This window comes from Callorhinchus milii, unplaced genomic scaffold (genome assembly GCF_018977255.1).
Source record: "Callorhinchus milii isolate IMCB2004 unplaced genomic scaffold, IMCB_Cmil_1.0 Scaffold4, whole genome shotgun sequence".
Lineage (NCBI taxonomy): Eukaryota > Metazoa > Chordata > Chondrichthyes > Chimaeriformes > Callorhinchidae > Callorhinchus > Callorhinchus milii.
The window spans coordinates 74,429,452-74,717,809 of NW_024704745.1; the positions used below are offsets into that span (position 1 = coordinate 74,429,452).

The following is a 288,358-nucleotide window of genomic DNA, read 5'->3' on the forward strand; positions in this document are numbered from 1 at the left end:
TGGTTTGGCATAGCACCTTATCACATTGTTCAAATTGCATCAAAGCACAAAGTGTATGTTTTTTCTGAGCGAAAAAGGCATCAAATTTACGTTACAGCAATGTCCCACAAAGAGCCAGGAGGTGAATGACCAATTTCTTATCTGAGAGCTCGTTGTCTGGGAGACTGGGAGAAACGTCTGGGAGGCCGACAAGCAAGGAGTTTGCATAGTCAAGCCTTGATGTAATGAATAATAATAATAATCCTTACATTTGATATAGCGTCGGGAGGATGTCCCAAAGCGCTTCACAGAACACACTTTAAAGTGAATTGACTGTATATTTGTGGGCGAACGCGGCAGCCAATTGCGCACAGCAATGTCCCACAAACAGTCGTAGATTGAAAGTAACCAATTTATTATTGTTTTTGGTTTTGGAGGGATTATTATTAGGCTCTGTGTGGAGTAAGGAAACTTGCCCAAGGTTTCGCCCTCTGCCTGGAATTGAACTCAGGTCTCTCGCTTGGAAAGCGAGTACTCTAACTACTGAGCTACAGGACTCCACAATGCGTGTATGAATCCAGTCAACAGTGAAGCCCATTGGCAACGTGCTTAAAAAGGCAAAGATGAATCATGAGTGCTGTTTGCACAGAATAACACTAAGTCATAATAATTCCTGCATTTGATAAAGCACTTTTCTCATTGGGAGGCTGTCTCGATGTGCTTCACAAGGTTAACTGTAAATTGTAGTGATTGTGTAATATATAGATGAACACAATTTGTGCACAGCAATGTCCCACAAACAGCTGTGAAGTGGATGACCAATTTTATCTGAGGGATTGGTGGCTGGAACACCAGGAGAAAATCTCTTCTCTTTTGAATCGTGCCAGCCATGGGATCATTAACATTTACGTGAGCAGGCAGATGGGATCTTGGTTTAACGGCTCATCTGTTAAGGACATCTCCAGCAATGCACTTCTCTCCAGCGCTTTGGTGTGTCAGCCTAGCTAAAGGACATGCACCGTTTGAATCCTCTGGCTTGAATTAAGTTTTAATGTAAAAGTTATACGGAGTGAAAGGAGACCTGACTTGATGGGTCAGGACTTGTTTCCACGTGCTGCAATGTTTTACCAATTTTTGATTCAATTCATTTCTAGACAAAAAACACAGAGGCTGCAAAAAAGAGGAAGCTCTGGGACTGATAAGGAAGTAAATAATTTCCTCTGAAAGCACATTCAGAGTTGCTTTCCCTTTCTATTTCCTGCCCGCTATGCAGCATATTTGATTCCAGTGGTCGCATAGCAACGCAAAAAAATTCAGCAGGTGAAACGACAAATGAAATACCAATTCTTTTAGGAGACAATAAGCGACTGAATTTTTTTTGCCTGTCCTATCTTGTTTTTCTTCCACAGCTTCCCTTTTTAGCTCTCCCTAAAATCCACCCAGTCTGGGCCAGTAAAACCATTTTGTCTTAAAACCACCATCAAATGCTACCCTATGTGAGGGGCACTATAAAAATGCACATTGTTGTTGTAAAGTGCTCTGAAATGTTATTATCACAAAGAGCCTTATATAAATGCAAGTAGGAAAGCTACTGGAGACCATAATCCGGGACAGAGTAAATCTCTACTTAGAGGAACATGAGGTAATTAGAGACAGCCAACATGGATTTGTTAAAGGCAAATCTTGCCTAACAAATCTAATAGAATTTTTTGAAGAGGTGACTGCGAGGGTTGATGAGGGAAATGCGGTGGACGTTATTTACATGGATTTCAAAAAGGCTTTTGACACAGTAACCGCATAAGAGATTAATACAAAAATTAAAAGTGGCAGTTTGGATTAAGAACTGGCTGAGTGACAGAAAGCAGACGGTGGTGGTTAATGGGTGTTTCTCGAAATGGGAGGAGGCGTGCAAGGTGTCCCCCAGGGATTGGTATTGGGACCACTACTCTTTCTAATATATATTAATGATCTGGACTTGGGCAAAGAGAGCACTATTTCCAAGTTTGCAGATGATACAAAGTTAGGTAGGGTAGTAAATAGTGAGGAGGACTGATGCAAGCAGACATACACAGAATGGTGGAATGGGCTGACATGTGGCAGATGGATTTCAATGTGGATAAGTGTGAGGTGATACACTTAGGTAGGAAAAATGATAGGAGGCAATATAGACTTGGTAGCTCAATCTTAAGGGGGGTGAACGTACAGAGAGATCTGGGTGTTCAAGTAAGCGAATCATTAAAGGTAGCAGAGCAGGTAGATAAGGCAGTAAAAAAGGCATTTGGTGTACTGAGCTTTATTAGTAGGGGCATAGAGTATAAGAGTAGGGAGGTTATGGTTAATCTATACAAAACACTGGTTAGGCCTCAGCTGGAGTACTGTGTCCAGTTCTGGGCACCTTACTTCAGGAAGGATATTAAGGCACTGGAAAGGGTGCAGAGGAGATTCACGAGAATGATACCAGGAATGGGGAACCTTAGCTATGAGGACAGGCTGGAGAAGTTAGGACTTTTCCCATTAGAGCAGAGAAGGTTACGTGGGGACCTGATAGAGGTCTTCAAGATCATGAAAGGTTTCGACAGGCGAGATAGGGAAAAGCTGTTTCTGCTGGTAGGTGTGTCTGTGACTCGTGGTCACAGTCTTAAGATATCTACCAAAAGAAGCAGAGGGGAGGTTAGAAGAAATTTTTTCACTCAGCGAGTTGCTTGAATTTGGAATGATCTGCCTGAAAGGGTAGTGAAGTCCGATTTGATAACAATTTTTAAGAGAGAACTGGATAGGTATCTGGGGAGGACGGGTTTGCAGGGTTATGGGGAGAAAGCTGGTGATTGGGGTTAGTGAAAGTGACTTGCTCTGTCAAAGAGCTGGCACAGACTCGATGGGCTGAATGGCCTCCTTCTGTGCCGTAACATTCTATGAAAAAAAATGTTGAATGACTGTTGGTAGGACTTGAATTCATCAGTCTCGACTGACACTCCAGGGAGATGCTGGAAAAGTGTCACATTGTCGGAAGTGCCGTCTTTAGATAAGACATTAACCTGAGGTGCTATCTGTCTGGTCTGTGGATGTTTAAGATAGCTTGGCATGACTGTAAAGGTGGATCAGCTAATAATCAACAACTTACAGCGCACCTTCTGCAAGATAGTGTCACTTATCCAGATTAAATGGTCATTCAACCTCATAACTATTTATTAGAACTTGCTGTGAGCAAAATGTCTTGTTGTGTTTACCTATAAAAATAAATCACCTTATATTCCCCAAATGACTAATTTGGAGAGTTCTAGTACTCTACACTAATGTAATTTGTTAGGAAAGCAATGTTATGTAAAGCCAACTGCATTGGATTCCTAACAAAATATGAGGATATTAATCCAGAACCAACTCCCTTTACTGAACCTTGCAGTGGGCAAAATCTCTTGTTGCATTTGCCTATAAAAATATATCACTTGATGCAAATTACTTAGATATTTGGACATGTTAATTTGCAAGAATATTACGAATTCCCTTTGTTTTCCAGTTGCGTTGGTAGCAGAAATGTGTTCATCGCAATAAGATCCTTAGAGGCATGTCATGAACAGAAATTCCAATGGGGTCCTTGTATTTAATACTTACACATGAATGTATGTGAAACAAACCTCATAAGAGACCTGTGTCTTTATGGCTATTACTTTGCAAGATTTGTTCATTATGCAATTAAGCAATACAGAATTTTGCAGTACAACCAACTTGAGCTATCAGTGCTCATTGCTGGAGAAGCTCTATGATCTGTATCAATCTCAGTTTAAGCATTTGTAAATCATAGCAAGAAAGAAAAGTAATAGCCTGTTGAACTGGATTAGAATTACGTTCACGATTCCAAAAATCAAAATGCAGCTTCCGCACAGCTGGTTATGTTTATAACCAGCTTTACAGAGAATAAAATAAAACCAAGAGACACAACAATGCAAAGTCAAGAACTTTTTAAAGAGAGACTCTGTACATGGTTAGGCTCCCTTCAAAATCCCTTTAAAAAAATGTGGTCACTCAATCCATGATTTTCTATGGGACACTGCTGTGCGCAAATGGCTGCCGCGTTTCACTGACAAAATATACAGTCAATTTGCTTTACAGTATAATCTGTGAAGCGCTTTGAGACGTCTTGAAGACATGATAAAATATTATATCAAAGGCAAGGATTATTATTATGGATAACTTCAGTTCAATCTGGTTGTAGATTGCAATCTGTAAATATTCTAGTTAAACAGCAAATATATTCCCTCTTTTGAAACAAATCATTCTATGAGCGCTCTGTTATGCTTGTTAACATCAAAAGCTGATATCATAATAATGTAGGACACACAAGTGCATGCAGATAGAAAGGTAATCTGTAATGAACTAGATATTATCGTAAGAAAACAACTAGATTGTACATGCGATATGATTCTTTGATAGTGGATGAATCTTCTGTGTGGCTGAAGGATCCAAAAGAAGGAACATAATTGTAGAATCATAGAATGTTACAGTACAGAATGAGGCCATTCGGCCCATCGTGCCCGTCCCGACTCTTTGAATCAACTAATCCTACTCTTCCTCTCTTACCCTATAGCCTACAGATTTTTCGTAGAATTAAAAATAAAATAGATTGGAAAGCTTTCCTTCACGTAGGTGGGATGCATGGAACTCTCAGTTTGGTTCGGATACTCTTAAGCAGGTTTCCACACGTGCCGGACACCCGGCTGATCATAAAGAGAAAGAAGGTTATTACAAGTAATGATTCGGGTTTAATAATGTTACCAGTTAGAAGTCATCATTCACCCACAAAATATACAGTCAATTTGCACTACAGTAAACTGTGAAGTGCTTTGAGACATCTCAAAGACATGATAAGGTGCTATATCAAATGCACGTATTATTATTATTATTATTGTTGTTATTAACATTACCCAGCAATAGAATCATCCTTTGATTTGCTGTCAGGACATGTTGTAGCTGCTGCCCCCTGATGGAGAGGGAGATGAGCTTGGGTTGGAAGCTGGTTGTGGATGCAGTTATGTACTGCAGATCAGATCTCAATGTGTGCTGGTCACATTAATAACCCAGCAGCTCAGAGAAGCTTTACCTTTCTCTGTGAGATCCAACATCGAGTCCCATTGTCTAACCAGCATTATCTTTACTCAACAAATCAAAGGAAAAGTCAAGCAATTAATGCATTAATTAAGAGGGAAACCTAGACTGAAGGTCGATGACAGGGACTCTGAATGCAACGTGAAACAATCGTCGAGAATGTGAAAGTATTATTGTCTGTTGTTGTGATTGTTGCAGTTTTCTGAACGTCCAACAAGGTGAGTGTCTGTGTCTCTTTTCAATGCAGTATACAGAGAGCTGTGTGTGTGGGGCAAGTGTTTCTGTCTGCTTCCCACCAGTTGCAAAGAGAAATAACTTGGAAGAGTTTTGCTATTTTTAAGGTAAAAGGAAATTGAGTTGGAACAATTGAACGAGCATTATTTTGGAGGTTATTGGAGGCATTTGAGCAAATAGCAAATAGTTATTAACACGAGTAACATGTACTGTTAATCCTCTTTTTTTTAAGTCTTTACACATTTGGTTCTTGTTTCCTGAATGTGTTCCCATCGTTACAAAACTCCTAGTGGATCATCTTCACTGTTGTATTTTTTTTTGCTTTGCATTAAAACTGGTTTGCAATGTTTTTTTTTGTGTGTGTGTGTGGTACGATTTAACCTTGGGATCAGACTGACTTTATTGGGTATAAACAAACAGAAAGGATCAATAAAGAGAAACTTACACTGTAGGGAAAAAAACATTGTTTTCTTATTAAATGTTTTGGTTAGAAAGCTTTGCCGCAGTACACCTGTAGTGTGTACAGTATTGATCCTCAGGCAGGAAATCAACAGGGATTTAACACGTTGAAAGCAACATGTTCACTGACCAGTGTCCAAACGTCCAAGTACTGAGCCAGACAGGTCCACAGTGCTCCAGGGCACTGCTGATGGCAACACAACACAGCACAACCTGACTCATGGCAGGACTTGGAAGGGCAGTCCAGTCACTGGGGGCAGGGAGTCATCTCACTCAGCTCCTGTTCCCCCTGCAAACCAAAGCCCTCATGGCAAGGGTGGTCCTAGCCGGACAAGCAGAGGGAAAGCTTGCCAGACAGCAATATCAATGGCAAGCTATATTGATAATAATAATCCTTGCATTTGATATAGCGCTTTTCACGTCGGGAGGACGTCCCAAAGCGCTTCACAGAACACACTGTAAAGTGAATTGACTGTATATTTGTGGGCGAACGCGGCAGCCAATTGCGCACAGCAATGTCCCACAAACAGTCGTAGATTGAAAATGACCAATGTATTATTGTTTTGTTTTTTGGAGGGATTATTATTAGGCTCTGTGTGGAGTAAGGAAACTTGCCCAAGGTTTCGCCCTCTGCCTGGAATTGAACTCAGGTCTCTCGCTTGCAAAGCGAGTGCTCTAACCGCTGAGCGACAGGACTCCAGCTATAGGGTTTTAGCTGGTTAGACTGCAGTAAGCAGTTAGCGCTCGTGGAGTCCTGTAGCTCAGTGGTTAGAGCACTCGCTTTGCAGAAGCGCTTTGGGACGTCCTCCTGACGTGAAAAGCGCTATATCAAATGCAAGGATTATTATTATTATAGTAGTTACCCCAGCGCACACTCTGGGGTCCCCCCAAGCCATGGTTCTTGCCAACCTGCGCCTAATACTTTCTGAAATAAGCTAAGCAGGATACATCCCTCCAGTGAGAGAGAGCGCATTCCATTCCAACAGTCTCTCTCTGGGATTTCCATATGCAAGTGGGATGCATGGAATTCTCAGCTTGGTTTGGATTCTCTTAAGCACGGTCAGACAACTGGCTGACCAAAAAAAAGCCAAATCCTGACCTGCTCAAATGCTCCTGACCAACGAAAATAAGTCACACAATCCAGACTGAGCGGTGTGCTGGGGGAAAAGGAAATTGTCTGAATGCTCTCAGTTTGGCAGGGATTTTAAACCCCCAGTAGGGCTGTGTGTCAGAAGCAAGCTTTTCCTGTACATTGTTTTCTTAGTCAGATGCAACCTAAATTTCACTTCGACCACTATCGGCAGCATGTCACAGTGTAGTGTTATGTTATTGCCTATTGTAAGCAGTGCGAAGGCAATGACCAATGCGGGAATTTCAAGGAAGTAACCTTTCCTTCGTTCCTTTACATCACTCCGTCGATGTCTCAAAACGCTTCACACGATATACTATAAAGTGAATTGACTGTATATTTTGTTGGCAAAACATGGCAGCCAATTGGCACAGCAGTGTCCCAAAAACAGTCGTGGATTGAGTGACCAAATTATTATTACTTATTTAATTTATTTTTTGAAGGGATATTAGACCCAGAAAGCGATCCACCAATCGACTATCAGCCAGGTTTCTACTTACTGCCACGCAAACAGAGGTATGTGGAGTAAGGAAACTTGCTTGAGTTTTCGACCTGCTCAGGAATTGACCCTAGGTCCTCTTGCTTGCGAGGCGAGTGCTCTAACCAATAGGGTACAGGACTCTACTTACTCTTGTGTTCTTATTGTTTAGCCGTATCTAAATTATATCTGGTAACGGAACTGGCTGTAAGGGTTTTAGAGTACAATATATTAGTCCCGTGCTGTGATATCTAACTTTGCAAAAACCTGGGAAGGAAGGAGGGAGAGAGTGTGTGTAGGGGGTGTGCACAGTTCCAGATAAACAACATCAAATGTAAGGATCATTATTATTTTTACGTGGCATTGTCAGAGCTGTTGCTTTCTCCTGTGCTGTAACCGTTAATAGTGTATTGATGACAGCCCTAATGTACGTGATGGGTTTGTCACCATTCAGGATGAAGCACAGTGTAACTTATGTTTAGTAAGTGGAGGCAAACTGCTATTTTGTTTGAGAGAAATCATTAAACAAATTGAAAAACATTAGCGGAGAGAATACATTTCTCAAAGGACTAATTTGGAGAGTTCCAGTGCACTACACCAATGTAACTTGTTAGGAAAGCATTGTTATATAAAGCCAGCTGCATTGGATTCCTTCCGAAATAGGATATGAATCCAGAACCAACACCCACCTTTGCCGTACCCCCAGTACAACAGCCATCTCCTTGAATCCAAGACCCATGTGCTCGGGCACAAATGGTACAAAACCGGCCTCACTGCTCACCACCAGATCTGGCTCAAGCACCTCTGAAAGTACTGCTTTTCCCTCAAAAAAGCCCAAGCTGCGTTTAACTCCAATGTTAACCTGGAGTCAAAAGCGATAATAATAATATAATAATAATCCTTGCATTTGATATAGCGCTTTTCACGTCTTCTAGACGTCCCAAAGCGCTTCACAGAATATACTGTAAAGTGAATTGACTATATATTTGTGGGCGAACGTGGCAGCCAATTGCGCACAGTAATGTCCCCCAAACATGGATTGAAAATGACCAATTTATTATTTTTTTTTTTGGAGGGATTCCCAGCTCCTGTTTTCCACCACATATCACCTCCTCGTGGCCCTCCTCAAGCATCCTCTATCCTCACCTCAGCTAATAATAATAATAATTGGGGGAGTGCGCATTTCGCCCACACATATACAGTCATTGTCCACTATTGTATTAACTATAATGTTCAGAGCCTTATCACATCATAACATACAGATGTCAAATGCAAAGAGGACCTGGACTTCGCATTGAAAATAGACAACATCTGCTTGGGTGTTTCTTCTCCACCCCCGAGCCCTCCACCCCTCCTCTTTGTCTTCCAGAACTCCTATCTCCTCTTCTACTGCCGCAACTGCTGCTCCCTCCCTGTACTCTTTTGCCCCATTTTCAGCTTGTCCTCAAAACCCTTATCAATCACATGAAACCTGCACTTCCTCCCTCGACCCCACTCCCACCCAGCTGCTGACCTCCCAAGTCCCCTGCTGGTGAACATAGTCACCCTGACTCTCTCCTCAGTCACCAACCCACTCCCCCTCAAAACTGTGGTCATCACCCCTCTCCTCAAAACCCAACCTTGATCTGTCAAATATCAAACAAACTAAGAACCCAAACTTTATTCATCAAACTAACACCTGGCCCAACGTAAACCTGCTCTTCCTTTTTATTGTCCTGGAATGCAGTGTTGCCACCCAACTTTGCTCACAACTCTCCTCCCAATCCCTTCTTGAGCCCCTCCATTCTGGTTTCCGTCCTGCTCACAGCACAGAAACAGTGCTTGTCTGGGTTACAAATTATGTCCTCTGTCTCTGTGACCAGGGCCCCCTCTGCCTTCTTGCCTTCCTCAACCTCTCCATGCCATCCTCTTCGATCACCTCTCATCCCTCATCCACCTCAGTGGAACTGCTTTCTCCTAGTTCACGTCTTAGTTAACCCACCATTTCATCTCCTCTAATGGTTTCTTATCCCTCCCCCACAATGCCACTTGCGGTGTACCCTAAAGCTCTATTCTCAGCCCCCATCTTTTCTTCATTGACATGTTCCCTTGTGATATCATCCGCAGACATGGGGTCAACTTCCATATGTACGTGGACGACACCCAAATCTGTTTTTTTTNCCGCTAGTCGCAAACCCAGCCCTACCGTTGTTCTGGTTGTCTGCTTGTCAGATATCAAGGCCTGAATGAGTGCCAACTTTCTGGAGCTGAACATGGACAAGATGAAAGCTATCGTCCTTGTCTGCCATCAGTGTCTTACATCTGTGGTTCTGATTCTTCCCTGCTTATCCCTCAGACTCACCAAACCTGTATGTAACCTTGGCATCAACTTGATCTCCAGTTATCCTTCCTATTCCACATCCAGAACTACCTTCCTCCATCTCCACTTCATTGCCTGCCTTCACCTCAACTTACTTCAAATGCTGCTGAAGCCCTCATTCATGCTTTCATCACTTCTGCTATTTGCAGAAAACATTGATTTCAAGATCCTCATTCTCACTATCACATATCTTCATGCCCAGGCAACTTTCCAGCCCTCCGATCTGCTCACACCCACACCCTTTGCTTAGCTGGCACCGGTCTACTGCACGTCCCCTCCACTCCACAATTGACCAGGGTGCTTTGAACCACTGTGGCACAAATCTCTGGAGCTCTTTGTCTCAATCCCTCTGTCTTGTCCTCTCTTTGCCCATCTTCAAATCATACCTGAAGATTTTCCTCTTCGACCGCACCTTCGGTCGCCTCCCCCACCTTACCAGCTCGGCGTCGAGTCACACCACTGTCGAGGTAGGCAAAATCATGAGGGGTTTTGACAGAGTGGAAACATATTTACTTATTTAAAGCCTCGGTTTACCTAGCAGTAAGTGGGAACCCAGTTGTTAGTTGATTGGCGGATTGCTTTCCAGGAGTAATTATCCATTTGAAAGAAAAAGTATATTTGGTCACTCAATTCACGACTATTTGTGGAACAATTGGCTGCCGTATTTCGCCCACAGAATATAAGTTCAGTACACTTTACAGTATATCCTGTGAAGTGCTTTGAGATGTCTCAATAACGTGATAAGGCACTATATCAAATACAAGAATTATTATCAAACACAAAATACTGTGGATTCTGGAAATCTGAAACAAAAACAATAGTCGCTGGGAACACTCAGCAGGTCAGGCAGCATCTATGCAGAAAGGAAAGTGAGTCAACGTTTTGGGTCCACAACCCTTCGTCAGCAAGGATTATTATTATTATTTCCAGTAGTAGAAGAGTCAGTGACTAGGTGCCATAGTTATGACAGTAAAAGTTTGAAGCACAGCCTCCGTTAGAGGGGTTGAGGGATGTGCAAAAGGGTAAGCCGGCTGAATGAAAGGGGCAGGTTGAGGAGTGGGGTGTGAGAAGGTTCGAGAGGTAGTATCAGGAAAAAAGCAAAAGGAGAATTTGTTTCACTAAGTGAGTTGATGGGATGTGGAATGCCCTGCCAAGTCAAGTGGTAGAGGCAGAGCCCATTGTGGATTTCAAGAGGAGAGTAGACAGGTATATGAAGGATAGAGACTTGAAGTGGTGGGGATAGGGTAGGCAGGAATTGAATGAACAGCTTGCTCTGAGAGTTGGTGCAAACCCAGTGGATCAAATAGCCTTCTTCTGTGTCATAAATTGCTATGATTCTATGATCCACAGAGGGAAGAGGTGGTGGGGATATAGGGAAGGGAGTCCAATATGTAATAATTCTAAGAATTACTAATAATAATCTTTACATTTGGCACAGCATCTTTTACATCGAGAGAATGTCCCAAAGCGCTTCAAAGGATACACTGCAAAGTGCAGTGATTGTGTATTTTGTGGGCAAATGCCAATTTGCACACAGAAGTGTCCCACAAACAGCCATGCAGTGAATGACTCCAGGTGCTGTATTGGAGTTAAAATCTTAGATTGTGTAAAATCTATGTCCGGATATAGGACTTAAACACACAACCATCTGACTCAGGGGAATGTGCTACCAACTGATCCAGCAGGGCCAATCAGCAATGACATAGCACCTTCCACATAAAACTGAATGTCTCAAAGTGTTTTGCAAAATATAATTGAATAAAAACGAAGGGAAAGTTGTTATAGAGACAAGCAAAGCATCTTACTTCCCTCAGTCTTATCCCATACACATTAATGAGATAAGTAGACGAGCAGTCAATTCATTTGAATTTGGAGGTGAATTTGGATTTGGAGAAGAACATTAACCCAGTTAATTGGAAGAAAGATTCATTCACTTAGCAGTAGAAGGTAATATGCCACCTAAGGAGGTAATAAAAATGCTTGCATCTGATATACTTTAGTACCTTTCATGAGAAGAGGATGTTTCAAAGCGATTCAAAGGATTTACCGTACATTGTAGTTATTGTGTATTTTGTAGGCAAATGCGGCAGCCAATTTGTGCACAGCAAAGTCTCACAAACAGCCATGAATTAAATGACCAATTTTATCTTGGGAATTGTTGGCCAGTATACTGGAAGAAACTCCCAACCCTATTTGAATAGTGCCATTGTAGCTTTAATATCCACCTAAACAGGCAGACAGGAACTTGGTTTAACATCTCATCAAAAGAATGGCACCTCATAAAATGCAGCATTCCCGGAGTACTGCAATGCAGTATCAGCCTAGACTGTTCAAGGTCAAATCCTCAACTTATGGCTTGAGGCTTGCAGCCTATTGACTCAGAGGTGAGAGTACTATCGATGAGCCTGGGCTTATAACTCAGTAAGTAGTGTTTGAACCAAAGGAATTAGAAACATCACAACTATCAGTGATTAAATAGAATGGGGGAAAAAAACTGTAATTAAATCAATAACTACTATTGTTGCAGAAATTCCCTTTAATATGGACCATTTATCTTTAATTTTGTTTTTTTTGTCAAGTTTGACTAGAATAAAAATACTATTTACCCCCTTTCATTTTGATTTAATTATTTTTAATGTGCTGGCTTTTCAAAGAGTTCCATTTACTCCTGTTAGTCCCATTTACGTACTCTTTTCCCATACCATTTAGCAATGTTAGCAATAACACAATCACCCAGACATTTATCTTGAAGTGGAGAATGAGTGTTATATAAACAAGGTTTAAATGCTGGTATTTTTCTGTGGATAGATTTTAGGTTCTAAATTCTACCCAGTCTCAGCCTGTTATATTACCTTGTCTTAAATTGAAGATTGCACAGACTTGCTATGTAAAACCAACTCTTCTACTTTAAAGATGAACTGAAAAATATTCCACAAATTGTGTGATCTTAAATTTTAAGACAAAATGGTCTTACAGGCTAAAACTCAGCAGAATTTCAGTCCTGCCATCACCTGAAGCTTCAGTGAAAAGCAGACAGGGGCAGTAAGGAGGATGAAGGACATACATTTTTTGGCTATTGGCGTTTACCTGCAAAATATAAAGTCACTACACTTTACAGTAAATCCAGTGTTGCACACTTTGAGATGTCCTCCTGATGTGACATGCTGTACTAAATGCAAAGATTATTACATTTAATGTTTTTTATCACTTCTTTATCTCAGTGTGTGTGTGGGGGTGGGTGGTTGGTAGGTGTTTTTTTTCACTGCTGCCTATCACTTTTATAACTCTCCAGAATAGAAAGGCTTTCTTCCTCGAAAATGTCAGCTGGAGTCTTGTTGTCACATTCTCTCAGTATTGTTACTCCGAACATATTTGTTGGCCACAGAAACACTGCTACGTTTTCATGAAGAAAATCACTTTTCTGACACAGCTGACACAAACCATCCTAAAGTGTTGACTTTTCGGGAGAACAGTGGACTTTTAGGGAAAAATATTCCCAAGTAAAGAAAACGAACAATTGATTTATTTACTATAATCCACAACATACGATCAAAGACAAAGAAGATTAATCTTAATAAAGCCAATCTCACCTAGGCTATCAAGGCTGTAACTCACGGGGTTGAAGACTTGTCAGATTTATGAATGAGACAGACTGATCTACTATCAACGGTTTGGCTATCAATGAGTATGTTTCCTCGGAGCCAGTTCAGCTCAAGGTTTAATTTACTTGAAATGGTACAAGACTGAGTGTACCCACCAGATGAGTGTCCGACACAGGCCATGGATTTTTTGGTGGTGTTGGACATGTTCTCAATGTCATGGACCAAGATGGTAATGGTACTTTGATTCTTCATTTATTTTTTGTTTCAGAAACGTTTTAGACTAGAAACATGTCTATAGGTGTGGAGCAGGCCTGCCATCGATGCATCTCAAAGATTGCCAGTAACGGTAAGTACCATTGTATCGTTGGGGTGAAACTTTACGATGTTTCAATAACAACATGCGATTGCAAAGCACCATTCACAAAGGGTAATGCTCTTACGTGCTTTACAATGACAGTGGAAACCCGAACAGCAGTTGGGATAGGATAAGAGTTGACTGAAGGCGTGGTTGAACGATTATGTTATAATAATAATAGATTATGATAATTATATCGATGGTTGTGCTTTCCCCTAAGCTCTGGAACTCCCTATCTTAATCCCTCTGTCTTGCCCCATTTTTATCCATCTTTAAATTCCATCTTAATACCTACCTCATCACCACCACCAACAACAACAAAACAAATTGCACATATATATATATATATATATACATATATGTAGCACTTGTTGAGCTAGGAGGACAACCCAGGGCATTGGACAATAAGGAGTTTGCATCCGAGCTGCGGGTTGGGTTCAGAGAGGGGTGAAGGGTGGAGGGGGGAGAGGGGGTGGAGGGCTGGAGGATCAATCAAAAAGAAAGATCTTGAGATGGGCCTTGAAGGAGGCAAGGGAGGTGGCAAGGAGAAGTGGCTTTGGTCACCTATTGTTCCCCTTCTTCCTTGCTCGGTGTCCAACCATTACCATGAAATGGGGAGATTTCCAGTACCAGAATGTCCCCCAATGCGATAATTATCACAAGAGTTCTTTATAAGACAGCTATCGCATTGAATATTTTTTTTCATCCTTATACTGTGCGCAAATGGCCTCTGCATTTCACCCACAAAATACACAGTCAATCCACTTTACAGTATAATCTGGGAAGTGCTTTGAATGATGTGCTAAGGCACTTTATCAAATGCAAGGATTATTATTATTATTGTTACATTTATCTAGTTGCCTTTTGAAAGCTGATATCACAAGTGGAAAAGTGATGCTGATTTTCACAGTTCTTTAAAATAAATATTCTTTAATTATTAATTAAATGAATGTTTAAGCCTGAAAATGTTCCATTTCTTGCATGTCTTCACTTCCTTCAAATGTTACTCGGATATTGTAATCAAAACAATCTGTGTTTCTTTTTGGATTTCTCCCAGCGTGCTTTATATTTGGACTGTTGGCCTTTCTTGCACTGCCATTATCAATGGCTTTTGTGGGTAAGATTTTCTTTACTGAAAGTTGCATGCTTATTAAAATGAATACATTAATACTTGCACAAGTGGTACCTCTCTAAATTGTACAATTGCCTAAGTTGTACATTCTCCTGAGTCCCATTCAGTTTCCTATTAAAACCACTTACATTTCTTTGCACGACTTGTTTTAATCACCTCCTACCTCATAATGCTGCCCCCCCTACCCTCCATTACTCCCGCACTTGAATCGTGGGAAATGAGATCCTGACCTGTCGATACATGCTCACCTATCGGTTGGCTGCATTGAATCGTTAGAAACATAGTCTTGATCCGTCGACTTATGTGTATGAAAGCTTCATTTCCCAAGGTTCAATGGGATTCTGGTTATCAGATAATAATAATAATAATAATAATAAATTGGTCACTCAATCCACGACTGTTTGTGGGACGCTGCTGTGCACGATTGCTTCGCCCACAAAATATACAGTCAATTCACTTTATAGTATATTCTGTAAATACGCATGAGTATTGTAGATTATTGATTAAATTGCATTTTCTATGACTTATACAATTTGCTTGCAACTCGGACCTTGCGTACGTCATATTAAATGTTACGATTCCGACTAATACAGCTAAAACAAAATTCGGTTAAATATTTCAGCAAAGTGGAGTGTTGTCCGTAAGGGCTACATTTTTAAAGGAATTTGAGAGCGTTGACATTTTCGAGGCAAATTATTTCTTTAATAGGAATTCTCATTACAATTCCTGAGCATGCACAGGCAAAATCTAATCTTTGTGTTATTTTCTGATGTTGGGTGATCGTTTACCACTGAGGGAGGAAAGTTGCTTTTGAAGAAAAACAGAAAAAATTCCTGGGGTCCAATTTGCAGTATTTTTTAACGAGATTCTTAAGTAGGGAATCTGAGTAACACAAATGAGGACTCCTCATGGTAACCAGAAGTACAGCAAAATGACTTGTGGGAACTCTGCGGATCCTCTACAGTGGAGCTACCGCAGGTCAATGGAAATTCAAGCTGGATTTCTTATTAAAAGAATTTCGTAAATTAGATATCCCTGTTTTGTTTCCTTGTATTGTGTTACCACTGTTGTGTCGCCTCTAAGTTTGCAACTGATCTTAACTTGCTCGTGAACATAAACCAATTTAATGATACTGTACAAAGCACGGGCAAATTTCACAGTATGTGTGTAGCTAGGCTGTCCTGCCTAGATTTGGTTGAGAACATAGTTGTATTTCAGTCTAATTGATGAGCCAAACAAGTTGGCCAACCATCAACAGTGCCTTGGATTCACTGTGGACCTGCCAGGATTGGTTAAAGATAATAATAATACTAATCCTTGCATTTGATAGCGCCTTTTCACATTGTTGCAGTGTCTCAAAACGATTAACAGAATATACTATAAAGTGTAATGACTGTGTATTTTATGTGTCTCCTGTGAGGCAGTTCACTCAAAGAGAATATTCTTCAATGTGATTTTCACTTTATTGACCTTGAAAGGATGAATGGTTAAATGCACACATCGGGATTTGAACCCACAATCTTCTGGGTCCAAGTCTGACACCAACATTTTTTTTGATAGTTCGTTATTTTGGTGTCAGTGGATTTTTTTTAAAAAGTTTTTTTTCATGACTGGTATCTATGTTCAGAATTGAATGCTGTAGCGTAGATGATGAGGAATACAGCACTTTTCATATTTAGATACACTTGTGTGTGTGTATACTTGTGCATCTGCCCCTATCTGCCCCACCATCAGAGAGTGGGCTATCAGACATTCTGCTCCTGTTCTCTGGAACTCCATGCTGGAATCCCTCTGACTCGCTCCCTTCCTCAACTCAACCAAGGTCCGTCTCAAGACCTAAGTCCCCTCCTCTTCACCCTCTATATGCGCCCCCTTGGTGACATCATCCGCACCTCAGGCGCTGACAGCATCAGCAGCCAAGGCTGCGCTCTCCATCTCTCTAAGTCAGTCAGGAACCTCGGTGTTCTGTTCGACCCTGAGCTGTCCTTTCTCCCTCATATCCGCACCACAACTGGCACCGCCTTCCATCACCTCCAAAATATCGCCAGCTTACGGCACTACCTCACCCGTCATGCCGCTGAAACTCTGGCCCACGCCTTTATCACCTCAAGGCTGGACTATGGGAACTCTCTCCTCGCCGGCCTTCCCGGCACCTCCCTCCACAAGCTGCAGGTCATTCAGAACTCTGCAGCTCGTGTACTGTCCCGCACCAGGCTTCGTGACCACATCACTCCCACCCTCGCCTCCACTGGCTTCCCATCTCCCAGAGGATCGAATTCAAGATCCTCATCCTCACCTACAAGGCCATTAACGGCCTTGCTCCCTCCTACCTCTCCGACCTACTATCCCCCTACGTACCCGCCCGTACCCTCTGTTCCTCTGGCTCTGGTCTGCTCCACATCCCCCGCCCCAACCGCCCTACCATTGGTGGCCGGGCTTTCAGCCTCTCAGCCCCCAGGCTCTGGAACTCCATCCCCCAGTGCCTTCGCCTTGCCTCCTCCCTTTCCTCCTTCAAGGCCGGTCTCAAGACCTTTCTCTTTGACCGTGCCTTCAGCTCCCCTCTCGATTCTCTACCCCCTCCTCGCTCCCTCCCTTCCCTCCCCCACCCTGACCATTTCCCCCTGCTCGGGTCCCGACCCAACTGTCCAGCGCCTTGGGACGTCCTCTATAAATGCAATCTTGTTGTTGTTGTTGTTGTAAGTCTTTGTCCTCTCCTTCAGTCATATCTCTCCTAGCCATCCCTTTCAGCTCCACCCTCAGCTCAGGTGCCCAGCCAACCGTGTTAAGTGCTTTGAGATGTCCTCCCGATGTGAAAGGCGTTAAGTATATATAAATTATATTGCATTGTGTGTAACTCACCATTAACTCTACGTCAATCGTTTATTCTAGGAATGAAGTTTTTAAACAGTTGCCCTATTCAGCCATCGATTCCATTGTATTTGCTGGTTGGAGGAATTATTGGAAGTTTGAAGGTAGAGTATCAAATTAAAATAAGATGTATTGTTTTGGGTCAGCTGGGTGTCTGGCACATGCGGAAGCCCATCACCACGCTTGAGAGTGTCCAAATCAAACTGAGAGAATCACATATGCATGAAAATGTCCCATTGCCTGGAAAAGAGTGTACACTTTCTCCCCAGAGACACTCACTCTGCTTTCCTAATTGCCTAATTCCAGGAATTATAAAATCTATCTTTCAACATCTCTGTAAACATGTCTTCCTCCCCCAAATTATCAAGCTAAAACTGGAAAATGCAGCCTCTTGAAAATAAAAATAATACAATAAATAATAATCTTTGAAATGATGAACAGCATCTATATCTTTAGGTTTTAGATAATAATAATAATCCTTGCATTTGATATAGAGCCTTATCACATCGTTGAGATGTTTCAAAGCGCTTCACAGTATATACAGTACTGTAAAGTGGCATAATTGGGTATTTTGTGGATGAACACTGAACACTGAAATGTCTGAAAGCATGTCATAGCAAATTGCGTTCAAGTGTAGTGACTGTGCCCACATTTTGTAGGTGAAACGCAACAGACAATTTTGCACACAGCAATAGTCCACAAACAATTATGAAGTGAAAGATAAATTTTATCTGGGGGATTGTTGGCCAAGGCACCAAGAGCAATTCCCTTTTCTTTTTGAATAGTGCCATGGAATTTTTAACGTTCACCTGAACAGGCAGACATGGCCCCAGTTTAATGTGGCATTGGAAGGATAGCACCTCTGACAATGCAGGGCTTCCCCCAGCTCTGCACGGGAGTGTTCAGCAGGGACTGTGAGTTCAAAGCCCCAGTGTGGGTCTTGAAACCACACCTTTCTTACTCAGAGGTGAAAATGCCATCAACTGAGCAAACAGATGTGATAAACAACAACAACAACAACAACATTCCATTTATTGAGCGCCTTTCACGTCGGGAGGACGTCCCAAGGCGCTGCACAGTTGGGTCAGGACCCGAGCAGGGGGGAAATGGTCAGGGTGAGGGGAGGGAGCGAGGAGGGGGTAGAGAGTCGAGAGGGGAGCTGAAGGCACAGTCAAAGAGAAAGGTCTTGAGACCGGCCTTGAAGGAGGAAAGGGAGGAAGCGGCGAAGGCACTGGGGGATAGAGTTCCAGAGCCTCGGGGCTGAGAGGCTGAAGGCCCGTCCACCGATGATAGGGCGGTTGGGGCGGGGGATGTGCAGTAGACCGGAGCCAGAGGAACGGAGGGTACGGGCAGGTAGGTAGGGGGATAGTAGGTCGGAGAGGTAGGAGGGAGCAAGGCCGTGAATGGCCTTGTAGGTGAGGATGAGGATCTTGTATTGTGTTGTTAAATATATGTTGTTAAATATATATAGATTAATATATTTTTCTACAGAGATTAAATATACTGACTAGTAAATTGCTCACAGAGATGCTGTTAAATGCGCTTGTGGGTCGTTCTATTAATTATCCTACTGTTAGCAAGGATATTAGACATTGGATTCAGAATTTGAGGAACTGAGATTACAACCAGAATCTTAAAATCTTGAGCAAATGCTATGTTGCTAAAGGATTATTAGACATTTGAGACCTATAAAATGGAGAGAGGAAAGAGGAGCATATGCAGAAAAGGAATTGGAAATACAAGGGTCCAATTTCCAGTATTTCTTAACAGTATTTCTTTAATAAGGAATCCAAGGCGTGCAGATGGAAACTCCTTCCAGTAACAGGAGGTATGGCACACTGAACCACATGAACTCTCCTCTGACGTGATCTACACCCAGAGCAGAGTTCCTGCAGGTCAATGAGAATTCTAACAGGATTCCTTTTGAAGGAGTCGTGTCAAAGCAAATTTTGCTGCGTGCAAAATTGTCTGAGGTTGTGGGTTCAAGCCTCATTTTGGGACTTGAACTCGTATAGTCCAAGGTGACGCTGCAGCGCAGTGCTGGGGAGGTTGTTGCGTTGTTGGAAGTGTCCTATCTGCCTGTTCGGATGGATGTTAAACATCCAAGGATACTATTCAAAAAGAGAAGGGAGTCTCTTCCACTGTCCTGGCCAACGATCCACCAAATAAAATTGGGCATTCCCATCACGGCTGTTTATGAGACATTGCTGTGTGCAAATTGGCCACTGCATTCATTTACAAAATACAGTCATCACACTTTACAGTGTACGCTGTGAAGCATGTTGATATGTCCTCCTGATGTGAAAGCTGCTGTAATCGAATATAATTGTTATCATTATAAAGGCCTGAATTTAGAATATTTCTCAACCCAGAAATCATATTTAAGGAATTCTGGCAAAAAAAAAAGCTCAAAAAGAGGCAAAGACGAAAAAGAGAAAGGCTTCTCTTCATTGTTAAGAAACTCCATTTGACAAAATACTCCACGTGTTGAGCACACAAGATACAGGAACCAATATCGTTCTTGTTCAATGGTGCGTGAGGATTGCCCTGTTTTGCAGAGACTAGAACCATTTAAAGTGAAAACAGCGAAGAGCCCTTTGCAATACTTTTCAGCAACACTTACTCTATTTCTTATCGATAAGAAGTTAAGTGAGGGGCCATAACCTTTGCTAATAGGAATTACTTTGTTATGTTTCTGACAAGCATGTTGATCATCAGGGGTCTAAATGAACACTAGTGCTCCAAGTCTTGTTACAACATACGGAGGCTTTCGTATAATTCACCAACTAATTCCATTATTTTAATGACTGCTTTTAGCATCTCGGCTAGTGTCTGCCGCCCTGCTAAACCACAAAACCCTGACATCATCTTGAGCTGCTGTAATTGCACATCCCACATCATCACTTTGTCCTCTCAGCACTTCACCACCTCCAATTCTACAAGAGGGTTTTGCTCGGCACTTAGGCAGACGGCAAAACCCTGTTACCTGCATGAAGGCCACTAGATTAATGCAAGTTGTTGCTCTTGAATCAGAACCCATTTATTAGCTGTGCTGATTAAAAGGAATGTGCTAATTGCTGAGTGTTACTTTTGGCAAATACTGTACATGAGTTACAATTTGGCAAAAATCCGCTCCAGCGCAGGATTGATTTTGAAGCCGCTTTTCTGTGCGTTTCTTTCGAGAACATGCGGAAAGCCGATCCAGTTAAGTTGAGAATGGCTTTGCTAGATTCTGGGTGCTCCGTAATTCTGGTTGAACAACAACAACAGTGATTTCCATTTATTTAGCACCCTTCACGTGGGGTAGCATCTCGGAGCACGTAACAGTGGCGGAGTCAAAACCTTAGACCCGAAGGGATTTCCCCCTTCGATAATCTCGAAGGTCTCGATCAGAAAAACCTTTGCAGATCTAGTTTAGAATGAAACACTAGCCTCGAGGTTGTGCGTCTCTCTCCCGATACAAGCTTCTGCTCGTAACTGCTTCCCTGCCTTGTCCGACCAACAGGTGACACTCCTGCTGTACGACTCTGCCAAAATGCGGCACCTTCTCTCCAAGTCCGTCATGATCGGGGACGACGATGACGACGAATATCCGTGGAGGCAAAACCTGCACCGATATTACATCCACGTGACCCTCAGTCTCTTCCTCTTCGTCTGGTTCATCCTGGGAAATTACTGGGTGTTCTCGGCCTACCTGCCCAATTTCATCCCGCCTTTCCACCAGCCCCAGGATTACTGCGACAAAACCGTGTACGTTTTCTCAGTGACCGTCCTCGTCATCAGTCACACAGCCCTGGGCCTGTCGATATTGTGCAGCTGCTGTTTGTTCTCGTGTTCCAAGCAGGGCGAGGATTCAGAGGAGGACTAAACCATGAGGCGGAACCTTCGCCAAAGTCAAATTTGATACAAAATAAAATTCCTGTTAAAAGTACATCTTTTTACAAGTCCGAGCCGCTGTTGCCTGTTGTGCACAAGTCTAAGCTACCGTTTTGTCTTGTGCTCTGTTCTGTAAAGCTGGACTTTACTCTATACATTTGCACCTAAGTTACAAAACAGGACTGCAAATGTTTTAAGCATGCTGTGTGCGAACAAGTGTTTCTGTGCATTTATCTTTCGTGTTTGTTTGAAATTTCTCCTTATTGGCACTTGCATGTGTTTTAGGTTCTGCTTCAACAGTAGAGCAAGTAACTAATCGGAAACGGAATGAGTGTTGGCTTTGGTCTCTGTACAGAGCTGTCTGATCTCAGGATGATCTTCTGGTGACTCAAAACTAGGAGAAAACCCTCTAACAACAAACCCCACAATAGCTCACTGACACTCTCTCCCCCAAAAGACTGTGGATGCTGGATCCATTTAAATTTTCAAGACTGAAGTAGATAGATTTTTGTTAGATAAAGGTATCAAGGGATAAGGAGCAAAGGCGGGTAATTGGAGTTGAGGTACAGATCAGCCATGATCTAATAGAATGGTGGAACAGGCTTGAGGGGCTGAATGGCCTACTCCTATTCCTAAGTTCTTATGACAGCTAGACAAGCAAGGGGATGTCTGAATAGTCAGACAAACAGCTGGGTTTAGGGCTTCAAATGCAATGGCAGTAGATTTGGGATTATTCACCTGATTTATGCTGGTGTTGCTTAGATCTGCAGCTTGCAGAACACTTTTTTATGGTAATATCTAGCTACGCAGTTTGCCGATGCGATGGTACAGTGCTTACATTGTCACGGTACTGAATACGTCTTGAACCACGTGCCTGTTTCTGAGGTTTGATGTTTACGAGCTGGAGTTGTGAGCTGGTGAATTGTAGAAAAATTGTAGAATTGTCGAAAGATGGCAAATTCCAAGAATAAAAGGCTGGCCATCAAAATCCTGCCCATGCACTTTTGTATCTTCGTAACAGTGAGTTGTCCAAGGGAAGGAGAAATGGCAAAAAAATAGGTAATCGTTTTTTGGCACAGAAACAGTGCACCTGGTCAATATACTTTGTTCTAAAAAAAGAAAGTACAATGGTGAAAATCTGCTCAATTTATCAGGCAAATGAACTTTAAACGCTATTTTTTGGTTGCATTGACGAGGACGCAGGTTTTAATGTTGCAAAGGGCAATTTCAGGACAGACACCAGGAAGTATTTTTTATCCGGTGGCTAATGAATGACTGGAACAGGTTACTAGGTAGGGTGGTGGAGAAATTGCACTTGTAAAACAGCTTGAAGCTGTAAGCGTAGGACAATAGGATGATCAAATTGGCCAAAGGGCAGTCTTTGAGAAGATACAGAGGAGGGCAACCAAAATGATTGTGGGTATGGAGGGACTGGACTATGAGGAATGATTAGGTAAACTGGACATGTTCACGCTGGAGAAGAGAAGATTGAGGGGCAAAATGATTGCGGTCTTTAAGATTCTAAAGGGACTAGACAATGTAGACCATGGTAAGCTGTTATATCTTGTACTGACCAGGAGAACCAGAAGCCACGACCTGCGATTAAAGGGCGGGAAATTCAAAACAAATCTGTGGAAACACTACTTCAGCGAGCGAATGGTATAGTATGGGACAGACTCCCTTGGGAGACGGAGGAAGCAGAAAGTGTTGATTCTTTCCAGAACAAATTAAATAGATTTCTGTTAGGAAATAATATCTCGGGATACAGTATGTAGTTTGGGACATTACATGTGCATGCGACTGCCAGAATGATGGAAGGCGAGCTGGATGGATGATCCTTGATCTTCATTCATCTGGCAACAATTATGTTCTTTATACAAACCAGTCTTGTGATCTCTTGAGTAACAGTGAGATCATCCATTCATTTAAACTGGATTTTAAAGCCAAACTTAACCATCACTTCCTCTGGATGATACAGTCTTGCCTCAAGGTGTTTCCAGTTTGGCTTATGCAGTGTCAGAACTAAATTAAAAATCTGCTTCTTTTTACTAAAGGTGCACTTTATGAATGTTGATTTTATTTTAAATATAAAAAAAGTCTTTGAATAATTCTTGAGTGTCGATGTTCTAAACCGTGTGCTTTAGTTGTCTTTGAATTTCAACAGCCTTGAAGTGCAAATCAGTTTTCAACAATATTAGTGTCTCTTAATGTGAATTTAATAGTTATTTGAATGAATGTTTGGACTTCACAGAGTGTGTTTATTGTAAAGCATATGACAGTTAAGAACATTAAATCCTTTTTACTATATGCTACATAACGTAAGAGTGGGAATTATAAATAAAATGTGTTGACTGTTTTTGATAGTTGTGTGTATGTATACACATACTGTATGCATGTCTTAATGTATTTAGCATGACATATTGTCAAATTAGAGTCAAATTGCATGTTCCAAATCCCGAGAAGGCAAGTAAGGGTGAATAATAAATAATCCTTGAGTTTGACACTTACTTACAGTATTCTGAGGCTTTAGTGTCATGAATTAAAGCTCTGATGATTAAAGGCTGATTTCAAATTCAAAGTGTTTACGTAAATGTGGCTTTATTTTTGACTGGGAGACACGAGCCTGTGTAGGGTATGTCCCTGTTATTGCCTCCACTTTTTGGAACTTTATCATGGAGTCCCTCTGACTCACTCACTCCCTCCCTTCCCCATTGAAGATCCACCTCTAGGTCTTTGAAAATAATAATCCTTGCATTTGATTGAACGCCTTCGCATGTGGTCGAGACATCTCAAGGGACTTCAAAGGATATACTGTAAAGTGGATTGTATGTTTTTGTGGGTGAAATAAGGCTGCAAGTTTGCGCACAGCGACATCCCAAAAACCCACAAACAGCCGAGGAGTGAGTGACCAATTTTATTTGGGGAATTGTTGATCAGACCCTTCTCTTTTTGAATAGTGCCATGGGATCTTTAACATCCACCTGAAAGGCAGACGAGATCTCAGTTTAACGTCTCATCCGAAGAACGACACCTCCAACAATGCAACACGTCCCCAGCACTGCATTGGAGTGTCATCTTAGACTAAGTGACACAAGTCTCGACATGGGGCTTAAACCCACAACCTCAGTCAGAGAGTGCTACCACTGAATTATTTTTCCCCTCCCCACCCTCTTCAGCTTCCAGTCCCAGTTCTGGCACCCAGCCAACTGGGTCAAGAGGTTTGAGGTATCCTCCCAACATGAAAGGTGCTGTATAAATAAATCTAAACTGTATTGTACTTTATATACACACACACCACACACACACATACATACATATAGATAAATACATAAATATTGAATCATTGCATTTGTTATAGTGCCTTATCATGGCACTATTCGAAAAGAGAGTGGAGTTTCTCCCTGGGTCCTAGTCACCAACCCCAAATAAAATAATTGGTCATTCTGAATTAATTCCTTAAAAAATGTATTAAATAAGTATTAATATTTGCTGTGCGCAAATTGTCTACCGCATTCACCACAAAACACATAGTCACTGCACTTTACAATATATTTGAAGCAATTTGGGACAAGCTCCCAATGTAAAAGGTTCTATACCAAATGTAAACATTTTTTATTATTATTACATTGGTGGGATGTCTTGAAATGATTCACAGATTACTGTGAGGTGAAGTAACTGTATTTGTTTTGGGATGTCCTCCTGACAGGAAAGACGCTACACTAATGTAATTTTGTTGTTGTAGGTGAATGATGCAGCCAATTTGTGCTCAGTAATGTGATCTGGAAGACTGTTGGCCAGGACCCCACTGTGAGAACCTCCCTTCTCTTTTTTTCGAATAGTGCACAGGGATCTTGAATATCCACCTGAAAAGGACCTCGGTTTAACATCTCAATCAAAGGGCTGAACCTCCAACAATGCAGTGCTCTCTCCGCAATGCATTGGAGCGTCATCTTCGACTATGAGTTCAAAGTCCTTAAAAAAGTTTGTGACCAAACGTGTACTGTATTTCCCTTTAGAATGGATCTGTTAAGTCTTCCTTGCATAAGTATACAAGAACATGCAGATACCATTGTGTCAGAAACAGTGTATACTGAAATAGACTGGACATGCCAGACAACTATGATGGCCATAGATCACTGATAAATAATAATAATCCTTGCATTTGATATAGCGCTTTTTACGTCGGGAGGACGTCCCAAAGCGCTTCACAGAACACACTGGAAAATGAATTGACTGTATGTTTGTGGGCGAACGCGGCAGCCAATTGCGCACAGCAATGTCCCACAAACAGTCGTAGATTGAAAATGACCAATTTATTATTGTTTTTGGTTTTTGGAGGGATTATTATTAGGCTCTGTGTGGAGTAAGGAAACTTGCCCAAGGTTTCGCCCTCTGCCTGGAATTGAACTCAGGTCTCTCACTTGCAAAGCGAGTGCTCTAACCACTGAGCTACAGGACTCCAAATGATGTAGGCTGATGTGTTGCTTCTGTGGATTAAGCATCCAGAAGGTCAGTCCACTACTTTGCTTGGAGTTTATGTGCTTATCTACTGTTTGGAAGAAGCCATCTGGTATAATAATAATAATCCTTCTATTTGATGTAGCATCTTATCATCTCAAAGTGTCTCAAAATGCTTCACACTACATTTTGTAGGCAAACACGGCAGCCAAATTGCACACAGCAATGGCCCACAAACAGTCACAAAATTATTTCTTATGATAGCAAAATGTGTCTAGAAAGCTGAATTCATAATTGGTGATTCAATGAATAAATACCAGGGATCATAAGTTACAACTACACTTCCTAGTTGTAAAAGAAACACAATGCATTTCATTGTCCTGAATGTAAAGGACATTTGTTAGCACTCTGAAATTATTGCCTGAAGCAAGTTTGTGGGTAATGGTTATTTTTACTAAAAGGTCAATGGCAATGTTGCGGAACTGATTCAAAAGAGCAGTGATGGAATTTTTGACTGTGGTTCCTACACACTGTTGCCCAGCATGTGACTTTTTAATCTGCAAACCTTTGATGAACGAGTTACACTCAAATGTGATTCTCATGACCAAACTACAGCTATGCTCTCTGTGCTTCTGGCACAGTTCGAGGTAGGAACCAATCAGGAAACATGCTAATAGAATGAATCCAGCGAATGTAAAACTGCATTAACTGCAGGAAGTGATATCTAGTAAATCAGATACTTTTGAGAATAAGGCATATGTTTAAACAGTAAGTTTGGACAAGTTTATTTTAGAAAAGTAGATGTATTTTTTATTATTATTTACTATATTAATAAGCCTATAGTAATGATAATCTGCATTGGATATAGTACCTTATCATGTCAGGAGGACATCTTAAAGCTCTTCACAGGATTTACTATGAAGTGTAGTCCCTGTGTGTTTTGTGCGTGAAAGTGGCAGCCAATTTTCTCACAGCAATGCCCCACAAACAACCAAGAAGTGAATGATCGATTTTATTTGGGGGATTGTTGGCCAGTCCACTGGAAGAAACTCCCTTGTTTTTTTGATCAGTGTCAGTGAGACCACGGTTTAATTGTTTATCCAAGGAACGCACCTCCAACAATATAGTGCTCCCCAAGTACTGTAATGGTGTGTCAGTCTAGGCTGTGAGTTCAAGCCTCCTTTTATAGTTTCTGGAACTTTTTTCAGAATATTACCGTAATGAATTAGTTTAATAAATGTGACCAGGCAGGGCACTGCCAGTACGTGTTAAACTTTAGCTTGGTATTTGTAAGATGCTGTACCGGATACTTTCAGACCTAAATGCAAAATACTGCAGATGCTGGAAATCTGAAACAAAAACAGAAGTCGCTGGGAACATCAGCAGGTCAGGCAGCATCTATGGAGAAAGGAAAGTGAGTCAATATTTTGAGTCCACGACCCTTCGTCAGAACTGGGGCATGTTGGGAGGGAGAGGTTTTTAAGGGCTAACAGAGGGGGGAAGCTAGGGCAAGGAAGGCAAAGGAGAAAATGGGGTAGAGGACAGGGGATGATGGGTTAAAGTGGTGTTAATAATGCAAAACAAAGACAAAACAAAACAAAATTGCAACAAAATATGCAGACCAGAGAGAGAAAAGATGTATCTGGGACCCAGATGATGTGGCAATGGTCACAGAAGAGGGGGAGGGGGAAGGTGAGCTGTTATGGTCTGAAATTGTTGAAATCAATATTGAGGCCAGAGGGCTGTAAGGTCCCCAGTGAATAAATGAAGTGCTGTTCCTTGAGCTTGTGCTGAGGCTCATTGGAGCAGTGTAGGAGACCGTGGATGGAGAGGTCAGAGTGAGAGGGAGAGCTGAAATTTCAAGAAACCGGAAGCTCAGGGTTGTGCTTGCAGACAGAACGGAGGCATTCGGCAAATCGATTACCCAATCACCCACTTACAGACCTACATTGTTATTTTCAATGAAACACCCACGCTATTTGATGACATTTGTAGCCCAGACACATTCGAATAATTTTAAAAATCATGTTTTAGGGAATCAATTCCTTAAAAAAAGTATTAAATATCTACTGCTATCCCTAGCCACAAAGTACACATGTAGAACTGAGAACTTTCTAAAAGAGTTCAATTGTTCCTTTTTCTCCCTATCATTCCCATTACACCATTGCAAGTTATTCAAAATTGCTCTTTAATGGAGAGAATTTTAAAGTGTCCAAAATTTGGCAAATTGTTGACAATTCAAATAAAATTAAAATTCAATTGGCAAATTAAAGGCTTATCAACTTTGAAGAAGCTTTTCTCTAATTCTTAAAAAAAACATCAGACTGAGATTTAAGGCTGCCTTTTTAGAATTTGTCAAATTCTGGATGCTCTGAAGTGCTACAAAATAAGAATAATCTAGACCTGGGTGGAATTTCCACCACCACGACAACAACTTGCATTTATATAGCGCCATCCACGCGGGATGTTGACTCACTTTCCGTTCTCAGCAAACGACTTCTCCTCCAGCCCCTGCACCGTCTCGTGCAGCGTTCCTCAGGGCTCTGTCCTCGGTCCCCCTCCTCTTCACCCTCTACATGCTCCCCCTTGGCGACATTATTCGCAGACATGGGGTACATTTCCACATTTATGTGGATGACGCCCATCTCTACCTCTCTGCCTGCACACTAAACTCCAGGACTACTGCCATCCTGACCGACTGCCTGTCCTGGACTGCCTGGATGAGGGACAACTTTCTCCAACTGAACATCAGCAAGACCAAGGCCCTCCTGATTGGCTCGCGCCAGCGCCTCCGTACCTCAGGCGCTGGCAGCATCAGCCTCCACGGCTGCACACTCAACCTCACTAAGTCAGTCAGGAACCCGGGTGTCTTGTTTGACCTGAACTGTCCTTTCTCCCTCACATCTGCACTGCCTACCACCACCTCCGCAACATTGCCAGACTCCACCACTGCCTCACCCCTCAGGCTGCCGAAACCCTCACCCACGCATTCGTCACATCAAGGCTCGATTATGGAAACTCCCTCCTCATTGGTCTTCCCAACTCTTCCCTTCAAAAGCTGCAGATCATCCAAAGCTCTGCAGCTCGTGTACTCTCGCGCACCAGGCTCCGCGACCCCATCACTCCCACCCTCGCCCGACTCCACTGGCTCCCCATCCCTCAGATCAAATTCAAGATCCTCGTCCTCACTTTCAAGGCCATCCATGGCCTTGCCCCCTCCTACCTCTCTGACCTGCTGACCCCCTACCAACCTGCCCGCTCCCTCCGTTCAGCGGGCTCCGCCTTCCCACCTCTTTGCCTTCCCTCAGCCCTACCCCAGCCCTCCCCCTTGCTCGGGTCCCGACCCCTGACTGTCCATCGCCTTGGGATGTCCTCCTGATGTGAAAGGCGCTCTATAAATGTAACTTTGTTGTTGTTGTTGTTTCTCCATAGATACTGCCTGACCTCCTGAGTGTTCCCAGAGACTTCTGTTTTTGTTTACAGAGGCAGACCAGTTGCACAGAGCAATGTCAAAATGAACGGCAGTTTTATTTGGTGAGGTTGGTGGCCAGAACACTGGGAGAAACTATTCTATGCGATCATGTCTTGGGAGTGCTGAACCCCTCCCTTCCCTTCTTAATCATTTCATTTTAACAGGAGGATGGGTGGATTAATATTTACACATGTTGCAATGCAATGCAAATAACTAGGAGATTAAATTAATAAGGTACTTGTTGAGGTGAAGAATGAACTTAAAGACAGAAGGCAGACAAGCTCTCCTGGCTTTGGGGAGGGGTGTAATAAAAATATAATAAATAATTATTATTATAAAAGTATAATAAATAACTATATATTCTTATATATAACATGTAATAATTATATGCATTACAATCATCAAAATATAAATCATTATTTATTCTTATAATACATAATTTTTATAATATTTTATAATATTTTATATATAATACAATCATAAAATTATAATAAATAATTATTTATTCTTATACAATAAAATAATTATATATAATATATTAGAAACGTGAAATTATGATAAAAAATAAATTGATTCATTGATTTAGAGTATTTTTGTATAAAACTACATTTCCCCCCTGTTTTCCGTGTTAAAGCAGTGATTGTAAAGAGGCTGACAATGTGGTTGGTTGGTTAGTTAGTTGCTGGCTGGCTGCCCTGGTATAAGGGAATGTGCGGCCGCTGGCTACGCAGTCAGTTATAGGATTAAGTCCAAAAAAAAGCACATGATTTTCATCCCATGATTAAGCACTGAGCCAAGCCGCCTGCGATCTCTCTTTCCTCTCTCATGTAGCCTCCATCCACCATGGCTTCCCCTCGCCTGGAGACCTTCTGCTGCCCCAACAGGGACTTGGCCACAGAGTTGGTGTTGGACTTCCAGCCTGTCCTGTTCAGCGCCCTGTGTCTGGGCAGCGCTGGTCTGAGCCTGAGCCTGACCCTGCTCCAGGTCCTTCCCAAGAGGAGCCAGGGCTACCGCAGGCTCAGCCAATATCCACTGCAGAAACCTCTCGCCTCCTCCAGCATCCTGCTCATCATTAGCCTCTGTGACATTCTGGGCTGCATTGGTAAGCCAAGTTGCTTTACAACAAATATTTATATTTATCTCTAGATAGATTAGACGTGTATAATATTTATGTATATATTTGTGCATAATACAAAAGTACAGCTAGAATGGAATATATGAATATATTTTGCCCACAAAATATACAGTCACTTTACAGTTTATTCTGTGAAGCGCTTTAAGAGGTCTCTTAAAGAGTAAGTGCACATGTGGTGACAACAACTTGCATTTATACAGCGCCCCTCATACAGGGCGTGTAACATTACAATTTCTGGTGATGCAATGCATCTTGACCTGTCTCCACATGTGCACTTACCGGCAAATGTTGGAATCGCAATGAATCGCAGGAATTTAAGTTCTTCTGCATGTGTGTGTCGACGGATGAAGACTATGTCTTGTGGGATTCAAAGCTTCCAGTAAGCGTGGGAGTAATGGAGGGTAAGGGAGCAGTGTTATGAGTTAGGAGGTGATTAATATGAGTTGTGTGAAGAAATCTAAGTGTTCTTTTTGATAGGAAACTGAATGGGAGTCGAGTGATTGTACGAGTTAGGCATTTATACAATTCATAAAGATGATACTTCTGTGAGTTTCACTGTAAAATCCTTGCCTTTGATGTAGTGCCTTCGTCGAGATACCTCAAAGCGCTTCACAGGATATATTGTAAAGTGGATTGACTGTATATTTTGGGGGCGAAAGACGGCAGCCAATTGTGCACAGCAGCGTCCCAATATTTGATTGAGGTTGTTCAGTGGAATCCAACAATTCCTTACAGTGCAGTGTAAATTGCCACTTGCAGAGCAGGACAGTAGTGGATGAAGCCTTCAAGACATTGACATGCTTAACATATCTATGTCACATGTTTGGGAATATCTTTCATCTTCTCTTCCAGTTTATTCCTGTTGTCTCCCTGAAAAATTTGCATGATTTCATAACGCGTCACTTGTGCTAATTAACATCTGTCTGGTAATCGTGGCTGATTTCAAACTCTGATAATTAATGTTACAGTTCATCCCCCCACACCCACAACCAGCCACCTTCCTTCAGATCACCATCAGGATGGACACCATAGGTGATCTTTCCATGGCCAGACCGAGTCCTATCTGGTGTCTTAGAGTCAGAATTTGAGTCCAGCGGCAGAGGAAATGAACTTTAATTCAGTAGTTTTCTTCCTCACTCAAACATCACACATTTCATCTTCTTTGACAATTAAAGCCACAGTCTCCCACACAGAAGCCCATCCATACACATGCCCACCCACACCCACACACGCGCCCCAACACACACCCACAGGTCCACACACGCACCCACAAGCGCACACACACACACATGCCATGGCCGATACTACACCACAACAGTGTCCTACCTTGGTGTATGCAATTGGTTTCCGCGTTTCGCCCACAAAATATCCAGTCAATTCACTTTACAGTATATCCTGTGAAGCGCTTTGAGACGTCTCAACAATGTGATAAGGCGCGATATAAAATGTAAGGATTATTATTACTAGGCATTATGTAATGTTATAGCCTGGGGATTCTATCAGACTGTACCGATGTGCTGAGGCAGAGAAGAGGATGAAATTAGTGACCTGGAAAAACCTCCCAGATTTTTGGTTGGGAGGGGACGGTGGTCAGCCGGGTGTCACATGTGGAAACCCATCACCATGCTCAAAAGTATCTAGCCACACTGAGATTTCCATGCATCCAACCTCCACATGGAAACTCCAGGGATAGATTCTCCTAGAAAAAAATGATTGTTTGCTTTCTTGGCTGTTTGTAGGACATTGCTGTGTCAAAATTGGCTGCAAAATAGCGCTCTGAGATAGCCTGCTGATGCAAAAGGTGATATATCAAATGCAAGGAGCATTTTTTAATATTTTATCTCAAGCAAGCGGGTGTGGATTATTGAATTTTGATTTGCTATCGCAAAAATTGTCTGCAATTACATAGTCACCGAACTTTGCAGTAAATCCCATGAAGTATTTTGAGACATTTTGACGATGTGATAAAGCATTTTCTCTCTCTCTCTCATTTGACCTAAGTTTATCAAAGCATTGATGTTTATGCAGTACCCGTTTGCTGAGATTGGCAAGACATCTTGCATAAGAGGAGAAAAGCCACACAAATTGTGAGGTGAATGATTGTAATTGCTTACTGATTTGGTTATAAAATTATATTTAATCATAACATTACATATTAAAAAAAATGACATGTTCGACTATTTGTAAAGGATGGTAATTTTGTACAGGGCATAGAAAGAAAACTCTTTATGATTAACTTCATGTTTTCTGTACCTTTCCTGCCCTCCAGAGATAGCATTAAGTTGTACAACTGGGTCTTACATTAGGGGACATGACAATTCCCAAGAAGAAAGAACAATTGTCATTGAAAACAACCCTACATTTTCCCCCCCACCCCACACACATAGTGAGAGAGCCCACTACTGTGGAAGCAATAATGTTTTTTTTATTAATTGGCAAAATAGGAAAGAACTTATGTTTATCTTGTGCTATGAATCCTGTCCAGTTTTTGATCAGATCTTCTTGAGTTGAATACAGCAGTTGTTTCTGCCCCTTGTGTCCTGGCCAACAAACCCGCAGATAAAATTAATCAGTTACCTTGTGAATGTTTGTGGGAATGATCGTGAACAAATTAGCAACAGCGAATGCCTACACTCACAACGATTCCCTGTGAAGCACTTTGAGACGTTTCAATCTTGTCCCGTCTGCCTTTCCAGGTAGATGTTAAAGATCCCATGGAACTATTTAAAAAGCGAAGGGGTATTCCCCTGGTGTCCTGGCCAACAAACCTCCCAAATAAAATTGATCAGTCACTCCATGGTATGTGGGAGATTTCTGTGCAGAACTTGACTGCTTCATTACTCCAACAAAATGCACAGACAAACTACCTTACAGGATATCCTGTGAAGCACTTTGACACAAAGTGATATGCTGCTATATCAAACGCAAGGATTATTATTAATATTGCTAATAGTGGAGCTGGGGAGACTGGTGAAGAATGATTTGGAAAGGCAAGGATCATTACTATTATTTTATGAGAATACTATTTTATGCTTTCTTATGAGTCATGGTAGCAATGACAAATCAAACCACAATTATGGACAAATTCACCAGGATAAAAGGGTAACCTATAATTTTTTTAGCTGAGAAATGGCCATAATAGGTCTTTGACAAGTAAAATGTTAGCTTCAAACACCCACAAATTCCCATTTACCTGCAAGGAATTGCATTTCCTCTAATGTGTTTTTATTATGGATTTTTTTTGCCATTTTCTCCTTTCAGATGAATGAGCTTCATTACCACCTTGAAATGTACTAATACAACCGTTGCTGCTGCATTTTCTCCCTTACAAACTACAGAGGAAGAAAGTACACCTAGGTTTACTCGATTGATGTAGCATTCCAGAATCTGGCAAATTGTTGAATCCAGTCCGCTTTGAGACATTTTTAAAACCCCTCCATTACCTTTCCCCTCATGTATATATATTTTATAGCACCCGATGATGTCAAACTGTCTCCAAACACTTGACATTAATTGCTGTCAAGCATAGTGATTATTTGTGGGCAAATGCGGAAAGCATTTCACGAAGAGCCGTGAAGCGACTGAGCAAGTACCTCAGAGGGTGTTTGGTCAGGACACTGCAAGATTTTCAGGAGAGGCCGGGAGTAAACAGTGTGTACAAAGAGTTAATGTGTAAGCTGACAAAAAGGACCAGGAGAGGTGGGGTATGCACTGAGCTGTAAATCAATCCCTCTACCTCCCCCCCACCCCCAACCATCTATACACACGCAGACACTGAAGTGTAGAACATTTCCTCTATAATCTCAGTGAGGTTACTCTTTAACAAGGGATTAGGGAAACATGACAGGACATTGCTTGTGTTTAACCTCTCACCAGTGCACGCCTCACCTCTTTTGTCTGTTTGTCTGTGTGTGTGTATGTGTGTGTGTAGCTACAGTAATTACGATGTACACAGCTTTCTCTTACCATTTGTCTATTTCTTTAAGGAATAATAACCAGATCATCAGTATGGCTTGGTTTCCCAGACTTTGCTGCTAAAATATCTATTGTAAATGGAACTGAAGTGTGGCCAACTGCCTTCTGTGTTGCCAGTGCAGTAAGTGGAGCACATTCTGCATCATTTATATTGTATCGCAGAGTTTTGTAGCGCATTGGAGCAATCACTCCGCAAGCGAGAAGACCTGGGTTTGATCCCCAGGCTTGGCAAAACCTTAGGCAAGTTTCCTTACTCCACAGGCCTCTGTTTATCTAGTAGTAAGTAGGAACCTGGTTGTTAGTCGATTGGTGGATCGCTCTTTGGGGGTAATAATACCCCCTCCCCCCAAAGAATTACCCTTTCCCCCCACACCCTCCCAAAAAAATTTGTTCACTCAATCCATGGCTGTTTGTGGGACAATGCTATGCACATATTGTAATTATTTGCTTTTAGAATAACAATAATCCTTGCATTTGATATAGCGTCTTATCACGTCATAGAATATACTGTAAAGTGGTTTGACTGTGTGTTTTGTGGGTAAAATGTGGCAACCAGTTTGCACACACAATGTCCCACAAACAGCCGTGAAGTGAATAGCCAATTTTATCTGGGGGATTGTTGGCCAGGACACTGGAAGAAACTCTCCTCTCTTTTTGAATAGTACCATGGAATCTTTAATGTCCACCTGAAATATCATTATTTTACGCTCAATGAACTTTAACACTTTGAACTTTAAGAGGAAGCAACATTGCTTCCTATACTACTTATACTTTTTCATTCAAAACATATAAAGTAGCACTTTATAGTAACAATAATGGAAACTGGCCTGGCTTGGTTGACGGCTCTCTCTTTTTGAATCAGATGATTGTGGGTTCAATACCCCAGGTTGGGATTTCGAGCTCACAGTCGAGGCTGACACTCCAGCTGAGGGAGGCTTACATGGTCAGAAGCACCATTGGACCGAGGCATATTTCGAACAGAGAAGAGAGTTTTCCTGTTGTAGTAGCTCACCATTTGTCCAGATGAAAGTGGTCATTCACTTCTTGGCCCTGATATCACCAACAAATACACGATCACCATATTTTGTACTGAATTATGTGAAACTCTAACAGATGTTTCAATGTGAGAGATCATAGAACCTTACAGCCCATTCAGCCCATCTTACCTGTGCCAGCTCTTTGAAAGAGCTGTCCAATTAGGCCCACTCCCCCGTTCTCTCCACATAGCCATTAGATTTTTTTTCTTATCAAGTAAATAGCCAATTCCCTTTCGAAAGTTATTACTGATGCAAACATTATTATTATTATTATTATTATTATTTATTGTGTGGAAACAGATCTATGTATCCCTTCCCCTACAGATGTGGATTCAACTGTTCTACAGTGCCACTTACTGGTGGCTATTCTGCTATGCTGTAGATGCCTACCTTGTTGTAAAGAGATCATCTGGACTAAGGTAACCTTTCCTAGTGGGGAATAATTTAAAGGACTATCATGGTATCAATCACTTTATATTCCAAGTGACCTTGGCACTCACCGTTGGCTTACCTGTAGTGTTCGTTTGACATAGATTTTAAGCAGAGATGCTAACACTTTATCTCCAGGAAACGTTTAAATTTATGTGCAGTCAATTCAATTATTTCTTCTGCAGAGTTCAGCAATGCATGAATTTATTCATATTGGATATGTTAAAGAGGAATTTAAGTGTGTCAGCCTGGCTCAGTTGATAGACTCTCACCTCTGAGTCAGAAATTGTGGGTTCAAGGGTTTCAGCAGCGTTAGGTGTGAGGTATGGTCATAGGTGGGCAATGTAACAGAGGTGGAGAAAAGTTGTCCTGGTCAGGGACCGAATTGGGAGAGGAAGGACACTTTGGGATTCAACCTGACACCTAGGTTGCACACAAATTTGGGGAGTTTGAGGGATAGACCTGAGAGATCAAGGAGATCAGAGCCACAGATGAGAAGACATTGATGAGAGCCAAGGAGGATGACTTCCATCTTGTCCATGCTCAGCTGCAGAAATTTGGCACTCATCCAGGCCTTTACATCAGTGGATTTGGGGACTAGAGGAAAATAAAACGGATTAAGGAATCTCTTAATTCAGTCTGGATTTTACATGATTGCTCTATTCCAACACCCCGAGATGCTATTCTGTGTGAAGGGTGCTGTATAAGGGTAACTTGTTGTATTGTGTATCTTTTATAACAGCGGCTATAATGTATGCAATAAAAATATTCCTTTTGATGTACTGTTAAATGTCTGGCACTCATTTGGGAATAACTGCCTGATGCTCACAATCATTAACTGTGCGTGAAAAGTTACAATTTAAGCGCTCTGAGAATCTGGGTTATCATTAACACGATAATGTTATTCCTCATATATTACACTGTCATTTCGGGAACGTTGTAAATTCACAGGAAAGCTCAGAGGAGAAAGATCCTAGACAGTGCCACATAACATCGGGCTAATGAACAAGTGCTCAGTCTCCAGAGACACAAGGATACATTGCACCATTAAGCCCATACTCGGTGTTGCTTTACCTAATTCATTTTTAATGTGTGGCAAAAAGTGAGAACATTTTCCTCGTGAGCTCAGGTCAGCCCACATGGACTTCAATCCCATCCCACAAGCTTTCAGGCCTGGTCCTCTATTTATATGGGCCGTTCTGCATTCTGTTTCCTGAAGCATTAGGAATTTCACATAAATCTCTTTCCGGGGGTAATAATAATAATCCTTGCATTTGATATAGCGCTTTTCACGTTGGGAGGACGTCCCAAAGCGCTTCACAGAACACACTGTAAAGTGAATTGACTGTATATTTGTGGGTGAACGCGGCAGCCAATTGCGCACAGCAATGTCCCACAAACAGTCGTAGTTTGAAAATGACCAATTTACTATTGTTTTTTGGTTTTGGAGGGATTATTATTAGGCTCTGTGTGGAGTAAGGAAACTTGCCCAAGGTTTCGCCCTCTGCCTGGAATTGAACTCAGGTCTCTCGCTTGCAAAGCGAGTGCTCTAACCACTGAGCTACAGGACTAGTTGGCATTGGTATCCATTACTCAATCCTGTATTACTGTTACACTGTGTGGATTCTGATTTTAATAAAGATTCACAGCATTGATAATGGGTGAAGAAGGAACTCAGCCCATTTGATCTCATCCTTCCTAGAAGATCCACCCTGCTATCTTCTCACCAAGTTTTGGAGATCTAATTATTGTGTGCACTTTACATCTGTAATTCCACCTAATTTTAACGTGTACGACCACTTTGTCTCAAAATTTAATGTGACCCAGAATTGTGAAAAAATCTTGAATTATGGTCTTAATTTGGATGCTGATTTTGTACAATTCTTAATTCAACAAAAATCAACATGCATTTACTTCACGTAGGATAACATCTCGTAGTGCTTCAATAAACCTTGGCTTCCAAATGAAGGCCTGATTTAAGAATATTCCACAAATCTGTGCCACCTTAAATTGTGCTTTGGGATGTCCTCCAGATGTGAAAGACACTGTACAAATATAATTTGTCATTGCAAGGAATAGATGGTCTCACAGGCTAAGGCTAGGCGAAATTTCAGGCTCTGGGTCTGTAAGTCCGAAAATAATGACACAAAGTGTTTTCGAAATGATGGCGTAACTTTTCACATTGGAATACCAAGAATCAGATGAGTTGCTGTTTTGAAAGCCATTCACTCTTTTTGTTTCAGTATAATAGTCTTGTACCACATGCTGACTTGGGGTCTGGCAATCCTGCTGTGTGTTGAAGGAATAGCCATGCTCTATTATCCGTCAATTTCCAGGTTGGTGATCTTATTGTTAAATGTGTTTAACTGTCCGTATTTAGCTGCAGAAATTTGGCACTCACCTCGGTCTTGATGTCCACATCGGTGGATTTGGGGGTCAGGCTAGAGGAGGTAAAGCAGCTACACACACGAGCAGTGAATATGGCTATCGCACTGAGTTACAGTGCATGTTGGGATTTCATAGAGTAACAAAAATTCTTATAATGAACCTCTGCTACTGCTGGGGTCTCCAACTGGTCCATCACCAGTAGGCGATGTCGCGCACAAACAAAACGACAAGAGGAAGCAGCTGTAGAACTGTGCCATTATTGAGTCAAATCGAAAACAAATCCAAATGCACAAAGTGTTTCATGTCCCTGTAAATAATAATAATAATAATCCTTGCATTTGATATAGCGCTTTTCACGTCTTCTAGATGTCCCAAAGCGCTTCACAGAATATACTGTAAAGTGAATTGACTGTGTATTTGTGGGCGAACGCGGCAGCCAATTGCGCGCAGCAATGTCCCACAAACAGTCATGGATTGAAAAATAAAAATATCAACTTTAACGTTTAAACTACAGTAAATATCGCTCCTGCCTCTTGTTTTTGTTGAGCATGAGCGAGATGCCACCTTGTGGCAATCGACTGATTGGAGATCCCTGATCTACTGTGCGCAAATTGGCCAACAAGTACCCATTCACCACACTTTACAGAAACATGTCTATGAGGCACTTTGAGACATCAAATGAAAGGATGAAGTAGAATGACCTAGAAAAACAGAAGATTATTACATAAAACAGGCCATTTGGCCCAGCTAATCCATGTTGATATTTTTACTCCACATGAACCCTTCACCCTCTCTATTCCCAGCTCTTTGATGTATGCATCAAGTTTCCCCTTAAATATGTTGATGCTTTCTGCTTCAATCGCAGCTTCCAGCAGTGAATTCCCATCACTCTGTGCCTTCCTCCCAAACTTCCTGTTCAACCTGCTACAGGCAACCTTTACTTTATGATTATCGTTATATGTTAGAAGCTCGGCACAAACTCAGATGTCAGCCTGGCTCAGTTAGCAGCACTGTCATCTCTGAGTCAGAGGATTGTAGGTTCAAGGCCCACGTTGAGACCTTGAACTCACAATCTAGACTGATACTCCAATATAGTGCTCGTGAGAGTACTGCATCGTTGGAGCTGCTTTTCTTTGATTGAGACATTACGTAGAGGTCCTGTTTGTCTATTCAGGTGGAAATTGAAAATCCCATGGCACAATTTGAAAAGAGAAGGGAGTTTCTCCCGGTTTACAGTTCACTGTACAGTATTTCTGAAGAGATTCTAATGGACTTCCACCTCACGCACCACCAATGACCCCATCACTCTCACCCTTGCCCGACTAAACTGGCTCCCCATCCCCCAGAGGATCGAGTTCAAGATCCTCGCCCTCACCTTTAAGGCCATCCATGGCTTTGCCCTCTCCTACCTCTCTGACCTGCTGACTCCCTACCAACCTGCCCGCTCCCTCCATTCATCAGGCTCCGGCCTGCTCCATGTCTCCCGCCCGACCCACCCTACCATCGGTGGCCGTGCTTTCAGCCTCTCTGCCCCCACACACTGGAACACTATCCCACGGTCTCTTCACCTCGCTTCCTCCCTTGCCTCCTTCAAGGCTGGTCTCAGGACCCTTCTCTTCGACCGTGTCTTTGGTCTCCCTCCCACCTCTCTGCCTTCCCTCACCCCTACACCACCCCTCCCCCATGCTTGGGCCCCGACACCTGACTGTTCAGCGCTTTGGGACGTCCTCCTGACATGAAAGGTGCTCCATAAGTGTAATTTTGCTGTTGTTGTTGAGTTGATAGAATTGTTTTTCTTCCAGCTGTGAAAAGGGGCTGGAGCACGCAGTTCCTCACTACATCACCACCTATGTGCCGCTGCTGCTTGTTTTAGTTGCTAACCCCATTCTCTTCGGGAAAACCGTGTCTGCAGGTATGGTTTGTGCAAGCGATACACACCATTAGCTTGATTCAACAAAAAAAAATTCTGTGTAAAGTACAAGCAAACTCTTAGCTTCTTCAACCTTGAGGTTTGATTTACGGTCAGAAAATTCTTCCGGGAACAGGACTGGCTAATCAGGACACGGTCACTGGGGGCTCAGACCCTGCACAGCGACTGAACTGGTCAATCGAGCTAAAATATTGCTCATGTGGCCTGTGCACATCTCTCATATCTGGCCTTTGGCCCTCAGCAGCCAAAAGGTTGGACCCACCCTCACGTACTGGATAGAGCTGTATCTTACACACCAGGAACTCGCCAGTTCAAATCCCTGGTCCATTTACTGCGTTTTCTGATCTCATCCAGTCTGGCGTGGGCTAAATTGACCCCGGCCTTCCCAGCATCAGGGAGCGGGGGGTGGAAGACAGCCAGGATTCTTCCTCCTGTTACCTGTACAGGACCTCCTGCTGGTTGTGAGCGTGTGAGGCAGCCGTTTGGGGAGAGCTCAGGCTTGGCTGTGACGCCCTCTACAATCTAGTTGGCCTGGTGATAGTCATGGGGGGAGGTACAATGTGGATAGGGGGCCAACCGACCGCTGTGGAACTGCACCCCAGAAAGAGGAGGAACAGAGAAACCACTAGGGAGAAAATCAGAAACTTTTCAACTGAACCATTTTGCCCCTTTGAAATATTTACCTAATTCCCTTTTGTGCCAGAATGTAGATGATATAAATAGAAATGTATGTATTTTTGACAGGTCGTTCAAGGGAAATGGTTTCTTTTTTTTTCAGTTGCTTCGCTGCTTAAAGGAAGACAAGGTATATACACGGAGAATGAGAGGCGTCTGGGGACTGGAATCAAATTGAGATTTTTCAAGATTATGCTTGTGTTTATTATTTGGTAAGACACAAAACGTAATAATAATAATAGTAATACTTGCTTTTAATATAGCGTATCTCAAAAAGCTTTGGCTCTGCCATATGGATGTACCCTTCCTTTCCCAAGAATACAGTATTTAGCTCTTCCAAGCAGTTAAAGTAAGCAGCCCCTTAATATAATTGCAGCTATAGCCCCTGAGCAGTTTGTGCCTTGGTTGATCTGGGTGCAGTTGACTGCACGAAATCGATCTTGCGTGCATTCTACAATTCTGTGCACAACCTTGTTAAACAGCTCATCGGAGTGTTAATTAGCAAACTTTCTGTGGTGGAAAAAATGTGTTCGGGGCACAGGGGAAATATTTGCTATGTGATGTGATTTTTAAAGAATCTGTTATATGTCTCACTTTTAACCTCTTTGGCAGCCCATTCAACAATAACATGCACTTATACATCACATTTCAGTTGCTTCACTGCTGAAAGGAAGACTAGGCATATACATTTGGCCTAGTTAAATGTCTCAGAAAGTGCTTTAGAGTGTTGGATTAGGAGCCCAGGCAGGGTGCGAGATGGAGTGGGGGAGGTGGGAGATGATCAAAGGCACAGTGGGAGATGCTCAAAGGCACAGTTAAAGAGGAATAGTTTTTAAAAAGAGGAGAGGGAGAGAGACAATGTGGAAGATTTAGGGAGAGACCTAAAGAGAGTAGGGACAAAGTGGCTGATGGCTCGCCCACCAGTGGTGGGGAGGAAGGGATAGAGGGCATGAAACAGGCCAGAGTTGGCAGCGCAGAGTGTCGGAGGGAGGTGGTTGGGGGGTGGGCGGAGGGAGTAGGATTGCAGGAGATCAGAAGGATGGTGGGGCAAGGACATGGTGGGGGTAATGAGCTGGCAGTGCCTGGTGCAGGAAAGGAACCGGCTGTAGAGGTTGTGCTGGGAACCCATCCTATTTCTTAATGGATTCCACATCCACAGTCTTCTGCGAGGCAGCACATTCTACATTCTCACAAGCCCCTCTGCATCAACAAATGTGGTCCGATTTCACTTTTAAGCATCTTAGCTCTAGCTTTACGATTATACCTCCTTGTAGTTGGGTAAATCCCTCCATTATTTTCTGATGACAGCTTAACAAGGGTCTCCTGACATTCTGTTGGCCACAGTGCCCGGGAGCAAAAGATAGGTCGCTCGTGCCACTATGGTTCAAGTCCTACTTAACCAACCGCCTCCATTTCATCTCAGCAAATGGTTTCTCCTCCTGTCCTCACCTGGTCACCTGTGGGGTACCCCAGGGCTCAATCCTTGGCCCTCTTCTTTTCCTTATCTATATGCTCCCTCTGGGCGATGTCATCCATAGACACGGGGTAAACTTCCACATGTATGCGGATGACACACAAATCGACTTTACCTCCTCCAGTACCAACTCCAGGGCCGCTGATTTTCTATCAGCTTGTCTGGCAGAGACATCAAAGCCCGGATGAGTGTAAACTTCCTGCAGCTGAATATGGACAAGATGGAAGCCATACTCCTGGCTCCCATCAATGTCTTCACTCCTGTGGATCTAAACTCCTCAACCTCCCTGGGCTCTCCTTCAGACTCACCAAACCAGGGTGCAACCTAAGGGGCCCGGTTCGACCCCCAGCTGTCTTTTCTTCCCCACATCGGGTCCGCCTTCTTCCACCTCTGCCACATTGCCTGCCTCTGACTGTACCTTACCCCAAATGCAACCAAAACTCTTGTGCATGCGCTTGTCACCTCCCACTTGGATTACTCCAACACAATCCTCGCTGGTCTCCCCAGATCCACCATTCACAAGATCCAGCTCATTCAAAACTCTGCTGCCCGCATACTGACCTGGACCAACCTCCTTACCCACATCTCACCAGTTCTGGCCAGACTTCACTGGCTCCCCATTACTGAACGGATCGACTTCAAGATCCTCACACTTGTGTTCAAATCCCTTCACTCCCTGGCACCTCCCTACCTCTCTGACCTCCTCACTCCCCAATCCACCACCCGGAGCCTCCGCTCGACTGGCACCGGCCCCCTACTCGTCCCTCGCAGCCTCCACCCCACCATCGGAGGTCGCGCTTTCAGCCACTACTCCCCAAAACTGTGGAACACCTTCCCTCAATCTCTCTGCCTTGCCCCCTCTCTCTCCTCTTTCAAGGCCCACCTGAAAACTTTAGTCTTCGACCGTGCTTATGGCACCTCTCCCCTGGCTTAGAGTCAGTCTCCGCCACTATTAAGCGCTCTGAGATGCTACCCTGCAGGGAGGGCTCTATATACGTATAAGTTGTTGTTGTTGCTATGAGATTTGAAACAGTAACATCATTGCTGTTTAGTTCATGTTTCTCACTGTGCTGAAGATGCGTGTACTCCTGATCAACTTCTGCTTATATCTATCCATCTGGAACGTACGTGAATATCTGTTTCTTTTCTGCAGCTGGATCCCAAATATCATCAATGAGAGTCTTTTATTCTACCTCGAGCTGCAGCCAGACATGAGCCAAGATCTTCGGAAGAATGTCAGAAATGCTGCCCTAATCACGTGGTTTATAATGGTATGTCTGGAGCACAGATATCCCTCTGTGGCCCTCTAACTAAAGCATTGTTTTGCATTCCTCTGGTCTGGCTGTATCTGGAGTACTGCGTCGCTGCTGCGTGGAAAGCGGACTGCCCTGACCCTAAAGGCAATGAAGAGGAAAGCAACGAGGTTGGATGCCCCGGGTTAGAGGAATGAGCAATGATTACACAGGCTACGGTTACTTCAGCCTTGAAATGAGACATAGAGTTATAGCATCTTGGAATAATATAATAATAATCCTTGCATTTGATACAGCGCCTTATCACATTTTCGAAACGTCTCAAAGCGCTTCACAGAATATACTGTAAAGTGAATTGACTGTATATTTTGTGGGTGAAACGTGGCAGCCAATTGTGCACAGCAGTGTCACACAGAAACAGTCGTGGATTGAGTGAACAATTTATTACTTTTTGCTTTAAGGAATTATTATCCCCGGAAAAGAGATCCACCAATCTTAGAGCACAGAAAGAGGCAATTCAATCCATCGTGCCTGTGCTGGCTCTTTGAAAGAGCTATCCAACTAGTCTCATTCCCCCACTCTTTTCCCCCATAGACCTGGAATTTTTAATTCTTTTAATTCTCTTTTAAAAGTTATTATTGAATCGGCTTTCACCACCCTTTCAGTCAGTGCATTCCAGATCGTAACAACTCGCTGCGTAAAAAAAATTCTCCCCTCTGGTTCTTTTGTCAGAGATCTCAGAGGAAATCTTATAGGAGGCATATAACTTTCTAAATGGGACTCTTAAAAGATTTCCTCTTCAACCTCTTCTAAATGGGTAAAAGAATATATTCAGGATTGCCATTGCAAATTTAAGGACAAGCACCAGGAAATATTTCTTTATATGGGGTGTAATTAACATGTTTACCAGGAAGAGTGGTTGAGGTGGAGGGATGCTGCACTCATTTTGGTTCAGTTGGTAGCACCTCTGAGTGAGAAAGCTGTGAAAATTATCAGAAGCTGGATGTTCTAAATCCTGTGGCACAATTCGAAATGAAAGGTATTTCTCCCTGTGTCCTGGCCACTTCCACCACTGCAGATAAAATATGGTTGTTTGTGAGACATTGCTGTATGCAATTTGGCTGCCACTTTCACCCCACAAAATACACAATCACCACACTTTACATTAAAACGTGAGGCACTTTGAGGGGCTTACTGTATCAAATTCAAGGATTACTATTATTTATAATAATAATCCTTGCATTTGATATAGCGCCTTATCACATCTTTGAGACATCTCAAAGCGCTTCGCGGAATATACTATAAAGTGAATTGACTGTATATTTTGTGGGTGAAATGCGGCAGCCAATTGCACACAGCAATTCAAAGTGACCAATTTCTTTTTGAAGAAATTATTACCCCTGGAAAAGCAATCTAGCCAATTGACTTAACAATCGGGTTCCTGCTTACTGCGAGGTAAACAGAAGCACATGGAGTAAGGAAACTGTAAGGTTGCTCCCCATATGGGAAACAAACCCAGGTCTCTCGCAAGCAAAGAAGTAAGTGCTCGATTCCTGGCAGGGCAAAACCTTGGGCAAGTTTCCTTACTCCACACGCCTGATAATAATTCCTCAAGGAAAAAAATAATAATTTGGTAACTCAATCCGCAACTGTTTGAGGGACACTGCTGTGCGCAATTGGCTGCCACATTTCGGCCATAAATATACAGTCAATTCACTTTACAGTATATTCTGTGAAGCGCTTTGAGACATCCAGAAGACGTGAAATGTCCTATATCAAACGCAAGGATTATTAAGGATTATTATTTTGTGAACTATTTTCTCCTGCAGTCATGCTTGCATCAGCCACCAGGTGCTGCCCTCCACCCACTGTTTGGTGCACTAACACAGAGGCAGATATTCACTCTGGACAGAAGGTGTAACCCAAGTACTGAGATGTCTATTCACCACTTACAATATTGTATACACAAAAGTCACTGTTTCAGTGCTCGACTCTAGAGATGAGAAAAATATATGGACCTTCAGTGTATGTAATCTACATTATTCTTTGCTCCCGGGAGCAAACGTGAGGTGCATTGCAGCTCAGTGGTTAGTGCACTCGCTTTGCAAGCGAGAGATCTGAGTTCAATTCCAGGCAGAGGGCGAAACCTTGGGCAAGTTTCCTTACTCCACACGCCCAATAAATAATCCCTCCAAAACCAAAAACAATAATAAATTGGTCATTTTCAATCCACGACTGTTTGTGGGACATTGCTGTACGCAATTGGCTTCCGCGTTCGCCCACAAATATACAGTCATTCACTTTACAGTGTGTTCTGTGAAGCGCTTTGGGACATCCTCCCGACGTGAAAAGCGCTATATCAAATGCAAGGATTATTATTATTATTTTTTCACTGCTTCTCTCCATGTATCTATCTGTGAAACCATAAGAATCGAGTCCATCAAGCCCCTTTGATCTCATCCTTCCAAAACATTAGCATCTTCCCATTGCAACAGCAGTTTCTTAAATGAGTCAATTTTGCCCAAAGGATTTTTATTGTTATCATTGTCTTGTGGTAGTGAATTTGTCATAAACATCTGTGCAATACACTATATAAAAAATCACAGTTGCCTGTGGGTGTGGGGAGGAAGAAAGTGGAACGAGCAGTATCTGAGATAAGGCATTTAAGGCCTTCAGGTGTTGAGGAGAGTTTAGCCTTCAAGAAGGAACTCGACAAATAGCTTAAAAAGAGTCAGCTACAGGGGTATAACTATAATCCTTGCATTAGATATAGTGCCTTATCACGCCACTGAGATGTCTTAAAGCGCTTCACAGAATAAATTGTAAAGTGTGTATTTTGTGGGCGAAACCCGGCAGCCAAGTACGCACAGTAATGTCCTACAAACAATCATGGATTGAGTGACCACATTTTTTTCTCTCAGAGGGATTATTACCCCTGGAAAGGGATGCGACAATCGACAAACAATTGGGTTTTTATTTACTGCTAGGTAAACAGAGGCAATGTGGAGTAAGGAAACTTGCCTAGGGTTTCTTCCTGCCCATGAATTGAAACTGCGTCTTCTTGCTTGAAAGGTGTCTCAAACTTCTACGCTATGGGATTCCTTTATTGCAGAAACACAGTATGTTAGAGCACTGACCTGATCTGTACAAAAGTTAGTATTTGCCCGAATGCCAAATTTGAACCAAATCTATCTTTCACTCACTAGGGTATCCTGAATCCCATGCAAGGCTTTCTCAGCACGTTAGCATTTTATGGCTGGACTGGCTGGGACTTTGACCTCCGTGTCCAGAAGCATGAAATCCCCTGGGAATCACCGTCCACCTCCACCGCGATGGACCGTCCCTATACCAACCCCGTGGCTGCCTCGCTCAACTATCACGGCTTCCTCCCAGAGGACGAGAAGCTGATGGACGAAAACCACGATGGTATTGGCGACCCCTCGGAAGGTAATGGGAAGGAAAATGGTCTCTTTGTAAAAAACTCCCTGGTCTATCAGGGCTTGTAAGCTACCAACCATCTATAAATAGAAAGACCATCAGGGAAAAATTCTCAACCTCCACTGTTATCTATCATTTTTCATAATGTCTTTGTATATCACAAGCCTTCACCACACCACCAAAGTCTACCAGGCCATACCTTCTCTGTGCCTGTAGTTCAGTGATTAACCAGCAGGAGGCAGGATTCAATCATAGTGCCCGTGTTACAATGGGGTCTATTCATGCCATGGTATAAGTTGTCACGGATTCTGAATCGTATGTTACTGATATCAGCATTAAAACCCCTACATTTCTCTCAGAATATAGTGATGTTTGTTAGGGAATTTTTGCCCCAGTTAATTAAAACCAGATGATTGATACAGTAATCCCCAAATAAACCTAAATTGGTGTCGGGGTTTTTCAGACTTGGATTCAAATGCGGACCTGTGCACTTGAATGCAAATGATGTGTAATCTTACAAATGCAAATACAAAACCAAATGCTTCACACTTGAGCCGCATTTTAATGCAAATTCAAATGTGTTGTCTCCAAATGCAATTTATTTACAAATACATGTTGAATAATAATAATAATAAACCTTGCATTTGATATAGTGCTTTTCACATCTTCGAGACGTCTCAAAGCGCTTCACAGAATATACTATAAAGTGAATAAACTATATATTTTGTGGGCGAAATGCGGCAGCCAATTGCACACAGCAATTCGAAGTGACCAATCTCTTCTTTTTTTTTGAAGAAATTATTACTCCTGGAAAAGCGATGCAGAGTAAGGAAACTTGCCCAACATTTTGCCCTGCTGGGAATCGAACCCAGGTCTCTCGCTTGCGAGGCAAGAATTTCATTTGGTCAACTTCAAATGTTTCATTCAGACATTTAGATACAAATGTAATTTTTGTCTCAAGCACATTTAAATGCAGATGCATTTGGATTTGGACCCAACTCTGCAATGGTAATCCTCACAATTGGTATAACACCTTTCACATCAGGAGAACATATGAAAGCACTTCCCAACATTTATTGTAAATGATAGTCCAGTTTATACAGAGCAATACCTCCCTAAAAATTCATGAAATGAGCGACCAATTTTATCTGGGGGTTGATGGCTTGGACACCCGGAAAAATTCACTTCTCTTTTCGCATAGTGCCTTGTGGGCAGACAGGACCTTATTTATTATTTGAAAAGTGGTACCTCTAACAATGTGTGGATCCTTCAGCACTGCACTGGACTGTCAGCCTTGACTGGGAGTTCAAAGCCCCAACAGTGTAACTAACTGAGCCAAGTTGACAGCTTCTAATATTCGAAGGAATGTTTAACAATAGTTACCAACATCGTGTGCTAATCTCCCTTTTTCCCCGATTGTGGCCAATTTGTGTCGTGGGATATCTCCAGAGGAGGCCTTAAATTTATCACCTTTACCCTCAGTAACTGTTGTCTTACAATTTTAAGATCGATGGTGCGGGATTTTAGAAAACTTTTAAACCCAGTCTTAATTTAGAAGTTGTTTTCTGCAGCGCTTAAAGATTTAACTTAACAAGAAGAACAGAGTTAAGCTGATATCCTGGCTTGGCTTTGGAGGCCAACCAATGTGGTAGAACTTGGGAAGGAAGGGGTTAAATACAAAGCCAACTGTGTTATTGATTGGCCTCGTTGATGTCATTTATCAGCAATGTGATAATTACAACCGGTGATAATTAACACATCACACCTTGCTAATTTTACCTGCTATCCATCTGATGCAAGCAATTCAAATACACAATACTGTATGATTCTGAGTTTGCTTTAAAATATCTAGGACACATCTAGACTGAGGCTATAATATGAACAGTAGCATTGGTATTTTGGAAGGATGAGATTCAATTTTAATAATGCTTGCATTTGATTTAACGCCTTATCACGTTGTCGTGATAATAATAAAAATAATAATCCTTACATTTAATATAGTGCCTTATCATGTCTTTGAGACGTCTCAAAGTGCTTCACAGAATATACTGTAAAGTGAACTGATTGTATATTTTGTGGGCGAAACAGCCTTGAAATGCATCCAGTTCTGGGCACCCTACCTCAGGAAGGATATTAAGGCACTGGAAAGGGTGCAGAGGAGATTCACGAGAATGATACCAGGAATGGGGAACGTTAGCTATGAGGACAGGCTGGAAAAGTTAGGACTTTTTCCATTAGAGCAGAGAAGGTTACGCGGGGACCTGATAGAGGTCTTCAAGATCATGAAAGGTTTCGACAGGCGAGATAAGGAAAAGCTGTTTCCGCTGGTAGGTGTGTCTGTAACTCGTGGTCACAGTCTTAAGATATCTATCAAAAGAAGCAGAGGGGAGGTTAGAAGAAATTTTTTCACTCAGCGAGTTGTTAGAATTTGGAATGATCTGCCTGAAAGGGCAGTGAAGTCCGATTCGATAGCAGCTTTTAAGAGAGAACTGGATAGGTATCTGGAGAAGACAGGTTTGCAGGGTTATGGGGAGAAAGCTGGTGAGTGGGGTTAATAAAAGTTAGTTGCTCTGTCAAAGAGCCGGCACAGACTCGATGGGCCGAAAGGCCTCCTTCTGTGCCGTAACATTCTATGATTCTATGAAATGAATGACCAATTTTTTGTCAGGCAGGAATTGGAAGGACCGTTTTTATCAGTGGGTTGGAGGGCCTTCTTCTCCCGAAGCTCACTTGGGATCTTGCGAATTTCTGAAAGAACCGGATCCTAGCAGTGATCCATGGTGATCGTTTACGTTAACTTTCTGACCTTTCTCCAAATTAGTTTGTAACCTTTACTGTGCCTCCTCTTGAGTACCACTATAGATAGACCATGGCTGCAGTAATTGTCTTCTGGCCCTGATTTGAACCTCCTCCTATTATAGTGTTATATGGCATGTCAATCACAAGGACATCACTAGCACTGCAGTGTCGCCCATTAAATCACTAGGTCTTTATACAGCGTCACCTGGTCTGCAATCGACTTTTTTCTCTACAGTCATTGCACGCTGAAAGGCGTCTGAATACGATAAGTGTTAAATGGTGCCCTGCACTGAAATTGCTTTAAGGTGTCACGATGGCGGGCTTAATGGTGCCATAAAGAGCTGCTCTGAATGGACAGACATTGCAAGGGGAGTGGGGGTGGATGCCACCTCTTAGACTGCGCTTTCAGTCCTCATTCCCTTCTCACCCTCCTCGGCTCCCACCCCCAGTTCCAGTGCTGAGCCAGGATTGTTAAGTGCTTTGAGGTGCACCTCCGAACGTGAAAGGTGCTATATTAATATAATATTGCATTGTATCAGAAATTAGATCGTGGAAGTCTGAGGAGAAGATGATGTGCTTTCAGTTGGAATTTTTTTCCTTTTTTAAAATGATCTCCTCATGGGTCTAAACTCCTATGTAATATTAACTTGGTTCAATCTCATCAGATGCTGAATTTCCTCACCTTAATGGTATAATATTATTAACATAATATATATAATATATAATAATAATCCTTGCATGTGATATAACGCTTTTCACGTCTTCTAGACGTCTCAAAGCGCTTTGCAGAATTTACTGTAAAATGAATTGACTATATATTTGTGGGTGAAACGTGGCAGCCAATTGCGCACAGCAGTGTCCCACAAACAGTCGTGGATTGAGTGACCAAATTATTTTTTTTAAGGATTATTATCCCCGCAAAAGCGATCCGCCAATTGAATAACAACTTACTGCTACGTTCCTACTTATTGCTAGGTAAACAGAGGGTGTGGAGTAAGGAAACTTGCCCAACATTTCGTCCTGTTGGGAATCAAAAACACAGGTCTCTCGCTTGCGAGGTGAGTGCTCTAACCACTGAGATGCAGGACTCCAATGTCCCTCATTTAGGGACAGCACTGACTCCAGCTCGTGTCCTGAAACCACTATACAGCGATCCCTGTTATAACTCGGTGTTGGGTCCATAAACTCAGACCCTGTGTTGTATTAAAAAAAAGGTCAGGACCATGTTTTTCAGGTCGTGTCATAGCTCGCACACGCAGGAAGTGACGTCAGCAGCACTTTCTGTACATAAGCTTGCACACGCAGGAAATGATATCAGTAATAATAATAATAATCTTTGCAGTTGACATAGCACCTCATCACCTTGCTGAGAGGTCTCAAAGCGCTTCACAGACTATACAATACAAAATTACATTTGCAATGCGCCGTTCAGGTCAGGAGGATGTCCCAGGGCACTGAGCAGTTAGGGATTAGGACCCGAGCAGGGGTGGGTGGGGGTAGTCAGAGAGGGTAAGAGGCTGGCCGAAGGCACGGTCGAAGAGGAGGGTCTTGAGGCATGCCTTGAAGGAGGCAAGGGAGGGAGCGAGGTGAAGGAAATGTGGGATGGAGTTCCAGAGGGTGGGGGCAGAGCGGCTGAAGGCGTGACCGCCTATGGTGGGGTGGGCCGGGGACATGGAGCAAGCCGGAGCCTGCTGAGCGGTGGGTGCGGACAGATTGATAAAAGGTTTACAGGTCGGAAAGGTAGGAGAGGGCAAGGCCTTGGGGGGCCTGGAAGGTGAGGGCAAGAATTTTGAACTTGATACTGTGATGGGGTCACGGAGCCTGGTGCGGGAGAGGACGTGAGCTGCAGAGTTCTGGATGTTCGGCAGCTTGTGGAGGGCAGAGTCGGGATGGCCCACAAACAGGGCATTGGCATAGTCGAGCCTGGTTGTAATGAGAGTTTAGGCAATCTGATGGGTGAGGCAGTGGCAGTGTCGGGCAATGTTGCAGAGGTGGGGGAAGGCAGAGCTAAAGCTGTAAATTCAGTGTAAAGTATATTTTGGTTATTTTGTGGGCGAAACGCAGCAGCTAATTGCGCACAGCAGTGTTCCAGAAACGGTGGTGGATTGAGTGACAAAACGAGTCTGTTTAAAAAAAATTTGAAGGAATTATTAGCCCCAGAAAAGCGATCCGCCAATCGACCAACAACCGGGTTCCTCCTTATTGTTAGGTAAACAGAGGCGTTTGGAGTAAGAAAACTGGCCCGATGTTTCGCCCTGCCAGGAATCAAACTCAGGTCTCTTCACTTGGGAGGCAAGTGTTCTAACCCCTGAGCTACTGGACACTTCTTGTGCTTAGTGAACACACGCAGGAAGCCAACAGCCAGTGATTGTTGGAAGCTGGAAGTATACTATGTTTCTGGTCTAGCACTGGTCTGCGGTACACTATAAGTAAAATCCTGCTAAACCGAGCCACATTATAACGGGGCATTGGGGAATAAGAGCGATGTGAAGAAGGAAATTCATTGTAAATCAAAGCACAGTAAAGGCTTAAAAGTGACCCCCACAGAAGCCAAATTTGGACAAAATCAATTCCTTTTCTTAAATAACTACCTTGTTTCTCTTTTTCCTTTTCTGTGAGTGGTGAGGAGGCGCTGCAGGTCTTTGTAGATGTGTTGCAAAACCTTTAATTCAGTTTTAAATCAAAGGGCGATTTAAATCTTTCAAGGCAATTGGGGGTTGTTGAAATACGGTTCACCATTTGCCCTATCTCATCTTTATTTTTTTCCTCATTAAAAACAATCTGAAGTTAAACTTAAAATACTACTCATTTAACATTCACGTCCTGGGTCGGTTGTGGACAAATGCCGCTGAAACAGGTTTGCTGCTCTGTTAGTGTTAGTGTTTCTGACCCCACTTCACTACCCGCTGCCTCCGCTCGGTCCGCTCTGGGCTCCTGCTTGTCTCTCGTCCCCTCCACTCCACCATCGGCGGCCATGCTTTCAGTCACTCCGCACAGAAGCTTTGGAATTCTCTCCCCCAATCTCTCCACTTTACCTCCCTCTTTCCCTCTTTTAGATCACAACTCAAGACCTTCCTCTTCAACCATGCTTGCTGTCAGCTCCTCCCGGCTCAGCATCAGGTTCCATCACTGTTAAGCACTCCAAGACACTGCTGACATGAAGGACCCTATATAAATGCAAATTGTTATTGGGCTATTAAAGGTTGTAATCATTCCTAATCATTTGGTCCATTGGATTTCAGCCTTGAACACTATCCTACATCAAGGGCCCTATATAAATACAAGTTGTTGTGGGCCTGTATTCCATGCAGTGCAATTCTACGTAAGTCATTAAGCCTGAGAAACTCTTTTCATTTGTACAATCTAGTCATTGCAACTTTATTCACCTGAACTTCAGAAAACCCTGGGACTTAAACTGTGAGGATAGTGAAGCAAGCGCTAAGCCCAGCAGGTACAATTATGTTTAGCTGTTGAATGCAGCAATGTCCACCTAAGTCCACAAAATCCACTGTCCTGCATAGCAAATCACTTTGAAATTGGGCGAGGGCTTTGTACGAAGATTTCAAAATGTTGTATGGAAACGTTAGTAACATTACAAAGGCACTTTCCCATTTCTTTGCTAGGTTCTGAGGCCAGTACAGTTGAATTGAACGTGTCAAGTGAACTGCACGACATAGACGGCATAGATGCCGATAGTGAATCACTGAAAAACACTGAGAGGGCGTAACTGTTGGTGAGATGAATGAGTTCCGCGCCACCTTTAAATGTCGTCCTGAAAATCTGTCCGAACCCCATTTAATACCATTCTGAACTAGTTTTGCAATCTGTTTAAAATATTGGCTGTGTTAAGGAATGGTGGTGTGTGTAGGGGATTTAGAAGTGCATGCAGTGCGGACTTGGTTTGAGAAGGTATATTATGTTCATGTCATTTGCTATCTCCAGCCCTGCACACTGTGTAATCCCATGCAGTTAGGTAACTAGTTCCAATCATACTTTGCTTTAGAAGAGTAGAAGAACGGTTATTATTGTTGTGTCCATCATGTTTTACAATACAATAAATGTTAGAGATGCTCAATAAAATGTCTGAGAGAGAAAGCACGTATTCTCTGTTTTCCAGTTCTTACAAGGGGGGTCCCATTTGTAAGGTTAACCTTCCTTTCACATTCAGATGCTGTTTGATGTGCTTGTGCGTTGCTCTGTTTTCATTTCAAATCCAGATCGCGTGCGTCAGTAGCACTCTCGCCTCCGAGTTGGAAGGTTGTGGGTTCAAGCACCTACATTGGTAGTGAGAACTCATTTAGTCTAAGCTGACACTCAAATGCAGTGCTGGGGTAGTACTGCATTGTTAGAGGAGCTGACCATCGGATGAGATGTTAAACCAAGTCCCAGGGGGGCATTAAAGATCCCATTGCACTATTCAAAGAGGGAAGGGAGTTTCTCCTGGTGTCTTGGCCAACAATAGATAATTATTTGGGGAGGACAAGTTTGCAGGGCTATGGGGAGAGAGTGGGGGAGTGGGATTGAATTGGGTAGCTCTTTTCAAAGAGCCGGCAGAGACACGATGGGCCGAATGGCCTCCTTCTGTGCTGTATCATTCTATGATTCTATGAATCTCCTAAATAAAAAAAGATTGGTCACTCACTTCACAGCTGTTTGAGGGACATTGCTGTGTGCAACTTGCATTTATATAATAATAATAATCCTTGCATTTGATATTGTGCCTTACCACATCTTCGAGACATCACAAAGCGCTTCACAGAATATACTGTAAAGTGAATTGACTATATATTTTGTGAGTGAAATGCAGCAGGCAATTGCACACAGCAGTGTCCCACAAACAGTCGTGGATTGAGTAACCAATTTATTATTATTTTTTTTGAAGGAATTATTACTCCCGGGAATCAAATCCAGGTCTCTCGCTTGCGAGGTGTGTGCTCTAACCACTGAGCTACAGGACGCCACAATATAGCATCCTTCATGGGGGAGAGGGGGTAGCATCTTGGAGCACTTAAACACAGTCGCAGCACTTCATAATACATCCCCTGAAGTCTTTGGGACATCCATCTGACATGAAAGGCGCTATACCAAATGTAAAATGCCCATCCATTGCACCAACGTAACTTTAATGCACTGACCAGAAAGTCAGCCACAGAGAGAATAGACTGTCAAACAAGAGGTGTGGAAAACAACAAACATGATTACTGAGGTGGGAAATCTGGATTGAGGTCAGGAGATTTTAATTCCCCCAAAATTCAGAATTGAATACTTTCTAAAGGCACACCACACTGTGTGCGAGTGAGACAGCTGGCAGTAATCCAGTCGAGAGATTCAAGTGTTAAACCGAAAGTTTTCATTCGCAGCTATGGTATTGGTAAACATTTCTAACATGCAAAATACAGATTTTTTTAAAAAAATGCAATTTGTTTTAACTTTACTGGGTCGTCAAATTACCAATTTTACTTGAAATTAAGATTTTCTGGTACTTGCAGATGCTTCTCTCTGACCTACTATCCCCCTACCTACCTGCCTGTACCCTCCGTTCCTCTGGCTCCGGTCTGCTCCACATCCCCCATCCCAACCGCCCTACCATTGGTGGCCGGGCCTTCAGCCTCTCAGCCCCGAGGCTCTGGAACTCCATCCCCCAGTGCCTTCGCCGCCTCCTCCCTTTCCTCCTTCAAGGCTGGTCTCAAGACCTTTCTCTTTGACCATGGCTTCAGCTCCACTCTCGACTCTCTACCCACTCCTCGCTCCCTCCCTTCCCTCACCCTGACCATTTCTCCCCTGCTCGGGTCCTGACCCAACTGTACAGCGCCTTGGGATGTCCTCCCGACGTGAAAGGCGCTCTATAAATGGAATCTTGTTGTTCTTGTAAACGACACGTAAACGACATTCAAAATGACATGGCTGATTTTGAGACCTGCTTGTTTGGTGCTGGGGATGTGTTGCATTGTCAGAGGTGCCGTGCTTTGGATAAGGTGTTAAATAAAAGTCCCGTTTAGGTGAACGCTAAAGATCCCAATCCACTGTTCGAAAAGAGAAGGGAGTTTTTGCCAGTGTCCTGGCCAAAAATCTCCCAAATAAATTTGTGGGTAATCGCGGCAGCCCAACTGCGCACAGCAATGTCCACAAACAGCCGTGAAACGTATGACCAATTTTATTTGGAGGACAGGAAGACCTCGGGTTAATGCCCTATCCAGAGGACACCACCCCCAACAATGCTTTGGACTGTCAGTTTAGAGTAGTATATGTGAATTCAAGTCCAGATGCGGGACTTAAACCCTTAACTTTCTGACTCAGAGACAACCGTGGTTACCACTGAACCAAGCTGACACACCTAAAATAACATAACCTAGAGACAAATGCATTCTGGCACTCAGCTTCATGCATTTCCTTTTAAATTATTTTTGTGAATGACACATCAGACTTCTGTCTGAATACTAAGTTGCATTTCTGTGCTTGAAACCCACACTAGATTTCATTGAAAAAGCGACAAACCGTATTATTATTATGTAACTTGGCAGCCGATGGGGGAAAAACCAAGCAACCTTGTGTCTTTTAATTAAACATTGGAGGAAATGCATTCATTACAATCCATGAACTCTGCACATCAACTCCTGCCTGTGGCTCAGTAACCTTTTGAAAATGCAGTACATTTACATTTTTGTGATTGTGCAATAAACAGTGTTATAATACATGGCCCCCTTCTGTCAACATCTAGCGTTAAATAAAGCTAGACACATTATTTCTAGCAGTTTGCCATTACCAAACCATCATTGAATAGGGACTATCAGTGTATAGCAACCCACAATGTGTTGGAACGAACCATCATTGTGAAAGAAGTAAAAGACCAAAGAGTTATGCATTTCAGAACCGTTTCCTTTAATTTACTAGACTCAATTTTGCTAACCATTGTCTTCCACTTTACAGAGAGCTGACCAACAGTACAGTGTTCTTCACCAGAGTATTTTTCTCCTGCAATATTACAGGAAGGTGGCACCTCTGCTTATATTTTGCATGTGTGGTGTGATAGTGTTATTGAGTCATACCATCGGAGTTACCCATTGGGTTTATAATTTAGATTAGAGTATAATCCGCAGAAACAAGTTATTATTAGAAAAACTTAACCAGTTTGCTCTTTGCGATCATTTCAGGTTCAGGTTACAGGGGCTACTTAACATTGCAATAGCTCCAAATAACACGGTTCCCGGCAGTTCAGTAGAGTGCAATGGGGGATGTTGCGTGGTAGATTTTAACAGGTGCTATCTATTGGCTTCCAGCTTTTGGCTGCCTCTTGAAACGAGATTTCCGGTTATAGACATCCGATTGCCTCAGTGCAGTTGATTCACTAGAATGCCACGTGAGCTACAGAGGAAACCTTGTTACAGGATGAGCGACTGGGTTCAACAGCTCGATGTTTGTTTTTTTTGAAGCGCTCAAAAAGTGGTTGACTTCCAGGTTGCACTAAGGTCGAGGCCCCACATCTGTTGCGACCTTAAGACCCTATAGTTGGCCATTTTTGTCACCCAAAAGATGTCGCTGAAAATCAAATAAATTGCCCCTGTTCCCCACACACAAAAATCAAGGTAAATAAATATTATCCGTCTAAATCCTTCCTTCACCCTCAAAAAAATAAAAAATGAACATCAGGCAAGTCTAACTACATCGTACCTCGAACCTAATGCGCTTGAATCCCACACAACACAGAAATCCTTCCTGTGATGTTTTTCCAGTGATGTATTTGATACTGTACTAGCGATACACTGGTCTACAAATCCCTTCAGACCCTGGCACCTCCCTACCTTTCTGACTTGCGTTCTCCACACTCCACTACCCGCTGCCTCCACTCTGCTAGCTCTGGCCCCGTTTATCTCTTGTCCCCACCGCTCCACCATCAGCGGCCATGCTTTCAGCCCCAAAGCTTTGGAACTCTCTTCCCCAATCCCTCTGACTTGCTCCGTCCTTCCACTCTTTTAGATCATGATTGAAGACCTTACTCTTCAACCGTGCTTACGGTCACCTCCTCCATCGCCCCTGCCTCGGCGTCATTGTTTAGCGCTCCGAGACGCTGCCCTGTGTGAAGAGCACTATATAAATTGTTGTTAATACAGGGAACGGAAATAATGTGCAGCACAAGTCACTGCCATCATTTGGGTGGGGGGGGGGGGACTGCAAACAATAAAAGAAAAATCACAGAATCATATTTTCTAATATCAAAATATAGCAATTTATTCAAGACATTGAATATGATTTTTGATGATTTGATTTTGTTTAATGAGCACATGAGTTACATCACACATTCGGCATTAGAAGAAACATAAAAGGTCACATGATCTCCTCGGACCTAAACTCCTGAGAGGCTGCAAGGAGAAGTAACATAGTCTGGCTGACAGTCTGACACAGACAATAAAAACAACAGAAGCCAGAACACAGAGTTTTAACAAAGGAGCATTCTGCATAATGACGAGGAACATAGTCAAAAAACCCAACCAAGGACAAAACAAAGCAAACCCTTACATTAGACAAAGTGCACTTCACCTGGCTCTAAACAGCTTTGTTAGCAAATTTTTAAAAAAAGACCTAAAGCATGGCAATGAGATTAAAGAATTTCACCTGTTGTACAGTGTTAAGATGTCTCGTTTCTTGGATCGCTTTAAAACAAAGTGTCTACTAGGTTCGTGGTTTTGCCGTTCTGGCTGTTTTAAGGTCTGACGTGTGTTTAAAAGGTAGAAATTACAAATATTTATTTTGCTATCGTTTTTTTTTCTTCAAAAAATACACTGGGGGAAATCTTCCCGTCGAGTCTTTCTTTCCGTGTGTGAAGCTGATGAGTTCACCTTCTCAAATGTAAAGCACTTTTTTTTGTACACAGTTTCTCTGAAGAAGAAATGCCTTTCGAAAGATCATGACCTGAAGCACAATAATGTAAGCAAGTCTAACCAGCAGTTCGGAAAAAAAAATCTTTATGTTTGAAACTCCCTCCCCCCCATCCCCCCTCCCACTCCCGCCCCCACCCTCCCTCCCCCCACCCCCCCCTCCCCGCCCCACACACACAGATTCCTCCCTGCAGCGTCTAAAACAACCGTTCACATTCCAACCCTGGTAAAAGCTTCTTAGGAACCTACGTAATACTCCAAAAACATTTTTCTCTTTTTTTTAAAAAAAAACAAAAAAATCCAGAAAATATAAAGTGTTGCTATTACAAAGTTGCACATTATTTCACTGCAACAGAAACACAAATGTTAATTCGTCCTTTTCAGCAGCACTGTAGTGTCCAAACCAGAACGAGGAAAAGTACATGAAGGAAGGAAAAACTGTGTTATTTTCCTTTTTTATGTTTGTTTGATTTTTTTTTCTCTGCTTTGTGTCACTTTTTTTTGGTACATCACAGCAATCTGCAGTTTGGCACAATGTTCTCAGTCACTCTCGAACCATCAGCTTCCATTATCCATCCTCGCTGAAGTCCCCAACAGTGACTGACGCAGTTTCCTTGCCTGGCATTCCAAGGCTGAAGAGTTGAACTGGTAAAAACACCAACGGGTGGATCGGGTTTTCCATTTAGAGGGGCGAGCCCAGGAGAGGGGGGGGGGAGGGCGGGTGAGTGGGGGTGAGAAGAGGAAAGCAGGGATGGGGCAGAGGGAGGTGGGGGGGGGGGCTGAGGGGAGGAGGAGGGGAAGAGGTCTTGCAGACAACCAAAAAATTATTTCTTTTCATATATAAAAAATCAGAATTAAACTGACTGACAGGGAGAGCTGGTTTTACCATTCGTGTTAAAGTCAGTTTTTTTTGTGGTTCTGGAGCTGACACACTGTGAAGGAGCGTGCTTGCCACCCACACATTCACTGCCGGTCTAATCTTACATCCTGTCACCCTGCGCCATCTGCTATTTCCGTAGATCAAGCACGCAGACCTGTAAGACAAAAGAGGACCAATGAACCAAATGCAGGTAAAGAGCAAAGCCAGCCGGCTTCATGTGCCCCACCCCACCATCAGTTAATCTGCCCCCCGCTTTCTCTGCAAATCTATCCTAGTCTCTTCAATTTTCTCTCTCCCTCCCCTCGTTCAAGGCTCATGATGATATAACAATACAACAACAACAAGATTCCATTTATAGAGCGCCTTTCACGTCGGGAGGACGTCCCAAAGCGCTGGACAGTTGGGTCAGGACCCGAGCAGGAGGGAAATGGTCAGGGGGAGGGAAGGGAGGGAGCGAGGAGGGGGGAAATGGTCAGGGTGAGGGGAGGGAAGGGAGGGAGCGAGGAGGGGGTAGAGAGTTGAGAGGGGAGCTGAAGGCTCGGTCAAAGAGAAAGGTCTTGAGACCGGCCTTGAAGGAGGAAAGGGAGGAGGCAAGGCGAAGGCACTGGGGGATGGAGTTCCAGAGCCACCGATGGTAGGGCGGTTGGGGCGGGGGATGTGGAGCAGACCGGAGCCAGAGGAATGAAGGGTACGGGCAGGTATGTAGGGGGATAGTAGGTCGGAGAGGTAGGAGGGAGCGAGGCCGTGTATGGCCTTGTAGGTGAGGATCTTGAATTTGATCTTCTGGGGGATGGGGAGCCAGTGGAGGCGAGCGAGGGTGGGAGTGATGTGGTCCCGGTGCGGGACAGTACACGAGCTGCAGAGTTCTGAATGACCTGCAGTGTGGAGGGAGGTGCCGGGAAGGCCGGCGAGGAGAGAGTTCCCATAGTCCAGCCTTGAGGTGATAAAGGCGTGGACCAGAGTTTCAGCAGCGTGAGGGGTGAGGTAGTGCCGTAGTCTGGCGATATTCAGAATAATCCTTGCATTTGATACAACGCCGTATCACGTCTTCGAGACACCTCAAAGCTCTTCACAGAATATACTGTAAAGTGAATTGACTGTATATTATGTGGGCGAAACTCATGTCAAACAAAATGTATCTCATTGACAAGTGTGTTTGGTCATCTTTTCCCTCAGCTCCCACCCCAGCTTGCTTTGCTTTCCATTGAGAGCATTGTCTGGTCTGGTCCAGAATTTTGGCCTGCAGAGTTAACAGATGCCAAGTGGGTAGAACCCAAGCTCCCAATCACTGGTTTGTTCCTCCAAGTCCAGCCGATAAGCCAAGCTGGCAAATCTGTCATCAACAGTACCTGGGGAGTATTGTGGACCTGCCTGGCTCAGGAACCAGACTAAAAAGGTTGTCACAGAAAACTGACACGATCTTGTGAGGCCAGCTGAGTCCCACGGTGCCTCAGTCTCCAATCTCTTGGCCTTTGAAACTCGCTTCCAAAGCCTATTAGCCTCACTTTCTCTCTGCCTGCCTTCAAAACACTCCTAGAACACATTATTATAAAGCGCTCCGAGACGCCATCCGGCGTGCAGGACGCTATATAAATGCAAGTTGTTATTGTTTTATTGACGTTTTTGGTCAATATCCTTAAATCTCTCTTCCCTGTCCTGTGTTCCCTGAAGTGCTTTATGAGGTTCATTCCTCACGAAAGGAGCCATATAAGTGCAAGTCGCTGCCTCTCAGTTTTGGTCTCCCCTTGTTGATGAGAAATCTTCAGCTCAGGCTCCTGTTCCCTTGGCTTTTAAGTCACCCACAATGCAAACGCTCAGCACATTCTCTAGTTGTAGTAACGCCAGCACCCATCTCGCTGACAGCTCACTGGTCTAAGCTCCTATGGATGACTGCGCAGAGCTCCACTTTACTATGGCAACCCTTTTTTTCCCCGTTAATTGTGGCCAGAACACCCATTGTTACTATGGTAAATGCAACAAAGCATTTCTTTAGAAGAGTCCAAAATATGGGACGTTTAACTCCTTCCTTCCGAGTTCCAAATAAAGTGGTTATGAATACCGTAGAGCAGGCAGATTAGTGAGAGGAACGTTCACTCGATTCAGAGTTAGTTACACCTCATTGTGTTTTGAGTGAATGAATAATAATAATAATCCTTGCATTTGATATAGTGCCTTATCACGTCGTTAAGATGTCTCAAAGGGCTTTACAGAATATATTGTAAAGTGAATTGACCGTATATTTTGGTGGATGAAATGCATGAAAACACATTGTGGCTGTGGATTGTGCTGCATTTGCAATACACAGAGTGTTACGGCACGCAAACAAGTCATTTTTGAGTCTGTGACAAACCCACACCCCCCAGTACTGCATTGGTGTGTCAGCTAAGACTATGTTAGTTAGCTCAAGTCCTGACGTGGGTTAACCACATTTTTGATCGATGTAATAATTATCACTGCCAAAAATTATTGCAAATCACACCGGTTTCGTCACCCATTGTTTTTCTTTCTACCGTGAAACAGTCAGCTAGGCATTTTTGGTTGAATGTCTTTCAATAATTACCCTTTCGATACCTAAGCTGCTTTGAGGCAGCCTTCCAGCGTGAAAGGCCCTATATAAATGTAAATTGTATTGCACCTGATATAAAAAAAGCTTCTTTTTGACGCTAAATAAAGAATTCCTCCAGTTTAAAGGGAAGAATGAAAATGAACCCACTGCAGATACTTACAGAACCATCTGATGCGCTCGCTCCCACTTTGTCCCCTGATGCATTCCAACAGACCTCAAAGATCCCTCCGGTCCCTCTGTAGCTGTGTACTAGAGCCCCCGTCTATACAAAAGAAGAAAGCAGTGAAGTTTTGTAGTGCCTCGTCACTTTGAATTCTCTCAAAACTCTTTACAGTAGTTGCTGACGACAGTAGTGACTATTTTTTGTCAGCTAATGCAGCAAGCATTTTACACACAGCAAGGTCCCAGAAGCAGAACACAGAGAAAAACTCCTTTTTTCGAATAGTCAAGTAGGGAGTTCGTATCTTCCTGAAAAATAGGCACTGGAGTGTCAGTCGAGACTATAAACTCAAGTTCTGACGGGGAACTTGAACTCACAACCTTCTGACCTTGAGTGCAAACAACCAAGCCCCTGCTGATAAAGCTAAAGACAGGAGTTTCAATCCACACCTGTCCTCTTTGCACACTGCAGACAACACAGCTGACAGAAAGGTTACGTTTCAAGCTAACAATTCGCAATTATAATAATAGTAATCCTGGCTTTTGATATAGCTAGCGCCTTATCACGTCGTAGAGACATCTCAAAGGGCTTCACAGAATAAACTGTAAAGTGGATTGACTGTACATTTTGTGAGCAAAACGCGGCAGCCAATTGCGCACAGCAGTGTCCCACAAACAGTCGTGGGTTGAGGGACCAAATTATTATTGTTATTTTACAGCTACACTGTAGACAGTTGACAACCTTCGCATGCATTACTAAGCAAACAGGACCAATAGTGAAAAGTTTCAATGCAAAAGCCCTGATCGACAACCAGTCATTAAATGTCAAAAGCAAAGCCACATGTTGTAGCTCCACATGACTCCAAGCACCACATTCCCAAATGTGACTATCGCCAGTAAATGTCATGCCAGCATTACCTGAGTGTTCCATATATGGACACATTTGTCAAAAGACCCACTGGCTAGATATTTGCCGTCAGGACTGAAGGCTACACTGTAGACAGGTTCTTGGTGCTTGGTTAAGGTGTGAAGGCAAACTCCTCTTTCCACATCCCATAGGCGGACAGTTGAGTCGAATGAAGCACTGAAAAGTAGAAGAATCCAAATTATGGAAACAACCTGATCTCCCTCTATGTCCTTTGACACTCTAACTCAGGTCCACGATATCGATCGCTTCAACTCTCTTAAGTGCAGGTCAGCAAGTCTGTCATAGGGAAGTAAACTAATAATAAAAATAATAATACGATAATCGTGGGATTGAATTGGAAGCTTTTTTCAAAGAGCTGGCACAGACCCGATGGGTCGAATAGCCTCCTTCTGTGCTGTATAATTCTATGATCCTAATCCTTGCATTTGATATAGCGCCTTATGATGTCATCGAGACATCTGAAAGCGGTTCACAGGACATAATGTAAAGTGGATTAACTCTGTATTTTCTGGGCGAAACACGGCAGATAGTTGCGCACAGCAACGTCTCACAAACTGAAACATAAAGGTAACTACATTTTTAACTTATACAGTTTTGTCCAACAGAGCTCACTGTAGAACAGGTGGATTGAGTAGTTAAATAATTAGCTCGAAATAAGTTTTGCTCTTTTTGTTTTGCATCATCACACAACACTCATCACACAACTCTGATCACAAGTAAACCAAAGTGGCTTAAGCATACTGATATTTTACCTCTCAAGATGAGTTTTGTCTTAAAACCAGTTCCTCTTGGGGATGGTTCTACAGGAAAACCGTCCACAATTCAACCTAATTTACCAATCTCATTCAGCAAGGTACTTAATGATAAAATAATAACAATCCTTGAATTTGATATAGCGCTTTTGAAGTCTTCTAGACATCTCAAAGCGCTTCACAGAATATACTGTAAAGTGAATTGACTGTATATTTTGTGGGCGAAACGCGACAGACAATTGCTCACAGCAGTGTCCCACAAAGAGTCGTTGATTGAATGACCAAATTATTATCATTTTTTTTAAGGGATTATTATCCCCGGAAAAGCAATCCGCCAATCGACTAACAACCGGGTTCCTACTTACTGCTAGGTAATCAGAGGGGTGGGGAATAAGGAAACTTGCCCAACATTTTGCCCTGCCGGGAATAGAACGCAGGTCTCTCACTTGTGAGCCGAGTGCTCTAACCACTGAGCTACAGGACTCCACATGTGTGTGAAATGAAAACGTCTCACTGGTGTAGTGTAGTGCAGGGCAGGGGGTGTGGGAGGTGGGGTGTGCTCTAAGGATCATGCCAACCTTTGCCATTCCAGGGTTAACATGGAAAACATTCAGCCAATTAATAATAATGATAAAAATAATCCTTGCATTTGATGCAACTAGGATTCATGGTAATATGACAATTAAGTTTTATTCATAAATTTATTAGATGATGCCAGATCTTTTAATCCCAACACTCCGCCGTCTTGTCACACCCCTTAAGGCCTTTCGTATTTAGGTCTGCTATTTTCCAGTGTATTTGCTGTGCGCATAAAAATCACCTAAGAATGTTTTCTACGAAGCTCCTTTGGAATTCCTTCTTTAAGGAATTCTGTCGGCTTTGTTAATGTGCCCTTACAATTTAACACTGGTATTCAAAAGCAGAGACAGCAAGGAAGGGAGGCAGGAATAATAGGAGCCAGTAAAAATAGCCTGCAAAACAGAGATAAATTCTCTTCGGCTGAAGCTGACTGGGGAATGTAAACCTGTTCTCATTGATGGAAGATAACCAAAGGTTTATTGTAATTGAAGAGGAAAAAAATTTCATTTTTACGGGACCTTATCACGTCAAAACATTTCAAAGAGCTTCATGATTCAGAGTGACTATGATTCATGGTAATATGGTAATTACGGTCAAGTGTAGCGAGCGACTTTTATGATGAACACAGCAGCCTTTTTACATACAACATCTCACCAAACAGCCATGAGGTGAATACTCAATTAAACTGGAGGATTGTTAGCCAGAACACCAGGAGAAACTCTCATTTTGAATTGTGTTATGGGAATCTTTAGTATCCACCTAAAAGCCACCACCTCATGTTGAGGTTTTATCTGAAGGACAGCACCTCAGACAAATGTAGCACTTCCCCAGCAATGCATTTTACCATCAGCCTGAACTATCCAGACATAGGGCTTGAACCCCCAATCTTTACTACAATCTACCATGTGCCAGCCTGGCTCAGTTGGTAGGACTCTTTCCACTGAGTCTGAAAGTTTTGGAGGTGTGGTGCCTTGGATGAGACGTTAAAACAAAGCGCTCTCTGCCTGTTCAGGTGGATGTTAAGGATCCCACGGCACTATTCACAAGGATTGGTGAAGATGCGCATGGAGTGGTGATGTAGAGTCTAAACTCCGGCATTTGACTGGTTGGATCGAATGGCCTGTTTTAGCATTGAAACATTCTGTGTAATTCTAGATGAATAAAAAAGGACCAATTGTTCTTGAAATAACATAAAGTGAGCCAAACCTACCTGGCTAACATGATATAAGAGTTAGGGTTGTTGGTGCCTGGGCCAGTAGGACTCCATTTTATAGTGTAGATCTCCTTATTGTGGGCCTGCAAATCATGTACGCACGTGTCCTGCTTCATGTTCCAGATCTGTACAGGAAAAACACAGGAAAATTGACCATCTCTTGAGAAAATTTAGGAGGACCTACAGCAGAGGGCAGTAAGAATGTGAAACTCGCTGCCCTAAGCGGTGGCTATACATTTAAGAGGAAGACAGATGAGGGAGAGGGGAAGAGAAAAGTATGGGAGGGAATAAGTAGTGGATGAAGACTCATGTGGAGTATAAATTGGCTCAGACTAGTTGGGCCAAATGCCTGTTTCCATGTTGTATATTCTATGTAAACCTATGTAAACACATTTGCGCCTTTGAGCTCTGGCTAAAGATTAAATGCCAAAATGGTAAATAATGATATATCCCCAGTAAACAAGACTGCAGAACCAGAAGTGAATGCTACTCCTCTCTGTGAAGGAAAAAAGTGTCTGGGAAATCCTGCCCTTACCAGAAACGACAACATTCCTTCTAATAAAATGACGTGATACAAAAAATACTTAGCGGGAGGAATAAAAAGGTAGACGTTCTCATGCATTAGATCAGGGGGGAGGGCAACCTTTTGGCTACTGAGGACCAGAGGCCAGATTTGAGAAACATCCGCAGGCTGCAGAAGCAATATTTTATCCTGATCCACCAGTCCTATCGGCAAGGGTACTGTCTCTGATTTGCTTGGGGCCTGCGTGTTGTCTGTATTTTCTCATCCAACACAATGCAGTTGGAAATGGTTCTCGTGCTGCATTAAATTATCCCCTGGGCCGGATGTGGCCCATGGGCTGCCAGTTGGATCACCTTGCATTCGATTACTGACTAAACACTATGGAATAACAGGCATAGAGAAATGGGGCCTTGCTCGTTTCACTAGACTGCTGTTTTGGCGAGGTGACTATGAGCCCTTGGTTTTTAAGCAAAGCACAGCTTATGTGTCGATTTATTGGAGGAGCCGATGAGGGATTCAAACCATAATTCGATTGTCCTACCTTCAGTGTCATGTCGTCTGAGCAGGATGCTAGCAGCATACCAGATGGGTCCCATTTGATAGCATTTACTTCATTCTGAAAACATAAAAGAGCAAGCAGTGAACAATCTGCAAGGCCAACCTTCACCTGAAGAGGGTGACATTTTGCCTTCAAAGGCCGGGACAATGCATTAACTCCAGCAGCACAAATCGAAAGTTCTTTTAGAGGGAATAAATTTCACTGAATTTTTACCGTCTTCCTCCGCACTATCCCCGCCTTTGTTTATTTTCTATTGCGTTGTCGTTATACTTTTGCTTCCCATTTGTCAGTTTGTTTTGCGACTGAACAGACAGGGAGCTGGACTACACTGCCAAATCAACAGCAATAGATCTGGACCAGTTATAAATAATAATCCTTGCATTTGATATACGCTTTTCACGTCGGGAGGACGTCCCAAAGCGCTTCACAGAACACACTGTAAAGTGAATTGACTATATTTGTGGGCGAATGCGGCAGACAATTATTATTAGGCGTGTGGAGTAAGGAAACTTGCCCAAGGTTTCGCCCTGACCTGCCTGGAATTGAACTCAGGTCTCTCGCTTGCAAAGCGAGTGCTCTAACCACTGAGCTACAGGACTCCACATTCTGGGAGTCCACTCCAGTTCTGGGAGTAGATCATGTCAAGCGAGGAAACTTCCTGGGTCGGAGGGGCGCACTTCAGTTACTGTCAGGAGTCGCTATTTGTAAGTTACTGTTATCAATGTCCCCCCGCAATATATGACCCCAGTATAACTGATGAACATCCATTTTAATTTTTAACAGTATCAAAAAAATCAGTGGTTAAGTGTAAAGATTTATGAGGGGGTATTTAAGGGGTTAACTTCCTCTGATTAGAAAATTATATTTGCAATTTGAGCGTAGAATGAGAGTTTGCCCCCATCGGTGCACACGAATAATAAGTCAGTTGTGTCCCCATCACCAGAATACCATCTGCTCTAATCATTATTGCTCTCATCACTGAAATAAAACCATTCAGTATTAAGGATTGGCTTTAACATCTCTGTTTAGTATACGTCAGAGAAGCAATTAAATTTGTGCTTTATCTCCAGGCTATATTCCCAAATCGGTACAGTTTATTTCAGTTCAAACCAAATCCCTTGACGTCATCCTTGGCTGTGTAGTGTTTTTGTCATGCAGCACCTCGATTAGCAAGTACAGTTCTGGTTATCACGAGAGGCTATCATGGCCCTAGAGGCATTGCAAAGGAGAGCAAGTAGGTTGGCTGGTCCTTGCTGTTAGCAGGATGAGCTGATGGAAAATGACTGGATTAACTGGGGCTCTTCAGCCTTGCAAAGGGACATCCCAGAGAGACTTTACAGAGGTAATAATAATAATAATCCTTGCATTTGATAGAGGATCCTTTTTACGTCATTGAGACGTCTCAAATCGCTTCAAGAATATAATGTAAAATGGATTGACTGTGTATTTTTTGGACGAAACGTTGCATCCAATCTCGCATAGCAGTGTCCCACAAACACCCATCAATTGAATGACAATTAATTATTTTATTTATTTATTTTGAAGGGATTATTACCCCCGGAAAGCAATCCACCAATCGATTAACAACCGGCTTCCTACTTACTGCTAGGTAAACAAAAAAGAATAAAGCTTGGTATTCAAGATAGTTAACAGGAATGGAGACAGCAAATATCAAAACTACCCTTTTGGATATGCAGAGGCTGTAGGATAGAGGGCAGAGGTTGAGGGATGTGAAGGACACGTTTAGGATAAACACTGACAGGAAAATATATCTTTATAACGGACAGGTAACCAAGAGCCAGAACAGGGAGAGTGGTTCTGTATACAAAACAGTTTTGGTGCTGTAATAAGAACAACAACCAGAATTTACATTTATATAGTGCCTTTCATGTCAAAAGGATGTCTCAAAGCACTTCACACAGCCGGCTGGCTGTGAGCTCAAGCTGGGAGGCAGAGTTGAAGAGGAGAAAAAGTGGCGGTAATCACAGTGGAAGAGACGGGTCTTCAGGCAGATTTTGGAGGCAGGAAGAGGGGGGCGGGAGGTGGAGGGAATCTGGGATGGAGTTCCAGAGAGTGGGAGTAGAATGGTTGAAAGCTGCCCCACATATGGTGGAATGAGGTGGTTTGGGCGGAGGAGATGAAGCAGAGAAGCATTGGGGCAGGAGGGTCACAGCAGGGAGGAGTGCTGGAGAGGACATAAGCTGCAGAGTTCTGGATGGTCTGGGAAGATGGGGAGAGCTAGCTTTATAATAATAATCCTTGCATTTGATACAGCACCTTATCACGTCTTTGAGACGTCTCAAAGCAGTTCACAGAATATATTGCAAAGTGAATTGACTGTATATTTTGTGGGCGAAACGTGGCAGCCAATTGCGCACAGCAATGTCCCACAAACAATCGTGGATTGAGTAAACAAATTAGAATTTGCCTTAGATGAAATGGTTTAGAGGATGTTTATGGGGACAATTCTTGGGGTCTTGTGATTGTTTATTTAGCCAGAAACGATGAAAGAGAAGCGGCGATTTGTATTCCGAAGAATTTGATAATAAAAGTTTCTTTCAATTGCAGCAAAGGCTTTATCACGCTAGAAATATACTGATGTATTCTTATGTTCTGCCACAAGGAAAAGGAAGTCATTTCATTTTAATGCAAAAACACTGCAATAGAAAAGGGAAATAGGAGCACAGAATCTTATACATTTTCTATAGCAAAATCACCTTCTGATCATCTAATGCCAATGAAATAATAATTATTATGATAATATTATTAATAGCAAAATGCACAGAACAATGCTTTTCAGGCTGAATGGTTTTGGCAATGGGAACACTTGCTTTTCACACTCACTCATGAGATTGACTTGTAACTTACTGTGTGTCCTTGGAATGTTTTGACTGGACGATCACAGCCAAGTCTGCACACGTGAATGCACATATCCGTACTGCAGGATGCAAACGTAGTGTTGTTCTGCCAGTCCACATCCAAGGCAGGAGCTGTCAAAATAGCAGCAAACTAAACATGAGGTGCTGTGCCTGCAGGAATCCCGTCAACAGCATACGTAATGATAATAATCCTTGTGTTTGATCAGGCGCCTCATCACGTCAAAAGGACGTCTCAAACTGCTTCATAGGAATTACTGTGATAGTGGAGTGACACGGTCTTCTTAGGGAAATGTGGCAGCACAATTGCGCACAGCAGTGTCCCACAAACAGCCATGAAATGAATGGCCAATTTTATTTGAAGGATTGTTGGCCAGGACATCGGGAGAAGCTCCCTTCTCCTTTCAAATAGTGCAATGGGATCTTTAATGTCCACCTGAACAGGCAGACGGGACCTTGGGTTTAATTTGACGTCTCATCTGAAGGACGGCACCTCCGACAATGCAACACTCTCCCAGCATAGCCCCGATGTGAGAAGATGCTTCGCGAAATGTAATGATAATTATTTTTGTAATAAACAATTAATGACAGAAGTAGACCCGGGAGATCATCCGAAAAGAATATTGCATTAAATGAATCTTAAGGTTCGTTCGCAAATCTGCAGTATTGTTTCAAGTTTTTCTCCTGAGCAGAGGAAGTTAAGGAGGACGGTGAGGGGAGGGTAATAAAAAATTTTAATTAAAAATTGTGAATGGCGTCTAAGGGGAAATGGAGGGAGACAATTGTCACTGATCGGCCAGTCAGTAACTGGAGGATGTTACACTTACTTACAAATCAATTCACACTCCAGCACCTCCCTACCTCTCCAACTTGCTGACACCCCTCTCCACCACTCACCCACTTTGCTCAGTTGGCTCCAGCTTTCTGTAAATCCATCATCCCCTCCGTTCTGCCATCGGTGGCCATGCTTCCAGCCACTCAGCCCAAAAACTAGAACTCTGCCTCAATCCCTGTGCCTTGATCCCTGTGCCTTGCTCCCTCCTTGCCAGTCTTTAGATCACATCTTTAGATCACATCTAAAGACTTTCGTCTTTGGCCTATTGTCATCTCCCCTCTCTCCCCAGTTCAGAGTCAAGTTCCATTATTGTTAAGCCCTCCCCATGTGAAGGGCGCTACATAAATACAAGTTGTTGTTGTAAATTGAGGATTACCATCAGACAAAAGGGAGTTTTTTTTTTGTGATCCAGTAATATGGTATGGCTTGGAGTGATCCCAATGTGCGCACTGGGTGTAACTGCTAGAGTTTAACAAGATAAAACAGCACAGCTTGCCAGTCATTGCAGTCAGGATCATCTTTATAATAATCCTTGCATTTGATATAGTGCCTTAACACGTCTTCGAGACGTCTCAAGGCGTCTCATATTTTGAGGAGAAGGACTAAAATTAAGAAGGGTGGAAAAATCAGTCCAAGGAAGCATGCATTGAAATTACTTTCGAATTGGGTGTATGTTTGTGATTGCCACTAGATGGGGTTATGATGACAGCCTATGTTTCACTGCTGTCTCTGCTCACTGTTAAAACATTTTGATGAGCAAACTGTTTAACTGAACATTCTGTTCGCTTATAATGCTGTCTCCAGAATGTGCCCTGTGAGCATTGTCCAAAGACTCAGTGGGGAGTTTAGTGTTGTTCAGAATGCTATTGAATCCGACTAAAATGTTCTGACCTGACTTCTCTCTCCCTCAGGTGGGCATGAGAATGTACGTGGGCAGAGGAAATTATGTCAGTAAGCCCTAGCGCACAGATGTGACAGACAAAACACGTGAACTCGCTTTTGTGCTATTAATATTCACTGATCTGCTCTCCAGCTTTTGCTGTGATGTGGTCCAATTGCAATGAACTGTCTGTGTGAACGTTTCCTGTCTGGGCAACTTCGTACAAGTGACACCACGTGACTTGATCACAATCTACACTGGGAGCAGGAAGCTGATCCATCATGCCATATGACAAATATTACCAATAATCATTATATTCGACTGCAAACTACAGCTTACAGCAAGATCCAGTGAAGTGCTTTGAGACAACAACAACTTGTATTTATATAACAGTCTTCACGTAGGATAGTGTCTTGGAGCACTCCACAGTGATATCCTCTTGAACTGAAAGGATTGAAACTCTCTTTTCAAAACAGTGTCATTGGATCTTTAATATCCCCCTAAACAGGCAGATGGGACTTCTCATCCGAAAGGGAGCACCTCTACTGAGATAGCCCTTCTTCCCAGCACTGGATTGGAGTGCAGGTCTAGACTATGGGTCTCAAAGTTCCAACAGTGAGGCTAGAACTTGCAACCTATTATTATTAGTTTTACCAAACACACATAACGCATTCAAATTTCCGTCTAAGTGTAATTGCAATGCCGATAAAGGCATTATAACTGTTGAATCCTGCAAGCGACAGATAGAAAATAAGCTCTCTTCACGGGAATTCTCATGGGATTCAAAATGAGTTGAAGTCAATATCCCTGGCCACTGAAGGACAGCAAGCACGATGAGGGGAGCGTGCAGTGGGCAAGTTGAGAGCGGATGCGATAATAATCCCTTTTAAAAAAATAATAATAAGCACGACTGTGCAGGGACACTGCTGTGCGCAATTGATTGCCACTTTTCGCCCACAAAATATACGGTCCATTCACTTTACAATATATTCTGTGAAGCGCTTTGAGACGTCTCGAAGACGTGATAAGGCGCTATATCAAATGCGAGGATCATTCATTTATCCAAGTTAATTTGCACCTCTAATAACGTGTGTTACCAAGGACGCAACAAGATCACTTTTGTGCTGCAATTGGGAGCGCGTGAGCCAACCGAGAAATCGTATTCCAAGATCCTGCTGAAACATTTCATAAGGTTCTGATAAGCGGTGTGTGGGGCATCTCTTTAACTGTGACAGTTCCAATCATTCCTGGAACACAGTCTGCCACCCAGATCTCACTGTGCCAATTGGATCGTTCCTTCACAACGTTCTAGCTTACTAATCTAGTAAACGTCAGTTCAAATACCAGACATTCAATTCCCCTGTTGCAGCTCAGATCTAATTTGTCTATTTATAGCAGCTACATTTCTTGGAAATGTTCAGAAAAGTGTCAGTTTCTAATCAGAGGCCAGGCTCAAGGTGTTTTCAAGCAGTTTTGTTTTTCGCACCTAGACGCACTGTTTTCGTTGCTCCCTTTTCATCAGAGATGCAAATCAGAGAACTTGAAGGAGCAAATGTTGATCAAAAGGCTGTAATGGTTAGTATATCGATACAAAAATCATTGTTCAGGGACTTGAGAGACAGATACTGTACATGGGAAGTAATGGTGTTAAGGAGGCTGGAGAAAAGGGGACAAAATGAGATCAAAAGAGTTGCTGTGATCTTAGAAACTAGTGGAAGAGGCTTGACGGGCTGAAATGGACTGCTCCTGTTTCTAGAGTCTATATGGAGATGTCCCCAAAGATAGGCTGACCATGTGTCCCTGATTTCCGGGGATAACAACAACAACAACGATAGTCCTCGCATGAGGTACTGTGTCCCTGGCCAAATTTGCCCTGCCTCGAGTTCAGCATCAAACTGAGCAAGAGCAATAACATTCTAAAATAGATCCGTTCATCAGAGAAACACAGCCATTAATCCAACATGCTTGTCCGGTAACTGCCAGCATCGGGAATTGTGGTGAGTTCAATTTTTTTAAATATGTAGCCCCAGATTTGGTTTACATAATATAGTCGTCATACTTGGCTCCGAGGCCCCCTGTTATTGGCAAGCATGGCTACATTCACTGTGGAGGCTGACAAGATATGGAGAATGAACGATGGGGGTCAAGCACTCAAGCACTCCAAGATACTACCTCGCGTGAAGGCCGCTACGTAGACGCAAGTTGTTGTTGTACTGTAGGGGCGCACGTAACCCCGATAGAAGGAAATAAAATTTTAAATATCTTCAGTAGAGGGGGAGGGAAAAAATTGGCTTGACACAGAGAGAGAGAGCGAGAGAGAGAGAGACAAATGGAAAGGAATATTGGAACAACACTGAAGCCCATTTGACTTGAGCGTGATATTTTTTCCCTGCAGTGGATTTACACTAAACAGGCCCCATGGTAACACAGCAATATGAGGAAAACAAGCGTTTGTGCCAAATGAACGCAGCTAATACACTGAATTGAACTGAAGATTCAACAAAATGTCAACAGTGCTAATTTACGAGCAACCTGAACTGAAGGGTAGGGAAGGCAGCGTCTCTCTAATATTAATTAGGTATCACAGATGTGGCTATGACCCACACTTTCGTCACGTGAATCAAAATTAAATGAGCTACTGTGCATGCACAGCATGGAATAAGACTTATTGAAAATGTGAAATAACATTACTATCAATTCGTATTGTAAATGGCAGAGCGAGAGAATAATAAACTGGATGTAGAGAATTAAAAGTGTAAACAATGTTCACTATAAGTGCTGACAGATAGGCCTGTTGTGTGCAAGTCACGGTTAGGTAATTATTTTACTGGCGGAAAGCTGCCTGGGCTGAACGTTTTGTGAGCGCATTATGTCCACGTTAATACTGTGAGTTATTAATGAATTTGCTTTGAAAGGGCATCTGCTGATACCACAAATGTGATTTTGAATTACCGCATCATTTTCAAATAGCTATTAGAATAATTTGTAAATCATTACCAGCCATTTGGAAATGCTCACATTGCAATTTTTAAAACTGCACAGTAATAGAATTATACTACTACTACTAATAATAATAGTAATAACCTCTGCGTTTGATTCAGTGTCGAATCACGTCAAACATGTTAAAAGTGCTTCACGGTTGTGACTTTTAAAGATAGCTACTTTGTATTTGTAAGCAAATGGGGCAGACGATTTTGAACATAGTAAAGTCCAGCCACAACAACAATTTCTAATTATACAGTGCCTTACACATTGGAAGGAAGTCTCAAAGCACTTTACACAGATGACTGGCAGTCTGAGCTAGCTTCGGCGGATAGCTGAGTAGAGGAGGGTAAAAGTGGTCAAAAATGTGATTTTAAGGCGAGTTTAAAGCCAGGTACAAGACTGCCTTTTGATTTACAGATCATTTGGAAACTCCCAAACAAAATGGATTGTGCAAGCCTGACTGCCTTGACAGGAATGTGATGATTAAGTGACGTCAAGATATCTGTAGGTGCGTGGGAATAGACATGCAAACTCCGCCACACATTTGAAAAAAGTGGTTCTTTTTACCAGAGTGGAATGGAAACTGCTGTTTGGCTTCTCCTGTGTGAGCGTCCCAAATTATTGTCGTCTGAAAGAAAAAAAAACTTTTTAAAAATAAATTTCAGAAAGAGAATAATAATAATCCTTGCATTTGATATAGCGCCTTATCACGTCTTCGAGACATCTCAAAGCGCTTCACGGAATATACTGTGAAGTGAATTGACTGTATATTTGTGGACGAAATGTGGCAGCCAATTGCCCACAGCAGTGTTCCATAAATAGTCGTGGATTGAGTGACTAAATTATTGGGTTTTTAAAAACATTTTTTCAAGGGATTATTACCCTGGAAAAGCAATTTGCCAATCGACTAACATCCAGGTTCCTACTTTATGCTAGGTAAACAGAGGTGTGGGAATTGAACCCAGGTCCTCTCGCTTGCCAGGTGAGTGCTATGTGTTAGAATATGTACACCATGGGTTGAATGGCCTCCTGTGGTGTCGTAGACAAGATGTATTCATCTCCAGCTACTGCAAATGGAACAAAGGGCTCTAGGTTGGCAGCATGGTTTAACAGGATTGGGCGATTTATGAATCCGAGGCGTGCAAACAGGAATTCGGTTAGCGTTAGCACGTCACACTGATGGGAGAGGTTTCCTCTCCGACCCACTTCCACATCCAGAGCAGAGTTCCAGTGGGAATTCTATCAGGATTCCCCAGTCGTGCAGCAATTGTAGACCCCATTATCTCTGCACTTGCTGCGAGTCTTCTTTCAATAATATTATTATTAATAATAATTTATTTTGTAACATTGCGCATCTGTTCCCCAAATCCAAATTGCAAGCCAAGCTCTGCACACAATAAACACGCTCTTTATCCCTCAGTAGGGTTACGTGGATTGCATTAACTTCCATTTGCTGTATTTCTATTTCTATTTGAGAGGGAAACAGCAATTTAACTTTTATATATTTTTTTTAAAAATCGAGCTGTGGGGACGACATTTAAAACATTCCGAAGCGCTTTTATGTTTTAAGATAAGTAAAGCAATGCAACGGTTCAGTGGAAATTTGAAGGAAACAGAACGTTTAGAAAATGCGACCACCGCAATAATGCATAAGTCGGAAAGGAAGCCTACAATTTTGGTATTTGCGGTAAGCGATAAGTTATCATCTGGTCAACTGCAGTCTAAGCATCTGTCAGAACTGCCCTAAGCAATGCAAAAGACTGAGAGGCTTAGCCAGAGATTTAATACTGAAGACGTTCCACTGTTGCCAGCCCAACCCGAGGCATGAGAAATGAGGAAGCGAGGAACCCTCCAGTGTATTAGGTCTACATTATATCCGGTTGTGAAACCATACATTAAAGGCTATGCTGGTTTTGACTGTGCCTTCAGCTCCCCTCTCGACTCTCTACCCCCTCCTCGCTCCCTCCCTTCCCTCCCCTCACCCTGACCATTTCCCCCCTGCTCGGGTCCTGACCCAACTGTACAGCGCCTTGGGACGTCCTCCCGACGTGAAAGGCGCTCAATAAATGGAATCTTGTTGTTGTTGTTTCAGTATGTGGGGCTGAAATACCTTTCTCAGCAGTGATCTCATAAATACAGTGCAATGTCACTGTACGAGACTCCCCTGATCACTTTATCATCGGAGGGAAATCGACCCAATGAATGAAGAAAATGATTTCTCAATGGACTTAAATTTTGACTTACACTGATGCTCTACAAAGCAACCAGTTAGCATGGACAAGGATACAAAGATGCCATCATCCGTTCTTACCTTATCAACGCCTGCGCTCAGAATATAGTTTCCCTTCTTGTTCCATTTTAAAGCAAAGATGGGACCTTTATGTTGTCCGAGGGTGCTTGCGAGATTGCCTGGAAGAAAATATTCACAAGTCAAACCAAAGCAATCCTGATGTCCTGTCGGTTTTAAAGTTCTAGTTGAAAGTGATTCCTTACCGTCTTTTGTCCATATCCTTGCAAATCCATCGTAGGACCCTGTAGCCAACAGCGTTCCGTCACTCTGTTTGGAAGAAAGTTAAAAGGTGAGATGTATAACACGAGGGAGAAGGGAATAATGTGCAGGAGAAGGGAAGTGAAGGGTATGGGAGGGAGTAAGGAGTGGGTGGGGACTCATGTAAGTATTAACACCAGCATGGACTGTTTCCGTGCTGTACAATTAATGTAAATCGATGCATGATTCGGGCCTTTGATACCTCAATAGATCCTCTAAGACACATAGGAGCAATAAGACTGAGGATGCGATGAACTCAAAAGGGTTTAACGTGTGATGTGTTAACCCTGTGATAATTATCACCCAACAACCAAACCCTGGGACAACGCTTCCCACTACAACCAAACCCCATCTAAATGATGCTCCATTTGCCCGATCAGGTGGACGCTAAAGACAACATTAATCATTCACTGTGTGGCTGTTTATGGGACACTGCTGTGCGCTGATTGACCGCCTCGTTTGAATACAAATGCACAGTCACTACAGCTTACAGTAAATCCTGTGAAATACTTTGATAAGAAGCTAGATCAAATGAAAGGGTTATTATTATACAGGCTTCCCTCCTCTTTTAAGGTTGTATCTTGCTAATCAGCAGTCTAATAGAAGTCAACAGGGAAAGCTCCAGTGTGGGAGCATCGGTGATGGAGTTGGGAGAGCAGAAAATGTGGACACTGTTACTGCGTCTTTAACATCGACTGACCTCATACATCACTTATCACTATTTAAACCATGTGATAATTATCACTGATGCTAATACATCACAGGTCACAATCTTCACCTCACCAAAGCTTATTTATTCAGAAAACGAACCTTACTCTAAATAATTCCTGCAATAAAATAACAGAATAAAGGCAAACACAAGAATAGCATCGGAACACACAAAACATTAATGCTTGAATTTTAAACACAATTGAAAATGTGACAGAGTGTGGGGGAAGAGAGGTGCCAAGGCTGGAAAAAGAAAGTCAAATGGAACTTTACTATACATTTCGTTTAGCAATTAGGACAAGTTAACTATTGGTGAAAGACTTTGAAATAAGATTGTTCCACTGCTCCATCCTATGCTTGGCGCAAGTTGTGCGAGTAATTACCTCAACATTGAGCTCTTGAACAGGGGGCGAGATGGACGGTAAGGCTGAACCATTGTCGGCGGATGGGGGAAATTAAGACAGATGCTTGAAAAAGAATATTAAAGGACTTAAGGATATTGTGGAGGCAGCTGGGTGTCTTGACACTTGTGGAAACCCATCACCAAAACACCAAATAAAGGCTGAGAGGTGAGCAAACCGGCATTAGGAAGTAGAGGGACGTTTTACTCGTCGACGCTTCTTATAATAATAAGCCTTGCATTTGATACAGCACCTTATTGCGTCTTCGAGACATCTCAAAGCGGTTTTGGGTTTTGTTGACTTGGGATGCAGCATATGGGTGAATATACAGTCAATTCACTTTTCCAATATATTCTGTGAAGCATTTTGAGACGTATCAATTATGTGATAAGGCGCTATATCAAATGCAAGAATTATTATTAATTTTATTGGGATCCACAATTCTCCCGTTACAAACTGGGAATTGCAATTAATCCGCATCACGAATATTGGGGAGTTTACAACTCGTTTTCCAGCAAATGAATTTGTCCGAAGATCGTAAATTAAACCCTCCAGTGTAGTTCGGTGATGGATTTCACCTTGTGAAGCAGAGGGAGAGAGAAATTCATTTCCATTAACACTCTGCTCTGCGGGAACACTGATGTGCTAATGCTGCTCTGCCAACAGCCTGCTCTGACTCATCGCTGGGAGATTAAAAAAGACGCAGCTGTTATTTCCTCACATGCTCTTGTCCAAATGCCCTTGGACTTCACTGGAAGCCAGGAAATCCCTGTAATATTTCAGCACTGATAACAGATCCCCACGGAATGGGGGAGAATGGGCTTGTGAGGACAAACTGAAGACATCAAGACACATTCCCTTTGCACTCACAAAGCAAAGGCAAAAATTCAATTGCTGAAACGCCTTTTGGAGTTATTTGCGATTGGCAGATTTGTTAGCAATGAGCCGGCTGTGGAGAGCAATATTCCAAGAGTTACAGTGTTAGAAGCAATTAGACGTTAAGCTTGAATCTGATGCCATATTCCATGTATGTTATATTACACACCATTATGTGCAAAAAAACTTCCAAGCATATGTTGGAAAATTAAACTAAAGGCATAACTTTATTCAATGATCCATCTTGAGGGAATAGTTGAAGTGCTTTGGGGCATCCTTTGACAATGCAGAAGGTTACAAAGGACTCCTTTTCTCAGAACTGTTACACCCGTATCCTGATGGGATTGAGAGGCTCACTTTGGAAAATAAAAGATCAAGTTAATGGTGAATAGATTTTGTTAAGAAGGGTTACTAATTGGTTTTAGAAACTTACATTCCAGTCGAGTGATGTAACATCCTTATTGCTAGGGACATCTTGCCCGCCTTCTCTTATACAGTGTCTCAGTACTAATTGAGTTGGCCCACTGTTGCTGTTCTCATTCAGATTCCATATCCTTGCAGTTGAGTCTCCAGAACTGTGAAGATAAAAACAGACTTGTCAAGTTCTTCCAATAACCACTTGGTCTGATTCCAACACTGAACATTTTTCTAAAGCAATGAGTCGCCTCTAAATCACAACAACAACAACTTGCATCTATATAACGGCCTTCATGTGGGGTAGCATTTCAAAGTGCTTGATAGTGACGGAGTCTGACACCGAGCCAGGGGGAAGAGGGAGAGGGAGGGTGGAGGTGACCGCAAGCACGATCGAAAAAGTTGGTAATTACGTGGGATTTGAAGATGGGGAGGGAAAGAACAAGGCGGAGGGAGAGCAAGGTTGGTGCTGTTCTGCAGGATGTTCACAAAGTCCTGTTACCCCTATTTTTTTTCTTACAATGCATTTTTATTTTCTGTTGCATTTTTTCTGTTGCAGATGTGGTCGAGTGTAAAAATGTCTGATACCAGTAACTTCCTCCTCACTCCATCCATGTTACGGAAGATGTGGCACTGAACAGGATGACGGATCATTATCTGCCATGAAAATGATGGCGATCCTCTGGACGTCTGAATACAGTTAAACACTTGTACTGAATACAATTAAGTACTTCTAAACACAGTTATCATCGTTCTTCCACATGTTTCAGTTGTTGGGTCAGTGCACTGGAGGAAAGAAATGGGGGTGGGGTGAACAGGACTTTGTGAACATCCTGTATGATTGTGCATCAGGCCAATGATGTTACTCAGTTGGGGCAACGGAACAAAATATTATCCCCATGCACAACAGACTTCTTATTAAAATGATTGACGCAGATTATTATAATTTTGTCTCAGTTGTAAACCTGTCCCAACCCTGTACTTACCCAGACGCCAGGAGATCACTGACAGGGTTCCAGGCACAAATGAATACTTCGGATTCGTGGCCCCTTAAGACTGTGGATTTGTTTGTAGGGATCTCGACATCTCCGTCTATTTCCATGGCCTCAGAGTGATTGTCTACAAAGAGGCGTTTACATCATCAGCCGGCATTTGGACGAAAGAAGAAGGAAAAAAAATATCCCTCGCAGAATTTATCCAATCAATTAGATCTTAAATCAAGTAAATTCACTTGGCTTATCTGAAACAATATGTGAGTCTGTAATGCTGGTATTCTGTGCTCAAGTGGAAAAGTGCAGCTGTGGCAATGAAGTAGACTTTCTACTGTTATTGTTTTGGACTGCAGTTAAAGCAAACCTTTAACCGTAAGATTCACAGCCACCCTCCAATACCTCACCCATTTTTTTCCCTTGTGGCTTTAGGCGGTAGTGTTGCATTTGATATAGCGCCTTATCACGCTGTTGAGATGTCTCAAAGCACTTCACAGAATATACCTTAGAGTGAATTGACTGTATAAAGGGATTATTATCCTCAGAAAGCGATCCTTCCTTTAGCCGACACTTGCACAATCAAGCAGAGTGCCCCGATGCGATTCAGGAGCGAGAACTCTGGCTATTTTTCCCCTTTCTTAGCCCACGATCTAGGGGCCCCTACTGTTCCCTCGGGTTATATCAACTAACTCAGCACAGACCACGTTAACACGGAGCCAAAGAGATTACATGTATTATTAACAGCAAATGAAAAGGTCTTGTCTCAGTGACTTGGAAGAGAGAATGAGGGAGCGGTTTCTCATCATTGAAATGATGCCGAACAGAAATGGTGACTGACGCAATGGAATTTTTAAGGGGCACTGTTTGCATGTCTTTTGACGTAATTTGACTTCTTGTGGTCCAGTAATTTGATAAAAGCAGCCCATAGGTTTCATAATCTAGACTTCCTTAATATTGTGCCTTGAACAGAGACAAGCCTAAAGGGAAATTGAAAGCGACCAGACGTATATTAAGCACATGTAAATTTAAAGCTAAAGCTTCCCTGACGGCTAAGTGAGGAAAGGCAATGTCTGGTGCAGAACAAGTCTTTGAGGTTGCCAGTTTGAATTTGGTCTGTGGTAAGTTACTCAATCTCAACCAACAATAATAATAATAATAATACTTGCATTTGATATAGTGCCTTATCATGTCTTCGAGAAGTCTCAAAGCACTTCATAGAATATACTGTAAATTGATTGTAAAGTGAATTGACTGTATATTTTATGGGCGAAATGCTGCAGCCAATTGCACGCAGCAGTGTCCCACAAACAGTCGTGGATTGAGTGACCAAATTATCATTATTTCTTTTAAGGGATTATTACACCTGCAAATGTGATCCGGTAATTGACTAACAACCGGGTTCTGACTTATTGCTAGGTGAACAGAGGCTTGTAGGTGGAGAAAGGAAACTCGCTGTACACGGGAATCGAACCCGGGTCCTCACGCTTGCAAGGCGAGCGCTCTAACCACTACGCTTCAGGACTGTGCTGGTAAGGTCAAAATGAGGTAGAATTACTGCTGTGAAACTCCAGTCAAAGGACACTGGTGGTAGATGGAATTGGGGATGACGAGCGAGGACCAGGCTTTGCAGTGATGCAACTTGCGGTCAAATGTCTACAATACTCAACATGATGAATCACACATGTTAATACAAATACCATGTATTTTCAGTATATTTCCTGTTGAAATATGATCCACAGATTATGATAGATCAGATGTGTTATATGAGTGTCAATATATATCGCTGACCATATCTGATCTATGATAATCTGTGGATCACACACCACACAGAGGAGTCTTATTAGGAGTGCATTGTACAAACCATGTACTGCAGGCATTCGACAATACACTTTCACTACACTTTACAATATATCCTGGGAAGTGCACTGCTCCCGTAGTGAAAGTTGTTCTGTAGCTCAGTGGTTAGAGCACTCGCCTCGCAAGCGAGAGACTTGGGTTTGATGCCTGGCGGGGAGAAATTTTGGGCACGTTTCCTTACTCCACGCGCCCACGTTTACCTAGCAGTAAGTAGGAACCCAGTTGTAAGTTGATTGGCAGATTGCTTTTTCCGGGGGTAATAATTCCTTCAAAAATTTAAAAAACAACAATAAACTGGTCACTCAATCACTGTTTGTCGGATACTGCTGTGCGCAACTGGCTACCGCGTTTCGCCCACAAAATATACAGTCAATTCACTTTACAGTATATTGTGTGAAGCTCTTTGAGACGTCTCAAAGATGTGATAAGGTGCGACATCAAATGCAAGGACTATTATTATATTTTATTATAAAGGCCCTTTAGAAAATTATTTTTGAAAATTTCTGTGCAAACGCGGGGAAAGTTAAAAGATGCCCTTAATTGTGGGATGAAGAACGAAAAGAGCTACAGAATCTCCAACACGTACACAGAACTGGAAACAGGCGCTAAGGCCAGGCTTTACTTACTAGTGATGGTGTGTGCTCCATTTTCCTCCCCGTTTACAGTGGCTTCTCCATTCTTTGGCGTTGGTTGCTGTGGAGCTGTCGATGCTGTGGCTGGTTGTTGTTGCTGCTGCTGCTGCTGCTGTTGTTGTTGCTGCTGCTGCTGTTGTTGTTGCTGTTGTTGTTGCTGTTGTTGCTGCTGCTGCTGCGCTAGTTTATCTCTGAACGCTTGCTGACGGGTCTGTACAACGTCAGGCATCACGGCGTCTATTAAAGACAGCGACTCAATTGGCCGGCCATCAAACACCGTGCCGTCCTGGGAAAGAAGAGAGATTGTTGGAACGATTTTCAGACAGATAATCAGTGGTTACACATTAATCTTTTGACGTCTGCAGCAGTGTTTTGTAACATGAAGAGCCAATAACTCGTTCACTGTAATAGTATCCGAGACAGCACTGATGGTGGAATTACATAGAACAAACTCTCTAAAAGAAGTTCTGTCACTGTAACTAATTTCAGACAGGCGTGCAGTAAAGTTAACCATCACTTTCCAAATAAATCAAGTCAGGCCTGAACCCATAGTATCGGCTTCAGTGCAGCGGTGGAGCGCTGCATTTATCAGAGGTGCCAACCTTCGAATGAGACATTAAACTTGAGGTCCTGCCATGGCACCGTTCAAAAAGAAAAGGAAGTTTCTCCCAGTGTCCTGACCAACAATCATCTAAATCAACTTTGTCACTCACTTTGTGCCTTTTAGTGGGACATTGCTGAGTGCAATTGGCTGCCACATTTCCTTACAAATACGCAGTCATTACACTTTACAGTTGACGTGATAAGGTACACCAAGTGCAAGGGTTATTATTATTATTGCTCTTTTTGACACCAATTTTCTCCAAAGTATTTATTAAATTCCTTTTTTAAACGCTCTTGTGGAACACTTGGCTTAAGCAGCCATTTGTGGTAAAGCATTCGACATTCTAACAACCCTCTGTTACATAAAAAAAAGCTCTTTCAACTTGCTTTGCCAGAACTGAATGGGTTCAGTTCCTGTATTACACTGAAAGAAAGCAGTGTTTTCTCCCACCACACTGGAAACGAAAACTGCTGATCTCGGTCTCACTTTGTGCCAAAGTCTCTTTGCATACTTTCTCTCTAACTCATTCAACCTCCTGTATGTTCAGCAGATGCATCCAAGAGATCCAGACAGTGTCTGAAATTTTTTTTTGCACGTTCAGCTGAATATAGCGTTGCAATGTAATATCACATGCGGCAGTGCCTACGAGCAGGGACTTTGAACCGTGAATCCGCAAAGGAATCAATAGCTAAGAGCTCTGTGTGATCACGTTCGATACAAGTCTGACTGAACGGAAACTCTGATGGTCAAAAAGTTGTGCCCTAAAAATCCAGTGCTGTGTGTTAATGTGGCTTTGTACCAATTTTCTTTTTTATTGCTGACCAGAGCAGAGCTGCAGTCAACAGCTGCCGAAAGCAAAATTAAAAACCTCCCTCGCACCCACGGGATATGCTTTCTTATTCTCCCTTTACAGCTTGTCATCGCTAATGGTCTCCCCCCACTCCACCCAACCCCACGCTGACACCCAACTTCAACTTCACTGGAGAATCTGCAGAGTAAATCTCAGCAATTGAAGCTGCAGGGTGTGTCAGCCTGACTCAGTGGTAGCACTCTCACCTCTGAGTCAGAAGGTTGAGGGTTCAAGCCCCACATCGGGACTTGGAATCATATAGTCTTAAAGGACACTCCAATGCAGTGCTGGGGGCGTGCTGCACTTTTGGAGGTGCTGTACTTCGGATGAGATGATAAACCAGAAGCTAATGCAAAGATGGATTTCAAAAATAATCTATTAGTCTCCCCAAATTCTGCACAAATGTAAAATCACTGTTGTGTATGAGAATATTCTCACGGCTAAGACCAGAGGAAATTTCGGGTTTTGAACATGGAGCTTGAATCCACAACCTTTTGACCCAGAGGTGACGGTGCTACTAACTGTGCCAAACCATGACATACGCTCGGACTTCAATAGTGCCATTCCCCCAATGTTCTGAATGGTTAATTTTTATTTTTTCTTGTCGTAAAATGAACAGGGTATCAGAGCTGAGCAGAACCTTTCCTGATGTGTATGAGCCCCAGTACGATGGTTGTCTTTCCTGTTAAGTGCTCTGGGACTCCACCCTGCGTGAGGGCTCTATATAAATGCAAGTTGTTGTTGAATCTTTCTTTCACTTTCCCCGATTGCTTTGTTCTCTGAAGGGATGACATTGGATGGGTCAAAGGGCTTTCTTCAACCAGACCAATCTTGTAAATTTGTGATCATATCGATTGACAAAGTACAATACATACAGCAGCGTCTTTCAAATCAGGAGCACATCTCAAGGTCGCTTGACAGAGCGGATGAGCACCTGAGCTGGAGGTGCGAGCTGAGCGGGGTGGGGAGGGGAAATGTTGACCAATGACCAATGGGGAATAAGGAAATGGCAGAGTCATTAAACAAATATTTTGCTTCAGTCTTCACGTTAGAGGACACTGAATACTTACCAAAAATAGAGGGGAACCTGGAGGCTAATGTTAGTGAGGAACTTAAAGAAATGAACATCAGTAAAGCAATAGTACAAGAGAAACGGATTAAAAGGCAATAAGTTTCCTGGACCTGATGGCCTGCATCCTCGGGTTTTAAAAGAGGTAGCTGCAGAGATCGTGGATGCTTTGTTTTTGATCTTCCAAAATTCCCTGGATTGTGGAATGGTTCCCATTGATTAGAAGATCGCAAACGTAACACCGATATGTAAGGGTGGGAGACAAAAAATGGGGAACTATAGACCAGTTAGTCTGACATTGGTGGTAGGGAAAATTCTCGAGTCCTTAATTAGGGTGGTCGTCATTGGGTACTTAGAAAATCATAACATGATTAGGCAGAGTCAACATGCCTTTACGAAAGAGAAATCATGTTTAACAAATCTTATAGAGTTTTTTTAGGATGTAACTAGCAGGTTAGATAGGGGGGAACCAGTAGATGTGGTGTATTTGGATTTCTAGAAGGTATTTGACAAGGTGCCACATAAAAGGCTGTTGCATAAGTTTAGAACCCATGGAATTAAAGGTAATATGTTAGCATGGATTGGAGAGTGGCTAACAGGAAGAAAACAGAGAGTAGGGATAAACCGGGTCCTTCTCAGATTGGCAGGATGTGACTAGTGGAGTGCCGCAAGGATCAGTGCTTGGGTCTCAATTATTTACAGTCTATATCAATGATTTAGATGAGGAAATAGAACTTAACACCTAAATTTGCGGACGACACGAAGATAGGTGGAAGAGTAAGCTGTGAGGATGACACACAAAGAATGCAAAGGGAAACAGACAGGCGAGGTGAGTGGCAAGAAGGTGGCAGATGGAGTATAATGTGGAGAAGTGTGAAGTCATTCACCTAGGTAGTAAAAATAGAAAAGCAGATTATTTTCTAGAGGGGGAGAGGCTAGGTGGTGTTAATGTTCAGAGGGATTTGGGTGTCCTTGTACACCAGTCACAAAAAGTTAGTATGCAGGTACAGCAAGCAACTAGGAAGGCTAATGCTGTGTTGGCGTTCGTTGCAAAAGAGTTAGAGTACAAGAGTAGGGTGAGACCGCACCTAGAATACTGTGCACAGTTTTGGTCTCCTTATTGAAGAAAGGAGATACTCGCCTTGGGAGGGGGCGCAGCGTAGATTCACTAGGTTGGTTCCTAGGATGAGGAGGTTGACCTACGAGGAGAGGTTGAGTAAACTAGGCTTACATTCTCTAGAATATAGAAGAATTAGAGGTGATTTTATAGAAACCTATAAAATTCTTAAGGGTCTTGGCAGGATAGATGCTGTGAGTGCTCCAACCACTGAGCTACAGGACTCCACAAACTAGAGATCATAGTCTCAAGATTAATGGTCAGCCTTTTCGAATTGAGTTGAGGAAATATTTCTTCACTCAGAGGGTAGTGAATTTGTGGAATTCTCTACCCCAGAAGGCTGTGGATGCTCAGTCCTTGAACATATTCAAGACTGAGGTTGATAGATTTCTAAAGGATAGAGGGATTAAGGGATATGGGGATAGAGTGGGTAAATGGAATTAGGTTAGAAGATCAGCCATGATCTTATTAAATGGTGGGGCAGGTTCGAAGGGCTGAATGGCCTACTCTTGCTCCTACGTCTTATGGTCTTATGGACTAATTGAACGAGGGGATGGGATACCTTGCTTAAAAGAGCAGCTCAGTCATGGATGACTCAGGCTGTGATCAGTTTGCACCTTAAAGAAGAATGTACGCTTCAGAAAAGGCAAAGGGCCCTTCTCTTAAAATTAGAGCTGTCTGTTAAAGAGAGATCAGAAATCGTTTCTTCACCCAGAGCGTTGCAAGAATGTGCCCCAGAAGTTCGTGAAAGGCAGCATCAATTCAGATGTTAGAAAAATACAGATAGAGCAATACTTACACATACAACAACAACAACAACAAGATTCCATTTATAAAGCGCCTTTCACGTCAGGAGGACACACAGAATACACACACACGCACACAATAAACATATATATACACTCAGAATAAATAGATCCACATATACACGTGGAAAGTAAAGGTATTAATGGGTTATCAAGAAAATGCAGGAAATTGGATTTAAAAGATCTTCCAGGATCTAATAAACTGGTGGAACAGGCGTGATGGGCTGAATGGCCTCTCCCTGCTCCTGTTTCCAGCATGGCGCTGCTAAAAAAATAAATTGGGTTTTCAGCACACATCCATAGACCAGACCAGAAAGCCACACAAGTGGTATATATCATTGGACCGTGGAGCTTAAAATCCTTACGTTCCAGTTACTCGGAAGCTTAATTCCGTGAAACAGGACAAAGCAATAGATGTTCCTCTGGGATAAGAGGTATAGTATTCTGCTCCAAATACATTTAGTGAATTTGTCCCTGAAGGTTATATTAATTTCTAAGCGAATCTTGCTGAATGGAGCAGAATAGTGTTTTGTCCACATCAATGAATTTGCCACATGGAGCACACAGTGCAGATTAACCTCTCAGGATAACGGCAGGATGGGGCAGAACAAAAGAGAGGAAACTCATACAACCAAAGGACATTTTAAATAAAATAAGGCATGTTTTCTTTTGAAATTGTAACAAGGCTACAGGCTCCAGCCTGCTCCACGTCCCCCGCCCTGCCCGCCCCACCATTGGCGGTCGGCCCTACAGCCTCTCTGCCCCCACCCCTTGGAACTCCATCCCACATTCTCTTTGACTCGCTCCCTCCTTTGCCTCCTGCAAAACATGTCTCAAGACCCTCCTCTTCAACCGAGCATTCAGCCACCCTCCTACCCCTACCCTCCCTGATCCCAACTCCCTGCTCGTGTCCACATACCTTACTGTCCAGCGCTTTGGGACGTCTTCCTGACGTGAAAGGCGCTATACAAATGTAATTTGTTGTTATTGTTGTTAGTTATACCACAGAATAGATGCAACATCATTTCCAATAATAGTGCAACAGCAACTTGCATCTATACAGAGCTTTACACATATGATAACGTGTTGGTAGTGCTGTGCAGTGATGGGTTTGGACACCGAGAGAAGAGGGATTGGGGAGGTGACTATAGCCAAGATCCAATCTTTCCGTCAGTCTCTCTGCCTCACCCCCTCTTTATTTAATTTTCAAATGGGATTTAAAGAGAGGTAAAATAAAGAAGGGGTAAGGCAGAGTGATTGAGGTAGGCGATTAGGGGTGTAATGACTGAAGGCCACTCTATCAATGGTAGTGAATTGGATTGGGAAATCGCAGTGAGTCATTGTCTCCAGTTTGTTCTCGTCTCTGTAACAGAGCAAGCTCCTCACCATGAGAAACTGTGCACTTACATGAACTCGCTTTAAGCAATACCATGTTCTCCCCAGACAGTAACATTATCTCCAGTTTTTTGCTCTGTGGGGGCGTTCCAGTTTAAAACATTGGAACCTGCAGGGAAGCACTTAAACCTTGTGGGCTTGACACCTAAAGCAAGATATTTCCCAAGGTTACAGCAGGCATCAGCTCTGTGGAATGCTGTAAATAATGCTCGCATTATACTGCCTGTGGATCGCATGCATTAAAGTTACTTGAGTTTAGCAGCCCATGTTTGATTATTAATGAGTTCGAAGCCTCCAGCGCCCTTGGCAAAGGAGTGGAATGTGCCAAGACATCGTAATGTGGAAACATCACCACAAATTATGAGGCAGCAGACTGTACAATTACACCGGGTGTAGGTGTGCGCAGTTACATAATTCGTCCAGCATAGAATTTATACCCCCGCACCTCTTTTGGGCATTCACACACAATAGCTCACACACATCATTTGCTATTCCAGCTGAAGCAGACTTAGTTATGAGAATGGTCTGGTGATACAGAATGCAACAACAACAGCAAGATTACATTTACACTTGGGTTTGGTACCACAGGGGCAGGTCGCTCTCTGATAGTCGACCCACTCATATGGTCTTCATGTGCGAGTGTTCACAATGAGCTCTGGCAACTTGTTTGACAATGAGGGAGGAGGATGGACATGACTGTCAATCCTGGCATCTTTGACCTCCACACGCCTTTTCAGCAAAGGTGTCTGAATGGGAATCAGGAGCACTGAGGCCAACTGTAGCCCCCCCCACCTCCCCCACCACTAAACCACTAACCGCAGTGGAGATTAGCTAACTCTAGTACTGGAGTTAGCAATCCATGACTGTTTGTGGGACACATCTGTGCGCAATTGGCAGCTGTGTTTCGCCCACAAAATATAAGGTCAATTCACTTTACAGTATATTCTGTGAAGCGCTTTGAGATGTCTCAACGATATAATAAGGCGCTTTATCAAATGTGCTTTATTATTATTATTTTTATTGACAAATGTGGAGTCCTGTAGCGTATTGGTTGGAACATTTGCCTTGCAAGTGAGAGGACCTAGGTTCGATTCAAAGGCAAAGCAAAACCTTAGTCAAGTTTCCTTAGTCCACACGCCTCTGTTTAGTAGGAACCCGGTTGTTAGTCGATCGGCACTATATCAAATGCAAGGATTATTATTATAACTCACTGCTAAATTCAAACCTATCGCCTTCCATTCCACATGGTTGTGCTCTGGACTGGAGAAAGCTGAGTATGAATGTTTAATACAAGAACAAGCAGAATTTGCAAACAAACTGCATCTTCGCAGCAGTATTTGCAAGGTCTTATTCTTTCACAACTGCTCCCATAGAGAGCTTGTGATTCATTTGGCATTGGAAGGTTGTGGTCAAACATAAAATACATTTTCCTTTTTTTTGCTAGACTGGATGCTTTTTTACAATTAATTGGTGACATGTACTTATCTACGGACTATTTATAGGCTGTTCTCCCACGGCAAATTATACAATTCCATGAAAATAGCCTACGGTTATATTAACTTTGCCTAAATAGCAGCAAGGGACAGTGCTGTTTAGGCTGGCTGCAGTTGAAAGAACGGTGCGAGGAGCTGTTGAGAATTCTTAAACATCAAAATTCAGCAGTTCAGTAATTTCCTAGAAGTGACGTTGAGCTTTAGTGAGAATAATGGCCTTTTCTCATCCCTGACTTTTCTCACGTTTTTAATGAAACATTCCGGTTTTAGTGGCACCTTTACAGAAGCTACTCTGCCCTCTCTGTGACTGGAACCCAAGTCACTAAAGGAACATAGGAACATAAGAACAGGAGTAGGCCATTCAGCCCCTCAAGCCTGTTCTGCTTTTCTATTAGATCATGACTGATCTGTACCTCAACTCCAATTACCGTCTTTTATCCCATATCCCTTGATACCCGGACCTAACAAAAATCACCTCAGTCTTGAAGATTTGAATGGATCCAGCATCCACAGCTTTTTCGGAGAGAGAGTTTCAGATTTCCACTCCCCTTGGCCAATTTATCAAAAAGCTTCTAATAATAGTCTTTGTACTGTACAAACACTACAAGTAATAATCCTTGCATCTGATATATATCATCACATTGTCAAAATGTATCAAAACGCATCACAGGTAATTTCTGTCAAGCGCAGTGATACTATTTATAGGCAAACGGGCAGCAATTTTGCACAAAGGTCACCTTTATATCTGGACCATAGTTGGTTAAGACACTTGGGAGCTTAAGAAAGAACATATGGGGCAAGGGCAGGTTTAAAGACAAGGGCGCAAAGATGGAAGGATGAGGTCAAATGGGACAAAGTGCTTTTTCATTGAAATCTCTTATGATCTTGCGGCGCTGGGAGAAAAACCCTTCTCTTATCAAATAACAACATGTGATCTTTAACGTCCACTGGAATAGGCCCACGACAGATTGACGGGTCCTGTTTATAGCTAGTAGTGGTTGGAAAGTCATAAGAACCTACAAGCGCAACCAAATTCAACAAAGCAAAAATTAAGATGTTGAGCAAGCATCTAAATGTACAATATTGTTTGGGAATTGCAGGTATTCAGGATAAAGGCGTAGAAGAAAATACCCAACTCAACGAAACAACTTGCATTTATATAGCGCCTTTCACAAAGTATCGTGATAAAGTTTTGGAACATTTCATAAGAACTGGGTCAGACCCTTAATGAAGAAGGAGGGAGAAAGTGAGAGGGGGAGTGATACTAACCAAGGTCTCTATACTTGGAATGACAATCATTTTGAAATGAATTTACTACCATAAATTACCAGCAGTTCTGACGAAAGGTCATCGACATGAAACATTAACTCACTTTCCTTCTCCATAGATGCTGCCTGACCTGCTGAGTGTTCCCAGCGACTTCTGTTTTTATTAACAACAACAACAAGATTCCATTTAAGAGCGCCTTTCACGTCGGGAGGACGTCCCAAGGCGCTGTACAGTTGGGTCAGGACCTGAGCAGGGGGGAAATTGTCAGGGTGAGGGGAGGGAAGGGAAGGGAGGGAGCGAGGAGGGGGTAGAGAGTCGAGAGGGAGCTGAAGACTCGGTCAAAGAGAAAGGTCTTGAGAAAGGCCTTGAAGGAGGAAAGGGAGGAAGCGGCGAAGGTACTGGGGGATGGAGTTCCAGAGCCTAGGGGCTGAGAGGCTGAAGGCCTGGCCACCGATGGTAGGGCGGTTAGGGCGGGGGATGTGGACCAGACCGGAGCCAGAGGAACGGAGGGTACGGGCAGGTAGGTAGGGGGATAGTAGGTCGGAGAGGTAGGAGGGAGCGAGGCCGTGAATGGCCTTGTAGGTGAGGATGAGGATCTTGAATTCGATCCTCTGGGGGATGGAGAGCCAGTGGGGGCGAGCGAGGGTGGGAGTGATGTGGTCCCGAAGCCTGGTGCGGGACAGTACACGAGCTGCAGAGTTCTGAATGACCTGCAGCTTGTGGAGGGAGGTGCCGGGAAGGCCGGCGAGGAGAAGGTTCCCATAGTCCAGCCTTAACACTATAGGTGTCTGAGTAGCTCAGTGGAGACTAACAATTGTAAGCTTTCTGTGCATTTGGCTGTTTATTCAATGCGGGCTAATTGTTTACAATTCCTAATTTAAATCTAATTTGAGAGAGACTTAGCTGTAGAGTCTGAACCCGTGACCACAGAGTTTAGAATCAAGGATCTTTATCAATGAACAGTCACGCTGAACAAATAAAGCTTCAATGCAAATTTTCACATTTGCCCGGTGACGCGATAGTAACTAAAGAGATATTTTTGGATTGCCAAGTATTCTGAAATTTACCATGGAAATCTGGGCATTATGGAAACTATTGATGACGTTAACCCTAATTTGCAAATTCAATGCATGTTGAACTTCACAGTAAATTTTACAGATTTTAAAAAATATTAATTGCAATGGTGTGTGTAGTGGTAAATTTCAATGTGTGGTTTGACACTGGGCAAAGTTCAATTCCTGATTTGTGCCGACTTCACTGGGGTGTTGGTGGGAGTCCTGAACTGTCTGTAATCGTCCTGAAGTTAGGCGAGGGACGAGTGTGTGTGTGAGATAAATCAAAGAGCGTGCACCTGATTAATGACCATTAACTTCTGCAAGAGAATATAAGCATGTGTGGCCATTGAGTGAGGACAACATCAGATTGGTCTCTGATACCCTCATCACTGAGGGTGGAGTCCGCAGCTCAGTGGTTAGAGCACTCGTCTCGCAAACAAGAGGACCTGGGTTTAATTCCCGCAGGGCGAAACGTTGGGCCAGTTTCCCTACTTCCCACGCCTTTTGTTCACCTGGCAGTAAGTAGGAACCCGGTTGTTAGTCAATTGGAGGATTGCTTTTCCGGGGGTAACGATTCCTTAAAAAAAATTGGCTTTAAAGCCGACTCTACCTTGGACTTAAGGTACACATCAGTCATGGTCTTATAGAGTGGCGGAACAGGCTCAAAGGGTTGAATAGCCTACTCCTGTTTTTAATGTTTCTGCCTCCAGGATGCTCAGTGACAGATCAATGTAGGCCAAAGTCTTTCCTCCCTGCAGCCGCTTCCCCTGTTTACTACAAATCCATCTCACTGCTTGAATGTTTGTCAGTTCTGACAAAAGGTTGTGGACCCCAAACATTGACTCACTTTCCTTTCTCCATCGAAGCTGCCTGACCTGCTGAGTGTTCCCAGGGATTTCTGTTTTTGTTTCCTATTAATCCAGCCTGTCTGAGCCTGTCTGGTTCTTCAATGAGACTTGTTGGTGCAGACATGTCCTCAACCATGAGAGCAGGCCTGGTAGGTGAAGTGCGTGGAACTCTACTTGGTTTGTAGACTCTTGAGCACGCTGATGAGTTTCCGCATGCATCAGACATCCGGCTGACCAAAAAAAAGGCTGATGGCTAGGATGCTACAACTGCTTAAGTTGCATGGTTGACATTGGTCATTACTCCCTCACTACAAAGGTGGTCTGGGATACCCTGAAAACAAGTCTCACAGATAATGTGCAATACCCAGGGTGATCACATGAGTCCTGTAGCTCAGTGGTTAGAGCACTCACTTTGCAAGTGAGAGACCTCAGTTCAATTCCAGGCAGAGGGCGAAACCTTGGGCAAGTTTCCTTACTCCACACAGAGCCTAATAATAATCCCTCCAAAACCCAAAGCAATAATAAATTGGTCATTTTCAATCTACGACTGTTTGTGGGACATTGCTGTGCGCAATTGGCTGCCGCGTTCGCCCACAAATATACAGTCAATTCACTTTACAGTGTGTTCTGTGAAGCGCTTTGGGAGGTCCTCCCGACGTGAAAAGCGCTATATCAAATGCAAAGATTATTATTATTATTATTATGACTCTGTTGAACAAAATAAGCAATTGCAAAACTGGTTTTAGGGCACTAGTCTGCAGCAGATGGATGCAATACTGTCTGTGGTGGTTTTCTTGGCATGGTTGAAGTGTTAGTAGATCTCCTGTCTGCTTTCTTTGTTTGTGGAGATTGCATTCACTCACTGTGCAGATTGCCCTTAACTCACCCTCATGATTCATGGGTGTAAATCTGGCACCCCTGACTTCTTGGTGAACAAAGGTTGACCTATTCCAATTAGCTCTGCCAGCCTCAATTCGCACACGATCGATGGCTTATAGAGTTCAAGTGCTTTGCGTCTTGCTTGCGTTTTAAGCGCTCAAGCGTGGTTGCTGCCGTTGCACAAGGACTGAGTGTCGTAACTTACTGCTGATTGTAAGTTACGATGCTTTGTCGCAGAATGAGGAGTATTCCCAATGGCTGGGCTGCCAATGAATACACTTGTCTCAAAACACTCTTAATGCCTATCAGTGACAATTCAGGTCTAAATTTCCTCATGATTTTGTCCTCTGCTCATTGCTCAATTAAGAGTCACTGCAAGCAGTTGCCTCTTTTATAAAGAGCTTTCCTGAGCTAACTGTGAAGTGCTTTGGAAGAGCATTCAACTAAAAGTGGCGAGAAAACATTACAGCTCTGGTAGAGGGAGATAAAGTCCAGCAGGCATCTGTATTAATGACTGCACGTAAATCAGAAGAGAATGTATCTGATACTTCAAGTTACGTGAACACAAAGTGATATTAGGCTTCAAAATCACTGATTTATCTGAGTGATAGAGCCATTAACCAACCACTGGTGAATATAATGCTTCTTGCATTTGATATAGTGCCTAATCACATCTTTGAGACGTCTGAAAGCGCTTCACAGAATATACTGTAAAGTGAATTGACCGTATGTTTTGTGGTCGAAACCCGGCAGTCAATTGCGCACAGCAGTGTCCCACAAACAATCATGGATTGAGTGACATTAGGGATGCAAGCTCAGATGGGAAGGGAGAATCCAAATCCTCTCACCTGGGAAGCAAGCCTGGATCGAACTGTATGGACAGGAAAATTCACTTTCCTCATTTACAGAATGCACAACTACTTACTCATCCGTGATGCACAATTAGAATTTAAACGCAAATGAATCATTGGGAAAAACTGGCTACGTTGAAACAGTTCTTTTTTGGATTGAATGCATTATCCTCAAACTGAAACTACCATCACAAGAAAATACATGCTACCCATTTTCTACGTTAAAACCTAAACCTGTGAATGGTGTGTTAGTGTGCATTTTTAGTGTGTGCTGGGGGATCAGTCAGACTGGCTGAAAACGGACTTGCTGTGCAAGGTCAGGGACAACAGCAAGAACTATTCCAGTGAGTGAGTACACTATTTCAGTGATTGAGTATATTATTTCAGTGAGCAAGTAGTAAATGTAGGGATACAGTGTAAACAGACAGTGTTGATTCTTTCAAAAGCAAATTAGATAGGAAATAATATCTTGGGTTGCAGTATGTAGTTTGAGACATGACAAGTGCATGCGACTGCCAGGATGGTGGAAGGCAAAATGGATGGACCTTGGTCTTCTTTCATCTAGCAATACTTATGTTCTTATGTTCTAAGAACAGTGAAGCCAGTTATCACTGGCTTCAGACCCGATCATTGTACCAAAGTTAGAGATGGAAGCTGGGGGCGTTCACATTTGAAGCCAGTCAATAATCATCTACCAAAATCGCAATGGTTCGTAACAAATCCACATCGACATCACGTTGTGCACGTTAACACATCAAATCATACATTCACCAGGAACGCAACAAACAGCAAGACAATTGGACAACCAGCAAACCTTCAATCGTCCTTCTGGTTGAAACCGGAAGTAATTTCAGAGCATTTAATATTGATTATGCCGCTCACACACACACATTCAGCTTACCTCATTGATGCTGATCTCTGCCTCCACATACTGCAGTCCTTTCTGAAGGATGGAGATCAGTGCTGCAGGTGGCACTAGCGTCCCGTTGATGTTTGATTGACTTATATGACTTTCTATTCCAAAAGTGAAAGCTGAATGAGAAAAACCTGCAGGGAGGAAAAACAATGACATTAAGTGGCAAAGGTTTACAAGGGAGCCTATCACAGAAAGAGCGCATTCCACGTCATTAGCATTCACAGAGATCAGCACACCATTAAGTGGGCCCTGTGTGGTGTCTTCACACAATTACCATTTCCTGTCAGAATCCTGTCCCCTAAGAAGTGTTTCATCTATCTACAGCCTTTCACATCCTTTTCACAAATTCTTTTTGTTCAGCCGAATGTTTGACACATGCAGAAACCCATCCCCATGCTTAGGAGTATCTAAATCAGACTAAGAGTTCTACACATGCATCCCAGCTACACATGGAAATCCAACAGAGCATTGGTTACAGCTCTCACCTCGCAAACGAGAGGAGATTCCCGGGCAGGGCAAAACCCTAGGCAAGTTTCCTTACTCCACACGCCTCTGTTTACCTAACAGTCAGTAGGAACCCGGTTGTTAGTCGATTGGCGGATCGCTTTTTGGGGGTAATAATCCCTTCAAATTCACTTTACAATCGATTCTGTAAAGCACTTTGAGACATCTCAATGATGTAATGAGTTGCCATAACAAATTCAAAGATTATTATTGTTATGGAAGGTTCCCATTTGTCTGAAATGGAATGTGTACTCCCCTTCAGTGGGATGTATTCTGCTTACCTAATCCCGGAGAGTTTTAGGTGCAGGTTGGTGAGAGCCAAGGATTGGGGGCCCCAGAGTGTGGGTACTGCTGGACTAGCAAGTTTCTTGCTGCTTGTCCAGGTAGGATCACGCTACCCATTGGGGCTTTGACTTAACAGAAGCCAAGTGGGGAAAAATCGTTTCTGCCACTCCATTTGTTGCCGATGAGCTGTCATCAGCAGTGCCCTAGAGTACTGAGCACCACGACTGAGACCGTCACAATACCAATATTCAATTGACAGGCACATCACCTGGGAGCCAGCCCAGCTCCGAGGAGACCCTGCCTTAACATCCAATGGGAGAAACAAACAGATAGATAATCAATCATTTCAAGTAAATACCACTTATATTGGGAGCCCATTTAAAGATGCTCAACACACACAACGTACCTTTTTACATTCTAAACATTAAGCAAAACGATTTACCGAATATCTGAGGTCTCAAGGTCTTGGTACTAAGACTGTTCTTTTAAAATTACAGAAGCGGGAAGAAGTTTCATTTTACAATATATCCTGTGAAGGGTTTTGAGAAGGTGCTATATCAAGTGCAAGGAAAGCCATTATTATTAATAAAAATAAGATTATTATTATTATTAATAATAAGGTCATCCAAACGCCTTCGGAAGTTCTCCCGACGTGAAAGGTGCTATATAAATGCAATTTGTTATTGTTTTAATGGTCTTAATGCTATAATCAATGAAGATTTTGGACCTCAAAGTGGCTGAAATTCCAGCCTGCTTTCCGAGTCACTGCACCAATAGCAAAGTAATTAAGTAAGCAGGAACCCAGTTGTTAGTCAATTGGCGGCTTGCTTTTCCGGGGGTAATAATTCCTTCAAAAAAAATAATAATAGTAATAAGTTGGTCATTCAATCCATGACTGTTCGTGGGACACTGTTGGCTGCTGAGTTTCTGCCACAAAATATACAGTCAATTCACTTTACAGTATATTCTGTCAAGCGCTTTGAGACGTCTCGAAGATGTGATAAGGCGTTATATCAAATGCAAGGATTATTATTATTGTTATTATTATTGGCTTTCATCAGGATTTCCCAGTGCTAATTGCACATCGTCAATAATGGCCACGTGCTTAATTACGACAGGAAATGCACCTCATGCTCGGAGGTCTTGCTTGCTTGGCACAGGAGAAGTGTACAATCCTCAATCACAGATCAGTACCTCAGGAGTGTGTGCGCTGTGTACCAATTGCAACAACACAGCGTTCCAGGGCCTTGGGACGTCTCCTGACGTGAAAGCCGCTATATAAATAAATCGTTCAGATTGGAGTCTGTCAGCCTGAAATTCCACCCAGCTTTATCCTGCAAACCCAGTTTATCTCAACATTTAAGATCACGCAATTGAGTTTTAAACCAGAGATGGATTGATAGATAATAACAATAATCCTTAATATTCGATATAGCGCTTTTCACGTTGACTTATAGAGATGACTTCAAAGTGGTGTTCGTTAAGTGACACAGATTATTGCTGTTATTTGACAAATGCATTGAGCAGCGGGAAATTGTGTCTTGGAATCAAATCCACCACAAACCAAATTTTAATTCTTGTAAATGCTATTTATTTTCTTTATACATAAGGTCAATTGTATTAGACCAAATCCCAAGGTAAACAAATACGTTAGACTGGGGATATATAAAGAGCAACTCCCACGTCATCCTTTCCAACATCATTTAAGTTAAACTGTGACTGCGTAGAAAGCTTCTCCATTGACATAAGCATCACAGTGGTCATTGAGGATCTGGATGTTTGCTTATCCTCTTATGGTTCACTTTGTGACTTGTTTGTTTGCAGGATGCTTCTGAAAGTAAATTGGCTCCCACTTTTCACATAAAAGATAATAATAATGATGATCCTTGCATTTGATATAGAGTCTTATCGTGTCGTGACGCCTGAAAGCGCTTCACAGAATGAGACGTCTCAAAGACATGATAAGGCGCTATATCAAATGCAAGGATTATCATTATTATTATCTTGTATGTGAAAAGTGGCAGCCAATTTACTATTATTATTATTTGCATGGGGTGATGAGCATTGAGACGCCCTCCAGTCGGGAAAAGCGCTAAATCATATGAAACGATTATTATTATTAATAATATTCATTTCCAATTGCTTTTCTTGGGGACAGAGGTGTGTTCTGTGCAACAAACTGGAATTACATAGCTAAAAAAAATAATAAATTGATCCACTCAATCCATGACTGTTTGAGGGACACTGTTGTGCGCAATTATCTACCGCGTTTCGTCCACAAAATACAGTCAATTCACTTTACAGTATATTCTGTGAAGCGCTTTGAGACATCTCGAAGATGTGATAAGGCGCTATATCAAATGCAAGGATTATTATTATATTATTACTTTCTAAAAGAGTTGACCACACAATATCTTTGATAACATTGAAAACGATCCCTTAGAGGGACCATTCTTGGCCAGTCCTCCGGGCCGTTCAAGGGCCCAGAATTCTGAGCGGTTTTAGCCTTAAAACCATTTCTTAAAAAAAGTGAAACCGTGCAGAGTTTGGGGGTAAATTCTTAAATTTAATCTCGATTTGGAAGTTAATTCGATTCAAGAACTGGGGAAAATTGGCGTCCAAACTTAAGAAGTTTCCGAACCTTTGCCGGATCTTAAAACCCTGAAGAATACGAGACCTCCCTAGGGTATGTAAGGAGCCAGATTTAGTGGAGCCTGAAGTGATTTGAACTAACTGCACTCATTTAGCTGCGGTGTGAACCTGATCTCCTGGTGAAACTCCAGGTGGCTCCAGCATGAGTCAGAATCCAAGGCCTCAGGCTGGATTTGCTCTGTGCAATTTCCATGTCAAATCAATGCAAGAATCCTGTAGCGTAGTGGTTAGAGCACTCGCCTCGCAAGTAAGAGGACCCGAGGACGATTTCTGGGCAGGGCGAAACCTTCGGCAAGTTTCCTGACTCCACACGACTCTGTTTACCTAGCAGTAAGTAGGAACCCAGTTGTTATTCGATTTGTGGATTGCTTTTCAGGGATAATATCCCTTCAAAGAATAATTTGGTCACTTAATCCATGACTGTTTGTGGGACACTGCTGTGCGAAATTGGCTGCCGAGTTTCTCCAACAACATACGCAGTGAATTCACTTTACAGTATATTCCGTGAAGTGCTTTGAGACGTCTCAAAGATGTGATAAGGCGCTACATCAAATGCTGGGATTACTATATACTAGCTGTGCCCGTTGCAGCTACGCTTGCAACCAGTTTAATTGGCCTTCTCTTTTTCGTCTGGTATTTTTATTCGTCCTTGAAAAGCTTGATCTTCGCTTCTTAGCCATCTTTATCCATTAAGATTAAGAAAATATGCCATTGAACCCGTTAGCATCCCTTGTTCACACATTTGCGCACATATCCTTTTGGGAGGACTTCTGTGGGAGGCCTCCTGTTGGGAGGACTCCTGTGGCAGGACTCCTATTGGGAGGACTCCTTGTTGGGAGTCCATACACGTGTGATGAGCTTGTTTAAGTCACGCTAGGAGATCCGCAGGAAAAAGATATGCCCATGACACTCCTCCATGCAAGACCGTTCCGATGAGTATTTCTTGGCAGATAGGCAGACAGATAGACATTTCGCCTTTATTAATATAAAGAAGTGCAGTGTGAATCAGGTGCTCGATTAGTGGAGGTGAGCAAATGCAATCTTTGATGAGCAATCTGTGCATCTACTACAATATATACCATCACTGCACTCTTCAGTAAATTCTACAAAGCTGTTTGACACATCCTCCTGATGTGAAAGTTGCTATATCAAATGCAATGATTATTATTTTTTATTATTACAACTACTTGCACTTATATAGCAGCCTCCACGCAGGGTAGTGTCTCAGAGCGCTTAACAGTGGCAGAGCCTGACTCTGAGCTGGTGAGGGGGGTGGAAGGTGGCCATAAGCACAGTCGAAAGGAAGGTTTTCAGGTGGGACTTGGAAAAGGGGAGAGAGGGGACGAAGCGGAGGGAGGGTATTCCAGAGTTTTGGGATATAGTGGCTGAAGGCGCAATTATTATTATTAATCATCTGGTAGCTTTCTCAATGCACACCCATTTGTTGTAAAACCGCATTTAAGAACGTTTCATAAATTTGTAAAGCTTGTTATTATACAGCCATCACTCAGGTTTTAGATAATAATGATTATAGTAATCCTTACATCTGGCTTTTGGATGCCTTTCGGGTTAGGAGGACATCTCAAAGCGTTTCATCGGATCTACTGTAAAGCAAAGTGACTATGTATTTTGTGGGTTAGTGGAGTAGTTAGGATATGTGCGATAATCAAAACTATGAACAAAGAAAAGAAAAACTTGAGAACACAAAACATCAGCTGTGTGCTACTAAAAAAAAGTTAATCTAATTAACACCACAAACTGAAAATGACCTTTCTCTTCATGATTCCCATTGAACATGTGCAGAGAGCTCTCCCTCCCCCACCCGGTAAACCTACATAGAAAAATCACATCGTAAAGCATCAAGGCAGAAAACCAGTACCATACAGCCGAGATTTTTTGATGGAGGAGGTTGTGCCCGGAGGTTGCTTCAGAAAGGTAAAACAGAAGAGAAGACAATCGAGAGAAGAGATAATAAATAATCCTTGAATTCGATATCGGGTCTTCTAGATGTCTCAAAGCGCTACACAAAATATACTGCAAAGTAAATTGACTATATTTTGTGGTTGAAAGACGGCAGCCAATTGAACACAGCAGTGTCCCACAAACAGTCGTGGATTGTGTGACCAAATTATTATTATATGTTTTTTTTAAAGGGATTATTACCCCTGGAAAAGCGATCCGCCAATCGACTAACAACTGGGTTCCTACTTACTGCTAGGTAAACAGAAGAGTGTGGAGCAAGGAAACTTGCCCAAGGCTTTGCCACGCCAGGGAATCAAACCCAGGTCCTCTTGCTTGTGAAGCGAGTGCTCTAACCACTGCGCTACAGGACTCCATAGGTTGTAGGTTCAAACAAGGAGAGACTATTATTTCACCACATCGTATTCAGATGCAATATATGAATCTGACAGGACACATGCAAAAGATTAAATGATATTGAAAGAAAGGTATCAGCTGTCATCATCTCATGTGAACTTTGTGACCAATGTTGTGCAATGAATATAATAACACAGACAAAACATTGCAAGATATTCATTGTTCACAAATGTATGGAAATCCTTGGGGGAGGAAGAAAAGGGGAAGGGGGAAGGAAGGGGAGGAGAGGGTATTATCATAATAATAATCTTTACATTTGATATCGTGCCTTTCATATCATGACATCTCAAAATGCTCCACAGGATATATTGTAAAGTGTAATGATTATGAGTTTTGTAGGCAGATGCAGCAGTTGATTTGTGCACATAGCAATGTCCCACAAACAGCCATGAAGAGAACGAGCATTTAAACTGGGGGATTGTCAGCCAGGACACCGGGAGAAACTCCCTTTTTTCGAATAGTCCTATGGGACAATGGAGTCCTGTCATTGTAGTGTGATCTTTAAAAAATATAATAATAATTTGGTCACTCAATCTACGACTGTTTGTGGGACGCTGCTGTGTGCAATTGGCTGCTGAGTTTCTCCCACAAAATATACAGTCAATCCACTTTACAGTATATTCTGTGAAGCGCTTTGAGACGTCTCGAAGATGTGATAAGGCGCTGTATCAAATGCAAGGATTATTATTTATTATAAATGTCCACCTGAACAGGCAGTGTAACGTCTGCTTAACGTCTCATCCAAAGAACGGAACCTCCGACCAGGCAGCACTGCACTGGAGCGTTAACCTAGATTATGGGGATAAAGTCCCAAAATGGGGTTTGAACCTGAGACCTTATCCTATGGGGTAGAAATTCCAGCAGGTATTTGGTTTACTCTATCTTCTTAGCATTTCAGAGCAGGCAAAATTCAAGCAAATTGTTAAATTCAGTGGCGACTTCAAAGTCGGTTTTCTGCAGTTCTTAAAGGAGCTTCCAGAAAACTGACTTCAAAACTAAGGCTGTGATTGAGAATTAGCCAAACTCTGAGCACTCTGAAATGCTAATACAAGCACAAATCCAGGTGGAATCTCTCTTCATAGTGCAAGCGAAACACAAGATATTCTTTGTTCGCATTAATGTGTACATCAAGTTGTGAGAAGTGGGTGGGGGGAGGGGAAGGAGGAAAGAGGAGATGGGGAAGATATTCGCTGGCAGTCAGCCTCACCGCCTCACTTAGCCTTGAAGCAGAAATTGGAGAATAATTTGCCTTTGGTGACAATGGAGTCCTGTCTCTAGAGTCTTGTCACTGTAGTGTGATCAGACATCACAGCTGTGGCAAGGATCCAAGGAATGATCTGCATGAGGCCAGTTTTGAGGGAAAAGTTTGCGGATCCAGGGTTTTTTGCAGCGAGACATAATAATTATAATTCCTTGCATTTGATATAGCGCCTTATATATAATAATTGCGTGGTCGAGACATCTCAAATCGATTGTCTTTGTATTTTGAGAGCAAAACACAGTAGACAATTGCGCACAGCAATGTCCCACAAACAGTCGTGGATTGAGTGACCACATTTTTTTGAGGGATTATTACCCCCGGTATACAATCCGCCAATTGATTAACAACCCGGGTTCCTACTTACTGCTGGGTAAACAGAGTCGCGCGTGTGTGTGTGGAGTAAGGAAACTTGCCTAAGGTTTCACCCAGCCTGAGCTTGCCTCTTAAGCTGGTCTTCTCATTTAACGTGCGTGTGGTCCATGACACAATGCAGTTGAAGAAATCCTCTTGAACACCTGAAACCTATTTTGGCTCTCTGTCACAGTAGCACTCTCGCCTCTGAGTCAGAAGGTTGTGGATTCAAGCCTCAAGTCGGCACTTGAACTCACATAATGAAAGGCACAATATCAAAATGTAAGGATTATTATTATCATTGTCTCTTGTTTTGGATTCTTTACAAAGTGAATGAGATGCAGGCAACACAACGCAGCGTAAATGTTCCAATCGCTGCCTCCTGTGTCTTAACCGCGAGGCTATTTTTTGTGCAGCAACAGTGGCATCTGCTTTGGGGAGTTTAAACAGCAGCTCTGGTGAGGAAACTCAAAGTCCAACGTGAAGTGCTGCACATCGAGCTGTGGCCTCGACAAAATTAAACATCAACTGACGTGCAGCGAGAAACCCAGGCATCACAACAGCAAGATCCTTGCTCATTGGAAATGGCCAACGAAATGGCATGCCCACCCATACCACCACTCCTCGCCTAGATCTGCAGATCTCCCCCTCCCCCTTGGACAACAGATTAATGCCACTTTTATATAGCGGCCCCCAAATCAACTCAAATAGTGTATATATTATATCCCATATAGACATATGCAATAATAATAATCCTTGCATTTGATATAGCGTCTTATCACATCTTTGAGACATCTCAAAGCGCTTCACAGAATACACTGTAAAGTGAATTGACTATATTTTGTGGACGAAGCGCAGCTGCCAATTGCGCACAGCAGTGTCCCACAAACAGTCGTGGATTGAGTGACCAAATTATTATTTTTTGTAAGGAATTACTACCCTGGAAAAGTGATCCACCAATAGATTAACAACTGGGTTCCTACTTATAAGGATACTTGCCCAACCTTTCGCCCCGCCAGGAATTGAACCCAGGTCTTTCACTTGCGAGGCGAGTGCTCTAACCACTGAGCTACAGAACTCCATGCACGTATGTGATATAGTTTCGCAGAGAGGCACTGAGCTGGCAGTGTTGCCCCACTCCGGGTCTCTGCCACTTGTCCGCTGCCTCCGGGCGCCACTTGCGGCAACAGATCTTGCGCACACTTGCGAACGCCTTGACGTCACCTCGGGAGTATCGCCATGACATCAGACCTACTTGCGTGCGTGAGAAGAACTTTGTTGGGAAATTGATCTTGGGTTATCTGCGACCAAAGCAATGGCCGCGGAGATCGGGAGACGTGTCTGAATCAGCCGACTTTTCCCCCTGGGGTCCTCATCCTTATTTAGAATTTCTGATGATTTTGATACCTTCTTGATAATTAGCACCTTGCGTGCTGTAATTTTCACCCATGGAGGTGCAAACTTTGTCTTGAAATGCAGTGATCAGGGTTTATTTCAACAAGCATGGGCTCATTCTGCTCCCTCAGGCTTTCATTCTGCTCCCTCCCTTGGCTTTACTTAAGGAGGCTGGCACAAGTATACACATTAACCATTTGACCAATGCAAGATTTTTCTGCAGTTCTAATATTATTAATAATAATCCTTGCATTTGGTATCGCTCTACCACATCTTCGAGACGTCTCATAGCGCTTCACAGAATATACTGGAGTCCTGTTAGTTGCTGGAGTCCTGTTAGCTCAGTGGTTAGAGCACTCGCTTTGCAAGTGAGAGACCTGAGTTCAATTCCAGGCAGAGGGCGAAACCTTGGGCAAGTTTCCTTACTCCACACAGAGCCTAATAATAATCCCTCCAAAACCAAAAACAATAATAAATTGGTCATTTTCAATCTACGACTGTTTTTGGGACATTGCTGTGCGCAATTGGCTGCCGCGTTCGCCCACAAATATACAGTCAATTCACTTTACAGTGTGTTCTGCGAAGCGCTTTGGACGTCCTCCCGACGTGAAAAGCGCTATATCAAATGCAAGGATTATTATTATTATTATTATTACTGCAAAGTGAATTGACTGTACATTTTGTGGGTGAAGTATGGCATCCAATTGTGCACAGCAGTTTCCCACAAACAGTCGTGGATTGAGTGACCAATTTATCGCTATTATTTTTTTACTATAGAATTGCTGCACATCAAACTGTGGCGTCGACAAGAGTGGGTTGGAATTATGCCCATCATTTAGGTTGAGTGCATGGCGCACCTTGATGCGGTAATACCACAGTGTGAAGTTGGACAAGCTTTCTCCACTGCTGATTCACCTACTTGACTGGCTCTCGGTGGAGGCGGAACAGCTAAATCCGGAATGCTATGGGCGTAAATTCAGCATGAAAATCCTACTGTAAAGCGCAGCCATTACATTTCTTTTTTCAGACCTCTCAATTAATTCTCTGTTCTCAGCAGGCAATTCTTATCATCCTTCCTTGAAGGTGTCATTAATATTCATTAGTTCCCTTGCCTCCTACAGCGAAGAGTTGGGTAAAGTATTATTGATGGCTCGAGAATGAAATTATAGAAATGTAAACCAATGCTTTCAGCTTCATGAATATTTTGACCCATTAACTCGCTCAAAAACATCTACACTGGGGACAGGCAGTGCACGATTAAAGCAGCAAACGCAACCAAATTATTTATGCTCAAATTTGTCTCCCTCCCACCCACCCCCACTCCCTCCACCCGTGCCAAAATTAATTTGTTCTCAACAGGAATTTACTGTGACTTCAGTCCCTCGCACGTAATTTGTCCAAAAAGTGGTGTGGGATAGTTGACTTTGACGGGGTTAGTTTAAAAGTCAAGTTGGAAATTCCTGCAGACGCCACCCCAGAAAAGCCCCAATAATAAAGAATAGTCTTTGCACTTGATTATAGCGCCTATAACACAAAGAGCATCAGAAAGTACTTCACAAAGTTTCAGTAAGATGAAGTGACTGTATTTGTGGAGGCGAATTTGCATGCAGCAGCTTGACCCCATCGGCTCATATTTTTAGATTCTATTAAGTGAAGTGCTTTTCAAGGCACAATTACTGGAAGGTTTGGCCATTGAAGCATAGGCCATCAAATTTATGGATCATTGCAGATACTGCTTAACAAAGTACCTTCTCCACAATATTACAGGGGATCTTAAGGCCCTTAGCCTTAAGACCATTGCCTTAACATTTTAGGATTATGCAGAGTTTTGTAAGAGAAGATAAAATAACAACAAGTTATATAGCCCCTCTCACACAGTCCCAGAGTCCCAGACAGGCGCCGAGCATGATTCGTATAACACGGTTATAAAACTATTCTTTCCCAGGTGCAAGAGACTCTTACATCTTTCACATCAGGAAAATGTCTCAAAGTGCTTCACAGAATTTATAGTAAAGTCGATATGACACTGTGTTTTCTGTAGGTGACCATGGCAGCCAATGTGCGTACAGCAATGTCCCACAAACAACCATGAAGTGAACAGCTGGTTTTGTTTGGAGGACTGTTGGCCAAGACACCGGGAAAAACTCCCTTCTCTTTTGGAAAGGTGCCACGGGATATTGAACTTCCACATGAACAGGCAGACGAGACCTCAGTTTAACGTCTCAACCAAAGGACAACATCCCCAACATTGCAGCACACCCCCAGCACTGTGCTGGAGTGTCAGCCCAGACCGAGAGGTCAAAGTTTCGATGTGGGGATTGAATCATAGCTTTCTGACTCGAGAATGTTAATGACTGAGCCAGACGCTCAACTTGGGTCTCACCCCTTTTATTTGATCCATGATACAAACTATATTAGAGGAGCTGTTGTGGGGAGGGGGGGGGGGGGGGGAGTGGGGAATAGAAGGGAAGTGGGTTATGAACGTTTGGATCTGTGTTAGAAATGAAAGATGATTTTTAAAAAAAAATTGGCTTGTGTAATAGTATCACTGTCATCAATCAAAACCGTTCTCAGCTTTTGCTGGGCTTGAGATTTTGCTTTCTGCTGATACTGTGTGCTTGCAGCTTGCCTCAGCAACTGCTGTACTTTGGGAATTCTGGCTGTATATGTACTTCATGAATCATAATACTGGTGAAGCCAGATACTTAATTCTGACATCTAGGGGGTGTCTGTTCATAACAATCACTATTGTAATGTTACTTGACCTTATTGATTTGGGATTTCACGCTAATAAGGAAGACTGGAAAATTCCTAGAAACAGTAAGCGGGTGTGAGTAGCCTCAATGGTGTAAGAATAACAATAATAATCCCTGCATTTGATATAGTATCTTATCGTGTAGTTGAGACTTCTCCAAGAGCTTCACGGAATATATTGTAAAGTGAATTGACTCTGTATTTTGTGGGTGAAATGCAGCAGCCAATTGCGCACAATAGTGTCCCACAAACAGTTGTGGATTGAGTGACCAATATAAAAATTTTTTGAGCGATTATTACCCCAGGTAAATGATCTGCCATTCAACAAACAACCGGGCTCCTACTTACTGCTAGGTAAACAGAGGAGTTTGGAGTAAGGAAATTTGCTCCACCATCGGTGGCCGGGTCTTCAGCTACTACGCCCCGAAATTTTGGAATTTTTTCTCCCTATACCTGGCTCGGCCTTGGGCTCCACCATTGTTAAGTGCTCTGAAACAACCCCCGGCGTGGAGGGAGCTATATAAGTGCAAGTTGTTATTGTTGTTGTTTTGTCCTGCCCGGGAATCGCACCTGGGTCCACAGGCTCGCAAGCTAACCACTACGCTGCACGATTTCCAAGGTCACTTGGGTGGGGTAGCAGCAACCAAGAAATAAAAGCACGAGTGGAACTCACCCCAGCAAGAGGAGGTCAGGGACTGGGGACTGGGACATTAGGGACTAGGACACTGGCAATGAGAACCGGAATAGAGAGTCAGGAGCGGAGGCATAAGCCAATGCTGGGGGGGATGGGGGGGCTAAATAAAATGTTAAACAAAAGTATTAAATTATGTAAAAAAACATTTTTTTGAAAAAAATTACTGAAATTATTAATGGCGGATCTCTGCGTCACTCCAAGGATAGATGTGAGTGCGAGGGCTGGTTCACCGAATGCCTGTACAGAGGGTCGGAGGACAGTGCAGGGATACAGGACTGAGTGCTGGTACTGATACAGGCCAATTTAAACGCCCTATATAGCCCTGGTATGGAAATCAAACCGGGGATCATGAGCATAGAAACCTTGGCTGGTTTTACCCTCCTTAACCTTGGAAAAACCCAGGTTAATTTAGCCTCTCCCATGCAGCTCGCACAAGCCTCAGCACAGACTGGGATTCAAACAGCCAGCATTTAAAACAACGTACTGGAAAAACGGATTCAATATTAAGGCAGTATTGAAGAATTTGCCAAATTCTAGAAGCTTTATTTGTGTTATTCACATTTGTGTTATTCAGCCCAACAAAAAAGTCGCTCATTTTCGATAGGGAAGATGAGCTTCATACTAAAGTATTTGAAAAACTAACAGTGGTTCACCACAAAGTTGTGCGCAATTGGCTGCTGCGTTTCGTCCACAAAATACACAGTGAATTCACTTTACAGTATATCTGTGAAGCATTTTGAGACGTCTCAACGACATGATAAGACACTATATCAAATGCAAGGATTATCATTATGGATGGAGGTGACAAGAGGAAATGGCAACAAATGTATGTTTGTATGAACTACATACTCGAGCCAAAGCACAAATACTGCATACACACCATAACCATTTTGTCAACTGGAGATTATTTGACTGAATTATCTTGGGAACAGAGTGGATGTAAACAGCATGAGCTGTGCACTTTGTAAAATATCCTTCACAAAGGGGAAAATCTAGCCTTTGATTTGCCTGGTCGATATGTCAGCTGTATATCATTGCCTACAGTCACCACACTTTACAATAAATCCCGTGAAGCACTTTGAGACATCCTCACGTGAAAGGCGCTACATCAAATATAAGGATTTTTACTATTATTATTATATGACTAGCATATCCATATAATATATTACACTATGTATAATATATACAATGAATATTATGTTATACAATCCGATATTAATAATAATTGTTGCATTTGATATAGCGTCTTATCTCGTCGTTGAGACTTCTGAAAGCGCTTCACCGAATATGCTGTAAATTGAGTTGACTCTACATTTTGTGGATGAAATGGTATAATTTAATATACTGCTTGTTTGCACACTCATTCTAACTTTGAGGGTTAAAAATGTTTTTTCAGAGCAGTCCAATGGCTCAGCAAGTATAAATGCTGTGTTTTGCTGAGCCATCTAGTCTACATTGGAATTCCCTGCCTCTATCCCTCGCTCCCATCCCCTGTCCCCCATCCATATTTAAATTCCTCTTAAAAGACTTGCTACTTTGACTGGATCTAAGGCTACCTCCCCTCATCCTCCCCCTCGTTCGCTATCCAATCACGCCATTGTTCAGCTCTGCGAGACCCTATCCCGCATGAAGGGCGCTATATAAATGCAATTTGTGGTTGTTGTGTTGAATCAGTAAATCACAGCTAGCCTCAGTGCCCTGTGAGGGTAGCCACTCTTGATGGGTATCAATGACCCACTTGCTGAAGGTGGCATTGAAGAGTAATAATAATAATAATCCTCCTTGGACGTATCGAAGCACTTCACAGAATTTACGGTAGAGTGTAGTGATTGTGTATTTTATAGGCAGAAAAGGCAGCCAACTTACACACGGCAATGTGCCCATAAACAGCCATGAATCGAATGACCCCAAAAAAACACCAGGGACAAATATTCATCTGTCAAGACTTACAGAAAACAGCTTCGCGAAGCTGCTGTGGGAGTTCTGCGTAACGTAAACCTGCATGTGGCAGTATCTCATTTTTTGAATTACTGGTGTTAGATGTTGAAAGGGCTGTGCCTCTCACTTAACCTATTAAACGGTGTTTTTCTGAATCATTCTACGCAGTCTGTTCAAGAAGCCAAGGTCACTGGACCAGCCTCATGCAATCCCTTGTAAGATTGGCTCACTCTTTCTAAAGCAATCCCGGCTGTGTTTTGTGTGTGTGTTAATGAACTGAACTATCTAAAGGTGACCTTCTTAAATGCGAACGCTGCATTTAAAGAGCTGATGGTGTTATTTACACCAAAAATAGATTTTTTTGGTTGCAAACCCAATTTCCATAAAGCGTGACTGTACACAGTGGATTTTTTNCCCATTATGCCCGCCGTGTTTCAGAACAATACAAAACAAACATGATTATAATCTGCACAAGACAATCAATGTAATGTGTGTACAGTGTAGAGCTCAATGGGAGAAAAATACACAGTAGCGGTCTCTCCTTTACTACAGCCGCTCCGTTACTGCTACACAACATGTGCGAGTGAGCAATAAATAGTGCAACATGTCCACAACAGCTGGCTGACTTGCCCCTGTACCGTGGCTGTCATCAGTCAGGTCACAGCTAACATCACTTCCTCTGTTTGCGTGTGTTCGAAGCAGGAAGTGAGGTTGATGGCAACCTAGTGACCCAGATGTGGGTAGCGAAAATGGCCAAGCTATAGATCACTGCTGCCGACATTTCCTGCACAGCGCGCAAGAAGAGACATTGACGGCAAACTAATGACCCTAAAGTGGGTTATTGTAGCAGAAGAGGGAAGAGAATATTGCAAGTTAAATCGATATTGAAAATTCCATCACAGTAAAGTGCAGTTATCTGTATATCAGAATTGCCCAATAAACTAAGAGACATCTCAGGCCAGGGGGAATCCAATAGAGCATAGAAGATGAATAATGGGATTTATAAGGTAAACCAAAATGAATACTTCCTGGATAAGGAGACACAGGTTCAGGGTTGTGAAGGACACTTCAGGGCAAACACCAGAAACGAGAGAGTAAAAATTGCTGGATTTCTAAGTGCATTCCGTTGCCTATTTAATGAATGCTTTGGAGAACATCACCAGGTGAGTGGTTTACTCCATTCAGGCTTTGAGCAGCTCCCCTATGTTTGAACCCTGAAATGCGTATACTATATTTTATAATTTAGGGCCTAAATATGCTTTCTTTAATTTTGCTTATCTGTCCACACAGAGTAGGTAAAAAATATTAACTTCCATCAATTGGCCTGTGGCTTTGGGCCTAACCTGCATGAATTCTAAAAGTTAATTTTATGCCCTGCATAAGATGCTTTATGCACCTTTAAGCTTGTTTACCCAGGTTTTTAGCTGTCTATAAGGACCAAAATCTCTGCTTTCCTAAGCCCCAAAAAAAATCTTGTAGCATCCAGGCAATGGAGAACTAATTGCTAAATTGTAATGATAGTAAGCATTTAGATTGCATTTATAATAATAATACTAATCCTTGCATTTGGTAACTCCACATTGGCCCCGTGCAATCTTTCAAATCAAGAAACAATTTCCATGCCGTGGAGGAACAACAAGAAACAGACACTGACAGAGACGCAGGATTCAGTTTCCTCCCCCTCTGCGCCCCCACAACACATTTAAATGATGAGCAGTTAGGAAATTAACATCAACAAGTTCAGTGGCCTATCCACGGAGCAGAGACACTTACACCTTGTGCCAATTTTTACTGAGGAATGATAATATAATTCAGGCGATGGAATTAATTGCATTTCAGAATGTGCTCATGACAAACCAATTTTTAAAACGTATCTTTCCCCCACAACCCCCCCCCCCTCCCCGCCTCCCACCAAAGCCCTTACCCCCAAAACTTTATTTATCTATCTACATTGAAACTCCTTCCATTCAATCCCCTGCTTCGGCTCTGACAAAGGGTCAATGTTCACAGGTGTTCCTTTCACAATTTAATAATTTTATAACGTAACAATGTTCATTTAAAAAAATTACATTTGATATAGCTTCTTTCACATCGGGAGGACTTCCCAAAATACTTCACATGATTTACTGTAAAGTGTGGTGACTGTGTATTTTGTGGGTGAAAATAGCAGCCAATTTGCATACAGTAATATCCCACAAACAGTCATGAAGTGACTGACCAATTTTATCTGAGGGATTGTTGGCCAGGACGCTGGGAGACACTCAATCTTTTCAAGTAATGCCTGCCAGCCCTCATTTTATCCAAATCTTCACAAAGAGGCACAGAAGAATTATTGATCAGACAGAGTAAACGTTTGTGCTGATGATTGTAGAGAAGGAACCCAGAATTCATAGAAACTCAGAAAGACGCCATTTTGTATTGTATTGTATTCAGTCCAGCCACCGCTTATATTCCACATGAGTGCCTATCCTAAATCCTAGCCTTAGGCCCAACAATCCGGGCCCTTTCCCTATATTCCTCAACTTAATTCTCCCTCAACCACATGTCTAATCTTTTTTTTTTGAATGTACACATGGTTGCCACAATCTTCTGACTTGGAGGTGAGAGTGCTACCATCTAAACCAGGCCCACACACCTTTTTACTGATGACTATAGGCAGCTCTCCAGATTCAACCCTCACTTTCTTCTCTCCGATTCCATCCTCATCCTCCTGATTTTGCTCCCCCCAACCTTGACTGTGCACTCTGCCCTCAATCCCACTGTCATCTCCCAACACCACCTCCAACATTCACTCCTTGACTCCCTGACACTGCACCACCTCCCTTCGAGTCCAAACATAATCTGCCAACTGTTCATGGAGTTCATAGATTCAAACAACCTACAGCTCAGAAACACGCCATTTGACCCATTCAGTCCAGCCAGTCCTTATAGTCCACACATGTGCCCATCCTAGAACCTAACCCTAGTCCCGTATTCCATCCCTTTCCCCATATCCCTCAACTTTATTCTCCTTCAAGCATGTGTCCAGTCTTTTTTTTTTTTGAATGTGCCCACTGCTGCCACCCCAACAACTGACTGTGGCAGAGAATTCCACACTCCCATCATTGTTTGTGCGAAAACCTCAGGCGCTGATAGCATCATCATCCATGGTTGCACACTCCACCTTGCTAAGCCAGTCCAGAACCTTGGGGTCTTGTTTGACCCTCAACTATACTTTCTACTCCACATCTGTGCCATGACCCACTCTGCCTTCCCCCACCTCCGCAACACCATCTGGTTCCACCATTGTCTCACACCGCAGGCCACTGAAACCCTCATACATGATTTTATTACATCAAGGCTTGACTATGCAAACTACTTGCTTGTCGGCCTCCCCAGCGCCTCGCCCCATAGGCTGTAGGTCATTCAGAACTCTGCAGCCAGGGTACTCTCCCGCACTAGGCCCCCTGACCCTATCACCCCCATCCTCGCCCGACTCCACTGGCTTTCCATCACACAGAGAATACAGTTCAAGATCCTGGTCCTCACCTTCAAAGCCCTCCATGGTCTTGTTCCCCCCTACCATCCTGCTCCCTCCCTCCGCTCAGTGGGCTCCGGCCTGCTTCATGTCCCCCGACTCTCCCGCCCCACCATTGGTGGGAAGGTTTTCTGCCACTCTGCCCCTACCCTCTGGAATTCCATCCCACAGTCCCTCCACCCCGCACCCTCCCTTGCCTCCTTCAAGACTCATTTCAAGACCCTCTTCTCTGATCGTGCTTTCGATCACCCTGCTTCTCCCCTGGCCTCCACCATCCCCAATCCTGATTATCCAGCGCCTTGGAACGTCCTCCTGTCGTGAAAGGCGCTATACAAATGTAATTTTGTCGTTGTTGTTAAAAAAAGCCAGTCTATCAAACTTTTCCCTTTAACTTCATTTGCCGAATTAGGTTGATCCACACATTGGGCTCCATGTTGGAAAATACTTCTTGGCCCTCGAATTGTGGAGGAATCTTTCCATCCAAAATAGGTTGTTCAAGTCTATGTGAGTCACACAAACGTTCTTACCTGATTCTTGGAGATATCGATAAACCAGGAAGTTTACTTCGTCACTAGTTATGCTCATTTTAGCCCCACCTCAAACGATGAGGTTTACACGCAGTGTAAACAACACCCTGTTTGGAGGGAAAGAAAATACAAATTGACTTAATCATTTCACAAAGTCATAAGAGCAGCAACAACAACAATAATCCTTGTGCTTGATACAAAACAACTAATTACACTGTATAGAGCTTTCACGTCGGGATGACGTCTCAAGTCGCTGGAGTTCTTGATGATTTAGCTCCTGTGACATCAAGAACTCCTCAAGTTGCTTGACAGACCCCTGCATTATCAAAATGGTCGCCAATCAGACCTTTCATGTCACCAGGCTGCCGCTGTCATCACTTGCACACACAAAGCCAGCCGACTGCTCCAGTGAGTATTTCTGGGAGTCACCAGGATGCCTTGGAGGCTTTCCACGCCTGCAGGAAGTCGAGCAATCAGTGACCGAAGCACTCCGCTCTCCCAGCCCACCCTGGGCACACGGGGAAACCACACTATATACAGACCCATGTTATACACAGACCAACTGCAGCCCCCAAGAATGTTGTGATCCTCTTAACTAAACACGTGCTGGAGATTGAACCTGGCAGCTTTGTGGTCTGTATGCAACAGTTCCAAGTCACAGGGGGGATGTTACTCAGGAGCCAGTTTGTTTTGTTTATATTTTATGGTTTGTTCACAGAATTCAGTCAACTACCAAATGCTCTGACTCTGTGATTGCCGCACTTTCCTATGCACCACCCAGGACACACAGGATATTACTTGTTGCCGGTTAGACTGTGTAATGGAGAACAGGTGCCTGATTTTGAATATGAGGGGACATACAGTTCTCAAAAGGGATCAACCAGATTGCCTTAATAATGCACATTCAAATTTGTTTCCAATTCACAATATGAACCCAAATTCTGACCACCTGGCTTCAAATCAGACACAATTCAGAACTTATATCTCTCGGAGTCTAATCTATACTTGGAAGCACACGCGCTGAATTGTAATTTGATCCTGTCCGATGTAATTATGTGTTGCTAGAATTAACTCTTATGGGGATATTCGCCTCTTCAAGGTTAAATTTACCAGCTTTTGGCAGCGAGCGCATATTAATCGTGTCAGCCTGGCTGAGTTGGTAATACTCCCACCTGAGTTGCAGGGATGCAGGTTCAACAACAATAACAACAACAACAAATCTCTTTGAGCTCAGCCAAAGTTGGCCCAAAGTGATTTGTTTACCTATTCTATTTACAATCACGTTGCCATTTTCAACTGCCCACAGTCCGCTCACTGACTGACTGGTATCCAGCAGAGAGGTGAAGCCAAGTCGGCCAAACCCACACTTTTTCCACAAATCATCCTTGGAGCTTACTGATTTTAATGGTATCAGTGGCAGCAGCAGAACTCACTGTCTCCAGTTTCTCTGCACAGTGAGCCAACACGCAGCTTATTTTGCAGACTGTTTGGCATTAGGTTAACCTCTATGCCATCAACCTCGAGTTCTCTCCCAACGGATGCAATAGAATGTGTTTTTCCCAACTGCAAAATTCTTAGCAGAGGGTGAAATCTAGACATTTGGCAACACTGGACATTTTGTACAATATTAATAATAATCCTCACATCGTAGAATCAAAGAATCTTACAGCACAGAAGGAGGCCATTCGGCCCATCGTGCCTGTGCCGGCTCTTTGAAAGAGCTACCAACTAGTCCAACTCCCCCGCTTTTACCCCATAGATAGAATCGTCGCATCGTTGAGATGTCTCAAAGCGCTTTACAGGATTTAGTGCAAAGTCTGGTGACTGTATTTTGTAGGGGATGCTTATCGCCAATTTGTGCACAGCAACTTCCCATAAACAGCCATGAAGTGAATGACCAATTTTATTTGGGGAAGAGTGTTGTCAGCCAGGGCAGCACTTCAATAGGAACTGACCTAGTTATGCAGTTATATAGAGCACTGAAAGTAGCCTTTTGCTAACTCTTCACAGTAGCAAAGGAATAGCCATGATAACATTGTGGTTAACATAGTAACCCACACTTTTACCAACTCATGTCTGGTTTCCGTTCCTGAATCACCGGAACAGTGAAACCTCAACGCAAAAGTTACCCGTTTGAACATTACGATCAATGATTGATTGTTCTAAGCACCGTCTGTATTCTGAGGTGGGTGAAAATACACTAAAAAGCGTAGGGACGTGGGCATACCTAGGACCGGAAAGGGCCATGTGTCCAAAATATTTCCTTCAAAATAGTTTAACTGCATTCCAGCACACACACACACACACATACACAGTGGATTTTTCTAATTCAGTGCAAAGATTATGAATTTTAATTAGATTTTTTTCACACAATACTCGAGCAATTTTGAGGTGGGGAGAATGTGATATGTGATAATGAGGGGTAAGTTTGCAGTGTGTGACAAGGATTTTGCAGTCATTGCTATGCAGTATTTAGCAGTTGGTTTGAGCATGGAACATTCTTCCCCCCCTTCTCCCCCCACCCACCCCTCGAATCTGGACGCTACCCCACTCCCCCTGTCTCAGTGTCCAACCCTGTCTCTGTATAAAGAGCTCCAAGATGTTACCCTATAAGAAGGACGCTATCATATCCCTGAGGTCAAAGAAACCCTCTTATAACACTGTGTTTGGTCCATAAACTCACACCTTCGCGTTATAGCAAAGCGGCTATAAAAATGACCTCCATCCAGTACTTCTGTCCGGCAGATTCCTTGCGACACCACTTTCTGCCCATTGGCTAAACAAAGAGCTGGAGATACGGTCAAAGAGGTGGGGTTTTGAAGACGGGGAAAGAGTTACAAAATTGGCTAGACAGTGAGGCAAGCCTCTGAGTTTTGTTACACAACAAGAACTAAATATACATGGCAGAACAGAATGGAAAAAATCATATTAAAGGGTATGGAAGAACGAAAAGGGAGGGAGTGGGGAAGGAAAGGGGGGAGAGAAAGGGATTGTAGGATGACAGTAAATAGCTCCAACGGGGCAGCTATCACACACATGACAGGTTGAATGGCTTTTTTCTGTGCTGTAAACATTGTGTAATTGTATTCCATGAGATATGTGCTTGAAGCAGCAATGTGTTGAAGCCAGTCAATTGGAGGTAGCTAATGTCTAGATGTCATAGCTACTATCAATGATTGATTATTATTTTCACTGTTTCTGAGCACTCTGTTCCCTGAAGCGATCTTTATGAGCCTTTTCTCTTGCGTCTTACCCGAGTGACAAGTTTTATTTCCTCATTTACAGTCTCAGGTAGGGTGGAAAGTTAGATTTATTTTGAATAATGCGACATTGATGGAACTACCCTGGTCTTTGCCACAATATAAGCACAATACATCACCTTTTATTTACCTACAGCACATAGGAAAGGAAAAAAAATACTCTCAAGAAAATATGCAAAAGAAATGCAGCAGCTTCTGGGATAACTGAGCGATGTGCTCCGAGGGACAGTACATTTTGCTCACAAATACATAGTCAATTCACTTTACAACATATCCTGTGAAGCGCTTTGAGACATCTTTATGATGTGATGAGGCGCTATATCAAATGCAAGGATTATTATTATTATTTATTACGTATAGTGCACTTTGACAATCGGGGGGAAGGCAGGGAGAAGTACAGTTTTAATTGTCTCTATTTACGGAGTTAGGCTCCGCCACTGTTAAGTGCTCTGAGATGCTACCTTGCGTGGAGGGTGCTATATAAGTGCATGTTGTTGTTGTTAGCAACTACCTCCATTCTCTACAACTCCTACCCAGAAATTTTGTAACTCTTTCCCATCTTCAAATAATAATAATAATAATCCTTGAATTTGATATAGCGCTTTTCACGTCAGGAGGACTTCCCAAAGCGCTTCACAGAACACACTGTAAAGTGAATTGACTGTATATTTGTGGGCGAACGCGGCAGCCAATTGCGCACAGCAATGTCCCACAAACAGTCGTAGATTGAAAATGACCAATTTATTATTGTTTTTGGTTTTGGAGGGATTATTATTAGGCTCTGTGTGGAGTAAGGAAACTTGCCCAAGGTTTCGCCCTCTGCCTGGAATTGAACTCAGGTCTCTCACTTGCAAAGCGAGTGCTCTAACCACTGAGCTACAGGACTCCACCTCTTTGACCGCATCTCCACTATCTACCTCCTACTCACTGTCCCTGTAAAGTACTCTGAGACACCATTCTCTGTGGAAGGCATTATGCTAGTGCCAGAAAACAGTCCTTCCGTTTGATAACAGTGCAGCCTTATTTTGTCAACATTTTTTAAAGGGCTTCAGAGTTTTGTTGTTCTTGTTGCATTGAATTTGCCATTATAAAGGAGGTTACACCAAGCAAATGGGACCGTGTTGCCACATTTGTGTGTAAAAGCAGTCACTACACTTGGCAATAGCACCACGAAAACTCCAGGAGAAGTGGCGGCATGATAAGGCGCTATTAAATAAAGTAAGTGGGATTAGAGGAGATGGCTGCCATGCAAAGAAACACTTGGGAATACCTAGGTGTGATGTTGCAAAGTCTTAAAATGTGGACAACATATGCTATGAAGCGCTTTGAGACATCTCAACGATGTGATGAAGTGCTATTACAAATGCAACGATTAATATTATTTATTAAGTATAGTGCGCTTTGACAATGGGGAGAAATTTACAACATATGCTATGAAGCGCTTTGAGACATCTCAACAATTTCATGGTGCTATTGCCAAATGTAGTGACTACTTTTACACGCTTTTGCAAGTAGTGTGGACTTGATGGGCAAACGGCTTTTAACCTGGGCATTCCTAGGGTCTTGATGCCATCTCTCATTGTACACTTCTCTTAAATTGATCTGCATACATTTGTAATTGTAATACATTGCGCAAATTGACTGCCGCGTTCACCGACAAAGTACACATTCACTACACTTTACGGTACGTTTTGTGAAGCAGATTCACACTTGATGTGAAAGGTGCTGTATCGAATGCAAGGCTATTATTAATCTGATAACATGAGTTCATATGGTTTATTCCCATTGACTATCTTTCTCTTTCACCATGTTACTTTCATTACTCGTCAGAGTTGGATGAAAATCTCCACAAAATTACAGGACAGAAATAACCAGCAACCTCTGCTCCTGCAAAGCCGCTGATCTTGAATACTTCTGAGAGAATTAAAGAAACTGACATGATACTGGAGTGCAAATCACTTATAATTTCAAGCTTGCTGCTTAGAAGCCTGACGTGCAGGAATTGCTAATAACAGGAACTTAATGCGCCATTCTGCGAAATGTTGGTATGTAAATTGTACAAATGAGTGACAAATAAGAATGCCCTCGTTTTAAATGTTAAGGTTTTGCAACATCACACCTAGGTATTCCGTCCCGGTGTTGAAATGCTGCTCGATATCGCTGCAAATTTAAACTTATTCAATACTGTACTTCCGATCACATCAGCAGATCTCAGGTGCAGCACTTAAACAAAGTGTTTTATTTACATTACAATGTAAGATGCAGGCCGTTTAAAATGCATGTTATTTATTAAAAAGGGGGTGGTGGGGGGAGGGGAGAATGCATGATAGCTTTGTAAATTTGCCCTCTGCTGACCTCCAGGTCACTACAGTGCCCATAAAGCACATAATACTCAGCAGATATTCCCAGGACATTGGGAGAAACTCCCTTCTCTTTTCAGATAGTGCCAGGAGATCTTTAAAGTCCACCTAAATAAACAGATGGAACCTCGGCTCAATGTCTCATCTGAAGGATGGTGCCTCCAGCAATGCAGCACAACCCCAGCACTGCACTGGAGTGTCAGCCTAGAGGACGTGAGTTCAATGTTCCAATGAGGGCTCGAGCCCACAATTTTGTGACTCGGAGGCAAGAGACTGTTCACGGCTCTTTGTGGGTCATTGCTGTGGGCAAATTAGCTGCCACTTCAGTGAAGTGGTTTGATTTAAACAGCTATAATCAGAAACCCTCAGGCTTAAATATTATGAGAACCTAAAGGGTAGGTCCTGCCACGATGGCATTTAACTTATTGCAAGTTAATCCATTTCCAGTCTCCCAAAGAGCGATTTTCTATTGATTTATTAGGTGCACATCTTAAGCCTCAGTTATATTTATCTGACCAGAGTGAGTGAGATGTTTCAAGTAGGGTCACCGCATTTGCGTTGCCTGTAGGATGCAATCTCACTTCCTCCAAAACTCAGGAAACCTAAGTGTTTTGTATCACACTTTGCGCCCACACATGTGCGGTTCAATGGTGCTGAGTTTCAGAAGAAACTGAAGCATTCAAGTGGGCATAGCCTGTTTTGGTCAGTTACGCACCATCAATTCCACTCATTGGTGCACACCTACCAGCTGAGGGGGGTGGAATTCACGATACACACTGTAAATGGGTCTATTAGTTGGTCAGTTGGCTTTAACTACTATATCACAACATGGCATTGTATGGTCACAAAGCCTTCACCTACAAGATACGGTCGCTATGCTTCATTGTGAATCCTGTGAAGTGTTTAGAGAGATGTGAAAAGCTCTATATCAAGTGCAAGGTTATTATTATTGACAATCTAATAATATCCTTGCATTTGACATAGCATCTTATCACGTCTTTGAGACATCTGAATGCGCTTCACAGAATATACTGTAAAAGGGAATTGACTGTATATATTGTGGGCGAATATCTAGTGTGTTCAGCGGATACATTAACAGGCAAATTGGCCTCCGATGCAATCCTCTTAGATTCTGTCTGAAATTGACATTGCTAAATGTTGCAACACTGAAATATTGATTGGGTTTGGTTTGGTCTGGACTCCTGTGTGTATACAGATCAAGGGACAAGCTTCACATCACCAACATGAAAAATGTATACCTCATTTACATTATGGACCAGTTTATAAATTGGTCATTCCCTTCATGGCTATTTGTAGGACATTGATGGCTCTGTGCACAAACTACACTAAATTCTTGATAACTCAAACATGGCTTAACTTGTTACTACCACTTAAGTAGCCGAATTGTCAGTATGCCAGCCACCAGCCTTGCACAATGTTAATAGGGGACTCTGCTTTGCACATCACTCTGCTTAACACGTAACTATTTGCATTCTATAAGTAATTATAATGTAAAATGGATCAAATAATTAGTCCTATAAGGTGGTGACTTGCATTGTAAAGGCCTCCCGACCTGTCCTGTGACAATCACTATTCGTCACAATAAATCTCGTGAAGCTCTTTGGGGCCACAGGACCACAAGTTTGGTTTGGATGAGAAGAAGTTCTTTTGGCCCATCTGATCTCATCCCTCCAGAAAACCCACCCTACCATCCCCTCATCATTGCATCGAGGTGCTTTTTAAATAAGTCTAGTGGCCTGGCCTCGACCACCTTTCCTGGCAACCTGTTCCAGTGTTTGAATACCCTCTGCGTAAAGAAAAATCGTCCTGGTATCGCTCCTGAAACGGCCCTTTAAAACTCTAAAGCTATGGCCGTTTGATTCAACGTCTTGATATTGATTATTATTATCTAAATTATTGATCTAGGTTTACTTTTTCAATCCCATTTAAAGTTTTATACACTCTAGTGAGGTCTCCTCTGAGTCATCTTCTCTCAAGACTGGAGCCACCAGCTTGTCCAGTCGTTAATTACTGGCTTCCTGTCTAAGTCATGTGTTTCTGTCACTAGATCCTCTGAAACCACCCAATTGGCTACATCGCAGAGTTTAAACCATCAGCGATCTCCCAAGCACAGAAACAGAAATAACAATTGCTCTTAAATAGCGCCCTTCACGCGGGGTAGCGTGTCAGGGCGCGTAACAATGGGGGGAGCCTGACGCTGAGCCAGAGGGAGGGGAGAGGTGACCGTAAGCACAGTCAAAGAGGAAGGTTTTCAAGTGTGCTCCGAAAATAGGGGAACAGGTGGCAAGGCAGAGGGATTGAAGGAGAGAGAAACACAAAAGATGAGTGGATATTAACATTAGGTGGAGACTGAAAGATTACACAGCAATGAGAACGCAGCAACAATATCTGTGTAAATAGTGTCCTTCATGTAGGATAACGTCTCACAATGCTTCCCAAGGTGGAGTCAGACGCTGAGCACAGGAGGAGGGTGGAGTTTGGGATGAAGTCCCTTCGGCGGTTGAAGAGGAAGGCTGTTAGGTGGGATTTAAAGCTGGATTGGTGGTGTGGGGGTCGTGTGGGGAGTGCGGGGAGAGAACGCACGCAATGGAGGGAGTTGCAGAGGTTAGGGTCACGGTTGCTAACTATATAAGTACACACAAAAGATTAGAATGAGAAATGACTAGTGTGGTCCAATTACATTCCCTTTTTGTTCAGGCTGACTGAGATGACTAGTACAAGTGATTAGTTTCCGTGCAGCTTCACAGCACATTAGCTTCACTTTTAAACATGTCAGCATTATTTTTCCTTTTAATCCCGAGATCTTCAGTTGAAAAGCAAATCAATCCGTCTCTCCAGATGGGGGGGGGGGGGAGGGGGAGTGTTTACAAATGCTGCAGGCCCAGTATGCTGTGACCTCTTGTCAGACAGAGAAAGGAAGTGCTATAAATGCACAGATTAAAATAGATCCACTCGCAGTTTATGTTGGTGCGTTTTAACTCCATTTCATTCTTCGTGGATTGAAGAAACTGTTGAAAAACACCCAAATTGAGAATCACAATAACAATCCTCCCGTTTGATATAGCACCTTTCATGCCAGGGGGATGTCTCAACACTTGTCACGGGAGTTACGGAAAAGTGCAGCAACTGTATTTTGTAGGCAAACGCGGCAAACAATTTGTACACAGCAATGTCCCGCAAGTGGCCACAAAGTGAATGACCAATGTTATCTGGAGGATTGTTGACCAAAGCCTTAATTGGGAAGGGAGGTCACATCAAGGGAAATTCCAAACTGCACAGTTACCAATTAGCAACATTTTTCAAAACCAGTCACCCTCAACCATTCCCTTTTCACTGACAGCAAAATGCAATGCAAAGAAAATTGCAGTTTTTTTTAAACCACAGTTGTATCACAGCAGTGCAAACAACTGGCAGAGAGCACTTTAATAGCCTTGTTTTGGTTTTTGAAGAGAGGAGCTTAGTTGAATACTTTATCAACTTATTCCAGAAGAAAATCCGAGTCAATATTTGCTGGCATAGATTAAACTCAATTTGCTCCTGTGGAACACTACATTTAATACTTGTTCCAACTGAACAGGCAAAAAATATTCCTGTCACGGTATTTTTAATAAAATATTAACACTGGAACACAAAGCTGGTCATTTTTATATTTAAATAGATTTATATAGAATGTGGAGCACAGAAACAGGCCATTCAGCCTAATTAGTCTGTGTGGGTCTTTATACTCCAATGTGAGTCTCCATCCTTTCCTTATTCCCCACCGTACCCTTGTATTCCCTTCTCCCTCATGTGTATATCTACTTTACTCTTAAATACATCTATACCAGGGAGTGTCAAACTCATCTGGTCGCAAAGGCCACTTAAGTAAATGCTGTTCACTTGGTGGGCGTAACGTAAAAAAAATTATATGTAACACTGTGCCTGGAAATGCTTGTAATGATTGTGTGGATATTTGCTCAAATATACCAATTTGCATCAAACATTACCACCATTTGGAGAAGGAGGGGGCGAGGTTTACGCTAATTCTCTTAACAGATTTCTCAATTAATAAATCCAGAAGCCCATAACGCTAACTCACAAGATGCCCACTCCACAGCTAGAATTGGACACAGATCTCCAAAAGTGGTCGAACGAAGGTTTTATACAACTTACGCGAAAGGTATTGAACACAGGTTATTAGGGTTATTATTTTGAAAAAGTACTGGTTTGTTTTGTGTAATGCACACAATCAGAAACATATACATATACTCAATTCAATACAATATAACACTGCACAACAGAATTCTGATAAAGAATCTGAAATCTCAAGCACCAAAGGTGGTGCAGGTAAGGCGGGAAACCTAAAACAAGCCCAAGTTAGCCGAGCAAAGGGGTGAGTAAGGGGTTGGAGAATATCATGGAGACAGGGAGGTGCTAACACCTGACGGCAGTCGAGACACAACCCAAAGTGAGAAAAAATAAAATGACGAGAGTTAAATATACAGCTCTGCAACACACGGCAACACTCTCCCACCAGCCGTTCGGAATGATCATGTGCGATCAGATCAGTTAAATCACTTCCAACAGAATATTCACTTGCCTTAGCCGTTGCATAAGTGGAATGAGACCAGATGTAGGAGGCCCATGCATTATTCCATTAATGGCATCGGGTGAATTCATTTCTATATATAAACCGTGGATTACGAGTACTAAAAATAGCTGACTGCAATGTGCCACAATGTTAACTCTTTCATCTCACTTTCGACTGCAAACAAATCACTCCACCAATCAGTTTGCCTCAGCCGGTACCACTCTCGTCAACAAGTCACGGGTTCAAGCCTCACGTTGGGTCCTGCAATGTCCAAGGTGCCATTAAGGTGACCTATTAAGCTGAGGTCTCATCTGCCCATTCAGGTGGATGTTAAAAGATCCTGTGGGATGATTCAAAAAGAGAAGGGAGTTTCTCTTGGTGTCCTGGGCAACAAACCCCCATATAAAACTGGTCACTCATTTCACGGCTGTTTGTGACATTGCTGTGGGCAAATTAGCTGCCGTATTTGCCTGAAAAAAACAGTCAGCACAGCTAACAGCAGTTCCCTGTGAAGCGTTTCGAACCTTTTCTATTTCACTGACCTTAGCTTTGCCAAATGCAAAGATTATTATTTAATTACTTGTGAAGCAATTTAAGATGTTTCGATGTGATAAAGACAGTGTAAAATTGCACCTTTTTTTTCAAATAAAGGATTACAATTGTTCAGAGACTAATGAGAATGATTCTAAGTCGTAATATTCCGCCCATTTCTTTCCAACCTACTTAATAGGATTTAACCTTGGAAATGCCTTCTTAGGTACATTTGCAAATGCATTGGGATAGAAAATATGTGCATCAGGGTCGAAGCACATCAATCTGTGGAACCAGACATTGTTCACTGAAGCACTTTTCAATTCGGAGCCAGTGGCTGAGTGCTGCAGCTGATGTGTCAATCGTCCATTTATAAAATAAATAATTAAAATTTTCCTTGAGTTTGATATAGCACCTTTCATGTCAGAAGGTCCTCTCAATGCGCTTCACAGAATATGCTGTAAAGTCCAGTGACTGTATTTCATAGGCAACACTAACTTGCACACAGCAACTAATTATGATGTATTGTGGCTGGGTGGGTACCATGGTACCCCTCTCGCTCTGTGGGACAAGTGCCTTGTCGAGGTTTTGAATTCACATGGTCCAGGCTGACACTCCAAAGCTGTGCTGGTGATACGCTGCATTGTTGGAGGTGCCGTCCTTTGGTCGAGACGTTAAACTGAGGTCCCGTCTGTCTGTTCAGGTGGACGTTAAAGTTCCCATGGCACTATTCAAAAGAGAAGTGTTTCTCCTAGTGTCCTGGCCAACAATCCTTAAAAAAAATCGTTCACTTCATAGATGTTTGCGGAACATTGCTGTACACAAAATTGGCTTACTTGTTGACCCACAAAACACACAGTCACTCCACTTTACAATATATCCCATGAAGCCCTTCGGGACATCCTCATGCAGTGAAAAGACACTCAATAAAATGCAAGGATTAGGATTAGTAACTCATGGCTACAGGTCAATGCTACGCGTTGTTTCAAATGCTTTATTTGCAGTGTAAAACAATGGTCAGTTACTCTTCTGCTCATCACCATCACCCACACATTTGCTCTTAGTGGTAAGCTATGTGGTTTTAGCTGGTTAAATTCCAGGAGAACCCCAACATCTTGGCTCTTGCCAACTTGCGCCTCATGCACTCTGGTTAAAGCAAGCAGAATTGCGTCCCTCTATGGGAGAGAATGTGTACTCCATTCCAGACAGGGGAATTTCCACGTGTAGGTGGCATACATATGTAAAACTCTCAGTCTGGTTTCATTACTCTTAAGCATGGCGGTGTGGTTCCACATGTGTCACACACCCTGCTGATCAAAGCAGAAACTATTTAATAGCGCAGTACAAATATATTCTAGCTGAAATGGGTAGAGGAAAAGGGAAAAAATCTTGTATCAGTCAACAATACCCCAAATAAAATGAGTCATTCACGTCATGACTGTTTATGAAACACTGCTGCATACATATTGGCTGTCATGTTCACCTACAAGATACAGTCACTAGACTTGGCAGCAGATCCTGCGAAGGACTTTGAGATGTCCTCCCTTTGAGACGCCCTGAAAGGCGCTATATCAAATGCAAGGATTTATTATCTCGTGTTAGGACTGGGATTGTTTAGCTTGCCTCACGCAGTAGTTGGGGCCTTTTGATGTAGCATAAATGTGCATATCTGAAGCAAACTTGAAGCAAGTTTTGAAACCCATATACGTGAGAATTATTCCTCACACAAGTGTGTTTCATTTTCTCTGCGATTCAACTGCTTTTTGCTGGTTTCAGCACATTATCTGAGCCTATTACCCCCTCAGGCCTGGCACAGAAACTGGCACAGGCTCGCGCATAAACCATCAGAATTTACTTGCACATATCACACCTTTAGAGGCAAATACCACAACGACTACCGTCAAGATGCAGAAAGCATCAACGCTGCACACATCAAAGTAAGATTAAGTTCAGCAGCACGTCCGGCCAAATTTGAGCGCGAACTTACACACGTACAATTTAAGTGGAGTCCTGAAGCATAAAGCAAGCAAGAGAACCCGGTTTCGATTTCCGAGCATTGTGAAACCTTAGGCAGGTTTCCTTACTCCACACACATGTTTACCTAGAAGCAAGTAGGAACCCAGTTGTTATGTTGATTAGCGGATCACTTTGCAGGGGTATTAAACCCTTCAAAATAAATAAATAAATTAATAATAATTTGGTCACTCAACCCATGACTGATGGTGGCACACTGCTTTGCGCAATTGGCTACCACATTTGACCCATGACGTACACAGGATCAATTCATTTTATAGTACATTCTGTGAAGTGCTTTGAGACGTCTCGATAACGTGATAAGGCGCTAAATCTTATGCAACTATTATTATTATTATTATTAACATTAACACGATAAGACTTCAAATTTACCAGGCATAAAAACAAATTTTCAAAACTGAGGTGGATAAGATTTTTGTTAGGTCAGGGTGTCAAGGGATATGGAGCAAAGGCGGGTAATTGGAGTTGAGGTACAGATCAGCCATGATCTAATAGAATGGCGGAACAGGCTTGAGGGGTTGAATGGCTTACCCCTGTTCCTATGTTCCTAAAGCTTTCTGGCCAGTGTGTAAAAAAAACCTAGCAGTTCAAATGAAAGTCTCTATGGACCTCATCCTTCCAGATGATCAAGCCAGTTGCTTCATCAACTTCATGCTTAAGTGAAAATGCAATCAAAAAATAAAAAGCATCATTAAATTATGATAATATATGAATGACAGTGGCCCACGTCATTGAATCTACCACTTTGATGTTGTCAATATATGTTATATATGTTAGAATGTTACAGCACAGAATGAGACCATTTAGCTGATCGAGTCTGCAGAGTTTCCTCTGTAAAACATGTGCTAAAATGTTTACAGATTTGATTAAAACTGTAGTTAATGATAAGTTGCAGAAATACAAAATAGAAATTTGAGAAATATCAAGGGTCCATTGTGGCTTAACATGTATAATACTTTTCGCCCACAAAATACACAGTCAATTCACTTTACAGTATATTCTGTGAAACACTTTGAGACGTCTCAAAGATGTGGTAAAGCGCTATATCCAATGCAAGATTTATTATTATTAATATTATTAGTGCTTGGTAAACATAGGCATGTGGAGTAAGGAAACTTGTCTAAGTTTTCGCCCTGCCCGGGAAATAAACCCGGGTCTTTCGTTCTTAGATATGGGAGTAGGGATAGATATGGGAGCAGACAGTGTGAGGGGACTGTGGGGGGTGGAAGTTCTAATGGAGTATAAACAATATTAGGGTTGGATGGCCTTTTCTATGGTAATTCTACATAAAATGACCATTAGCATTAAAAACAGGGTTTACTTAAATTTATGAGCAGAAGTGATTGAGGAAGTAGGAACCCTGTTGTTAGTCGATTGATGGATTGCTTTTCCGGGGATTATAAACCCTTTTAAAAATCAAAACAAGTAAATAATAAATAAAATAATAATAATTTGGTCACTCAATCCACAATGGTTTGTGCGACACTGCTGTGTGCAATTGGCTGCTGCGTTTCGCCCACAAAATATACAGTCATTCCACTTTACAGTATATTCTATGAAGCGCATTGAGACGTCTCGAAGACGTGATAAGGCGCTATAGTAAATGCAAGGATTACTATTATAATTATGATCCATAATCCATGCAGAGCTCAGCCAAGAGAGCGGGGGAGAATTAAAATGGTGGGGGACGGGGGGATGGGTGGATTATTGCAAATCAATTGAGGAGGATTACTGCAAATCATCAGTTGTTCCTTCTGTATTCTGTTACTACACACGACAATAATTACTGTGAAACACCCCGACACGTTTCATTGTTGCAGGCAGTATAAAAATGCAAGGTTTTCTCTAGATGGTGCAATGAAACCCTTTTTCAAAAAAAAGCACAAACACGTGTTGATGATCTAGCTCGTCTGGAAGAGAGGCAAAACAAATGGTAAAAATGTACCCCNAAAAAATTAATAACTAGCACCTTGCTGGAATATAACAGATAGACTCGGTTCTAGATTTATCTGCTCTCAGAAACAGTTTTTAATGAGTCTGGTTCTGTTTTGCAGATGAATCAAAAATTCAACAATAAGCCAACATTAAAACTGGGTAATATACACAGGGGAAACACAGGGGAGGGGCATTTTCACTGGGTGATACACACAGGACAGTCAAAAGGGTATAATCACTGTGTAATACTTTCCCCCACTGTGTCATAATTTCGCCCACAAAATGCAGTCACTCAAAATTTTACAATATATTCCATGAAACGTTTTGAGATGTCTCAAAGACATGAGGTGCTATATCAAATGCAAGTATTATTATTATTGTTATTACAATACACACAAGGCAGTCAGGGAGGTATTATCGTTGGTTAACACAAAGAGAGCTGCCGCGCAATCGATGTTATGTTTTGTCAGGTGATCAGTGTTATTATGATGTTATATCACTAATTAAACCTGCAGCTATTTTAAAATAAGACATTAAAAGGCACGGACATGTGGAGAGGACACTGTGTATGTTCCTGCTGATATAGCATCTGAGCATCTGCTGCGGTGCCAGCTGTTGCCTGGCAACTACCGTGGCAATCTCTCTGAAAGTGGCTGTTCCAGGCTTAGCCAGCACTGATCTGCTTTGAAAATTGCCCATTCAAAGTCAAAGGCATTAAGCTAATTAGCATTCCTCCCTCTGAGGATTTACGACTTATCATTTTTCCAAAACTGGTTAGCGGAATAAGCTACTGATCTAAAGCTTGTTTTTCAGACTAAGTCAGGACCTGAGATCACAGTCCAGACTCGCAGTTCACTGCTGGGGAAATAATAATATTCCTTGCATTTGATATGACGCCTAATCACGCCATTGAGATGTCTTAAAGCGCTTCACAGAATATACTGTAAAAGTGAAACACTGTATATTTTGTGGACGAAATACGGCAGCAAATTGAGCACAGCAGTGTCCCGCAAATAGTGGTGGATTGAAATGACCAAATTATTATTTTTTGTAAGGTATTATTACCCCCGGAAAGCGATCCGCCCATCGACTAACAACCAGGTTCCTACTTACTGCAAGGTAAGCAGAAGCGTGCGGAGTAAGGAAACTTGCCTAAGGTTTCGCCCTGCCTGGGTTCCTCTTGCTTGCGAAACGAATGCTCTGACCAATACGGGACAGGACTCCACATTGTCATGGGGTTCATTAAATCAAGGTCCTATCTAACAGTTCGGAGTGACATTAAAGTCCCAAGGCGGTAAAAAGAGAAGGGAGTTTCTCCGTGTATACTGGCCACACTCCTTGAGATTAATTGGTAATTCACCTCATGGCTATTTGTGGCACATTGCTGAGTTTAAAATGGCTGCTACATTTAATAATAATAATCCTTGCATTTGATATAGCGCCCTATCACATCTTTGAGAAGTCTCAAAGTGCTTCACAGGATATACTGCAAAGTGTAGTGACTGTGTATTTCGTGGGTGAAATTTACCGACAACATACAGCCCCCACCCCTCCCAAATCCAACCCCCAGCTCAGGTGCAAAGCCAGGACTGTTCAACACCTTGACAATTTGTTGTTGTTGGTGGTGATAGTTGGCATTTTACAGATACCAAACAATAACATAGCTTTTTTTAAAAAAACTGTGTTGAATATTTAGTGCCGTTACAATGTCAAGACATCGGGGAAGAACTAGTTGATGGGCGTAATACGTTTAGTGCATGGCAACAGGCGGCCACATTATTTTACACATCAAGGATACGATACCTACAATAGTTACTGTAATTTGTAAAAATGAGCAATTGGATAGAAAAGCTAGCAATTGCAATGGCTTGACCACTTAAAAAACACTTATTACCAGATATTTTATGCGATTCATTTAATTTAAGTCTAACTGCATTAAGTAAATTACTTCAATTGATGCCTTTTAATGTGCAATCCTAGATGGTGGTTGAATCAGCCCAAAATAGCTTTGATTGAATGTATATCATTATCAAACGTCTAAATAGAACAATTTAGTCTTGAAAGGTCGTTTCAAATGAAGCGGATTGCGAAACTAATGGATGCCACTCACCTAAGAAAGGCTAAACAAAAGATAATGGTTTACAGCAGGAGGTTTTTTTATTTTCACTTTAAGTACTGAATGTTCAGTCCAATAAAATACTTGGTAAAAGTTCCCTTTTTTAATGCTTAAATTACTGCAACACTCCTTTCTTTCTCAATTGTGTGCCAAGGTGTCATTTCAGTGGTTGTGTAACTCACACTATGTAACTAATAGCATTTATACGCTATAATAGAACATATAATAACTATAACAGAGCTCATGTTAATGCAGCAGTGGAAGATCTTGAGGCCCATTTAGCTTGTCAGATCCAAAGTTGCGTAATATAAAATAATGCAAAATGCTCCTTCAAAGGCTGGGAGTACCAACACGGTTTAAATAATAATACTCCTTGCATTTGACGTAGTGCCAAGAGGACGTCTCAAAGCTCTTCACAGGATATACTGTCTAGTGTAGTGACTGTGCATTTTGTGGGTGAAAGCGGCAGGCAATTTGAACACAGTGATGTCCCAGAAAACAGCCATGAAGTGAATTGACTTTACCTGAAGGATTGCTAGCCTTGGCCAGTGGAAAGAAACTCCCTTCTCTTTTCGAACGACAATGGGATCTTTTTACGTCCACCTGACCGGGCAGATGGGATTGTCGTTTAACTTCTCACCTGAAGAATTCCTGCCTGCAGATTGTCGTGGTGATCTAAATCCTATGGCCTTAACACACTCAAGCTTCCTTCCCTGCTCGGTGTTGTTGGTAACATACAGACACCCACTGCCATGTTTAAGAGCACTCTCGAGACCCAGGAGTATTAGGGTATTGCTGGAGTTTAACCACATAGCTTGCCATGGAAATGCTTCGAGACCTTCATCCTGCATGAAACGCACGACGTTCCTACACAACTTCCTAGTTTGTTACGTTTAGAATCCCACAAACACGGTAATTATTCGGCAATGCCCTCCAAAAATCTGACCTCACTACGTTTCTATGAAAAGACCAACAATGATGTCGATTCAGCTTAACTGGAAGCCTACAATCTGGATCTCCACATAAATTTGATGGCTCTGCCAGTTTCAGGGCTGATGTTCACTTTTTAACACTTAACAGCTTTATTCCCTCTTCCTGATTCACATTATTGCCTGTGGTTTTCCTCCATGTATTGGATTACACTCAAAGCCTAGACATTACGAAATTCTAACAGTGTTGAAATTCCTGACATGCTCGCATTGTTATGCAACGGTTGCATCTTGTCAAACAGCTGGGAAAGTCAATTACCAACCAAGTCTCGAGAACGACTTGCTTCTGCATTGCCTTATCATACAGAGCAAACGCACGGAACAGTAATTTTAATGTGAAATGATGGTGGTCCTTTTGCTAGCAGCAAAAAAACGTTAAAATCTACTTGGCTGAAGGGGAGAAGCGATTTTTTAAATAATAAAGGCAGTTATAATAAAGGTGCAGAAATGAAGCGACTTCAGCTTGGGTGCCCAGACAACTGTTTTAAGTTCTTTGAGACATCCGCCTGACGTGAAAGGTTCTATTTGAACATAAATTGCAAAAAACGACTGAATTTTGATGGTATCAATGCCTCTCAGTTGGGCCCCAAGACTGAAGTAGATGCTGACTGCTGCTGATCTGCTGATGTCTGATGCGAAACCAGTGGAACCCACGTAACATCAGCCCCCGGGGGGAGGGGGGGGGGGGGAAAGAGTGAGACACTGAGATGACAAATTGTCAGGAAGCTGAGTGGGTGTCAGATTAAAATGAAAGGAGTCTCAATTATAGCGTGCAATATCATCACTGTTAATGGTTATCACATCAACCCCCACTCAAAAAAAAGGTTGAAATCAGTCGACTCGATATTTTGAGGACAAAATTGTGGCATGTGATAGTGTCACCAGTGATAATTATCACATCGACTAACAATCCAATTGAAGCACCAATAATTATCACTGGCCTCTCGAGCGGAACAATCTCTAACCCCCCCTCTTCCATCTCCACCAAAAAAAGTTAGTAATTATTCCAATGCATTTTGAGTCATTGTGATATTTATCATTGATATTATCACAAGCTGGAAAGCTTCTCCTATTAGCCAAAACATCTTTCTCGTTTTAAACAAAGAGATCAATCAAGAAAAGTGTATGGGGAAGATGGGGGCTTCAGAGTGATAGGGGGGCCACAGACTCAAGCTCAAAAGAGGAAACATAATACAGTAAACTGCAGCTAACTCGACCCTGGCTTAACTTGTCACTCCCACTTAATTCATCACACTGTCAAAAAACAGGCCGCTTTGCTTTACCTATTTATACACACGTACACACATAGATATATAGTGCCCTTCACTGTGCTCGACGATGCACCAATACGACCTGAAGACAGGCAACGCTGGGGCAAGGCGAAGGGATTCAGGCACTGAGTCCCAGAGTTTCGGGGCTCAGTGGCTGAAAGCATGACTGCCATTAGTGGAGTGGAGGGTATGATTTACTGTAAATTGACAAGACTGTGCGTATTTTGTTTGGGGAAAATGAAACGAGAGGAAACCCAGATGTAATTACTTTACACAGAGACTGGAACGGATTATCCAGTGCGGTAGTGGGAGGAGGCATTGTCAAACAATTCATGACATTATAAAATCAGTTTGGATGTGGAAAGCGGAATGGCTCATTTGATCTCATCCGTCCAGAACACATACCCTACTGATCATAGCATCAAGCTGTTTTTATACAATGAGTCCAGCACCCGAGCCTCAAACATTCTATCCGACAACCTGCCCCAGTTGTTAAATACCCTCTGGGTAAAGAAAAGCTTCCTGGTGTCTGTCCTGAAATAGCCCCAAGGGTGTCAGATTATTTATTTTATTTTGGAATGGATCTTTTCTGATCTCGTACTATTCTATGAATCCCCTTCCCCACCTCCGCTCACTTACTACAACAAACATTCAGTTAGTTAAAGCCCAGTAATTTCAGTGCGTGCAAGTCTAATCTGGAGATTGAGTGCCATATCACGTTTGAGAAGGGCAATTTGATTCTGTTAACTGCTGGTGTGTTGCATGCATACATACGGCGTGTGAATTTAGATGACTTAATTAAAACATTAATCAGCTCGAATACCAAAAAAACAGAAAGCAAATAAAACATCAGATAAAGTGTCCGCTTGTTCCAAACACAATTTGGCAGAGCCGTCTGTGTGTAGTCAATATATAGAACCTTTCGTGCAGAAGTACAAATCAACTTCGCTTTCTTCACGAGATGAAATTGAATTAGAAATACGAGTGAAAGCATCATAAACAATCACAAACCAATAATACTCACCAGCAGCGGCAGCCCAAACAATAAGGAGTAATTAGCTTGTATAAATGTTGAGGTTAATTTGGATAAGGAGGTGGAATATAAACCAGGAGAGAAAAAAAACTATGCTTCCTTGAAATCGGGAAGGGGGCCTGGCTGGGGGAAAGGGACTGTGTCTGTTCACGTTCACCAGAATCACAAGGCCTACAAATCAAGGGCACCATCAAAAAAGGACGCCAATGTGGAAATAAATAAAGCTAGATTTAATTTAATTCTTTATGTAGGCAAATCCCCAAATGATGCCCCATTTGTCTACATAGGCAGACTATATTAAATACACGTTTATTAACTGAAAGCTTGGGGGTCCATCGTTATGCTAGGAGCACGGGGAATGTATTATTTCAATGTATCTCTTTCACCGCACTTTTGGCAATCTTTCCCCTCACCAGCTCCCCCACACCTTGGTTGCTACCCCTAGTTCGGTTGACCATCCAGCACAATGAAGTGCTTTGAGACTTCCTCCTGACATGAAAGGCCGTATAATAATAATAATCCTTGCATTTAATATAGCTGTGCACAATTGGCTACCGCGTTTCGCCCACAAATATATAGTCAATTCATTTTACAGTATATTCTGTGATGTGCTTTGATACGTCTAGAAGACGTGATGAGGCGCTATATCAAATGCAAGGATTATTATTATTATAGCGTCTTATCACATCATTGAGATGTCTCAAAGTGCTTCACAGAATATTACTGTAAAATGAATGGACTTTTTTTATGGTCAAAGCGTAGCAGCCAATTGCGCACAGCAGCATCCCACAATTATGGATTGAGTGGCCAAATTGTTATTACTAATTTTTTTTAAAAAAATTTGGAAGGCTTATCCCGGGGAAAGCGATCCACCAACCGACTAACAACCAGGTTCCTACGTACTGCCAGGTAAACAGAGGGCTGTGGAATCAGGAAACTTACCTAAGGTTTTGCCCTGCTGGGAATCAAACCCGGGTCCTCTCACTTGCGAGGCAAGTGCTCTATAAACATATGTAAATGTGTATTGTACTGTATTATACAAGTTGTGTAAACCATGTGCAAACATTTCATCAGTTGATAATCATGGGTGCCTGTAATTCTCCCTTAACACATGGGTTTAGAAATGGTGCACACAAAGTGCACTATAGACCCAGTGTTTACACAAAGTTTATACAACTTGCATAATAGTACAGTACTACCAAGCGTTACACATGGTTTACACTATATATACCCTTGTGTTTACACATGGTTTACACAACTATAGTTTACACAACTTGGGTAATTGACGCCAGCAATTACATAGAATATACACAACTCTCATAATAGACGCCAGTGTTTACACATAGTTTGCACAGCATGCATAATAGGCAGCTTTGTGTCAATTGGAACCAAGAGGTGACCTGAAGCCAAGATCTCCACCCATTCGATCCTGTAACCTGTCTCTGTACAAGTACAAGCAAAATTGCTGGGGTGACTTCCCTTTGGGAAATTCTTCATTGACAGCTGGCGCCTCCTCAGTGCCATGCCTCAGCCTAGGGGAGAAAGGCAAGTTCCAGGGAGGGTCCCACCATTGTAGGAGGGTCATACTCCCTTCAAAATAAATAAATAATATAATAATAATAATTTGGTCACTCAATCTGCGACTGTTTGTGGAACACTGCTATATTGCAGTATGAAAATCCACTGTTGCTTAATAATTACGTTGTTTAACTTTTAAATACGAACAATAATCTTTGCATTTAATATAATGCCTTATAATATAGCACGTTTCGGCCACAAAATTCACTTTACAGTGTATTCTGTGAAGCGCTTTGAGACGTCTCAACAATGTGATAAGGTGCTATATTGAATGCAAGGATTATTATATTACATATCAACGTTTCCTGCTCAACAATCCGCAACCGTGATCAAATTAATTTTACTACTTCGATAAAATCAGTGCCTGTAGTTACATGCTCGCATTGCTGCTCCCAGGGCAATCTCAACCAACACAGACCAGAAAAAAAGCAACTCTTTCCGTTGCTAGCACATTAATTTTTATAGCTTTATTGCTGCGCCCAAGCTAAAATATTCGGCACTGAAACCAGCATCTGTAAGAGCAATCTGTTTGCGTAATCTTGATGGGACCGCGAATATAGCGCCATTTCTTTTGATTTTATGCTCGCAAATTAGACCTTGCATCAGTGAAATGCAAACAGTATTTAAGTTAAGAGTTAACGGCGCATTTCCACGTTTGATTAGAGTAAAGTCAATGACTTGCAGCTTACTACACTAAGAACAAAAGAAAGTGTAACAACCAGAAAAGGCCATTCGGCTATTGAGTTCACTCCTACAGTCTATCAAGGACTTACCGTATGGGAGGAAGGGGAGAGGGAGGAGGGAGGTGAGTGGGTTTCCTTGGGGCTAAGCAGGCTCCAAGGTGACATGCTTGGGAACAGAATGTCAGAATCGAGTCAGTGCTTTGTTGTGTTCTCTATCGTTTGGTTCCTGAGCCGGGTGGGTCCAGGACACTTCTGATGACAGACCAGCCAGCCTGGCTTGTTGATCGGACTTGGGAGGGGCTGACCAGTCAATGGAGGGCAGGGATTCTTTCCATTTGGCTCCAGTTAGTCCTGTTAGGCCAAAGCCCTAATCGGTTGGGTGGTCCTAGCTGGTCAAGCCATGGGAAGCTTACCAGGCAATGCTGTCAATGGCGATCAGTGCGCTTTTAGATGATTGAATTCCAGCAGTACTCTGAAGTCTTATCACAAACGCTCTGGAATTAGGTAAACCGGGTGCTGCCCTATGGGGAGATTGCACATTCCATTCCAGACATAGGGGAGTTTCTACATGGAGGTGGCAGACATATATGGAACTCTCAATATGCTTTGGAAATACTTAAGCACGGTGATGAGCTTCCACAAGTATCAAACACCCACCTGAGCAAAAAAATAGGACTTTACCTCGTTTACTCTTAGCTCCTAGAAAAAATTCTTCTCCACTTCCTCACTGAAGATAACCAGAATTCACCTGAGCGAGGGCAAGGCAGAGCTGGGCTGAGGGGGTGGAGGAAAGCATCTGAGTCAAAGCAAGCCAGGCTCAGTCATGAGCGCTTGCCGAGGGAGCGGGGGAAACATCTGAGCCAAAGTGAAAGCCAGCTTTGGGCATGAGCGCTCGCCGAGAGGGTGGGGAAACTCCCTGAGAGAGAATTAAAGCTTGGCTCAACTGATCTGAATCAAAACAGGTCCATGTTCAGGCAGAAAGGAGATAACCTGACAGACACGTGAAGCGAGTTCCTGCCTATTCAATTGCTGCATTGATATGCGCAATTGGTTGCTGGGTTTCACCCACAAGATACACAGTCAATCCACTCTACAGTATATTCTGTGAAGCGCTTTGAGATGTTTTAATGACCCGATAGGGTGCTATATCAAATCCAAGGATTAGTATTAGTTATTATATTATATATTGATGGGATCTTTAATGTACGCCTGAACAGGCAGACGGGACCTTAGTTTATAACGTCTCACCTGAAGGATGGCACCTCTGACAATGCAGGGCTTCCTCAGTACTTGCGCATTAGAGTATCAGTCTGGACTATGAGTACACATAGTCTCGACGTGGGGCCTTGAATGCACAACTTTGAGACTCAGTGGTGAAAGCGATACCAGCTGAGTCAGGCTGGACTTCAAATACCATTTAGGAATTATTTATCTTTATTTTTAGGACCATCCGACAGGTAGCAGTAAGTCTTTTTCTGTCCTGTTTATTTAATGACCCCGACAATACTTCAGTTTTTCCCAAACTGTAAAATTCAGAGCACTTTGCCGGTTATTTGGATGTCAGATCAATGCACGTTAGCAGCAAAGTGCTCCATTAGATTAAAGTTACGGATTTGTAAACACAACTGAGTGTGCGAGGCAGTCCAACCATTTCACGTTAAAGTTTTTGACAGCAGCAACTTAAATACCTTAATCCTTGACTCGCGGAGTTTCAAATCGATATTTGCCATTTTGTATTTATATATATATACTGTATATTTTAAAACAAAGTTTCTCCTTTAAGCACCACCAATTCTCAAATGCACATCCTTCCCCTTCTCACCCTCCCACTCATATTGGCCTCCAAAGTTATTTTGGGTACTCAGTCATTTGGCAAACATTTTACAAGTCCAAACCAGTATAAGGCAGGTTTTCCATGCTATTGCTCAACTGAACTGACCTCAAGTTCTTCACTGACGTCCTTGATGTTAATCCTGCTTTACAATTGTTCCCATCTGTTGTAACCACAAAGCTTTCCTAAAGCTTTCTTCCTTGCGGCTTCCAGTCTTTGGCACAGTTTTCTCAACTTTTGCTTCCATTATAATGGATCAGGTGGTATGTTCGGTGAAACACTGCCAAGTCTGTAATCTTACTTATTTCCCTCTTTCGATTGCTTTTGTTCTTGAATGCTATACCTTCGCCTGTACAAATGCACAGTCACTACTACATTGCGCATTCACTCTGTGAAGTGCTTTTTCAGATGTTCAATGTTAATGAGGCTCTCATTTGACATAGAGCTTTTCACCCCAGGTGGACGCCTCAATTGTAATCATCTAGCATCTTATCCCGTCTTTGAGACATCTCAAAGTGCCTCACAGAATATACTGTGAAGTGAATTGACTGTATTTTGTGTGTGAAACGCGGAGACCAATTGCGCACAGCAATGTCCCACAAACAGTCATGGATTGTGTGACAAAATTATTTTTTAAATTTATTTTTGAAGGGGTTATTACCCCCAGTTAGCAATCTGCCAATTGACTAACAACCGGATACCTACTTACTGCTAAGTAAACAGAGGTGTGTGTGTGTGGAGTAAGGAAACTTTTCTAAGGCTCTGCCCTGTCGAATCCTGGACCTCTCGCATGTTCACTGTACGGTATATCCTCTGAAGCGCTTTGAGACGTCTCAACGAGGTGATAATGCGCTATACCAAATGCAAGGATTGTTATTATAAACGTAAGATCTACAGTATGAAAGCTGGGCTGAAGACAGTCATAGGCAGCTCCAGGAACCATTGCGTTCCATTGCAGACAGGAGACAAGGCACTACGACAATTTGCATTTATATAGTGCCCTTCAAAGGGGGGAACATTTTGGAGCACTTAAAAGTACAAAGGTTACGAAGTAGAAAGGTGAATCCATATATATGGCTGTCTGTCTGTACTGGGAGATATTTATCATCCAGGTTAATTGTAATAGGCTCTGGAGCTTGACTCCTTTACAAGGAACCATAGGAAACCACTGGTGCGTTCATCAACAAAACAAATCTATCCACAGAATTTGAATGTTAAAAATTGAGGAATCTTTACACTGAAAGATGGTGAGGAGGTGGAACTTCTGGCTTCTCTCCCGGAAGCCTTGTTAAAGCAGAAAACATCAATGCATTTAAGAAGGGATTCAATGCATGCATGAGGAAGAAGAGACTAGAGGGTTGAGGGGGAGGGGGGAGAAAATTAGGATGGGTGGAGGCTCATGAGGAGTATAAACACTGGCACAGACTAGTTGGGCTGAATGGCTTGTTTCTGTGCCGTGGATTCTATGCCAAGGACACAAATTGATCTCAGCACAATTGTCTGCCCCATTTCGCCCACAAAATATACAGTCAATCCACTTTATAGTGTATTCTATGAAGCGCTTTGAGACGTCTCGAAGACTGATGAGGTGCTGTATCAAACGCAAGGATGATTATTATTGTTATTATTCAGATCGAAGTTTCCAGATTTTCAACCTCATGACAGGCATACAATCTTAAGTCCAAACCAATTTCAAGTCATACTGTAGAACATTCAAACCAAAGCAGCATATTATGTGGGTTTGTCTTGGACAGTTCTGACAGGTTACACAATCTACTTTAGGAAATAGCTATTGCTTTTCCAGTGTCCTGTGCACTGTGCTGTGTAAGTAACGGAAGCCGTCAATCGTTCAATATCAGGACTTATTCTCAATCTTGAGCCCAGCTTTACCTGAAGTGCACCATTTCAGTCTTTCCCACGCATACAATAATAATAAATATAATAATAATCCTCGCATTTGATATGGCGGCTTCTCGCTACATTGAGAAATCTCAAAGTGCTTCACAGAATATATTATAAAGTGGATTGACTGCAAATTTTGAGGGTGATAAACAGTTTTGAAAGATATCCTTAAGAACATCACAACAAACTTCACCGAGTCTGCCAGCCCAATCTTTATGACTAATGCAATGCCATTTCCATATAAATAAAAGCTTTTAACATGTGCTTGACCATAGTTACTGGATCAAACGCCACAATAGCAACATAAATATTTCCACGTGGTGCATCAAAAAATCGCTGCTGCATTCAAATAATAATGTTTGCATTTGATAAAATGCCTCATCACTTCATCAAGATGTCTCAAGAGCTCTTCACAAGGATTTTACTGCAAATTGTAGTAGCTGTGTATTTGTAGGCAAATGTGGCAACCAATTTGCACCCAGCACAATAATAATAATTCTTGCATTTGATACAGCGCCTTATCACGTCTTCGAGACGTCTCAAAGCGCTTCACAGAATATACTGTAAAATGAATTGACTGCATATTTTGTGGGCGAAACGCGGCAGCCAATTGCGCACAACAGTGTCCCACAAACAGTCGTGGATCAAGCAACCGATTTTTTTTTGAAGGGATTGTTCGATCCCTTCAAAAACAAAAGGGGGCAAAGTGTATCATGAAGGGGTTGCTTCCGTAGATGAATCAGATAAAGAAAATAGGCAGACAGGCTTGCCTGAATGCCCAAAAGAGCAAATATTTCAGGAGACTAAACTATTTACAGAAGGTGTCTTGAGAATGTCAAGACATGAAAGCACTTTGTTTGCCTCACACAGCGGACTGACTTCAGGCCACCGGTGCCTTGTGAGGTGCTGAGGTGTGACATTTCATTCATTTCCTTCGATTTGTGTCTGGTAGCAAGTGATAAAAATCAGGCATCGATTTCCTGACAGTTTTAAACCTGGTGTATGAATTAATGAGACCTTAAGCGTTTCATAACAGCTTACGAGGCCGTGTGGGTTGACTCACTCCAGCAAGATAATATTTACGAGTCGGTCCACACAACACCCTTTGTTCTCGACTGAACAGGGGCAGAATTTAAGAAAGCGTGAAGCTGAAGAGAAGGAATTCAGACTTTGACTGTACATAGTACTGAAGATATGCATTTCTTGTCACTTACGTTAGGTTGCAAGAGGTACATTTGAGCATGTGTCATTTTAATCAGTTAGAAGATAATATGGGCAAAACCGAGATGGCTCAATGATGATAAGGGTAAGAATCAAAAGAGTGGATTGTGGCATTTCAGATTCCACTTCTCAAAGCGACCATTTACATTGATACAGAGCCTTTTACATCGGGTGGAGGTCTCAGGCACTTCACACAGCTGTCTCGGGAGTCCGGGCGTAGCATGGATGGAAAGATGGCTAAAGTGGGGTGGAAGGAGGGAGGGGGGATTGCAGAGTGTCCCTGGGATGAAGTTCCAAATGGAGAGGGGCGGGATGGGCAGATGGGGAGTGGGGGGGAGAATGGTTGAAAGCCTGTCTGTTAATGGTGAGGCAGATCAGGTGAGCACATGAAGAAGGCCTGCTTATATCAGTTGTATTCCTAACTACCCTGAAGACATGTGTGTCTGTGTGACATCTAACAATAATCCCTCCAAAAAAAACCCAATAATAATAATAAATTGGTAATTTTCAATCCACGACTGTTTGTGGGACACTGCTGTGCGCAATTGGCTGCCGCATTCGCCCACAAATATACAGTCAATTCACTTTACAGCATATTCTAAAAAGCGCTTTGAGACGTCTAGAAGACGTGAAAAGCGCTATATCAAATGCAAGGATTATTATTATTATATAACAAACCTGAGAATTTTACAATCATGCAATTCGTGTATCTGAAGCATTATTTACACTGACAACATTATTATACCAAAGGTCCAATACTGATGGAATATCTGGTAAAATATCCTGGTTGAATTGTGCTTTAAAATAGCTGTTGTTTCTCCAATGGCCTGGACTCAGCCAAAGTAGGGCTTTTGGTGCTGCCATAAAACCCTGTCAATTTCAATGTAAAACAAACCCGAGAAACCAATGCTTGACATATTATACAATTACTAATAAATAATAATAAAAATAACAATCCTTGCATTTGATACAGTGCCCCTGACAATGCAACACCCCACTAAGATGACACTGGAGTGTCAGCTTAGACTAGGTGGTTCCAAGTCCCGACGTGGTGCTTGAACCCACAACCTTCTGACTCAGAGGTGAGAGTGCTACCAACTGAGCCAGGCTGACTAATGTTATGCGATGTGCAAAGAAGGTACCCACTAGTCAAACACTGTGGGATGTCCTCACGGTGTGAAAGGCACTGTATACTGGCATTCAAATCCATTCACTCCCTGGCACTTCCCTACCTCTCCGACCTCCGCACTCCCCAATCCACCACCTGGCGCCTCCGCTCGACTGGCACCGGCCCCCTACTCTTCCCTCACATCCTCCACCCCACCATTGGAGGTCGTGCTTTCAGTCACTACGCCCCAAAACTCTGGAACACTCTCCCTCAATCCCTCTGCCTTGTCCCCTCGCTCCCCTCTTTCAAGTCCCGCCTGAAAACTTTCCTCTTCGACCGTGCTTACGGCCATCTCCTCTCTACCCCCGGCTCGGAGTCAGGCTCCGCCATTCTTAAGCGCTCTGAGGTGCTACTCTGCATGGAGGGTACTATATAAGTGCAAATTGTTGTATAAATTTGTACTGTATTTATTGTATTCTTGCCGAATCTTGCATTCATTACGCCTAGAGCAAGAAAATAAAAATTAAAATACAGTAACAACGCTGGTTAGAAAACAGCAGCAAAGCGAACCACAATTTAGCAGACTTCAGAGTTTTCGGGACTTGTTGTCGAATACAAATGGGTTAATTTCGCTCCACATAACAAATTTGTTGATGTAGACAAAGTGGCCTTCTGCTTGCTTTAGCAATTTTGTCAGTGTGTGCTCGTAAATACATGTTATGCAATTATGAGCATCATGACTGAGCACTACTGTCTGCTGGCAGTACGATAGAAACATCCTATTAGTATAAGCTAGGAACATGGTAACATAGGAACAGGAGGAGGTTTTTCAGCCCATCGAGCCTGTTCTGCCATTTAATTAGATCTCAGTAAATCTTTCAATCCATTTTCCCAAACTTTTCTCTATATCTCTTAATACTCATTTCCCAAGTGAGTATCCATCCACTTCCTTACACCTCAACAAATGCATTTGCTTCTCACGTTTTCATCCATCTTCCGCTTACATCTCGATTAATCCCTTTACTTCACCCGAGCATCTATCCATCGGCCTTTGAAGCATCCCAATCAATTCTGCATCTAGGTTCCCACACCAGCACCGACCTACCCGTATTATAAAATTATGTTCTACTTCTAAAGTTGAAATGACATGTGTTTTTAAGTACAGAGAGACAAATGTGCTGAGCTCCTCAAGGAAATGAAGCTGTTTGCAGCCAGAATTGTTGTCCAGGGGTGAATGTGGGCTAACACTACAACGAAAACAAATCACATTTCTATAGTGCCTTTCATGTCGTAAGGACGTCCCAAGGCGCTGGACAGTTAAGGGTTTGTATCGGAGCTGGAGCTTTTGAATCAACAAATTGAATCAAGAAGGTTTGGAGGGTAGGGGGATTGTGGCCAAATGCACGGTCAAAGAGGCTTCACATAAGCACCGACCTTACCACCACGCCCCACCCCCCTCCGAGCCAAATGACCTCCTTCCGAGCTGTAAACAAAACAAAAGTGACTTTTTCCAATTTTAAAACCCAAACGTACAATCCTTATATTGCAAAATTCCTCTGTATGGCGTTTGACTAGACATATCTTGGCAAGGCTGACAGTGCACATCATACCTGCTCTCTGCTGCTGGAATTAATTACCTGGTCCAGTCTTTACAGAGTGCAAGCACTTTTTTTTTAAGCGTCAAGTTGCCACGAACACTTTAAAAAAACAAGCCAAGATTTATATCGGGCTGTAATATTGTCAGTCGTTGCGCTCTTCTGAAGAGTGACCCACGTATAAAACCAATCTACACGTTATCTCTTTGGCTGTCAGTCCCATATTGCAGTCCATCTCTCTCGTCTCCATTAATAACATTCCGTGGTTGTTGTGCCATCCACAAATCTCCGTCTACATCACCACTCACTCCTCAACGGTTCATTATCCTTGCTTTTGATACAGTGCTTTTGAAGGAGGATGTCTTAAAGGGTTTCATGCTATCTTCTGTAAAGTATTGTTGCTGTGCATTTTCTAGGCAAACTCAGCAAACAATTTGCGCATTGTTATGTCCCACAAACAGCCATGAAGTGAATGACCAATTTTACTTGGCAATAGCTGAGCAGGCCACCAGGAGAAACTCCCTTCTCTGTTTGAATAGGGCCAAGGGACCTTTAAAGTCCACCTCAACTGGCAGACAGGACGGCATCTCCAACAATACAGTGCACCCCCAGTACTGCATTCGAGATATTAAGGAACCATTAATGTCAGGTCTCTGCTGAAGACCTTTCTTTTCGACCGCGCCTTTGGTCACCATCCACCCCCCCCCCTCCCCCTGGCTCGGTCCCGGGATCCTAAACTGTAAAGCGCTCCGAGACGCCTTTTGGCGTGGAGGGCACTATCTTAAATCCAAGTTGTTGTTGTCCACCCAAACAGACAGACAGTACCTGGGTTTAACGTCATCCAAACACTGTTGTGGGCAAATTGGCTGCTGCATTTGCGAACAAAGTAGTTACTACTCTTTACAATAAAACCTGTGAGGTGCTTTGAGACGTTTCAACCTTGGATAAGGTGCCAAATCAAAAACAAGAATCATTATTAAAAAAACAGTCAGTGGTGGCCAAAGACTGCTACACTCTCATTTGTATTTAGTTGCACTATTTACGTTAGGCAATGGGGGGCGGGGAGGGAAGAGGGAGTGAGAGATCACACTTTTTCAATACAAATTTCACTCAGATTTTACCAAGCAAAGTGCCCTGCTGTCGAGAGCCCTGCTCTTGTTCCTTGTACGGTTATAAATAGCTTTAAAATTAACCTGCCAGAGGATATTATCATTGAAATGTTGATCCACAATCTCCTGAACAATACAAATGGAGCCATAGGGGACAAAAAGAACCTTTTTTAAAAAAATCTTTGCAATGTGGATTAGAAAAACACTGCAACACATTTATTAATCAGGCCCGCCAAGTCTGACACAGCAGGTGGAGCAATTGTCCATTTTGACCTCGTCTGACGCTTTAATTTTCAAATCACACACCGAGCTACTGGGGCAGAAAATTTCTAAAATAAGCCAATTGGTTGCAGGCTGTAAAAGATTGAAAGTGACAGCGGAAGGGGGGGGTGGAGGCGGGAGGTTTGGGGAGGGAGGAAAGGGTCGGAGTCAACAACAAGGCAGGGAGCGGAGAAATGGCAAAAGCATCCAAGGCATTTGTGAGAGTGAGAGAGAGAAAACCCCAACAGGCAAAGTTAAGCTCAAGACTCATAGAAACCTAGAAACAGGAGTAGGTTATGCAGCCCCTCAAACCTCTTCCACCATTTTATAAGATCATGGCTGATCAGTACCTGAAGTCCAGTTACCCACCTTTGCCCCATATCCCTTAATAACCTGACCTAACAAATATCTATCTACCTCTGTCTTGAAAATATGAATGGATCCACCATCCACAGCCTTTTAGGGGAGAGAGTTCCAGATTTCCACTAGCCTTTGGGTGAAAAACTGCCTCCTAATTTCAGTCCTAAATGGCATCAAAACTTCTCAAAGTGCTTCACACGATTTACTGTGAACAACAACAAAATTACATTTGTATAGCGCCTTTCATGTTGGAAGGACAAGTGGCATGATTGTGTATTTATAGGTGAACACAGCAGCCAATTTAGACCAGCAATCTCCCCCAGAGAGCCATGAAATGAATGATCAATTTTATCTGAGGAACAGCAGGAGAAACCACTTTCTCTTTTCCAGTTCACGTCTACCTAAACAGACAGTTGGAACCTCGGTTTAACATCTCATCTGAAGAGCTTCTACCAGGACTGGATTAGAGGATCAGCCGAGAGAGCCTGTGAGCTCAAGGCCCCGATATGGGTCTTGTACCCACAACCTTCTGATTCAAAGGCAAGAGTGCTAGGCTGACCTATGTGCTGAATGTCCATTTAAGTAACAAGAATAGGGTTTTATTTGAACACAATGTGGTTTCCTACAGAGAAGTATTTTAAGATCAACTGTTTGTAAGAATAGAATCGTTGCTAGTTGGTTATTTTATGTCATGACTCCATTTGTTGTTTTTTTCACCCACAGCTGATGGGTCTAATTTGCAGATTGGGTTACTAACCCATGTGTAAAATCAGTAGGTTGTGCTAACAACGTGCAAACATACGTTCACAGAGGAGGAGCTTTTTTTTTGGTCAGCTGGGTGTCTGATACAGGCAGAAACCCATCACCATGCTTAATCGTATCAAAACTAAGCTGAGAATTTCATACATTGCAACTGCACATGGAAATTCCAGAGATAGATTGTTTGAAATGGAGTATTTTTTTTTGAAAGCAGCGAGGAATATGGGCATAAATGTGAAACAAATGATCAATTTAATCTGGGGGACTGTTGATTATTGCCTTCGCTTTTCGAATAGTGCCATGGGATCTTTAACGTCCACCTGAACAGGCAAAAGATGGGAGCATTCCATACAATCACGGTGAATGCCAATAAATTGGAACAGTAGAGCCAGAACAGCTTGTGGATAGCATCTACGATTTGTTTTTTTCACCGCACTGGTTACCAGCCAAGCAAATATTACTAGAGCTTCAATCAGGCACATTACGTACACAGGCGCTGTGCCATTAACATACAAATCAGGGAAAGCACTTCAGGACAAGGTGAAAGATGAGTTATACAAAGTCTTTTGCAAGTACCGGCAATTGCATACTTCAGCACGGGCACGTTTAGTTAATTCTATGGTCGGTGTGAACCAGCCCACAGGTAACATGATTAAAGTGTCTGGGCCCCAAATACTTGAATGAAGCCATAAAGAGGAAGCACTATGGAATGCCTACATGAGACGACTCATCCCATCAACTCATCCCATGTGTGGCTTTTTACACATGATAATATTTCGGAGCACTTCACGATAATGGGATTGGATGTTGAGCAAGGGAGAGGAAAGAGGGTGATCGTGGGCCTGGTAGAACAGAGGCGTTTTTAAGCATTGATTAAACTCAGATGTGGGATGAGGGCAAGACGGAGGTGTAGAGAGAGGGTGGACTAGAGGTTAGGGGGCATAATAGCCAAAACTTGAACACAGGGAATGAGAAGACAAGTGGGATAGGAGAAGATCAACTGGGTTAAGTATGTGACATGCCCACGTAGAATCCCACCTCTTTCTCACAGGGCAGTCATACACTGCACATAGCTTTGGCTGGATCAGGTCTGAATCCTTGGCTGGAAATACTTCAGTGCCCTCGGTGACAGGTTATATTATACTGGCAAGATCATATCTCCAGTACGTCATCCGTGCTCACCACTTTCACCACTTTGCATTGGGGACACTGATATGTTTGCAGGCCTTCTGGCATCAACTGAGGTTTTCTGGAAAACAGCTGGAACAAACATACAATGGCCTTGATGCACTTCGCATTGCTGCAGCTGACCTACCAACTAACCTACCTACCAGTTGACTTACACTGAACAGGACACCACAAGACTGTTATGTGACACCTTTCAGAAAGGGGAGCAGCAAAGTTCGGAACTAATAACAACATGCATTCGCCTGTAAAAATATACAGGCATTACACTTAATAGCAAATAGCCGTAGTCAGTGTATTTTTCATTGGGTAAAACATACCCTGGTATTTTGTGTTGACGTCAGTCAAATAGTTAATAATTTGCCATGGGGGTGCGTAATTAATACCTCGCCTCACAAGCGAGAGAGCTGGGTTTGATTCCCGGCAGGGTGAAACCTTGGGCAAGTTTCCTTACTCCACATGCCTGATAATAATCCCTCAAGAAAAAAATAATAATTTGGTCACTTCAATCCACGACTGTTTGTGGGACACTGCTATGCGTGTCCCACAAACAGCCCACAAAATTTGGTTAATTCACCTCACAGTATATTCTGTGAAACATTTTGAGATGTCTAGAAGACGTGAAAAGCGCTATATTAAATTGAAGGATTATTATTTATTATTATTTATTATTATTTCACATCAGGAGCATGTCCCGAAACGCTACACAGGATGTAATGTGTTATCTGAGGAGTCTTGTGAAGTGCTTGTGAAGATATCTTCCCGACTTGAGGGCGAAGGTTTTGGGAGGGAGTAAGGAGTGGGTGGAGACTCATGTGCAAACGTGTTGGGCCAAACAGCTCATTTCCATGCTGTACAGTCTACGTAAATCTATGAAAGGAATTGTATTACTAATGTTATTGCAGTATTTATATAGGGCCCTTGACATAGAATTATGCTTCAGAGTGCTGATAAGATGCAGTAATAACAATAAAGAGACAATGGAGTCAAATTTGTGGTGCATGTGTTATTTATCAACTGGGCTCATCTCCTCCCTCCCTCCTCCCTCATTCCTAATGGTTAGATCTACAAATCTGGTGCCTGTGGCACTTGACATTTAGCTGGTATTCCACAAGCTTGAGGTCCTCTGCTCCAGCTTCTCTAATTTCACCAGTGAGAACAGTGATGTGAAAGTGAGTGGAGGAGGGGGAGGCTGGGGCTGGGGGAGCTCTACCATTCCACTCAATGGAATAAAGGGAATCACATGTACTGCAAAGCTGACCCCCACCCCAACAAAGAACGTTTTGGTGAAGACGGTCAGGGTTGAGCTCAACGCGAAACTGTCTGTGGAATGTTAATAATAAGAATAATCCTTGTATTTGATATAGTGCCTTATCACGTCTTCAAGACGTCTCAAAGCGCTTCACAGAATAGACTGTAAAGTAAATTGACTGCATTTTGTGGGAAAAATGCGGCAGCCAATTGCGCACAGTGGTGTCCCACAAATAGTCGTTGATTGAAGTGACCAATTTTTTTTTGAAGGAATTATTACACCCAGAAAAGCGATCCGCCGATCGACTAACAACCGGGTTCCTACTTACTTCTGGGTAAATAGAGGCGTGTAAAGTAATGAAACTTGCCCAACATTTCACCCCACTGGGTCTCTCGCTTGCGAGGCGAGTGCTCGAACCACGGAGCTACAGCACTCCATGTTATTTCGGCATCTCACATAGTTAACCCAATGCTTGCAGCTGCACCTGTAACAGGCTACCATTACACTGAGGGTGTCAAACAACCAGATATCCAGCATCAATTCACCTTCCTCAAACGTGGATCAGGCAGCATGTTAATACCCACCCGGTGCTGTGGCTCCAGACAGAATAGTTACCTATCCACAGGGAACCACGGAGAGAGCAAGCAAAACCATCATTGATGCAAATAAAGCATTGAATACGTGGCAACCTTTCCAAATCACTAAAATAACAACTTTTACCCATAAACACAGTCACTGCATTTTACAAACACCTTTCATTTTGCCCACAAAATATACAGTCAATTCACTTTACCGTAAATTCTGTGAAGTGCTTTGAGATGACTCAACGACGAGATAATCTATCTCAAATCTATGTCAACGCAAGAATTATTATTGCAATGCAAGGGTAATCTTGCATATTTGTATCAAATATCATACGCCTATATCAAATGCAAGGATTATTATTATTATAATCCTTTGAAGTGCTTCAGTATGCTCTACTGCCCTGAAAGACACAATACCAAATGTAAGGATTATTACTATTATTAACTTGCATTTACATCATAGCCTTCACGTGGGCTAACCCTTCAGACTGCTTCGCAGAACATTATTTTGGCGAAATAAACTTCAGTGGAAGAAACAGCCTTGTCTCTGCTCATGTACACCATCCTTCATCTTCATAAAAATCGTATTAAATGCACAATAATTTTACGGATGCAAGTTCAAAAATAGCTCGAGTTTTGTTCAGCTCAGCATTTGGGTGACAGGGCCAGACCTTATTTGTTCTCTGCTCCCCAGCCTCCAATTGTGTACATCTTACTAAAACCACAGCCTGTCAGTAACACAGCAACAACTAACATTTATATAGCTTCATATAGGATATCTGCAAGAGCAGGGGGAGGGCCCAAGCAGTAAACCCGCGCTCGCTGAGCATAGGGGCCGGGCAGAGGAGTGGGGTGTCTGAAGATCAGAGAGCTAGGGAGATGCTAGGGTATGAAGGGATTTGCACGTGTGGGCGAGGATATTGATGTCAAATACACAAATACCAGGTTCATTTCGCCAAAATAATGTTCTGCGAAGCAGTCTGAAGGGTTAGCCCACGTGAAGGCTATGATGTAAATGCAAGCTAATAATAGTAATAATCCTTACATTTGGTATTGTGTCTTTCAGGACAGTAGAGCATACCAAAGCGCTTCAAAGGATTATAACCGGGTTTCGCCCACAAAAGATAGTCAATTCACTTCACAGTATACTCTATGAAGCGCTTTGAGACATCTCAATGATGTTAGAAGGTGCTATATCAAATGCAAGGATTACTATTATTATATATCTCAACAGCACTTGTCACGATAAATTACTCTGAAGTGTAGTGTCCATTTCATTGGAAAATGCACCTTTCGCTGAGCCATCTTATGGCCTGCAATCCTATTGCCTGGTTTGCACTAAGTTGACTGATTCCTGAGAAGTGCTACAATTGGCCTCAGTGTCTATGCCAAGGGATCCCTTTGCCGCCTCACTGACGCGAAGCTCATTGTGTGGAGGAATGTTCAGAATTTCAGGTCCCTCGTCTGGTGTACCTCCATTGCTCAACTTCCCTCTGACTGGAAAGCAGCTCGAAACTGAAGGTTTGTACAGAGTGACACCGGCATTGCAAACATCCTTCGCTAACACTTTTCTGTGTCAATTAAATCGAATGCACGCTTGACTGGCCAATGCTTGACTTTTTCTGTGTGTTTTCGAGTACTACACCTTTGATTCGGTTGATCCAGTAAACAACAGAACTATGCATACAACTGACTCCATTTGTCAAATTGGGTTCACTGGGGTAGGAATTTATAGAACAAAGCAACTTTATAAAGGGGGCATTCAGGAAATTTCACATATAGCCAGTGCTCCTGGGCGTGCAAGCAACTACGACTCTCCTCCATGTTAGATACAAAGCCAGCAACCAGATGACATCAGCTCAGCATCGTCACAGGAAGCGTCAATAATAATCCTTGTATTTAATAAAGCGCTTTATCTGTCGTCAAGACGTCTCAAAACTCCTTTGCTGTGCACACTTGCAGCCTCATTCACCTACAAAAGACACAGTCACTACGCGTTAGTCAAACCTGCAAAGCACTTTGCGATGTCCTCAACACCGTGATAAGGAGCTATATCAAATGCAAAAAGTGTTATTAAAGAAACACAGCCAATGGGAAGCGCTTTAAAACATTCTCCCGACGTGAAAGGTGCGATATCAAATGCAACGATTTTTATTTTCATGATTAGTAGTAATAAAAGACTTGCTCACTGCTGGAGCACCCAGAGGCAAGTGGAGCAAAGGAGTTTGGAAAGGAACGGAAGCAGAGTTATGAGATGGGTAAGCGATGCACTGTATAACGTTTTAATGAGTACGCTTGTGAGGTATGAGGTGGGGAATTGCAGTCGTTAGCTCTTGCTTGCTGGCTGAGACAGGTAGGATCACGTGCAATGAATTAGGAGTAGGCTCACAGCAGGAGCAGCAAAATAATTGTTAGTGTACGCTGAAAAATAAACCTTTCCAATAATCCACTCGCACATGTGCGCAATGAAAATGACATCTGAACCCTGCAATTTTGGGAATTGACTTTAATTCGCTTCTTGGCATTTTATGGAATCCATACAATGCCTGGAATTTAATATTTTAAGCACTATTTCTGGTTGCCCGGTTCCCCCTTTGTTTATTCTCCATTCTCCTTCCATTCCCAGTCGTGCCCCCCCCCCCGATTCTATTTTCTAACCGTTTTAATGTTTTGTATCTCTCCTACGCCATTATGTCTGAAGGGTTCAAGTGAATCTTTTCTACCCCATTACGGCCCAAAATAATAATAATAATAATAATAATCCTTGCATTTGATATAGCGCTTTTCACGTCGGGAGGACGCCCCAAAGCGCTTCAAAAGTAACCGAATGGGTAGACCTGATCCCAGTGTTGGAAAGAGTTCAACAACAACAACGAATTATATTGGTACAGAGCCTTTCAAATCGAGAGGATGTCCCAAGGCGCTAGACAGTCAGGTATTTGGACCCGAGCAGGGGGTTGGGATCAGGTTGTGTAGAGGGCAGAGAGGGTAGGGGGTAGGAGGGTGACTGAAGGCGTGTCGAAGAGAGGGTCTTGAGTCGTGCCTTGAAGGAAGCAAGGGAGGGAGCGAGGTGAAGAGACTGTGGGATGTAGTTCCAAAGGGAGGGGGCAGAGAAGTTGGAAGGCCTGACCGCTGATGGTGGGGTGGCGGGCCGGGCCGGGGACACAGAGCAGGCCGGCGACTGCTGAGCGGAGGGAGCAGGCAGGTCGATGTGGAGTTAGCAGGTCACAGAGGTAGGAAGGAGCAAGATGATGGGAGGGCTTTAAAGGCGAGTTCAAACACCACTTTGCTCTTCATAGTGCTTTTCACGTATGTTGACCATCTCAATGTGGTTAAAGAAAAAATTCCTCTAGTCAGTCACCCGTCACCCTTCATTGCAGAGCTGAACACATCTCAACAAGATGTTTGCAATTGATTTAGATGATTAGGTGCCATGTTACATTCTGGGTATGTCTCTTTCCCTGCTTCTCACCCTTTTCAGCAACACTGCATCAGAATTGCCCCCATAAATTCCGGTCATCGTTTCTTGTCTGCACAAGTAAAAATCCAGTAAAAATAGAGGAATCCTCATACAGAGATTGCAGCATTGCGTCTGTCCATTAAGCTGCACATACATAAATGCTATCTCCATCCTTGCCAGGCTCCACGTCTCCCAGCAGATCAAATTCATAATCCTGGCTCTCGCCTACAAATCCCTGCACTCCCTTAACCTGTATTCTGTGAAATGCTCTGAGGCGATCTCCCAAAGCGAAAGGCACTCCATCAAATGCAAGTATTATAATCATTATATTATTATTATTTATTTATTAATTATTATTGTTGACACCCATAAAATAATCGAAATAATGGGGACTGCAAATGATACAAAAGATTATGGTTATGGTTATGTTTAACCAAGGTAAGCAGCTATAGTGTTAAGTGGACAGTAACTGGCAAAATGAATCAAAGGTACATTTTTTTATCCGCGTACAAAGTAAGAATTAAATACTCAGTCCAGAGCATTAAAAAAGACTGAGTAGGTCTTTTAAGGGATCATTTGGGGAGAAATGTTATAGGATCAGGAAATGCCAAGTGCATTAAATAAACTCTGCACATCAGACTTAACAAACAAAGATTATGGCTAAGTTCCAGGTTCAGTCAAACTACCCGCGGAATCAACAACATATGTGGAGGTCAGCAAACCAACCCATTACCGAAAAAAAATTCAAAACATTAAATAATCCGACTCCCGACGGTCATTGAAGAAACTGTTGAAATTTTAATTGAGTTTTTGAGGAGTTTTATAACTTTTTTTAAAAAATAAAGCTGTGCTTAAGGGCAAGAGGTTGGTTTGTGCAATCTTTATGGTTTTTTTTTAAAAAAGCGACTTCTCCAAGGGCATATTGGGTAAAGGGACAGCCCTAGTTAAAGCAATGCTGAGCCAAGCAAACCAGATGTTGGCAAGTTTAGTCTGTGCCACATTAGCTGATCTCAAGCGAGGCAGCGACCGGTTGCTTTAATTGTCCTCACTATCCCTGGGTGCTGAAAGTAAGCTGGCAGGCATTGGCCTGCTCCATGTCCCCTGTCGTCCTCCCCGTCATAGGTGGTCGGGCCTTCAGCTTTCCAACCCCCAACCTTCTGGAACTCTATCCTGAAATCCTTCCGCTTCACCCCTTCCCTTGCTTCCTTCAAGAACCGTCTCAAGACTTTCCTCTTTGTCCGTGCCTTTGTTCACCCTCCCACCCTCACCCCTCTTGATTCCAACTCCCAGCTCAGTTGCAATGTAATTTGTTTGTTGCTAAAAGCTGAGTTTCTAACTCCTGAGTTAATAATAATAATAATAAATGTTCCACTTGACATAGCGTCTTATCGTGTTGTCAAGACTTCTCAAAGATCTTGACAGAATATAGTGTAAAGTGAATTGACTGTGTATTTTGTGGACAAAACGCAACAGCCAATTGCACACAGCAATGCCTCACAAACTGTCGTGGACTGTGACCAATTTTTTTAAGAGGAATTATTACCCCCAGAAAAGTGATCCATTAATCGACTAACAACCTACTCACTTTACAGTATATTCTGTGAAGTGCTTTGGGACATCTCGAAGACATGAAAAACGCTATATCAAATGCAAGGATTATTATTATTATTATAGCTAGATAAACAGAGGTAGGTGGAGTAAGGAAACTTGCCTAAGATTTTGCCTTTCTGGGAATCGAACCTGTATCCTCTCGCTTGCGAGGCGGGCGGGCTAACCATTATGCTACGGGACTCAATCAAATGTCTTTACCCACCAACCCGAGTTGTCCTTCCGATTTGAAAGGCGCGATATGAATGTAATTTGTTACGGTTTTTGAAGCAACACAACTTACCTCATGGAATTCTTGAAGGACGTAAGTGAGGGATATCTAATAGGAGCGAAAAAATGTCCTGTCTGATGTAATATCACACTATGGGTCATTCTGCTTCTGGCAATGTCATGCAACAAGGCTTTATTTATATAGAGCCTTCACATAGGATAACTTGGAGCGCTTTACAGTGATGAGTACCACAAAATATACAGTCAATTTACAGTGTAAAGCGCTTTGAGACGAAGTGATATTCGTTACATTTGATATAGCACTTTATCAGGTCTTCGAGACAGCCCAAAGTGCTTCACAGAATATACTGTAAAGTGAATTTACTGTATATTTTGTGGAGAAAACGTGTTATATTATAAATACAAAGATTATTATTATTATTTAAAAGTTAAACAATGTAATTACTAAGCAATTTTCATACTGCAATTCCAATATTTTCAGTATTAACTAGTCATACAGGTAAATAAGTGGTGCCATCAACCCAGTGCTCCAGTTTCATATATGTGGTACACGGTATAGGAATCTGAAACTTAAGGGACAGCATGCAGGCAGGTTCATAAATGCAGCTGCTGTACCAGGGTGATAATAAACATGTCTCACTGTCTTTTTGTTGCAACGGTAGGAACTTAGATGTCTGAAGCATGAGTGGCACAGTTAATTGATGGGTATGTCTGTATCTTTATATTTAGAAAGGAGACTTCTGTGGCTGTAGCAATGAGGGCGTAAGATAAAGTACTTCGGCTTTTGTTCTGCACAGATGCCTCTTAATGGTTTGGAAAGTTTGATGCCATTATGCACGTACTTCTCAACCTTTCTGTTCACCACAAAGGTCAGTTTTGTAGTTTGACTTCTTAAAAACGCGACATGCTGGAAAAGAGCAGACTGCTGAGGATTTTGCTCAGTGCTCTGTGCAAAGCACACAGGAGTCAGGGCTTTTTTTCTCTTTGATCAGCCGGGTGCCTGACACATGGGAAAATCCATTTTAAAATTATCCGAACCACACTGTGTTCCACATATATGTGAACGTTAAAGATCCAAAGGCATGATTCAAAAAATGAAGCCAGTTTCTCTCGAAGTCGTGGCTCCCCAAAATAAAGGTTGGTCATTCACTTTATGGCTGTGAGTGGGACTTTGCTGTACGTAAACTGAATCTCATTCCCCTACAAAACACACAGTCACCACACTTCATGGTAAATCCTGTGAAGCTTTTTGGGACATTTCAGTGACATGATAAAGCGTTATATCAAACGCAAGGACTATTGTCACTGTTATTAAAATTCGCTGCCTCTACTACCTCTTCCCCCCCCAGATCACCGAAACCCTTATCCACGCTTTCACCATGTCCAGGCCTGACTAAGCAAGAGCCCTATTTGACAGATTTTACCAGCTCTTCCCCACATAGACTGTAAACCGTGTAGTCCTGTAGCTCAGTGGTTAGAGCACTCGCTTTGCAAGCGAGAGACCTGAGTTCAATTCCAGGCAGGTCAGGGCGAAACCTTGGGCAAGTTTCCTTACTCCACACGCCTAATAATCCCTCCGAAACCAAAAATAATAATAAATTGGTCATTTTCAATCTACGACTGTTTGTGGGACAGTGCTGTGCACAATTGGCTGCTGCGTTCGCACACAAATATACAGTCAATTCACTTTACAGTATATTCTGTGAAGCGCTTTGGGACGTCCTCCCGACGTGAAAAGCGCTATATCAAATGCAAGGATTATTATTATTATTAATATTATAAACCATCCAGAACTTTGCAGCTGATGTCCTCTCTTGCACCAGGCTCCACGAGCCTATCATCTCCTTTCTTGCTTGTCTCTAATGGCTCCCCATCTCCAACTTCAAATCCCTCCACGGTCTTGCCCCACCCTACCTACATGATGTTGAACCTACCAACCCAGCTGTTCCCTTCGCTTAGCGAATACCAGCCTGCTTTATGCCTCCCTACACTTCCCACCCCACCATCGGCAGGCGGCTTTCAGTCATTCTGCCCACACTGTCTGGAACTTCATCCTGAAGTCCCTTCAACTCGCCCCCTCCCTCCCCTCATTCAAGGAGGCCCATCTCAAGATGGAACTCTCCTCTTTGTCTGTGCTTTCAGTCATCTTTCCCCTTCCCACCTCCTTCGGCTTATACCCCCAGCTCGGTGCCCAGCCAGCCAGCCAGCCAGCAGTGTTATGAGATTTTTTGACATCCTCCCGACATGAATGGTGCCATATAAATGTAAAGTTAGATGACTTTGGATTGTATTAGATTGTGTAAATATTCAGCGAGGTTGTATTTATTTAATGTGCTTATTTTGTTGTGTTTGTTTGTGATAGCACCAAAAGATAACGTCTTGTTGTGTGAAACGGCACAACGGAGATTCGAAAGTGTGGCATTCAGCATTTCCCAAACAGCAAGTTGCTGTGTTACTTGCGACCACCGGTATGAGACTAAAATTGAGTGATTACTTGAAAAGTTTGCTACAAAGAAAATAAAACCTCCTGGTCTGAGAAATGGCCTAAAGGCAGACCACAAACCAGAAGGCAAACATTAAAGCATTCCAAAAATCAACTTAAACACATGCACACACACAGACACACACACACAGATACACACACATACAAATACACACAGGATTTTTTAAAAAATAAGGAAAAAATGTGTTTTGTACAATGCTTGTGCATATATACACTAAACAATTTTTAAAAATATAATAGGATACAGTAAACTCCTTATAATTCATCACTCCAAAAGAAAAGAGCTCAGCGACTATTTATGTGGAGTGATGAATTAAGTATAGGTCCTCCAGGGCCACGAGGAGCGCTGTAGCGGGGAGGGAGTACCTACAACAGCAACAACAATAGCAACAACTTCCATTTATGTAGCATCCCTCGCGCAGGGTAGCTTCCCAGATGCTTGACAGTGGCGGAGCTTGGCGCTGAGCCAGGGGGAAAGGGGAGGTGACTGTAAACCTGGTCGAAGAGGAAGATTTACAGGTGTCACTTGGACTTACACCAACACACTCTGCACCTCAGTGCAAGACGGGCTGTCTCCAGATCAACTGATGTGACATAAATCACAAATTAATGTCTGATGCATATTGTTGCCTTTTTCCTCCATTACTGGAACTTTTTTTTAAAAAAAGCAAATTATCGGAACAGGGATGGATTAGTTTTCAAGCCAAAGTAATCTCTATCCTCTTTAGATTCATCAAAAAAAAACATTTTATTTTTTTACACACACCAGTTTATGCAACATCAGCACAAGGATCACGCTGAGCTTCACTCTTGTCCTGGTAAAGACTGGGCAAAATAGACACTTTAAATCTCTGGGATGATTGGGCCGGAGGTTTCAGCCAGTCTCCTTCACTCTACGTCCAGAACAAATGACCATAATAATATAATAATAATAATTTCTTGCATTTGATATAGCGCCTTATCAAGTCTTCGAAACGTATCAAAGCGCTTTACGGAATATACTGTAAAGTGAATTGACTGTATTTTGTGGGCGAAACGCGGCAGCCAATTGCCCACAGCAGTGTCCCACAAACAGTCGTGGATTGAGTGACCAAATTATTATTATTATTATTAAGGGTTTATTATGCTTAGAGAAGCGATCCACCAATCGACTTACAATCGGGCTCCTATTTTCTGCTAGGTAAACAGAGGCGTGTGGAGTAAGGAAACTTGCCCAATGTTTTGCACTGCGGAAATCGAACCCAGGTCTCTCGCTTGCGAGACGAGTGCTTGAACTACTAAGCTGCAGTATGAAGCAGAGCGACTAATAAAGCAGATTCCTTTATTAACATTTTGATGGGAAGCAGCCAGGATATTGACAATATGCTTCTAAAGTGATAATGACTATGTAATCCAGTATTATCTGGAGTTTACTGTATATGTGTATACATAACACAATATGTAATAATAATCCTTGAATATGTGTGAACGCATACACGCAATGAGGGTACAGCAGAGAGTCACAAGAAAGATACCAATGATGAAAGACTATATTTTACGCAGATACTGGAGGTGTTTGTTTTTTGCTGGAAAAGGTGGGACAATGGATCTTTGATCGGGTAAACAGAATGAAATCACATTGACTGATCAGCAAGACAGGAAGGTAAAAATTGAGGATTATCAGCTGAAGAAACAAAACAGGAAGGTTGGCAGAAATGCTTGTACACTGAGGATTGTTGGAATGCTCAATAAGGCATTTAAAAAGGAATTGGATAAATGCATGAGGAGGGGTGTTACCCTAGGGCATGGGTAGAACAACAACAACAAAATTACATTTGTCTCACGCCTTTCACGTCGGGAGGACGTCCCAAAGCGCTGGAAAGCAGGTGAATAGGAATAGCGTAGACAGCTCCAATGGGTGGAAACTGGCACGTGCACAGACACACGAAGGGTGAAAAGAGTCCCTTTTTGTCTAGTAAACATTCTAAGATTGTACTGTATATACTACACACGCCAGCAAACCCGCATATCCGTTTCCACAGACTTAACTGGCACGGGTCCCAACTTGAATCATAGAGCAGCTGTGCAATACATCTCCCCATGTCTGGCACCAACACTGGGATCACAGTTCACACATTATTCACATTATATTTTAAGCCTAGAAATTCGAGCAAAACCCCTTGCACGCTTGTAACCTATGTGAATAGTGTGCGCTCCGCCACCCATGCTCTCACTTACATGCACTTCCACCTATTGTGAAACTTGGGCAAGTTTCCTTACTCCACAAGCCTGATAATAATCCCGCAAAAAAACAATAATAAATTGGTCATTTTAATCCACGACTGTTTGTGAGACACTGCTGAGCGCAATTGGCTGCCGCATTTCGCCCACAAATGTACAGTCAATTCACTTTACAGTCTATTCTGTGAAGCGCTTTGAGACGTTTAGAGGACGTGAAAAGCGCTATATCAAATGCAAGGATTATTATTATTACAAGGTCCACTCGATCGCCAGTTCCATTATTATTCACTGTTTGCAGTTACTTCAACCTCTACCCGTCCTGATCCCAAACCCCAGCTCAGGTGCAAATCCTTGACTGTCCAGCGCCTTGGGATGTCCAAATGTAATTTGTTGTTATTGTTTACAGTGGATATCAAAAGGAACATAGACAGTTATATAAAGGACACAGGTTTCAAGGGGTATGAAGCTAAGGCAGGGCCGGAGGATTGAATGAAAGTCTTGCTCTGAGAGTTGGTGCAGACTCGGTGAGCCGAATGACCTTCTCTGTGCTGCAAATTTATACGATTCGATGAAAAAGAATCTTCGAATAAAGAGCTGCTTCTGTTTCAATGCCCACTAACTCGAGAGCATATTGACTTGGTAAATAGACTATATAAAGATTGGACGAATCATGCTAAAAGCTTTTTCTAAAAAAGAAATGATTGTCACGCCAAAATACGCAAATTTACAGAGAGATTACAATTGCACCCAAAATCGATTGTGGGATCTGACCTGCTCAGGTTAATGTCTGAGGAAATCGAACAAGGTATATTTTCCACACAAGTGAGCGAAAGAGTATTTCTATTTCCAATAAAGTTTGTTTTGCTTGATGGATAGTTTTTTTATTCCACTTTTTTTTTGCATTAAATATGTACATACCTTAGTACATATTTCAGTGGGTTTATGCTCAGTTCGTTCATTAAATAAAGCCCAGTTGTGTCTCAGTTCATATGCGCCTAAGGGAACTTTGCTTTCCTGTAACTGCATGCATTATGTCTGGAACCAAGCCATTATTAGTGTGGATTTCAACTATGAACCAGTTTGTGCTGTACAAGGTTAAATGAGGTGCTGTTTAAGGCAGTGGGATGAATACACCACCAGAGCCTGACTCCACTTTGGATTTTTCCCTATTTGCATTTTTCACACATTGCCTTTCGAATCAGGAGATTGTTGTCTCAAAGCGCTTCCTGGGATTTACTGTGATATAATATGCAGTGACTGTGTATTTTGTAGGTGATCTTGGCAGCCAACTTTGGTAAAGCAAATGTGCTGCATACAGCCATGAAGTGAACGACCATTTTTAATCACATTTATTTGAAATTCACAAATCTAGTCTCTTGGCCGACATACACTAATTCTTCCCAAAAATACAGACTTGCTGTTGTACTCCTAACCATATCTAAGCTTTGCTTCTTGAGTGATGTTTTACTGTATCGGCACTATGCTTTTACTCAGCCACAGTACTGTTTGTTTTTACTTTCTTATTTCATCTGCAATGTTACGGTCGAGGTTTTCAGTTTGATACAAGATTTGATATTTCACCTGGGTCTGTACTTAAAACTTTTTTTTAAAGTTTCCCAGAATGTGCAAAGTTTGGACAATTCTTAAGTTCAGTCTTAACTACGATGCCAAAATCTACAGGCTTCAAAATTAAGACCGAATTTAAGAATGGTCGGAAATTTGCATATCCTAAAATTAGGAAAAAAATGATCTCTTCTCTTCTCCCCTCTCCCCTCTGAGGGCAAAACGTACCACCCACTTGCCTTGCCAACAGTAGTAAGCTTGAATGATTGTATGGTTCATCTCCAGTAGTTTAAAAAAATACTTTTCACATGCCAGTTTTGCCTGAACATAAACATTCAGCATTGAAATAAGATGCACATTTTTACTCTGTTCTGGCTGTCTTCCATTGTAACAAACCTAGACATGGCATCCAAGTTAACCATTGTATGTGCATGCATTAATCCTGTCACTGAGGGCTGGGAGGTGAAATAGTTTGCCGAGGAGCACACAAACAATTCATTTGCATGTCATTTGCATCATGTTTAGTGCCAGAAGCTTGTCAGGCAATGATTCCGCCCATCTGCTATTCCTCATACATCAAAATCCATTTTAATTCTCCGGCATCGCTGATTTTCCAGGCCATTAATGAGGTGAAGAGGTGCTTGCAATATTTGATTTCAATGCAACTCAGCAGTGCAATTATTTTATTATGCTTTACTAAAAAGGTAATTAGAGTGAAGTGCTAATGCATAGCTACCAGCAGCGATTAATGAGCTTTCAAACAACAGAATGTGGAAATATTGAAGCACCAACTAATGAATCAGAGGATCTCCCTTCAGCTCACTCACAGATTAAACTCAAGAAAATACAGTTTCTCTTCCTCACCTCCCTTTACATTTATCAATCCCATTATTCCAAAATGTGTCAGCCTGGCTCAGTTGCCAGCACTCTCGCCTGAGTCAAGCCCCACATCGAAACTTTGAATTTATAACTGTGCTCACACTCCAGTGCTGTGCTGGGGGTATGCTGTATTGTCGGAGGCGCATTCCTTCGGATGAGATCATTAATCAAGGTATCATCTGTCTGTTCAGATGGACGTTAAATATCCCATGGTGTTACTCGAATAGAGGAGTTCCTTCCGGTGCCCTGGCCAAGAACTCTCCAGATAAAATTGGTCATTCACTTCATGGCTGCTTGCAGGACATTGCTGTGTGCAAATTAGCTGCCACGTTTGCTTCAAATAAAGTCACTGCAGTTGGCAAAGCGCTTGGAGACATTTTATATATATGTACGTGAAGTATCAGATAATACAGTAGTCAAGTGCCACCATCTGCACTTGCACACTCCTTCACCTTCGACTGCTAATTTACTTACTGATTGCTCTGACAGCATCACCATCCAAGGATGCACACCTCACTGAGCCAGTCCAGAACCTTGGCGTCTTGTTTGACCCTCAACTATCCTTTCTAACCCACATCCATGCCATGACCCGCTCTGCCTTCCCCCACCTCCGCAACATCGCCCGGCTCCACCACTGTCACACACCGTGTATTTTGTAATTGCCCTACAAGAACGCATAATAATATCCTTGCATTTGATATAGCTCTTTTCACGTCTTCTAGACGTCTCAAAGCGCTTTACAGAATAGACTGTAAAGTGAATTGACTGTGTATTGTGGGCGTAATGCGGCAGCCGATTGCGCACAGCAGTGTCCCACAAACAGTCGTGGAATGAAGTGACCAATCCATTATTGTTTTTTTTCTTGAGGGATTATTATTCGGCGTGTGGAGTAAGGAAACTTGCCTGTAAAAGAGCCGGTGTGCACACAAAATAAAATCTCAAAGGCGCTTCACAAAATAAAATTAATCAGAAATGAACTGAGTGAAATGTAGCCAAGCTAATTTGCCATCAACAATGTCCTAGTAACAACACGGAGAAGAGCAGCCAATTATCCTAAATCTGGATTCAGGAGAAATGCAAGCCAGGAAAACAGGGAGGAAAATCTTATGTGGCACTTTGTGAAATGAGCAAGCTTACATCTCATGAAATTTCAAACAACAGGATAATGTAAAAGGGAAACAGACACTGCACATTGTTGGCCATGATCAGTATTTTTGTAAGAGGTTTGTGACCCACAAACTCTGCTGGCTGCTAGAGTAGTTAGTTTTATGAAATAATGAAACAAAAAGATTTCTGTCAAATACCCTGGCTACACTATCAAACCACAAAATATACAGTCAATTCACTTTATTCTGTGAAGTGCTTTGAGACAGCTCAAAGGCGCTATATCAAATGCAAGGATAATTATTATTATTAAACCAGGCAGGTGATTACAAGTCTAAATGGATCTTTAGAATGTTGGTTAAACTTTTTCTCTGGTTTCCCCCTTACCCTCCATATACCCTCATAGGTACTGGCATTTCTCTAGTAATCTCTATTACCTTGCCAAAGTATATTCTTTATGTGTGAACTTAAAAGCGCGAATGTCACTGGGAGATCCAGCCACAGGGTGGAGATGGGGCCTTACTGAATGTCACCTGACACTCGTGGAACCCCACCAAAAGGAGGAAAAGGGAGTTAACTGCCTTTATAATAATAATAATCCTTGCATTTGATGTAGCACTTAATCACATCTTTGATGCGTCTCAAAGCACTTCACAGAATATATTGTAAAGTGAATTGACCGTACATTTTGTGGGTTAAACGTGCCAGCCAACTGCGCACAGCAGGGTCCCATAAACAGTCGTGGATTAAGTGACCAAATAATAATAATAATTATTATTATTTTTTCTTTCTTCAACATAGGAGGGGAGAATGCAAATTAAAGCAGAAGAAACATGCAATTTTATTTTTTTTGTAAGTCAGGTGTCTCACACATGCAGAAACCATTCACTGTGCTTAAGCGATTCCAAACCAGACGGAGTACTATGTATGTATACACCGGGACATGGAAGTTTCCCAGTGTCTGGAATGGAATTTGACCTCTCCCACTGGAGGCGCCCACTATACTTTCCTTATTCCGGATAGTATTAAAGGCACGTTGCCAAGAGCCAAGGCATGCGGACTTCCCCCAGAGTGTGCGTTAGGGAACCCCAGAGTGTATGTTAGGGAACTGCTGCAGTTTAATCAGCTAATACTGTATTATAATAATAATCCTTGCATTTGATATAGTGCTTTATCACGTCTTCGTCTCAAAGCGCTTCACGGAATATAAGTAAAGTGAATCGCACAAACAGTTGTCGATTGAGTGACCAATCCTTAATTTTTTTTAAAGGAATTATTACCCCAGGAAAAGCGATCCGCCAAGCGACTAACAACCGGGTTCCTACTTACTACTAGGTAAACAGAAACTGTAAGAGTAAGGAAACTTGCCCAATGTTTTGCCCTGTCGAGAATTAAACCCAGGTCTCTCGCTTGTGAGGCGAGTTCTTTAACCACTGAGCTACAGGACTCCACAAGCTTGCCATTGAGAACACTGCCTGGCAAGCTTTCCACCAACCCAGGTTAACAAGGTTGCAGGGTTAACAGGAGCTGAGAGGGAAGAATCCCTGGTCTTCTGACTCCTGCCAATGAACAGACTGGTCGGTCTGACTATGCTGCTACGCAAACCCGCCTGGTTCAGCGACTGGGTGTCCGGGATTCTGCCACAGAGGTTTAAATTGATTCTAACATTCTTTTATCACCTTGGAGCCAGTTCATCTACAAGGAGACCCCACTTAACTCCCCCCAAAGAAGATCAGATACATTTCTATTGGATACAACACAGGGTATGTCAATGACTGTGAAAGTGGGATTACACAAGGTGGCCCTTGTGCAGAAAACTGTGCATCTGCGACCAGGGCTCCCCTCTGCCTCATCGTCCTCCTTGTCCTCTCTGCTGCTTTTGACACCATTGACCACACTATCCTCATCCACCGCATCTCCTCTCACCTCAACCAACACGGCGCTGTCCTTGATTGGTTCAGATTGTACCTCTCGCTCCGCCTGCACTTCATCTCCTCAAACGGTTTCTCCTCTAGTTCCCGGATCATCTCGTGTGGCATTCCTCAGAGTCTCAGTCCTTGGTCTCCTCCTCTTCAATATTTATATGCTCCCTCTTGGTGACATCATCTGCAGACATAGGGTCAACTTCCACATGTTTGCGGATGGCACCCAACTCTATCTCTCTGCCTCCACGACCCACTGTGTGCTGATAGAATGTCTGTCAGACATCAAGTCCTGGATGAGAGCTAACTTTCTTCAGTTGAACGTCAACAGACCGAGGCTCTCCTGATTAGCTCCTGTCAGCGCCTCCTCACCTCAGGTGCTGACAGTATCACCATCCATGGCTGCACACCCCACCTTGCTAAGCCAGTCCAGAACCTTGGGGTCTTGTTTGACCCTCAACTATCCTTTCTACCCCACATCTGCGCCATGACCCGCTCTGCCTTCCCCCACCTCCGCAACGTCGCCCGGCTCCGTCACCGTCTCACACTGCAGGCCACCAAAACCCTCATATATGCTTTCATTACATCAAAGCTCGACTATGCAAACTCACTGCTTGTCGACCTCCCCAACTCCTCCCTCCAGAGGCTGCAGATCATCCAGAACTCTGCAGCCCATGTTCTCTCCCTCATTACGTTCTGTGACCCTTGCCCAACTCCACTGGTTTCCCATCACACAGGGGATACAGATCAAGATCCTGGTCCTCACCTTCAAAGCCCTCCCCGGTCTTGCTCCCCCCTACCTCTCCGACCTCCTAACCCCCTACCATCCTGTTCACTCCCTCCGCTCAGCGGGCTCCGGCCTGCTTCACGTCCCCCGCCTTGCTCGCCTCACTATCGGCGGGAGGGCTTCCACTCCTCTGCACCCACCCTCTGGAACTCCATCCGGCAGTCCCTATGTCTCACCCCCTCCCTCGCCATCTTCAAGACCCACCTCAAGATACTCCTCTTCGACCGTGCTTTCGATCTCCCTGCTTCCCCCCCCTGCCCTCCCCCTACCCCACCCCGACCCTCAGTTCGGGTCCGTAACTCTGTCTGTCCAGTGCCTTGGGACGTCCTCCCGACGTGAAAGGCACTATACAAGTGTAATTTTGTTGCTGTTGTTTTTGCTACAAATTTCGATTTGGCTAAATTTCCAAAGAAAATTGTTGTCCTGGCAAAATAATTCATGACTGTTTGAGGGACAATACTGTGCGCAAATTGGCTGCTGGATTTGCCTACAAAATACACTACAATTTACAGTAAATCCCGTGAAGCTTTTTGAGACTTCCTCCTGTCGTGAAAGACACTATATCAGATGCAAGGATGATTATTATTACATTGCCGAGCCCTATCCTGGCTTTATTCCATGTGCCCAGGTGTATCATCCAGCTGACAGAGGAGAAGGGTCAAACTTTTTCCCCTGCTTAGCCGTGGAATCACCAAGGCTAATTATAGGAGCAAGATCACAGCACTTGCTGGGATTAACTCATTCATCTCCGACCAGCCAGTGAACACAAGGCCTTCCTGATCTGTATGACTCAACAGCTCACCACACACTGAGTTTTACCTCACTGTACCGCGAGGGCAGGCTGAGCCAACCACTCTTTAGTTATCAGCCTGGCTCAGTTGGTAGCATTCTCACCTCGAAGACAGAACGTTGTGAGGTCAATGCCCCACATCCGGACTTTGAAATCCAGTCTAACACTCCAATGTAGTACTGTGCAACATTGCTATTTTTCAGATGAGACATTAAACTGAGGTCCCATTTGCCTGTTCAGGTGGAGAAACTCCCTTCTCTTTAAGCGTTCCGAGACGCCACACGATGGGAAAGTCACGATATAAATGCAAGTTGTTGTTCCTGTTCTCTTTGCGATTGGGACCATCGGATCTTTAACAGGCAGACGGAGCCTCATTTTATTTAGCATCTGATCTGAAAGATGGCACCTCTGATAATGCAAGCGCTTCCCACTGCGTGGCAGTGGAACATCAGCGTGAATGATGAGCTCAATGTCCCAAAGTGGGGATTGAACCCACAATCTTCTGAACCCGAGGTGAAAGTGCTATCAACAGAGCCAGGTTGACATCTTGCCAGGATAATGAATATCCTGCCATATATCTAATTCAGCTGTGCAGCAGGAATTATTTTATTTCAAGCTCACCAACATCTGACACAGCACTGTTGGAGAGACTGAGGATAAGACACAAATTGAATGCGATGCAGGTGAGAACTGGGAGAGCCCCCAGCTGTCTCTTTTTCAGATCATGCCTCCATACCTTCCTCTTCGACCGTGCTTAAGGTCACCTCCTCCCTCCCCCAGCTCGGCGTCAAGCACCGTCATTGTTAATCGCTCCGAGACCCAACCCCAAGTGTAGGGCGCTATATAAATGCAAGCTGTTGCTGTTGATGGAGGGGAGAGCTGGCACTGCTGTCCTGCTAAAGCATTTTGACTGATTCTCTTTCTGCTGCATCAGCTCTACGAGCACTTTTTAAAGGTTGGCATCAATGAGCTTTGAGTTAAAACACACACACACACAATGATCTAATGGTAAAAAGCTTTCCACAGTTCCTTTGATGCTGCTTCTCAGCAGCCACTAAACTTCTATTAGCTAGCAGTCTCGCAGGTCATATCTCCCATGAGACCACCTCTTTTTTTACTCTACTTATCAGACTCGAAAAGATGATATATCATCTGCATCTCACTTTTCATTCCATCAGTGTTTCTCAGGTCATATTGCTATTTACACATGCCTTTGTTATTTAAAGGGACAACATTATCCAGGATTAATGTCTGGCAAACCAACATTAGTGGAGTCCTGTGCTCAGTGGTTAGAGCACTCACTGCACGAACAAGAGACCTGGGTTTGATTCCCGGCAGGGCAAAATGTTGGGCCAGTTTCCTTACTCCACACGCCTCTGTTTACCTAGCAGTAAGTAGGAACCCGGTTTTTGGCAGATCATTTTTCCCGGGGGTAATAATTCCTTCAAAAAATAATAATAATAAATTGGTCACTCAATCCATGACTGTTTCGCCCACAAAATATAGTCAATTCACTTTACAGTATATTCTGTGAAGCGCTGTGAGATGTCTCGGAAGCGTGATAAGGCGCTATATCAAAGGCAAGGATTATTATTATTATTAGTTAAAGTCATTAAAAGCAATGGCTTGGGCTGTTACACACGTCTTAGGATAACACAATACCTTTTAACTACCACATTCACACTTAAAAACAAAGATGTTCTATACATTTGTGAAACCCATCTTAATTACTAATTACTAACTTCCCTGAAGCTCAACGTTCTCACAGTCGTAGCCTTAAGACGGTTGTATTAAAATTTAAGATTGTGCGAATTTTGGAAAGTTGTTAAATTCAGTCTCATTTTCCACACTGGAACTGGTTTGTCACAATTCTTTTTAAGTCGGGGGGAGGGGATATCAGGGTCTACTTGGAGCTGAGCTGGCTCAAAGATGACATCCTCGGTAATGAAATATCAAAATAAGAATTGATTCTCTGTGGCAGTCTCGGTGGTCCGGTCACTTAGCCAGGTGGGTCTATAGGACTCCAGGGCACTGCTGAAGACAGCCCAGCCTATCCCTGGCTCATTGGCAGGATAAGGTAAAGTTGTCATAGCTGCACAAGAGGGAAAGCTCGCCAGATGTTTTGGCAAGCTGTATGGTATTAGCTGGTTAGAATCCCCAGAATCCAGAATCCCCAATGTACACTTTGGGGTCCCCAAGCCTTGGCTCTTGCCAACTAATTGTTGCCTTCTGCTTACCTAACTCTCAAGAATTAGGTAAACAGAATGCAACAACAATTGGATGAGCAATGATCAGTACATTGTAAAGCTGCGCAAAACAATGCGGTGTGAGTTCACATGCAATCTATAACTGAAATTACTGCTGACCATTTCGAAAATCCTGGACTACGCTATGGTAAAATGAAAGTCACACTTCTGCCTTTGGGGCTTCGAGTTTCAGCAACGACCATATCTACGAGTGAAATGAAACTTAAAATCTATAGATTGCTGCATCCAATATTCCACATAAACTTGTTTTAATTTAAGAAAAACTCATTAAAAAGTATTTTTAGACACACTGCCATTCATCCAACTGCTGATTTTAGGCTAACGAGTGCATGTGTGTGGGGGAGAAGATATTTACAAAGATTTACGTGGAGTATACAGAATGGATACAGGATATTTGCCCCATCTAATCCGTCCCGGAGTTAATACGCCACACGAGTCATCACCCATTCCTTACTCACTCACATACACATTCCTTTCTTCCGCATGTGTATATCTAGCTTTCCCTAGAATACATCTATACCATCTGCTTCAACCACCACTTTGGGCAGCGAGTTCCACATTCTCACTACCCTCTGTCTGAAAAGGTTGCTCCTAAATTCTCTTTTAAATCCTCTAGTCACTATCTTGTAACAACAAATTGATTTCAGGTTTTTTTGATAAAGTGAGCCGATATTACTCCTTAAGTCATTAAGGATTATAAATGGTTTAAAAGCTGGGGGCTGGACACTGTACAAGTCTTTGATTTGGGCAAGTAAACAGAAATCGTCGAATTGGGCAGAAGTATGTCATGACAGTTTTTGATCGACTGGAGTTTTTTTCAGGAAAAATGTTTTCTCCACTGGGTCCAAGTTCTTACAAACTCGCTGTGGTTGCATAATTATACATTTTGACCCTTTTATTGTTGACGATAGAGAAAGAGAGAGAAAAAGACATGCACACAAAACACATACACACATACAAAAAGAGGCAGAGATACACACACACATAAAGAGACACACACACACACTACACAGAACGAGAGAAACACACCCATATATACACACACACACAAACACACACACACAGATAAAGAGAGTCACACACACTCATGTAAACACAAGGAGTGCTCAGAGGTATCCAACATGGTGCCAACATTTCTTGAAAACTGGGCTGAAGACCAAACCACACAAACCATTGTGCTGAGGTCAGGAGATGGGCCAGTGGGGAGGGTGGAGAGGGGAAGAGAGAGATGAAGTCCTTAGTTATGGATGGAAAAAGCGACACATCATAACAGATTTGATATAATTATAAAACACCATATTTTTTCATCTCCGTAGCCTTACCATTGTTTATTTTGGGGCTTCCAGTTTTTGTTTCCTGTATGGTCTTGTGTATAAATAGGTACCAAGAGCTGAAGCCCGCCACTGAGAGGGTTGGTTATTGCGCTTGTGTTTGCACAGACCACATTCCGCTCGCTTCAAATCACTTGCCTTTTTGCAGTGAGATTACATTAAAACACGCTGGTGCAATTATACAAATCACTTGTGCTTGCTGCCTGGCTGGCTGGCTGGCTAGGCAACCAACACTGGGGAAGGGATGTAGAATGTCTCTCTACATTTATTTCTGTGTAAGTATTTGTGTTGAACGTGCAATAAGAGTATGGTTTAGTTCGGTTCAGTGTTTAGTTTTGCATCGCTCCCCCCTGTTCCCCCCCACCCCCACTCCCTCCTCCACCCACACAATGACACAGTAACACCTCCATTCTCACCTCTGATATTTTCAACCATTAAAGCTTTCAGCTAAACAAGTCCCTTATGCACAAATGGAATGTGGATGGCTTCACGAGTTCTGTCCTGAAGGATTGTAAATATAAACCACCACGCTGCTCATTAATTTTTAAGACGATGGTGGAATTTTTCCCTTACTCTTAAATAGTAGCCTAGTCTTACAGAGTAAAATGAAACAGTGGAGCAATGTAGGTTACTATTAAACAGGTTTATTATTATTCAGAAATAACTCAAAAGAAGGAACTTGTATTTTCATAGCAGCTTATGAAATGTATCAAAGCTCTTTAACAATACAATACAATACAAAATTACATTTGTATAGCGCCTTTCCAAGGCGCTGGACAGTCAGGGATTTGGACCCGAGCTGGGGGTTGGGATAGGGGATGGTTAGAGGGCAGGGAGGGTGACCCAAGGCTCAACGACAACAAATTGCATTTATATAGCGCCCCTCACGCAGGGTAGCATCCCAGCATGCTCGGTTGAAGGAGGGTTTTGAGATGTGATTTGAAGGATTCATTAAAATTAAATTAAATAACAACAATTTGCATCTGTATAGCATCCTTCACATAGTATAACATCTTAGAGAGCTTTACAGTTCATAGGGTTGGAATGCAGAGCAAAGGATAATGACCATAGGCATGGTTGATGAGGTAGGTTTTAAGGTGGGATTTAAACATAGACTGCGACGGGACACAGCAGAGGGATAGAGGCAGGGAGTTCTGGAAGTTATAGGCACAGCAAGACCATAGTGCTGCGGAGAGGAAGTGGAGGAAGCCCAATTTAGCTGTGTGGAGGGGGCGAGTAAAGGAGTGGGAACCAGCGATTACTGTGGAAGCAAGAGTAATACAATTGAGTCCGACCGAGCCCTACTGAGCTGACACCAGCCTCCATTTAAATATGGGGAATACATTGATATTGAAACCATCCACATACACTTTCCTTCTCCATTAAGTACAGAACCTTAAACAGCACTCTGAGGCACGTCAAATAAATGCAAGTTATTACTGTTGTTAAACAGTTGTTACTGTTGTGAAAGGCTTTGAGACGTCTCAACGAGGTGATAAGGCTCTATACCAAATGCAAGGATTATTCATAGAATCATAGAATCGTACAGCACAAAAAGAGGCCATTCGGCCCATCGAGTCTGGGCCGGCTCTTTGAAAAGAGCAATGTAATGTCAGTCCCACTCCCCAGCCCTTTCCCCATAACCCTGCAAACCCGTCCTCCTCAAATACCCGTCCACCACGTTTCTAACAGTTGTTATCAAATCGGCCTCGACCGCCCTTTCAGGCAATGCGTTCCAGATTCGAACAACTCGCTGCGTGAAAAAATTTCTTCTCACCTCCCCTCGGCTTCTTTTAGAGACTATTTTAAATCTGTGAACTCGAGTCACCGACACACCCACCAGTGGAAGCAGTTTTTCCCATTCTAACTTATCAAATCCCCTCATGATTTTGAAGACCTCTATTAGGTCTCCTCGTAACCTTCTCTGCTCCAATGAGAATAACCCCGGCCTCTCCAGCCTTTCCTCATAATCAATGTCCCTCATTCCTGGTACCATCCTCGTAAATCTCCTCTGCACCCTTTCCAATGACTTAACATCCTTCCTACAGTGTGGTGCCCAAAACTGGGCGCAGTATTCTAACTGAGGTCTAACCAGTGTTTTATATCGGTTAATCATAACCTCCTGACTCTTGTACTCTATGCCCCTATTTATAAAGCCTAGTATCCCATATGCCCTTTTTACAGCTTTATCTACCTGTCCTGCCACCTTCAAGGATTCATTTACCTGCACCCCCAGGTCTCTCTGTTCTTTCACCCCCCTTAAGATTGTATTACCAGCCTATATTGCCTCCCCTCATTCTTTCTACCAAAATGCATTACCTCACATTTCTCCACATTGAAATTCATCTGCCATGTGTCGCCCATTTTACCATTCTGTCTATGTCTTCCTGCAGTTGGCTACTATCCTTCTCACTGTTTACCCCCTACCTAACTTTGTGTCGTCCGCAAACTTGGAAATGGTACTTGCTATACCCAAGTCCAGATCACTTATGTATATTAAGAAGAGCAGTGGTCCTAATACCGATCCCTGGGGAACGCCACTGTACACTTCCCTCCAGTCAGAAAAGCAGCCGTTCACCACAACTCTCTGCTTTCTGACTCCCAGCCAGTTCCAGATCCATGCTGCCACTGTCCTTTTATACATGGACTTCTATCTTTCTTACAAGTCTTTCATGTGGCACTTTGTCAAATTATTATTATGAAACAATTTTGTTTTGTCGCACAAAATACACAATCAATTCACTTTACAGTATATCCTGTGAAACGCTTTGAGAAGTCTCAATGACCCGGTAAGGCACAATATCAAATGCAAGGATTATTTTACCCAGCAGTAAGTAGGAACTCGGTTGTTAGTCGATTGGTGGTTCGCTTTTCCGGGGCTAATAATCCCTCAAAAAAAATAATAATAATTTGGTCACTCAATCCCTGACTGTTTGTAAGACACTGCTGTGCGCAATTGGCTGTCGTGTTTCGGCCACAATTATACAGTCAATTCACTTTAAGTGAAGTGCTTTGAGGCGTCCAGAAGACGTGATAAGGCGCTATATCAAATGCAAGGATTATTATTACTATTAATTTTAACATCACTTAGAAGTTCTTGGGAATGCACTGGGCTCTGTATTGTACAACCATGTGCATGTCAGGAAATAATTCTGTAGGTTCAGTATGTGAGCACAATAAGCATCTTAAGAAGCATCTAAACATAGAACCAAATGTACGTTCCAGAAAAAAAACATATATTTTACGTAGAAGGCCGTGCATAAAAACACAGCTTACTCCATTCATGGCAAGTGTGCTCCACATCTGGATGACTGTGCATTTGCTTCTGTGACAAGTATTGTTAAATCCAAGTTAAATCGTATTGTACAAGTTGACAACCAGTTGTGCACCACCATCATGTTCAGCACATCTTACGTACCTTAATTTTGTGCACCAAGATGTTAACTCTTCACAGTCTAATAAAGCCCAACTTTGAAATAACTCAGTCTCGTGGATTACAGATTGTTTCTTAAAAAGCAAGTGATCTGAGAGCAATTTCCCATTGTGTACGGAGCATTGCATCACAACTGGAAACGTAACTTCCTGATAACAGGAACTTCTGCCAAGACCAACTGTTAGTCAATCCAACTTCTTCCTGAAGGTTAGAATGTTGGTTGACCTTGGCTCATTGAGCAGAGAAAACAATTTTAGGCTTAATAATCAACTTCGGTGGAACTGAATTTTGGTTTATTTTACCAAGCACAAGCAACACACACATGTACACACACACAGAATACGCTTTCACAAGTACTTCTTGTTCCTTTTCCACTTCTCTGAAATCAGTTCACAAAAAACACACCGCAGATTCAGCAGGGGGTCAATATAACAGGAAGTTGGAAGAGTTTTAAATACAACAACAACAACAACAAAATTCCATTTATAGAGCGTCTTTCACGTCGGGAGGACGTCCCAAGGCGCTGTACAATTGGGTCAGGACCCGAGCATTGGGGGAAAATGGTCAGGGTGAGGGGAGGGAAGGGAGGGAGCGAGGAGGGGTAGAGAGTCGAGAGGGGAGCTGAAGGCTCGGTCAAAGAGAAAGGTCTTGAGACCGGCCTTGAAGGAGGAAAGGGAGGAGGCGGCGAAGGCACTGGGGGATAGAGTTCCAGAGCCTCGGGGCTGAGAGGCTGAAGGCCCGGCCACCGATGGTAGGGCGGTTGGGGTGGGGGATGTGAAGCAGACCGGAGCCAGAGGAACGGAGGGTATGGGCAGGTAGGTAGGGGGATAGTAGGTCGGAGAGGTAGGAGGGAGCGAGGCCGTGAATGGCCTTGTTGGTGAGGGTGAGGATCTTGAATTCGATCCTCTGGAGGCTGGGGAGCCAGTGGAGGCGAGCGAGGGTGGGAGTGATGTGGTCGCGAAGCCTGGTGCGGGACAGTACACGAGCTGCAGAGTTCTGAATGACCTGCAGCTTGTGGAGGGAGGTGCCGGGAAGGCCGGCGAGGAGAGAGTTCCCATAGTCCAGCCTTGAGGCGTGGACCAGAATTTCAGCAGCGTGAGGGGTGAGGTAGTGCCGTAGTCTGGCGATATTCCAGAGGCGGTAGAAGGCGGTGCCAGTTGTGGTGCGGATATGAGGGAGAAAGGACAGCTCAGGGTCGAACAGAACCCCGAGGTTCCTGACCGGCTTTGAGAGGTGGAGAGTGCAGCCTTGGATGCTGATGGTGTCAGCGCCTGAGGTGCGGAGGCGCTGACGTGAGCCAATCAGGAGGGCCTCAGTTTTACGCACGTTGAGCTGAAGAAAGTTGTCTCTCGTCCAGGACTCGATGTCGGACAGGCAGACTGTCAGGACATCGGTGGTCATGGAGTTGAGGGTAGAGGAGGAAAGGTAGAGTTGGGTGTCATCCGCATACATGTGGAAGTTAACCAGTGCATGTCATCCTCCCGATGTGAAAGGCGCTATACAAATGTAATCTTGCTGTTGTTTATATAATCATCTTGTATCAAATACTTAGGAAGTCAAACACTCAACTTATCTTTCACTACATTTTTCCTTGGGTAGATGGGGAGTGGAGGAGGGGAGTGGGGGGGGAAAGGAGCAGAAACTCAACTTTGATTTGAATTCAATTCGATTGTCGAAGTGTTTATACTGATAGCACTTTTGGCCTGTAAATGAGACTGGAGGCAGATTGTGGGAATTGAGATCCCATTTTCTACGCTCTACTGTCGAATATTGAATTCTGACTCATCCGTGAAACTGCCAGCGAAGTGCAAACAGTGAAGTCCGGAGAGCAAAAAGGCTTTGCTGGCCTCAGCTTTGTGCAACAGAGCTCAAGTCTCTTAACACAACAACAAAATTACATTTGTATAGCGCCTTTCATGTCGGGAGGACTTCACAAGGCGCGGGACAGTCAGAGTTTTAGATCCGAGCTGAGTGTCGGGATTGGGGAGGGTGGAGGGGAAGCAGGGTGATCGAAAGCACGGTCGAAGAGGAGGGTCTTGAGGTGGGTCTTGAAGAAGGTAAGAGAAGGGGTGAGGCGGAGGGACTGCAGGGTGGAGTTCCAGAGGGTGGGGGCAGATGGCAGAAGGCCCGCCCGCCAATGGTGGGGCGGGCGAGATGGGGGATGTGAAGCAGGTCGGAGCCCACTGAGCGGACGGAGCAGGCAGAATGATAGGGGGTTAGGAGGTCACAGAGATAGGGGGGAAGAAGACTATGGAGGGCTTTGAAAGTGAGGACCAGGATCTTGAACTGTATCCTCTGTGTGATGGGAGGCCGACAAGCTATGTCGGGAAGCTGACAAGCTATATACTGTAAACAGATATACGGTGAACTGTATAGAGATCAGCCATGATCTTATAGAATGGTGGAACAGGCTCGAAGGGCTGAATGACTTACTCCTGTTCCTATATTCCTGTAGCACTGTTCATATCGGGAGGATGTCTGAAAGTGTAGTGAAAAAGTGTATTTTTTAGGCGAAGGCAGCAGCCGATTTTTATACAGCAACCTACATCCCACAAACAGCCATGAAATGAACCACCAATTTTATCTGGGGGATTGTTTCCTGGGAGATGCTCTTCTCTCCTACACCACTGCAGTGCTCTCCATGAACTAGCAACAATAATAATAATCCCTACATTTTATGCAGTGCTTTATCGCTTCATCGAAAAGTCTCATGAGCATAAATAAGACAGTAATAATAATAATAATAATAATAATCCTTGCATTTTATATAGCGCATTGACTGTATATATTTGTGGGCGAACGCGGCAGCCAATTTCGCACAGCAATGTCCCACAAACAGTCTTTTGGAAGGATTATTATTAGGCTCTGTGTGGAATAAGACAGTAGGGAATTGGGGGGAAAAGGAGAGGGAATTGGGAAAGGTGGAGAACAAACACAGGCACAGACTAGTTGGGCCGAATGGCCTGTTTCTATGCTGTGTAATCCTGTGTCTCAAAGGGTTTTATAGGATATTCCCATAAAGTGTTGTGATGGTGCATTTGTAATAATAACCCTTGTATTTGATATAGCGCCTTAACACGTCATTGAGACGTCTCAAAGTGCTTCACAGGATATACGGTAAAGTGAATTGACTGTATATTTTGTAAGCAGGAACGCGGCAGCCAGAAACTGTAAATAACTTCCTGTCCACTCAATATTTAATGTTTGTGATTTGGGGAGATCTCATTAAAGCAAATTAGATTCTGGAAAAGCTTGCGGAAGAGTTGGGTTACGTTCTAGCATTTGAGATATTGGATTTCAACGAGACTAATCTGATCAAATTTCAACTTATGAAAAGATTGAGCGGGTCCGTCCTCGCTGAATGCAAGGGAGCGTCAGTGTGACGCTGGGCTAAATGAACAAGCCAGCTGAGTAGAGAAAAGGTCATCCTTGATCATATAAAGCCCTGGCCCGGCTTCAGACTTCAGTCATTTCAAATCAAATTCTGGGCGAGATTCATCACTTCTTTCTCTTTTTTGCCAGTTTCTTTTAATATAAGCTTACAAAGTTTTACTAAGAATGTACAGCACGGAAACAGGCCACTAAGCCCAACTAGTCTGGGGCTTTATACTCCACATGAATTGCCCCCCCAACTCCTCACTCCCTCACATGCCCTTCCATTCCCGTCTCCCAGACATGAAGAATTAGAATCACAAATTAGCTTCCTCTTAAATGCATTAAATGCATCCGATTTAACCACCACTTTAGCCAGCAAGTTGCACAATCTCACTACTCTCTGCGTGAAGCAGTTCCTCCTAAATTCATGTGTCAGCCTGGCTCAGGTGGTAGCACTCTCACCTCTGAGTCAGAAGATTGTGGGTTCAAGCCCCACGTCGGGACTTGGGATCACATAGTCTAAGCTGACCCTCCAATCCATTGCATCATTGAGGATGTTGATTCAAAGCACAAACAAGGAGCCATGTTTTTACTTAGAAAGAGGGTTTTGAGGGCAGGATGTGTGGGTGAAGGGATTTTAGGAGGTTTTCAGAGGTCGTAGTAGCTGAACACATGGCAGGAAAGGGAGTCAGCACAATGGAGTCATGGGCAGGAGAATTGTGCTGGCGGAGAAAACTCACCAAGTCACCAAATAGTTACAGTCTGAAATGTCAGCCTGGCTTAGTTGTAGCATGCTCATCTGTGAGTCACAAGGTTTATGCGTTCAAGCCCCAGGGACTTTAACTCATTGTCTACACTAGGCATGGCCACTTGTGGTCGTGTGACTATTCTACATGTGTGTAATGTGGCCTGAAGGCCGCAAGTTGACAAACCCTAGTCTAGACCAGCACTCTGATACAATGTAAAGGAAGCAATGCATTGTCAGAGGTGTCGTCCTTCGGATGAGAAGCCCCATCTGTGCCTGTTCAGGTGGACATTAAAGATGCCATGGCACTATTCGAAAAGGAGAATGTAGTTTCTCCCAGTGTCCTGGTCAACAATCCCCCAGATTCAATGGTCACTGCCTTCATGACTGTTGTTTGTGGGACACTGCTGTGTGTGTATTGGCTGCCATGTTCACCTACAAAATACACAGTAAATCCTTTGAACTACTTTGGGTAATTTCCTTACATGTGAGGTGCTATATCAAAAGCATGGATTACTATTAATGTGGACCTTCGCAGGAATGTATCCAATGTAGCCAGAAGAGCATGAAATTATTTGTGTATTTCATAATTCTGACGAGGCTAATCCACCAACTATTTTCTATGGTACAAGAGGATAAAGGTACTTTGGGTCAGCTAATTAGAGAAAAATATGCCATTACCTTGGAAAGCTGAATTTCCATTTCTTCTATTTCATTGCTGCCTTATAAATAAGTAGCTTAAAGATAACAGAATTACACGCCCGCCTGGTTCACCGGTCACATTGTGCACAACACTTAGCAGCCACCAAGTGCCACAAATAGGACATGCAATTGTGTTCAACCCGCATGTCGCTGCCTGTTCTGTGCAGGAAGCTCTCTCTCGGGTTTAGTGATTCCAGCACGCAAAAAAAAGATCAACTGACAAACCTCTTGCAAATGAATATTTACATACTGATTTGCGTGAGCAGACAGCGGTATCGAGAATCTTAGGGAGGGTAAGTCAGCAAGGTGGGTGGGTGAGGCAAATAAATTGAAAATGGCAGCAGTAATAATAATAATAATCCTTGCATCTGATATTGTACTTTATCATGTCGTGAAGAAGTCTCAAAGTGCTTCACAGGATAAATACTGTAAAGTAGCGTGACTGTATTTTGCAGAAACTCCCTTCTCTTTTCGAATAGTGCCATGGGATCTTTAACGTTTGCTTGAACAGGCAAGACAGGGCTTTGGTTTAACATTGCATCTAAGGGACAGCAGCTCCAACAATGTAGCTCTCCCACACCACCGCATTGGAATGTCAGTCTAGACTATGTGGGTTCCAACTCCCGACGTGGGGCTTGAACCCACAAGCTTCTGACTCAAGAGGCGAGAGTGCCACCAACTGAACTAGGGTGACACACAGTGGGAATTTAATAAAATGTTGCTTTGGAATTCTACTTGCATTTTGTTTGTGATGAAATCCTTAAATGAAGCATTAAACAACACATTTTGGATCAAACTAAGCCTTTCCTACTTTACAAAGGGAAAATAAGTTTGCATTGACGCCAGAATTTTGGATTCCGCTGTCTCCCACACCACTCAATTGGCTGCAGCTGTTTTTCCTACCATAAATTCCTGTCAACAGTGTATCTTGGAGACATTCCCTTCTATGCACAAAATGCAGTAAGTCATGATCTTCCATGTTAAATTTTACGCAAAACTTTAGAAAATTCTTAATTTCAGTCTTACTATGGAAGCGGGTTTACACAGCTCTTAAAACAAAACCTGAGCAGAACCGACTTACAAATTAATACTGAGAATTTAAGACATTTCCAAAATTCTGCACAATCTTAAAACTTTTAGGGCACTGGCTATAGGCAAATAGAGCCTTAGTCTTATCACACCACCTCACAGTCTGACTTTAAGCTGTGAATGTCTGGCAAGTTTGTGTAGTCCTGTAGTTAGAGCAAGTAAGACAACCTGGATTCAATTCCCGGGCGGGGCAAAATCCGGTTGTTAGTCGATTAGCAGATCGCTTTCCAGGGTAATAATCTCTTCCAAAAAAAAAATTGGTCACTCAATCCACGACTATTTGTGGGACACTGCTGTGCGCAATTGGCCGCCGCGTTTGGTTCATAAAATATAGTCAATTCACTTTACAATATAGTGTGCGAAGTGCTTTGAAACGTCTCACCAACATAATAAGGTACTATATCAAATGCAAATATTATTATTATTGTAACTAAAGAGAAATCTTACAGTAAAATATCAGTGCACAGAATACACTGTGCAATTTTCCAAATGTTACGAATACCAGTTACAAACACGTGTACTCGAGAGCACAACACCAGTGAAAGCTCTGCATAAACGACACAGTATTTTTACTGTGGTGTCTCTCATACCTTCAATGTTGTTTGTTCCCCGCACACAAACTGGTTGGGGTACATGGAGGTCAGAAATTGATAAAGTCTTGTATTTCCACGTCTCTGAACTTCCAGAGAAAACCTGATTTTTTAAAAACAATCTTTTGAACGTTTTAATTTTGGAGCAATTATCAACGTTCTTGTGAGGTTAAGCAATGAACTCACACAGTTTATACATATATATATATGTACTGTATGTTGATAGGGATTTATTTATATCTACGACTTCACATGCACTTAAAAGGTTAATCTGTGGCCATCTGGCAAGATTCTCTAGGGATGAGGTGTGAGTGCAGCACATAAACTGAAGGCGTGCCAGATCAGAATTTTGACAGGTTCATTGTAGTCCTGAAAAATGGCTATATCTCCCAACTAAATGTGTCTCGCCAGCTCTACTCTTGTGTGCTAGTACCCTGCGCAGCTTTTATGATCTCCATCAAGTGGCATGGACAGCGACGTCAAAGTGGAGGCTCCAACAGCTCAGCGAGTAACGTATTGTCAGAGGTGACATTCTTTGGATGAGACAATAATCTAAGGTCTCAGGCTGCCTGTACAACTGGACAACAATCTGTTACGTTCCAACAAAACTCCACCATACACTCTGAGGACCCCAAGCCTTGGCTCTCATCAGCTTGTGCCTAATGCTTTCTGGAATTAAGTAAGTGGGTTGCATCCCTCCATTCCAGACACAGGGAAGCTTTCCACGTGGAGATGACATGCATATGTGATACTGTTAAAAGTCCGGTTTGGGCACTCTGAAACATGGCGATGGGTTTCCACGTGTGAAGGCACCTGCCTAACCACAAGAAGCACGTGCAGAGACACTAAATAATACTCGTGGGTGGCTGTTGGGTTATGATGATTATCATGAATTAAATTAAAATTAAAAACTATGCATTTAGATCAGCATTACAGATCACTGTATCAGCATTACAGATCACTGTATCAGCATTACTCAAGGCAATGGGCACTGTTAACTGTTGTTTGGACCCAGTTCTGCGCTCGGCTGTTGAATTGGTTATAATAAAAATAAACAGTGACTTCTTTTTATTTATTAACTGGATTGACTCACAAACTGGGCAAAAATAATTTATTCTGAACAAACTGGCGTCGGTCCAGCAGAATATTTAACACGCTGATCATAATTTTCTATTTACCAAGAAGCTGTGATTTTGTTTATTCAGTACAGTATGTCTGAACGCTTGATTAACCGTCTCAATATAAGTGCGAGACAACCTTCACTTCATCAGAATTAAAATAATCATAATCCTTCCATTTGATATGCAGCACGTCTCAAAGCACTTCAGTGGATTTACTGCAAAGTGTAGTGACAGTGTATTTTGCAGCCGGTTTGTGCATAGCAAGGTCCCACAAATAGCCTTGAAGTGAATGACGAATTTGACCTGGAGAGTTGTTGGCAGACACTGCACGTTACAGTATATCCTGTGAAGCATTTTGAGATATCCTCCCGACTTGAAAGGTACTAATTTAAATGTTGATTGTTTAAGCCCTCCCGAGATGCTGCCTGCGTGAAGGGCCTTATGTAAATTCAAGTTGTCTTTGTTGTAACAAGATCAAATTCTGACCAAAAACACCAATTTAGCTACTCACACAAAAATGCACCTTTCAAATCGGTGTAGTCAAATGTGTGGTCACAGTCAAATGTGTGGTCAGTTGAACTGCGCTCGAGAGATCAGAGAATCTTACACCTTAGAAGGAGGCCATTCGGCTCTCAGAGCAAGATGCCCACTCAATCCCTATCTCATCCCCACACCTCTTCAAGCCTTTTCCTTTCATGTTCCTTTTACTTCCCTCTTGAAACCCACAATGGACATTGCTTCGACACCTTACTGAGCAGGGCATTTCACAACAACGTGGCCACATATCGATACTGTGGAGTACTATATGGTATTGGTTAGAGCAGTCGCCTTGCAAATGATAGGACCCAGATTCGATTCCCGGGCAGGTCAAAACCTTAGGCAAGTTTCCTTACTCCACACTCCTCTGCTTACCTAGTAGTAAGTAGGAACACGGTTGTTAATCGATTGGCGGATCGCTTTCTGGGCGTAATATTCGCTTAAAAAAATAATAATAGAAGAATTTGGTCACTCAATCCACAACTGTTTGTGGGACACTGCTGTGTGCAATTGGTTGCCCATAAAATCCACTAAATTCACTTTGCAGTATAGTCTGTGAAGCGCTTTGAAACGTCTCAATGACATAATAAATTGCCATATCAAATGCAATTGTGATGATGATGATTATTATTATTGTTATTACTGGATTCTTAAAAAATTCCCCACCTTCTAAATATTCATAAGGTATGCTTTTGTGACTGATGTGAAAACCTTTTGTTAGTGAATTACGAAAGGCTGTCACACTTGAGCCAGTTCCCCATAATCTGAGGAAACAATACCATCATTGCATCACAACTAATCTCCCTGTTGGTAGTTCAGGCTCATTAATATGACCAACGAGTGGAGAATAACGGAGACATTTAAGGTGAATGATTCACAGGTGGCTGGTTGCAAAGCCTCTGTGAAAGTGCAGTGTTTAATGCGAAGATTCTGTGCTTCACAGTGCAGGAAATGTGCAGGGCTCTCTCACATGTTAATAATTTGATGTCACTCCAGCAATGCTCTTCATCATTAATTCTACAGCTCGCATGTTGCATCAAAAGTCCCCAGATATTTTTTTCTGCGGCCTTGATTCACCTTGTATCTCTATAGTCGGTGGCTCTCAGTTCTCCTTTGAGCTTGAGTGGGTCTCTGAAATTATTGACAACTCTGTGCTCAGATACCACCCCACATTAATTGGCAGCAACGACAGGTTACGAGCAACTGCTATGTGCTGGGCCTTTGCAATTTTTTTCTTCCCCTCACCCCCCCAGCTCGGCCTTGTGCTCTGGCACTGTCATGGCTCTGGGACATTACCCTGCGTGAGGGGCGCTGTGTAAATGTTATAAAAGTTATTGTTGTCATTTCGTCCACAAAAAATACAGTAAGTTCACTCTACAGTATATTCTGTAAAGCGCTTCGAAAGGTCTCAACGACGTGATAAGGCGGTATAGCAAATGATTATTATTATTGGTATTATTATTATTGCTGCTGTTGTTTTTCCCAGTTTTATATGTGGTCCTTTGGATGAGACATTAAACCTGAACGTCTGCCTGTTTGGGCGGATGTTAAAGATCCCGTGGCTTTTTCCCCCCCCGCCCCCGTGTCCTGGCCAACAATCCCCCAGAAAAAAATAAACATTCACGTCACGGCTGATTGCGATACACTGCTGTGTGTAAAAAGTGGTTGCTGTGTTTGTCCAGTCACGACACTTCACAGTAAAGAGCTTGACCGTGTGATAAGGCGCTATATCGAATGCAAAGGATTATTATGTTGTCCAAATTGTGCTCACTCCCATGACAACAGATGATACCCCAGTAATTGGCTTGTTTAGCTCAGTAAATTCCCAAGGACGCTGCCCCTTTAATTTGGTTGCTGAACACCAATCTATTTGTACATTTGTGAGAATATCGACATCACGTCAGTCAGGGGAGCTCAGAGCATCCGGGTCTGTATTCAATAAACAAAACTGTACAGAAAAACATCCCGCAGCTCTCATATAATCCCTTAGTTACATTAAGTGGATCCGATTGTAAATTCTGAGTATCCACAGTGTGCTCGCAGTCGGTTTTTAATTTGACTCCTCACCTCATTGCTGTTGGAGGCACAGATTGGCTTCCGCTGTTTGCCTACGTATCAACGCTCTGCATTAAATGCATATTTGCTGTTTGTGTATTAATTTTGCTCCTAGTTCATTGTGTATTGTCCCCCCTCGTTCGAGCTCATAAGCTTAAACTTTGCGATTCAGGTGTCTGTGAAGGGAATCTCCCCTCACGATTTCACAGAAAAGTTTCTCTCCTGTTATCTTGGTCTATATTCCCTGCAAATTCACCCCCCAGAAATTCTAATTACAGGGGATTAACCCTTGACAAATGGCCTTCAATACAACAACAACTTGCATTCATATAGCAGCCCTCAAGCGGGGCACAGCGTCTCGGAGATCTTAACAGTGGTGGAGCCTGACGCAGAGCTGGGTGGGAAGGGGGAGGTAATCGAACCACAGCCGATGGAATGGCCCCCCCCCAAAAAAGCAAGTGAATGTCAGGGAAAATGGGGTGTCGATTCATGGGGGTGCCAGCCTTGAAGGCTGTGTTTACTTAGCACCCTCACTTATAATTCAGTTTAAGGGCACTATATATATGGTCACCTCTCCCTTTCCCCTGGCTCGGCATCGGGCTCGGCCACTGTTAAGCACTCCAACACGCCATCCGGTGTGAAGGGCACTGTATAATTGCAAGTTGCTGTTGTCGATGAAAGCTTGACCCTGTCTTAACTTGTCACTATCAGTTAAGTCCTTGTGTTGTCAATATCCCGGCCGCATTTAATTTATTTATACATATGCCTAATGCGCCAGATAACTCGTCACGGAGTCATGGGATTGACGAGTTATCAGGGGTCATTGCTGGATCTGGATTTATAGTGTGGGAAGTAGAGGAGAAGAGGGGGAAAGATATCCCCATAATGGGATAAGCTACTCATTTCATTGATAGCCGTTAAGCCGGCCGTTTGCATCTCCGTAATAACATTCACTTGGTCTCTAATTCATCTCATTCGAAGAAGCCGCTGATACGAAAGGGTCTAATATGAATGTTATGATGTTATTGTTTAGTGACGGACACAAGATCCAACTGTGATAACTATACTTTAGTATTGCTAGACGAGCCAGTGAGGTGCAGAAATCTATACCGTCTAGTGCAGAGGTCAGTCATTCAGCTGTCAGTCACATCGATAATATTAATTTTAAATTACGTCAAAATAATTCTTGACAGGGCCCAGCGTGGAAGAAGATAATATCCCACCCACTCATTTTCATGCAATTAGACTTTATTCCCTCTGCATGCTATGATTGCTGCAGTGAGCTGTTGCATTTTGCTGTAAGAAGTGTACATTTTGGGGGTTAAGCGACACCTCCCAAAGCAAAATCACACTGGAGTCAGACGCCAGAGATCACTTTGAGAAGGTGTTTTTTTCAACAAGTCAATCGATGTCATGTGAAAGCATGCGCTGTGACACCGTGCCAGACACCACCGTAGCGTTTACAGAGCCTGTTTACATTTCATTTTATTTTAATTCTGAAGGGAGCGTGACATAGCGAATAGAGAAAACAATCATTTATGTTTGCTGGGAACTGGTAATGGGGTTTCGCCCCGTTCGGGAATGAAACCCGGGTCCTCTCGCTTGCGAGGCGAGTGCTCTAACCAATACGCTACAGGAATCGAAGTTCGCCAAAGAGGCTTGGATGAGTAAGTTCCTTCAGCCCATTTGCTCTCATCCTTCCAGACTACCCACCCGACCGTCCTCCCATCACAGCATTAAGCTATTTTCTTAAAAAACATCTTGGCCTCACCTCCCCCTGTTCCAGTTACTAATTATCTTCTGGGTAAAGAAATACCTCCTGATGTTGAACTCAAATGAGTTCAAAATCCTTGTCCTCGCCTTCAAAACCCTCCACGGAACGTCCTTCCTACCTGTCACCTGAGCCATGTCAACCTGCCCGCTACCTCCGATCAGTAAACTCCAGCCTGCTCCACATCACCTGCCCAACCATCGTCGGTTGGGCCTTCAGCCTCTCTGCCCCCACACCTTTGGAACTCCATCCCACAGTCCCATCGCCTCACTCCTTCCCTTTCCTCCTTCAAGGCACATCTCAAGATCTTCCTCTTCAACCGCGCCTTCAGCCACCGTCTTACCCCTACCCTCTCTGCCCTCTAATCCCAATCCTCAGCTCAGTTCCAAAGCCTTGACTGTCCAATGCCTTGGGATGTCCTCCCGACATAAAAGGCGCTGTATAAAAGTAATTTGTTGTTGTTGAGAATGCCCCTTGCAATCCTGAAAACCTGTGGCCTCTTCTTCTGCCATGGGGGGAGAGGGGGGTGTGGAGCACCTCGCTAGAGTGTGGTTTCCCCCACTCCTCCCCTCCCAAGCCACCTCCCCTCCCACACGCCCCCCTCTCCTCACCCCCTCTCGCCAGCAATTAATGCTCCTTTAAGGGTTAACGGACGGAGTTCCAGAGCATACGGTAAGCTCTGCTGGGGGGGGGGGTGGGGGGGTTAAAAAAAAATAAGACAGTCCAAATATGCCACCAAATCTGAATGCAGCTGAAGTCATTCATTTAGAAGCGCTGGTGTTGCTTCCCATGTCACCGAAAAGACAACCGGTCCCATTGATTTGCAAATTGAAATACAAAAAAAACCAGAACAAAGGCTACTTACTGCACTCCTACTGTAGTCCATTTATAGCACACACACTGGCAGCTTTGCTCCATTTCCCACTGTTTATATCTCTTGGTTCACTCCTGGCAGGCAGGCACGTATGGATGTATATACGTACATACTTATTTATTTATTTGATTTATTTTTGAAATAAAAAAACTGCCCCCCACCCACCCACCCAAAAAAAAACACACAAGTCAAATTTACGGCGTGTTCCAGTGAGAAATGAAAACCATTTCACAGTGGCGGGTCAGGGCTCTCTTTCTCTCTCGCTCGTTCTCTCTCTGTCTGACTGTCCATTTGATTACTAGGCAAAGGGGGGAAATCCACATGATCAAAGTCTCATTTTCTCCTGGGAAGTCAGCGACGCAACAGATCTGCAAACAAGATAGGCTGAGCATCCATTTTCTCTTGGGCTGCTGCACTGAGCACACGAGATTCAGGGCGCTTGATAAGCAGTGAGAGCTGCTCTCTATGGGCGCCTGCAGCAATCAGGAGGGGGGGGGGGGGAAATAACACACACAACCAAGCAACCACAAACAGGTAGCAACCACAACTGTTTTTGTCCTGACCTGCTTCTTTCTAGCATATAAAGCAAGCAGCACGAACAGCAGCGTGGATGTGGGGTGAGGGGCGGGGGGTTTGGGTTGGGCGGGGGGGAAGGGGGAGTGTGCGGAAGGAAGTCTTCCCTTTTACTGAAATGAACCTGAACTGCAAATATTACAATGTGGCTGGATCTTCACACAGCAAGGAAGTTGCAATCATACACGAGTCCTTAATGCTTCTCTCTCTCTTATCACATAACTGTTCACAATCTCAGTGACTCAATTTGTTAATTTCACAACGGTTTTCATCCCACACGAGCCTCACATCTCGAGAATATCTGCGATCCAAGCGCTATTCGCTACTACAATAAAAAAATCCGTGCATTTGGTACAGCACCTTACCATGTTGGAAAGTCTCACGGGAATTAATGTGAAATGGTGCAACTGTATTTGTAGACGAACGTGGCAGCAGAATTACACACAGCATCGCCCTACGTTCAGCCATGGAGTGAATGACCAATTTTATTTGGGGGATTGTTGGCCGGGACACCAGGAGAAACTCCCTTCTCTTTTCAAAAGTGCCATTGGGTCTCAAATCGATTCGCAGGATCTCACTGTAAAGTGGAGTGACTATGTATTTTGTGGGCGTTCAGCAGAATTTGCCAACATTTCCAGACCCAATTCACTCAGCACGTGTCTGTTCACGACCAGCTTGGAAGGGCAGAAGGGAGTTTGACAGAACGGAAAACCAATTTGTGATGCATTGGAATCTTGTTAAGAGTGCAATGTTGTGTCCTTCAAAACACCTTTGCACTATGTTCCCCCTTCCTCCCCTCCTACCCTACCCCATTGGTTAACACCCATATTTTGAATAAATACGTTGAAAAGCCCAAAGCACTGCAGTGGGATGGAACAGCAAGAGACAAACCAGACAGGGAGAGCAGGAGAACTTACACACAATCCAAGAACAGCCACTATTTAATATAGCAACCTTCATGCAGGATAGCGTTTCAGAGCGCTGTGCATAGGCAGGGTTGGGTGCCGAGGAAGGGAGAAGGGGTAGGGGACCATAGATGCGGTCGAAGAGGTAGGTCTTAATATATAAGATCCAGACACGCTTACAGCAGCTGTGTCTGAGAATGGATATTTCGAGCATTGCAATTTGCTTAGATAACAGGCGCAATAAAGGACTTTGCATATGGACTTGTAACAGAAACTCGCCACAAGTTTCAGTCAGCGTGTCTCATTTGGTAGCACTCTCGCCTCTGAATCAGCCAGTCGTGGGTTCAAGACCCCATCGGAACTTTGACTTTGTGGGACGTTGCCGTACGCAAACTGGCTGTCGTGTCCGCCTACAAAATACACTTCGATAGACTTTACAGTGAATCCTGCTTGTGAAGCACTTTGAGATGTCCTCTAGACGTGAAAGGCACTGTATCAAATGCAAGGATTATTATTTCAATAATGCGGAAAGAGGTCAGTGGATTGACTGCATTACAGCTCACATGCGGCTCAACGCTGTAAGAAAGAACTGTAAGATAGTCTGTAGTTTCCACAGCATCATAACATTTCCTTTATGACAGAGCTGTCACATTGGTGATTTACAATGTAAAGTGCAAAACCATCTCCTTTACTCCCTTATCAACGTAATCAGAAACCACAAGCATGATAATTGTGATAAATAGCGCGCACAAGGCCTTCTGGCAGTGCCTACCACAAGAAAGGTAGCATATCCGAGGGTGTGTGTGTGGGGGGGGGAGGGGAGGAAGGTGGGTTGACGAGAACCAGACAAAATCATATTGAGATGCACGTCAGAAAGCTGTGTCACACAAAATAAATCATGAAAGTGTACAAGGCCGTATTACTCAAGTGCTGTAGGTGCAACCGCTTCACGCCTGGTTTATTCTCTGTAATTCACCAACATCCCCACGTTTATACTGACTGTCCTTGTCTTAGAGGATTTTCTTAGGTAAACAAATGGTCCACCTGGAGGCTGTTCCAACAGCTCAGCTGGGCTGGCATCAAGCCGTACAGAGCAGCTTTAATCCCCACCACGGCCTGAAGGCCTTCCTCTTTGACCTGTTACCTCCCCTCTCCCCCTGGCTCGAAGTCAAGTTCCACCACAGTTGAGTGCTCTGAGATGCTACTACCTCCACATGAAGTCTTCAGATCGCACCTGAAGACTTTCCTCTTCAACTGGGCCTATGGTCACCTCCCCTTTTTCCCCAAATCATACCTCAAACTACGCCATTTTTAGGCGCTTCTAGATGCTACCTCGCATGAGGGGCGCTCTAATAAAGACAAACAGTTGTTTCCTTATGTTGTTGGCACCTGTGCCTTTGCGAAAGAGGTTTAAGAGGAGTATTTGAGGCAGCGAAAGGATTTTGAGACAGTTGTTAATTTTAGGAAAATGTTTTAAAAAATGTGGTCACTTTGAGACGTCTCAACGATGAGATAAGGCACTATATCAAATGCAAGAATTATTATCATAATGTTATTATTGTATATTGATGTAGCATCTTTCACGTCACGTTGACATCTCAAAACACTTCACAGGCTTTACTCTGAAGTGTAGTGACAGTATTTGGAGGTGAACACAGCAGCCATGGCACAACAATGTCCCACAAACAGCCAAGTAGCGGATGACCAATTTTATCCAGCTATCGAAAAAACGGCTTAATGTACGATAACATTTTAGGAAGAAGGGGGGAAGTGACATTAAGTGCAGTCAAACAGATAGATTTCATGACATAATTTAATGACAGATAGAGAGAGATTCAAAGTGTGAAAGAATTTGTATGTGAGGGTAAGGATGTTGAACCTGATCCATTGGGAGATGGTGGAGCATTGCAAGATCTTGGACACGGTGAATCCATTCTGCTGGACAAGTTTTTTTTAACACGCACACAACTGAGGACAGGCAGAAGTACTGTACTCCCAGAAATCCGATAACAAAAATCGGTATGTGTAGCCTTTTGATTTATGCTACTTGTGTCTTGGGATCCGTCGAGATCTTTGCACTCGAGACATCACTAAAATATGAATGCTCGTCTCAAAATTGCATTCGAGAGCTGGGTATGAATAGAATCAGTGACTTGGGGTGTGATATTAAGACACAAGGATGAAAAAAAAATCAATCTGTGTGTTTGGCAAATGCATCAAAGTGCTTCACAGATAACCTACCACCCAGTATGGTGATCGTGTATTTCTAGGCAAACGTTACAGCCAATTTTGGCACATTGAGGTCCCACAACCAGCCGTGAAATGAATGACTAATTTATTTGGTCTCAATTCATGAGTCTGGCCAAAATCGGCTAACGTGTCGCCTGAGACCCAGAATTTTTCAGCACATTAGAGAGCCACGCAAGCCCATCGTACTTGTTCAATGGGCCAAACAGTCTTCTTCTGTGGCCAAGTAGAGTGGAACCTGGCCAACCAAGCTCCCTTGCGGAGACTCCCTGCAGAACGATTTCACAACAAAAGGGCATCTGGCTGTCCTGCCCTGCAGAAATTTGTCTTGTTATTGCAACATCGGAAGAGCTTCATTGGATGTAAAGAGAAACTAATGCCTTGTACAGTAGATTAGAATGTCCCTTGTGAACTCTTTAGGGAGTGACTTAATTGGTGAAATGTTGCCCAATCTTAACTGTACTTCTGTAAAACTATTAAAGTACAGAAAAACGATAGCGCAATTCCAATCTACAGACTGTTAAATCTCAAGACATGTTCCACAATCACTGCTCTTTGCAGCCCTTCATGCAGGGCAGGGTCTTGGAGCACTCAACAGTGCCGGAGCCTGAATCCGAGCCGGGGGGGAGAGAAGAGGTGACCGTAAGTACGGTCAATAGAAAACAAGACACTTAATATATAAAAGGAAAATATGCTGACTTTGTACTGAATTTGCTTCCAACGCATTAAAGACCAGTTTGCAGAGCTGTAAAGGAACCCTTTGCACATCTGAACTGGCTAGTGGATGTACTACCGAACACAACATGATGGAATGATCTTTCACCTGAAGTTCCCTATGATTCAATTAAACGATTCCATAATATAATACCATGTTTGAACTAGCAACTCTTCATGTTAAATTGCCTCACTGTACTTGCGCAAGAAGTTACAGCATTTTGAAGTGTACTGAGTGATAGTTATGCAGATAACCAGAGTCAGCACATCCCCAAAAACAACTCTGAGATAGATGACTGATCAATTCATTGTATTTTTGGAAACGGCAGAAATATTGGCTAGGGTATTTCTGCTTTCGAAATAACATTATGCGATCTTTGACTGGCAACAATGCATTAAAAAAACATTACTGCATATGGTTTCAGCCTAGAGTATAAGGTTAGAGTCCTAACACAGGGCTTGAATCCACAACCTTCTAACTCACAGAGACAAGATTTCTAACCAACCGAGCCAGGCTGTCGCACAGTTTATGTCTGTGATGTTTATATTGAAGAACCGGTCGAGAAACCAGCTCCTGAAAAACAAAACAACAACAAAATAATGGGCATCCAATAAACTTTTTAAGAGATCATTTATGAGCAGAGCTGGCTTCGCTTTGCCTGTGTTTATCCTGTCAGTGGCGCAAATCGTGGCCCTGATTTATACAGTATTTTTGTGGTGTTTCAAGGTGGAGAGTGAAGCATAAATGCTCATTGTTTTTGTACTAGCCAGCCATCTCCTCAATTACTCACCTTGGTACAAAACCTTCTCCTCCCTTCCTGTTTCCCCTTGCCCCGCGCACCCCATCAATAATTTAGCTGTAATGGTCTGTTCAGTGGTACAATGCAACACAGTACTTAACGATTTCTTGAAAGCCAAAAGAGGTCAGTAGGATTTCTCATTTAAAAATAATCAGAAGGAAACTTGGTTTCCCTTGAATAATTCATTCATTTAATTGAATAATTTATTTATTTCCTCACCAATTTTCTCCCCTCCTCTCCTGAAGGCATTTTGATCCCTTTTTTCCTTCTAATAAGAGTACAGTTCCACGGGCACCAAACTCCTACTTGCATCTCACCTAAGTGCCCACTATTCATCTTGAATGAGGGGACCAGAAGATCATTCAACTATGAAATTGCAGCCAAGTCCCACTTGGTCCTGTGCGCTCAATCTAGCAAGTGCTGTGGATAGCGATCAGGAGACACAAAGCCCCGGAGACGTCTCAAAGCGCTTCACAGAATATACTGTGAAGTGCAGTGACTGTACATTTTGTGGGTGTAACGTGGCAGCCAATTGCGTTACGTCATTGAAACATCTCAAAATGCTGCACAGGATTATATAACTAAAACGAAGTGTAGTGGCTGTACATATGGCACCTATAATCTCAAAATGTCTCAGCATCAACAGCAACAAATTACATTTATAGAGCACCTTTCACGTCAGGAGGATATCCCAAGGCACTGAGCAGTCAAGGGTTTGTACCCGAATTGGGAGTTGGGTTCAGGAGGAGTGGGGGAAACATGAGGAGGAAAATGAAGGAAGGCGCAGTCAAAGAGGAGGTATTCAGCCGGACTTAGAAGTAGGTGAGGGAAGGGGTGAGGAGAACAGATGGGAGTTCCAGAGGGTGGGGCAGATAGCCTGAAGGCCTGACTGCTTATGGTGGGATGGGCAGGGTGGGGGACATGGAGCAGGTCAGTGCCCGCTGAGTGGAGGGAGAGAGTGTGTCGATAAGGTTCAAGAAGGTCGCATCTGAAGCCCTTCTTCTTTGACCACAACTTCGGTCATCTTCCTTCCCCTACCCCCACCCTTCCCGAATCCAAGTCCCAGCTCGGGTAGCAAACTCTAAACTATCTTGGGATGGCGAGTTCAACAGTAGTGCCTCGTGCGTTGCCCTGCCCGAGATCACCCAGCTCAACATTGACCTGAGACACACCTGGCTCTCTCCTGGTTGGTTCGGCTCAACTCCTCGCTCAACAAACCTGCCAGGTCACCACGGAGCAATTTCATTCTAATACTTGACTAGAACATATTTCGCTCTCTATAAAAAAAATTGTGGAATGCGAGCAGAATTTTTTTCAAAGCAGCTTAATAACACATAAGATCAGGTGATCAATGCTTTGAGGTAGGGGATGAAATTATAGGTATACGTTACCACACTGCGCATACTTGAATCTCAATTGGACTAATGGACATGTGGGTTGGGGGTGGGGGGGGATGGCGGGAGAGAGGAAGGGGAAAAGAGGTGAGGATAAAGTGCTGTCAAAACGCTGGAGTGTCAAAGGCTAAACGAATGTGGGAGCAGGAATAAATAAATGTGGATTTAAAATTCTAAGCATACCGCGAGTGTAAAAAATATCGCTGCTCTCCAAGTATAATTTAGCCACAGCTCGCGTTGGAATTATCTGGAGCAAGAATAAATGGAAGCTTAAAGAAAAACCACACAGCAGTAATGTGTAATCAGACATCAATCCTGCCACTCATTGAAAGGCAAACTCAAGTCTCCCAGGCCCGGGACTCTGTTCGCCTATGAAACCAAAGTCTTGCTACGAACATTTAGAGATTAAATATCACAATCAACCGTGTGTTTTTTTTTCTTTAGAAAAATCTCTCCTCTATATCGTCGATAAATATTTTAACACAGGACTCTGACACTGATGATCACATGCTCAGATGCTTTTATGCGCTCCTGGGTAGTCCTTTGGGTAAAGCCATCACAAACTATTTGCATCCAACCACAGGATGAATCGGTCTTATGTTCCCAGCAAAACAGATATCTTCAATTTGCAATTGAATTTGCAATGAGTCACTTTGCCTATGGTTAAATGGGTTTCTGAGCGCATAAAATATACAACACTGTATTGCGGCTATAACAGTTCCAGAACACATCACACGCACGTATTTTACTTTACAAACTAGCTGAAGTTCATACCATATATTCTGAATAACTTTGGTCTGAAGACCAACTCAGATTTGTACTTAATTCTAATTACACTCCCCCAAGCCTTGAAATTAGCATTTCAGACGCAAGCTTGCATTTTATTTCAGGAACACAAGTCCCAAACACTATTTGGGCTTAAATCTTCGCTGTTTAAGTGTCTCCCAAACCACATGCTGCATTTTAATCCTCCCATGAAGTGGTAGCAGCTATAATTTCACACTCTACCGCTTATAATAATCCTTGCATTTGATATGATGACTTTCACGTTGGGAGGATGTCTCACAGTTCCTCACAGGGTTTATTGTGAAGTGTAGTGACAATATTTTGCAGGTGAATGGGGCAGCCAATTTACATACAGCAACAACAACAAATTACATTTGTATATATTTAGATATATATTTATATAGCGCCTTTTATATCAGGAGGACGTTTTTAGGTGCTGGACAGTCAGGATTCAGACCCGAGCTGGGAGTTAGGATCAGGAGGGGTGGAGGCAGGGCAGGTGCGGGGTAGGAGAGTTTTCAGAGCCGCAGTCAAATAGGAAAACAAAAAAGAGGTTGAAGAGCAACAACAACAACAACAACTTGGATTTATATAGCGCCCTCCACGCCGGACGGCGTCTCAGAGTGTTCCACAAACAACCGTGAAGTGAATGATCAATTCTAGTTGGGGGATTGTTGGCCAGGATACCGGAAGATAATAATAATCCTTACACTTGGTATAGCGTCGTTCACATCAGGAGGATATCTCAAAGCACTTGACAGGATGCACTCTAAAGTAGAGCAACTAAGTACCTTGTGGGTGAATGCAGCAGCTAATTATGCACAGCAGTGTCCCAGAAGCAGTGAATGATGTATGTGAGTTACCAATTTCATTTGGGGGGTTGTTGAGATTTTAAAACCACACCCCCACTGGAGAATAGCCCCTTTTAGTCTCTGCAAACATTTCAGACTGTAGGGTACCACTACTGTTTTGACAATCTTCTTACAAAAGCCATGCTGGCTGCCTATTTAAACCCAGACATTTAATATTAATTTGCTGTCACTACCCTCTGCACCATGGCACTAAGCAGAGACGTAACTTCTAAAGTGGGGCAAAGATTGTCGGTCTCAGCAAAAATAAGATTAAAATCTCGATTACCTGTCAACAAAACAACCTTGTGACAATACTGATTTAACATAATGATCCAGCAATATCAAAATAATCATCCTCGCATTTGCAACTTTGGGGGATTTGGCAGAAGTGACATAATGATACAGATTTACGCGGTTATTCTACAACAGGAGAAACATCTGTGTTGGGGTCTGTTTTCTTCGTCCCGTCAACAACAACAACTTGCATTGATACAACGTCCCTCACGTAGGTGAGCGCCCCACAGCTCTTACACCACCAGCACTTCCTGCCATTAACGTAGAAGCAGGAAGGGTTTTCCGTGGTGACATTATGACTCAAAAGTCAGCCATTTTGTAGTTAATATACAAATATTTAAGTTAAAACACAATAGAAAGCTGTCAATACCCAATGATGCCAGTGGAACAGTGACTGCATTGCTCATCTTAAATATCCATCATTCAGAACTTGGGCGTTGGCCCAAGTTTAATCAACTTTTAAACAATTTAGAAGTTCAACATCCAAAAAAAGATTTTAAGCTGCGAGACAGTCACAAGGAAACCTGTCATGTAAGTTTTTGACAAGACACACGAAATGTAGGATGACAGCGCGACAAGAGTGTGATTGAAAGAGATGCGTCTACATGAATTAATGTCGCAGAAAGTACCTTTTTTTGCGTACAAAATGCACAATAAATTCACTTCACAGTACATTCTGTGAAGCGCTTTGAGACGTCCAAATGACGAGATAAGGTGCTACATCAAATGCGAGGATCATTATTAATAATAATATTTTTTATTGTATGTAGTTAACATGACTGGAGCAAAACAAAGGACATTTCCTACCCCCCATTACCCATTGTCACAGATTTCACTTCCTGCCCCATGCCGTACTACGATCACCGCTTCCTGCTTACATCAATGACAATTTCTGTGTATAGCGCACACGCAGGAAGTGATGTCCGTGGTGACCTTATGACTCAAAAGTCAGCCATTTTGAGCTTAATATCCAAATACTTGATTTGGGTCACGCAATGGAAAGTTATGTAAAACAAAATGATGTTTAACAATGGAAATTCATTTCTCAATTTGGAGTAAAGTGAATAAACCTCCGAATATCATCTTTAGTGAAATTCAAGCACGCAGCCACGCTACCCTGCGTGAGGGGCGCTATATAAATGCAAGTTGTTGTTGTTGGAATTGGCAAATCTAGCTACCTATCTATGCTGCAGATGTCATATGACTTTGAAATATTTCCCCAGTGTTTTACTGAACAGTAAACAATAATAGCAGCAACCAGCACTTACATAATACTCGTACGTGTGGGATAACAGTCTCAAAGCACTTTCCAGAGATGGGAGTCGAGTTCGGAGAGACTGACATTTATTATTAATAACAATGATGATTCTTACATTTGATGTAGAGCCTCATCATGTCATCGGGACGTCTCAAAGTCTTCACAAGATTTTACTGTGAAGTGCAGTGACTATTTGTAGGCAAACACGGCAGCCAATTTGGACGCAGCAATATTCCACAAACAGCTATGTAGTGAATGAATAATTTTATTTGGTGGGAGGGGGAGACTGTTGGCCAGGACACTATGAGGATCTCCAGACAAAGTAGGGCTTTGAAAGCAAAGATGAAGGGAGCCAGTGAAAGGATTTAGGGGAAAGCATTCCAGAGGTCTAGTGACAAAGTTGGGCTGCCGACGGTAGTAAATCTAGGAATAGACCAAATAATTTCTCTACATGATGTGGAATGCAAAGGAATTGGATAAATACACGATAATTTCATGTGGGGCCTATCACGTTGGAAGGATGTCCCAGGTGCTTTTTTTCGTGCATTTTGCGGGTGGGTGGATGAGGCAGACCAATTTATTCATGGCAATGTTCCACAAACAGCTGTAAAGTGGACAAGATGGGCCAAAATGCCTCCTTCTTTATCGTATGTATATAATATATATTATATAAAAATATCAGTAAAATCTGTGGGGAAAAACCTAGCAAGTAGACTTTAAAACATGCTAATTCTGGAAACTCCTTGGTAGAATTAACTAACGTTCAGTGAACAATCCACACTCTCTCCCCCTCCCCTTCCCCACTTCCTCCCGACCTGTATACTGTAACCTCACAATGAGTCAATAAAGGCTTCAAAGTACTTAAAACTGCATTCTTCAACTCTGTAAATGCTTAGAAAGTTATCTCCAAGATCAGGACCAAGTCATGTGCTTTGAACGCATTTGACTCAGTAATCATTGTTGGGAGTACTGTAATGACCTTGAAATCTTCCTTCCCCACCCACCCCATCAGCCAGCTTTAACCCAAACCTTCTGACTAATCAGACCTCTTAACATCATGTCAACATCTTAAAGGTAGAGTCCTGCAGCTCAGTGGTTAGAGCACTCGCCTCACAAGCGAGAAGACCTGGGTTCAATTCCCAGCAGGGGAAAAGTTGGGCAAATTTCCTTACTCCACACGCCTCTGTTTACCTAACAGTAAGTAGGAACCCAGTTGTTAGTTGATTGGAGAATCACTTTTCCAGGGGTAATAATCCTTTTTCAAAAAATTGGTCACTCAATCCATGACTGTTTGTAGGACACTGTTGTATGCAATTGGCTGCCGCGACGTGATAAGGCACTATATCAAATGCAAGGATTATTATTATCATTATTAAACGGCAAATAGATGTTACCAGCCATCTCATAGAGGACCATGCAAACTGCTTGCCGTGCGAAATAAGAAGGCCGTCAGTCTTACTCAGTTGGAAGCACATTATCCTCACAGTCAGGTTTGGGTTCAATCTTCATGTCAGGATTTGGAATATATGGGCTAGGAATTCACGGTCTAGGCTAACACTCCAATGCAGTGCTAGGGGTGCACTGCTGGAGGTGTCGTCCTTCAGAGATGACGTTCAACTGAGGTCCTGGTGTCTTGGCCAACAATCCCCCACGTATAACTGGTAATTCACTTCATCGCTGCTTGTTCTATGTACAAATCGGTTGCCACACTTGGCTACAAACACAGTCTGTACACTCCACACTGAATCTTCTGCAGTGCATTGAGACGTCTTGATTAGGCGCTATATTAAATGCAAGGATTATTATTCTGCTTATGATATTCTGTCCGAAATTTATACACAGAGCTGGATGTTATTCATGGGGTAGGGAGACAGGGTACACACGGTTAGTCAGGGGGACATCTTCAAAAGGGAAAGGAGATTCTCCCATTGCCCTGGCCAGATAAAATTGAATACCCACTTTATGGCTGTTCGGGGAACTTTGCCATGCGGAAATTGGCTGCTGGGTTCAAAACACAAAACAGACAGTCACTACACTTTACGGTATATCCTGTGAAGCACTTTGAGATGTCCTCACGACATGGAAAGTACAATAATAATCAATAATAATCCTTGCATTTGATATAGGCACCTTATCCTGTGGTTGAGTTGTTTCAAAGCGTTTCGCGGAATATATTGAAGTGTCAGATGTACGGATTATTATTTCTGAAAGCTGCACAGACGAGGGGAGCGGAGGGGAGGGGGGAGGAGCAGTGAGGTGGGAGCGGGAAGAAAGAGAAAGGAACGTCACTCGTCCACCCGTTCAGCCACAATAGGCGCACGGCACAGCAGAACAGGAAATGGGAATAAAATAGAGGAAGTCGTACTCTCCAACCCATACAAAAAAAGGGTGCTACTTCTGCTTTTTATTTTGATTTTTACTCTGCGGTTTTTTTCATTTATAATGCGATTTTTAAAAAAAAATAGAACCAAAATGAAAACAATCGGGCACCAGATTTTTCACTCGTGCAGAAAAGAAATGGTTAAATGTTTGATCAGATAAAGCCAAGCTGGCGAGCACTTTTTCTTTATAAATTTAGAGTCACCCTGAGCGCTGGTGCATGACGTCAAGAGCACAAGAACAAAAACAAAGAGCGTTCTGCCCTTTCCTTCCACACACCACATTCACCGAGATTTCCATTATAACTGTGAGCAGCCAAAACTGCCTCTCCCTTGACATAATTACAGGCAGCCAGCCTGTGTGTGCGTGTGTATGTATGTGTGTGTGTGTATGTTCTGTATGCATAGGTGTGGTTGTGTAAAAATGTATATTTGGGTATATGTGTGTGTGCATGCACATGTGGATGTGAAAATGTGTGTGTGTGTTGTGTTTGTGTGTACGTTGTGTGTGTACATGTATATGTGTGGATGTTATGTATGTTGTGTGGATGTGTATGTTGTGTGTGTCTGTGTATCTTCTCCCCCCCCTGACCCCAGCTCGGGTCTGAAATGCTGTCCAGCGCTTTGGGACCTCCTCCCGACATGAAAGGCGCTATACAAATGTAATCTTATTGTTGCGTGTCTGTGTTGTGCGTTTGTTGTGTGTACATGTATGTTGCGTGTGTGTATATGGGGGGTGGGGATTCTTCTCATGGTCAGTTCATTCAATAAATAGTGTAGCAATGAGCTAAGGAGAAGACACCAGGAGGTCTCGACTCCTGATCACTCCTGCTCACACCTGGAGAGGGAACAAAAACGCCCGTAGGGACTAGTTGGGCCAAATGCTCTGGTATTGAAACATATTATTCCACGCAAAATAAGATGTTGGGATTTGTGGAAACAAAACCGCAGATCATAATCTTCAGAAGAGGACTGAAGACAATCAAGCAAAAAATAGCTTAGTGGTTAGAGCACTTGCCTTGCAAGCGAGAGGGCTCGGGTTCTATTCCTGGACAGAGCAGAACCTGGGCAAGTTTGCTTACTCCGCACGCCTATGTTTACCTAGCAGTAAGTAGGAACCCGGTTATTAGTCGATTGGCACATCACTTTTTGGAGTTAATACTCCCTCCAAAATACATAAATAAATAAAATGCGGTCACTCAATCCACGACGGTTTGTGGGACACTGTTGTCACAATTGGCTGCTGCGTTTCACCCACAAAATATAGTTCATTCACTTTACATATATTTTGTGAGGCGCGTTGAGACTTTTTCAACGATGTGATAAGGCGCTATATCAAATATCAAGGATTATTATTATATTATAAATACTTCTAATTGGAAAATTTTGAGACACACATTTCCCGCAAGTGGACGTAGCAAAACCCTCTTTCTGGAGGGTTATTTTGCAAACTACTCTCCACCATTATAAGACGTGATAATAATAATCCTTGCATTTGCTACAGCATCTTATCATGTCTTCAAGACATCTCAAAGCGCTTCACAAAATATACTGTAAAGTGAATTGACTGTATATTTTGTGAGCGAAACTGGCAGCCAACTGCGCACAGTAGTGTCCCACAAGCAATGGTGGATTGAGCGACCAATTTTTTTTGAAGGAATTTCTACTCCCAGAAAAGTGATCTGCCAATCAACTAACAACCGTGTGAAGTAAAGAAACTTGCCCACATTTCGCCCTGCCCGGGAATCAAACCCAGGTCTCCCCCTTCGAGGCGAATGCACTAACCACTGAGCTACAGGATTCCACAAGACGCTATATCAAATGCAAGGATTATTATTATTATATCTAAAATACATTGTTAATGAAGTCCCAAGTTGTACATTTTCCATTGTAGTCTCAACTGCTCTAACTATTAGTAAAAAGCTCAAGTGATTTAACAGTCGAGTGCTTTAGAAACACAAACTGCATCCTCCACATCTTCTTTCTTTGCACTTCAGTTACAGTAAAATGACGCAATCTTGGGTTCACTTAAAAAATTAGTATTGCATTTCCTATCTACTTCCTGCTAAAAATAATTTCAGCAAGTTTCTTTTGCACTCCCAGAACAGAGGCTCGACTCCAAAAAGAGAATCAGTAAGTCTCTCTGCTTGCTCTCTTCTGGTCCACAGAGAATCTTTTAATAATAAATATTGCTTGCATTTGATGTAGCGCCTTATCACGCCATCGAAACATCTCAATGCTCTTAATAATTCTTCCATTTGACATCGATCGTTTTCCAGAAGTAATAATAATACCAATAATCCTTGCATTTGATATAGCGCCTTATCATGTTTTAGAGACGTCTCAAAGCGCTTCATAGAATAAATTGCCAAGTGAACTGGCTGTATTTTGTGGGAGAAATAATCCCTCCAAAAAACAAAACAACAACAAAATTTGGTCCCTCAACCCACGACTGTTTAGGGAAACTGCTGTGCACAATTAGTTTTCGTGTTTCACCCACAAAATACACAGTCAATCCACTTTACAGTATATTCTGTGAAGCACTTTGAGACGTCTCAATGATGTGATAAGGCGCTACATCAAATGCAAGGGATTATTATTATTCCCGCACGTCGAGAGGATATCTCAAAGCACTTCACAGGATTTTACTGTAAAGAGTAGTGACTATGTATATTTGCAGCCAATTTGCACACAGCAATGTCCCACAAACAGTCACAGACAACAAATGAATTCTTGTAGGGACGGTGCAGTTACTAGAAATAGATTCTGAAGTCACCATCAAAAGCATGGGATAAATTAAGAGGTGTCGGTAACAGTCCTCAGGCACCATTCTAAGAGATTCACTAATAAAATACAGACACTGCACTTTTCAGTAAAATTCTGTGAATCGTTTTGAGACGTTAGCTATATCAAATTCAAGAATTATTAACATTATGATGAATAATGCATGTATTGGACAAGGCTGCCCACACCTTGAACAATAACCACCTCAAGATCAATTCGCAAGGAAAACAAAAGCTTTTTATTTAATGACTCAACAAATTTAGGAAAAACAAACTTGTTAAACATCAGAAAAACCTTCTTACGCACATGAGAGTTTTGTTTTTTTTGAATTTTTCTTAAAAAAATCACGCACTCGATTTTCTTTCTTTCTAGGTATTTTCTATGTCTTTGTGTTTGGCTAATAATAATAATAATAATAATAATAATAATAATCCTTGCATTTGATATAGCGCTTTTCACGTCGGGAGGACGTCCCAAAGCGCTTCACAGAATATACTGTAAAGTGAATTGACTGTATATTTGTGGGCGAACGCGGCAGCCAATTGCGCACAGCAATGTCCCACAAACAGTCGTAGATTGAAAATGACCAATTTATTATTGTTTTGGGTTTTTTGGAGGGATTACTATTAGGCTCTGTGTGGAGTAAGGAAACTTGCCCAAGGTTTCGCCCTGCCTGCCTAACTTGAATATGGTTGAATTTGGTGGAATTTGAAAACAACAACAACAAAATTACATTTGTATAGCGCCTTTCACGTCGGGAGGACATCCCAAGGCGCTGGACGGACAGAGTTACAGACCCGATCTGGGGGTCGGGATGGTGAAGGGTGGAGGGCGGGGGAAGCAGGGAGATCAAAAGGGTTGAAGAGGAGGGTCTTTTGAGATGGGTCTTGAAGGTGGAAAGGGAGGGGGGCGAGACGGAGTGACTGCGGGATGGAGTTCCAGAGATTGGGGGCAGAGTGGCGGAAGGCCCATCTACCAATAGTGGGGTGAACAAGGTGGGGGACATGAAGCAGGCCGGAGCCCGCTGAGCGGAGGGAGTGAACAGGATGGTAGGGGGTTAGGAGTTCGCAGAGGTAGGGGGGAGCAAGACCGTGGAGGACTTTGAAGGTGAGGATCAGGATCTTGAACTGTATCCCCTGTGTGATGGGAAGCCAGTGGAGTTGGGCGAGGATGGGGGTGATAGGGTCACGGAGCCTGGTGTGGGAGAGGACACGGGCTGCAGAGTTCTGGATGATCTGCAGCCTGTGGAGGGAGGAGTTGGGGAGGTCGACAAGCAGTGAGTTTGCATAGTTGAGCCTCGATGTAATGAAAGCGTGTATGAGGGTTTCGGTGGCCTGCGGTGTGAGACCGTGTTGGAGCCGGGTGACGTTGTGGAGGTGGGGGAAGGCAGAGCGGGTTATGGTGCAGATGTGGGGTAGAAAGGATAGTTGAGGGTTAAACAAGTTCCCAAGGTTCTGGACTGGCTTAGCAAGGGGAGTGTGCAACCATGGATGGTGATGCTGTCAGCGCCTGAGGTGAGGAGGCGCTGACAGGAGCCAATCAGGAGGGCCTCGGTCTTGTTGACATGCAACTGAAGAAAGTTAGCTCTCATCCAGGACATGATGTCTGACAAACATACAATACCGAAGGGGATTGGGAGGAATGGGGTAGGACACAGAAGAGTGGCGACTTAGTAGCAATTAATTCTCTATGGATTAGTCTACCAACACAATGGAAACCTTTGGGATCCTTAGATCCAATGTTGCCGAGTTCTTCGAAGCACTCTGCGCTCGTCATGTCTCAAATTACTCATAACAACAACTTGCATTTATATAGCATCCTTCATGCTGGGTAGAATCCCAGAGCGCTTCAGGGTGGGGAAATCTGACAACGAGCCAGGGGGAGAGGAAGGGGAGAGGTGACCATAAGCACGATCAAAAATGAATATACTGTATCCCAAAATATTACTTTCTAAAAGAAATCTATCTAATTTGCATTTGAATGAATTGACGCTGTCTGATTCCACCGTCTCCCTAGGGAGCATGTTCCATAGATTTACCACTCGCTTAGCCATATGAGACAGAGCCATTAGGTGAGTCTCCACGTTACAGCCTCTCACACCACAAAGAACAAGCCTCCAACACTGAATCACCACAAGCAACTGTATCATCCGCACTGCCCTCCCACAACCCCTCCCCTCGCAACTCAAAATAAGTTCGGCTCCGAATATCATTTTTCCTTGGTTTATAGGAATGACCTTTTTAATATTAAAAAAAAAGGTTTTTAATAACTTGTTTTGAGTAAATCACAGACCAGCTGGGACCCAGTGCGATATGACCTTTATACACAAGGACATAACTTGTGTGGCTGTCCAGACAAGTCCACTCCACTGTATATGTTATGCGACAATATGACTTGTTTGGGATCTTGATTATGCATTCGGGAAAAATGTGTAGATACGAGTACGAGTGAGGCTGAAAATACCTTAGGAATACAAAATGCCACTGATCATATTTTACTCTCTTTATGCTTCAAACCATGTTTGCATCACTGTGACAGCGGTGAAACTCAAAACCCAACGCATCACGCATACTCGTTCACCCCTCCTTCCCCCGCTGTCCCCACAGGATTCACTGTAAAGTGTAGCGACAGTGTATTTTTGCAGCCAAATGAGGCAGCCAATTGGCGCACATTTGCTCAATGTTCCGCAAACAGCCATAAAGCGAATGATCAATTTTATTCTGGGGGATCATTGGCCAGGACAACGGGATAAACTCCTTCCTCTTTTCGAACATAAATGCAATAATCCTTGCATTAGATAGAGTGAAGCGCTTCACAGGATTTTACTGTGAAGTGTAGCGACTGTGTATTTTTGAGATGAAATAATATTTGAGTGCTATGGCATCTTGGCTCGTGCACAAAGCACCAAAATTGCGCACTGCTAAAGAATCAGCTGTGCGATCAGCTTTTTTTTAATAACACTTAACTGAGCTACTGAGATCTATGGGCAGACTGATGGAAAAACTGAGCATGTCAGCCTGGCTCAGTTGGCAGCATTCTCACATCTGAGCAGGAAAGTTTGGGTTGAAGCCCCACTTCGGGACTTGGAACTCACATCATCTAAGTTGGTACTCCAAGCAGTACTGGGGACGTGCTGCATTGTTGGAGATGCTGTCCTTCATCTTGTTCAAAATAGAAGGGAGTTTCGCCTGGCCAATAATCCCCCCAAATAAAATTGGTCATTCATTTCATGGCTGTTTGTGGGACGTTGTGTGCAAATTGGCTGTCGTGTTCACCCATACAAAAATAAATACATAGTCACTACGCTTTACAGTATACAGTGAAGCGCTTTGGATTGTGTTCCCGATGTGAAAGGCACACTAATTAGAATGATTATTAGTATTAATAACTCTTACATTTGATAGAGTGCCTTCCACGTCAGGAGGACATCCCAAAGCGCTTCACAGGATTTACGATGAAGTGGAGTGACTATATTTGTAGGCGAATGCAACAGCCCAATTTCTAACAGCAACGTTCCACAAATAGCCATGGAAGCCATATTAATGTGATTGGCACTTGCTGTGTTTATACTGCGCGAATGAGAATTACTCTGTTCCTTAAACCCCAGCTCACACTGCACTAGTTTCCCGGGTCCACTATCAAGAATACGAATGAATCACAATATCAAACACATACCCTGGCATCGGTCAAATTCCACATTAAATCTTACCGTTAGTTCAAATGAGATTTTTTGGGGCTATAAGCAAAACAGGCAAAAACCACAGTCCAGAGTGCAAACGCCTTGCCAATGCAAACAGAAGTTCTTACATGAAATTTGCAAAATTTACATTCACGCAGGTTATACGTGTGACAACTTTAGTAACTCTCTGTAGACAGAGTCTTGAATGTAAACGTATTTGATGGAAGCTTAGCCTGGTTGCTGGAGTACTTCAGCAGAGAATTACTGGCAGGAGCTAAAAGTAGGGCAAACATCAAACATTTCCACAGGGAGTAGAAGAGCATTACTGTATTTTAAAGCTCCAGTTAAAGTGAGGAAACAAATTGAAATGGGGTCACAGGGCCCAGGTCCTTTTGCAGCTGAGTGTAATTACATCTCCGGTTCCTCTAAACTTTCAGCCGTGCCTCCAGATGAAAACTAGAAATGAGCCAAGGATCGTAAGTCCCTTTATGGGCTACATGCTTCTTGGGCTGTGGCGCACACACAGGACCTTAATGCGTCTCGAAGGGAAACAGCGGTGTTGAATGTTCACAGGGTACAACCTGAACACGCATCATGTTGAGTACAATATGCCAGGTACTCTCTAAGACACGAACTTTGCAGGGCAAACGTGCAGCTGGAATGCATTACATCTGGACTTCAATTCAGTGCAAGGTTTGTCTGGGCAAATGCTTATGGGCTGTACATCATTTTGGGGTTAAAAATGACACATTAGTTTGCACCTCAGTGTGCGACACACACACACACACACACTTGAGTTCAAAGAATGCGAGAGCTACAGAGAAAGGGAGAAAAAGAAAGACACACACACAGGAAAAAAAGCAACACAAAGAGAGAGAAAGGGAAAGAGAGAGGAGGGAGAGAGAGAAGGAAAAAAGAATGAAGGAAAGAAAGAAAGAAAGAGGCGTACACACACACACACACAAACAGATTGCTTTAAGCTGCTGTAGGTTGAGTTCCTGGATCACGAGGTTGCTCTAACAGCTTGACAGCTGCCAGACACAGCGGCAGGCCTGTGCGGCTCTGAGCACTATACTCTATTTGGCACATTTGCAAACATTTTCACTGTGTTTTCCGTGCCAGTTTCTGCTCAAAAACAATCCGAGTGGAGCGTGCGTGGCCATCACAGCGCCAGTTCAATCGCATCCTTCACGTCCTTCATTTCATTGACACAGCAGCGCCACTTCCCCGCTGCAGACTCCAGGAGTGAGGAGCGAAAGTGGGAGTCTCCACCTTGTCACAGCTTCTGGGTCTCCAAACTCCGCATGTATTACATGCGTCAGCCTGGCTCAGTCGGTTGGCCTCTTGTCTCTGAGTGAGAAGGTCGTTGGATCAAGCCCCACTTCGCCCCAGGGGAAGTCACAGTCTAGGTTGACACTCCAATGCAGTAGGAAGAGCTCTGCCTTGTTGGATGTGCCGCCCTTATTAAAATAATAATAATCGTTGGATTTGATACAGTGCCTTATCAAATCATCGAGACGTCTCAATATGCTTTCACAGGATTTTACAATGAGGTCCAGCAACTATGTTTGTAGGCAAATGAGGTAACCAGCCCTAAAGGTACTATATCAAATGCAGGATTATTGCAATGAAATGTTCCTTAACAGCTATAGTTTGCAAAGATAAATAGTAAAAGGTTGTTGTTATTGGCTCATCAATCGGCATAGGGTGTGTGTGTGTGGGGGGAAGGGAGGGGAAGATTTAAACGAGTTGAATCAAGATTGCTGCAAGATTCAAAAAGGAGGACATCAGGAGAAATAGTTTTACCCCGAACATTATTAGGATGTGGAGCACGTTACCATACAAAGTTATTGAAAACGGAGTTAATTATGTCACTTATAAGGAATTAGGTAGGAAAAAGCAGGGAAATGGGCATAATTACACAGGAATGTTCAAGACCACTAAAGATGATTGAGGTCCATCTTGCTGGTCCCAACAATTCCCTACTCCATCTCTCACAGCCCTTGATCAATACATTAAATAAATGCCCACAAAATACACAATCAATCCACTTTACAATATATATCCTGTGAAACGCTTTGAGACATCTCAACGGCATAATACGGCCCTGTATCAAATGCAAGGAATATTAATATTATTATCATTATTATAGCTATCAGATTCCTTCTAGAATCTGCTGACACAAGCTGCCTACACCGCCTCCCTGGGTTGTCCATTCACAAATATTCACTTTGTACAATGAGCCATGGTTTCCTATGATTCAGACAATTTCCAATCCACTTCAAAAGCCCACATCCTACAACAGCAGCTGTAACTTGCACTTATATAGCGCCCTTCACGCAGGCAGCGTCTCAGGGCATTTAACAATGGCAGAGTTTGTTTCTGGGTCGGGGAGAGAGAGAGATGATAAGATCATGATAAGCATGATCAAAGAGGAAGGTTTTCAGATGTGATGTGAAGATGGACAAGAGGGAGAAATTGAGGCAGGGAGTTCCACAGTTACAGAACGGAGTGGCTGAAAGTACAGGCGTCGACGGTGGAGCATAGGAGACGAGGAACATGTTGAATCTGGAGCCAGCCGAGCGAAGGGGGCGGATTGTGGAGTGGGGTGTAAGCAGGTCAGAGAGTCAGGGAGGTGAAGAGTCGTGAATTGATTTGTAAGCAAGCATGAGGATCAGCGATTCGAAGACATGTTCGAAGGCCATTTTTCTAATGCGACCCGTCACAGCTCAGGGCTTGAGTTAACGGTGCCCAACTGACACGTCGGAATGAGGGTTTGATTCGTTTTCCCTCTTTCCTCACACACGCCCCCCCCATCATCAACATCATCATCAATACTCATTAACTCAGCCTTGCCGAATGAACTTAGAAAATTATCACCCGCTTCCTCCACTCCAAACTTGTTGTGCCATGAAGAAGAATATCACGGGACTCAACCAAATGACAGTATTATAAAACATTAGTGGGAAAACCTGTAGATATTTACTGTACTGAAACAGGGGTCAGAAGCAGCAGGAGAGACGCACTGTAAACGTTCATGTGCTATCCCCTGCCAGCAGACAGCAATATGCTCTTCAAGGCAATGATATTGCTGGAAAGCTCTGTTTAATGCCACTTCTGATACTGGTTACCTAAAAAGGACAGTCACTGAGAAAGTATGCACAGTACGTCTTCATAGATGTATTGCAAGAATCCATTTGATTATTTTAGCTTTCTTACAGTAAACTGTACTTTTAAAGGGCATTAAAGCATCTGGCGAAGGAACATGCAAAGACACGATCAGGTCTGTAATGTAATGATCAACACGTCACCAACATCGCCATTCATCACGTCATCATCTTTAACATGTCATCAACACGTCAGCTTTGAGACGAAAATTTGAAACTAATGTTAAAGAAAAATTTGCAATGCTGTGTTTCGCCAGATTTCTGGGGTAACACAGACCTGTCCTGGTGACCAACGTGGAAGATGTTGACTGAAATTTCTTCGCCCCGTCCCCCACTCCCAAACCCACACTCAACCCCGCCATCCCCCATCCTCATAACCACTCCCCTCTTTCAAAACTACAGGATGACCAAAAAGTCGTGATATCGTTACAATGTCTAATAAGTCTTAAAGAAATGATGATATTTTTGTTTTTAAGATAATAGGGTAGATATCACGACATTTTGGTCATCCGGTACTTTTCCAATTGGCTTGCAATGAGCTGGAAACATCGTAAAGGCATTTTATTGTCTTAAAGTTTAAAACAATAAAAGGGAATGTGCATGGTTGCAATCATCTATCGAATATATTTCAGGTCTGTCTCATCCTCCCCCTTCCACCACCCCACCTCCCCACACACACACACATCTGCAGTTAAATATTAACACAGAACTCTAAAAGGATAATATGTTGATGTACTTACTCAGATACCAAGGTAGTGAGTGAGGATAAAAATCACTCACACTTTGAGTGTTGCTCTGCGTTAGTAAGTGACCCTCTTGTGACCTAATAGCACAGAAGGGAAAATAATCAGAATCAAAATGAAGACTTTTTTAAAAAAAATACAAACTGTACATGCCTCCGATACATACAATAAGACTAATTTTATTGTGCTCTTTAAAGAGCTCTTTATCTAAATAAATATGAATTGCTCCGTTTGATACATCATCTCATCAAGTCATTGAGACGTCTCAAAGTGCTTCACAGGATTTTACTCTAAATTGTAGAGACTGCATATTTGTAGGCGAATGCAGCGGCCGATTTGGTGTCCCACAAACAGCTAGCAACAACAACAAGAAGATTCCATTTATAAAGCGCCTTTCACGTCGGGAGGATAATAGCAGGTGATAATACGCCACTTTTATCTTTAAAATGACCATTTATCTGGGGATTGTTGGCCAGGACAACAGAAATCCATTTTCTCTTTAAACTCTGAGTGTAATGAGATCTTTAAATCCATCCATTTGAACAGAAACACACTAGCCCTTGGTTTAACATCTCATCTGAAACATGGTACTGAAAATGTAAATACCTCCCCACACGCCGCACTACACAGGAGTGTCTGAAAGACCCAATGTGGAACTTGAACCCACGACCTTCTGACTCAAAAGGTAAGAGTGTCACCAACTGAGCCAACTTCCTCAGTTAAGTGGGTGAATTCACATTTTTAAAGCAATCTTGAAAGTGGGCGCAGCCAACAAAGTCAATCCTAGTTTGCAGCATAAACACTCGTGTCTGGTCAGTGTATCTAAGTCAGACGATGGAACATTTTATTCACGTTGCCCTGCACTTAAAGCAGCAATAGAACCAGGCCCTTGGTACTAGCTGGTGCAAAACTGTTCAAGAAAACAAAAACATGGCTTGCGATCAATGTGGGAGATCTGATGGTGGTACTGAGCCTGAGAGAGGGTGAAGGAACATCAGTAGTGCATCTTTAACCCAAAATACTTCAGCAATTATGGTTTTAATTTCAACCGTCACGCTGATTCATTTCCCTTGCAAATTACAACTTTTCATACCATTTACTGTCTTCAATTATTAATGTTCTACGTGGGGTGAAATCTGCAGAGCTTCATGATGCGACGTGATGGGATAATGATCTCATTGCGAAACACCACAAGTTTTGAGCCATCCCCAAGCTCCTGCCAGATACTAAAAACGGCCAAGCCAGAAACTTTGCTGACAGAGAAATTAGATCACTCATTTATAACACAAAGTAATTGTGAAACAATTGTGGTCGCTGGGTTTATTTCAATGAAACGAGCAAGAGATTCCTCGCTTTTAAAAGATGAATCAGAGCAGATCTGAAAAACATTGGGTTTTCACAGACTCTCTGCTATTGTACAGTTCTTAATGTGATACCCCTGTCTCAGAGTGTCACAAAAAAATCAATATGAAACACGTTCTGGTAAATAAAGCCTCCGGAATAAGGCCCAACTCTGTCCCAACTAAACCTCTTTTATGTGGTTACATTTCAAGGACATTGATTTACTGTCATGGATACACTGCTCAAGGCGAACTGTGAGCTCAAAATTTAGATGAGGCAGAGGAATAATTGTTCCAGTACTGAGGCCAGGTAAACAATTCGAGAACTGAATTTAGCCAAAAAGGATAAAATGAGGCTCCGGTTAACAATTGTCCTTTGGCACTTTTATTCGCTGAAAAACATTGGGTTTTCACAGACTCTCTGCTACTGTACAGTTCTTAAAGTGATACCCCTCCCTCCAAAACATGCATAGTATATGGTCCAGAACAAAAGGTAGGAATATAGGATGACCATTCGACTGGTCAAATGGCCTACTCTTATGCTCTTAATTTTTATTCCATCAACGTAAATGGTGCTATAATAAAAAATATTAATAACAATTTTTGTGTTTGATAGAACTCCTATCCCGCCGGTAGAATGGGTCAAAGCATTTCACTGGATACACAGTAAGGTGTAGTGACTGTGTATTTTGTAGGGCAAACTGTGATAGAACTATCACCATTCGTGGCTGCACTCTTCACCTTGTCGAGCCAATCCAATCTCGGTGTCCTTTTCAACCCTCAGCTCGACCATGGCATGTTATTTATTATGCAATGGTGAGTTATCATGGTAGAAAAGTACAAAGCACACTGCTCCTCACCATCTCCACTTGCCTATAATAATAATAATAATCCTTGCATTTTATACAGTGCCTTATCACGTCTTCGAGACGTCTCAAAGAACTTCACAGAATATACTGTAGAGTGAATTGACTGTATATTTTGAGGGCAAAATGCAGCAGCCAATTGCGCACAGCAGTGTCCCACAAACAGTCGTGGATTGACCTTGGTTTAACGTCTCATCTGAAACACGGTAACAAATTGTTACTATTTATTTTTTGGTTATTTTATTTATTTTAGGCCTCACTGTGCACAAAAATGGTTGATATGTTTGTTTGTAAAGATAGTCGCTGCACTTGATGGTGATTGTTTGCCCTCTAAATACATACAGTCACACCACTTCTCCCAGGATATCCTGTGAAGCAAGAGATGGGTGACAAGCTAAGGTGCTATATCAAATGCATCAATTACTATATTACTATGAAGTGCTTCAGGACCTTTCAGCATAAAATGCTCTCTCTCTATATATACATATATAATAATAATCCTTGCATTTGATATAGTGCCTTATCACGTCGTCGAGATGTCTCAAAGGCTTAACAGGAAATACTGTAAAGTGAATTGACTGTATATTTTTGTGAGTGAAACGCAGAAGCCAATTACGCACAACAGTGTCACACAAACAGTCTGGGATTAAGTTCCCAAATGATTATTTTTTTAAATTGAAGGGATTATTACCCCTAAAAAGAGTTTACTGCAAGGGAAACAAGAGGTGCGGAGTAAGGAAACTTGCCTATGGTTTCACCCTGCCTAGGAATCGAACCTGGATCCTCTCACTTGGAAGATGAGTGCTCTAACCACCGAGCTACAAGCACACCACACATATAAAGAAGCCAAGTTCTTACTTTCTGCTATACACTATCCTCCATGATCTCCATAATAAATGATAGATTTACCCTCCCCGCCCCGACCTATTGAGGATGAATGCACTGGGCTGACCTCCAATTTGGGTCGCTATCAAACTGCATGAAACATCCATCATGATTGTCTCTGTGTGCACATATCTGCAAGCACCATGCAATATATACTGTATTGTGATCCAATTTTACACATTGACTTTCACACACTCAAAAAAAAACCTTTAAAAGTGATACATGGGAGTGACTTTGCAGTTGCAATTTCATCTAAGGATTCTTCTAGCAATTATAAGCCCTCTGAGCTTGACCCTTGCGGCTTATGTCATCTGAATCTGGAGATGAAATTACCGCTTCATAATTAATCTCAAGGATCTACTTTCTAAGCATCGCAACTTTTGTTAAAGCCAATTTATCTGTTATGCTTTGAAGAAGAGCATCACATCTCAAAAGCAGCACAAAACGCATTGTGTTACAGACTCCAGTTCACACCTGCAAACCCAAACACTGCAGAGCTCTGTACCAGGTTCGGTTTCTATAGGGAGAAAATACTGGTTATGAAGTCTGAGAAAGGCCTGCCGAGCATCGCCCAGCCCCTCTGTGCCACGATCGGTAGCCGAGCTTTCAGTCATTATCCAAACCTCTGGAACTCCCTGCCTCTATCCCTCACCCCCTCTAATCTGTAAATCCCATTTTAAAATCTACCTGTGACCCACCTACAGTCACCTCCCCCTCCTCCCCTGCTCAATGTCCAACACCAACACTGTGAAGCGCTCCGAGACGTCATCCTACACAAAGGTTACTGAGAACCCTTCCTCTTCTACTCCCCCCCCACCCCCCACCCACACACACGTGTACAAACACACACACACACACCTACTCACAAACTTTGGCACAAAATCTGAGAGTCACTGCACCATTATTTATTGCCAAAGACACTAGCAAGTACTATTGTCATGACAGGTAGTGTGGCTTCACGGGATTGCCGTCTGATGAAACACCACACTGTAAGGGAGCTACAACGCCACTGACACCTTCAGACTAGCTTTAGCTTTATACTGAAAGTCGGGAGCTGAGAATTGGATAAATATCTGAAAAATGTGAAAAGGTTACGAGTGAAAGGCAGGAAAATGGGCCTCATGGAGAGCACTGTGGGAGAACTATCCAGGCACAATGGGTTGAATGGCCTCCTTCTGTGCTGTAAATGTCTATGGGGTTTGCTTTCACACTAGCTTTAGTTATTGCCTGGAAATTACAAGTTTTCTTAACAGATTCTTTGTATCAATTCATACAGCGCATCAGTTAACAAGCACCACAACTTTCACTACTAGTACTATACTACAAATAGAACAAAAAAATGATTCAGAACTCCTAGCATATAGCACTCACAGTTTTTACCAGAAGCCAGCGCCTTCTCATCGGCTGACGCCAACCTTCAACTCAGTCACCTAAATAAAAACTCAAATACATTATATCGCTTGGTTTCTTCCGCTCTGTACCTAATCTTTCTACATTGAAGTGGTTTCTGTAAGATGCATCATCTTTGTACCACACCCACCCAAACTAGAATATAAGCGCAAGCCTTTAAGTCAGTCTAACCTTTCTGTACAAGCCTCCTACACATTTAACTGCCCAGATCTTTCTGTGTGGCTTAGTTTGAATATAAGTAAACACCTTTGCTTCATTTTGACACATTTGTCTTCTTTCCAACAGTCACACAAGTGGGGCAAACAATAGATGCGCGATGCAATGATTCTGCCTTTGTTATTACTTTATACGTTATTTGGCTAAGTGGGTAGCACTCTCGCCTCTGAGTCAGAAGGTTGTGGGTTCAAGCCACCATTGGGACTCTGAGCTCCTAGACTAGGCTGATACCCCAATGCATTGCTGGAATGGAATGTGCACTCTCTCCTGAAAGAAGGCACCCTGTTCAACCAACTCTGCATTAGACGACAGACAATTCTTCGGGACCCTAGTGTCTACTATGAGGCCTGAAGTACTCTGCAATTGACCAGACAAGGGCAGGAGGCGAAAGCGATGGAGATAAATTGGAGGTGATGGGTCAAGTAGGATTGCAACCATGAGACTGTAGTTCTACGGAGGTGGATGAGAGAGGAGAGCCAATTGGAAGAGGATGGAATGGAGTGCAATGGAGGCCAAGATGGCAGAAGGAGCCTGGTCACAGAGAGATGCATCACTGTACGGCCCACATCCTCCAAACACAGACCAGAAGACAGCGAATATCAATTAAGAGATTTCTATTGGGGACTCTTACATGCCATGTGTAAACCACGTGTTACACAGCTCCACCATCCGCAGTTGTGCTATCAGCCACTACACCCCGAAGCTCTGAAATCCCCTTCCTCAATCCCTCCGCCTTGCCCCCACACCCCTCCCTTCCCACTTTCAAATCCCGCCTATCTTCCATTTGAACGTGCTTACGGTCACCTTCCCCCTCCCTCTCCCCCTGCCTCGAGGTCAGACTCCACCACAGTCAAGTGCTCCGGGACCCTTCCCCTGCGTGAAGGGTGCTATATAAATACAAGTTGGTAAAGTCACAAAACTGCTTATACCACTCAGCTCAGAAGTGATTATACCGTAATTCCTCTGTAGAATAAATTTCATTCAGATGAGTTTTGCTGGCAAAACATTATAATTAGAGTAAATCCTGGGCGTGATCCTGCACAATTTGGGTCACTTTTAGCTGGTGGCAAATTGAAAAGCAAACTCGTATCCACTGAATCAATTTACTTTCAATGCATTGTGCCCTTTCTATAAGAATTTGGCAAACGTTCACTGTTATACATGTTACTGTAGTTGAATTGCACTCGAGTCAGCCACGTTTACATCTAGGCAGACTACAGGTAGTTCAATTAAAAAGTATCTGAGCATTTGGATACTCACTGATATGAAATGGTCGCAAGGTCATTTTTCAGTATGAAGTTGTACTGCACACGCCACAAGTACGGGGTGCTTTAATTGCATCTAAGCGCTTTTTAGTGTAATTACTCCTGACATGAAAGGAGCTACATAAATTGTTAATTGTATTGTGTGCAGTTGCAACTCACAAGATTGCACAGCAGCTGCAAGCTGAACTATTTACAAGACAAACAACATGGACAATCCCTGCCAAAGCCAGTTTTCCGACCACATTTCCAAATGTTGCGTCTTCCGGAACGCCAACAGGAAAGCCAAGTTTCAAAATTTATGTCCCAAGATTTTGGTTCGTGAAGTAAACTCAATTATTTGCCTGGTAGATGTATATATAGGAACACGGGAGCAGGAGTAGGCCATTCAGCCCCTCGAGCCTGTTCCACCATTCTATTAGATCATGGATGATCTGTACCTCAACTCCAACTTTCACTATTATAATTGTAACGATCACTGTAAGGTCTGCGTATGCGAAGACTGAAATTAAGCTTTGTAAGATTTAAAGCACAACTTGCATTTAAATAGCGCTCTTCCCATGGTGTGGTGTCTCAGAGCACTTAAGATATTGGTTAGCGAAATAAACTTAATTCCTTATTTTATAGATGTATCACTGTATGGCCCACGTCCTCCAAACACAGACCAGAAGATAGCGAATATCAATTAGAGATTTCTATTGAGGACTCTTACATGCCATGTGCAAACCATGTGTTAACACAGCTCCACCATCCATGGCTGCGCTGTCAGCCTCCCTTCCTCAATCCTTCTGCCTTGCCCCCTCTCTCCCTCCCTCCCCACTTTGAAATACCACCTAAAGACCTTCCTTTCTGTATGTGGTTACGGTCACCTCACCCCAACCTCTCCCCCTGGCTCAGGGTCAGACTCCACCACTGTCGAGCGCTCTGGGACGCTACCAAGCGTGAAGGGCGCTATATAAACGCAAGTTGTTGTAGCTGTATTATGCGCCACGTGTGAGTAAACACAGGTGTACAACAACAACTCGCATTTATATAGCGCCCCTCAAGCCGGGTAGCATCTCAGAGCGCTTGACAGTGGTGGAGCATGACTGCAGAGGAATGTGTAGCTACCCTTAATTATGTGATTAAAAAACAATGAAAGGTATTGGTTGTTAATTATACAACTAAGGACGCCTGCGATTCCCATGCTTTGAACATGGCGCATAATAGAGCTGTGTTCACACATGGTGTGTTAATGGGGTATTAATTCCTCTCCCGCCAAAGGCGGGAGAGCCTTCAGCCACTCTGCCCCCAATCTCTGGAATTCCAGCCACCAGTCACTCCGCCTCGGCCCCTCCTTAGCCTCCTTCAAGTCCCGTCTCAAGACCCTCCTCTTCGACCATGCCATCGGCCACCCCTCTTCCCCTCGCCTCCCTTAACTCCCCCCAATCCCAGCTCGGGTCGTCCTCCCGACGTGAAAGGCGCTATACAAATGTAATCTTGTTGTATTGCTGGAGCATGAATGCTTTTCCACAAATACCTATTGAAGCAGGGAATTAAGATTGGAACATACAGCTCCAGGGAAGTATAACACCCACAAAGGCTCCAAGCGTCAAATGAGCACTTTCTGTGCTATATTTTTCTGAGTGACCAAATTATTATCATTTATTTATTTATTTATTTATTTTGGAGGGATTATTACCCCCCGGAAAGCGATCCGCCAATAGACTAACAACCAGGTTCTTTGCAGGACATCAGACGGGAAATGGACATCACACCATTGATTGATTAGCTCATTGCTCTCCAAGGATAATAATCCTTTAAAAAAAAGGAATAATAATTTGGTCACTCCATCAATGACTGTTTGTGCGACACTGCTGTATGCAATTGGCTGCCGCGCTGCCCCCACAAAATATACAGTCAATTCACTTTACAGTACATTCTGTGGAGCGCTTTGAGACATCTCAATTATGTGATAGGGTGCTATATTCAAATGCAAGGAATATTATTATTATTATGCATTTTAGGGTCAAAATAAAAATCTGGAGTTTCAAATGTATTCCACATTGTCTATCCTTCCCACCAGTGTCTGTGATGCGGTCAGTTAACTCTTGTGCATAAGCATTTTAGCCTGGAGCATGTATAACTTACCTCATCAGAAGCTCACTCTTATTTAATCCCCCAGGAAACTCCCCTATGACCCAGTGGGTTTAAACACATTATAATTATAATAACCTTTGTATTTGATATAGCACTTTACCGTGTCATTGAGATGTCTCAGCAGCGCTTGAAAGGATTTTAATGTAAAGTTTAATGACCATATATTTTGTAGGCAATTTGCACATAGCAATGTCCCACAAATAGCCACTGAAGTCGATGGCCAATTTTATCTAGGAGATTGTTAGTCCCAAATTGCTTGAAAATGTGCTCAAAGGCAAGATTGATAATAAAAATCCTTGCATTTGCAATGGCGCCTTATCACGTCTTTGAGACACCTCAAAGCACTTCACAGAATATACTGTAAAGTGAACTGAACAGAGTAAAGTGATAAACTTTGTATTTGGTGGGCGAAACACGGGATACTGCTGTACATTAGAGCCACAGCAGACATATGTGCACTTCAGAAAGTCGTTTGTCTAAGTGTAACTTGACAATAAACCCTAATGACCTAGAAATAGCAAAGGCTCTGCTATGAATAATGTACTTGATATTCACAACTTCGTGAGGCCTTTCAGTCTTCAAAGGGTTAAAGCTTTCACAACACTATTCCAGGCGCTCAGGACTACAGGACACCGCAACCCAAACTCTCGATGTTTCTCTTGCTATTATTTCTTTTTGGGACAGGTACCATTTTATTGGTGCCCTACAATAACTTCACTCCGCTGGTAATACACAAGTATGGTTGACAGAGAGTCGGGCGTCCAGTATTCCAGCTAATAGTCAATATTCGTAGAGTCCTGTAGCTCAGTGGTTAGAGTACTTGCCTCGCAAGTGAGAGATCTGGGTTTGATTCCCGATAGGGCGAAACCTTGGGAAAGTTTCCTTAATAATAATAATCCCTCAAGAAAAAAACTATAATAATTTGGTCACTACAATCCACGACTGTTTGTGGTTCACTGCTGTGCGCTATTAGCTGCTGCATTTCACCTACAAATATACAGTCAATTCACTTTGCAATGTATTCTGTGAAGCGCTTTGAGACGTCTAGCAGACGTGAAAAGCGTTATATCAATTGCAAGGATTATTATTATTAAGACTCCATCAAGGAATGCACGTGTGTGTGTGTGAATTTGAACACTGAGGCTTCTGGACCCCATGACAACGCTGAATATTGTTTGTACACAGCACAGTTCCACAAGGTATAGCGACCAACTTTCCTCCCCCCACCCACGCGCATACATTTAAAGTAATTTTATGAATTCGACACAACTGGTATTTTGCGCTGTACAATATTGTACATAATTTGCACTGCCGACGATAGGAAGTGCAACTCTCATTACCAGATGCTTTCCTTGTGACCTTTTGCTTACTAATTTAAGAGCCACATATCGTCCTGCAGTATAACAGGAAACAGCTAGGTCGCAAACATGTTGTAAACAGAAATGCAAATGAGCAAGCTGTTGTGGTTAGTAGAGCAGAGAGCAGTCTTTGTAAACACAATGCTAGTTTACCCCATCCCCCACCCCTACACGCAAACACACACACACACACGCACACACAACCGAGTCTTTCTTCCCCTCCTCCCACATCTCGCTCACACATGTATTCTATTACCAATGGCACCCGAAAACAACGCCACCGAGATATTCATAACAATCTTTGCACTTGATACAGCACCTTATTACATCGTTGAGATGTCTCAAAGCGTTTCACAGGATATACTATAAAGTGGATTGACTGTGTATTTTTGTGGACAAAAGGAGTGAGGCCTGCAACATTTATAACCTTGTTGCAATGTGTTATTAATATTTGTAGCTGCGTTGAGATCCTCCGATACTGCATTGAACAGGCATTCCCGTTTATTCTCTCCTCCCCCTACCCATCGTCCTGCAACCTATCTTAGCCGGGAGAAGTAAGGCGGCTTGAGAGTGATGGGTGCAGTGTTGATCACGCCACTAGCTGGGACATCATGATCTTCTCCTACGCCACTCTTCGACTTGCTCCCCTCCATCCTGCTGCAAATCACAGGCTTACACACACCCTGTTGGTGACCGAGTATTCAACACCACAGTGGTTAGTGTGCTCACCAGCGAGCACGCCCGTGTTTGATTCCCGGACAGGGCGAAACCTTAGGCAAGTTTCCTTACTGCAAACGTCTCTGTTTACCTATCAGTAAATTAGTAGATTGGCGGATTACTTTTCCAGGAGTAATAATCTCTCCAAAAATACTACTGCTAATAAGTTGGTCACTCAATCCACGACTGTGTGTGGGACACTGCTGTGAACAATTGGCTGCCGCGTTTCGCCCGTAAAATATAGTCAATTCGCTTTACAGTATATTCTGTGAAGCGCTTTGAGACGTCTCAATGACGTGATGAGGTGCTTTATCAAATGCAAGGATTATTATTATTACCACCTTTTGGAACTCCCTACCTCTAATGCCCTTTCTAGCCAACTTTAATTCCAGCCTTAAAAAAAAACTACTTTTTAAACCGCATTCCCCCTCCTCCCTCAGTCTCCAGCTGACACGGGCCCTGGGAAGTAATCTGAAAGGTTATCCTACGTGCAGGATGCTATATAAATGTACCCTGTTGTTGTAGCTATGACTATGCCCATTTCCGTACAATTCTGTCATCACTAAGCACAGTGCTATTTTTATCTGAAAACAATCTCTCTCTCTCACGCTAAACATTTCTCCTTGCCCGTACTCTCCCCATCGATGCCAATTCATGTCACAGATTGGTTCTGTACTCCAGCAGCATCAGCTCCCTGGTCACTCTTCATATTGGAAACCTGCACAGAGCAAATCGGTTCAGTTTAAGAATTCAGGGCAGTGTCCTGAGCTCCTGACAGTGGCAGAGCCTGACGCCGAGCCTGGGGAAGGGGACTGTAGGCACAGTTGAAGAGAAAGGTCTTCAAGAGCGACCTGAAAGTGGCGATGGAAGGGGCAAGTCAGAGAGATAGAGGAAGAATGTTCCAGAGTTTCGGACATAGTGGTTGAAAGCGTGGCCACCGATGGTGGAGCGGGTGGGCACCAGGGACGTCCAGAAGGCCGGAGCCAATTGAGCAGAGGCAACGGGTAGTGGGTAAGCGGGCAAGAGAGGTAGGGAGATGCCAGGACAGGACGGGATTTGAAAATGAGTGTGAGGATCTTGAAATCGATCTATTCATTGATAGGGAGCCAATTTATGGAGCCTGGCTCGAACTGGTGTGATGCTGGTATGGAGTTTAGTGTGGGTGAGTATTTATTCTACACATCACCCCACACACTGCAAAAATGTGCCTCACCTCAAATAACACCACTGGGGATTTCCAAAGTGACTCTCGCCCTTTAAAAACATCTGTCAACAAGCAACTAATGCTGTATTTGTAGACACACACAAACTATCTCCCTGGCACACCTTAATAAGGTTTACCGACATGAAATATTTTTATTGCATAATCTGCAGATTGGGATGCGAGGAAGGGCAATAGATGTTATTCATTGGAACAATGGATAACAATATTGTCGCATTTGATATGGCGGCTTTCAAATCGCTGGGACTTCTCAAAGTGCTTCACAGGATTTACTGTTAAGTGTAATGACTGCGTATTTCGGAGGCAAACTCGGCAGCCAACTTGCACACAGTTTGTAACATCTGACAAACAACTGTGAAGTGAATGAGCTATTCTGTCTGGAGGGAGGAGGGTTGTTGGTCAGGAACTCCCCTCTCTTGTCAAACAGTGCTGTGGGGTTGTTAACATCCACCTGAACTAGCAGGCGGGGTCTTGGGTTTAACATATCATCTGAAGGTTGCCACCCCCAGCATTGTATTCATACTGTCCAATACTGTCTAATACTGTGCTTTAGCCTATATGGAAAGTTCAAAGCCTCGTCACGGGGCTCAAACCCACAACCTCTGACCCAGAGGCAAGAGAGCCAGGCTGACATTTTGAATTGCTAATGTAAATTTTAATCTTTCGTACAGTTGCAATAAATACAAAGATTATTCTTATTATCCTATATTTCTGCCTTTTGTTCTGGACCATATACTATGAATGTTTTGAAGGGATGGGGTATCACTATAAGAACTGCAATAGCAGAGAGCCGTGTTTCGCCAACAAAATACACAGTTAATTCACTTTACGGTTTATTCTGTGACATCTCAACGAAGTGATAAGGCGCTATATCAAATGCAAGAATTATTATTATTATTATACACTGTAGACTGTTACTGCAGCAAAGAGGTGCTCTTGTGGCTGGAAGCAGGATGTCCCTGCGGGAGAGCTGAAATTCCGGCTGTCAGAACGGACCCTCCCTAATCAGCAAACACTGGATGCTAAGAAATTCAAACTATGTTTAGCCAGCGTACGATGACTGCTCTCGATCTCAGTCTAGCAAATCCCATCAATGAAACCCTTTTTAAGAAAAGTCCTTCCTGGTTACCTCTGTGGAATGTCAAGCATGAACCCTCTCCCCCAATCCATGCTGACTAATAATAATAATAATCCTTGCATTTGATGTAGCGCTTTTCACATCTTCTAAACGTCTCAAAGGGCTTCACAGAATGTAAAGTGTAGTGACCGTATATTTGTGGACAAAATTCGGCAGCCAATTGCGCACAGCAGTGTCGTACAAACAGTCGTGGATTGCATGAGCAAATTATTATTATATTTTTCTGCTTGAGGGAATATTATCAGGCGTGTGGAGTAAGGAAACTTGCTCAAGGTTTCGCCCTGCCGGGAATCAAAACCAAGCCTCTCGCTTGCGAGCCAAGTGCTCTAACCACTGAGCTACAGGACTCCACAAAGCTTTCAGGACTAATCCTGAAAGCTTTTACCTTCCAGATCAGAACAGTGAGCAAGTGAAGAAACTGTATTTTTATTGCACCTTATCCCATACAGTAATTACTATCAATTGTCGTCACTGATTTTGTAGGTGGGTTCAAAAGGCATTTGCAGCCGCAAGGTTCCACAAGCAGCATTACAATACAATATACATTTGCAAAGCATCTTTCACGCCAGGAGGACGTTTCAAAGCTGGGGGTGGGAGCCAAAGAGGGGTGGGAAGGGAAAAGATAATAAATAATAATAATCCTTGCATTGGATTTAATGCCTTATCACGTTGTCTCAAATTGCTTCACAGAATATTTTATTTTATGTCGAAATGCTGCACTTAGAGGTGGCCCACAATCAGATGTGGATTGAGTGACATTTTTTTTGGAGAGATTATTACCCCCAGAATTCGATCCGCCAATCGACTAACAACTGGGTCTCTAATTAATGCTGGATAAACAGAGGCGTGTGGAGTAAGAAAACTTGCCTACAGTTTCACCCGATCCGGGAATCGAACCCGGGTCCTCTCGCTTGTGAGGCGAGTGTGCTAACCACTATGCCATGGGTGTTGTGATTGACCCAAAGCATGGTCAAAGAGCTGCTACTTCCGACAGACAAGGTGAGAGAGGGAATGAGTCAGAGGGAGATGGAGCTTCAGAGAGCAGAAATACAATAAAAAACAATCCTTGCATTTGATATAGCGCCTTATCACGTCTTTGAGACGTCTCAAAACGCTTCACAGAATATACTGTAAAATAATGTCTGATGGTGGGGCAGATAACCATGAAGGGACTGACCAAAATATCCAGCGGATTGTTGGCAGGATACCAGGAAAACCTTCCACCTCCTTTCAAATAGAATCATGGGATCTGTAACGTCCAACTGAAGCACAGGCAGGAGGGGTCTCAGTTTCAAAATCCCTCCAATACTGGAGTGTCAGCCTTAAACTATTTGCTCAAGTCCAGATGTGGTTCTTGAACCCACAGCCTTCTGACCCAGAGACAAGTGTGATATTAATCGAGCGAGGTGACACCTACCTTAAATAACCAGACAAGACTGTGTTCAGAGACACAAAGCCCCCAGGAACTAGAGAACGACAAACAAACTAGACTTTGTCAGTGATTCAGGCCTCGCAGTCTAATCGTGTGCTGAAGCCTTTGTAACATCAACACGATGACTCTTTCTTCACCATCACAGAACTACAAATAAAAAGGAGGAATAGTAACCTCCTAACTAAGGTGAAAGTGCACTAAAATGTTTGGTAAAACTGTATGGCGAGAACAGAGCTGCGTTGTGTCAGAAAACCAAAGCAAGTAAGATGAATCCACAGATGTGGATTGTAATTCACTAACTCAACTGACTGGCTGAAACCAAAGTGAACAACACCGCTGTCTTTAAACAGCCATTTTTGTTCACAAGAAGCCGCTGGTGCACAACAAAACAGCGGCTACTTTAACTTGAGTAATGCAAAGTTCGGATTCCGTGACGGAATCGTGGGGTAGAGCGTAGGCACAAGCCTGAGAAAAGGCAGCGGGATCCGAAGATAACAAGCTTCTGAAATACTGATAAAACTGCCACATGCACTCTAATGGAAACGGTTCTGAATTCAAGGTCTAAAGCAGATTGCAAGTATTCCAGTATGGATGGAATGTCACAGGGCAACAGATTGATGAGTCCATCAGCAAACCAGTGAACAAACCTTTCCACTTTAAATTGTAAGCTCTATTAGTGGACGACTTGTGCTCTGCTGTCAAGTCACTCGGGACGCAGGAATGTTGGATCCCCTGTTCTAGCTGTCTGGCTTTATTCCCAGCAGTGTAAAACCAGCACAACAACAGAGGTTTTTTATTTATCCTGCAAAAAATGAAGCACTGGAGGAAAGGACAAAACTAATTTTCGGTCCTTCAGAGGAAGCGCTAAAACCTGCCTGTTCAGGTGGACGTTAAAGATTCCATGGCACTGCTTAAAAAGAGAAGGGAATTTCTCCCGATGTACTGACCAACAATGCCCAATTAAAATTGCTCACTCACTTCACGGCTGTTCGTGGGACATTGTTGTGTGCTAACTTGCTGCTGCATTCGCCCACGAAACACAGTTAGTACGCTTATGTTAAAATCTTGTAAAGCACTGAGACGTTCTGATGTGAAAGCAGTCTTATATCAAATGAATTTTGGAGTCTTGTAGCGTATTGATTTGAGCACTTGCCTCGCAAGCGAGAGAACCTGGGTTTGATCTTTGGGCAGGGCGAAATGTTGGGCAAGTTTCCTTACTCCACACATCTCTGTTTACCTAGCAGAAAATAGGAACCCGGTTGTTAGTCGATTGGCGGATCGCTTTTCAGGGGTAATAATCTCTTTTAAAAAAAATGTGGTCACTCAATCCATAACTGTTTGTGGGCAATTGGCTAGTCTGTTTCGCTCACAAAATATACAGTATATTCTTTGAAGCGCTTTCAGACACATCGAAGACATGGTAAAGGCTAAATCAAATGCAAGGGTGATTATTATTTTTTATTATTATTATAATATCTTGTATTTGTTACCTGTACTTATCAAATAGGTAAAGAGGATTAATAACAAGCTGTCCACTTGAAAGCTTATCATCCCCCCCCCACCGCCAGGATAGCAGCTCCTACCACTAAGGTTAGCCTGGGAGCAGAAAAGGGCATGTGATGGCAAGGGTAAGCCAAAGACGAGGATGACATCTCATTGAGTAATTCTTGATCAAAAAATTACCCAAATCATTTAGCTACGTTGCGGTGTGGTAAACGAGAAAAACAATCATAACAATTTGTCCACGTCAATGTAAATTTAACTTTTTCAGATGAAAAAAAGATCGAGACATATATAATATATTTTAAAAATCCTTGCACATTCGATATTGGGCCTTTCCCCTCGAGACGATGTCTCAAAGCGTTTCACCGGACAGACTGTGAAGTATAGTAACAGTATTTTGTAAGCGAATGATGGAATAACAAATGCATGTTGCTATACAAATTGGTATTTCCTGTCATCTACAGTGGAACCGTACACAACAGTGGCAGGAGTCTATTTTTGATCTACATTTAATTTAGGTCCGTAAGATAAACATTTCAATCGACATCTACCTTTACATTCGGCAACATAAAATCCATTACATGAATTATTTCACCTGTAAACCTTCTTCGTTAAAGGTCCTAGAAATGCAAGCTATTGTTGGTAACCATTAGCTTTACAATGGAATGTAGAGGAGACTTTAAAAAAATTGGTCACCCAACCCAGGACTATTTGTGGGACACTGCTGTTCGCAATTGGTTGCCGCGTGTCGTCCACAAAATTTACAGTCAATTCCCTGTGAAGCGCTTTGAGAAGTCTCAACGATGTGATGAGGCGCAAAATCAAATGCAAGGATTATTATTATTATTACTAGTGCATGACATAGTCGTAGGCTATGCTGCATGAAGGACGCTGTAAGTAAGCAAATAAACATTGTTGCAAGCCAGAAATGACAAGTGACTTTTTTTATTCCCATTCATAGAAATTCAAAGCACAGAAACTGACTATTCGGCCCATAAAGTCTGCAATGGTGTTTTTCTCCACAAGAGCCACCCATTCTAATCCTACTCTCCTGCTCACTCCACGTAACCGTTCATATTGCTCCCTCTCCAAGCATCCATCAAATTCCTTTTTAAAATAATTTACAAACTCTGCTTCGCTAACAATCTGTGGCAGGGAATTCCACATTCCACACCACCCTCTGTGTAAACGGAATGTTTTCTTGTGATAGCCTACTAATGCCTGAGAGAATTAGATAAACAAACTGCTTGGCACAGGTCAATTCTTCCTCGAGCTCGTTGCTTGCAATACTTTGCGCATCACCTCCGCTTAATTCAAATTGCCCTTCCGTCTGCTAGGTTTGTCTGGCTCAGAAGCATATACGAGCAGCCCAAGTTGCAGGTTGTGAGAATTTGTGTGCAAGGCAGTCCTTGGTGTACACACACAGACACACACATAGCAGAACAAATTCTTATACCACACACACACACGCGCACACACACACACACACACACACAGGAGAAACATGTTTGCCAAACAGCTTTTCAGTTAATCACAATTTTGGCAATAATCCCATTCAATTACATTTAGGTCTTAAATTTTCTTTTTTTAAAATGCAGACACAGACACATGGAATATCTTTTACCTTCTTTTTTTAAAAAAAGAACACATTAGAATGCTGCTCTGGTAAAATTGCATTCATTAGCCTTGTAACCTCTCCTGAACTGTAAACGCCTTTTCTCTATTTCGTGGAATTTCAGAAAAAAAACATAATCCTCACATTTGATACTGTGCCTCAATCCATCATCGAAATGTTTCAAAGCGTTTCACAGCATTTACTAAACAGTGAAGTGACTGTACCATTTGTGGGTGAACGGGAAAGCCATGAAGTGAATGAACAATTTTTTCGATTTAGACGCTTATTGATCAGGACATTCTTTTCAAAGAGCGCCATTGGAACTTTAACAGTTAATGGTTAACACCTGAAGAAAAAGAAGAACACCAATAATAATCCTTGCATTTGATATAGCACCTTATCACATCTTTGAAACATCTAAAAGCACTTTAGACCAAATTACTGTTATTTATTGGTAGACTGAATGGGTAGGCTGAGCCTCGAACAATGCAATGATCCCCCAGCACCACGTTGGAGTGTCATCTTTGATTATGGGAGTTCAAAGTCCCGTTAATAATAATAATCCTTGCGTTTGATATAGCGCTTTTCACGTCTTCTAGACATCTCAAAGCGCTTCACAGAATATACTGTAAAGTGAATTGACTGTATATTTGTGGGCAAAGCGCAGCAGCCAATTGCGCACAGCAGTGTTCCACAAACAGTCTTGACCAAATTATTATTATTATTTTTGAGGGATTATTACCCTCAGAAAAGCGATCCACCAATCAACTAACAACCAGATCCCTACTTACTGCTAGGTAAACAAAGGCAAGTGGAGTAAGGAAACTTGCCCAACATTTCGCCCTGCCGGGAATAGAACCCAGGTATCTCACTTGCGAGGCGAGTGCTCTAACCACTGAGTTACAGGACTCCAATGTGGAGCATGAACCTGAAACCTTCCAACTCAAGAGGTGAGAGTGCTATCAACTGAGCCAGGCTGACGCCTTAGATTTTCCCAGTGATCAGTTTGCAATATGCAGACATACTTGATACAGAAGTTACTGTTCTGGATTCATATGACTTTAGGTCTGACATTCTAGCATGGCTAATCAGTCAGCATATTTTTCTAAGAAAAAATTAAGATTCAGACTCAACGCCAATAAAAACTAGGCCATTTGACCTCATTCCAGAAGCTCAATGTGAAATCTCATCCTTCTAGCCACGGGTTCTAATTCCGATATTGGCACAACATAAGTAGATACCTCTCTTGCTAAAGGCATGATTCTACATAAGATGCCACAAACTAGATCAAGTTCCTCCAGGGCAATATCTGTCGATATTTACCATACACAATGATTGGCGAGAGGAGGTGGGTGTGAATGAGAAGTCTACCAACATATAAAATGCAGCAAAAAGTTCCAGTAACCCTGAGTCGATTTGTCAAGAAACTTCAATCCCATATTTTGTCTGACTCTTCCCGAGCTATATTCTAGAGGAACAGTTGGGTGTTATTTCATCCACTGAAAGAGCAGCACAAAAGGATAACAACATGCGAGTTGTACAATTCTGTATTTTCATTGATTCCAAACGCTGTTTCAGGCTTGATGAATTAATTCTGTGTGTCAGCCTGGCTCAATGATTGATAGCACTCTTGCCCCTGAGTCAGAATGGTGTGGGTTGAAGCACCACATCAGGACTTGGAATCACATAGTCTTAGCTGATACTCCAATGCAATGCTGGGGATGTGCTACATTGTCGGAGGTGCCGTCCTTCGGAAGAGACATTAAACTGAGGTCCCACCTTTCAAGTGGGTGTTAAAGATCTCATAGCACTATTTGAAAAGAAAAGGGAGTGTGTTGGCCAACAAATCCCTCAAATTAATTCACCACAATCATTGTCATTCACTGTTTGTGGGACATTGCTGGGTGTAAACTGGCTGCTGGGTTTCGTTTTGAGAAGTCTCTACGACGTGATAAGGTGCTATATCAAATGCAAGGATTATTATGTTATTATATTCTCTTTTTGAGCCTCATTCTTAATTTAATTTTCTCCTCTTTTCCTCTTAGGACTGTCCCTCTTTAACATCCATCTGAACAGGCAGATCGGACCTCGGTTTAGCATCTCGTCTGAAGACGTTCAATCCTGTCTCTATGCAGCACATCGAGATGCTATCCTGTGTAGAGGGCGCTATATAAATGCAAGTTGTCTCATCTGAAGGATGGCACCTCAGAAAATATATCAATGGGATGAAAGAGGAGATAAATTGGTGAAGTGAATAACAAATATCCCTGACTGCAAGGTATCAAAAGTTGAGCTGCACTCAAGACTGGCTCACCTAAGCAGGGTTGTGATACACTGGTTCATGAGCATAATACACGACGTGTAACCAAATTAAAATAATAGCCTGAAATAAATTGGTGTAAACCCAGCATTTGGAGATTGTTGCCTTCGCATTGCTTATTGTTGAGGTTGGAACATTATTCCATTGAAATTTGAAGAGGACACAGGTGTGATAAGAGTGCAGTACAGTGCCAGGTACAAGTTCCATACGGTAATAAAAGCTTCCACTGTTTTGAACCTAGAGTGACAGATGGCCAGGTTATTCAGTGAAGTGGGTCTTTCTTGTGCTGCAGCAGAAATGAGCACACAAAGGGGCTACAGGTTAGTTGTCAGTGCAGCAATATTAAGTCACCACAATAGCGTGCTCTATTGCCTACAACGTTCAAAGGTCATATGTGTCGTAGTCATTCTTGATTAGCGGTTGGTTCAGACCCAACAGCGAATTAAAAGAATGGAGTTTCTCCCGGTTCCTGGCCAACAATTCCCCAAATAAAATTGGGTCATTCGCCTCATTGCTGCTTGTGGGATTATTGCTGAGCACAGATTACCTGCTGCATTGGCCTACAAAATACAGACACTTTATACTAATTGCTGGGAAGCACTTTTCCTTAAGCGTGATAATAATATTAATCCTAGCAATTGATATAGTACCTTATCACATTGTTGAGATGTCTCAAAGCACTTCACAGAATATACTCTGAAGTGGATTCACTCTGTATATTGTGGGCTAAAAGTGGCATCCAATTGCGTACATACAGTTGTGGATTAAGCGATCCATTTTCTTTTGAGGGATTGTTATCCCAGGAAAATGATCAGCCAATCGACTTACAACCAGGTTCTTACCTGCAGCTAGGTAAACTAAGGCATGTGGAGTAAGGAAACTTGCTTAGGGTTTAGCCCCACCTCGGAATCAAACCCGGGTCCTCTCGCTTGTGAGGTGTGTGTGCTAACCACTACGCTATGGGACGCCATTAAAATTGGTCACTCAATCCACGATTGTTTGTGGGACACTGCTGTGTGCAATTGGCTGCCGCGTTTCTCCCACAAAATATACAGTCAATTCACTTTGCAGTATATTCTGTGAAGCGCTTTGAGACGTCTCAAAGACGTGATAAGGCACCATATCAAATGCAAAGATTATTATTATTATTATTAGATATAGCGCCATATCACTTTATTGAGACGTCTCAAAGCGTTTCACAGAATATATTGCAAAGAAAATTGACTGTTTTTTGTGGGCAAAAGATGCAAAGACAAATCTTGAGGCAGGGTTTTTTTTGAGAGGGAGTGGACGAGCCAAAGGGATGGAGTTCAAGTGATCAGAGAGCAGAATGGCTGAAAGGTGGAGTGGATCAGGCAGAGACCATGGTGGGTCAGTTGCTGAGGCTCAGTGGAGGGATCAGACGAGTTGGTTGAGTTGCCAGAGGTCACAGAGTGGGGTGAGGCCGTGGCGGGATTTGAACACCAGTGAAAAAAATGAACTGAGCAGGTTGGAGTCCTGTAGCTCAGTGGTTAGACCACTCGCCTCGCAAGCGAGAGGACTTTGGTTCAATTCCTGGCAGGCCGAAACCTTAGGCAAATTTCTTTGCTCCACATGCCTCTGTTTAGCTATCAGTAAGTAGGAACCCAGGCGATTGGCGGATCGCTTTCCGGGGGTAATAATCCCTTAAAAACATAATAATAATTTGATCACTCAATCTATGACACTTTGTGGGACACTGCTGTGTGAAATTTGGATGCTGCGTATTTGCCCACAAAACATTCAGTCAATTCACTTTACGGTATATTCTGTGAAGCGCATTGAGACATTTCAACGAAGTGATAAGACGCTATAACAAATTATTATTATTATTATTAAAGATGCTGCGTTAAGGAGCTAGTAAAGTAGGAGGATATTAAAGTATTGTTCGTGCTCAGTGAACTAAACTCGGGGAAGGGAGGGAGAGACAAGATAAAGCGCTAATGGGTAGCGAAGAAGAGTTTAAGGGAAAGCTTTGCCTGTCGAGTCATTTATTGAAGGAATTGGGAAACTATTTCATTTACAGCCTGCTAAATAAAGGACATAAAGTCCATGTTACAATTATCTATTTTTTTAGAAAAAAGCATTGAAAAAATTCAGCACATATTAGCTCATCAAAAGAGACATTATCTGGACACGAGCAGTTTTTCCATATTCAAACAGAAGCTTGAAGCAGCCGAACTTGAAACAGAAGCGATCTGACATGTAATGGACGGCAACGTGACCAGCCAGTCACACATCAGATAGCGAGTCAGTGGCCTTTCTTTCTGTCTGTCTTTCTTTCTTTTTCTTTCTTTCTTTCCCAGTGCAGCATACGTGATGGCGAACAAGATTGTGCCACAAACAGTTCCCGCCATCAAATTAGTCTGTCTCGTGTTGTCTCAGAATTTCAATATAGGAACCAGCTGTGGTGCTTCTCTCCCCCACCCCCTGATCCCCACCCCCCTTCCTCTCCCCTTCCCCCCACCCCACCTCGCTCACCCTCCCCCCTCCCCTCACTCCCCCTCCCACCCACTCACTTCTTTGCTGCAGGAAACCACTGCCGCAGTGTTCCTCTGAACAAAAATACACTCAAAAGCCACTCTAGTCGTCATCAGCATTTTTTTTTATGATAAGAGGCGGTGGCTGGGGTGGGGACAGGAAAAGAAACCAATTCACATCCAACCAGTTCTATGTGTTCTCCCTGGGGGGACACTGCGAGCGAGTTGGCTGCCTAAAAATAACATTTTGAAAGAAAAATATTCCGGCAAGCAAAATTCTGGAGAGGGTTTGCCCGTTTGTATTAATTCCACTTCCCTCCCTACCTCTCCGACCTGCTTACTCCACAACCCACTACCCGTTGCCTCCGCTCGACTGGCTGTGGCCTCCTGCAGGTCCCTCGTGCCCTCCTATTCACCACCGGTGGCCGTACTTTCAGCCCCCCTTCCCCCTGGGACGCTACCCTGCATGAGGTGGGCTATATAAATGCAAGTTGTTGTTTAGGCTAGAGTGCATGCATTAGCGAGAGATCTGTATTGCACTGAAGACAAAAATGCATGACAAGCCAGAAAGCCCAGGCCTACTAGTTTTGCAATTACTCATTGGGGTTCTTGGGTACATCTGGCTGCAAATTACTGTGCTGCAAAACTGACTCCCAAGTGTCATATAATACTCATGAATCACTTAAGCATTTCTCTCATGGCTCTGAACCTTTTTTAATTGTGTATGCTATTATGTTATTCAGTTTGCATGTGGAGTTTAATACTCTTTTTTTTAAAAAAAAGGCACTGCTGATGACATTGGGAGCTGTACATGCCCTTGATCATAATAGTAATAATAATCCTTGCATCTGATATAGCGCTTTTATTATGATTATGATTATTCTAATAATCCTTGCATTTGTTAGAGGGGGTTTCAACAACAGCAACAAATTACATTTGTACAGCGCCTTTTGCATTGAGAGGACGTCCAAAGGCTCTGGATGTTCAGGGATCCACAGCCAAGCTGGTGGTTGGGATCAGGAGGGGTGGAGGACAGGGAGGATAGGAGTAGGAGGGTGACCGAAAGCACAGTCGACAGTGAGTCTTGAAGGATTATTATTATTATATCCCTGGACTTCAGTTTGGGAACCCCGGCTGTAAAGAACCTATGGCACCATTCTAAAACAGAAGGGAGTTTCTCAAGGGATGGAAGGAAGTCAACTATTGCAGCATCCTGGCCATGTATATTCACTATAACACCTGGCACCAGAGTTTTCTTTTGATCCAGCCGAACATCAAGATTCATTGACACACGGGGGAAACTCACTGCTGTGCTTAACAGGCTCCAAACCAACAACTACTGAGCGTTCTGCACATGCATGCAAATTTCCGTTTGTCTGGAAATAGAGTACGTACAGTCTCCTGCTGCATCCTGAGGAGGGACACCCACACCCTGCTCAACTGATCCCAGAAACTATTCGAGTACATGTTGGGAAAGAGCGAAGGATTGGGGACTTCCACGTTTAACCAACTAAAACTGCGGCAGCTTGCCATTGCAAAAACTGGCAAGGTTCCTGCTAGACATATTGTTATTGTTAGGACCACATTGCAAGTTAGGGGTTGTTGGCGGCAGCAGCAACTAAGACAGAAAGCGAATAAAACTATTCCCATTGGGTATATAATGGTAGGTACGTGATCTCAGATTTAGCAGCAGTTATTAAGGATTTCAGCCTCGCTCCCAAGGTTGACTGAATCCCCCTGATATAGATGACTGCTGCCTGTTGAGTTATAATTACGCCGAAATTGTCATTACAACAATCAATATTTGTTTTGATGTGAATCAGCAGAATTCATCTTCTCTACACATCGGCCACAAATATACAGTCAATTCAATTTACAGTATATTCTGTGAAGCGCTTTGAGACGTCTTGAAGACGTGATAAGGTGCTCCATCAAACGCCAGGATTATTATTATTAATTATTATCGGGAAACGTCAACTGCTGCACCAATAACTGGTTGACACAGATAAAGCCTTCCGCAACAGGCAAGCATTGAAACCGTGTCTGTAAATGCAGCGAGCTATTAAAGCTCCACCCTAACTAGTTAAGTCAGCAGAGTCACTGCTCAGTCAGAGCTCAGTGAGAAGCTCAGTCACACAGCTCAGAGAGGTCCCAGGTGCGATCAGCAGTGTAAGCTATTAGTTGATCTCGATTAGGTGGGAGGTAAGAGAACAACAGTTGACTTTGAATCCCGTCAGCAAACAAGGAGAGAGAGAGGAGGGGGCAAGTACAGAAGATAAATAATACCAATCTTGCACTTGATATGGACGTTTCAAAATGCTTGACTGGATTCACTGTAAAGGGCAGTGCCTGTGTATTTTGCAGGCAAACTTGGATGCTTCCATCCATCTTCAAATCCCTGTGAAGCACTCCGAGGTCTTACAGGACAAGGAGTTCTGTAGCGTATTTGTTGGAGCACTTGCCTCACAAGCGAGAGGACCCGGGTTCTATTCTCAGCCAGGGTGAAATCTTAGGCAAGTTTCCTTACTCCACACACCTCTGTTTACCTAGCAGTAAGTGGTAACCCGCTTATCAGTCAATTGGCAGATTGCATTTCCAGGTAATAATCCATTCAATGATATAATAATAATTTAGTCACCCAATCCACAATTGTTTGTGGGACATTGCTGCATGCAATTGGCTGCCACGTTTCGCCCACAAAATATACAGTTAATTCACTTTACAGTATATTTTGTGAAGTACTTTGAGACATCTCAATAATAATAAGGCAGCTATATGAAATGCAAGGATTATTATGATTATCCTATATTAAGGTCACTATATAAATGCACAGCATTGTTGCCGTTGCCCTGGTTCTCTTCCCTGAAAACACTGAATACACTGGTACTTTGCCAAAGTATTTGTTTTTCACATGTAAACCTGGACCCTAATTACTGGCAGGCAATCCGACTCTCACTCAACATCAAAACATATGTATCCAGTATGGTTCATTTGTTACTCAACATGCACTAAGACCAAAGAAAGCTTTTCCTCTGACCAAGGCTACATTTCCACAAGCGCCGGTCACCCTCCAGTACCTTGGCCAAATAGCCATTATTCATGTGTGAGCCTCGACAACAAGAGTTGGCAAGGCTGTTGCACAGCCGAGCCCAAACCTGTTTTCACCAGATACCCATACATGGGCAGCTTCCATGATGTGCCTCTGGACAGAGACCAAAGCAGGAGCCTAGGTGTCTGAAGCAACCCAACCCCTCACTAACACAGGGGAACGGAGACCAATTGTTACACCCCAACATGCTGCCTAAGGTTAGCTCAACACAGACCAGAATTCAAACCCGCAACCATCACCCACTCTGTCTCATCGTTGAGACATCTTAAAGCTCTTCCCAGGATTTTACTGTGAAGGTTAGTGACTGTGCTTGTAGGCAAAGCGGCAGCCAATTTGCATACAGCAATGCCCTACAAAGACATGAAATGAGTAGCCAATTCTATTTGGGGGATTGTCGGCCAGGACACCGGGAGAAACTCCATTCTTTTTTTCAAGGTACCTCCGACAATGCAGCACTCCCACAGAACTGTATTGGAGTGTCAGCTTAGACTGTGAGTTCAAAGTCCTGACGTGGGGCTTGAACCCACAATCTTCTGACTCAGAGGCGAAAGTGCTACCACTAGTGCCAGGCTGACACCTACAACAACAACAAAATTACATTTGTATAGCGCCTTTCACGTTTACCTAGCAGTAAGTGGTAACCCGCTTATTAGTCGATTGGCAGATCGCATTTCCAGGTAATAATCCATTCAATGATATAATAATAATTTAGTCACCCAATCCACAACTGTTTGTGGGACATTGCTGTATGCAATTGGCTGCCACGTTTCGCCCACAAAATATACAGTCAATTCACTTTACAGTATATTCTGTGAAGCACTTTGAGACATCTCAATAATAATAATAAGGCAGCTATATGAAATGCAAGGATTATTATTATTATCCTATATTAAGGTCACTATATAAATGCACAGCATTGTTGCCGTTGCCCTGGTTCTCTTCCCACAATCTTCTGATGACTCAGAGACGAAAGTGCTACCACTAGTGCCAGGCTGACACCTACAACAACAACAAAATTATATTTGTATAGCGCCTTTCACGTTGGCAAGGACGTCCCAAGGAACTGGAGATCGGGATTGGGAGGGTGGAGGGCAAGGGGGAAGGAAGGTAATCGAAAGCATGGTCGATGAGGAGGGTCTTGAGATGGGTCTTGATGGAGGCAAAGGAGGGGGCGAGTTAGAGGGACTGTAGGATGGGAGTTCCAGAGAGTGGGGGTAGAGTGGCAGAAGGCCCATCCGCCAATGGTGGGATGGGCGAGACGGGGGACGTGAAGCAGGCCGGAATCTGCTGAGCGGAGGGAGCAAGCAGGAGGTAATAATAATAATAATAATAATCCTTGCATTTGATATAGCGCTTTTCACGTCGGGAGGACGTCCCAAAGCGCTTCACAGAACACACTGTAAAGTGAATTGACTGTATATTTGTGGGCGAACGCGGCAGCCAATTGTGCACAGCAATGTCCCACAAACAGTCGTAGATTGAAAATGACCAATTTATTATTGTTTTTTGGTTTTTGGAGGGATTATTATTAGGCTCTGTGTGGAGTAAGGAAACTTGCCCAAGGTTTCGCCCTCTGCCTGGAATTGAACTCAGGTCTCTCACTTGCAAAGCGAGTGCTCTAACCACTGAGCTACAGGACTCCGAGGTAGGGGGGTTAGAAGGTCGCAGAGGTAGACAGGAGCTAGGCCGTGGAGGGCTTTGAAGGTGAGGACCAGGATCTTGAACTGTATCCTCTGTGTAATGGGAAACCAGTGGAGTCGGGCGAGGATTGGGGTGATAGGGTCACAGAGCCTGGTGAGGGAGAGGACACTGGCTGCAGAGTTCTGGATGATCTGCAACCTGTGGAGGAAGGAGTTGGGGAGGCTGACAAGCAAGGAGTTTGCATAGTCAAGCCTCGATGTAATGAAGGCGTGTATGAGGGTGGCCTGCGGTGTGAGACAGTGGCGGAGCCGGGTGATGTTGCGAATGTGGGGGGAGGCAGAGCGGGTCATGGCGAAGATGTGGAGTAGAAAGGATAGTTGAGGGTCAAACAAGATGCCAAGGTTCCGGACCGCCTTAGCAAGGTGGGGGGTGCAAACCATGGATGGTGATGCTATCAGAATCTGAGGTGAGGAGACGCTGACGGGAGCCAATCAGGAGAGCCTCGGTCTTGTTGACGTTGAACTGAAAAAGTTATATCTCATCCAGGACTTGATGTCTGACAGACATTCTGCTAGTACAGCAGTGGTCCTGGAGTTAAGGGTGGAGGCAGAGAGGTACAGTGGTTTCATCCGTATACATGTGGAAGTTGACCCCATGTCTGCGGATGATGTCACCAAGAGGGAGTATATAGATATTGAAGAGGAGGGGACCAAGGACAAAGCTCTGAGGAACGCCACATGAGACAGTGCGGGGGCTGGAGGAGAAACAGTTTGTGGAGGTAAAGTGGAGGCGGTGTGAGAGGTACGATCTGAACCAGTGAAGGACAGAGCTGTGCAGATTGAGGTGAGAGGAGAGGCAGTGGATGAGGATAGAGTGGTCAATGGTGTTGAATGCAGCAGAGAAGTCAATACACGATATACACTAACAAATTCTAAAACATTTTTTTCTGATCAATCATTATAAAAACTATTTGTGAAATACGTATCGGGTCGTTTTTCTCCCCACTCAGAAAAAAACAATGAAAAATGCTGTCGTGTGCCACAAAGAGCTTAATCACAACAGAAACATTGCCAATTGTCCCCTTCGTGCCTCCACTAGCTGGAATGAAGGCGACTGCAGCCGAATTTACAAAACAGACACGTGAGATGGAACAATGGAGTTCAAACATTACAATTATTTAAGAGATGAACTCATTCAATAATTAAATCTTGCGATTCCAGCTGATTACATTTGAACGCAGAGCATTCTAACTACAGTATTGGAAAGACTGATTGACTGGAGGTGACATATAGATTTTGAGAGTCCCAGGAAGCCTGAAATTCCTATAAATAAATTACAGTAAAAGTCCGATCTGTATAAATCGTATCATCGCCAAAGTCGTACATAAGAACATAAGAAATAGGAGTAGGAGTAGGCCATTCGGCCCCTCGAACCTGCCCCACCATTTAGTAAGATCATGGCTGATCTTCTAACCTAATTTCATTTACCCGCCTTGTCCCCATGTCCCTTAATCCCTTTAGTTTTTAAAAATCTATCGATCTCAGTCTTGAAATAGGTTCAATGACTGAGCATCCACTGCCTTCTGGGGTAGAGAATTCCATAAATTCACTACCCTCTGAGTGAAGAAATGTTTCCTCAACTCAGTTCTAAAGGGCGGACCTTTAATCCTGAGACTATGACCCTTGTTTTAGACTCTCTAACCAGGGGAAACAGTCTCACACTATCCACCCTGTCAAGACTGTTAAGAATCTTATAGGTTTCTATAAGATCACCTCTAATTCTTCTATATTCTAGAGAATATAGGTCTAGTTTACTCAACGTCTCCTCGTGGGTTAACCCCATCATCCCAGGAACCAACCTAGTGAACCTACGTTGCACTCCCTCTAAGGCGAGTATATCCTTTCTTAGATAAGGAGACCAAAGCCGCACACAATATTCCAGGTGAGGTCTCACTAAGGCCCTATACAATTGCAGCAAGACTTCCCTACTCTTGTACTCTAACCCCTTTACAATAAACGTTATCATGCGATTAGCTTAGCCTTTATAATTGCTGGCTGTACTTGCATACTAACTTTCTGTGATTCGTGTATAAGGACACCTAAATCCCTCTGAATACTAACGCTATCCAGTCTCCCCCTCTCGAAAATAATCTCCTTTTCTATTTTTTCTACTTAGATGAATAATTTCACATTTCCCCACATTATACTCCATCTGGCACCTTCTTGCCCGCATCTTCCCAAGTCCCACTGAATTTCTTATAACTTATTCAAGTTTGACCTAACTCATGCTTTGCATTGTCACATTAAATGTATGATCCTAACTGATACGACTTATGTGAGGTTTACTGTAATAAACACCCTTACATTCGATATAATGTCTTTCATGTAACGAGACTTCAGAGTTACACACTGTAAATCTCAATTCTACCCATCCTAGGGCTAATTTAAAGATAAGGCCCATTTGTTTTCGATCCTTTTACCAGAGGGAATCATTCACTATCTCGGTTGTTACAGTGCTCAGACATTATCCTGCGTGACGGGCACCCTATTTGTGAACGTTTTGTTGTTACAGTCAATCCCTTTAAACAATTTAAGATCCTGTACCCCAATTTTGTAAAAAAAAAGCAATCTTTTGGACTTTCAAATCAAAAAGGAATTCGACATTTTTACCAAATTCAGCGAAATCATAAATTTTAAAGCCAATTTCAGGGCTACAGAGAACAACAGGTGCCAGAGAACTGATCAAAGATTCTTCTTGTGGAATCTCAATTAATTTTTGAATTGCATTTCCTCCCTCCCCACCCCCCACCTAGCTATTAGGTCATCTTCAGTTTCAAAAGCAATAAAGACAGACTAAGTACAGGAATCAGTGGGAGTATCTCAGATTGTGATTTCGCAGCGTCTGGGAGGAATCCAAATCTCCCGGAATAAAAGGCGAGGAATCTTGAGAAAGCCAAACAAGCAATCGTTACGGTCAATATTTTTCCACGATGAGAACACCTACAGTTGACCTTGCAGACGTATTTCTCCCCCTCCCCTCCCTCAATCTTCACCCATCCTTTGCCCCCGAAGAGACTTACTCCACAAGCAACTTGGAGCCTGATGGAACCTTGCCAAAGAATTTGTTACTCATGCACCAAGTGTCCCGGCCAAACTATCTTCCAGATTAATTTATTACTCACCTCATGACCATTTTGGGGCCCTTCCTGGCAGAAACGGCTGCCACGTTTGCCTACTAAAAGCATCACTGCACTTGCCAATAATTACTCCTGAATGCTCCAAGACACTTCAATGTGATAAGGCAGTATAAAAATCCAAACCTGCTTTTAAACTTGGAAAAAGTCGGCAGATTTTTCCATCCTCAGAACTCCCAATAAAAAATTCTCACTAAGCATTCCAGCGTAAATGTCCTTTCTAACATGGGTCACTGATATTAGCAGCAGAAGGAACCTTGGATTTTTTTTTATCCTTGTTCTTCCCCCAAACCCCCTTTGCTAAATACACAGTCACTCCACCTCATAGTAAAATAATCCTTACATTTGATATAGTGCCTTATCGCGTCGTTGAAACGTCTCAAAGCGCTTCACAAAATATACTGCAAGGTGAATGGACTGTTTGTTTTGCCGAAACCCGGCAGCCAATTGCACACAGCAGTGTCCCACAAAAGTCGTGGATTGAGTGACCAAATTATTATTAATATTATTTTTTTGAATGATTATTCCCCGGAAACCGGGTCCCGACTCATTGCTATGTAATCAAAGACATACGGAGTAGTGAAACTTGCCTAAGGTTTCGCTCTGCCCGGGAATCTAACCCAGATCCTCTCGCTTGCAAGGCGAGTGCTCTAACCACTAATAATAATAATCTTTGCATTTGATATAGCGCTTTTCACGTCGGGAGGACGTCCCAAAGCGCTTCACAGAACACACTGTAAAGTGAATTGACTGTATATTTGTGGGCGAACGCGGCAGCCAATTGCGCACAGCAATGTCCCACAAACAGTCGTAGATTGAAAATGACCAATTTATTATTGTTTTGGGTTTTTGGAGGGTTTATCATTAGGCGTGTGGTGTAAGGAAACTTGCCCAAGGTTTCGCCCTGCCTGGAATTGAATTGAACTAAGCTACATTAATCCTAGAATCCTTACCACCAGTCCTTAATGTGCGTATTTTTGATCTCAACCACACGATCAACAACAACAACAACAACAAGATTCCATTTATAAAGCGCCTTTCACGTCAGGAGGACGTCCCAAGGCGCTGATCAGCTGGGCAAAAACAATAGGATGGAGGGAGGTGTAAGAAGGACCCTTTTCTCATTAGTAAATGTACTGCAGGAGGAGGGGAGAGACTATCTAATGGGATTTTCTCAATTACAAACTCACATTCTCAAGGTGACTTATGTCACCAGACACCAGACAATTGACACACCCACCAGCTAAGGTTGTCACAGAATGAAATGTCACTGTCACCATGATTCCAACCCATCCACCCAACCTCTATGTAAAGGAGTGGAGATTAAGTCATCCTGGGAGTCTGCTGAACAAGTTCTGGTAACGTACACACTTAGACTTGGAGCTCACAGCTCAGGCAGACACTCCAATGCAGTGCTGGCAGAACGCTGTATCATCAAAGGTGCCGTGATGAAATGTTAAGATAAAATGGTTTCGCCCACAAAATATACAGGCAATTTCCTTTACAATATGTTGAAGTGTGAAGTCCTTTAAGACGTCTCAAAGACGTAATAAGGCGCTATATGAACTGTATTATTCAATGTTAAAACAAATTTCCACCTGTCTGTTCAGGTAGGTGTTAAAGATCCCATGATATTGTTCGAAAAGAGAAGGGAGTTTTTCTCTCTCCCAGTGTCCAAGCCACAATCCCCCAGATAAAATTGGTCACTCACTCCATAGCTGTTTGTGCCTGTGTATAGACTGGTTGCTGTGTTTGCTTTTCAGCAACTGCCTGTGAAGCATTTGGTATATTTCGACAATACACAATATACATTAATATAGCACCTTTCATATTCAGGAGACAGCTCAAAGCATCCACCACTGTCAAGTGCTCCGGGACGCTACCTTGCGTGAAGGCGCCATATAATGTAAGTTGTTACTGTTGAGGTGGGGATGGGAGCTGAAGAGGTGAAAGATGATGAAAAGCGCAGTCATAGGGGCATGTTTTCAGATGTGCCTTGAAAGAGAGAAGGAGGGAGTCGGAGTTTCAGAGAGCAGGGGCAGAACGGCTGAAAGTTTATTTCACCAGTGGTGGGGTAGATAGGCTGGGGGACATGAAAGGTTGGTGAGTGAAGGGATGGTCTGGCATAAGCACTGTATATGGAATAAATGGCCCAAAGATAGAACAGGAGGAGGCCTGAGAGATTTATTCCTCATCTACTTGTCTAAGTACTGAGCGTGCCATGGGGAAAGGTGCAGGAGGACAATGGATAGGTAGCGAGGAAAATTGCATTGAAAAATAAATTGAAACATAGAGCCGAAAAATGAAATATGTATTTTAGCGTTGGTTTTGTTATAACACGGATATCAACAAAGACATCTGCAGAACAGGATCTAATTGATCAAATCACATAGAATATGATATCGGGACATACCATCTGGCTTGATGACCGGACAATTAGTTGTTTCTATTTTTTTCGTCTGGAGTGAGATTGGTTAGCTGTCATCAGCCCAGTGATTACATCTGAGTAATAGGAAAGCCCTGGGGCCTATCATTTGAGGCCATAGTGCGTAGGCTGAAAACATTGCTCATGGCAGATTCGATCACTTTGTACAGGTTTTCACTGACCAGAAACCCTGCTGTGCATGTGGATTTATGATAATAATAATAATCCTTGGGTTTGATATAACGCCTTATCACATCTTCGAGTCATCTCAAAACACTTCACAGAATATACTGTAAAGTGAACTGACTGTATATTTTGTGGGCGATGTGTGGAGAGTTTAAAGCGTAGTGAATGCCCCTGTGTAGGCAAAAGGCCCTGAAAGCAAGTGATTCCGAGTTTGTAAACAGACTACCACAATATTTTTACTACAAAGAACTAATGCCTTAACGTAAACTGAAGTGACGCATATGTACAACTGGAAATAGCTTGGGCCATTGCACTAAGCATGCAAACGCCTCTAGTAACTAGCAGGCACCACCCTTTGAAATGATCAAACAGCAATATCCTCTGCAAGTAAGCTAAAGAAACACGGGTTCCCTAAGGCAAATACAATGACCTAGAATAATTAATAGGCTGCAACGTAAATTATGGGCATTAATGTGAACAGGGCAGCTCAACGCTTAAGAGCCTCAGCTTCTGTTATAAACCATAAGAGCAAGAACGTAACAGGTTTACACAGCCGTTTGGACTTCAAGACTGCAACAGAGCCTTGAACATATTCGGAGACATCGCTTGTGTTTCATAATGTATACAATTTTCTCTTTCAATGCCTTGCCGTTTTGAATTTTCCATCGCCGCCAGCACAGCTCCTCTCATGTCACCGCCAATTTTTCCGTTTACAGTCACTTGCTGCCCCGCTGCTGTCACAGCTGTGGCAATTTGCCATACATCCCTGCATCTTTAAGCTCCTCGGAAAGTCTTCCCGATGTGAAAGGCGCTATATAAATGTAAATTTGTATTGGATTGCAATCGCTTGTCAAGATGGGGACCGGTTGCAAGGGAAAAGGCCTTGAGTTTCCATGGGCAGGAAAAAGGCCTTACTATCTATTCAGATCTGTCCCTACCCTGCCTCCTCCTCCTCCCCAATCCATTCAATTTATTTTCCACTCAGAAGCATTCAGCGTTTGGCAATAAATGTGGGATTATCACTGGACCAGTGGTAGATCACTGGCCAAAAACATTTTTTCCCCGATCATATGTAACAATAATCCTTGCATTTGATATAGCGCCTTATCACGTCTTTGAGACGTCTCAAAGTGCTTCACAGAATATACTGTAAAGTGCAGTGACTGTGGGTTTTGTGGGCGAAACGCAGCAGCCAATTGCGCGCAGCTATGATGTGACATATGGAGAAGGTTCATGGCTGCAACATAACCCTTAACGTGTGCGTCAAAAGCTTTTCTAGACGGGAAGATTAAGAATCATAGAATTATAGAATCATTCGGCCCATCGAATCTGTGCCAGCTCTTTGAAAAGAGCTTCCATATCAATTCCACTCTCTCCCCATAGCCCTGCAAATCAGTCCTCCCCAAATAATCATCTACTTCTCTCTTAAAAGTTTTTATCAAATCGGCTTCCACCACCCGAGCAGACAGTGATTATTGACGATCGAGTTGCATGACTTACAGGACAAACAGGAGTCTTCAAGCAGCTTCCCATCCTGTGGGTGAGGCTCACTAATAGTCACACTGGGCACAAGGTTTGGTAGAAACATCAAAAATGGTCTAGGAATTGAAACTTCCACCCGAAACTTCTCCCGTTAAAGGCTTGGCTCGGGTTGTCACAGGATCGTTCAACAGTAAGAATAGTTTTTTTTTAAAAAACAGAAACAGGCCATCTCTGAATATATTAAAACGCCTCTGCAATTGCAATACATCAGAAAACTTTGATTGACCCGGGAGCTTTATTGGGAACAATAGATTCTCTTTATTGCCCCATTTGTGTGCATCCATTTCAACCGAATGAAAAATGAACCTTTCGAAGAACTCATCGAGGGAAACATTACAGCGATTAATTCCTCCCCGTCTTTACATTTACTTTCTCATCCCCAGCCGAGTTTTGAGAAGTCTTCCTGATGTGATAGATTAGACTGGATAGGCTGGGTCTTTTTTCACTAGAGAAGGTTTAAAAAACATTTTTATGCAAATGTATGGGAAAGGCCCCATTAGAAATGCAAAATTGATGCTGCTGTTTGCTACTGAAGCTGGCATTAATATTTGCCAATGTTCTGTGCCAAACCGCACAAAGGTTTTATTGAGAAAATGATGCAGTTATATAAAAAGTACTTCAATAACAAACAAAGCAAAGGCGGAAAAAAAACACCACTGGGTATTTTATCTGCACTGCATCACTTCAATAGAAATTGAAGTCTTATAGTGTAGTTGCCGCACTAGCAAGAAGATCTGGGTTCGATTCCCAGGCGGGGAAACACCTTAGGCAAGTTTCCTTACTCGAAATGCCTAGGCTTAGCTAGCAGTAAGTAGGAATCCAATTGTTAGTTGATTGGTGGATCGCTTCCCAGAGATAATAACCTCTCCAAACTAATAATAATATGGTCACTCAATCCACAACTGTTTGTGGGACACTATGCGCAATTGCCTGCCTGCCGCGTTTCACCCACACAATATACAGCCAATTCACTTTACAAATGTATTCTGTGAAGTGCTTTGAGACATCTCAACGACATGATGCAGTCCTGTAGCTCAGTGGTTGAGCACTCGCTTTGCAAGCGAGAGACCTGAGTTCAATTCCAGGCAGGGCGAAACCTTGGGCAAGTTTCCTTACTCCACACGCCTAATAATAATCCCTCCAAAACCAAAAACAATAAAAAAATTGGTCATTTTCAATCCATGACTGTTTGTGGGACATTGCTGTGCGCAATTGGCTGCCGCGTTCGCCCACAAATATACAGTCAATTCACTTTACAGTGTGTTCTGTGAAGCGCTTTGGGACGTCCTCCCGACGTGAAAAGCGCTATATCAAATGCAAGGATTATTATTATTATTATTATTATTATTATTATGATGAGGCTCTATATCAAATACAAGGAATATTATTATCAACCGTAATTCAGAACCTGTAGCCAGTGTCCGGATTAAAACTCTCCGAACCCGTATGCAACCTAGGCGTTAGGTTCGACCCCCAATTATCCTTCCTCCCCCACATCCGGTCCCTCACCAGCACGGCTTTCTTCTACCTCCGACGCATCGCCCATCTCTGCCAAATGTGCAGTCCTGTAGCTCAGTGGTTAGAGCACTTGCTTTGCAAGCGAGAGACCTGCATTCGATTCCCGGCAGGGCGAAACGATATAGTGCCTCATTACATCAGTGATTAGAGCACTCGCTTTGCAAGTGAGAGACCTGAGTTCAATTCCAGGCAGAGGGCGAAACCTTGGGCAAGTTTCCTTACTCCACACACCTGATAATAATCCCTCAAAAAAAAATTGGTCATTTCAATCCACGACTGTTTGCGGGACTCTGCTGTACACAACTGGCTGCCGCGTTTCACCCACAAATATACAGTCAATTCACTTTACAGTCTATTCTGTGAAGCGCTTTGAGACGTCGAGAAGACCTGAAAAGCGCTACATCAAATGCAAGGATTATTATTATTATACAGCAAAATGTTTTGAAGTACATGTGACAATAGCATGTACGGTGTTCCCAGGAGATCTTTCATTGCCACACTCGTCTGGCAGCTACTGCTCCTTAACAGTGGTGGAGACGGAGAGGAGAAAATAAAATTACCCAAACAGCGCGATATGCAGTTTGAGTCTCAACGTGGCACAACATTAATGGTCAAGCTTAACAGCGATCCTCGGGGTAGCAGAAAAGGAATATTTATCTATCTGCTCGTTACATCATTCGGACTCCAGAAAAAAAAATATTTGCAGCGCCAGCCAAACAAATAAATATTTTAATCTTCCCAAAGGTGAGGCGCTGTAAAGCGATGAATTAATGTAAAGTAGTGCAATGGTCGTTATGTAAGCAAATGCAGGGCTAATGTGGGTCAGCAATGACACGACAAAGAATGATGAGACAAATGACTAATACAGGGTGACCAAAACGCGTGATACAATTACAGTGTCTAATAAATCTGAATGAAATTATTTTTTTTAAGATAACAGGGTAGCTAAAAAATAAGACTTTTCGGTCACCCTGTGGAATGGAGCCCTGTCATATTGCAGCAGTTTGGAATACCCTAAAATCAACAGAGAACAAACCGCAGTCGGTCAGTGCATTTGGAATTCGTTGCACATGTGCATAAAAATAAGCACTAGCGCTAGGAAAGCCAAAATGGACAACTTCCCATGCGTAGCAACGTAATAATAATTGTGCTGCCGCTTTTGCCTACAAATACACAGTCACTCCATTTCACAGTAAATCCAGTGAAGCGCTTTGAAATGTCCTTCTAACATGACAAGGCAATGTACCAAATGCAAAGATTATTATTATACTGTTATAATAATAGTATAGCACTTTATAATAGACATTTTGTGGTGATTTGGGTCAGGGCGGAAATGCTGGCCTAAGAATTTCTTGATCCTTTTCAAGAGTAACATAGGATCTTTTACTGTCAACCCCTCACTCTCACACACACACACACACACCGATAGACGCAGACACGTGCACACACAGATAGACATAGAGACACACACAGACAGACAGATACAGAGACACACACAGGCAAACACATATGTAGAGACATACAGACATACAGACAGACATACATCGAGACACACACAGAAATGTAGAGACACAATAACAACTTGCAGTTATACTGTGCCCTTCACATCGGATGGCGTCTCGGAGCGCTCACACACACAGACGTAGAGACACACACACGCAGACACATTCAGAGACGGAGAGACACACACTCAGGCTGACAGATAGACACGCACACACCCTTCTAGCAGGCAGTGTGCTGACAGCAATCTGAAGCAGGAACTCTAGCTACTGCCCAGCCTTGCTTTGCTAACTCAGTACAGATTACAACCTTACTGTAAGCATATTGCTGCAACGAACGGACACTTTACTCACCAGGCCAACAAGAGGAGCGTCGGAACTGAACACGTCTATTCTTTATAATCTCTGTGCTCTCGACAACATACCCACAAATGTGGCAAAGCATTTTTCCGCATTGTAGATAAAATACTCAGCTTTGCTGGTCTACAACTGTAAGCTTTGACTTATTTTATATGTGTATATACGTTTCAAAAAAAAAATCGGGATAACATTTGTTATCAGTCTTCAGGTACAGTCAGTCTTCAGGTACAGCTTCAGTGTTTATGGAGCTTCTAAAAATATTAACCAGAGCCTCACCTATTTCCTCTCGCACTTCCTAGAAGACCCTCGGGTATGTGCTGTCTGACTTGAAGGTATTTAAACATTCCAGAGCCAAAAACAGCCGAATCTGGAATGTGGCTGCAGTGTAAAAAAAAAGGTCTGTGTAACACATGTCTCGATTGTCTGGTTCACAGCATATTGTACAATACTGAATGGGAAGATGGAAACCCGGCGGGAGATTTTACTACACGCGATGATGGTTTGGCTTAAGGCGGCGCTGAAACAGATTTTTTTTTTGAAGTTCGTTCACCAATTCGCATTGTTGCGCTCGATTCTGTCAATGCACCACGTGGCTGGCGACAGCACGGATACCAATGTGGAAATGACCTGTGAAGCTTATGGAACAGTCTCCACTTTGCTGAACTTCCAAGACTCGATGCGGTATGAAGGGCGTATGCAAATACAAGTTGTCGTTGTCGTCGTCGTCAGTTTGTTCGGGAAAAGACAGAAATCTGGGAAGTTGGAAAGCCTCTGAAACTCATTCCTCTGGTACAACGGTTTCTGAAACCGGACATCTGAGGTCTAATAAGAATATCATAACTGATAATCATAATAATTTGATCACTCAATCCACCACTGTTTGTGGGACAATTCTATGCGCAATGGCTGTCATATTTTTCCCACAAAATAAACAGTCAATTCACTTTGCAGTATACCTGCGAAGTGCTTTGAGATGTCTCGAAGACGGGATAAGCGCTATATCAAATGCAGGGATTATTATTATTATATTTCTCCTGGTTTTAACCTTAAGACCAATGCCTCAAAATGTAAGATTGTGCAGGACAATTTGGACAATTCTTAAATTCAATCTCAATTCGGAATTTTTTTTCAGATTGAATAACTTCGGCAGTTTTGGGAGAAGAGAAGAATGTCCAAAAAGGGAAGCGGTTATAATACAAGTAGGAGGTGTGAAGACGGCATTCTCAAGAGTATTCTGAAGGCGTTAACCTGCCATTTTTTATCTAACCTCCTGGTGATATGATGGGATATATTAATTGTATTAATGACTTGATTAAAAAAAGGGAAGCTGATTGGGAAATAAACAATCCTACATAACATTTCGCATTAAATACAAATTTGTTGTTTATTTCCCAATCAGCTTCCCTTTTTTTAATCAAGTCATTAATCTCATCCCCTTTCACTCACGGCTTAGGAAGATAAAACAACTTCCCTCTGGGTTACCCCATCTTAAATTCCCCCTTCATCTAAATTCATCCCCAAAACTGTAGCGGAGCCTTCTTATAATGTACTTGTTTGGAACCATAAAATCCCAAAACAACTTCCGGGTGAGAAGGTTGCTTCCGTCATTATTTCCTGTTTATATGCGTAACGCAGGAAGTGATGGTGGTGGCGACGTGACAACTGGTTGTTGGTCTTTTTTAGCGTGGGGAGGTGAAATGGCCGACTTCCAGGTCACTAGATCACCTCTGTCACATCCTGGATTGCCCGTCAGAGTAAACAGGAAACGTCAGTGGCAACCTGATGATCTGGAAGGCAGACATTTTAGCACAAAAGCTGTCTGTCGCGCAGGGAGTGAATAGGTGTGCACTCATACGTAGTAAATAGGATTCACGCTTCAACTATGTTATAACAGAATCTGTGCGATAAAGTCGCACGTTATTATGGAGCTGTACTGTAATTGCCTATTCACCCCATTATATTATTGTTGGTTGTAGGATTGTAGCCAGTGTAAATTAGCTGCCTCTTTTCCCTCCAAAACGTTCACTAAATTTCCAATTAACCTTGTTCTATAAAGTAAATTTCTGTTACCGAACGGCACTATGATGAGATTTATATTGTCACATTGAGGATTTGTTTAATTCGCTAATAATCCTCTAGAATCTAGATAAACTGATCAGCCACCACAATCATGGATCTATGGGGGACTTTGTTGTAAGCAAAATAGGTGCCGCATTTGCCTAACACAACAGCAATTACCTGTTAAGTGGTTCAAGTCTGATGATGATGCTAATAATATTCCTTGTATTTGATATAGCACCTAATCACATCTTCGGTAGGTCTCAAAGCATTCAACAGAATATACTGTGAAGTGCATTGACTGTATTTTGTGGGTGAAATGCACCAGCCAATTGTGCAGAGCAGTGTCTCACAAACAGTCATGGATTGAGTGTTGAAATTATTCTTACTTTATGGAGGGATTATTACCCACAGAAAGCAATCCACCAATTGACTAGCAACCCAGTTCCTACTTACTATTAGGTAAACAGAGGCATGTGGAATAAGGAAACTTGCCTAAGAGGACTGAAAGTGTGGGCAGAGAGATTCGTTTTGAGCCACTGATGCAGAAGGCAATGCCGCTGTCTCCTGCATCAAGCACTCAATGACAATCATTAAAACCCACATCTCTCCAAGAAAACTCTCATCAGTACACGAAGCAGCTTTGAAATGCATAAGAGAGTAAGTGGGTCGAACGCACAGTCGGTCTTTGCACCAAATTCTGTAGTCACTGCATGTACAAGTCATTTAAAAACAGCAACACCAATTCTTTGGCTCCTAAATAATTTATGAAATTTCGTGCAGCTTAGCACTCGAGTCATTTTGGTTCAACAAGTATAATTTTTCTAAAAAGCCAAATATTTACTGGAAAAACTATTATGGGGAGGGGGAAAATGGGGGGGCGGGGGTGGAAAAAGAGAGAGGAATTTGCGAGGTTTCATAACAGATTTAATGTGATCCACATCCACATTGCATCCCTTGCAAAATGGCAAAATTATCAGCTGTATTATCGCCCGCACATTTTGCTATAATAATAACAATATTCCTTAAATTTGGTATAAAGTCTCAAAGCGCTTCATAGGATATACTGCAAAGTGTAGTAACTGTGTATTTTGTGGGTGATCGCAAATGGTTTGGAGCTTCTGACACCGTTTGTTAGTCACCTTTAATCAGGATGGATGAGAAAACAAAACACATCTTTACCAACTCAGTGGCACTGCTTGAATGCACAGCATGTCGGCCGACTTAAAGCGGAACCTTATTTTTAACACGATCAGATCCACCGTGATCAGGAGCAGGGAGATCTTTGGGGCTCTGATTACAGGTGAGGCCCCATAAACAGCCAAGGGGCGAAAGATCTTGGTTTCACATCAAGTCCTTGAGATATCTCAAAACGTTTCACAGGATATATTGTAAAGGGAATTGTCCATATATTTCTTAAGCGAAAGGCATTCTTGAGAATTCACCAGACAATGTTATCTGGAAAAAGATATTAATTTGCTAGATTCCTGTTGCACCAACTCTAAACATCCCAACATCTGCAAGGCCATTTTAAGAATTAAGATAAAAGCTGATGGCGGGAAGTGAAGAATTCTCCAGGATAGGACAAGACACAGAAATTATAACGGGGGTGGTGGGGGGAGGAGTGAGACAATACCAGACACATGGCGTAGAAATTCCTACCAGTACAGGTCAGAATGGCATCTAGAATCTCACAAGGAGGCCTCAGACAGTTTGTTTACCAGCCAGCAATATTAATTAAAAGTTTCAGGAATTTTACCAACCGTGACCTGTACAATCTCCTTTGGGAGAAGACTCGTTGGCATTGAACGAGGGAACTACAAGTGTTAAGCAGCTGCTTCACATTATTAAAGTGCGCTGCCACAAGATGCTTATGTAAAAGGCCTTCTCCATCCTCATGAATTTTAAGGAATAACTGGGGGGCATTTGCTTTAATTGGTCACTCAATCCATGACTGTTTGTGGGACACTTACCTAACAATATATTCTGTGAAGCACTTTGAGGCATCTCAACAACGTGATAAGGTGCTGTATGTAAGGATTATTATTATAATTGTCAGCTTCAGAATTTTGTTTGGTTATACTGTAAAGTACAGTGACTGTGTGAAATGTAGGTGAAAAGAGTTTAATAGCAGAAGAGGCAGATTATTCTTTAAAACTGTTAACCTCTGCTAATGAGACACTTTGAGAAGCTTTATCGTAGCAATATTTTCATTACAAACATATTGCTTGATTAATGTATATTTCACAGCGAATACATAGAAATAACTTTGAAAATCTATGCTTCTGCCACCTCTTCCCTTATCCTAGATCTAAATAATAGTTACACAAATAGTCATAGTCACTACACTTTGCAGTAAATCATTTGCTTAAGACATCTTAACGATGTGAATAGGCAGTATATAAAATACAAGGATTGTTAGCAGCAGTAGTAGTAATAATATTGACCACTGCACAGATTAGTTTCCAGGTTACAAATGTTGCAATAAAGCTGATAAAATGCAACTGGGAAAAAACCCACTGATTTTACTTTTTTTAAAAAAAAACTTTTCTTTTTTATGCCCACAAAGTACACAGTCAATTCACATTATCGTATATTCTGTGAAGCGCTTTGAGACGTCTCAACAACGTGATAAGGTACTTTATGAAATGCAAGGAATACTATTATTTGACACAACACGCAACTGCAAATAAACATACTGATTTTTACACTCAGGCAACTGTGAACAATGCCAATGAATTTATACAGAACTAACCGCAAATAATAAGAATAATCAAGCCCCATGTCGATACTTTGAACTCACAGTCTAGGCAAATAATGAAACAACAAATTACATTTGTAAACCACCTTTTACGTCAGGAGGAGTCTTAAGGCGTTGGACAGTCAGGGATCCGTAAGCATAATATTGTGTATAATTTTTCAAACAGTCTAAGTAGCCACGTTCCATCCTAAATAAAAATCAACTAGTTATTTGGACCTTCAGAGAGATTTATATCCAGTTCCTGAAGTCAAGAATTGTCTGCTCACATCTAAGCCATGGAACCAACATCAGTCACCCACCCACTGCTAACATAAGCCATGAGGCAGTCGCAGTCAAGATAATGAATACATAAAAACATTCGGTTTGAGAGCCCAGCAGTGACATTACTGTAAAACTGGAAAAAAATTAAAGAGAACATAGTGACATGATGGAAACCATTGTATTATTCTAAACAGCGTTGAATTTTGAGTCTGGGAACCTTCACAATGACAACTTCCGTAACTGACAGTGTAGCTACAAAATAGTCAAAAAAACTTACAAAAAACATTAAACAAATAATTCTTTGGTCACTCAAACCACGACTATTTGTGGGACACTGCTGTGTGCAATTGGCTGCCACCTTTCGCCCACAAATATACAGTCAGTTCACAGTATATTCTGTGAAGTGCTTTGCGATGTCTAGAAGGCTTGATTAGGCACTTTATCAAATAGAAGGATTATTATTATTAGTATTACACTGCTTGAAAATTACACCATGTATTATTTTGACATCGCTCTCTCTTTAAAGTGAATTTGTTTCCACTGCAAATCCTGAAATTTCAGTCATAAAAGCAGAAGTCACAATCTAGGCTGGGGGAGTGGGCGAGTAGGTGGCAGATGGAATTTAATGTGGAGAAGTAAAAAATAGAAAAACAGATTATTTTCTAGAGGGGGGTGAGATTAGAAAGTGTTAGTGTTCAGAGGGATTTGAGTGTCCTTGTACACCAGTCTCAAAAAGTTAGTTTGCAGGTGCAACTAAGGCGAACGGCATGTTAGCGTTCATTGCAAAAGGTTTAGAGTACAAGAGTAGGGAAGTCTTGCTGCAACTGTATAGGGCTTTGGTGAGACCGCACCTGGAGTATTGTGTGCAGTTTTGGACTCCTTATTTAAAAAAGGACATACTTGCCCTCGAGGGGGTGCAGCGTAGATTCACTCAGTTAGTTCCTGGGATGAGGGGACTGACCTATGAGGATAGGCTGAATAGACTAGGGCTGTATTCTCTGGAGTACAGAAGAATTAGGGGAGATCTTATTGAAACATATAAGATTCTTAAAGGGCTGATAAAGTAGACACTGAGGGTCTGTTTCCCCTGGTAGGAGAATCTATAACCAGGGGTCACAGTCTTAAAAGTAAGGGTCAGCCTTTTAGAACAGAGTTGAGGAAACATTTCTTCACTCAGAGGGCAGTGAACTTATGGAATTCACTACCCCAGAAGGCTGTAGATGCTCAGTCCTTGAACATCTTCAAGGCTGAGACTGATAGATTTTTTTAAAAATATAGGGATTAGGGAATATGGGGATAGGGCAGGTAACTAGAGTTAGGTCTGAGAATCAGCCATGATCTTATCAAATGGCAGGGCAGGCTCGAGGGGCCGAATGGCCTACTCCTGCTCCTAATTCTTATGACCTTGGATTCCCCCTTCCCCTGATTACATGCGAGCTGTTGCGATTCCTCGATAGAGGTGCCGCGCTTTCGACTACAAAACAGTCACTACGCTTCACAGCGAATCCTGTAAAACCCTTTTGAGACATCCGTCATGACACGAGAGGCACCATTTCAAAACCAAAAGAAAAAGTGTAGGTTAAGACCATGTAAACGGGACAGGGCTGAGAACAAACACATGGATTTTTCCAAAGTAGTTTGAGAGCAGGGAATGATTTTCATCAAGTAAACAGAGGAGTGGATCTACGAGAGTGTAAACTTAATATCACTCCACTGCAACCAATCGATGTCTCGAAGAACCTTTAGTGCAGTGCTGTGGACATTAGCCCTTGATGGGTCTGGTTGATTGCTACATGACCAGTTCACATTTTCCATCTACCAGAGTAATAATTACAGAATTTGTCATCGCCCAATTGGATTAGTTTGATTTAATCTGGAGCAGAAATTCGGTTACAGCACAGCTTCTAGGCTTCTTTGGAACAGCTACTATTGGGCCCATTATGGTGAACTGTAGCTCGGGCGCAAAGTCGGAAGAAGTTATCAGATGTAAACAGCACTTGTGCCCCTCAAAATGGAGGGTTTGAAAACAAGGCCCTGCAAAATTTGCATAACTATTCCCAGGCGCATGGGAATAGTTTTCCTTGGAGCCAGGAATCAGTTGGTCAAAGTAAGCAGATTTAATATGGATGTGCCCTCAAGATATTGGAAGGGAGAGTCCCACTGGTGCGCACCTGCTAACCCAGTGGGACTCAATTTTGTAATGCTATTATTTATGCACTCCAATCTGTCTATCTGTCTTGTTTGAGTGGCAAACAATCCTGCAGGGTTTGACAATCACACAGACACCAACGACAACAAAACATTACATTTGTGTAGCAGCACGTTTCACATCGGGAGGACGTCCCAAGGCGTTGGACAGTCAGGGATTTGGACCCAAGCTGGGGGTTGGGATCAGGAGGGGTGGAAGGCAGGGAGGGTTGGGGTAGGAGGGTGGCCGAAAGCCCGGTCGAAGAGGAGGGATCTTGAGATGGGCCTTGAAGGAGGCGAGGGAGGGCGCGGGGAAAAATAACAACTTGCATTTATATACAACGCCCTTCACGTAGGATAACATCGCTGTATAGTGATGGGGATTGGACACCTATTAAGGAAGGACTTACTGCAGGCTACAGCCAACAAAGCAAAATAAAGAATACATTCTGGTTGGTTTGTGTGAGCAAAATGCTACAATTCCTGTATTAGCCGATAATGGGTGGATCCCACTTCTGTCAAAATCACTATGACACATCTATGTTGAACTATGTTTCCTACAATGAATGAGTGCTCGAGCTCTTCATCTAAAAACATTTTTTTTTTAAAAATGAGAAATCTATGTGAAAGGTTAAGATGCAGTCGTGGCTTAGGCTGTTTGTGGGACACTGTTGTGTGCAATTGGCTGCTGCGTTCTGCTCACAAAATACACAGTCACTAAACTTCACAGTATATTGTGTGAAGTGCTTTGAGACGTTCTTGAAGACGTGATAAGGCCCTATATCAAATGCAAGGATTATTATGATATTATTATTAGATGGCAGCACTCTCAGCTGTGAGTCAGAAGGTTGTGGGTTCAAGCCCCACGATGGAAATTTGAAATTACAATCTAGGCTGGAGACTTTTAATGCCAGGCTGCAGGAAATCTGCATCGTCTTAAGGAAGAGATATTAAACCAAGGTCTAGTCTGCCTGTTAGGCTGGACGTTAAAGAGTCCATAACACAATTTGAAAAAAGAAAAGGTAGTTTCTCTCAGTGTCCTCGACAACAATCCCAGACAAAAATTGGTCATTCAATTGATAGTGTTTGTGGACATAAATGTGCACAAGTGGATTCACTTGTTTACCTACAAATAGTCACTGCATTGACTGTAAAAATCCTGTGAAGCAATTTCAAATTTTTCTTCAACATGATAAAGCACTACATCAAATGCAAGGCTTATTACTACAGTGCAGGTCAAGACTATTTTTACAGCGTCATACATGTCTGTCAGTTGTAGGAGGGAGGGACAAGCAAGAGAATAATAATTTAATGATACTCGCATTTGATATAGAGTCTCATCAAGTCATTTAGACGTCTCATAACTCTTCATAGAATACACTGTAAAATGGATCAACCATCTATTTTGTGGGCGAAACACGGGTGCCAATTGCACACAACATTGTCCCACAAACTGTCATGGATTGAGTGACCCAATCTTTTAGGAGGAGGGATTACCCATGTGAAATACAAGTTGTTGCAAGATGGGCACAAAACAGCAACTCTGACGGATTTTTTTATCCTCGCTAGCCCAAGGCAATCATCGCGCCCGTAATGACAGTTGGATTGAAGTCAGCTAACTCAGCCAACAGGGATAAACCCTGGGCCCAGACCAGGGAAAGCTGAAACCCTTACCCGCATTCGTCACTTCCCATTTCTATTTTTCCAATGCCCTCCTCGCTGGTCTCCCCAGCTCCACCAAATTCCAATTAAATTCAAAACTCCGCTCCACTGGCTCCCTATTGCAGAACGTATCAATTTCAACATCCTCCCTTGCTCTATGACCTCTACCCACCTCTTCTCTCAGCTGGCTCCGGCCTCCTGCACGTCTCCAGTCCCCACCGCTCCACCACCAGCGGCCGTGTTTTCGGTACCTACGCCCTGACACTCTGAAAATCTCTCCCTCAATCCCTGTCCGTCTTCAGATCACAGCTGAAGACCTTTCTCTTAGTCTGTGCATACTCTCTCCCCGACTCGGGTGTCAAGCGCCACCATTGTTAAGTGCCCCGAGAGTCTACCCTGCGTTGCTGGGTACAGACTAGGGACAGAACCTGGGATATTCCGAGCTTCTATGACACTAAACTGTGGCTTTACCAACCAAGTCAACAGGGGAAACCCTGATCTATATTTATTTCACGCTTAAAATAATACTGCTATAAAAATATTATTGCAATGAACAGCATTTCACGTTTCGGTCCAGTTCATGAAAGAACCTTGTTCTGCTTGGTACTGAATCCACAAATGCTCTCAGTCCCCCCTCCCACCCAAAATATGGTACCATATAGTGAGCTATTAATCCTCATCCTGTTCTCAATTTAAGACCAGTGGCCCAAAAGCTTACCACCTATTAAAACGTTCACAGTCATACCTCTGCTTCTCCTGATAGATGAGTTGGCAATGACAACATCCAGCACAACATATACCCAATAGTGCAGAACAACATTCCAGGGTCAATTGCTGTCTGTGCTGAGGGGGCGGAGGGGGTAGAAGAGAACCTTACTGGAAAAATGCTCATGTATGGACACACGAGTAAAGAGAGAATCAGACTCAACTGGGATGCCTTTTACAGTCACAAAATTTAAGATGTCTCGAAGATGTGATATGTGATAAGACGCTATATCAAATGCAAGAGTATTATTATTATAACTAGCGTGCACTCAAATATTCTCCAAGACTAGCAAGGCAGGGTGGCTCTGGGAGGAAGGGTGCACACTCAACCACAAAATTACATTTATAGAGTGCCTTTCACGTCTGGAGGACGTACCAAAGCGCCCAAGCACTCAACACCAGACTAACAGAAACTAACCAAACTCTTACGCATGGGTGACAGACTCGGGTCGGACCAAATTCTGCGGAGGAGCGGGAGGGAAGGGGCTCGTAATAAATATAATCCTTGCATTTGATACTGTGCCTCATCACATTGTTGAAACGTCTCAAACGTCACTCTTGTAAAATGCAGTGACGGTATTTAAAGGCAATTCGATGATTCCTGCTGAAGCCCACCCCAGCACACAGTCAATTTCCTCCGAGGAGAGGAGAAAATTGAACAAAAGAAACGTACAAAATCGCCAAAAGAATTAGATTATTGATCCTGCTAAGATAACAGATGCAAAGTTCAAATGATTGTACAGTAAACACCATCCAAGCTTCACGCTATGCCACTGATTTTATTGGGCTCTTTGTGAAGTAGGGAAATCACTAGAAATACAATCTCGGCTAATTGGGATAATGTGCAGAATCCCATATAAGCAAACTGCCTACCATCAAACATGACGATAGCTCAGCTGGGTCGTATGGGCACCCTGGGATGTGAACACAAGGTGTACTTGTGGCCTAAATCAAGCCCACAAATATTATGTCTTAAGTTTACCTATCTGGATTTTCTATTGAAAATGTATCCCCATCAAAGACAGTCAAGACAAATCCACTCCCTCCGTCACCGGCAGCGCAGACAGCACCCCCCCCCACCACCCCCAGTGATGCAGACAAACCCAGGTCGAAGTTTAACCCGTCACTCTGTGGTTTGCAACAGGAAGAGTTTACTAAATACTGACACCAGACCAGATCTGTAATGAATTCCATTGATGAGTAGACAGAGAAAGAGAGAAAGCTAGTTTTATTGCGGGAATTATACAATAATTTATAGTTTCGTACACCCTTTTTTATATACAAGATATTCTTCGCAGGACAAAGTAAAGTCCTTTGGCTATCTGCACATTATCTGTGATTCACTATTCCGTGGAGCGGTTTGAGATGTCGAGAAGACGTGAAAAGCGCTATATCAAATGCAAGGATTATTATTATTATCATCACAAATTTGTATAAAAGACAATAAAAATGCCCACATCTAAACACGGGACTAATTCAAAAAATCTAGAATGATTGCTGTACCTTCGGGGGTTGGAAGCAGAATGCCTGTGAAAATTATTGCAGAATTCACTGTTATTTTGGAACTTTTCCCAAGCATCCAGGGTTTTCCTGTAAACAGTGTTCCGGTCGGTCCCAGACAGAAATTGCTGATGACAATGCACATCTAGATTATTCAATCACCATTTCCTACCACTTCTCTTCTTCCCCTGCAGCCCCCCCCCCCACCCTGATATATTCACATTTTTAAAATCAGGCTTGAAATTATAATTTCTCAATAATAAAACTACAGTTAGATTTCTTTGGGGGGTAAAGATAATCATTTTCGCTCAAAATGCAATCAAAAGCCAAACTGAAAATCGATTGCAAGAGTAGGAAAGCTTGCCGAGTTACACAACAAAGCTCAAAGAGCTTTGAGATGTCTCGAAGACGCAATAAGGCGCTATATCAAATGCATGGATTATTATTATTATTAGACAGATCTCTATAAAGGAGTAGACTACACAGTATAGGGAAAAAGGCAGCTCAATGGGACTGAAATGATTACTCTTTAGTCAGCACAAACACGATTGGCCAAATTGCCTTGTGCAGTGATGTAAATGTAAATGCTACGAGACACCGTCAGGCAAGAGGGCAATATTTAATAAACAAAATAAATAATAATCCTTGCATTTTTGATATAGCGCTTTTCACGCTTTCTAGACGTCTCAAACAGCTTCGCAGAATATACTGCAAAGTGAATTGACTGTTTTATTTATTTATAATACATAAAAATCTATCGTGGCGTCCCTTAGCGTAGTGTTTAATGCGCTCGCCTTACAAGCGAGAGGACCAGGGTTCGATTCCTGGGCAGGGCAAAACATTAGGCAAATTTCCTTACTACACATGCATCTGTTTATCTAACAGTAAATAGGAACCCGGTTGTTAGTCGATTGGCGGATCGCTTTCTGGGGGTAATAATCCCTCAAAAAATCAATCCACGCCTGTTTGTAAGGCATTGCTGGGCACGAGTGGCTGCTGCGTTCATCCACAAAATAAACAGTGGAGCGCTTTGAGATATCTTAACGACGTGAGAAGTCGCTATATCAAATGCAAAGATCATTCAAATAAAAAGATTGTGATCGATTAATATTTTAAAACTCAAACTTGGCCAAACATTTTTTTTTAAATGATCTAACGAGACTTTCCTTGCAACTTCTCCGCCTCTCCTTAAACAAAAGCCAGATTTGTGTGGGAGTAGTGCTGTGGCTTTAGAAGGGCTTAGTGTCAGCTGTCCTCAACTATCTTAAGGGCCCTGGGATATCAGTACCAGGGCACATGTCAGAACTGCAAGATCACATGGCACTGAAAAAGGCTCGTGAGGCAGACTCCCAGCCTTTAAAGTGAAAACAAAGGAACTGCAAATTTAAATACTGCACTGGGACACTGCAAGACAGTTTAAACAAATTTGATTTGGGACACAGATAGGCTCTGCATTACAATCTTGTAATCTTTTTTATTATTGCACACAGATGAATGCATTTCCAGAAGCATAACTACACTATAGTGCAAATGTACGGTTTTGATAACAATAATATATTAATCCTTACATTCGATATGGCACCTTATCGTGTCGTCGAGACATCTCAAAGCACTTCACAGAATATACTGTAAAGTGAATTGACCGTACATTTTGCGGGCGAAATTTTGATCATGCCTCATGTAAAGGTCTAGTGTGATTCAGTTGAGGTCCCCTGTCTTTCAATAGAAAACTATCATAAAATGATGGCTCTTTTGGGTATGCAATTGTGTATTTGGCCCTTAGCTTTTTGCTGGGTTACATACGGTTGCATTGTCTTGTTTTTCTAATGTGCTTTCACATGCACAGAAACAAACAAAAAAAAATTCTAAAAGAACCAATAAAAATGTTTCAGGCGCGGTGATCTAACTGTGAAAAGGAATTTCCTGCTGTACTGTACTGTATACACTTCCAGGACTGGGGAAATCGAACTGAAACCAGGAAGGAAACATTTTCATAATAAGCAAACTCTTGGTAACAAGAGAGAGGCTACAACAATAAACCTTTGTCGACCATCGAAACATCAGGCTTTCCCCTCTTTTCCCCACGCCCTTCCCCTCCCGAAGGCGTAGTAAAGTTACCGCCAAATGAAGTACGTTCGAGGCCAAGTCTGTACTGTACACAGTAATTGCATTACTAGTAGTCTCGGTGCAAGGCAGGCAGGCGGTCAACTGTATTCCTATTCCTTTGTCTAATTTGCCTACAAAAATACAGTCGCCACACTTTACAGTAAAATCCTACAAAGCACCTTGAGATGTCCTGTGAAAGGTGCTATAGCAAGTGCAAGGATTATATTACTCTTCACGCATGTTCAATGACTCCTACTGGAAGGCATGTGCAGTGTGGACAGGCAAAATTGAAATTGGCCTTCGTTGCAAAACCCCTCTCTCCCTCCCTCCCCAATAGCCAAACCAATAGTCAACACTCCGCCATTTATGTGTGCTATCATAGGGCCCAGAACCATATCCTAGGAAAACGTTTCAGCAGTTACAGGGAGGAGGGGAGAAAGATGGCACAAACAACAACACAATAAGAGTTTGCAACTTATATTGCATCTTTCGTGCAGGCAAACATCTTTGCAGAGCGCTTTACAGAGAGAGAATGGGAGAGGACAAGCAGATGGGGGAGTGGGTAGAGACAGCAGATCAAAGCAGTCAAAAGGAGTAAACAAATTTTTGTTTAGAAGTTTTGAAAGTGGGGGAGGGGCAGGGTGCAAGGCATAGATTTCCAGTGGAGGAGGGAGGGGAAAAAGAGTGGGCGGTGGTCAAAAGAAAGCAAGCTGGCTTAAAAAATGAGGGAAAAACCTTGTGCAATTATCTCTGCTGTCAAAATGGTGCAGTAATCACTGTAGTTTACAAGAATTAAGAATGAATATATATTGTACACTACGCAGATGAATAATTAGTCTCTCTTACTGTGTCAAGATCTTTCAGAGCAGAATAAAAATGCAGTCAAACAATGTACAATTGTTCCACAGACGAGCAGCATAGAGCAATTGCCAAATGAGCAAGGCATTTATTGGCATCTACGTTATTCCGTCAGTGTTAGTTCACAGAAAGCAGTTTGTAAATTATTGCTACCACACCATTGAGTTCCCAACAAATGCACATTCCCACCAAATACATTGATAACAAATCTACAGTGACCTCACATAACTCTTCTAGTCTCTAATCAGAGGCAGCTCAGGTGTTTTTTTAAAAAAAGTTTTATTGCCACCTTTAATGGCAAGTTATAAATGGCATTCGACAAGCCAAATATCAATATCAAAGCTATCGGGAGTGGACTTTCCATGCAACTGTATAATAAAAATAATCCTTGCATTTGATGTAGCACCTTATCACATCGTCAAAACGTCTCAAAGCACTTTACAGGATTTACCATAGCATATTGTATATTTGTAGATGGATGATGCAGCCAATTTGCGCACAGCAATGCCTCACAAACAGCCATGAAATGAATAACCAATTTTATCAAGGGGATTGTTGGCCCAGCACTGAGGAGAAAGTCACCTAATTGTTTTTCTCCAAACAATGACATGGGATCTTTAACGTTCACTTGAACAGATAGGCGACACCTTGGTTTAATGTCTCATCCAAGGAATTAGGTTTTGTAAATACACACCAGAGAAATCAGAGACTTTCAGGTGGGTGGGTGGGGTGTGTGTGGGGGGTGGGGGGGCAATTTGCTGCTTTAATCACAAAATCCAATCATGTGAACACAAATTCTGGGATAATTAAAATTGGGGCATTCACATCCTGACAGTTTGTGGGGCATCGCTGTGTACAAATTGGTTGCCGCACCCACCTACAAAATAAAACAATCACACCACATTGCACAATATATCCTACAAAGTGCTTTGAGATACTCCCTTGCCTCAGCAGGCACTGGCCTGCATCACATCCCTCGCCCTGCCCGGCCCACCATTGACAGGACTTTCAGCCAATTTGGTCATCTTTCCCCCACTTCAGAATCCAACCCCCAACTTGTTGTAAACCCTCAACTGTCCAGCGCCTTGGGACATCCTCACAAAGGTCAAAGGCTGTATATAAATGCAATTTGTTGTTGTCGTCGTACTCCTGACGTGAAAGATGTTATATCAAATACAAGGCTTATCATCATTTTTTATTATTATTATTATCGGGCGATATATTTACAGTCTTTAAGATTCTGAAGGGAATAGATAATGTAGACCATGATAACCTGTTTTATCCTGTACTGAACAGTAGAACCAGAGGACACGGCCTGGGATTGAAGGGGGTAAATTCAGAACAAATCTCCGGGAACACTTATGTGAATGAGTAGTAAACTTATGTAACAGGCTCCCTAGGGAGACACTGGGAGCAGAAAATGTTGTTTGTTTCAAGAACAAATGAGAGAGATTTCTGCTGGAAAATAATATCTCAGAATACATGTACAGTTTGGTGACACATGTCAAGCGACTGCCAGGATGGTGGAAGGTGAACTTCTTTTGCCCAACAAATTCTTATGTGCTTATAATAATAAGCAAGCTTTCATTTTTTTAAAAAAGAAAAATCCCCTCCAATAACTTCACCCTCCTCTCCCCAAATTGCTGAAATTCACTTTCACGCATGCCATTGAGTCCTCAATATTAGGTTATTCCACCCCCCCACACACTCCCCCCCCTCCCTTTCCCCAGCCCAGGGCAGTTCAAATAAATTGCTGTACCTGATTGCTAAGCACGGCTGACTCAGCACAAGCTAGAGACGGAACCCGCAAAACCTTCTTTCTTTACACCAGGAAATGACATTTCTAACTAAGCCAGCAGACAAGCTCAAGATTTTTGTCTTTTTTTTAAAAAAAAAAAGTAGTCTTTTGGGCACAGCAACTCATTTATAATAAATCGCTGCCCAAAGGAACCTGTACACTTCACAGGTACACCAGAGGGTTTTCTTCTCTCAAAAAACATCCACTCGACTAAAAAGGTGCCAGTGTTGCTAAGCTACAGAGATACCAACAGAAGCAGACAGATATTTGGGAGGGGAGAGAGAGGGGGGGAGGGAAGAATGATTGGAGCAGAATGATTTTGCTCTCATTTTGTATGTTTAAAAAAACATTTGCGGCCTCCATTCACAAGAATCGATTTGAAGGTTGAGAGAAAGATTTGAAAAATAACAGGAAAGCAGAATGAGATGAAGCGAATTAAAAAGAAATGAGATGGGGACGAGGGATTTAAAATCAAGTGGCCGTGAAGAAAATGCAATGCTATTGTTTCAAATTACCATATTTGGATCAGGGACTGTAAGCACCAGCATTTTTCTACCCATTTGCCAGAAAAAATCATTTCACTCCATTTAGAGTGCAGAGACTGGGCACTGTGATTAATACTGATTCCAACATAATATAATCTGTTGACAACTCACATACCAAAAGGTCTTGCAAGCCAACGGCACAAATGGATTCAATAGCTAACTGGATGCGTTCGGAGTAAAATAATAACAATCCTTGCAATTGATTAATAAATAAATAAGCCCTGCCTTTCAGGTCACTTCACATGATTTACTGTAAAGTGCAGTGACTGTGTATTTTGCAGCTGAATATAGCAGCCAATTTGTGTCCACAATGTCTCACAAACAGCCATGAACTGAATGGCCAATTATACCTGGAGGATTGTTGGCCAGGACATCAGAGAAAAAGCTCTCTTCTTTTTTCGAGTAATATACAATAATTATCCTTGCATTGACATGGCGCATTATTACATCTTCAAGGTAGCCTTAACATCTATGGATTCAACTGGGGGATGGGGTGGCGGGTGAGGAACCAGCTTTCCTGCTTCCAATTGCTATCCGGTGACCCCTACTGGAACGTATGCGTGTGTGTGGACATTGGGTGAGGACAGGATCAGACTAGGCTGCAATGCTCCCTGTGGTCAAGCAGATTGCTGACGCTCGCTCACCATCTAAGCTCACACATGAAAAACAGCCACTAGGAGAGCGACTCTGGAACTGTCTTACGATAGAAGGGAAAGAGTGGAGTTCCAAAACGTTTTCTGGAGAAGAAAGCGAGGAGGAAAAATTGGCCCAAAACAAAGTCACAGCTTAAAACGTCAATACTTTTAATTAGATTGTGGTGGGGACACCTCCCACTGTTTCCTCAGTTTGCGAATCCGCTTCTCAGAATGAACCAGCCAGGCTGACCAGGTGGTGGTATGGGGGCTACAGTTGATCCACTGCCCCTGACTTTGGCTATGGCAGATGGATGGTGTGGGGGGAGGGGAGAGAAAGAGGAACTGAGGAGGAAATCCAGGGCACTCATGCCTGATTTTTATCCATTGATGCACTTTTCTGTCCTTCCCCCACCCTGTGCCTTCTGCCGCAGCAGAGCAGTGCACATGTATAGACAGGATTGGACTCAGTTATGCAGTCACAGATGAATGGCCAGCCAGCCAGCACTCACTGTTTAGGCTGAGACATGCAGAAAGGCCACGTGGGCTAAGTACCAGAGGGCGGCTGGTGCACACGGCACTGTTTAATAGCAGCAATAACACAATACTACCATTTGGATCAGATATTAAACCAGGGTCCTGTTCTGTCTGTTCAGGTGGGAATTAAAGATGCCCTGGCTTTAAAAGAGAAGGGAGTTTCTCCCTAGTGTCATGATCAACAATCTCTCCGGTAAAATTGGTCACTCACTCACGCCGTGGCTGTTTGCGGGATGTTGCTGTGTGCAACTGTGCTGCCGCATTTGCCTACAAACACAGTCACTTCATTTCACAGTAAATCCCGTGAAGCGCTTTGAGACGTGCTTCCGACATGATGAGACACTATGTCAAATCCAAGGATGATTATTATTATTATTAATATAATCAGGGCTTCTGAGTTTTAGGTTTTTTTCAGGCTATACAAATGTAATCTTGTTGTTGTTTATTTATTTATTGGATTTTTCGGGGTTTATTTTTTGCATTTCTTTTAGAGCGATTATAAATCGTGGGGTGTGGGTGGGGGATGTTCCGGGCTTTTGTTGCTTTCCTGAGAAGATGAGCCAGCGTACGTGGGAGGGAGAGAGTTGCCCTCGCGTATGTGCAGCTTTGACAGACACGCCTGGACACACAGAAGCGAGGGAGAGGCATAGAGCCATCCATGTGAGCGAGAGAAAATTGGAGTTACATCGGGACAGGTACCTCTGGTGTTCATAATCATAATAATAATTTTAATAATCTTTGCATTTGATAATAATCCTCGATTTTATACAGCACCTTATTACATCGTCAAGACGGCCCAAAGCACTTCACAGGATACACTGTAAAATAGATAAGACTGTGTATTTTGTGGACGAAACTCAGTCGCCAATGGCACACAGCAGTGTCCTACAAACGGCCAATTTTATTGGGGGACTAATGTTATCTGGGAAATTGTTGGCCAGGACACTGGGAGAAACTCCCTTCTCTTTTCGAGTAGTGCCACGGGATCTTTACAGGCATCTGAACAAGCAGACTGGACCTCCGACTTTATGTCTCAGCGCCTCTGACAATACAACACACCCCCAGCATTGCATTGGAGTATCAGCTCAGACCATGTGATTCCAAGTCCTGATATGGGGCTTGAACCCACAACCTTCTGACTCAGAGGCGAGAGTGCTACTGCTGCAGCAGGCTGACACAATTAAATTTATTAGATAAACACCGATTTCATTTATTTTACATTGGGGGTGTTTGTATGGGGTTTATGGTTAAAACCGAATATTTGAGACGTCTAGAAGATGCATTAAGGTGCTATATCAAATGCAAGGATTATTATTGTCAGAAGCCCTATGTACAGTACAATACTTCCCCCAAGAGAAGTGATATAATTTAACCTCTCTTCAATGAGGAAATGCCACGTCATTAAAACAAAATGATAAGCAGAGGCAACATTGTGCTCCAAATATTTTGACAGTTTTACAGTTTGGTCCAATCTTCTGTAGCAAAATAGCATTTCCAAAACGTAAATAAATTTTAAACTGAGCATTTTGTATCAAAGCACAGATGCCATAAAAATATCTGCATCAAAATCAATGGCAGGCCCTAATGGCGACAAGCGTGTTGGATTTAATGGCCTTTTCCTGTTACTAACAATTCCGGATTTCCCCCGTTTGCAGCAACCATATTTTCGGCAAAATAGTTGGTTCGTTAATTCAATACATTTTAACCAGCGGTTTACGTTGATAGTTATTAAAAATAATCCTTACATTTGATACAGCAGCTTTCACAGGAAACACTGTAAAGTGCAGTGAGACTGTGTGTTTTGCAGGCAAACACAACATTCCGTTAATTCCTTTGGGTGGGTGAGGGGAAGGAAATATTAAACGTTTTCCCCTTAATCCTCACTGAAATTTTCAAAGCCATGCTTGAAACCTCCCTCCTCTGCGATCAGAGCCAGCCTCACTCTCCTGCTGGCTCTCTCCCTTATGCCCTATCTCCCACAATCTTGAGCCTTCTCTGTCAAGTATTATTATTATACTTCAGAAGCCACTTTCAAACATAACTCATCAACTCCCTCCTTCCCCACCCTCTCTGATACTGCAGTGTCCAGCACCTTTACTGTATAGCGCTCTGAACTTTTACTCCATAATAATAATCACCCCTGTATTTGATATAACATCACTGAAACTTGGCTTTCGCCCACAAAATATACAGTCAATTCACTTTGCAGTATATTCTGTGAAGCGCTTTGAGAACTTTGTGAACAGACTTCATTGTACAGTATGTTTTTCTGCCCCACTTTGAAACATTGATTCAGTGAGCCTCCCCTCCTCCACCAGAACGCCCAGGGTATCCATACCGTCTTGTGGTAAATATTTCATATGCTGCACGGTACTCTTTCTGGAAAGAGGCTTTGTGTATCAAGTGTATTTACAGACTTCAGAACATTTTAAAGGTGGTCAAGTCTAATCATGAGCTATTTGGCAACCTCGCTCAGCTGGTCGCACTCTCGCCTCTCGAGTCAGAAGGATTTCACGTCTCAAGTCAGGACTTTGAACTCATAGACCAGAGGTTCTCAGACTTTGTCCTAGTCAGCCTTCCTAAGCTAAGAAAATAAACTGTGCTTCCCCATGGTTTACTAAAACAACACAAAACAATGAAAATCCTATTTGTCCACAAAATACACAATCAATCCACTTTTACAATATATTCTGTGAAGCGCTTTGAGACGTCCCAAAGGCGTGAAAAGGCCCTATATCAAATGCATGGATTATTATTATGTAATATAAATAAATCTAAGTAATCCTTGCATTTGATATAGCGCTGTTCACGTCTTCTCGGCGTCTCAAAGCGCTTCGCAGAATAGACTGTAAAGTGAATTGACCGTATATTTGTGGGCGAAATGCGGCAGCCAATTTCGCACAGCAGTGTCCCACAAACAGCCATGGGTTGAAATGACCAATTTATTATTGTTTTGTTTGTTTTTTTGGAGGGATTATTATCAGGCGTGTGGAATAAGGAAACTTGCCCAACATTTCTCCCTGTCTGGAATTGAACCCAGGTGTCTCGCTTGCAAGGCGAGTGCTCTAACCACTGAGCTACAGGACTCCACATATTCAAAGCCATATTCTATGCTTTGCGTGAATACGAGTAATAATAGAAACACTTTGATCCGAGACAATTATAATAAGGGTTAAATGTACAAATTTTATTTCATAAAGTGGCTTTTATGTTATCTCACAGATTCCCCCCCCACCTTTTTTTGCACTCCGATTGGTGGCCTGATTCAGACCTGGGCCTAACACTGGTCCACACCCTGTCCACCACTCTGGATGTTTTCCCCATCATCAACATCATCATCATCATCATCGTCACCCTTGTCGCGGGGATTGCTGTGGCAGGAAGTGTTGTCACGGGATTTGGTTGTCACATTGTAGAGGGATTTGGTTGTTGAGGGAGCGCTTTTGCAGGGACAGGTGGCCAGTCATGCAAAACCCAGGACTGTTGGGAGGAATGCAATTGATCCCCTTTCCCCCCTCCCAATGAGGCATGCTCCCACAGTTTAAGAATCTCTACTCCAGGCTGACACTCCACTGCTGGGAGAGCTGCATTGCTGGACGCGCTGCCTGATGTTAAACCAAGCTCCCATCTGACTGTGCGAGTGGACATTAAAGATCCCATGGCACTATTCGAAATGAGAAGGGAGTTTCCCCCCTCCCCCCGGGGTCCTGGCTGACAATCGCCCCCCCCCCCCCGGCTGGAATTGGTCATTCATTCCATGACCGATTGTGCGACATCGCGGTCTGCAAATTAGCTGCCAAGTTCGTGTACGAACTGCACCGTCACTACACTTTTCAGTAAATCCTGTGAAGAGCTTTGAGACAACCACCCGATGTTATATTAAAAATGCAAGGATTATTATTTCATGGAAACCACTATATACAGTACAATGTGTCGTGTGTAAATGATACATTATTACCAAACGACGTGCGGAATATAATATATTTGTAATGCCTTTGACGTTGGGAGGATGTTGTCAAAACATTTCACAGCACCCGAGTACCCATTATTCACCTCCTGCATTTGGTATAACATAGGTGTGTCAGTTTGGCTCAGCGGTAGCACTCTCACTTGTGAGTCAGAAGGTTATGAGTTCAAGGCCCATGTCGGAACTTGGAATCACATCGTCTGAACTGACACTCCAATACAGTATGACTATTAATATAGCACCTTTCACGTCAGGAAGTCTCAAAAGTTCTTCACAGGATTTACTGTAAAGCGTAGTGACTGTGTGTATATTTGTGAGCGAAAGCAGAAGCAAATTTATCCCACAAAAAGCCACAAAGTGAATGTACTAATTCTCTTTGCGGTATCGTCGGCCAGGACACCAGGAGAAACTCCTTTTTCTTTTCAAATATGGCACGGGATCAGGTAATGGCCACCTGAACAGACAGATGGGACCAGGATTAACATCTCATCCAAAAGACCAAGACAAGAGTGCAGCAATTTGGGCCCAATCTCATCCACATGCACACCTGGGACATGGGAGGGGAGGGCAGGGGGTAATAAGTGAGAAAGAGGGTGGTTCTAGTTGCTTATTATTAATAATAATCCTTGCGTTTGATACAGCGCCTTATCAGGTTGTTGAGACATTTCAAAGCGCTTCAAAGAATATACTATAAAGTGAATTTACTGTATATTTTGTGGAGGAAACATGACAGCCAATAGTGCACAGCAGTGTCCCACAAACTGTTGTGGATTGAGTAACCATTATTATTCTATTTGTGTTTATTTTTTTGAAGGGATTATTACCCCTGGAAAGCGATCCACCAATCGACTAATAGCTGGGTTCCGACTTAAAGCTGGTAAATAGAGGCGTGAGGAGTAAGGAAACTTGCCTAAGGTTTCGCCCTGCCTGGGAATCAAACCTTATTCTCCCTTCTTACACTACATGAGGCGGGGGGGGGGGGGGGAGGGTTGGGAGAAGAGGCCAAATTTAATTGTAATAACCGCCTCTAATGTAGACCTCTTGAGACTGGTAAATTCAGCAAGAACCAAAGATTAGGACTTGGGCCTTCCTGGCTTACATGGCTCAGCCACTCACCGCACATCATCGGAGATGATTTTTTAAAAAAATATACAATATTTAAAAAAAATATATATATATACACCAACAAAGGAAACATTCAGATGGCACTGTGGCATCACAAGTGTTTACAGTGTCCATTCCGTGCAAATGTGATCATTTAAAGACAAGCGCCTCCCTCCCATGTTACTAACGTGTACGGCCTGAACATCAACAGGCAAATAAATACTGCAATTCCTTCCTAAACCGAACATATTAACTCCCGCCCGAATCAAATTCAGTTTCCAGAGTCAGTAGCGGGTAAACACATCAACAAGTCCACCTCCTAAATAATAGCCATCAAAAGTGGCGAACGCAAGCAAGTATTTCGCATGCAATATGTTCTCGTGCCTGAACAGACTCCATTATATGTGGCTTCCCCCACACTATGAAACATGGAATCAATGAACCCCCCCCTCCCCCACAGACACACATTACTGAGGCCATCCCCACACCAGCTGCATGGCAAATATTTCAAATGTTAACACTTTTCCCAAGCTCGGGGGTGAGAGCCAGAGAGAGAAAGACAGACTTTTAAGGCATGAAATCCAATTAAATATATATTTTTTTTTGTTGGGGGGGGGGGGGGGGGGGGGGAATCCTACACCTTCAGGACCCCCAATCCAGAGTGGGGCAGATTGAAAACGTGGCCCAAATCCCACCACCTTCAGCCCATTTCACACAGGATACAATTGTAATGTATTATATAATACAACAAGTAATGAATGTATCAGCTGCAATCTGTGGGGGGGGGGGATACATTGTTACCCCCAGTGTTTACTGAACACCAGCGTTTATTTCACCCTGAAAAACACATGCAACTTCATTCATTACACCCAAACTTTCTTTGTGGGGGGGGAGAGGGGAAGGGGGGAGAGAGGGGGCAAGAGAGGGGGGGGGGGAGGGGGGAGAGGGGGGGAAATGAACAAAAATTACACACGAAACACGAACACGTTTGTTTCTCTGCCACTTCGACCTATTTTCTTTCCCCTTATAAGGAATCCTGGTGGGTTTCCAGGATTCCCGACTGACAGGAACGAATTATTCCCAAAGTGGGGAAGAAAGTAGGGTTACAAACAATATCCCCCCCCACCCCCACCCCCCACCCCCCACACACAACACACACACACACACACTCTCTCCCCTCCCCCACCAAAACTCTTCAGTCTCTCTCTCTCTCTGTGTGTCTCTCTCTTTCTCTCTCTCTCACAAAAGCCACACAACAAAACAATTTTCCAGGATAACATTTTTTTTTTTGGGGGGGGGGGGGTGGGGGGGGGGTGTGGGTGGGGGGGGGTGGGGGGTGGGGGGGGGGTGGGGGGAAAAGAGAAAAAAAAAGTTGTTTTAGATCAACGTCTCACAAAAGTGTGTTTTATCCCAATACCAATCACACGCAACAAACATAGAAATAAATACACATAACACGAAAAACTTACCTCCTTTTTTCTTCTCTCTCCTTCTCACTTCCACAAAAAAAAACCCCTCACACCCCCCCCTCACCCCTCCCCCAACACCACCAAAAAGCGACCAGACACAATTTCGCCTGTGTGTGTGTGTGGGGGGGGAGGGGGAGAGGAGGGAAAAAAAAGTTTGTTGTTGTTGTTGTTGGTGTGTAAAAAAAAAATGATGATAATAATAATAATAATAATAATGGCCCCAAAAAAAGAGAGAAAAAGAAGGGGGGGGGGGGGGGGAAAAGAGAAGAAAAAAAAAGGTCCTTCACGTAATATTCATCACCGACCACTCTCTTCTCAGCCAAAAGCAGACAACTTAATGCTGTTGATATGGCTTTTTCCAAAGGCCTTTCCAAATGAGAAGATAAGATTGTTGTACACACAGATTGTATAGGTACAGATGTCTGGATTTCCCTCCTGGTAATTGCTTCGGGGATACAAAAAAAATCCCACTGTCCACCGAGGCTGTGGTGACGAGTGGAAAGGGAGAGGATTTTTTAAAATATATATATATATATATAGTGTGTGTGTGTATTATATATATATATACACACACACACTGAGAGAGAAGGTAAAAGTTGAGCTCGGAATGGCGTCAGAAGCTGTCGCTGGTTCCCAACACATTCATTTCCAGAGAGAGAGAGAGACTGAGTGTGAGAGAGATAGAGAGAGAGAGAGAGAGAGAACTCCAGCAAAACAGCAGCGGAGGCGAGAGCTGCTCTCACTCACTCACACAGACACTGAGCCTCAGCCAGTGACCTACTGGGGAAAAACACCCCCCCCTCCTCCACACAGCCTTCCCTCCCCCCCCACACACAGCCTCCCCCCACACACAGCCTTCCCCCCCCCCCCACACAGCCTTCCCCTCCCCCCCACACACAGCCTCCCCCCCCACACACAGCCTTCCCCTCCCCCCACACAGCCTTCCCCTCCCCCCACACAGCCTCCCCCCCACACACAGCCTTCCCCCCCCCCCCCCACACACAGCCTTGCCCCCCCCCACACACAGCCTTCCCCTCCCCCCCACACACAGCCTTGCCCCCCCCACACACAGCCTTGCCCCCCCCCCACACAGCCTTCCCCCCCCCCACACACAGCCTTGCCCCCCCCACACACAGCCTTGCCCCCCCCCCACACAGCCTTCCCCTCCCCCCCACACACAGCCTTCCCTCCCCCCCACACACAGCTTTGCACCCCCCCCCACACAGCCTTCCCCTCCCCCCACACACAGCCTTCCCCCCCCCCCCCACACACAGCCTTCCCCCCCACACACACAGTCTTCCCCCCCCACACACAGTCTCTCCCCCCACACACACAGCCTTCCCCTCCCCCCCACACACAGCCTTCCCCTCCCCCCACACACAGCCTTCCCCCCCACACACACACAGCCTTCCCCCCCCCACACACAGTCTTCCCCCCACACACACAGCCTTCCCCTCCCCCCCACACACAGCCTTCCCCCCCCCCACACACAGCCTTCCCCTCCCCCCCCACACACAGCCTTCCCCCCACACACACACAGCCTTCCCCCCCCCCACACACAGTCTTCCCCCCCCCCACACACACAGCCTTCCCCTCCCCCCCACACACAGCCTTCCCCCCCCCCACACACAGCCTTCCCCCCCACACACACAGCCTCCCCCCACACACACACACAGCCTTCCCCTCCCCCCCCCACACACAGCCTTCCCCTCCCCCCCACACACAGCCTCCCCCCCACCCACAGCCTCCCCCCCCCACCCACAGCCTTCCCCCCCACACACAGCCTCCCCCCCCCACACAGCCTTCCCCTCCCCCCCACCCACAGCCTTCCCCTCCCCCACCCCCACACACACAGCCTTCCCCTCCCCCCACACACAACTACAAACTCCAGCCCTTCCCAAGCACAAACAGCCCCCCTACACACACAGTCCCCCCCCCATGCCCCCACTATCCATACCCAGCCCCCCCCCCACACACATATACAGTCCCCCCTCTCCCACACACACATACACACACACAATCTCGCCCCACCCCACACAAACATTTATTTTGTTAAATATTTTTTGTTCGAAAAGCAACACAACTTATTGAGGCCCTTACGAAGGAGAAGAAAGCAGAGAGGGGGTCCTTGGGGAGGGGGGGTTGGGGGGGCAATGGGAGTTCCCAGACATTTATCCCACTTTTGATTCTGGTGCAGACTTGCTTTTTGCATAAAAATGACTTGTGTGTGTGAGAGCGCGAGAGCGAGCACGTTGTTTGCCAAGATCATCAAAGCAAAAAAAAATTTTTTTGGGTGGGGGGGGTGGTGGGGAGGGGGGAAGAAAGAGCGAGAGAGAGAAACAATAACAGGAGAAATCAGAGGATTTGCTGTTACACATTTTGTCTGCGTTTCTTACATGGAGTTGTGAAGTGTGTATTTTAGTGCGTGGTGGCGGCGGCGGCGGCGGTGGTGGTGGTGGGGGGGGGGGACACACACACGCGACTCTCATCGAAATAAAAGCCAGTTTTTGACTGGAATGAGAGGTCGAACGAGGGGTTTGGTTTCAGTCGCGAAGAGCAACAATCACAAGCGACATTTGCATTTGTGAACGGCAAAGGCGAACGGCGTCGCATCCTCAACGCGTCGCGATAAAAGGATTGCTTTCTGTACGCAACAACAACAGCAGCAGCTTGCACTTATACAGCGCCCTTCGTACGAGGTAGTGCCCCAGAGCGCTTTAGAGTATATGGGTGGGGGTGGTTAAGTGGTGATACAGTCGGCGTGTGCTATGTGCCTCTCTCCTCCCCTCTCTCGTCTTTTTCCACTGAATGATATATATACTGTATATATATCTGATCCGAGCTGCCTTGCCGGCTCTCTTCTTTTCCGCCTGCGCGGTCACTGTGTGGGTTGATTGATTCTCCTTTTCCCCTTGCTCAGTCATTCAGATTTGGAAAGTAAATAACAAGTTGACATCATTACAGGTCTCTGCAATACAGTGACACATTCACGGCTTTACCAAGCAGCTACTAAAAGCCGGGCAACTCTTCCCGCGAGAGGTTTTGGGAAAGGTGGAGGAGGGGAGGGAAGGGAGGAAGACAAGGCAAGACATCAGCGTTCGCCGCAGGAAAAAACTAAACCCTTCTCAGTCGCCTGTTTGTGTCGAGAAACTCGATCCCTTTCCCCCCCCTTCCCTTTCTTCCACTCCCCTCGCTTTGAAATTCAACTCCGATGGCAAATGTAACCTTTGGCTAAAACGCAACTCTAAAAAACGATTTTTTTAAAAAAACTGATGTAGATGTATGTCATAATAATAATAATCCTTGCATTTGATGTAGCTCCTTATCAGGTCTTCGTGATGTCTCAAAGCGCTTCACAGAATACACTGTAAAGTGAATTGACTGTATATTTTTGTGAGTGATGTATAGATTTATATATAGGATATATACTATTTGATTACAAATCAACATCGGGTGATGTCTCGTTTTGGACAGAGCTATGATAGATTTATCACAAAGCGTTAAGTATTGACCTGAAGTGCTTGATAGAACATGTTTACTCGCTTCTCTCTCTCTCTCTCTCTCTCTCTTCTTCCCCTCCCCCTATCCTACCTCTTCTTTGGCACTTGCACAGTTTGCAGTTAATCGTATTAGCCTGATTGACAGCCCATTTGTTTAGTTCGGCCTCCTCTAATCTGATTATTTTGGTATTGTGCAGATGAACTTGACCCTCGTCTACTGAATGGCATTGTTCTCTCTCTCTGACAGACTTTTTCCAACTGTATCCTGAATGAAAGGATACGCCACACAAAGTCCTTGCCAAGTGCCTATCAGGTTATTCCCAATAAATAATCAGCAATATCTTAATGAAAATTACTTTCTCTCTCTCTCTCTCTCTCTCTCTCTCCTCCCTTTCCCAACTGTTTGAAAACTGCAATGAATGAACATTATAAAGATACACCATGGTGTTTTAAATCCAAGTCACCAATGTTTGGCAGAGCCTGATTCCGAGCCGGGGGGAGTGGTGGGAGGGGGGTGGGGAACTGACCGTAAGCACGGTCCAAGAGGAAGGTTTTCAGGCAGGACTTGAAAGAGAGGAGGGGGCAAGGCTGAGAGATTGAGGGAGAGTGTTCCACAGTTTCGGGGCGTAGTGGCTGAAAGCGTGACCTCCGATGGTGGGGCGGAGGGTGCGAGGGACGAGCAGGAGGCTGGTGCCAGTCGAGCGGAGGCGCTGGGTGGTGAATTGGCGAGTGAGGAGGTCGGAGAGGTAGGGAGGTGCCAGAGAGTGACTGGATTTGAGCACGAGAGTGAGGATCCTGAAGCCAATAAGAATTGGCTCTGTTCTATAAAAATGGCCATTTAAAATATTGTTTGGTCTCCTCCCACCACCCCTTTTGAGAGTAGTGTTTTATAGAGTAGAGGTTCAAGAGTGTTAATGGATGATATTATAATAATAATAATCCTTGCATTTTGATGTAGCGCTTTTCATGTCTTCGAGCTGTCTCAAAGCGCTTCACAGAATATACTGAAAAGTGAATTGACTATATTTTATGGGCAAAATGTGGCAGCCAATTGCATACAGAAGTGTCCCACAAACAGTCGTGGATTGAGTGACCAAATTGTTATTACTTTTTTGAAGGGATTATTAGCCCGATTATTACCCTTCGACTAACAACTGGATTTCTACTTACTGCTAGATAAACAGAGGCATGTGGAGTAAGAAAACTTGCCTAAAATTTCGCCCTGCCTGGGAATCAAACCCGGGTACTCTTGCTTGCAAGGCGAGCAATCTAACCACTACGCAATCGGACTCTTGTCTGATTATTTTGGTATTGTGCGGTACTTATAATAATCCTTGCATTTGATATAGTGCCTCATTACATTGTCTCAAAGTCTCAAAGAGCTTCACGAGATATACTGTAAAGTGGATTGACTGTGTATTTTGTGGGCGAAGACACTTCCTGTCTTCCTCAGGTTGGTAGCGCTTTCACCGCTGAGTCAGAAGGTTATGTGTTCAAGCCCCACTTTGAATTCACAGTCTAGGCTGACACTACAATACAACGCTGGGGGGAGCACTAAATTGTTGCCGGCCATCGGATGAGTCGATAAACCGAGGCTCTGACTGCCTGTTGTAGTGGATAGGATGGAGCTTCAGAATAGAGTTTTTCCTGGCGTCTTGGCCAACAATCATCCAAATGGAATTGGTCATTCACTTCATGGCTGCCTGTGCGATTTTGTTTAAGCACTCTGAGTGGCTGCCCCATGTGAAGGGTGCTATATAAACTCATGTTGTTGTTGTGCACAAATTGGTTGCTGCATTCACCTGCAAATTACAGTTATTAACTTTACAACAAATCCTGTGAAGCACTTTGAGACATTCCCCAACATGAAAGGCACTATATCTCATTTCCTTCTGCTGACCATGACATTTGTTGATTCCTTTCTCTTTTTGTATAGTGCCGTGGGTTTTTTAACGTCCTGCCGAAATACTCTATAGACAGGCGGGACTTCAGATAAATGTCGCACCTCCTACAAAGGTAAGGATTATTACTTTTATTGCATTTATAATTTCTTTGTGTTCTTAACATACTGAAATCTGCAGATGGTGCTTATTTTGCCAATTCCTACCCCAACTGCCCGCAACATTGCAAACACATTCCTTTATTATAGTACGCCCCAAAATTATTCCTGGGCTCCAGCCATGTCTCCCACCCGACCTGCCCTACCATCGGCGGCCGGGCTTTCAGCCTCTCTGCCCCCACACTCTGGAACTCCATCCCACGGTCCCTTCGCCTCGCTTCCTCCCTTCAAGGCCGGTCTCAAGATGCTTCTCTTCAACTGTGCCTTTGGTCGCCCTCCCACCTCTCTGTCTTCCCTCACCCCTGCACCACACCTCCCCCATGCTCAGGCCCCGACACCTAACCGTTCAGCACTTTGGGACGTCCTCCCGACGTGAAAGGTGCTCTGTAAATGTCATTTTGTTGTGGAGTGGAGTCCTGCAGCATAATGGTTAGAGCACATGCTTTGCAAACGAGAGGACCTGGGTTTGATTCCCAAGTGGGGTGAAACCCTAGGAATGTTTGCTTACTCCGCACACCTCCATTCACCTAGCAGTAAGTAGGAACCCGGTTGTTACTCGATTGGCGGATTGATTTTCCGGGGGTAATAATCCCTTCAAAAATTAAATAATAATAATAATAATCCTTGCATTTGATATAGCGCTTTTCACGTCGGGAGGATGTCCCAAAGCGCTTCACAGAACACGCTGTAAAGTGAATTGACTGTATATTTGTGGGCGAACGCGGCAGCCAATTGCGCACAGCAATGTCCCACAAACAGTCGTAGATTGAAAATGACCAATTTATTATTGTTTTTGGTTTTGGAGGGATTATTATTAGGCTCTGTGTGGAGTAAGGAAACTTGCCCAAGGTTTCGCCCTGCCTGGAATTGAACTGAGGTCTCTCACTTGCAAAGCAAGTGCTCTAACCACTGAGCTACAGGACTCCACAAATAAAGAAATAATAATAATGTGGTCACTCAATCCACGACTGTTTGTGGGACACTGCTGTGCGCAATTGGCTGCTGTGCTGCGACCACAACATACACAGTCAATCCACTTTACAGTATGTTCTGTGAAGCACTTCGAGATGTCTTGAAAATGTAATAAGGCATTATATCAAATGCAAGGATTATGATAAGGATTATTATATTATTCCATTCAATTACCAATTTAATATCAGGTATCTGCCAATCTTGCTTTCAATATTGCCTTTAAGTGATATAGGAGTGTGCTGTGAGCTGTTCTGGTTTTACGGTTCCTTCCCTCCTTGAAAAGGATCACAAGCCCTTCACTTGGAAACACTCCTAACAGCAGACTTAAATTAGGAACTTGCCTCAGGTGCTTGCATATGTGAAACCAAGTCAGTCAGTCCCCACACAAAGGTTAATGTAATCGTGGGTTGGGAAGGAGGTCATTTTGCTGGACCAAGAGAGAGGTGGTCATGTCACTGACTTCAGTAATAAACAACATCTGAAAAAATGAGCAAAAAATAACGTGACCAGAAGGATAAGAAACTTCTGGGAAACCCTTGACTTGTTTAATGGAGGGAGGAATGAGTGACATAAAAGGAATTAATTTGTCTCTGAGTATTAGTTTCCTTTCATCTGTTAACTTCTCACAGACAGTGCAGTACTGTCTGGCTAAGACTCAAGGTCGACAGATTAGGGTTTTGATGTAAAAGGAATACCTTGTCTGCGGCAGTTTTTCTAGAGTAAACGTTTGGATAGGAACACAAAAGTCAGGTATCGTGTTAAGAGTAAATACAATACATTTTACAGTAGAATTTGCATTTATATATAGGGCCTTTCATGTCACGAGGGCATCTCAGACTGCTTAAATACACCCTGGAAGTCTCAAAGCTGATCAGCAATTCATAATAATACTTGAATTTGATATATCGCCTTATTGCATTGTTAAAATGTCTCAAGGCACTTCACAGAGTTAGCAATTTAACAAAATATATAGTCATTTCACTTTACAGTATAGTCTGTGAAGCACTTTGAAAGGTCTCAATGACGGGATAAGGCGCTATGTTAAATGCTAGGATTATTATTACCCCCACAATCTCCTGTGACCCTACTGCTTGGCCAGGACACTACAAGAAACTTCCTTGTCTATTCGAACAGTGCAATGGAATTTTTAACATCCACCTGAACAGCCTATCCCAGGCTGCTCCCTCCACTCAGCAAACACTGACCTGCTCCACATCCACCAGCTTCACTCCAGGATTTACCGCAAAGTGTAGTGACTTTGTATTTGTAGGTGAAAAAAGCAAAGGTTTCGACAAAACGGGCGAGCCCTCAGCAGCAGAAGCAAACAATCTTCCAGATTTCCTGGTCAGCAATCTGTCTAGTTTAACTCGCCCTGGTCAAAAAACCTTCAGATTAATCCTCCAGATATAAATAGGCATTCCCTTCAAGGTGTTTGTTGGACCTTGCTGGTATCAATGGCTTCAAAACAGTCACTCACTTGGTGGTAATTACTTGCTAAACTTGCTTTGTAATGTTCCAGTAAGTTAAAATGCGATTTAAAAAAAATGCAACTTTATTCTTTCTTCACCATTGAACCATTAATAGATTGTCAGTGTTAAAACAATGTGGGATGTGGATCAGTTTTGAATGTGTTGAATAGGTCAATAGCATAAAGTCCTGAGTCTTGGGAAGGAAAGAGCGTGGAGTGAATGGAGGGATTAGATACAAACTGGTGCAAGTTGGAGGATGATAAGGATATGTTGTTTATTTTACTTATTTAGAAATCCATCTGCTACAAAAATTAGATCCATCTAAAGTATGCATCTCCAGAAAAGGATGTTTAATAGTGTGAAAGTGAAATACCAATTAATTTCATTAATTTGCTGCCTGTATTTTTTTGTTTGGCTGATGCAACATTTTCTTGTCAAATTCATGGACTATTAGAAGCAATAGTCCAATCTGATTCTCCCCCATGTTTGTGAAATGTCAACCACGTATAATATGGATATCTCTTTAGACCAGCAAAGTAATAATGATTATAAGCATTGCATTTGAGATAGTGCTTTTCACATCATTGAAATGTCCTCAAGCCCTTCACAGGATATACTCTAAAGTAAATTGACAGTATTTTGTGAGCAAAACGTAGGCATAACATGAAAGGGGGTTTAAAAAAACAATGTATTACAAGAGAATAACAAATATTATACAATTAATATGTGCAACATATTGATGGAAATTAAGTTCAGTTAGATTGATATTAGATTATTGTCTTCCAATGGAACAGGACTTGAAAAAAATCACTCATCACCTGGCTACTTGCATCACCATAGTGCCAGCACTTGATTAACTTGGTTGCTGTCAATTTGGCTCAGTTGAAAACACTCATGGCTTTGGGTCAAGAGGTTGTGGATTCAAGACCCACACTGGGCCTTTGCTCTTACAGTCCAGGCTGACCCTCCAGTGCAATAATGTGGGAGCACTGATTTGTCAGAGGTGATGTCCTTCAGATGAGACATTAAAGCTCGATCCTGTCTGCCTGTTCTGTGGGTGTTAGAGATCCCATAGTGTCGTAAGTAACAAAGACAACTTTGTCAAGGACAGATAGCTCGCGGAATTAACCTTGAGGTTTGTTGGGAGCCAAGGATGAAATTAAAAAAAATAATACTGCAGTTATGCTTGATACTATCTTGCTTTCATTACCTGGATTTTTCTGTAGTCTTGCTCCAGTTGGTCTGTGTTAATAGATAACGTTTTTATTCAATTAATAACAAGCATAATAATCCTTGCATTCTTATATAGTGCCTTATCCAGTAATTGAGACGTCTTAAAGCGCTTCGCAGAATATATTGCAGAGTGGATTGATTGACTGTATTTTGTGTGTGGAAGTTAGAAATGTGATTAAATAAACATTTCATTAAAATTCTGCAATACTACTACTAATAATAATCCTTGCATCTGAAATAGCGCCTTGTCACATTTTCGAGACATCTCAAAGCTCTTCACAGAATATACTGTAAAGTGAATTGATTGTATATGTTGTGGGAGAAAAGCAGCGCCAATTGTGCACAGCAGTGTCACACAAACAGTTGTGGATTGAAGTAACCAATTTATTATTATTATTTATTTAAAGGAATTACTAGCCCCGGCAAAACAGTCTACCAATCAACTAACAACCGGGTTCCTAGTTACTGCTAGGTAAACAGAGGCATATGGAGTGAGGAATCAAACCCAGATCTCTCGCGTGCAAGACGAGTGCTCTAACCACTGAGCTACAAGACTCCATAATCAACAACAGCAACAATTTATACAGCCCCTTTCATGTCAGGAGGAACGCCTGTCTCTTAGTGAACAGCGCCATGGGATCAGTGATGTCCAACTGAACAGGCAGATGAGCAATTCAATAGAACAGCTGGGACCTTGGTTTAATCTCCCATCCAAAGGACAGAACTCCGACACTCCGCAGCATTCCCCAGTCTGGTGCCAGCCTAGACCTCAGCTCAAAGTCTCAATATGGGGCTTGAACCTACAACCTCCTGATTCAGAAGTGAGAGTGCTACCAGCTGAGCCAGATTGACACCTTGCTACATAAATAGAGTAAATTGAGACTCAGGTGGAATTTCTCCCCACATGTTTCTGTCTGTTAGAGCAGAGTTGTTGCTGTGATATTTTTCTGGTATTTTTTGTAAGATTTTTGGATGAGGGCAGCAGAATTTCTGACTATGCTCTCCACACCACTTACGCTGGAACTTTTCTTCAATCATTTGATAAATAATGTTGTCATTTTCCCATGGATTTTTCTTTTCTGTACAAAGTAGACAGATTGAAAAGAGAAGTCTTGCACCGGATCCATATCTTGTTGGAAATTGAAGGCTGTCTGGCTGTTGCCTTCTAGTTTTTATTTTAAATAACAAGCCGTTTCTGTATTCATAAATCATAATAAATTGCATTTCTATAGTACCTTTCACATAAAAATAACTGTTTCAAAGCACTTCAAAATCGAAACCGATTTGAAATAAACGTGTAGGTACCTATATAATCAGATGCGACAGCCAATCTGTGCCAGCGAAATTCCATTTGCCCACAACATAAAAACTTACTCCACATACCTCTGATTACCTAGCAATAAGTAGGAACCCGGTTGTTAGTCGATTGGTGGATCGCTTTTCTGGGGATAATAATCTCTTAAAAAAAAACAAATAATTTGGTCACTCAATCCACAGTTGTTTGTGGGACACTGCTGTGCGCGATTGGCTGTCGCTTTTTGCCCACAAAATGTACAGTCAATTCACTTTACAGTATATTCTGTGAAGCGCTTTGAGATGACTAGAAGATGTGAAAAGCACTATATCAAATGCAAGGATTATTATTATAACATACAGAGTCACTACACTCTACAGTATATCCTGTGAAGCACTTTGAGACCTCCATTTGATGTGAAAGGTGTGATATCAAATGCAAAGACTCAATAAAATGAGTTGCCAATTTAAGAACATAAGAATTAGGAGCAGGAGTAGGCCATTCGGCCCCTCGAGCCTGTCCCGCAATTTGATAAGATCATGACTGATCTTCAGACCTAACTCTAATTACCTGCTCTATCTCCATATCCCCAATCCCTCTATTTTTTAAAAAATCTATCAGTCTCAGCCTTGAAGATGTTCAAGGACTGAGCATTTACAGCCTTCTGGGGTAGTGAATTCCATAAATTTACTACCCTCCGAGTGAAGAAATGTTTCCTCAACTCTGTTCTAAAAGGCTGACCCTTAATTTTAAGACTGTGACCCCTGGTTATAGATTCTCCTACCGGGGGAAACAGACCCTCAGTGTCTACTTTATCAGCCCTTTAAGAATCTTATATGTTTCAATAAGATCTCCCCTAATTCTTCTGTACTCCAGAGAATATAGCCCAAGTTATTCAGCCTATCCTCATAGGTCAGTCCCCTCATCCCAGGAACTAACCGAGTGAATCTACGCTGCACCCCCTCCAGGGCAAGTATGTCCTTTTTTAAATAAGGAGACCAAAACTGCACACAATACTCTAGGTGCGGTCTCACTTGAATTTTAATTAAATTGTATTTGAATTAGGAGGCAAGTATTTTGAGTATCCATTTGCACAAGCCAGTGTCTTTGTTGAGGAAACTATTAAGCAATACTGCAAATTTGACCTGAGTGCTCATGACTGGAGCTGTACCACGAGCACATTAAACAACTGCATCAGTTTGCAGAATAGCATCACCCGCACATGTTGCTCTGAATCGCAGGCACCAGGCCAAGGCGATAAACATGAAAGAGTCTTGGTCATAGCTGGAGGCTGAGGATTACTGAGGAGGTGGTGAGATTAGTACAGTATATGAATTAGAACAGTCAAATGTGTAACTACGTAGAAACCATCTCAGCAGAGTAGGTCCAGCTACTGTCTGAACACTCATCTGACAACTTTTTACAGGAGGATGTGTATATGGGAGGGAGTGGGGGGGAGAGAGGAAAGAATTGTTGTTCATTACTTACAAGCACATGTTAACACAATCCTCACTGCTGAAGGCTGCTAAATTTACCAACAAGAGAATAACTTAATAAAGACTGACATGACACTAATAATAATAATCCTTACACTTGGTATACTGACTCAAGGCGCTTCACAGGATATGCTGTAAAGTGTAGTGACTGTTCTTTGAGGGTGAATGTGGCAGGCAATTTACCCACAGAAATGCCCTACGACATGTCATATTGGTGGAACATTCTCGAACTGGGAGTTAATAACATGAAAGTGAATTGAAAAGATAATGAGTATTGGTGGGTTTCTTTACCATGAAAGGCATGATAGCTAAAAGCAGTAATGTCTTCTCTTGATGTCCACACACAAGGGTGCTTTTCAACAGGGCTCACTGGACAGCAGTAAGAAACCTACTACCCAGGGTAGCATCTCAGAGCGCTTAATAGTGGCGGAGCCTGACTCCGAGCCTGGGTGGGGGAGGAGGGGAGGTGGCTGTAAGCACGGTCAAAGAAGAAGGTTTTCAAATGGGACTTGAAAAATGGGAGAGAGAGGGGGCAAGGCGGTGGGATTGGGGTAGAGTTTTTCAGAGTTTCGGGGCGTAGTGGCTGAAAGCGCGACCTCCGACAGTGGGGTGGAGGGTGGTGGGGCGAGCAGGAGGCCGGTGCCAGTTGAGCGGAGGTGCCGAGTGGTGGAGTGAGGAGGTCGGAGAGGTAGGGAGGTGCCAGGGAGTGAATGGATTTTAACACGAGTATAAGGATCTTGAAGAGTCGATCCGTTCGGTGATGGGGAGCCAGTGGAGCCTGGGCCAGAACTGGTGAGATGTGTGTATGGAGTTTGGTCCGGGTAAGCATGTATGAGGAAGCATGTATGATATTGCCTCAGGTGGGAAGGTAGGCCATAGACCAGTAGGGGAGATGTGGAGGTGGATGAATGTTATGGAATTTGTTTGGGATTTGTTTATTAGATTAACTTCAGGATCAGAGAATATCCATGCAATATCTTTGACATTTGACATTGAAATGTAAGACTAACCTATATGTTGTGCGCAATTGCCTGCCGCATTTCGTCTACAAAACACACAGTGACTACAATTTACAGTATATTCTGTGAAGCGCTTGGAGACATCTCAGTCGTGATAAGGCGCTATATCAAATGCAAAGATTATTATTTTATTATATGCAGAACTTTCCTCCCGTGAGATAAAATGGCGATCCGCAATAGAAATAGGTTGCACACGGTCAGTGAAAGGCACAGGCTTAATGAAACTAATGGCCTTTTCCTTGTTTTTTTTTGTTCTTATCTTCAAGACCTCCTCTCGATATGAAAGGCACTATATAAATATAAATTGTATATTGTTTGGGATTCCTCCAATGGTAAAATAGCCTCCCAGCTCACAAACATTATGCAGACAAATGAAAGATAACCGCTTGGGTAAGGTTTCAGCCTGGCTCAGTTGGTAGCATCTCAACTCTGAGTTAGAAAGTCATAGTTCAAGCCCCTTGTTGGGACTTTGAACTCATTGTCTAGACTGACAGTCCATTGCTGGGAGAATGCTACCAGAACTGGAATGCATTGCCTGAAAGGGTGGTGGAAGCCAATTCAATAACAACTTTTAGGAGAGAAGTAGATAATTATTTGGGGAGGACAAGTTTGCAGAGCTATGGGGAGAGAGCGGGGGAGTGGGATTGAATTGGCAATCTCTTCTCAAAGAACTGGCACAGACACAATGGAATAAATGGCCTTCTCCTGTGCGGTATAATTCTGTGGTTCTATGATGCATTGTCGGAGATGCCATCGTCTTTAGAATATAAGAACATAAGAAATGCTAGACGATAAAAGACCAAGGTCCACCTAGTTCGCCTTCCACCTTTCTGGCGGTCGCATGCACATATGTCTCAAGCTACCTATGCACTATATTGCATAACGTTAAAAGAAAACTAATGTGTGTTTGAAAGAATCATCACTTTCTGCTTCAACTGTCTCCCTAGCGAGCCTATTCCACATGTTCACTATTCGCTCACTGAAAGAGTGTTTGCGTAGATTCATTCTGAATTTACCCCTCTTCAATCGTAGGCTGTGTCCTCTAGTTCTACTATTCTGGACAAGTTGAAACAGCCTGTCATGATCTATATTGTTGCCCCTTTAGAATCTTAAAGACAGCAATCATGTCATCTCTCAATTTTCTCTTCTCCAGCGCGATCATGCCCAAATTACTTAGTCGCTCCTCATAGTCTGGTGAACATTAAAAATCCTATTACACTATTCACAGCCATTAAGTGAATGACCAATTTTATTTGGGAGATTGTTGGCCAAACACTCCCTTCTCTTTTCGAATATGATGGTACCACAGGATGTTTAATGTCCACCTAAACAGGCAAATGGTTTGAGTCTCATCTGAAGGACAGCACTTCTGACAATGCACCTCTGACAATGCACCCCTGACAAAGCATTGGAGTGTAAGCCTAACCTATTTGAGTTCAAATTGCGGTGGCTTGAACCCACAACCTCTTTCTCAGAAACCCAGAGAGTGCTATTGACTGAGCCAGACTTGTCACTCGCAGAATGTGCGATCAGACAAAATCAGTTCAGGTTTATCAGCCCTCTGCCCTCGGTGGCTTATCTTTCCACTGAGTCATTGCCAGAATTATTTATAACGCAGTTGGAATATAGTGTTTCAGGTGGAACTCACTGCCAGCAGCTATAGTTGAAGCAAGTAGCATCAACAATAATCACAACAACTTGCATTTATATAGCGCCCTTCATGCGGGTGGCACCTCGGTGTGCTTAAAAGTGGTGTGGTTTGATGGCGAGCTGGAAAGAGAGGGGAAATGATTGAATGCTGCTGCTTACCTCTCTACACGCCAGTCAAGCTGGATTCCAGGTCCTGTGTGTACAAACCTATTCACAAACTCAGGATCCAGGTAATAGCTTCCAGCAAGCTGTCACCCCAAACCTTATCAGCTATCTGGCAGACATTTGCTACAGCTTGGTGGGAGAACCTTTACAGGACATTTTGTGACGTGCCAGTCAGCCACCTTGATGTTCTCAAGGTCCAAGTGCAACCCTTCACACACGTAATGTGAAGCCCGACTCTACTAGCTCCCCATTCCGCAGAGGATCAAGTTCAAAATTCTCGTTCTCACCTTCTAGGCCCTGCATGGCTTTGCCCCCTCCTACCTCTCCAACCTGCTAACCCCTTATCAACCCGTCCGTTCCCCCCATCTGCAGACTCTAGCCTGCTCCATATCCCCCGCGTCTCTGTTTACCTAGCAGTAAGTAGGAACCTGGTTGTTAGTCGATTGGCGGTCGCTTTTCCGGGGGTAATAATTCCTTCAAAAAAAATAAAAATAATAATAAATTGGTCACTTCAATCCTCAACTGTTTGTGGGACACTACCATTCTGTGAAGTGCTTTGAGACATCTCAAAGGCGTGATAAGGCGCTGTATCAGATGCAAGGATTATTGTTATAATCAAAATACCAAATGGCCTTATGATCCTGTGATAGGAAAGGAAAATCAGATCTAACGAGCTCCACAGGTTTAGGAGTGCGTGTCATTGGGTAAAGATAGGATCAGGCTGGAGCTGTGATGTCTGTCCATTCCCCTCCCCCCGTCGAAAAGACATCAACTGTCAAGGCTCCCACACAAATGATGGTCACTTGGAGCCAATTCCTGGAGGGTGCAGGACAGGGTATTTGCATTTGTTGCCACGCAAAATCGATCTATACGTGGAGTAGGTAACAGGAGCAGAGTCCATGGTCAGAGTCAGAGAAATATAGGGTCTGGGATCTAGAGCAAAGGTGAATGCTTGCCACACTCTATGTAAATTGAGTCACTCTCCCCACCACACAGTTGTAGTGTGCAAGGCCATACTGCTGCACATGTGCACTGTAATTTCCTCTGAAGCTCCACGGTTTGGGAATTGGTCGAGTGACAGGTACTCAGACTTGGGGACAATTTGCGGGGGATGGAGAGGGAGGGGATGGCTGGTCAAGCACAGCTTTCACTGAGTGCGATTGGGAAGCTCCTGCCAATTTAACGCCTATCAAGCTGATTGGCATTACTTAGTATAGAAACACACACCTTATCCTGGCTCAGATCCACTGGCTCCCCATTCTCAGGCAATCGAATTCAAGATCCTTGCTCTCACTTTCCAATCGCTCCTTCATGTTCGTGTTCCCTCCCTCACCCGAATCACCCAACCATCAGCCGATCTGCTCCCCGCTCTCTGGAACTCCATCTCATCTGTTTACCTAGCAGCAAGTAGGAACCCGCTCGCTGATTGTTAATTGATTGGTGGATCACTATTCCGGGAGGGTAATAATTCCTTCAAAAAAAATTGGCCACTTCAATCCACTGTTTATGAGACACTGCTGAGTGCGATTGGCTGCTGCGTTTCACCCATAAAATATACAGTCAATTCACTTTACAGCATTTTCTGTGAAGCGCTTTGAGACGTACCGAAGACGTGATAAGGCATTATATCAAATGCAAGGATTATTATTATTATTATCCCAAAGTCCCTTTGACTTGCCCTCTCCCACTCCTTCAAACCCCACCTTAGGACCTATCTTTTCCACTGCGCTTTCAGTCTACCCACTTCAGACTTCCAGTCAGTTGTGTGAAACTCTTTGAGATGTTCTCCTGACGTAAAAGGTACTATGTAAAATGTAAACTGGTCAGAGGGGTGGGGTATAAACAAGAGATTTTAAAAAATTCATGGTCACTGAATCCATGACTGTTTGTGGGACATTGCAGTGTGCAATTGGCTGCCACGTTTCACCCACAAAATATACAGTCAATTCATTTTACAGCATATTCTGTGTAATGTTTTAAGACGTCTCAATGATGTGATAAGGCGCTATATCAAATGCAAGGATTATTATTATCATCATCATTATACTGGACCATTTACTGTTATTGTCAAACCTAAGCTTTTCAGACCCAAGCAGTGTGAAAAAAATCATTGTAGCTTTGGATTTAAAAGTCACAAAGCAAATTTGGAGCCACATGATTTTTCTACCGGGTTTATACGCATGATGGCGTTTCAAGATACATTCAGCCTGACAGGCAGTGGGTGTGTGAGGATGGGAGGTGTGTGTGGGTGTGTGGGGGAGGAGTGAGTGGGGTGGGGAAGCAAGCAAATAACATTGTGGTGTCTGTTCATTCCAGTTTATTATGTATGTAGGTCAACTTAGTGGG

General features: G+C 43.0%; 3 protein-coding genes across 4 annotated transcripts; 2 read left to right on the forward strand and 1 right to left on the reverse strand.

The window, feature by feature from the left end:
* Nucleotides 1–13,628: 13,628 nt before the first annotated feature.
* LOC121848923 (transmembrane protein 272-like) lies at nt 13,629–21,638 on the forward strand. The gene is made up of 4 exons (XM_042334693.1): nt 13,629–13,686; nt 14,753–14,812; nt 17,717–17,799; nt 21,201–21,638. The coding sequence occupies exons 1-4, from the start codon at nt 13,629–13,631 to the stop codon at nt 21,561–21,563; spliced, it is 564 nt and encodes a 187-aa protein (XP_042190627.1). The 3' UTR covers nt 21,564–21,638.
* Nucleotides 21,639–30,318: 8,680 nt separating this feature from the next.
* gpr143 (G protein-coupled receptor 143) lies at nt 30,319–54,119 on the forward strand. Its single transcript, XM_007891202.1, has 9 exons — nt 30,319–30,603; nt 34,623–34,732; nt 35,973–36,067; nt 38,321–38,413; nt 40,268–40,377; nt 41,174–41,282; nt 43,698–43,815; nt 47,004–47,244; nt 53,658–54,119. Exons 1-9 carry the CDS (start codon nt 30,345–30,347, stop codon nt 53,759–53,761), a joined length of 1,239 nt encoding a protein of 412 aa, XP_007889393.1. The 5' UTR covers nt 30,319–30,344; the 3' UTR covers nt 53,762–54,119.
* A 5,572-nt stretch (nt 54,120–59,691) lies between these two features.
* Nucleotides 59,692–214,066, reverse strand: LOC103177163 (F-box-like/WD repeat-containing protein TBL1XR1). 2 transcript variants are annotated; one of them, XM_007891201.2, is made up of 16 exons: nt 214,014–214,066; nt 209,549–209,631; nt 114,474–114,580; nt 96,205–96,350; nt 83,062–83,353; nt 80,576–80,708; nt 79,609–79,750; nt 77,136–77,199; nt 76,954–77,051; nt 75,210–75,270; nt 69,935–70,056; nt 67,049–67,123; nt 65,982–66,109; nt 63,431–63,596; nt 62,514–62,615; nt 59,692–59,941 (listed from the first exon to the last, which is right to left on the reverse strand). In XM_007891201.2, the coding sequence occupies exons 3-16, from the start codon at nt 114,529–114,531 to the stop codon at nt 59,915–59,917; spliced, it is 1,614 nt and encodes a 537-aa protein (XP_007889392.2). In that variant the 5' UTR covers nt 114,532–114,580; nt 209,549–209,631; nt 214,014–214,066; the 3' UTR covers nt 59,692–59,914. The 2 variants fall into 2 exon arrangements, with proteins under 2 accessions (XP_007889392.2, XP_042189885.1); XM_042333951.1 differs by lacking the exons at nt 209,549–209,631; nt 214,014–214,066 and adding an exon at nt 186,970–187,139.
* Nucleotides 214,067–288,358: the final 74,292 nt, after the last annotated feature.

Excerpts from the sequence above, each read along its gene's own strand:
- LOC121848923 (XM_042334693.1), top strand. The coding sequence starts at position 13,629 with ATGTCTATAGGTGTGGAGCAGGCCTGCCATCGATGCATCTCAAAGATT. Across the intron at positions 13,687-14,752 it reads CTCAAAGATTGCCAGTAACG|CGTGCTTTATATTTGGACTG; the intron begins GTAAGTACCATT and ends GATTTCTCCCAG. Across the intron at positions 14,813-17,716 it reads ATTATCAATGGCTTTTGTGG|GAATGAAGTTTTTAAACAGT; the intron begins GTAAGATTTTCT and ends CGTTTATTCTAG.
- gpr143 (XM_007891202.1), top strand. The coding sequence starts at position 30,345 with ATGGCTTCCCCTCGCCTGGAGACCTTCTGCTGCCCCAACAGGGACTTG. Across the intron at positions 30,604-34,622 it reads TGACATTCTGGGCTGCATTG|GAATAATAACCAGATCATCA; the intron begins GTAAGCCAAGTT and ends TATTTCTTTAAG. Across the intron at positions 41,283-43,697 it reads ATGCTTGTGTTTATTATTTG|CTGGATCCCAAATATCATCA; the intron begins GTAAGACACAAA and ends TCTTTTCTGCAG.
- LOC103177163 (XM_007891201.2), bottom strand. The coding sequence starts at position 114,531 with ATGAGCATAACTAGTGACGAAGTAAACTTCCTGGTTTATCGATATCTC. Across the intron at positions 67,124-69,934 it reads AAACATTCCAAGGACACACA|AATGAAGTAAATGCTATCAA; the intron begins GTAAGTTACAAG and ends TTATGTTTTCAG. Across the intron at positions 63,597-65,981 it reads TCTTATATCATGTTAGCCAG|TGCTTCATTCGACTCAACTG; the intron begins GTAGGTTTGGCT and ends TCTACTTTTCAG.